General features: G+C 43.2%; 4 protein-coding genes and 2 long non-coding RNA genes across 16 annotated transcripts; 3 read left to right on the forward strand and 3 right to left on the reverse strand.

The window, feature by feature from the left end:
* Positions 1-1435: 1435 nt before the first annotated feature.
* Positions 1436-3889, reverse strand: LOC115151303 (uncharacterized). Of its 3 annotated transcripts, XR_003867265.1 has the most exons (9): positions 3674-3889; positions 2961-3021; positions 2823-2873; positions 2414-2666; positions 2271-2329; positions 2096-2153; positions 1956-2022; positions 1808-1854; positions 1436-1594 (listed from the first exon to the last, which is right to left on the reverse strand). It is a non-coding gene; the product is annotated as an uncharacterized LOC115151303 (long non-coding RNA). The 3 variants fall into 3 exon arrangements; XR_003867264.1 differs by having other exon boundaries at positions 1956-2153; XR_003867266.1 differs by having other exon boundaries at positions 1956-2153; positions 2414-2458; positions 3674-3888.
* Positions 3890-28644: 24755 nt separating this feature from the next.
* On the reverse strand, positions 28645-31121 carry LOC115151903 (uncharacterized). Its single transcript, XR_003867386.1, has 3 exons — positions 31032-31121; positions 30820-30932; positions 28645-29366 (listed from the first exon to the last, which is right to left on the reverse strand). It is a non-coding gene; the product is annotated as an uncharacterized LOC115151903 (long non-coding RNA).
* Positions 31122-37993: 6872 nt separating this feature from the next.
* LOC115151904 (forkhead box protein I2-A-like) lies at positions 37994-39772 on the forward strand. Its single transcript, XM_029696232.1, has one exon. The coding sequence runs from the start codon at positions 38064-38066 to the stop codon at positions 39225-39227; it is 1164 nt and encodes a 387-aa protein (XP_029552092.1). The 5' UTR covers positions 37994-38063; the 3' UTR covers positions 39228-39772.
* Positions 39773-53284: 13512 nt separating this feature from the next.
* Positions 53285-74530, reverse strand: kiaa0513 (KIAA0513 ortholog). 5 transcript variants are annotated; one of them, XM_029696236.1, is made up of 15 exons: positions 74432-74530; positions 73141-73256; positions 68037-68079; positions 67296-67820; positions 63240-63339; positions 63024-63097; positions 62586-62656; positions 62022-62226; positions 61879-61919; positions 61586-61679; positions 61379-61456; positions 60906-60932; positions 56476-56556; positions 56246-56340; positions 53285-55678 (listed from the first exon to the last, which is right to left on the reverse strand). In XM_029696236.1, exons 4-15 carry the CDS (start codon positions 67697-67699, stop codon positions 55629-55631), a joined length of 1320 nt encoding a protein of 439 aa, XP_029552096.1. In that variant the 5' UTR covers positions 67700-67820; positions 68037-68079; positions 73141-73256; positions 74432-74530; the 3' UTR covers positions 53285-55628. The 5 variants fall into 5 exon arrangements, with proteins under 5 accessions (XP_029552096.1, XP_029552093.1, XP_029552094.1 ...); XM_029696233.1 differs by lacking the exon at positions 68037-68079 and adding an exon at positions 72743-72899; XM_029696234.1 differs by lacking the exon at positions 68037-68079.
* A 7110-nt stretch (positions 74531-81640) lies between these two features.
* LOC115151906 (beta-1,3-galactosyltransferase 2-like) lies at positions 81641-83801 on the forward strand. Its single transcript, XM_029696239.1, has one exon. The coding sequence runs from the start codon at positions 82051-82053 to the stop codon at positions 83065-83067; it is 1017 nt and encodes a 338-aa protein (XP_029552099.1). The 5' UTR covers positions 81641-82050; the 3' UTR covers positions 83068-83801.
* A 1085-nt stretch (positions 83802-84886) lies between these two features.
* zfpm1 (zinc finger protein, FOG family member 1) lies at positions 84887-178252 on the forward strand. Of its 5 annotated transcripts, none has more exons than XM_029696240.1 (9): positions 84887-85693; positions 129259-129405; positions 134982-135110; positions 153256-153389; positions 169390-169495; positions 172254-172478; positions 173367-173597; positions 173787-174029; positions 175124-178252. In XM_029696240.1, exons 1-9 carry the CDS (start codon positions 85654-85656, stop codon positions 177580-177582), a joined length of 3714 nt encoding a protein of 1237 aa, XP_029552100.1. In that variant the 5' UTR covers positions 84887-85653; the 3' UTR covers positions 177583-178252. The 5 variants fall into 5 exon arrangements, with proteins under 5 accessions (XP_029552100.1, XP_029552101.1, XP_029552103.1 ...); XM_029696241.1 differs by having other exon boundaries at positions 84888-85693; positions 169393-169495; XM_029696243.1 differs by lacking the exon at positions 84887-85693 and adding an exon at positions 121519-121780.
* Positions 178253-258915: the final 80663 nt, after the last annotated feature.

Here is a 258915-nt window from a genome sequence, read left to right on the forward strand (position 1 = left end):
TTGTACATTAAGTTATACCAGCTCCAGTAAAGAGATCAGAGACTCGGGTGACTTCTACATCATCTTTACTAAACAACATAACACAATTAACAACTGAAACAATTAACACAGCAGACAAAAGCAAGGTTTGACCACTCCTCAAAAATGGCTTCACTCCTGCTCCTCAAGAGGCAAAGACAGTAATTTTCTTGTTGTCAACTGCCTCCACATAGAACATCTCATAATCTCTCTGTAACATGAATGGTTCCTTGAGGAGAATATTTTCCTCTTCATCCAGGCCATTATACAACTGTAGTTCTTTAAGGGTTGTAATGGGGTCTTCCCTGTCCATTATACAACTGTAGTTCTTTAAGGGTTGTAATGTGGTCTTCCCCCTCCATCATACAACCGTAGTTCTTTAAGGGTTGTAATGTGGTCTTCCCCCTCCATCATACAACCATAGTTCTTTAAGGGTTGTTATGCGGTCTTCCCCCTCCATCATACAACCGTAGTTCTTTAAGGGTTGTAATGTGGTCTTCCCCCTCCATCATACAACCATAGTTCTTTAAGGGTTGTTATGCGGTCTTCCCCCTCCATCATACAACCGTAGTTCTTTAAGGGTTGTAATGAGGTCTTCCCCCTCCATCATACAACCGTAGTTCTTTAAGGGTTGTAATGTGGTCTTCCCTGTCCATCATACAACCGTAGTTCTTTAAGGGTTGTAATGTGGTCTTCCCTGTCCATCATACAACCGTAGTTCTTTAAGGGTTGTAATGTGGTCTTCCCCTCCATCATACAACCGTAGTTCTTTAAGGGTTGTAATGTGGTCTTCCCCTCCATCATACAACCGTAGTTCTTTAAGGGTTGTAATGTGGTCTTCCCCTCCATCATACAACCGTAGTTCTTTAAGAGTTGTAATGTGGTCTTCCCCTCCATCATACAACCATAGTTCTTTAAGGGTTGTAATGAGGTCTTCCCTGTCCATCATACAACCGTAGTTCTTTAAGAGTTGTAATGTGTCTTCCCCCTCCATCATACAACCGTAGTTCTTTAAGAGTTGTAATGTGTCTTCCCCCTCCATCATACAACCGTAGTTCTTTAAGAGTTGTAATGTGTCTTCCCCCTCCATCATACAACCGTAGTTCTTTAAGGGTTGTAATGAGGTCTTCCCCCTCCATCATACAACCGTAGTTCTTTAAGAGTTGTAATGAGGTCTTCCCTGTCCATCATACAACCGTAGTTCTTTAAGGGTTGTAATGAGGTCTTCCCCCTCCATCATACAACCGTAGTTCTTTAAGAGTTGTAATGAGGTCTTCCCCCTCCATCATACAACCGTAGTTCTTTAAGGGTTGTAATGTGGTCTTCCCCCTCCATCATACAACCGTAGTTCTTTAAGAGTTGTAATGTGTCTTCCCCCTCCATCATACAACCGTAGTTCTTTAAGGGTTGTAATGCGTCTTCCCTGTCCATCATACAACCATAGTTCTTTAAGGGTTGTAATGTGGTCTTCCCTGTCCATCCCAATTACACTAGGGAGGGAAACAGTGCCTTTAAATGTTTGGAGTTCGCACCACCTTGCTGCCTCTAGGGTGCCCCTTAGAAGAACATCTGCTTCCTTGAAGAAAAAGGAAGAATAAATATTAAGAGTAGTGCCTCATTGGGTGATCAAGACAAATTCCACCCCACTTTCACAATACCACCATGCAAACAAAAGCCACTATTACTAAAGGGGTTTTCAGTGATATCTAGAACTACTCAACAAGTCATCACGACTATTATATCTTGCCATGCATTAAGCCTTCAGCATTGCACACAGTAGACTACATACCCAGTTCACAGCTCCCAGTTTTCCGTGCATTTAGTTTTCAGTATCGTCTAGAAAGAAAACAGATTGTGGTCATTAAGTAATGTAAGGGAACCTCTAGGGATGTGTGTACAAGAATGCACCATACTTTAGCTAATAGCCTATACAGTACCTGATCCTGCAGAGCTGGATGCTGATGTGACATGCTGTGACTTGGGGGGGATGTCTTCTACATCATCCTGAAATATATTGGAGGGGGGGTTGTCTTTAAACATTGGTTTAAGACTATTCCCCTCATCATATGACACCTACCTGTAGTGTGTTTTGTTTTCGCCGCCTTTTTCGATCTTTCGACCTCTCTTCTTCAGACCTTAGTGAGTGAATGACATACATTCAATATGAAAATATATTCAGGTCAGTCTGGCTACAGTGAAACAAGTGATTTTAAGGATGCAAATGAAAAGTTGTTATAATGTTCAAGACTTACGGCATGGGAAAGTTCTGCAGAACTAGACACCACCATCGCCTAATTTGCTGCATGTTTTCCTTTGAAAAAGAAAATCATTGAATAAGATGGGGATCCCAAAAAACATATCCACTAGTGATGAGAATTTCATAATTTATACATACCTCAGTGAAATCACACTTTGCTTCCATTGCAATGTACAGAGCGTACTGTAAGTTAAGAAAGAGTAGGTTGTTAAGTTTGATAGTTATAACAACAATAATGATAATAGTAAATATTAATAATAATAATACCACCACCCCCCCAGGAATATATTTCAGGATGTAGAAGACATCCCCCCCCCAAGAAGTCACAGCATGTCACATCAGCATCCAGCTCTGCAGGAGTTTGATGTATGAATTGTATGTAGTGTAAAAACTGTAGGAAATAGGTCACAAAAAGTGTAAAGAATAATACACAAGAAAAAGTATGAGAAATAACAAGTGTGCTTTGCATGCTGCAAGCACATAAATAATAATATACCGAACAGCCAGCATCTTACTAATATAATATACTGAACAGCCAGCATCTTACCATCAAAACAAACACCCCACAGTTGTTAGAGAAACCTGGCTTTGGTAGGCCCTGTGGTGTGAACAAGATACAATTTTCAATAAAGGAATGACAATCAAATGGTACAGTTCAGTGGAATAATTGAAAGGAATATCTAACCTGAACATCATCCACACCAAAAGTCCTCCAAGGTCCAAGGGACAAGATCCGAGCAATGTTTCTGTGAACACAGTGTATGTGAAAGTAAAGAAAAAGTACAATTCAACAGCTTTTTATACTCCAGCATGCATAACAGTTTTGAACACAGTTGGAACTGAATTAGCCCAAGTATTTTTCACATCATTATGGGTGTTGTTGGACCAGAAAATGTATTTTCGACCGCAAACACCATTTCTCACATCAATGCACTCACATGCCAAAAATCTTGTGCATGCTTTCTTCGTAAAATGTGTTTTTAATTTTTTTTAATTGAACTTCAGTTTGCAGTGTGAACAAGTTACAATTACTTTTCTTGACTTGCCATGTATGTTGGGACCAGGTGATTTCATTATTGTACATATTATGTGTATGCTGTGTAGACTTGTTATGTACCTAAGGGAATGGCATCAACGATACACATTTAGAGCCAGCCAAACACAATAAGGCATGCATTGAAGAAACACAGAAAATCAACGATCAAATCGATTACATAACTGTACATGTAAAATTTGACCAAATAAGATTCCCTCATTGTGAGCAATTAGCTAGCTTACGTGCAAATGGGTGCTAATTAACTCTATGCTAAAATCGGTGTGGTAGTTGGTCATAAAAAATATACCACTGCACTGGTATAACATGAATATTACAAAGTGCATAATGACAGTCTCACTTACTTCCATGGTTGATATTTTTATCCATGTAGGTTAGGTTCGATTAAGATTCGCTTTCGCTGACGTTGATGCCTTCAACGTTTACCTCAACTTGGGTGATCTTGAAAGAGATGGGAAGGGTTCGGGTTAAACGCGTTTGACTCCGCCCACATTGAGCCCGGCCCGGAACTGCACACTGCAGTCAGAGGCTTCTCTATTCATCCGGCTCATACGCGTGGACCAGATAAATACCCCCCACCCAAAAAATGATCATAAATTCATAAAACATAGGCAAGAAATAACCGACACAAAATCAAATAAAATGTATTGGTCGTGTACACAGTTTGTAGATGTTTTCGTGGTGCAGTGAAATGCTTATGTGTCTATCTCCAGCAATGCAGCAATATCAATCAACAAGAAATAGAACAAAAACAAGAAATATAACAAGAACAATAAATAAAGACATGTCAGAATGAGCAAAACTTGATCGTTTTGAAGAAAAAACTTATGATGGTTTTCGTATATACCATCGTTGTGCAGCAGCTTGCAACAATACTGAAAAACAATATGAGTGTAGAAAAACAATAACATAAAAGTACAGAAGTCCAGAGAGGCCATATGAATAAAAACAAATATTCCCTCATTATGTCAAGATCAAGACTTATTTATCTCATGATCACCACATAGCAAAATCTATTTTTTTGAGATCACAATATCATTTTCTCGTGATCACAACATAACACAACTTGTTTTGTTATTATCACGAGATAATCAAAAGTACCATGCATCATCCATTCATTTGTTCAGATCTACAATTGAGTACCACAGTATGAGTCATAATTCCCATAAAACCGAGCAGTCAAACACGGAAATTGTTCCAATCATTTTTCTACCATAAATGTTCCATAGGGGATTTTAGAAAGGGAAAGGGAAAGAAAAGGGGGATACCTAGTCAGTCGTACAACTGAATGCATTCAACTGAAATGTGTCTTCCACATTTAACCCAACCCCTCTAAATGAGAGAGCTGCGGGGGGCTGCCTTAATCGACATCCATATCTTCGGCGCCCGGGAAGAAGGACTTCATACAGTATAAGGCCTTTGTTTTGTGTAGGCTTAACCTGGCTTGATGTTTTGATAACCACGTAAATCTCTCTTGGACAAGGTACCTTTTATCAATATACTTGCCTGTAATAACACCCCAAAATGAAATGCTAATTAGCCGTTAATATGACTATCATAGAGAACTACACATCCTGTCACAAGCTTTGACATCATCACTCAAGGCAATGTTGCAGGGTGGGAAAAACCTTTGCTGTCCTAGTTTCAGGGGGAAGCTGGGGGTCGAGGTGAGGAGGGGGATTATTTAAGATTCTTTCGGAAGATGGGCAGGGACTCTGCTGTCCTAGCTTCAAGGGGGAAGCTGGTTCCACCATTGGGGAGCCAGGAAAGAGGAGAGTTTGGACAGAGCTGAGCGGGAGCTGCCCTCCCGTAGGGGTGGGAGGGCCAAGAGACCAGAGGTGGCAGAACAGAGTGCTAGGGTTGGGGTGTAGGGTTTGAGCATAGCCTGAAGGTAGGGAGGGCCAATTCCTCATGCTGCTCCATAGGCAAGCACCATGGTCTTGTAGTGGATGTGAGCTTTCGAATGGAAGCCAGTGGAGTGTGCGGAGGAGCAGGGTGACATGGGAGAACTCGGGAAGGTTGAAAACCAGGCGGGCTGCAGTGGTCTGGATAAGTTGCAGGGGTTTGATGGCACAAGCGGAAAGCCCAGCCAACAGCGAGTTGCAGTAGTCCATACTGGAGATGTAAAGTGCCTGGATTAGGACCTACACCACTTCCTGTGTGAGGTAGCGTCGTACTCTATGGATGTTGTAAGGCATAAACCTGCAGGAGCGAGTCACTGCTTTGATGATAGCAGAGAATGACAGGGTGTTGTCCAGGGTCACGCCAAGGCTCTTTGCACTCTGGGAGGGTGACACTGTAGTGTTGTCAACCGTGATGGAGAGGTCTTTGTACAGGCAAGCCGCCTTCCCTGGGAGGAAAAGCAGCTCCGTCTTGTAAAGGTTGAGCTTGAAGTGGTGGGCTGACATCCAAGATAAGATATCTGCCAGGCACGCAGAGATGAATGTCGCCACCTGGGTGTCAGAAGGGGGAAGGAGAAAAGTTGTTGAGTGTCATCTACATAGCAATAACAGGAGAGACCATGTGAGGATATGACGAAGCCAAATGACTTGATGTATAGAGAGAAGAGGAAAGGGCCTAGAACCGATCCCAGGGGACACCAATAGTAGGAGTACGTGGTGCAGACACAGATCCTCTCCACGTCACCTGGAGGGAGCGGCCTGCCAGGTAGAATGCAATCCAGAGTGTGTAGATCCTGAGACGCCCAGCCCTGAGAGGATGGAGAGGAGGATCTGGTGGTTCATGGTGTCAAAAGCAGCGGAAAGATCTAGGAGGATGAGAACAAAGGAGAAAGTGTCAGCTTTGGCAGTGCTGAGAGCCTCTGTAACACAGAGAAGAGCAGTCTCGGTTGAATGACCCATGTTGAAGCCTGACTGGTTAGGGTCAAGAAGATTGTTCTGAGAGAGTTGATCATAGACAGCATGCATACGTGTTTTGGAAAGAAAAAAAAGAAGGCATACTGGTCTATAATTTGACGTCAGATGGGTCGAGTGTTGGCGATTTTGAAGTCAGAGTTGATGAGGGAAGTGATGAATGGAAGAAGGTCTCCAGAGATGGAGAAGGGACGGGATGGAGTTGAGCGGGCAGGTTGTGGTGCGGCCAGACCTCACTAGTCGCAGGATTTCATCTGGAGAGAGAGGGGAGAAAGAGGTCAAGGCGTAGGGTAGTTCTGTGTAAGTGGGACCAGTGGACTAAATAGGCTGAGTGAATGAGGAGCGAATGTTGTCAACCTTCTTTTCAAATTGGTTGACAAAGTTGTCCGCAGATAGGGAGTAGCAACAAACCTAGCAAGTAAAGTAAAATAGAATAACTAGTAGATATTATAGTATTTTTGTAGTTTCTTGTTTAAATAGTTGATAATGTGTATTTCTCGTGTGTATTGTTGTTTAGCATCTTAAAAATTACTTAATTTAGCATTTTCAAATTACAACATTTAAAAAAAAATGACCCTGGTCTTTGTAGCTGACTTTAGGTCTCTCCGTCGATCAGAAGCAAGGATAGTTCTGTGCTATGTACTGGATTGTTACCAGTACTCCAATAAGCACACATGCATTTGATCATTTTCTGACCTCTGTAAGTGAGAGGCATCACTGTTGCCGTGTGATAAGGTAAACCATTTTTGGTAGCTGCTAACAAGCTATTATGGTGGCATTCACATGTGGCATTCACCCCTGGTCAACCAGAGACCTGCCAAGAGCAAGGATGTTATGTGCTACATGCCTTTCAATTAATGACTTTGAACACCTTGAAATGCATTTGTTGTAAGAAATGTGCTATATATACACTGAAAAAAAATGTAAACTCAACATGTAAAGTGTTGGTCCCATGTTCCATGAGCTGAAATAAAAGATCCCAGAAATGTTTCATAGGCACAAAAAGCTTATTTTTCTCAAATTGTTGGCACAAATTTGTTTACATCCCTGTTAGTGAGCATTTCTTCTTTGCCAAGATAATCCATCCACCTGATAGGTGTGACATATCAAAAATGTGATTAAACAGCATGATCATTACACAGGTGCACCTTGTGCTGGGGACAATAAATGGCCACTTTAAAATGTACAGCTTTGCCACACATCACAATGCCACAGATGTCTCAAGTTTTGAGGGAGTTTAAAATTGGCATGCTGACTGCATCCACCAGAACTGTTGCCATAGAATTGAATGTTAATTTCTCTACCATAAGCCGCCTCCAACGTCGTTTTAGAGAATTTGGCATTACATCAAACTGGTCTCACAACTGCAGAGGTGGGTGCTGAGGAGTATTTCTGTCTGTTATAAAGCCCTTTATTGATAAAACTTACCTTGTCCGAGAGAGAATTACACGGTTATCAAAACGTCACGCCAATGTAAGCCTACACCAAACACACACTTAATTTGAAGTGTTTGTAAAATTCACGATGTGAAAAATGAATGGCGAAAACCATTGGAACCATTTCCGTGTTGTTCTGGGTACTGTGGCAGATCAGTGGCTTCAAAGCCTCTCATCAGCAATCCAGGGTTTAAATACATCATTGGTCAATGACATTCAATTCAGCATTGTAAAAAAGCACGTTTAAGTTTGTTCTACCTGAGCAAGTCTGACCACAATTCAAAGCACTGTGATGACACACCAAATGTGTTTTGTCTTCTTCTAATGTAATCCAAAAGTAACTGAAAGTAATCAGATTACGTTACTGAGTTTGGGTAATCCAAAAGTTACGTTACTGATTAAAATGTTGTAGAGGTAACTAGTAACTGTTACATTTAGAAAGTTACCTACCCAACACTGTTGGTTTAATCAGTCTATAGACAAGGTATGACAGCAATCAATGCTTTGGCTTTGTTTCCCTGGCACTGTTTCCACATGCTAACATTTTAACATGCCATTCAAATCATGGGACCGATTTTAACATTGTTCGTGCGTCATGTCCAAATAATCCCAAAGTACAATATCTCAAATTAATTGTGAAGCTCAACAAAGTCACTTATAGAGGATTTGAACATAATGTGCGAAAAATGCAAATATTTGAATTGGATTTGTGCCACAAATGCTCAAACGTTAGTACGTGGAAACAGTTCCAGGTAAACTAAACCAAAGCATAGATTGCTGTCATACCTTGTCCATAGACTGCTTACAGGTTAAGGAAACCTATTTTTCATTTTGTAATTTGGGTGAACTATCCCTTTAACTCATGTTGTGCAGATCCCCCTTTCATCTTAAATTAGGAATTTAAAAAGAGAGAAGGTATAGCCTATACTTTACTTATTTAATTCTCAGACCTGTTAACATACACTGGTTTTATTTCATTTATTACTATACATAAAAATATACTTCAGGCATTGTTTTATAATGGAACATATCCCTCTGCTATGCTTGAACATTTTTTTAAATACAGCGTTTTAACTGTTTTATCAACAGATGAGTGAGAAAGCAGTCATCCACTGCCATAAAAGGACAACTTGGCAGGACGTCAAAATAAACTGTATTATTTGTGCATGATGCTTTATATTATGTATTTTCCTGTTTATAAAACGGAGGAGGATTATAACAACTTTACAAGTGCACACAGCTGGCCGGTGCTTACATTACGAGTTTGGATGTTTCAGCATCTAAACTATTGAGTTTTTCTGAGTTTGTCTTTTTTCCTCTCCTCACAGACGATGATTCATTAAGAAATAGGCCAACAAGGGGAGGTAACATTTTTCAATGAATTTCAATACAACACGTGGATTCATCATGGATTGGGCACAGAAGGTCTCTCATCGCACTGGTGAATGGTAGCTGACAGTGTCGGCTAGAAATTATGTGCGGGAGCTTCCTGCAGGAATATGTAGTCTTGCTGAGGTCTTCTCTGTGACTAATAAAAAAAAAAGAAAAGTAAATTGAGGGGAATATATTGATAAAACTCACCTTGTCGGAGAGAGAATTAAACCACTGGGTTTTATGGGTATTATGACACGTCCATTGTGGGGGACTATAACCACCTAATCAAGGAGCCCTGTGGCTGCATTGATCTCAATGCACTCGTAGGGCATTTAAGCCTTGAACGATGCCTGACAGGCAGTCCTTTCTCCCAAGCTGCACTATCTACCAGGCTGCGTGCCACCCCCAAGACCACAGTCAATCGCATGCAAGGAACAATGTAGCAAAATAAAAATAGATTTTATGAGCCAGCTAGTTAGCTAGGTAGTCTTCTGTTATTTATGCTAGTTATTAGCTTGCATAACTGATATGTATATAATTATAAGGGACACTTCATGCTTTGTTGATAATATTTCAATTTACAGTGGATGAGCTCCATTCCTGACAGGCTGATCAGATTCGATAGCAGCATCAGAGACTGACAAATCAGGATGCTGCTTTGTAGGCTCTTTCATATGTAAGGCTCCGTGCAGACAGCCTACAAGGCAGCATGCTGACTTATCAGCCTCTGAGGCTGTTATTGAATCGGATCAGCCTGCCAGGAATAGAGTGCACCCACATTTGATCATAATCATAATGCACTGTCTGCTAATCTGCCTGAAAGCAGCTTTACCTATGAAACAGTCTACAAGGCAAAATCCTGATTTATCGGCTCTGAGGCTGAAATTATATTTGATCAAATCAAATCAAACTTTATTTGTCACATGCTCCAGGGAACATCAAGTGTAGACCTTACCATGAAATGCTTACTTACACGCCCTTATTAACCAACAGTGCCGTTAAAAAAAGAGTTAAGAAAATATTTACCAAATAAACAAAATAAAAATAAATAAAAAGTAAGACAAATTAACAATAACGAGGCTATATTCAGGGGGAACCGGTACCGAGTCAGTGTGCGGGGGTACAGGTTAGTTGAGGTAATTTGTACATGTAGGTAGGGGTGCAGTGACTATGCATAGGTAATAAACAGCGAGTAGCAGCAGTGTCCAAAATAAATAGAGAGGGGGTCAATGTAAATAGTCCGGTGGCCATTTGATTAATTGTTCAGCAGCCTTATGGCTTGGGGTTAGAAGCTGTTAAGGAGCCTTTTGGTCCTCAACTTGGCGCTCCGGTACCTCCTGCTGTGCGATAGAAGAGAAAACAGTCTAGGACTTTGGTGACTGGAGTCTCTGACAATTTAATGGTCTTTCCTCTGACACCGCCTATTATATACAGTTGAAGTCGGAAGTTTACACACACCTTAGCCAAATACATTTAAACTCAGTTTTTCACAATTCCTGACATTTAATCCTAGTAAAAATTCCCTGTTTTAGGTCAGTTAGGATCACCACTTTATTTTAAGAATGTGAAATGTGAGAATAATAGTAGAGAGAATGATTTATTTCAGAATTTATTTCTTTGTGACGACTTCCGCCGAAGTCGGCTCCTGTTCGGGCGGCGTTCGGCGATCGACGTCACCGGCTTTCTAGACATCGCCGCTCCATTTTTCATATTCCCATTTGTTTTGTCTTGTTCCATACACACTTGATTTTCATTCCCTAATCACACTGAATGTATTTAGTCCTCTGTTCCCCTCCATGTCTTTGTGTGAAATTGTTTTGATGTTATGTGGGTATTGTTACGCGTCAGACTTTTGTTTATGTTCCGTGTTTTGGGCACGTTATATGTACTTATGTGTTTTCGTTTGGACCGGAATAAAAAGTGCGCCTGTTAACTCCACTCTGCTCTCCTGCACGTGACTTCGCCTCCAGTACACACCCGTAACATTCTTTCATCACATTCCCAGTGGGTCAGAAGTTTACATACACTCAATTAGTATTTGGAAGCATTGCCTTTAGACCAGAGGACAATTCTCCAAAAAGTATGATCTTTGTCCCCATGTGCAGTTGCAAACCGTAGTCTGAATTTTTTATGGCTGTTTTGGAGCAGTGGCTTCTTCCTTGCTGAGCGGACTTTCAGGTTATGTCGACATAGGGCTCGTTTTACTGTGGATATAGATACTTTTGTACCTGTTTCCTTCAGCATCTTCAGAAGGTCCTTTGCTGTTGTTCTGGGATTGATTTGCACTTTTCGCACCAAAGTAAGTTCATCTCCAGAAGACAGAACGCGTCTCCTTCCTGAGCGGTACGATGGCTGCGTGGTCCCATGGTGTTTATACTTGCGTACTATTGTTTGTACAGATGAACGTGGTACCTTCAGGCATTTGGAAATTGCTCCCAAGGATGAACCAGACTTGTGGAGGTCTCCAATTATTTTCTGAGGTCTTGACTGATTTCTCTTGATTTTTCCATGATGTCAAGCAAAGAGGCACTGATTTTGAAGGTAGGCCTTGAAATACATCCACAGGTACACCTCCAATTGACTCAAATTATGTCAATTAGCCTATCAGAAGCTTCTAAAGCCATGACATAATTTTCTGTGTCACGGTTGTCGTAGGGTTGAGACCAAGACGCAGCGGGAAAATGTACACTCATCTTCTTTTATTTATGTGAAGAAGGAAAAACACCAAAAACGTATACAAAACACAAAACGAACTTGACAGTCTTGTCAGGCACACATTGCTAAACAAGAATAATCTCCCACAAAATACTAACACAAACACATACCTATTTATAGGACCCTCAATCAGAGGCAACTAGAAAACACCTGCCTCCAATTGAGAGTCCAACCCCCAATTAACTAAACATAGAGATACAAAATAACTAGACTAAACATAGAAATACATTAACATAGAACAGTGCCCAAAACCCGGAATAATAAATCAAACACCCAACTACTAACACAACCAGCCCGAACCACATAAAACAAATACCCCCTGCCACGTCCTGACCAAACTACAATAACAAATAACCCCTTTTACTGGTCAGGACGTGACAGTACCCCCCCCCCCCCCAAAGGTGCAGACCCCGGATGCACCTCACACAAATAAACAAAAATCACCCCAAAACAAAAATAAATCCCCTAAACTAAAGGGAGGGAAGGGAGGGTGGCTGCCGTCACCGACGGCACTCGTGCATACACCCCCCCTCCCCAAACTTCCTACATTGGAGGTGGCTTAGGCTCGGGCCTAAGACCACCCCCTGACCAGTCCACTCCTTCCAAATACCTCGGCCTGACACATGTCACTGTAGACCCTGTACTATATTCTATGAGCTCTAGACTGTAGGACGACGCTAGGAGCTCTGGACTGTAGGCAGACTCACTCGGTTCCGGACTGTAGGCAGACTCCCTCGGTTCCGGACTGTAGGCCGACTCACTCGGTTCCTGACTGTAGGCCGACTCACTCGGTTCCTGACTGTAGGCCGACTCACTCGGGTTCCTGACTGTAGGCCGTCTCACTCGGTTCCTTACTGTAGGCCGACTCACTCGGTTCCTGACTGTAGGCCGTCTCACTCGGTTCCGGACTGTAGGCCGTCTCACTCGGTTCCTGACTGTAGGCCGACTCACTCGGTTCCTGACTGTAGGCCGTCTCACTCGGTTCCTGACTGTAGGCCGTCTCATTCGGTTCCTGACTGTAGGTCGTCTCACTCGGTTACGGACTGTAGGCCGTCTCATTCGGTTCCGGACTGTAGGCCGTCTCACTCGGTTCCGGACTATACACTGTTGCCGGATACTCTGGACGAGGTACTGTTGCCGGATACTCTGGATGGATCACTGTCGCCGGACACTCTGGACGGGGCACTGTCGTCGGACACTCTGGACGGGGTACTGTCGTCGGACACTCTGGACGGGGTACTGTCGTCGGACACTCTGGACGGGGCACTGTCGTCGAACACTCTGGACGGGGCACTATCGTCGGACACTCTGGACGGGGCACTGTCGTCGGACACTCTGGACGGAGTACTGTTGTCGGAAGCACGGGACTGAGCTGACGCACTGGAAGCCTAGTGCGTGGGGCTGGTAGGCTTCCAGCTTTAAGGCTAGTGCGAGGAGCGGGAACAGGCTGAATAGGACTGGGCTGACGCACTGGAAGCCTAATGCGTGGGGCTGGTAGTGGAGCTACCAGACTGGAGACACACACTTTAAGGCTAGTGCGAGGAGCGGGAACAGGCTGAATAGGACTGGGCTGACGCACTGGAAGCCTAATGTGTGGGGCTGGTAGTGGATATACCGGGCCGTGGAGGCGCAATGGCGGTCTCGATCGCACCTCCTGCACAACCCGTCCTGGCTGGATGGAACTAGTAGCCCTACACGAGCGAAGTGCTGGCACAGGGCGAACTGGGCTGTGCAGGGGCCTGATGGTTGCCGTGCGTAGAGCAGGCGTAGGGTAGCCTGGACCTAGTAGGCGCACTGGTGGCCAGATGCGCTGTGCAGGCATCCTCCTTCCAGCCTGGATGCCCACTCTAGCACGGCACTTGCGAGGGGCTGGGATCACTCGCACCGGACTGTGCGTGAGCTTGGGTGAGATTGTGCGCACTTCCGCATACCTCGGCGCTCTCCACTACATACGTTCCCCATAATAAGCACGGGGAGCTGGCTTAGGTCTACTGCCTGGCCTAGCCAAACTACCCGTGTGCCCCCCCAAAAACAATTCTTGGGGCTGCCTCTCCGGTTTAAACGCCAGTCGTGTTCCCCTGTAGCGTTCCCGGTCTTCGCTCCACTTTCGCCGTTGCTCCCTCTCCATTTCCACCTGTCTCCATTGGAGGTGATCCCTTCCAGCCTGGATCTCCTCCCATGTGTAGGAGCCTTTTCCCTCCAAGATTTCCTCCCAAGTCCATTTCCCCTGATAGTCCACCTGTTGCTCCTTCCTCCGCTGCTTGGCCCGTGTTTGGTGGGAGATTCTGTCACGGTTGTCGTATGGTTGAGACCAAGACGCAGTTTTTGGTGTTTTTCCTTCTTCACATAAATAAAAGAAGATGAGGGTACATTTTCGTACACTCATCTTCTTTTATTTATGTGAAGAAGGAAAAACACCAAAAACGCATACAAAACAAAAAACGAACTTAACAGTCTTGTCAGGCACACATAGCTAAACAAGAACAATCTCCAACAAAATACTAACACAAACACATACCTATTTATAGGACCCTCAATCAGAGGAAACTAGAAAACACCTGCCTCCAATTGAGAGTCCAACCCCCAATTAACTAAACATAGAGATACAAAATAACTAGACTAAACATAGAAATACATTAACATAGAACAGTGCCCAAAACCCGGAATAATAAATCAAACACCCAACTACTAACACAACCAGCCCGAACCACATAAAACAAATACCCCCTGCCACGTCCTGACGAAACTACAATAACAAATAACCCCTTTTACTGGTCAGGACGTGACATTCTGGAATTTTCCAAGCTGTTTAAAGGCACAGTCAACTTAGTGTATGCAAATTTCTGACCCACTGGAATTGTGATACAGTGAATTATAAGTGAAATAATCTGTCTGTAAACAATTGTTGGTAAAACGGAGCGGTCTTCTGATCAGGCTCCGTAGCCGGGCACATCGCACACCGCTCCCGAGCATACTGCTCGCCAATGTCCAGTCTCTCGACAACAAGGTAGACGAAATCCGAGCAAGGGTTGCCTTCCAGAGAGACATCAGAGACTGTAACGTTCTTTGTTTCACGGAAACATGGCTCACTCGGGATACGTCATCAGAGTCGGTACAGCCACCTGGCTTCTTCACGCATCGCGCCGACAGAAACAAACATCTCTCTGGTAAGAAGAAGGGCGGGGGTGTATGCCTTATGATTAACGAGACGTGGTGTGATCATAACAACATACAGGAACTCAAGTCCTTTTGTTCACCTGACCTAGAATTCCTTACAATCAAATGACGACCGCATTATCTACCAAGAGAATTCTCTTCGATCATAATCACAGTTGTATACATCCCCCCCCAAGCAGACACAGACGGCCCTGAGAGAACTTAATTTGACTCTCTGTAAACTGGAAACCACATATCCTGAGGCTGCATTTATTGTAGCTGGGGATTTTAACAAGGCTAATCTGAAAAACAAGGCTCCCTAAATTTTATCAGCATATCGAATGTGCGACCCGGGCTGGCAAAACCCTGGATCATTGTTATTCTAACTTCCGCGATGCATATAAAGCCCTCCTGTCACGTCCTGACCATAGTAAGTTGTTATTTTCTATGGTAGAGTAGGTCAGGCCGTGAAGGGGGAGTTTGTCTGTTTTTGTATTTCTATGTTCAGTTTCTAGTTTTGTATTTCTATGTTGGTTTTTGTTTGGCATGACTACCAATTAGAGGCAGCCGGTTGTCGTTGTCTCTAATTGGAGGTCACATTTAAGTTGATATTTGTCCCACCTGTTTTTGTGGGTGATTATATTTTGTGAGTAGTGTTTGTTCCTCCTGCGTCACGGTTTGTTGTTTTGTCCTTCAGTTTATTTTAGTATTGCATTAAGTTTCACAGTCTAATAAATACGTGGAACGAAACAGACGCTGCATTTTGGTCCGATCATTTAAACAGCCGTGACACCTCCCCCACCCTCCTTTCGGAAAATCTGACCCCGACCCCATTTTGTTGCTTCCAGCCTATAGACAGAAACTAAAACAGGAAGCACCCGTGCTCAGGTCTGTTCAACGCTGGTCCGACCAATTGGATTCCACGCTTCAAGATTGCTTTGATCACGTAGACTGGGATATATGCCACATAGCGTCGGACAATAACATTGATGAATACGCTGATTCGGTGAGCGAGTTAATTAGCAAGTGCATTGGTGATGTTGTACCCACAGCATCTATTAAAACATTCCCCAACCAGAAACCGTGGATTGATGCCAGCATTCGCGCAAAACTGAAAGCGCAAACAACTGCTTTTAATCAGGGCAAGGTGACCGGAAACATGACCGAATACAAACAGTGTAGCTACTCCCTCCGCAAGGCAATCAAACAAGCTAAGCGTCAGTATAGAGACAAAGTAGAGTCGCAATTCAACGGCTCAGACACGAGAGGTATGTGGCAGGGTCTACAGTCAATCACGTACTACAAAAGGAAAACCAGCCCGTCGCGGACCACAATGTCTTGCTCCCAGACAAGCTAAACAACTTCTTTGCTCGCTTTGAGGACAATACAGTGCCACTGACACGGCCCGCTACCAAAACCTCGGACTCTCCTTCACTGTAGCCAATGTGAGTAAAACATTTAAACATGTTAACCCTCGCAAGGCTGCCGGCCCAGACGACATCCCCAGCCGCGTCCTCAGAGCATATTCAATCAATCCTTATCCCAGTCTGCTGTTCCCACATGCTTCAAGAGGGCCACCATTGTTCCTGTTCCCAAGAAAGTGAAGGTAACTGAGCTAAATGACTATCGCCCCGTAGCACTCACTTCCGTCATCATGAAGTGCTTTGAGAGAATAGTCAAGGACCATATCACCTCCACCCTACCTGACACCCTAGACCCACTCCAATTTGCTTACCGTCCACATTCGTCATTAAGCTCGAGACCCTGGGTCTCGACCTCGCCCTGTGCAACTGGGTCCTGGACTTCCTGACGGGCCGCCCCCAGGTGGTGAGGGTAGGTAACAATATCTCCACCCCGCTGATCCTCAACACTGGGGCCCCACAAGGGTGCGTTCTCAGCCCTCTCCTGTTCTCCCTGTTCACCCATGACTTTGTGGCCATACACGCCTCCAACTCAATCATCAAGTTTGCAGACGACACTACAGTGTTAGGCTTGATTACCAACAACGACGATACGGCCTACAGGGAGGAGGTGAGGGCCCTCGGAGTGTGGTGTCAGGAAAATAACCTCACACTCAATGTCAACAAAACAAAGGAGATGAATGTGGACTTCAGGAAAAAGCAGAGGGAGCAGCAACCTATCAACATCGACGGGAGAGTAGTGGAAAATGTGGAAAGTTTTAATTTCCTCGGCGTACACATCACGGACAAACTGAAATGGTCCACCCACACAGACAGCATGGTGAAGAAGGCGCAGCAGAACCTCTTCAACCTCAGGAGGCTGAGGAAATTCGGCTTGTCACCAAAAACACTCACAAACTTTTACAGATGCACAATCGAGAGCATCCTGTCGGGCTGTATCACCGCCTGGTATGGCAACTGCTCCGCCCACAACCGTAAGGCTCTACAGAGGGTAGTGAGGTCTGCACAACGCATCACCGGGGGCAAACTACCTGCCCTCCAGGACACCTACACCACCCGATGTCACAGGAAGGCCAAAAAGATCATCAAGGACAACAACCACCCGAGCCACTGCCTGTTCACCCGGCTATCATCCAGAAGGCGAGGTCAGTACAGGTGCATCAAAGCGGGGACCGAGAGACTGAAAAACAGCTTCTATCTCAAGGCCATCAGACTGTTTAACAGCCATCACTAACATTGAGTGGCTGCTGTCAACATACTGACTCATCTCTAGCCACTTTAATAATGAAAAAAATGTAATAAATGTATCACTAGCCACTTTAAACAATGCCACTTTATATAATGTTTACATACCCTACATTACTCATCTCATATGTAAATACTGTACTCTATACCATCTACTGCATCTTGCCTATGCCGTTCGGCCATCGCTCATTCATATATTTTTATGTACATATTCATTCCTTTACACTTGTGTAGTTGTTGTGAAATTGTTAGGTTAGATTACTTGTTAGATATTACTGCATGGTCAGAACTAGAAGCACAAGCATTTCACTACACTCACATTAACATCTGCTAACCATGTGTATGTGACAAATAAAATTTGATTTGATTTTGTGTCATGCACAAAGTAGATGTCCTAACCGACTTGCCAAAACTATAGTTTGTTAACAAGAAATTTGTGGAGTGTTGGAAAACCGAGTTTTAATGACTCCAACCTAAGCGTATGTAAACTTTTAACTTAAACTGTAGGTCCTGGATGGCAGGAAGCTTAGCCCCAGTGATGTACTGGGCCATACGCACAACCCTCTGTAGTGCCTTGTGGTCAGATACCAAGCAGTTGCCATACCAGGCGGTGATGCAACCGGTCAGGATGCTCTCGATGGTGCAGCTGTAGAACTTTTTGAAGATCTGGGGACCCATGCCAAATCTTTTCAGTCTCCTGAGAGGGAAAAGGTTTTATTGTGCCCTCTTCACGACTGTCTTGGTGTGTTTGGACCATGATAGTTTGTTGGTGATGTGGACACCAAGGAACTTGAAACTCTCGACCTGCTCCACTACAGCCCTGTCGATGTTAATGGGGGCCTGTTTGGCCCGCCTTTTCCTGTAGTCCACGATCAGCTCCTTTGTCTTGATCACGTTGAGGGAGAGGTTGTTGTCCTAGCACCACACTGCCAGTTCTCTAACCTCCTCCCTATAGGCCGTCTCATTGTTGTCGGTGATCAGGCCTACCACTGCTGTGTCGTCAGCAAACTTAATGATGGTGTTGGAGTCGTGTTTGGCCACGCAGTCGTGGGTGAACAGGCAGTACAGGAGAGAAATAAGTACACACCCCTGAGGGGCCACAGTGTTGAGGATCAGCGTGGTTAATGTGTTGTTGCCTACCCTTACCACCTGGGGGCAGCCCATCAGGAAGTCCAGGATACAGTTGCAGAGGGAGGTGTTTAGTCCCAGGGTCCTTAGCTTAGTGATGAGCTTTGTGGGCACTATGGTGTTGAACGCTGAGCTGTAGTCAATGAACAGCATTCTCACATAGGTGTTCCATTTGTCCAGGTGGAAAAGGGCAGTGTGGAGTGCAATAGAGATTGCATCATCTGTGGATCTGTATGTGAACTGGAGTGGGTCTAGGGTATCCGGGATGATGCTGTTGATGTGAGCCATGACCAGTCTTTCAAAGCACTTCATGGCTACTGACATGAGTGCTACAGGGCGTTAATCATTTAGGTAGGTTACCTTCGCTTCCTTGTGCACAGGGACTATGGTGGTCTACTTGAAACATGTAGGTATTACAGACTCGGTCAAGGAGAGGTTGAAAATGTCAGTGAAGACACTTGCCAGTTGGTCCGCGCATGCTTGAGTACACGTCCGGGTAATCCGTCTGGCCCCGCGGCTTTGTGAATGTTGACCTGTTTAAAGGTCTTGCTCACATCGGCTACCGAGAGCGTTATCACACAGTCATCCAAAACAGCTGGTGCTCTCGTGCATGCTTCAGTGTTGCTTGCATCGAAGCGAGCATAAAAGGCGTTTAGCTCGTCTGGTAGACTCGCTGGACTGGGCAGCTCGCGTCTGGGTTTCCCTTTATAGTCCGAAATAGTTTTCAAGCCCTACCACAACCAGTAAAGGTGATACAGAGTTTTTTTCCTCTGGTTGCACATGCTGGTAGAAATTTGGTAAAACTGATTTAAGTTTGCCTGCATTAAAGTCCCCGGTCACTAGAGGTGCCGCTTCTGCATGAGCATTCTCTTGTTTGCTTATGGCCTTATAAAGTTGGTTGAGTGCGGTCTTTGTGCCAGCATCGGTCTGTGGTGGTAAATAGACGACTACGAATAATATAGATGAGTACTCGCTTGGTAGATATTGTGGTCTACAGCTTCTCATAAGGTACTCTACCTCAGGCGAGCAATACCTCGAGACTTCTTGAATATTAGACATGGCGCACCAGTTGTTATTGACAAATAGACACACACCCTTAGGCCTCCCGAGTAGCGCAATGGTCTACGGCACTGCATCACAGTGCTAGCTATACCACTAGAGATCCTGGTTCGAGTCCAGGCTCTGTCGCAGCCGGCTGCGACCAGGAGACCCATGGGGCGGCGCACAATTGGCCCAGTGTCGTCCGAATTAGGGGAGGGTTTGGCCGGCAGGGATGTTCTTGTCCCATCGCGCACTAGCAACTCCTGTGGCGGGCCGGGCGCAATGCCCACTGACACGGTCTTGGCCTTCACCTCTCCCGAGTCTGTATGGGAGTTGCAGCAATGGGACAAGACTGTAAGTACCAATTGGATACCACGAAATTGGGGAGAAAAACATATATATATATTTATTTTAATAAAAGACACACCCCCACCCCTCGTCTTACCAGACATAGCTTCTCTGTTCTACCGGTGCATGGAAAATCCCGCCAGCTCTATATTATCTGTGTCGTCTTCAGCCACGACTCGGTGAAACATAAGATATTACAGTTTTTAATGTCCCGTTGGTAGGATAATCTTAATCGTAGGTCATCAATTTTATTTTCCAATGATTGTATGTTAGCCAGTAGAACGGATGGCAGTGGGAGTTTACTCGCTCACCTACGGATTCTCAGAAGACAGCCCGACCTGCGCCCCCTTTTCCTCCATCTTTTCTTCACGCAAATGATCGGCATTTGGGCCTGTTCCCGGGAAAGCAGTTTATCCTTCTCGTCAGACTTGTTAAAGGAAAAAGCTTCTTCCACTTTGAGGTAAGTAATCACTGTTCTGATGTCCAGAAGTTATTTTAGATCATAAGAGACGGTAGCAGCAACATTATGTACAAAATAAGTAAAAAAAACTAGTTACAAACTAACAAAATAGCCATCAACTTTGGCGCCATCAGATGCACGATAACCACCTCATAAAGGAGCCCTGTGGCTGCGTTGATAACAATGTGCTTGTAGGGCATTTAAGCAAATATTATCCATAAAACATGAAGTCTCCCTTACAATTATACACATATCAGTTACGCAAGCTAAAAAAACAGCATTGATAATAAACAAGCTAGTTAGCTATCTAGGTAACACGACTACCTACCTAACTAGCTAACTAGCTCGCTCACTCACAAGACTAGCCAAGTTAGCTGCATTGCTTGCATGCGATTGGCTGTGGTCTTGGGGGTGGCACACAGCCTGGGAGACAGAATCGCCTGTCAGGCATCGTTCAGGGCTTAAATGCCCCACCAGGGCTTACTTAGCTCCTTCACAAGCTCTTAGCTCAAGGTAAGGACATTTAGCTTGCAAACATTCTAACTTATAAACTGATAATGAGCTCAAAACACAAATTAAAGCATGATGTTAGCATGAAATGTGCCATCCCTTAGCGTAGCAATAATAAAATCACTTCTATTTATAGGGTGTTTTGTTTGTGCGCAAGTTGGATTGAACAGAATCTCTGAGTGTTTGTCATGTACAGGGGAAGTGCACTAAGACCAATCCTTAGAAGACTTGAGTAAAATCAAATACGTTTTGAGATTTTTCTTTAAATACAATTTATGTTTTTAATCTCAACAATATAACTTTTGTTAGTTTTTTTATTTCACCTTTATTTAACCAGGTAAGCTAGTTGAGAACAAGTTATCATTTACAACTGCGACCTGGCCAAGATAAAGCAAAGCAGTGCGACAGAAACACAGAGTTACATGGAATAAACAAGCGTACAGTCAATAACACAATGGAAGAAAAAAAAGAAAGTCTATATACAGTGTGTGCAAATGGCAGTAATTACAATTGAGCAGATGATGAGCAGATGATGGTGTGTAAGTAGTGATACTGGTGTGCAAAAGAGCAGCAAAGTAAATAAAAACAATATGGGGATGAGGTAGGTAGATTGGGTGGGCTATTTACAGATGGACTATGTGCAGCTGCAGCGATCGGTTAGCTGCTCAGATAGCTGATTTTTAAAGTTAGTGAGGGAAATATAAGTCTCCAGCTTCAGCGATTTTTGCAATTCATTCCAGTCACTGGCAGTACAGAACTGGAAGGAAAGGCGGCCAAAGGAGGTGCTGGCTTTGGGGATGACCAGTGAGATATACCTGCTGGAGCACATGCAACGGGTGGGTGTTGTCATCGTGACCAGTGAGCTGAGATAAGGCGGAGCGTTACCTAGCATAGACTTGTAGATGACCTGGAGCCAGTGGGTCTGGTGACGAATATGTAGCGAGGGCCAGCCGACGAGAGCATACAGGTCGCAGTGGTGGGTGGTATAAGGCGCTTTGGTAACAAAACGGATGGCACTGTGATAGACTGCATCCAATTTGCTGAGTAGAGAATTGGAAGCTTTTTTGTAGATGACATCGACGAAGTCGAGGATCGGTAGGATAGTCAGTTTTACTAGGTTAAGTTTGGCGGCATGAGTGAAGGAGGCTTTGTTGCGAAATAGAAAGCCGATTCTAGATTTGATTTTGGATTGGAGATGTTTGATATGAGTCTGGAAGGAGAGTTTACAGTCTAGCCAGACACCTAGGTATTTGTAGTTGTCCACGTATTCTAGGTCAGAACCGTCCAGAGTAGTGATGCTAGTCAGGTGGGCGAGTGCGGGCAGCGAATGGTTGAAAAGCATGCATTTGGTTTTGCTAGCGTTTAAGAGCAGTTCAAGGCCACGGAAGGAGTGTTGTATGGCATTGAAGCTCGTTTGGAGGTTAGTTAACACAGTGTCCAAAGAAGGGCCAGATGTATACAGAATGGTGTCGTCTGCGTAGAGGTGGATCAGGGAATCACCCGCAGCAAGAACGACATCGTTGATATATACAGAGAAAAGAGTCGGCCCGAGAATTGAACCCTGTGGTACCCCCATAGAGACTGCCAGAGGTCCAGACAACAGGCACTCCGATTTTACACACTGAACTCTATCTGCGAAGTAGTTGGTGAACCAGGAGAGGCAGTCATTTGAGAAACCAAGGCTATTGAGTCTGCCAATAACAATACGGTGATTGACAGAGTCGAAAGCCTTGGCCAGGTCGATGAAGACGACTGCACAGTACTGTCTTTTATCGATGGCGGTTATGATACCGTTTAGGACCTTGAGCGTGGCTGAAGTGCACCCGTGACCAGCTCGGAAACCGGATTGCACAACGGAGAAGGTACAGTGGAATTGGAAATGGTCAGTGATCTGTTTATTAACTTGGCTTTCAAAGACTTTAGAAAGGCAGGGCAGGATGGATATAGGTCTGTAACAGTTTGGGTCAGCGTGTCACCCCCTTTGAAGAGGGGGATGACCGAGGCAGCTTTCCAATCTTTAGGGATCTCAGATGAAATGAAAGAGAGATCGAACAGACTGGTAATAGGGGTTGCAACAATGGCGGCGGATAATTTTAGAAAGAGAGGGTCCAGATTGTCTAGTCCAGCTGAATTGTACGGGTACAGGTTTTGCAGCTCTTTCAGAACATCAGCTCTCTGGATTTGGGTGAAGGAGAAGATGGGGTGGCTCGGGCAAGTAGCTGCGAGGGGTGCGGAGCTGTTGGCCGGGGTTTGGGTAGCCAGGAGGAAAGCATGGCCAGCCGTAGAGAAATCTTATTGAAATTTTCGATTATCATGGATTTATCAGTGGTGACCGTGTCACCTAGCCTCAGTGCAGTGGGCAGCTGGGAGGAGGTGCTCTTGTTCTCCATGGACTTTACAGTGTCCCAAAACATTTTGGAGTTAGAGCTACAGGATGCAAATTTCTGTTTGAAAAAGCTAGCCTTTGCTTTCCTGACTGTGTGTATTGGTTTCTGACTTCCCTGAACAGTTGCATATCGCGGGGACTATTCGATGCTATTGCAATCCGCCACAGGATGTTTTTGTGCTGGTCAAGGGCAGTCAGGTCTGGAGTGAACCAAGGGCTGTATCTGTTCTTAGTTCTACATTTTTTGAAAGGGGCATACTTATTTAAGATGGTGAGGAAACTACTTTTAAAGACCGACCAGGCATCCTCGACTGACAGGATGAGGTCAATATCCTTCCAATATACCTGGGCCAGGTTGATTAGAAAGGCCTGCTCGCAGAAGTGTTTTAGGGAGTGTTTGACAGTGATGAGGGGTGGTCGTTTGACCGTGGACCCATAGCGGATGCAGGCAATGAGGCAGTGATTGCTGAGATCCTGATTGAAAACAGCAGAGGTGTATTTGGAGGGCAGGTTGGTCAGGATAATATCTATGAGGGTGCCCATGTTTACGGATTTAGGGTTGTACCTGGTGGTTTCCTTGATAATTTGTGTGAGATTGAGGGCATCTAGCTTAGATTGTAACAACTGCTGGGGTGTTAAGCATATCCCAGTTTAGGTCACCTAACAGAACGAACTCTGAACTCTGTTACGTCTTCACCATGAGAAAATTATATTGTGATCACGAGAAAACAACTTTTGTTATGTTGTGATCTCAACATAACTAGGATTTTTTTTATTCATGTCTTTTCTGGACTTCCGTATTAAAGTGTGTGTGAATAAGTAAACTATTTAAAAAATATATAATTCACAAGTCAGGCAAAAAAAAGCACACGATTCTCATTCTCGCCATTAGGTGTCACCAACTGTCTTTCTTTAGTTCCTGGGAAAGCCAGGTCCATAGGCCAGGGTTTGACATACTGTATGATACTATCTTCAACCAAATCTGTAACCCTTCTTGTCAGGGTTGCTCACCATTTCAGTGATAAAATATTTATATTGTGTCTAACACTGTCCCTGTCAATGCAATATTTATATAATTCAAAGGGTGACCTCTGTAGCCTATTTCTCTATCAAATGTAAATGTTTTGTTTAAACTATAAATACTTCTTATTGGTTACACTATAATTGTCTAAGAGCCATCTCCCCACTAACCAAACCAACAGAGTTGTGTAGGCCAAGTTTTTGATAACCACAAAACAACCTAGAAAAAATAGCCTACTGTACGTAGACTATATGCTCATTGACCGCATTATTTTCCTTTTTGTATTTACCCCAGCTATTATACTCAAATGTTAAATATTTGTCAATTATAGCGGGCTTTATGTCTATATATTCTGTCAGGGGTGCAACTTTGGTTTTAAAGCTGGAGGGGACATAATATTAAAAATAAATGTTTATCCAGTCGGATAAACACTCCAAACACCGCTCAGAGGCGTCCGCATGGTCCTGAAGCACACCGTTGCCTCATTTTGTATCACACTCCAATGATAAAACTGGGGGGGGACAAAAATGCAATTTCAGAATGTGGGGGGGACATGTCCCCTCCGTCCCCACTGAAAGTTGCGCCTCTGTATATTGTTATTGGTCAATTAACGGAATGGGCTGCAATAGCACCCTCCAATATCAGATGAGTGTGTGGGCTAAACACTTGAGAGAGACTACATACCCTCAAGGTTACAGCATTAGACCAGTAACTGAAAGGTCGCTGGTTCAGATCCCAGTGCTGACAAGGTGAAAACCTGTCATGGTGCCCTTGAGCAAGGCACTTAACCCCAATTGCTCCAGACACACTGGACAATGGTGACCTTGGTCGTGATCCCACTCCCTGTGGGTGTCTCAGGGGGAGTTGGGATACACAAAAAAACACATTGTACAAGTGTGTAACAGGAAAAATATAAGCACCCCCCATGTTATTATTATTACATAGACTATAGGCTGCTTTTGGACACGATGGTCTCACAGGAGGTTGGTGGCACCTTAATTGGGGAGGACGGGCTCGTGGTAATGGCAGGAGCGGAATCAGTGGAATGGTATCAAATACATCAATCATATGGTTTCCATGTGTTTGATGCCATTCCATTCGCTCAATTACAACTATTATTATGAGCCGTCCTCCCCTCAGGAGCCTCCACTGGTTGGTCGATTTCTTAATGAATCATCGTCTGTGAGGAGAGGAAAAAAGACAAACTCAGAAAAACTCAATAGTTTAGATGCTGAAACCTCCAAACTCGTAATGTAAGCACCGGCCAGCTGTGTGCACTTGTAAAGTTGTTATAATCCTCCTCCGTTTTATAAACAGGAAAATACATAATATAAAGCATCATGCACAAATAATACAGTTTATTTTGACGTCCTGCCAAGTTGTCCTTTTATGGCAGTGGATGACTGCTTTCTCACTCATCTGTTGATAAAACAGTTAAAACGCTGTATTTAAAAAAATGTTCAAGCATAGCAGAGGGATATGTTCCATTATAAAACAATGCCTGAAGTATATTTTTATGTATAGTAATAAATGAAATAAAACCAGTGTATGTTAACAGGTCTGAGAATTAAATAAGTAAAGTATAGGCTATACCTTCTCTCTTTTTAAATTCCTAATTTAAGATGAAAGGGGGATCTGCACAACATGAGTTAAAGGGATAGTTCACCCAAATTACAAAATGAAAAATAGGTTTCCTTAACCTGTAAGCAGTCTATGAACAAGGTATGACAGCAATCTATGCTTTGGTTTAGTTTACCTGGAACTGTTTCCACGTACTAACGTTTGAGCATTTGTGGCACAAATCCAATTCAAATATTTGCATTTTTCGCACATTATGTTCAAATCCTCTATAAGTGACTTTGTTGAGCTTCACAATTAATTTGAGATATTGTACTTTGGGATTATTTGGACATGACGCACGAACAATGTTAAAATCGGTCCCATGATTTGAATGGCATGTTAAAATGTTAGCATGTGGAAACAGTGCCAGGGAAACAAAACCAAAGCATTTATTGCTGTCATACCTTGTCTATAGACTGATTAAACCAACAGTGTTGGGTAGGTAACTTTCTAAATGTAACAGTTACTAGTTACCTCTACATTTTAATCAGTAACGTAACTTTTGGATTACCCAAACTCAGTAACGTAGTACATTGTTACTTTTGGATTACATTAGAAGACAAAAAATGATCCATCAAACGCATTTGGTGTGTCATCATAGTGGTCTTTGAATTGTGGTCAGACTCGCTCAGGTAGAACAAACTTAAATTTGTGCTTTTTTCCAATGATGAATTGAATGTCATTGACCAATGATGTACATAAACCCTGGATTGCTGATGAGAGGCTTTGAACCCACCGGTTGGCCATACAATCCGCCACAGTACCCATAACACGGAAATGGTTCCAATGGTTTTCCGCCATTCATTTTTCACATTGTGAATTTTACAAACACTTCAAATTAAGTGTGTGTTTGGTGTAGGCTTACATTGGCGTGACGTTTTGATAACCGTGTAATTCTCTCTCGGACAAGCTAAGTTTTATCAATATATTTGCCTCAATTTACTCTAAAAAAATTCAAAATGCTAATTAGCTACAGAAAATACCTCAACAAGACTACAAATTCCTGCAGGAAGCTCCTGCACTTCAGCTCTCATTCACCACCAGATCAGAGACCTGTACCCAATCCATGATGAATCCATGTGCTGTATTGAAATTAATTGAATAAAGTTTTAAACTTCTTGCATCCCCTTTCTCTGTCTTAGCTAGCCACTAACTACACTTTAACTAGCTAGTTAGCAGAGCAGTAGACAAAAAAATAGCCTAGATAATTGTTTGTAAACCATGTCTACTTCAGACAATTTTCAAGGATGTGTCACGGTTGTCGTCGGTGAAGGAGGACCAAAACGCAGCAGGCATGCGGTTGTTCATTTTGAACATTTATTAAATCAAAACGAACATTCCAAAACAACAAAACAAAACCACGAACAACAAAACAGTCTTGCTAGGCACAAGGCTAAGCACAGAACAATCTCCCACAAAATACAAGACAAACACACCCAACTAATATAGGACTTCCAATCAAAGGCAACACCAAACAGCTGCCTTCAATTGGAAGTCCAACCCCAATTAACTCAACATAGAAACACACACACACACTAGACTAACCATAGAATACATGAAAACCAAACAGTGCCCAAAAACCCCGGAATACTTAAATCAAATGCCCCTTCAACAAACACACCACCCCGAACCACATAAAACGAATACCCTCTGCCACGTCCTGACCAAACTACAATACCAATTAACCTTATACTGGCCAGGACGTGACAGGATGAGCATAAGAGCTTTAAAAAGGGAGAAGACCACTATAAGTCTACTCATGTGGAGAAGTGCAGCTAAAATGAGGGGCAACTTAACGGTTTGGTCAGGGCCAGAATGAGGCATAAAGTTTATCCTGTGTCGGTGAGTGTAGCTATTAAGTTCAGTTTGAGCATTTTAGCAACGCAATGTGTTCAATACAGCTGTCAACATTCTACAAGGAAAGAACGACTTAATAAATGATATAATCATTACCAGATTATCATGGATACCAGAGTGTTGTCATTAATGAGAATTAATCAAAAAATATATTGACATTCAGAATTGATTTTGTTTAGACATACAACCTGTATTGTAGTTTCATGACCAGAGACAAATCTTCAAAGGCCAAGTATTTATTTATTCGGAGTGGTACATGCATTCACACAATCTTGCTTTATAGAATTCTTCCCACTATATGATTGATAAGTCAAGTGTTAAAATCCCAAGATACCATTTATGGAAAGATTTATGGAAAAACTGCACTTGTTCTCTTGAAAATGACAGTTTATTAAATATTCTACATCTGTAATGTAATCAAACTTTATTTATATAGCACATTTCTTACAATGAATGTGTTCAAAGTCATACATTGAAAGGCATGTGGCACATCCTTCCTCTTGCCAGGTCTCTATAGGTGACCAGGGGATTCTCTCTACCACATGAGAATGCCTCCGTGGAGCTCATACAGGTAGCCATGCAGCTATTTTGGCGGTTCACAATATCGGCCATATGGATGTGGAATGCGAGTGGAGGAAGCCAGCCGTGCCCAACCAGGTGCCATCAATGGAGGACCTGTACCCGGCCAAAGACTACAACCCTCTGTCCTGAGATCCCACAGAGGAGGATCTTCAGTGGCTAAGGAACCGTCTCTGGGGCAGGTTCAGTGGAATGGCATGTCTCCTTGAACCTGAGCCAGAACAACTGCTACCCTCCCCGTCATCCCTTTCTGTACCAGACATTGTTCAAAAAACAAGGGCACCTGGGGCATGCAGGCATCCTGGCTGTCATGGCGCTGTCGGTGGAGCAGCAGGAGGCTATATGGCAGGCAACAGTTGGACAGCGCACCAACTGCAACTGGCACACAATGAGGAGAAGGTTGACGGCCAGCAAGTATGAATCTGTGGTTAGGGCCAAGAGCATTACTCCATCGCTGCTAAAAAGGGTCCTCAGATCACAGTCGTTGGATGGGTTGTTGTCTGTAATGTGGGGCTCAGATAACAAAAAGGAGGGCATCAAGGCATTCAAAATGGCTATAGGGATGGATGTGCAGGAATCAGGGCTTTGGGTCACAGGGTCTGGGATCCTGGGTGCCCCACCAGATGGTCTGGTGAACACCACAGCAGTGATGGAGGTCAAGTGTACCTATGGTGCAAGGGACCTTACCATTGAAGAGGCAGTGAAGTCAAAGGATTTTCTCCGTGAAGACCATCCTTACTGGCACCAGGTCCAAGGTCAGCTCCACATCCCTGGAATGGACACCTGCTTCTTCGTTGTGTGGACCCCCAAAGCTTCCATCGAGCATGACGACCTCTAGCAGACTCATATTGCTCCTCCTGTCAGTACCTGTTTTCGGGAAGTGAATGGTCCAAAAATATTCCACTTAGTTCAAACACACACACACACACAAGGCTCCCAGAATAGGTTAGAATATATACAGGTTTTGCTCAAAACTTTACCATGGGCACAGTGGGAATTTATATCTGTGATGTTTCTTACCCCCTGTGTCTTACTTGCTGAAGGCAAGTAGCAGTTTCATCCAGGAGTACAACACGATTCACATTGCATGTTATCATGGGCACATTGGGAATTTATATCTGTGATGATTAAATTACAGTACCAGTCAAAAGTTTGGATACACCTACTCCTTCAAGGGTTTTCTTTATTTTTACTATGTTCTACATTGTAGAATATTAGTGAAGACATCACAACTGTGATTCCATAACACATGGAATCATGTAGAAACCAAAAATGTGTTAAAAATACTATTTTAGATTTTAGATTCTTCAAAGTAGCCACTCTTTGCCTTGACAGCTTTGCACACTTTTGACATTCTCTCAACCAGCTTCATGAGGAATGCTTTTCCAACAGTCTTGAAGGATTTCTCAAATATTCTGAGCACTTGCTGGCTGCTTTTCCTTCACTCTGCGGTCCAACTGATCCCAAACCATCTCAAATTTTGACTTCCACCGGTGTAATGTCCATTGCTCGTGTTTCTTGGCCCAAGCAAGTCTCTTATTATTATTGGTGTCCTTTAGTAGTGATTTCTTTGCAATAATTCAACCATGAAAGTCTGATTCAGACAGTCTCCTCTGAACAGTTGATGTTGAGATGTGTCTCTTACATGAACTCCGTGAAGCATTTATTTGGGCTGGAATCTGAGGTCCAGTTAACTCGAATGAACTTATCCTCTGCAGCAGAGGTAACTCTGGGTCTTCCTTTCCTGTAGTGGTCCTCATGAGAGCCAGTTTCATCATAGCGCTTGATGGTTTTTGCAACTGCACTTGAAGAAACTTTCAAAGTTCTTGAAATTTTACGGATTTACTGACCTTCATGTCTTAAAGTAATGATGGACTGTTGTTTCTCTTTGCATATTTGAGCTGTTCTTGCCATAATATGGACTTGGTCTATCTTCTCTATACCACCCCTACCTTGTCACAACACAACTGATTGGCTCAAACGCATTAAGAAGGAAAGAAATTCCACAAATTAACTTTAACAAGGCACACCTGTTAATTGAAATGCATTCCAGGTGACTACCCCATGAAGCTGATTGAGAGAATGCCAAGCGTGTGCAAGCTGTCATCAAGGCAAAGGGCGGCTAATTTGAAGAATCTCAAATGTAAAATATATTTAGATTTGTTTCAAATTTTGTTGGTTACTACATGATTCCATATGTGTTATTTCATAGTTTTGATGTCTTCACTATTATTCTACAATGTAGAAAATAGTAAAAATAAAGAAAAACCCTTGAATGAGTAGGTGTGTCCAAACATTTGACTGGTATTGTACATCTTACCCCCAGAATGAAAGAGTACATCACTTCCAGCAGATCTCCTTGCTGAGGGTGGTGTTGATCGTGCACTGCTTCTCGTGGGGTGAGCCTGACGTTCCGCATTTCAAGCCTCATGTCTAAAACATGGGGAAAAGGGGACATGAAGTCAGAATTTTGATGCAGCTACAAATTCAATGTTTTACACAATATTGTATCGTATTTGATGAGTTATTGACCTTTCTGTCCACAGGCTCGATGTGCTGTAGTCTCCACAACTGGACGCTCATGCTCGGATCACCCCGGCACAGGACGTCCATGCATCAGATGGTCCAAAGGATGTTCTGTTGGACTGGAAGACAAAGATACATTTAATCAATGATGGATATTTTTCAATGCCGTATCAACATCTTTATCTGGACAGAAAATGCATTGTTTATCATAACACAAAACCCCCTTGGACAATGTGACAAGTGGTCCATCAACACCCAGTCCTCATGCCTCATTGTTTTTTCTTGTTACCCAATCATCAGTCTGGATCTTCCACTTGTGCCACGGTGGATGAGCTTCCTTTTCTGGTAAATACAGGGCCCTTTCTCTTTCCCACCAGAAAATGGCAGTTGCAGACCCAAGTGTTGTCACTGGGTTTCCGGTCTGCCCATCTGAAAGATAAAAAAATAAAAGTTACTTTTACTGGCTAAGTTGATTTCTAAAATGTTAACATCTATATTAAAATACCATAGCCCACAGATTTGACCATAGTAACGGTAAAACAGACTGGGTTTTGGTCTATCTGCACATCTAAAATCCTACTATGTGGATTGGACATTTCTGCTGGGATGGAGGAATTATATGGAACGCTCAACTAGATGATCAGGACAATTTTAGGGTACTATTTGCCTGAAGAGGTGAAGTATTGCGATGAGCTATACAACGGTACTTCTTATTCTAATTCTCAAGAGGAAAGTTAAAACCGTCAGCCGTGAAGTCAACAAAAGGGACTGACATGCAGGGATGTAACATAAGGATTTTGGGCACCGGCCAGCCGACCATAATTTATTTCTACATTCAGGTCCTAAATCTGTGGCATGCGATGTTTGTAAAGGCAAAATTTCACTGCTGTGACAGGCTAGTTTGGCACATGTTCTACTAAGTATTTCACTGCTGTGTCAAAAGTTCTAGCCTCGGACTAGCTTAATTCCATCCCTGCTGATATGTATAACTGACTTCACAGGTCATTTGGTTCGTCATGAGCAGATGCACTCATGGAACAAAAACGTTTGTGTTTTGTATGGGGAAAACATTGAGCCCACAACTCCTTTTTGTGAGCTAGCTAGCCAACTTTAGCTGATGTAGCTAACTAGTCAACCAACGTGCCTAACTAGCTAGGTCACCTGGTGATATTTAGCTAGCGAGCTAGTTAACATTAGCTCACCGTTCGTGTAGTCAGACTTTTAAGTGGTGACATGCTAGCTAACCAACTATCTTTTCCCTGGTGCTGGCCTAATGTTAGCGTGTAAGTCTGACTACACGACTGGTGAGAACGTTAACTAGCTAGCTAAATATCCTTTCCGGGTGGGCTAACGCTAGCTAAATCCAAATCAAATCAAATGTAATTGTCACATACACGTGTTTAGCAGATGTTGACAAAAGTACACGTCCAGATAAAGAAAGATCTCTTAATAACAAGGGGTTAAATATTTTAACAATTTTCTCTACAATAGGAGAGACATTTTAATTGGCTCTTTCTTTCTGATCTTTTCAAACTTTAATACAAAAATATGTGATCACATATTTTACAGGAATATTACATGTTGAGCCCTGTAAAAGTCTACAAATAAAATAAAGCCGTCTTCCATAATGTGCTTATTGTAGTCTATCAAGTCCCATACTAGTCGGATATTATTACATATACCGTTTAAGTGGGAAGTTTACATACACCTTAGCCAAATACATTTAAACTCAGTTTTTCACAATTCCTGACATTTCATCCACGTAAATATTCCCTGTCTTAGGTCAGTTAGGATCACCACTTTATTTTAAGAATGTGAAATGTCAGAATAATAGTAGAGAGAATGATTTATTTCAGCTTTTATTTCTTTCATCACATTCACAGTGGGTCAGAAGTTTACATACACTCAATTAGTATTTGGTAGCATTGCCTTTAAATTGTTTAACTTGGGTCAAACGTTTCAGGTAGCCTTCCACAAGCTTCCCACAATGACTTGGGGGAATTTTGGCCCATTCCTCCTGACAGAGCTGGTGTAACTGAGTCAGGTTTGTAGGCCTCCTTGCTCGCACACGCTTTTTCAGTTTTGCCCACAAATTTTCAATGGGATTGAGGTCAGGGCTTTGTGATGGCCACACCAATACCTTGACTTTGTTGTCCTTAAGCCATTTTGCCACAACTTTGGAAGTATGCTTGGGGTCATTGTCCATTTGGAAGACCCATTTGCGACCAAGCTTCAACTTCCTGACTGATGTCTTGAGATGTTGCTTCAATATATCTATATAATTTTCCTGCCTCATGATGCTATCTATTTTGTGAAGTGCACCAGTCCCTCCTGCAGCAAAGCACCCCCACAACATGATGCTGCCACCCCCGTGCTTCACGGTTGGAATGATGTTCTTCGGCTTGCAAGCCTCCCCATTTTTCCTCCAAATATAATGATGGTCATTATGGCCAAACAGTTCTATTTTTGTTTCATCAGACCAGAGGACATTTCTCCAAAAAGTCCGATCTTTGTCCCCATGTGCAGTTGCAAACCGTAGTCTGGCTTTTTTAATGGCGGTTTTGGAGCAGTGTCTTCTTCCTTGCTGAGCGGCCTTTCAGGTTATGTCGATATAGGACTTGTTTTGCTGTGGATATAGATACGTTTGTACCTGTTTCCTCCAGCATCTTCTGTTGTTCAGCATCTTCTGCTGTTGTTCTGGGATTGATTTGCACTTTTCGCACCAAAGTACTTTCATCTCTAGGAGACAGAACGCGTCTCCTTCCTGAGCAGAATCACGGCTGCGTGGTCCCATGGTGTTTATATTTGCGTGCTATTGTTTGTACAGATGAACGTGGTACCTTCAGGCGTTTGGAAATTTTGGAAAACCAGACTTGTGGAGGTCTCCAATTTTTTTTCTGAGGTCTTGGCTGATTTCATTTGCTTTTCCCATGCTGTCAAGCAAAGAGGCACTGAGTTCAAGGTAGGCCTTGAAATACATCCACAGGTACACCTCCAATTGACACAAATGATGTCAATTAGCCTATCAGAAGCTTCTAAAGCCATAACATCATTTTCTGGAATTTTCCAAGCTGTTTAAAGGCACAGTCAACTTAGTGTATGTAAACTTCTGACCCACTGGAATTGTGAAACAGTGAATTATAAGTGACATAATTTGTCTGTAAACAATTGTTGGAAAAATTACTTGTGTCATGCACAAAGTAGATGTCCTAACTGACTTGCCAAAACTATAGTTTGTTAACAAGAAATTTGTGGAGTGGTTGAAAATTGAGTTTTAATTACTCCAACCTAAGTGTATGTAAACTTCAGACTTCAACTGTATGTCTGCCCTTCATAAAACCAGACTGGGTATCATCAATTGGTCAATACCTTTAAGTATTTCTGCAAAGATGGATGCAAGTAGCTTTCCATCATTGTTCATTAATGTGATTGGTCTCCGATTTTCTAACATCATAGGATTTTTGTTTGGTTTGGGGATTACAGAACTGAGGCCTTTTGTCATAGAAACAAGCAGGAACCCTAAATCAATTGCCTCCTTAAAGACATTACATAAAAATTCAACAATATCCTAATGAAAATATCTATCGAATTCAGGCCATCATTCGCTGGAGATTTTTTATTTTTATTTCATTGATTGAAATAAATTAATCACAAGACATACAGTATTGAAGTCTTCATCTATGAATATTGCATAGTATTTGACAGAGTCTAGAAAAGCAGACATCAAATGAAATTGTATTTGTCACATGCTCCGAATACAACAGGGAAATGCTTACTTACAAGCCCTTAACCAACAATGCAGTTTTAAGAAAAATACCTACAAAAATAAGAAAGAAAAGTAACAAATAATTAACAATATATACAGGGGGTATCGGTACAGTCGAGGTAATTGAGGTAATATATACATGTGGGACAGGCATCACTAGTAGGACAGACATTACTGGTGTAAAGATTACCATAGATTTCTGAAACATATTTAGAAATATCTTTGAGGTTTTCGTTTTCTTTGCAATCTATATTAAGCTTATTAGTAGAAGAAAAATTGAGATTTTTTTCTCTAAATTGTAAAAATGTTGACATTTTTTACCTTCCTCCAACCATCTTCTTTTTGATCATACAAATGCCCTTTTGCTCTCTCTTTGTACATTCAGACCATTTCTTTATTCATCAAGGTCCTCCATAGAGATTAGAGAAACTATTTATTGCCTCAATCTTTTAAATTCAGCAATTTATTTACCTTTCTTCATGGCTGTTTGTCTTATTTCATACTGGATTAATTCCAAATATTGTCCATAAGATTTACATTTTCTTGTATAATATCTTTGGAATCCATCTTTAAATGATCATCTTCCAACAGCCTACTATTGAGTTTCCAATAACTCCGATTTGGTTTATTAACTTCAGATCCATTAATATTTACAGATAAGAATATAACTTTATGATCAGTAAGAATTGATGATTCAATGGATAGCTTGCTTGCAGTGTTATCTAATGAATTATAAATAAACCAGAAATTAATTATTGACTGGCTGGACATGCCCTTGTTACACAAGGTGAAGTCCTTTTTATCTGATATTTAGATCTCCAAATATCAAATAATCCAAGAACAAGACATAGATTATTAAACTCAGGATTAACCATGCTGGCTCTATTAGGAGGGGGATATCTGTCACATCACATTAGACACAGAATTAAAATAAATCTCCACCTAAGATAATTTGGATAACCTGAAATACACCTTTAACTATTCATCTCTTCTTCAAATTCTTGAAATAACATCCTGTTGTTTTGTTTGTTTTTGTTGCATAGATATTCCATAATAAAATATTTCACTGTTCAAATTAACCAACGTCCAGAGTGGTGAGTCTTACTACTGATGACCTTCCCTTTAAATGCACCTCTTAAAACTGCTACACCTGCAGAGTGGTTGTTGCCATATGATAACCAGATATCGTTACCCCATTGATTTTTCCAAAAAGCTAGATCGGTAGAACAAGCATGAGTCTCTTGTAGAAAGTATAAGTCTGCATTAAACCGTTTGCAATACAGGAAAATAGCCTTACGTTTGAGTAAATTACGAATACCCCTGACATTAATTGAACAAAGAGATATAGACACAAACTTCAACCAACAACCTTATGCTAATATAAGCTTTTCCTAAGGATATGTAACTCAGAAGGATTCCCATCCCATTTTTAACCCAGCCTTTTTCATTCTTTTTCATTCAAATGTTTGTGTAAACCCATTTCATGAAGCTCCCGACAAACAGTTATTGTGCTGACTTTGCTTCCAGAGGCAGTTTGGAACTCGGAAGTGAGTGTTGTAACTGAGGACAGACGATTTCTATTCGCTACGTGCTTCAGCACTTGATGGTCCCATTCTACATTTGACATTTTAGTCATTTAGCAAGCGCTCTTATCCAGAGCGACTTACAGTAGTGAATACATTTCACAAAAAAAAATGTTTCTTCCCTGTACTGGTCCCCTGTGGGAATCGAATTCTGTGAGCTTGTGTGGCCTACCACTTTGCGGCTGAGACGTTGTTGCTCCTAGATGTTTCCACTTCACAATAACAGCACTTACAGTTGACCGGGGCAGCTCTAGCTGGGCAGAAATTTGACGAACTGACTTGTTTGAAAGGTGGCATCCTATGACGGTGCCACGTTGAAAGTCACTAAGCTCTTCAGTAATGCCATTCTATTGCCAGTGTTTGTCTATGGAGATTGCATGGCTGTGTGCTCGATTTTATACACCTGTCAGCAACGGGTGTAGCTGAAATAGCCAAATCCACTCATTTAAAGGGGTGTCCACATATGTTTCTATATATAGTGTAACTTAATTAGTTACACAATGTATTTGTGACAAATCATTCACTAAACCATAAACCTCAACTAAGTCCTGCAATAAATAATGTGGAAATTGAGCAAGTTGAGGAGACTAAACTGCTTGGAGTAACCCTGGATTTTAAACGGTCATGGTCAAAACATATTGATACATCAGTAGCTAAGATGGGGAGAAGTCTGTCCATAATACAGAGCTGCTCTGCCATTTTAACAACACTATCAACAAGGCAGATCCTACAGGCTCTAGTTTTATCACACCTGGACTACTGTTCAGTTGTGTGGTCAGGTGGCACAAAGAGAGACCCCGTAAAATAATTACAATTGGTTTAGAACAGGGCAGCACGGCTGGCTCTTAACTGTACATAGAGAGCTAACATTAATAAAATGCATGTAAATCTCTCATGGCTCAAAGTGGAAGAGAGATTGACTTCATCACTACTTGTTTTTGTAAGAAGTGTTGACATGCTGAATGCAGCGAGGTGTCTGTTTAAACTACTAGCACACAGCTCGGACACCCATGCATACCCCACAAGACATGTCACCAAAGGTCTCTTCACAATGTGGTCACCCCACATGTAATCAGTTACTCAACAGTAACTTTGTAAACCAATGTGTAATTTTGTAATTTGGGTGTACTATCCCTTTAAAATAAAATTGTTTAAGTTATTTTCCTTTTATACACTTTGTTTTTATTTCAAGTAACCCACAGCAACTCCCAGAAAGAACTCGGCCGTGTTTGCTTGTTCTCTCTGTGTGAGCAACTTTCAGCGTCAAGGGTGGACGTGATATTTCAAACATCAGATCAGTGCGTTTATGTATTGGGTGCCCGGAAATTTATCCAAATAAACACAGCTTGATTCAACTTGGGTGGGCAGACTTATCAACAGACTAATTCTATAAACAAATGTGGGAATAACCAAGAACACCATTGGCTGGTAGGCCTACGCAGGGGACACGCGGGGAGAGAGCTGGGGCTTTCGGCAATGAAATTTTAATTAATGTGGGTGGGCTGAGAACACAAGCAGTGTTTATGATAGACAATTTATTTTCCAATGAAAAGTCAACATAAAACATGTTAAACAATTATTTAACATTGTTTGACTCATGAGGCAGAGACACTGTGGGAGCCCATCATTCCAAGAGCAGTTCTCTCCACGAGCTGAAGTTCCTTGGGAAGCAGATAGCGTTCCAGCATCATGAGCATTTACCACAGCCGAGTGCTTGGAGTGCCACCCTCGGCGCTCAATTTCCCCAATTCGTCTCTGATTTACTTGTATGGAGGCGACGGCGGTACCATTCTTCCCGCTTTGAGCTTCGTCCCAACTCGGCAGGAATCTCTGCAAAAACCTCCGTACAGCTACATTGCACTTATCGCTATGGCCATCAAGAGCGCACCAGACAAGCGCGCAACGCTGAGCGGCATTTACCAGTTCATAATGGACGGCTTCCCCTTTTACCATGACAACAAGCAGGGCTGGCAGAACTCAATACGCCACAACCTCTCTCTAAACGACTGTTTCATCAAGGTACCGAGAGAGAAGGGCCGTACCGGGAAAGGCAGTTACTGGACTTTGGACACCAAATGTCTAGACATGTTCGAGAACGGGAACTATAGACGGAGGAAGAGAAAACTAACTACTCTCAAGAGGAAAAGAGGTCCCGTCTCCACGAACCCGTCAGGATCTAACGTTCCAGCTGATGCTCACCTGAGGAGGATGGGTAGGCCTATGTCAGCTGGAGATTGGGCTTTGGTGGGCGCGGAGGTGGAACAACATCATAGACATTTCGAGCAACGCAGTTTAGATGTAAAACATGTTCTTGGTGAGTTCAACAATGTTGGGATGCAGCAAAGTGGGTTTGTCCATGGCCAAAAATGTAATGTGCAGAATCAAATCCAAACTGAATCCACGCAGGACATGTATGGCACACAATCAACTGACGCGCGACACGGTCCAAGGTGCATACCCGTTCAGGAGCACAGGGTCTGTTTGGACACAGCGCATCTGTCAGGAGCGTCTTCCCTCCATGCGAGTGAAGCAGACAATAGTAGACTAGCCTTTGATGGGAGGGAGAATGGGCCTCCTATCCTGTCCGGTTGCACGGAGAACTTGAACTCATCTATGCTGTGTAGAACAATGGAAATTGTACCCACTGTCCCTAGCAGAGCAACGGACAAATCCAAAGGTTTTAGCATAGACAGTATCTTATCAAAAAAGGGGAACCAAATGCACAAAAGCAGCGTTGGTGTAACAACAGAGACAGGCTTGTACCCCCAAAGTCACCAATTCAAGCTGATGGGATTCCCGCTTTGCCCTTACTTATCGCCCACGTGCCCTGAGAAAGTTATACATTTTAAATAGGCAGAGTGATATGCAATTTTTTATAATATAATGGGAACATCTAAAAATATATATATATATATATTGCAAGGTATTACGCGCGAGTGTCACCATTTTGGTACAGTGGGAAGAGAGAATATGACTTCGACAATTATCTTTTTCAGGCGCCAATAAAATGATTGTGATTATGGTTATTATAGGCTAACTTCTCTTCCGAAGTGCAGCTGCGCATAAAATACCATTGCAGTTCCTCTTTCAGTTGATTTATCGTCATGAGAGAACAGTTAATAAAAGCCCAAGTGTACGGATGTTGTTTTAGTAAATGTAAATGTTTAGGAAAACTATGGTTTATATGTAGGAGCTCTGAGCTTGTCATCTGAGTGTCTGCCATTTGACTGTTGTGTGTGTTATATTCTGTGCTGCTTCTCAGATGTTGAATTTAGATGTTAAAGTGAAAATAGTTTTTTAGAAGGTAGCTGAAAAAAACTTCTGTATAATTATTATTTTTTATTTTTCCATCTTGAATGTAAAATAAAAGTGTAATAAACAAAAAAAATACATTGCAAGTCAGCTTGATTTCATTCCATGAAAATAGACAAGTAAATTGAAAAGAAAGGACAGTACAAAGTAACACATTCAATCTTAGCCTATTAAACTTAAAGATCATTACAGTCATGTACTCTTTATTATAAATCTTAGCCTATTAAACTTAAAGATCATTACAGTCATGTACTCTTTATTAGAAATTGGGTGGTTTGAGCCCTGAATGCTGATTTGCTGAAAGCCATGGTATATCAGACCATATACCACAGGTCAGGTATTACAAAACATGTATTTTTACTGCTCTAATCACCTTGGAAACTAGTTTATAGTAGCAATAAGACACCTCATGACACCATTATCTAGGCACTCCGCATTGCATCGTGGTTAAGAACAGCTTTTTGCTGTGTTATATTGGCCATATACCACACCCCCTCGGGCCTTGTTGCTTAAATATAGCCCTGCAGCTGGTTTTCAATGTTCTTCCTCATAAACAGATTTACACCTTGGAATAATAAACCAAAATTCTGAAGGGAAAAGTGAAACATTTTTAATAACCCTGCACTACATACTACATCAGGATTAGAGCTATGGGCACTAGTAAACATGCATTTGTTTATCAGTTAAACAAATTCCCCATTGCAAAAAGTGCTGTTAACACAAATACTGAATCAATCAGAGCATTGCCATCTGTTTCCTTGAGGCCACATGTGATTTACAGTGAATGAAAGTTGTTATGGTATTGAACTGTAAAGTTTCATACTGTATAAATAAGCAGTGGGTTTGTAGGGGTTTCTGTGACACCTGCATGAAATCAGAGCATTATAGACAACATGATCATGAAATATCTGACAAAAAAACTCAGACTTCTAAATATAGCTTACATTTATATTCCTCTGAAACCTTCACTGTAGACTTTGAGAGTGCAAATCAGGAATGCCTGTAGAAATAAATAAACTTCCCAACATTTCAGGAGAGGAACTCACAATCACAAGAATTTCCTGTGTATAGGATTATTTTGGTCAGATGTGTAAATAAAACCTCATGCTGAAAATCTCAGAGGAGAAAAAGAGTTTGCATTCCCTAGCCTGCTCAGCTCAAATGGTCATCAGCCCATTTAGGCTTCAGCTCTATGGACAAATTCTGTAGGACCTTCTGTAAGACACCGTGGCTCTGCTAAACTGACGATCCTCAACAAACAAGAACTAAGCATCTGAAACAACATAATCTTTGGAAGAATGTCTTTGATTAAATGTGCTGCACACAAAATGGATCCCTTTCCTGAATTTTATGCATTTGATTAAAATTTGACAATCTTCCTTCTCAATATTATTCTAATTTAAATATTGTGACTAAGTAAATGATTAAAAACCAATTTCAGTTCACATCTAAACCCACTTCTACAGGTCTGAGATACCACTCCCTAAGATAATGACTTCTAAGCCTTATGATCAGCATATATTACAAATAATTTCTAGTCTCTCTAGAGCAAACTCCTCAACCAACAACTGTAAGGGGAGAGTGGTGATCTTGAGACAAACATAACAGTATGGCTGAATGTTCTAGTGCCACCCAGTGGCTCAACTGTTCAACACTCTGGTCTCTATTTCCAAGGCACACAAATGCATGATCTATTGACCCCTCTAAGTGTTTGATTTAAAACATGATCTATATTTAAGCTCCAGCACCAACATGTAGTCCTTTCATTCTTATCTATTTTCATGGGAAACAAATCTGAAAGCTCTCTGTGTCAATAACTTTTCTCTTCAATGAGATGAATGCTGTGTTCCCGGTGTGATATTGCCGATCTACCCTCTACTACCAACTAGACCAATTGCAATAGCGCACAATGTCAGTCTAAAACACTAATGACTGTCAATTTCTTTCTCAAGACCCAAACTGTAGGTAATCAGGTCAGCTCACTGAATCGTGTGGATTCAGTAACCCCTAAAATCAACTGTTGGCTACTCTGTTTCCTCTGACCAATTGCCAGACCACCTACGAGGAAGAGACTCCATGACATCATTCAGTGGGACAAGGCCGCAGTAGTCAAATGGAGGGCTGTCAGGGAAGATATATGGGTGGATGAGAGGATTTTTAGTGGTGAATGGTGGGGTAATGAGGCATATATCGTAATGTAGGTTTAAGGGTGTGGTTCACACTCACAGCTCTATGAATCGAAGTTGAATCTCCTCACCATAATTTGTTTGAGATTGAGTTGACAAGGCTTGATGAATCAGCGTGGGTTCAAATAAACAGTGAGAGAAATAGAGCCTGTATAGGAAAGTGTCATCACTTTCATGAACAATCAGATCTCCATTCTGCAATAAATCATACCATTTAAAACCGCTAGGTTCAAAAGGGGTTTCATCTACATGTTTATTATATTTGTTCACTCTCTAGATATACCAACTACACTTGTCCAAATACATACTCAGCACAAGGGTATGGGCGGCCGTGATGAAGATTGATGGGCCCGCTGCAAGGAGCATTAGCTGCTAATCAACTTATGTTTCCTGGCACACAATTTTATATGTCATTATCTGCCTCAGATATCCACATGGCCTATGCATGCTGCTGACCATGTAGACACAAATGCACGTATTCTGACATGCAAACACTGAGCATGGATTTGACACACATTCACTACAATGACACATACAAACAAACAAAACTCTGTTTTAAAAATGCTCTCAGATGACAGTTATCTTTCCATCAAAACACAAAGCAGCAATATCACAAAAATATAGACATAAAACCTTTACTCTTCTTGAAAATTATACTGAAGGCTTACCGCAATAAAACCAACACAAATGGACCCACCTACAAAGATGGTAAATGGCATGATAACATCTGTGGAAGCATGAAAATATGACTTTGAAGAGAACAGCAAAACGCGTTGAAAAACATTTGATAAGACTCTTTCACTTCAGTACGTGAGGAAGCCAAAGGCTGTGTGTGAACCGCATACAGCTGCAAACCAAGTGTGTACATTTAAAGTCCTCTCTCATTAACCCTGTCTGTACTTAAACTGGGTACCAACATCCACAAAACAGTTTCAGTTTCTAGGATACTTTGGAATCTTTGGCTCTACTTCTACAGGCCCTCTTTACCAACTATCAAGATGAACAATTGAAATAGTCACAGAAGAATTTAAATGGATTTATTTTATATAATTTCTTTAAATATAATTTTTAAAACATACAATCTACCTGCAGTGAAGCCGCACAACATTTACATTACATTCAGTCATCTAGCAGACACTTCCATCCAGAGCAACCCACAGGAGCAACCAGGGTTAAGTGCCCCGCACATCAACAGATCTCCCACCAAGTCGAATCGGGGGACCCGAATTAGCAACCTCTCGGCTACTGGCCCAAGCTCCCAACCGCCAAGCCACCAACCATCCAAGATCCCCCCACAGTTCCCCCCCCCCCAAGAGCTGCCCCTCAACCATCCAAGACCCCCTTACAAGAATTCTGTACAATAGTTTTAGCTGAAAAGCAAAGTCTTGAATTTTGCAACGTTTTATATATAAAATCATACACCCTGTTCCATGGAATCGGTACATCAAAATTCTCCTCTCAGCTATTTTGCAATCTGTATGGCACAGCTGTCAACATCCTGGTCCTCAAATAAAATTGGTATACTTTCCTATTTATGCTATTTTTGTTCTTCCGACAGTTTTGATCCTTTATATTGGGTAGACAGAGCAGTTCCCCACCTCCTCCCACTGCCACCTGCCTCCTCCATTTTTGGAGTAGTGCTGTAATCGATTGGTTGTAATCTTGGATTGAGCAGACCTTCCCAAACAATTCCAATAGCTCCATGAAAGACATAAATCTACCATTCCAATTTCCAATATAATTTAAAAACAAAATACCCTTTTCAAACATAAATTTTTCCCATAAACACAGGTATTTTATCAACCAGCACATTTGAGTTCAACCATAATATTTGTTGCAGTGTTGTAGTACTCAAGACCGGTCTTGAGACCACATATTGAGTGTCTCGGTGTCACAGGATCCAACGAAAGTGGCGCCCCTCCTCGGTCGGGCGGCGCTCGGCGGTCGTCGTCGCCGGCCTATTAGCTGCCACCGATCGTTGTTTCTGTGTCTTTTAGTTTTGTCTGTCTGTTCCGCACCTGTTTTGTGTCTGTCATTAGTGGGGGCTATTTAATGTGTGTTTTCAGTTGGGATTTTGTGCGGGATTCTTTATTGTCTACGTTGTGTTACCGCCAGTTTTGTCGAGGGATTTACCGGGCTGCGCTCCTTGCCTTTTTGCGCCTTGGAATTATATTTTGTGTTTTATGGGCGCAGTTAAAAATACGTGAACTTTGTATAGCGCCCTGTGCTTTTCGGCGTTTGTGTGTGTCAGTTGTATTAAAAGACACTCACCTCCAGCACCTCTGTCTCCTGCATTTGATTCCGCCTATCCGCCAGTCCAAATCAGACGTCATTCTGGGCAGGTGGGGCAGAGCCTCATCTGTTTTGAGCCCCACCTTTGTGTGTGTGTGTGGGGTGTTTGCCTGTTTTGCATGTTATTTTTGCATTAACGTGTCAAATCAAATCAGATTTTTCACATGCTCCGAATACAACAGTTTTAGACCTTACAGTGAAATGCTTACATACAAGCCCTTAACCAACGATGCAGTTCAAGAAATAGAGTTAAGAAATATTTACAAAATAAACTAAAGTAGAAAATAAAAAGTAACACAATATAATAACAATAACAAGGCTAAATACAGGGGGTACCGGTACCGAGTCACTGTGCGGAGTATAGGTTGGTGACTGAAGTTTTTTCGGGGCCTCCTCTGCTTGGCCGCAGTGATGTACTGAGCCATATGGATTACCCTGTGCAGCGGCTTGGGGTTAGATGCCGAGCAGTTGCATGTCAGGCGGTGATGCTACCGTTCAGGATGCTCTTGATGGTGAAGCTGGAGAACTTTTTGAGGATCTGGGGACCCATGCTGAATCTTTTCATTCTCCTAAGGGAGAAAAGTGTTGTCGTGCCCTCTTCACAACTGTCTTGGTGTGTTTGGACCATGATAGTTTGTTGGTGATGTGGACACCAAGGAACTTGAAACTCTCAACCCGCTCCACTACAGCCCCGTCGATGTGAATAGGGGCGTGTTCCACCATCCTTTTCCTGTAGTCCACAATCAGCTCCTTTGTCTTGCTCATGTTGAGGGAGAGGTTGTTGTCCTGGCACCACACTGCCAGGCCTCTGACCTCCTCCCTAAAGGCTGTCTCATTGTTGTCGTTGATCAAGCCTACCACTGTTTTGTCGTCAGCAAACTTAATGATGGTGTTGGATTCGTGCTTGGCCACGCAGTCCTGGGTGAACAGGGAGTACAGGAGGGGACTAAGCACGCACACCTGAGGGGCCCCCGTGTTGAGGATCAGCATGGCAGATGTGTCGTTGTCTACCCTTACCACCTAGGGGCGGCCCGTCAGGAAGTCCAGTTGCAGAGGGAGGTGTTTAGTCCCAGGGTCTTTAGCTTAGTGACAAGCTTTTTGGGCACTATGGTGTTGAACGCTGAGCTGTAGTCAATGAACAGCATTCTCACATAGGTGTTCCTTTTGTCCAGGTGGGAAAGGGCAATGTGGAGTGCGATTGAGATTGCGTTATCTGTGGATCTGTTGGGGCGGTATGCGAATTGGTGGGTCTAGGGTTTCTGGGATGATGATGTTGATGTGAGCCATGACCAGCCTTTCTAAGCACTTCATGGCTTCCGACGTGAGTGCTATGGGCGGTAGTCATTCAGACAGGTTACCTTTGCTTTCTTGGGCACAGGGACTATGGTTGTCTGCTTGAAACATGTAGGTATTACAGACTCGGTCAAGGAGAGGTTGAAAATGTGTGAAGACACTTGCCAGCTGGTCAGCGCATGCTCTGAGTACATGTCCTGGTAATCCGTCTGGCCCCGCAGCCAGGTGAATGTTGACCTGGTCTTGGAGAAGCAGTATATCCTTCGTCCAATTCGAGGTGAGTAATTGCTGTTCTGATATCCAGAAGTTATTTTTGGTCATAAGTGTCACACCCTGATCTGTTTCATCTGTCTTTGTGCTTGTCTTCACCCCCCTCCAGGTGTCGCCCATCTCCCTCATTATCCCCAGTGTATTTATACCTGTGTCCTCTGTTTGTCTGTTGCCAGTTCATCCTGACAATTCTGCCAGCCCTGACCCCAAGCCTGTGTGCCGTTCTGTACCTCCCTGACTCTGACCCGTTTACGAACCGCTGCCTGTCCTGACCCCGAGCCTGCCTGCTGTTCTGTACCTTATTGACTCTGCCCTGGATTACAGACCCCTGCCTGACTTTGAGCTGTTTTTTTGCCTGCCCCCTGTTTGGGTCAATAAACATCTTTGACTCTAGTGCTCTGCATCTGGGTCTTATCCTGAGTTCTGATAATAAGAGATGGTAGAAGCAACATTATGTACAAAATAAGTTACAAACAATGTTAGAAAACACAAATTATGTCACCTTACATTTCAAAAGTGCTGAACAAATTGTTATATTGACTATATCTGTCCTAGCTTGCTCATTAATGTCTTAATTTAAATGACGGATTGCCTCTTATTCACTCATTATGCCATAGTTTGTACATCTCAATTGTCAGAAGAAACCACATTTGTTTAAGCAAGTCAGCCATTTCAGCTATGCTTTTTTTTAAAGACAGTAAATGAGGCTGAATGAAATGTTTCACTGCAAGACTAGGCTCCGCTGATAGCCAAGTGTAGCAGTGATAAGGTGTTGGGACTGCTGTTGGGACAGTTTTATGTAGGCCCTAACAGTTTGTCGGCACCGTTTGTCACCGTTATAGGGCAATTAATGTATTGTTTAGTGTTGTGTAGTGGCTTTACTGGCATACATCTAAAACATTTGAGTTTTACCCACCAAGATTTACATGCTAAAATCGCCACTGCTCCGTCTTGTCTCGGTGTCAGATACATTTGTACTCAGTCTTGACTCAGTCTCAGACAGTGAGGACTAGTAATTTCTTCCCGAGACCAGCTGAGTAAAGAACCTCATAATGATCAGCTTCCATTCAGTTTGCGCATAAAACCTCTTTGCCAGGCCAAATATGTAGACCTACACTCCTTTCTTGAAACATTAATACAATATCGTAACAGCCTGGTGGACAGAGGCCCACCAACTAGGGAACCAAGCCCTGACAGGCCCACCCAATGACCTTGATGTGATTTAAGTATTGTTGTGGACTTAAACCATACATTTTTTATGTTTTTTTCTATTTAAAAAAAAAGTGTGATTTTGAGAGTGAAAATCTGATAAATCCATAGGAAACATTTCCTTCATTTTGCGGGCCATTTGGGAACTTTTGGGCAAAATTTGAGTATACACGCTTCTCCAGGCACCACTACACCACTGCATAGGGGCGATGGAAATATCGCAGTCACATACAGCATGATGTTAAAAACTTCTTAAGGCTAGGCGTCTCGCTAGCGGGACACCGGTGACAACATCCGGTGAAATTGGAGGGCGCGCAATTCAAATAAATAATCGTAATGTTAAACATTTATGAACATACAAGTATCATATCGTTTAAAAGCTTAAACTCTTGTTAATCTAACTGCATTATCTGATTTACAATAGGCGTTTACATCGAAAGCATACCATGCGATTGTTTGAGGATGGCGCCCCACAACATATTTTTCAAACCAGCACACGCTTCATAAAATCACAAATAGCGATGAAATAAATCACTTACTTTTGAAAATCTTCCTCTGTTTGCAATCCCAAGGGTCCCAGCTACAACGTGAATGGTCGTTTTGTTAGATAAAATCCTTCTTTATATCCCAAAAAGTCTGTTTAGTTGGCGCCATCGATTTCAGTAATCCACTTGTTCAACATGCAAACAAAGGAGTCCAAAAAGCTACCGCTAAACTTTGTTCAAACAAGTCAAACTACGTTTCTATTTAATTTTCTATATAATATTTCATACGGAAAGAAGACTGTTCAATAGAAAAGTAAAATTAGTAAGCGCGCGTCCTCTGATGTTGTTCCGGGACTCTTTGTAACAATGAACAAAGACTGTTGACATCTAGTGGAAGCCATAGGAATTGCAATCTTGGAGCTGGAATTATATTGAACCCATAGCTTTCCATTATAAGAGTCTGGGAGCACAAAAAAAAAATGAGGGTTGGTTTTTCTTTGGATTTTTGCCTGCCATATCAATTGTGTTATAGTCTCATACATTATTTTAACATTTATACACACTTAAAAGTGTTCTCTATCCAATGCTACCAATTATATGCATATCCTGGCTTCTGGGCCTGAGTAACAGGCAGTTTACTTTGGGCACGTCAGTCAGGCGGAAATTCAGGAAAATAGAACCTTGCCCTAAGAAGTTTTTAAGACATAATAAGCCAGTAGGTCCCAATCATAAGAACACAAAAATACAACCATTAAGCATTTCCCAATCAAAATTTACAACTATTAATTCCCATTGCAAAAAACATTTCATGTTTAGCACAGAAAGTAACCGGTGACCTAAAGTTTAAAGTGGAACTGATAGCGTTTTAACTACTTTGCAGATATGAAACAAACATACAACCATAATATCAGTCAAAAATATCAAATTCCCAGTTCATGCTACAAAACCAGTTTTATATGAGGTTTTAAAAATAGATTATATTTGAGCAGTGGCGGTTCTAGCTTGGCTCCCTGGGTGACCCCCCCTTCCTGGGTCAACCTACCCCCGCCCCATCTCATACTTCTGAGTGGGAGGACCTTCCCAGGCAGTAGCCTGCCTAGCTCACAAACTAGAATCAGGGCGCCCACTCCGACAAGGTTAATTGACCCACAGTCCCGCACGGTGACATGATATCATTGACGTGACGTGCAAATGAGCGATAGAAAACCGATCGCGCAAATGTCACCATTAGGATTTTTTTTGTGCAGGCCCCGTGCCGCCCCCGGCAAGATGCCGCCTATACCTAAATCCGCCACTGTATTTGAGTCAACTTTCCATGCCGTACCTCAGGCTTTGTTGGCAGAATAGATGGACGCAGTTCAATGCATGATTCATATAATTCACCAATACATTTCTTTGTAGTCTAAAAAAGATTGCTATCAGGTTGTAATTTACATCTGGCCTGGTACATTGTTTGCTGCCTCTATTCAGGATGCACGGTTTCAGTTTAAATGACTCAATATTCTGGACAAAAATAGACGAATGTAACTAAGGCTGGGATTGTCAATACAGTCAAACTAGCAAGGGCAATGATCACCTGTCATAACATGGCTAATAGGCTAGCTTATCTATTTATGTAGAAAACTAAAAACACAGAGCCTAACGTTAGCTGGATAGATAGCTAGATAGCTGCTAGGAGGATGTCATGTCATGCCATTGGAGGAGTGAGGGGGTAAGTGACTGACTTTTTCCCTTCATATCATTTTTCGGTGGCTATACTGTACACAGCTAGAGATGCAGGCGTCATTTGGTTAGCTAGCAAAAACTTGAATGACTGTTATCCAGTTAGCATATCTCTTGCATTAGCAAATTCACTCTGGCTAGCTACTGTACTCCGATATCAGAGCACTCTCATCCCAGTGTGCCAGCGCACAGAACAACTGATGAATTTACAAATGTGCAACACCCAACACCCGCTGAATATGACCGGTGTCAGTACACAGACAAAAAAAGTAATAGTTTGTCAAGAACGCTCTAGATAACATGTAAACAGCAAATTGGTGAAGTGAATTGGCAGCTCTGCTACGGCGAGCAAAATGGTCAGAGTGAGGTGTTCTCTCATTTGTGTTTGGAAGTAGCTTGCTAGTAAGCTAGCCAACTTTAGCCAGTTAGCTTGGGTGCTTGGTTGGGACAAGCATGAATTGGCAGACAAGCTGCAGAAGGACGAGGAGGCTACAATTCCCCATCGTTTACCAGTGCAATTTTGACTGAAAAAGTTAGAAATGGTATATCTAATGTTCCTTCGTTAGAGTTTAGCTCATCTTGCTCTGGCTAGCATTAGTTGTTGATATTGTTGATGTGCATAACTGAGGGCAAGAGAGCCTACCTTTTCATGGTTGTTTGATCTATAGGACTGTACAGTTCCCAAATGTAAGAGGTGGTGTTTACATATTTGCAGAAATCCATTCAGGTGTATTTTGTGGCTTTTGGCGAATGCGTTCTCATGATCTAAAGTCGCGCTGTTGCAACTGCCTGTAAACACAGAGTCAAGTTCAAATTGAATGATGGCAGGCCCCTGTGGCAAATGGCTTGTTTGTATAAAGGCCTACTGCAGCTCTAAATTGGCTATAGCGCACCGGAAAAATGCCAAGGGGGTGAATACTTTCGCAAGTCATTTTATGTTGCTATCAAATTTTCACATGCCTTACTATACGTAATTTCCAAACATTCTAAGAATTCATGAAAATGTGAAAATGACCATATCTATGTGATCACTTGTCAGAATTCTTTTATTTAAAGTGTAATATTCTTCTTGGGGGTGTGTATGAACAGATTGTAATAAGATGTCATATTACTTCTGCAAATTATTTTTGATGGTGTTCAGGAAGAATTTTATGCATTTTTCTCCATATTCCATCCAGTTTGCTTTATTTTTGTAACAGATTACATAAGATCGTTCTTGAATAAGTTCCTCCGGTTGTTTTCCCCTCTAACTTGTTTTGTATCTCTGTAGTACTGTAACGGTCGTCGTAGTAAGTGAACCAAAGCGCAGCGGGTTGAGTGCTCATTATCTATATTTATTTAGAACACTTAAGAAAACAAAACAAGAAAACGTACGAACGAACAGGATTACAGGCTAAACACAGCTATGCAATCACAACTTCCCACAAAGGGACAGGTGAAAACAGGCTACCGAAGTATGACTCTCAATCAGCAACAACGATGTACAGCTGTTCCTGAGCTGTTCCTGAGAGCCATACCAGGCCAACACAAAGAAATACACAACATAGATAGATCCTAGAATACGAAACATAGAACAAAAACCCCGGAATACTCTAAACAAACACCCCTCTACATAAACACATATACTAACACATAAAACAAATACCCCCCTGCCACGTCCTGACCAAACTACAATAACAAATAACCCCTTTACTGGTCAGAACGTGACAAGTACCATTTTTATGCTCCATACCCTTGTTAGTCTTGTTTATTTAGACAGAAACTGCTTTTTCTTTACTGAAGAATATTGAATTGAAGGACCTCTGAAGGTACATTTAAAGGTATCCCACACAATACGGGGATTTGCTGAACCTATATTGTACTGGGAAAATTCTGTTATTAATTATTTTGTCTTAGTTGAGAACAAATTGTCCTCCAGTAGAATTTGATTACATTTCCAACATCCCCGTCCAAGTAGAAATTCTGCAGGAGTTATGTGAAGGCCAATTAGATGATGGTCTGATCTCATTCTGTCTCCTATCAATACTTTTTAAAACATTTGATGCAAGAGAGAAAGAGACAAGAAAGTACTCAAGACGACTAGCTTGATTAAGTCTCCTCCATGTATATCTAACAAGGTCAGGGTTTTTTAGTCTCCAAATATCCACTATTTCTAATGTGTCCATAATATTTGTGATTTCCTTAAGGGCACGATTATAGTTTGTAGAGTGATTTCCTTTACAGTCCATTGACGTACTTAACACTGTGTAATAATCTCCCACCATACGGATTTGATCGTTTGTTGCCTGTAAACTCAATAGATTATCAATATTTTAGAAGAAGTGTGGATCATCCTGATTTGGACCATATAGATTAATGAGACAAATCTGATTTTCATCCACTTTCATATCCAAATGGGTCCACCTTCCTTGCAGATCATTCCTGACTGTTTTCACATTCGGTTCAACATTTTTGTTAATTAGTATCATCACACCCTTTGAGTTCCTTTGTCTACGGCAGGAAATTATTTCCCCGCCTTCATCTTAAGATGTAGAGTGAGTTTCCTGTAAACAGTATATTTAATATTCCTTTTATTTTAGCCACGTAAAGTCGGATCGTCTTTCCTTATAATCTGCTAAACCGTTGCAATTATAAATAGCTATACTTATTTCATCCCTTACCATAACTAGATGCTATTCTCAGTCTAAATTGACCATAATCAGTGGCTGTAAAATTACTGCCATAAGAGGTATCATGACAGTCAAAAACAGATTTCAAATGTCTGATGTTTAGATTTCAAGAAACAGGTTCTAGCAATTTTTATGGCTGAGTGGCTGAGTGTAAACATGTAAACTAAGACATACAAAAGATAGACAAACAAGAAACATATTGAATTATAGAAAGTTAGACAATAGAGAGGGAGAGAAGACAGAGAGATCAAGTGTGTATGTATCTGTGAGTGTAAACGAGCATGTAATTGAGTGTCATAGTGTTCAGATATTTTACAGTCCCCAGAGCCATTAAATTCTACAGCCCCCTAAAAGGAAGCGATTCCCAAACCTTCCATAACAAAGCCATCACCTACAGAGAAATGAACCTGGAGAAGAGCCCCCTAAGCAAGCTGGTCCTGGGGCTCTGTTCACAAACACAAACAGACCCCACAGAGCCCCAGGACAGCAACACAATTAGACACAACCAAATCATGAGAAAACAAAAATATAATTACTTGACATATTGGAAAGAATTTACAAACAAAACTGAGAAAAGTAGAATGCTATTTGGCACTAAACAGAGAGTACACAGTGGCAGAATACCTGACCACAGTGACTGACCCAAAATTAAGGAAATCTTTGACTTTTTACAGACTCAGTGAGCATAGCCTTGCTATTGAGAAGGCAGACACTGCGCACAAAATCAGGTGGAAACTGAGCTGCACTTCCTAACCTCCTGCCAAATGTATGACCATATTAGAGACACATATTTTCCTCAGATTACCAAGACCCACAATGAATTCAAAAACAAATCACATTTTGATTAACTCCCATATCTATTGGGTGAAATACCACAGTGTGCAATCACAGCAGCAAGATGTGGGACCTGTTGCCACAAGAAAAGGGCAACCAGTGAAGAACAAACACCATTGTAAATAGCATTTATATTTATTTTCCCTTTTGTACTTTAACTATTTGCACATATGACATTTGAAATGTCTTTATTCTTTTGGAACTTTTGTGAGTAATGTTTACTGTTATTTTTTTATTTATCTATTTCACTTGCTTTGGCAATGTAAACATATGTTTCCCATGCCAATAAAGCACTTGAATTGAGAGAGACCCTCATTGTGTGACACCACTGACTGAGCTTTCACTGCTCATTATATTGTGTTCAATCATTGAGCAGCCAGGGTGATGACTGTTTATTTACATGCAGCAGCAGGAATGGCAGCCATTTGGCAGTTTGGGCCAGGGTCTAAAACCCTCCCACATTGTGCTACATGATCCCACTCTGTACCCTGCTCAAGTTGACTCAGTCTCACACACTGGAGTGCACAGAGACTTCTCTATCTAATCTACACATTCACACTTCCCAAACACCTCTAATTCAAACATCCCATCTCATACCCTCTCTCGCACGCGCTCACACACAGACACGACTCCAAAAGTATCCACATGAAAAAATATATTTATTACAGCATCAGCTACTTGTTCCATCATAATTACACATCCATGCAAATTCAGCCACCATTGCACAACAGAAGTGGGAGGACATTGTTAATAACAGCTACCTGTAAGAGACTCTTGCCCCGCTCATTAAAAAGAAGGGTAGGCTATATTCTCCTATGCCAAAGTTTGTTCCACCTCCAAAGACACAAGGCTTCTCCATGACTAGGTATCAGGTGCTAGTTACAACTGGTCAAATCAGACCACCACTGCCTAGACAAACAACGTTACAACACTTTTCGTGAGAGATGTCTTAAACACCAGTGATGGACCATCCGTGCATTTGACATGCAACATGAAAAGCAGGTGAAGCATTCCAAGTATTAGAGGGCTGGTCTGCATTTCAACAATACTGAAAGGCCAGAGTACACACAGCAATACAAACACACAGGAGGGCTTGGTGCTAAACTAAAACTGCACACATCCATAAAACAAAGAGGCAAGTCATTCAGCAGTATGGCAATAGAGGACATCACATGCAGATGCACAATATGTCTGATTGCTGAACAGAAGGTCAGATCCAGACATGAAGCAGGGAGCAGCATTGCAATCCAAGGGAAACAACAGAGACAGAGCAGAACACAAGTGACACTTTGTGGCAAGAAGCTGGTCCTCTGCTAAACAGCCCACAAGAAAAGAGAGCGAGCGAGAGCAAGACAAGACAGACGTCTCCAAGACAAGGCATAGAACTTCAACTACAAGGCATAACATGCAACTACACATCGTAACTAACACTCTGGAGGAATTACCCAATAGTTTATACTAAACATTTTACACATATAATTTGGTCTAGCACTTGAATGGACCACTCCTAAGGGAGGAATTATGACGGCACTTCAGGGTCTTAATAAGTGGAAAGCTTTAGTTGCCACTGAGACAGACATCAAAACACAATGACCATAATCAGTTACATAGTCCTTCACCAACATATATGACACAAAACCAGTGATAAACAAGTCTTTGAACATAATAAAACATGGGTGAAAAAAATACAATATAAATACAAAATCAATTGATAAAAAAAACCCCCAAAAAAACTTGCTAGTACTTCAATCCAGCATTGAGAAAAATGGACAATAATCCTCATTCTATTCACAAAGCTCTGAAATGTCAAGAATTATATATTTTGCTTATGTCTCCCTCAAAAGCTGGATCCACACAGTAGTTTTTAAACTTTTAACTCCATTGATAAATTAAGTGCGCTGAACAAGTCACCAGGCTTCCTTCCCTCTGGTGGTCTTAAATAATGTAAACAAGACATTGACACCCTTGCTGCACGATGCCCAACTTGCACAATGCTTGTTTCTCACTTATAAGGGCAATGATGCATGCCATGCATATAGCACAAACACCTCAGGTCAAGGCTACTCTAGGAATAAAACAGAAGGTATGGGACTGCTGCTGGAAGCCATGCTGCAGCCTCTCACCACTACACACTGCACTTTCACTAGCCATGATCTAACACCATGACAATCACTAAACACAGAGGACATTGAGCATGAGAATTCGACCTTATTGAAAATATGCTGACACAGTATATAGATGGTAGAATCATGAACAGGAGGATATTGTATCAAGTGGTTTTACAGATTGTTACAATTGAGACCTGCATTGGTTACCATTGAAACAGAAAGGAAAGTTCCCCACGGGTACATTCAAGGCACTTCGACATTGGGCAGAGAGGAAATCATAAAAGGTCACTATTGCAAACAATATAAATAATACTAATTGTAGGATATGTGCAAGGAGCAGGTTACAGAATATCTAAAATACATATACTGTATGTATACTGTAGTCAGGGGACATGGAAGACTAGAGAAAAAGGCTATAGAGAGCCTGGGCCGGTTACACGGAGGTGATTATGTAAAATGGGTTAATGGATGATGATATGGCTGAAATTGTCCAACTATACAGTAAAATAAGGACCTGAGGAAGGTACTCATTAGTGACAGTATACAATAATGTAATAGTGATGGGGTGAATGACCTTGTTGACAGTGCCCAGGAGAGGGTAGGTTACAGTATGTTGATTGGTGAAGCTGGAATATTGACTATGCAGCTTCATGTTTACTATCACTGTGATAAAAGGTTTTGTGTTATTTATTGTTGCAGGTTATGGAGGCTTTACTGAAATAGGTGATTGGAGTTTACTGTACTGGATATTGATGGAATGCAGTTATTGGTGAGCCTTCACAACATTGGAGAGTGAGGAGCAGATTAGCTTCAGCTAATTACTATTGATAGTGTACTAAGTAGTCATTAAAGTTGAAGTGCCATTCTTTGCCACTCACTCCGTGGCCATCTGCTCAATGTGGTCGCTCAACAGCTTGTACTGCTCTGTAAGAGAGAGAAACGGAGAGCTCTTTTCAATCAAAACCACTAAGCACGTTTTTCCAGTTATAAATACATTAGTCTCAGAAAGCCTGTCTCCCCAACGGGCTCAGGAGAGGCAAAGGTGGAGGCATGACCCGCCTAACAGGCGCTCCTTAAAACCCACCAGCTTCACCCGGAAGCCAGCCGCACCAATGTGTCGGAGGAAACACCGTTCAACTGGCAACCGGGGTCAGCCTGCAGGCGCCCGGCCCCCCACAAGGAGTCACTAGGGCGCGATGAGCCAAGTAAAGCCCACCGGCCAAACCCTCCCCTAACCCGGACAGCGCTGGGCCAATTATGCGCCTCCTATGGGACTCCCGGTTGTGGCACAGCCCGAGAATGAACCCGGGTCTGTAGTAACGGCTCTAGCACTGCGATGCAGTGCCTTAGACTGCTGCGCCACTCAGGAAGCCCCTACTAATATTTTTTTTATACGTTTAAAACAGTTTGAACAGTTTAAACAGGTGAAACAAAGTAAATTATATGAAAAGATCTTATTGACGTGAGGAAGGTTGGTTCATGTAGGGGTACCTTCATTTAGGTTCCCAATGACCGCTTGCTTCTTCAGGAAGTCATTGCAGAGTTTCTTACTGAGCCCAAAAGCCAGCATGTTGTGAGTGAATGTCCTGAAAACAGACACTAAGAGGTAACTGACCATGAGATACAGTATACGAACCATGCCGATTCCTCTCCTCCTCAGATGGAATGTTACTTAGAAGTTGTTTTTTTGTCCATAGTCATGAGTATGTCACCTCACTCACCCCAGCTGGCCAAAGGCAATATTCTCGTCGACTTTAGAGCTGTCATCTTTCTCTTCCTGGGTCATATGACACCACTTCTCTCTGGAGAAAGATAAGAGCAGAGAGAAGTTAGGGGTCAAGGTCTCCAAGTTTACTTCTGACCTTCTACCCACACCAAAACAACAAACATCATTGGAATGAGATGAAAATAGCAAAACATGAAAACTTTTTCAAAGGCAAACACGTCAAACTAAAGCGATGGCATGCTGGATATTGCGTGTTAGATTGCGGTTCTCTCTCTGATTGGGGAACAGAGAAACATGTCTGTCCAAAAGCTTTGGGAAGCTTTATACCCAGTGTAGTCATACATATGTAGTCATATGTACAACTAAGAAAACAAAATGACCTTTTTTTATTTTAGCAGGGAGTCACCATTGAGACCAGTGTCTCTTTTTCAAGGGAGCCCTGCATATACAATTTAATAGAACCAAAAAATTGAATACAATATAAAACAAGTAAAATACAGCACGACACAAATTTAACAGATAAATATACACAAAACACAATCAACTAAAACAAACACATTCTTCATTATAAAATTCCTCTGTCCACTCTCTAAACTGCCCCAGGGACACTAAGGCTGTGTGTAAGGCTTTTGGGAGATTATTCCAAATATATGGAGAAGAAAAACTAAAGGCTGATTTACCTAACTCTGAAGACACCACATGAGTCTCCAGAGTTAACCAACCCTGTGAACAGGATTGATAACTTGACCTGATCAGCACCACACCATCACACACCCATCCACTCACACTCATACACACACATAGAAGGCACAGGAGGATTTCTGAAATAAATAATACAATAAACTGAATGCTTAGCATTTGATGGGCTGCTACAGTAATTAATGACAATACCCATGGAGAAGAACATAGCTATTAAGTGCTACAACACATCGTTCTACTTTAATGTGTTTGTCATAACAATTGTCATGCTCATTGTGGCTCAGTAAGACAGCATTCAGCGTGCAGTGGAATAAGACTTAACAGTATCACTTTGTAATAACTCCACATAATAAAGCATTTATAATGGGTTAGTAAATCATTTATTCATCATTTATTAATCATTGCTCCATTAATAAGGCTTTACTATGGGTCCTTATAAACCATTTATTAATCATTAGTTAAGTATTTTGGCATGGCCTCATCTGCAGTGTGGGCTATTTATAGTTTATAAATGTTTTGAGTGACCAGTGGAATTTCTCACCAAAAGATGGACATGCCATTGATAGACATTCCAGCAGTAGGTCTCACTAATAGATTTTTTTGAAATTCAAAATCAAATAGCTAAATGATCCTCGGTATGACCTTAAAACAATTCCATATAGCTTAGTAATATCCTTCACCCGGCTTAGACTCTGATGTGATATTTTTAAAGATATTGGGATAGTTCAGCAAAATAATGTATTCCAATATTTGTTTCCTTAGCTCGTAAGCAGTCTATGGACGGCTCTTAATCTCTTGTGGACAGATTCTGCATGTTAACCAAATAATCTGTAGTGAAGAGATGGAATGCGTAGGATAACGAGCTGCAGTAGTCCTGGTGTTTGGGTTTTCATCACTGATTATTTGGACGTACCAGGATTTGGCGAAGACGGTGCTTTAACTTTGACAGCTTCACATTGTGGTGAAATGAACAGCAAGGGGGTGGGGGCAGACAGTTTCCTTTTGCAAACCACAACTCCCAATTTCTAACATGTATGGACCCTGAATTTTATCACGCAGCTGACCAAATTACACAGGATTTTAGTTCTAGGTTAACCGAGATTCTAAACTGGGTGGTTCGAGCCCTGAATGCTGATTGGCTGAAAGCCGTGCTATATAAGACCATATACCACGGGTATGAGAAAATATTTTTACTGCTCTAATTACGTTGGTAACCAGTTTATAATAGCAATAAGGCACCGTGGGGGTTTGTGGTCTATTTCCAATATATCACGGCTAAGGGCTGTATCCAGGCACTCCGCGTTGCGCCTAAGAACAGCCCTTAGCTGTGGTATATTGGCCATATACCACACCTGCTCTGGCCTTATTGCCTAATTAGACTGCTCTAAGGGGTGACTGCAATCCATACTTTTGGTAGAAAAGTCACTGCCAAGAAACGCTTATAGCATTTTCAGACTGAAAACATTATTTTACTCAGCATAGTGTGTCCGAAGTTACACATAACATTATTACAACAGTGTGACTGTTTTGGAATAACATTTATTATATTTTCTTAAACACCCTCTGTATTGTGTGCTTATTGTTAAACCATAGATACACTACATGGCAAAAGTATGTGGACACCCCTTCAAATTAGTGGATGCAGCTATTTCAGCCACACCCATTGCTGACAGGTGTATAAAATCGAGCACACAGCCATGCAATCTCCATAGACAAATTTTGGCAGTAGAATGGCCCATACTGAAGAGCTCAGTGACTTTCTACATGGCACCGTCATAGGATGCCACCTTTCCAACAAGTGAGTTCGTCAAATTTCTACCCTGCTAGAGCTGCCCCGGTCAACTGTAAGTGCTGTTATTTTGAAGTGGAAATGTCTAGGAGAGAAAATGTCAAAGCCACCAAGTGGTAGGCCACACAAGCTCACAGAACGGAACCGCCAAGTGCTGAAGCACGTAGCGTGTAAAAATGGTCTGTCCTCGGTTGCAACACTCACTACAGAGTCCCAAACTGCCCCTGAAAGCAATGTCAGCACCAGAACTGTTCGTCTGGAGCTTCATGAAATAGGTTTCCATGGCCTAGCAGCCACACACAAGCCTAAGATCACCATGCGCAACGCCAAGCATCGGCTGGCATGGTGTAAAGCTTGCCGCCATTGGACTCTGGAGCAGTGGAAACGCGCTCTCTGGAGTGATGAATCACCCTTAACCATCTAGCAGTCCAACCGAAGAATCTGTTTTTGGCGAATGCCAGGAGAATGCTACCTACCCCAATGCATAGTGCAAACTGTAAAGTTTGGTGGAGGATGAATAATGGTCTGGGGCTGTTTTTCATGGTTCGGGCTAGGCCCCTGAGTTCCAGTGAAGGTAAATAATGCTACAGCATACAATTACATTCTAGACGATTCTGTGCTTCCAACTTTGTGGCAACAATTTGGGGAAGGCCCTTTCATGTTTCAGCTTGACAATGCCCCCGTGCACAAAGCAAGGTCCATACAGAAATGGTTTTTCGAGATCGGTGTGGAAGAACTTGACTGGCCTGCACAGAGCCCTGACCTCAACCCCATCGAACCCCTTTGTGATGATTTGGAATGTCGACTGAGAGCCAGGCCTAATCGCAAAACATCAGCACCCAACCTCACTAATGCCCTTGTGGTTGAATGGAAGCAAGTCCCTACAGCAATGTTCCAACATCTAGTGGAAAGTCGGGACCAACTCCATATTAATGCCTATGATTTTGGAATGAGATGTTTGACGAGCAGGTGTCCACATACTCTTGTTCTAGGGGCCATTTTGAGACCTTAAGGAGCATCAGGTACTGCTGGAATGTAATTAACTAGGTTACTAACATGTACAAATGTGAGAGTAATGATTAAACTAATTACTAATCCATTGTAAATGCTTTATTACATGGAGTTATTCTAAAGTGCTACAGACTTGGTCGAGAGAAAAAAATGATGTCACATGCAACAGGCCCTACTAAAGAGAAACCCCTCATGCTGCAGATAAGAGAGTGAACATGTCAGCATGCAATCATCTGTGAAAACAGAATACCTAGAATACCTCGCCATCATGAAACTAACAACTCTTTTAAAACCCTGCTTCATGCTCGAGACAAATGTATTCATCCATGAAATAAACCCAAACAAACAGAAATAACAACAACCAGACAAACAAGAAGTGCATAAGTAAACGCATGCCTTTCTGATGCTCGACAAGCACGCAGTAAACCTTGTGGCACTTATGACAAGTAATGCCCGCACCATGATCAAAATTAGGAAAATCGTATGCAATCAACATAAATGTGTATTAACAAGAGAAACACACTTTTAATTAGTTGTCTAAAATAGACGGCTTTGAGCTATGACAGACACAGTGGATACAGTGAGTGAGAGGAGAGGTTCATGCAGATATCAGTGGACAAGTCAATATGACAGCAACTATCCTACTGCTCCAATGCTGAGCCTATTATTGAACTACAGTACGAGGATCTGCCCTTACCCTGTTCTACTTGTGCTCAGTGAAGCACATCCTGAACAGTGCAAATTAAGCCTACGGCTCTTTCTAGATTGTCTCTCACTCTAAGTCACAATGTTGAGCATCCATCTGTTCCTTTCTCGGTTCATCCCTTTATTCGTCCTCTCTCTTTTCCCTCTTTCCCTTGTTCCTCGCTTTCCCTCCCTATCTCTCTGTCTACCAGTGTTAGGAGGAGCAGACAGATAGGACAGACCTCTCGTCTTTCTCTTCCTCCGTCCCCCTGCCCGGCAGCAAGGCACAAGGAGACAAAGGGTTAAAGACACATGCAAAGGTTGAGAACAAGAGCTTGGAGAAGAAACTGGTGGCAACAGTCAGGAGCTCAACAGCAGTTTGAGTGAACTACAGACAGGTATACAGTGAGACTTCCTTGAATTCCTCATTTGTGTTGAAACTCATCCCACATTCCCTTACCCCTCATAAATACACACAGACAAGACAAGTGCTCACAAACAAAGAGACAAACCTCCCACCTCTTGAAAATACACCCCACATTCACGCATATGTTTCATTCAACCTATCCATCTATTGCACTCTATTACACACTCCCATTTTATCCTCTGTTCACACTACACAGGCTGTAAGAGGAGCTTTATAGTACCATCCCAGTTTAATGATATAACAGCCGTATCATCTTTCATCTCCCCTGCTGGTACATCAGTCTCTCACCTGGTGGTAGGTGACCTCTTCTTCCTCTCACAGTGGACCGCATCAAAGAACGCTGCATTCCAAAACCTCAACGCATGCCTGTCACCAGAGACACCACAACACATCTATAACACCAACCAGGTAGGACAATAACTCACTACCTCATTGTTATTGTGTGGATTTTAAATCATCTATAAACATAAATGTAAATGAACATCCATCTCATACCAGATGGGTTGCTGTTTCAGGTGTGTGTACAGGTACACCTTCTCATTCTCCACTTTCTTCTTCTCTGGAGGCACAGAGGACACTATAGAGGACACTATAGAGGACAGGCAGAGAGAGCAACTGATAAAGGCAACCCATACTTTGAGGCAAGAGAGGTATAATTTTTCCAGTTGGCAGGTTGGTTATAAGAACATGGAGTTATAAATCAGACTAATACAGGAACAGACTTGCTTGTATCTTAAACTTTTGATGGGTGTGTACCCTACAATCAACAAGAGATGAGATTGACGTACCTGGTGATTTGGGCTTTACCTCGACTGGACTCTCTGCCTCCCTGGGTAGAAAATAGTTGGGAGGAAAAGTCGGTAAATAAACTGACTAAAACCGTGCTTAGAAGAAACATTATTGATTGGTTATTAACAGGAATACATCTCACTCATTCTTTCGAGCGGACGCCCTCAGCTTGCTCTCCAAGCCTCCAAAGAAGCCTTTGACGTCCGTTTTGGCAGCAGAGGAGTTCTTCAGGAGCCGCTCGGCTGCGTCCTTCTTGCCAGACAGCCAGGAGTTGGCCTTATTCAGGTAGGAGTCCATGGCTACAGGCGGCTGCTGCAGCAGCTCAGTGGGGGATGGCTGGAACTTACCTGAGGTGCAGGGAAAAATCATTTTACTATACACCACCATGCCCTAATCATGTTTCCTATTGATTATGAATAGGTACTGCGTAGAGCCTGATAGCAAATGAATAGCATAGTAATAGCAAAGTAATAGCATTATAATAGCATTGTAATAGCACAAATTCTAATACCCCACACATGCAGAGATGCACACATCAATAGTAAGAACAGTCAGCTTAAACTGACTCGGTGGTTATGCTGCAACCACAAAAGGGTACAACCCTGACCGTTGACCCCTCCCCATTAATGTTGGGAAACTGGGAGGAGGCCATGAAGAGAGGGGAGAATAAGTCTCATTTGTGGTTCTAAGCAGGTACACATCTCACCAGTGTGGTAGTAAGTGAAACACATGGTCATGAGGTTTTTAGCTGGACTGTAGTCATCCATCTGATAGCACCTGCAACACACACACACTTATGTAATGGGGATATGATTGTGCAAATAATATTGTACAATGAAATACACCCATTCCCTCATGTGTGACTTAGGTCTAGACAAAGAGCTTTACACACAACACCCACACGTACTTGACCACACACACAAATGTGTTCACATATTGTTCTCCTTCTGAGATGGAGAGCCGAGCCTGGAAGTTGTTTTGTCTTTACAAACTCTTCAGGGAATGAAGCCATTGTGTAAAACCCATCAATACAATGTAGCAGGTGTAGAGCTCAAAGTCTCCAACAAAAATAAATTAAACAGGGAAAAAAGAAGCACTTAACAAAACATGAAACAGTTGAAGTGAAAGAGGGAGTCAGACTTACTCAAAAAGAACAACTGCAAAAGACTGCACCAGCCTGTAGAATGTTGCTTCACTCACACACTTGGAGTTGCAGCGCTGCAAATAAAGCCATGTGTGTTTAGTTACCATAAAACTTAAAATATGTAGCACCAGCAGCGAAGCTGTGCTGATAACTGTGCCATTACTGTGTATATGTGCAGAGACATGCATATCTCTGTGCTTACATACTGGAACTTACCTGTGCACTGACATATCTGGCAAACCACTCCCTGCCCTTGCCATTTTCTCCACTGCACAGCTCCCCAAAGCGAGCCTTCTCCTCCTGGTCAAAGTCCTCCCTGAGAGAAAATAGGTTTATACAGACCCACCTTAAACAGACTCACAGTAACTGAACAAAAATAAAATGCAACATGCAACAATTTCAAAGACTTTACTGATTTACAGTTCATATAAGGAAATCAGTCAATTGAAATAATTTCATGAGTCCCTAATCTATGGATTTCACATGACTGGTAATAGAGATAGGCATCTGTTTGTCAAAGATACACTATACAGTGCATTTGAAAGTACTTTGGCCCCTTGCCTTTTTCCACATTTTGTTACGTTACAGCCTTATTCTAAAATAGATTTTTTTTAAATCCTCATCAATCTACACACAATACCCCATAATGACAAAGCAAAAACAGGTTTAGAATTTTTTTTAAACTGATCTCTCACATTTACATAAGTATTCAGACCCTTTACTGAGTACTTTGTTGAAGCACCTTTGGCAGCCTTGAGTCTTCTTGGGTATGACGCTATAAGCTTGGCACACATGTATTTGGGGAGTTCCTCCCATTCTTCTCTGCAGATCCTCTCAAGCTGTCAGGTTGGATGCGGAGCGTTGCTGCACAGCTATTTTCAGGTCTCTCTGCCTTTATTTCTTGCGCCACCCCAGAAATAACCCCCTTGATAGGTGCCCTGCTACGAAAATCCATGCAGGAAACATTCCACTCTGATATCTTTTTGAGTCTTAACACACGCTAGTTCTGCTCTGCAGACACACCAAAAAAATAAAATACCACTTCTTGTGACTCTCACTGACTCCAAACTTTGTTCCAACACATTCCAGATTTTCCTAGGAGACATTAAAAGGATTCCCCAAGTAGCATTCATCCAAAACCCTGACTCAAAAACGAGTCTAGTAGTTTCCTATTTTCCAACATTGCTTTACTTCTTTTGTTTCCATTTTTCTTTGCCACTGTAACCCACTCATTCTCACTTTCTGTACTATTAGATTCACTCGACTCACTAGGAGTTTCAAACAATGACCTCAGTTTCCGCCAACTAACGTCTACCCTGACATGCACTGTCAACTGTGAGACCTTATATAGACAGGTGTGTGCTTTTCCAAATCATGTCCTATCAATTGAATTTACCACAGGTGGACTCAAATCAAGTTGTAGAAACACCTCAAGGATAATTAATGGAAACAGAATGCACCTGAGCTTAAGGATCTTGAGGGGCAGGCAGGGATCCTGAGTAGCGCAGTGGACTAAATCAAATCAAATTTTAGTTGTCACATGCACCGAATACAACAGGTGTAGAGACCGGTACAGGGTCAATGTGCGGGGGCACCGGTTAATCGAGGTAATTGAGGTAAAATGTACATGTACGTAGAGTTAAAGTGACTATGTATAGATAATAAACAGAGTAGCAGCAGCATAAAAGAGGGGTCTGGGTAGCCCTTTGATTAGCTGTTCAGGAGTCTTATGGCTTGGGGGGTAGAAGCTGTTAAGAAGCCTTTTGGAACTAGACTTGGCGCTCCGGTACCGCTTGCCGTGCGGTAGCAGAGAGAACAGTCTATGACTAGGGTGGCTGGAGTCTTTGACAATTTTTAGGGCCTTCCTCTGATACCGCCTGGTATAGAGGTCCTGGATGGCAGGAAGCTTGGCCCCAGTGATGTACTGGGCCGTACGCACTACCCTCTGTAGTGCCTTGCGGTCGGAGGCCGAGCAGTTGCCATACCGGGCAGTGATGAAACCAGTCAGGATGCTCTTGATGGTGCAGCTGTAGAACCTTTTGAGAATCTGAGGAACCATGCCAAATCTTCAGTCTCCTGAGGGGGAATAGGTGTTGTCGTGCCCTCTTCACGACTGTCTTAGTGTGTTTGGACCATGATTGTTTGTTGGTGATGTGGACACCAAGGAACTTGAAGCTCTCAACCTGCTCCACTGTAGCCCCGTCGATGAGAATGGGGGCCTGTTCGGGTCCTCCTTTTCCTGTAGTCCACAATCATCATCTTTGTCTTGATCACGTTGAGGGACAGGTTGTTGTCCTGGCACCACACGGCCAGGTCTCTGACCTCCCTATAGGCTGTCTCGTTGTTGATCAGGCCTACAACTGTTGCGTCATCGGCAAACTTGATGGCGTTGGAGTCGTGCCTGGCCATGCAGTCATGAGTGAACAGGGAGTACAGGAGGGGACTGAGCACGCACCCCTGAGGGGCCCTCGTGTTGAGGATCAGCATGGCGGATGTGCTATTACCTACCCTCAACACCTGGGGCGGCCCGTCAGGAAGCCCAGGATCCAGTTGCAGAGGGAGCTGTTGAGTCCCAGGGTCTTTAGCTTAGTGATGAGCTTTGAGAGCACTACGGTGTTGAATGCTGTGCTGTAGTCAATGAACAGCATTCTCACATAGGTGTTCCTTTTATCCAGGTGGGAAAGGGCAGTGTGGAGTGCAATAGAGATTGCATCATCTGTTGGAATGGGTCTAGGGTTTCTGGGATAATGCTGTTGATGTGAGCCATGACCAGCCTTTCAAAGCACTTCATGGCTACAGACGTGAGTGCTACGGATCGGTTGTCATTTAGGCAAGTTACCTTAGTGTTCTTGGGCACAGGGACTATGGTGGTCTGCTTGAAACATGTATTACAGACTCGGACAGGGAGAGGTTGAAAATGTCAGTGAAGACACTTGCCAGTTGGTCAGCGCATTCTCGGAGTACACATCCTGGTAATCCGTCTGGCCCTGCGGCCTTGTGAATGTTGACCTGTTCAAAGGTCTTACATTGGCTACGGAGAGCGTGGTCACACAGTCGTCCGGAACAGCTGATGCTCTCATGCATGCTTCAGTGTTACTTGCCTCGAAGCGAGCATAGAAGTAATTTAGTTGTCTGGTAGGCTTGTGTCACTGGGCATCCCGCGGCTGTGCTTCCCTTTGTAGTCTGTAATAGTTTGCAAGCCCTGCCACATCCGATGATTGTCGGAACCTGTGTAGTACGATTCAATCTTTGTCCTGTATTGATGCTTTGCCTGTTTGATGGTTCGTCGGAGGGCATAGCGGGATTTCTTATCAGCTTCCGGGTTAGAGTCCCTCTCCTTGAAAGCGGCAGCTCTATCCTTTAGCTCAGTGAGGATGTTGCCTGTAATCTAAGGCACTGCATCGCAGTGCTAGAGGAGTCTCTCCTGACCCGGGATCGATCCCGGGCTGTATCACAACCAGCCGTGATCGAGAGTCCCATAGGGCGGCACACAATTGGCCAAGTGTCGTCCCGGTTAGGGGAGGGTTTGGCCGGGGTAGGCCTTCATTGTAAATAAGATTTTGCTGTTAACTGACTTGCCTAGTTAAATAAAATTTAAAAAAATACATTGAGTCTCATAGCAAAGGGTTTGAACACTTATGTAAATAAGGTATCTGTTTTTTATTTTAATACAGTTGCAACAAAAAAAATGTAACTTGTTTTCCATTTGTCATTATGAGGTATTGTGTGTAGATTGATGAGGGTGAACATTTCTTTAAATCAATTTTAGAATAAGGCTGTAAGGTAACAACATGTGGAAAACCAAACATTGGCAGTAGAATGGCCTTACTGAAAACCTCATTAACTTTCTACGTGACACCGTCATAGGATGCCACTTTTTCCAAATAGTCAGTTTGTCAAATTTCTGCCCTGCTCGAACTGCCCAATTCAACTGTAAGTGTTGTTATTGTGACGTGGAAACATCTAGGAGCAACAATGGCTCAGCCGCGAAGTGGTAGGGCACACAAGCTCAGACAACAGGACTGCTGAGTGCTGAAGCGTGTTAAAATGTTCTGTCCTCGTTTGCAACACTCATTCCCGAGTTCTAAAATGCCTATGGAAGCAACGTCAACAAAAGAACTGTTCGTCGGGAGCATAATGAAATGGGTTTCCATGGCCGAGCAGCCACACACAAGTCTAAGATCACTATGCACAATGCCAAGCGCTGGCTGTACAGGCCCTCAGGGACAGACCCACACCACCCCACATTCAGAGAATCCAGGGTGTTCTTACTTTCCATGAAACACCTTCTCCACGTAAGCCTTCATGAAGTCCTGATTCTCCACTGCCTCTACCCCAAGCTCTGCACTGTGATTGGACGAGGAGGATGAGCGCCGTGAGTTCCACTGCTGAGAGTGTGGGTCCATGTCATTCTCACTGTCTGCCGACTCTGTGGCATCACTGTCCCCGTCCTCTCCCCCACAAAGGTGGTGGGAGCTGGGCATGGGGGCCAGGGGATCAGGCAACCGTGGCTCCAGGGGAACAATGGAGGCAGGCTCTGGGAACAGCAGCTCAGAGGAGAAAATGTCTGTGTGGAGCAGCGCCCCACTAGGAGGACTTGAAAATGAGGGGGCTGTATCGTCTGAACATGAAGGGATATCAAAGTCTATGAGGTTTTCCACAGCTACCCCCTCCATTGTTGAGGACAGAGAACAGAGATGGCAGAGCTAAAGTAGACAGGAGAAGGCTCTTCAGACGCTCTCATCCACGAGGGGCGCTGTAACAGAATAGACTCAATGCCCACAGACCCAGTGCACGCTGTGAAGAAAGGAGAGAGTGAATTGTTACTTACAACACTCATAGGCCAACTTTAACCAAATAAGAAAATATAATGATGTACAGTAATGCTGTTGATATGACTGTCTGGATATGGACGGATATTGTGTTTCCATCAGTATTGAAGCTGTCCTCTTATACAGCTCTGTATCTAAATGTTGCCCTCTGCCCATTTTTTATAATTGTTTTTTATTTCACCTTTCTTTAACCAGGTAGGCCAGTTCTCATTTACAACTGCGACCTGGCCAAGATAAAGCAAAGCAGTGCGACAAAAACAACACAGAGTTACACATGGGATAAACAAACGTACAGTCAATAACACAATAGAAAATCTCTATACAGTGTGTGCAAATGTAGTAAGATTAGGGAGGTAAAGCAATAAATAGGCCATAGTGGCGAAATAATTACAATTTAGCATTAAGACTGGAGTGATTGATGTGCAGATGATGATGTGCAAGTAGAGATACTGGGGTGCAAAATAGCAAAAAAATAACCATATGGGGATGAGGTAGTTGGGTGGGATATTTACAGATGGGCTGCGTACAGGTGCAGTGATCAGTAAGCTGCTCTGACAGCTGATGCTTATAGTTAGTGAGGGAGATATAAGTCTCCAGCTTCAGTGACTTTTGCAATTCGTTCCAGTCATTGGCAGCAGAGAACTGGAAGGAAAGGCGGCCAAAGGAGGTGTTGGCTTTGGGGATGACCAGTGAAATATACCTGCTAGAGCGCACGCGGGTGGGTGTTGCTATGGTGACCAGTGAGCTGAGATAAGGCAGGGCTTTACCTAGCAAAGACTTATAGATGACCTGGAGCCAGTGGGTTTGGCGACGGATATGTAGCGAGGGCCAGCCAACGAGAGCATACAGGTCGCAGTGGTGGGTAGTATATGGAGCTTTAGTGACAAAACGGATGGCACTGTGATAGACAGCATCCAATTTGCTGAGTAGAGTGTTGGAGGCTATTTCTTCTGAAGTTAAGCCATTTTGCTTCTCTGTCAGGGGAACAGAGTTTTGCCTGCTTTTTGCCCTGATCCTGGATCTGGCAGCTCTGCCAGTCTAACCCCCAGGCTGATGTCTGGTCTGATCCTGGATCTGGCAGCTCTGCCAGTCTAACCCCCTGGCCGATGTCTGGTCTGATCCTGGATCTGGCAGCTCTGCAAGTCTAACCCCCTGGCCGATGTCTGGTCTGATCCTGGATCTGGCAGCTCTGCAAGTCTAACCCCCTGGCTGATGTCTGGTCTGATCCTGGATCTGGCAGCTCTGCAAGTCTAACCCCCTGGCTGATGTCTGGTCTGATCCTGGATCTGGCAGCTCTGCAAGTCTAACCCCCTGGCTGATGTCTGGTCTGATCCTGGATCTGGCAGCTCTGCCAGTCTAACCCCCTGGCTGATGTCTGGTCTGATCCTGGATCTGGCAGCTCTACAAGTCTAACCCCCTGGCTGATGTCTGGTCTGATCCTGGATCTGGCAGCTCTACAAGTCTAACCCCCTGGCTGATGTCTGGTCTGATCCTGGATCTGGCAGCTCTGCAAGTCTAACCCCCTGGCTGATGTCTGGTCTGATCCTGGATCTGGCAGCTCTACAAGTCTAACCCCCTGGCTGATGTCTGGTCTGATCCTGGATCTGGCAGCTCTGCAAGTCTAACCCCCTGGCTGATGTCTGGTCTGATCCTGGATCTGGCAGCTCTACAAGTCTAACCCCCTGGCTGATGTCTGGTCTGATCCTGGATCTGGCAGCTCTACAAGTCTAATCCCCTGGCTGATGTCTGGTCTGATCCTGGATCTGGCAGCTCTGCAAGTCTAACCCCCTGGCTGATGTCTGGTCTGATCCTGGATCTGGCAGCTCTGCCAGTCTAACCCCCTGGCTGATGTCTGGTCTGATCCTGGATCTGGCAGCTCTACAAGTCTAACCCCCTGGCTGATGTCTGGTCTGATCCTGGATCTGGCAGCTCTACAAGTCTAACCCCCTGGCTGATGTCTGGTCTGATCCTGGATCTGGCAGCTCTGCAAGTCTAACCCCCTGGCTGATGTCTGGTCTGATCCTGGATCTGGCAGCTCTACAAGTCTAACCCCCTGGCTGATGTCTGGTCTGATCCTGGATCTGGCAGCTCTGCAAGTCTAACCCCCTGGCTGATGTCTGGTCTGATCCTGGATCTGGCAGCTTTACAAGTCTAACCCCCTGGCTGATGTCTGGTCTGATCCTGGATCTGGCAGCTCTACAAGTCTAACCCCCTGGCTGATGTCTGGTCTGATCCTGGATCTGGCAGCTCTGCAAGTCTAACCCCCTGGCTGATGTCTGGTCTGATCCTGGATCTGGCAGCTCTGCAAGTCTAACCCCCTGGCTGATGTCTGGTCTGATCCTGGATCTGGCAGCTCTGCAAGTCTAACCCCCTGGCTGATGTCTGGTCTGATCCTGGATCTGGCAGCTCTGCCAGTCTAACCCCCTGGCTGATGTCTGGTCTGATCCTGGATCTGGCAGCTCTGCAAGTCTAACCCCCTGGCTGATGTCTGGTCTGATCCTGGATCTGGCAGCTCTACAAGTCTAACCCCCTGGCTGATGTCTGGTCTGATCCTGGATCTGGCAGCTCTACAAGTCTAACCCCCTGGCTGATGTCTGGTCTGATCCTGGATCTGGCAGCTCTACAAGTCTAACCCCCTGGCTGATGTCTGGTCTGATCCTGGATCTGGCAGCTCTGCAAGTCTAACCCCCTGGCTGATGTCTGGTCTGATCCTGGATCTGGCAGCTCTACAAGTCTAACCCCCTGGCTGATGTCTGGTCTGATCCTGGATCTGGCAGCTCTGCAAGTCTAACCCCCTGGCTGATGTCTGGTCTGATCCTGGATCTGGCAGCTCTACAAGTCTAACCCCCTGGCTGATGTCTGGTCTGATCCTGGATCTGGCAGCTCTACAAGTCTAACCCCCTGGCTGATGTGTGGTCTGATCCTGGATCTGGCAGCTCTGCAAGTCTAACCCCCTGGCTGATGTCTGGTCTGATCCTGGATCTGGCAGCTCTACAAGTCTAACCCCCTGGCTGATGTGTGGTCTGATCCTGGATCTGGCAGCTCTGCAAGTCTAACCCCCTGGCTGATGTCTGGTCTGATCCTGGATCTGGCAGCTCTGCAAGTCTAACCCCCTGGCTGATGTCTGGTCTGATCCTGGATCTGGCAGCTCTGCAAGTCTAACCCCCTGGCTGATGTCTGGTCTGATCCTGGATCTGGCAGCTCTACAAGTCTAACCCCCTGGCTGATGTCTGGTCTGATCCTGGATCTGGCAGCTCTACAAGTCTAACCCCCTGGCTGATGTCTGGTCTGATCCTGGATCTGGCAGCTCTGCAAGTCTAACCCCCTGGCTGATGTCTGGTCTGATCCTGGATCTGGCAGCTCTACAAGTCTAACCCCCTGGCTGATGTCTGGTCTGATCCTGGATCTGGCAGCTCTGCAAGTCTAACCCCCTGGCTGATGTCTGGTCTGATCCTGGATCTGGCAGCTCTACAAGTCTAACCCCCTGGCTGATGTTGTCTGACTGAAAGACTGGGGATATTATTGAGATAAGGAGGACTCTTATATAATACAGGATTGAGACAGTTGGACTGTAACCCAGCATTAGTGAACACACGCACAAAACACGCCGTAAGGTTTTATAAAAGTAAGAAAATAAAGAAATATGGCCATTCATGTTGCCCATTTTTCACACAAAACACACACAACCCCTTTCCAATTGTTCATGTCAAATGAATGAACTATAGCTCACTCTGTTGAAACCTGAACATACCTCGGTCCTTGTGATAAAGCTGTGAGAAAGAAAAAGAGTTGTGAGATTTCACTCTTGACATTTTGGTGCATTTGATGTTAGCTAAAATAGGCCTTATCTGACTTGTTCTCAAAATGTCAAGAGTGAAATCTCACAACTCTTTTTTTCTCTCACAGCTTTATCACAAGGACCGAGGTGAGCTGAGCTGAGTGAGAAAAAGCAGGTTTCTCTGTGGTTGTGGTTCCCACTGCAGTACTAACGGCACGGCAGAATCACCTTCCAGATAAGCCATTGGCCTATGCACCGAGCCCCCCCTAGCTGCCCTCCGAGTGAGGGGGAGACCTTCAGTTGAGCTCAGGAAATCTCAGCGGTGAGTGCACAGGCTGCAGTATTTCTGCTTCCCGAGCAAGAGAACAGGCCCCCAGTCCTGCCCAACCACCCACACACTCTCCCTCAGGGGATTGAGCATAGAGGACGGGGATGGGGGGCTTTTCATCACAATGATGGGATACTGAAAAGCTTGAGTAAGTAGGTCTACTGGATTTATGACTTGAGAGATGTGAGGGGGGGGGGGGGGGGTTGTAGAAAGATACTGCATTGCATTGATCCATGTGTACGATCCAGGCTGTAATACGTACATATACTGTAGACAGGATCTGGTACCTAGTTTTATATTGCAGACAAACACATCTCATCTTCATTTGTATTACCAAAATCAATATCTAGGTGTATCTCTTCCATCGTCAACTAATATCTAGTTTCCAACAATCTAAAGTGGTCATTACATAAATTGTGGCATTGTTCTATTATGAGGTCTTGTTATCATGTAAAATATGCCCTTGCAAACATTAATGTGAGGGCATGACACATAAAAGCCATGTTATACAAATGTTCCCATGTTCACCCTAGGAAATATTAGTCAGTAGGCTAGTCTCTCCACAGCCATCATCCAAGCAACATACTCTATGTGATAGACTGAGTAGAGGAAACATCTTGTCAATTCAGTGTGGATGATATCATTTTCTGATTTTCTTCCTTCAGTCCTCACTGGCATTCTAAAATTACATCTCATGGCCTGCAGACCAGGAACTGAAGTCTTGCTTTCTTGGAGTGTCCTCCCTATAATATCTTAGCTATAAAATCTAAATGTTCCTTACCCCAGTGTAGGAGGGCTGTTGTCCAGTCCAGACGCCTGACTGTCCTGACTCAAGCCGGACTTTGAGAGGAGGGTGAACTGGTTCAGTCATATCTAATCACAGGCATTTGGACACTTGAATGTCCATGTAGGCTGCCCCTCTCTTCCATGGGAGTGGACTAGCAACATAGATAACACTGACTGAGTGCATAACTAAACATTTCACACTGAAGGGAATGTGAGAGAGAAGAGGCTGATGACTGATAAGGGAGGTTTGGAATCTTGTTTCGTTATGCCTTGCTGCTAGTGCTATGGCTGGATGCTGTATATATTATCTGACCTAACATGACATGGACACAGCTAGTTCAGAGAGAAAAAGGCAGTCTAAAATAAATGACTTAGAGGACATGCATTACTCACTCCAATTTGGTAGGCAAAATTCGGTTTTCTTTGCAAAGTAGGCATTTCACATAGCTCATTGTTCTTTTCACATGGCTGTTTGTTTCTCTGGTGCATCATCTCACAACAACTTGAATCTGAAGCAGAGAAAACATGTCAGTCTTCCAAGCTCCCATTTTTTGTCCAAGAATCAATCAAGTATGATACCCAACAAACATGTCCTGCTGGAGACCAAAATCCCTATATTATAAACGAGTTTTTCCAAATAAGTCAAACCCTCCTCCCCTTCATGACCTTTATCAAACAAGGTCACTTAAAATAGAGCTACCATGGCGACAACCGAAGATAAGCTGTTAAGACCACTTGGACACAACAGCAAAGCAGGAGCCAGAAGAGACAACAGTCACTGTGTAAATGACCATATAAATATTAACAGGAAGTTCTCTTCCATGTGCAGTTCCAGATAAAACCAAAGACAGCCCCAACGCCAAACAAAACCAATGAGTAGCCTATTATGAGTAAGCTTCATCCCTAACACCAGCCTGCTCCTACTAGTACTTTTAACTGGTGTATGAAATGTGCTCTCTATAAATAAAGTTATTATACATGAGTAAAATAAAAACAACACATTTCCAACCTGATACAGCAATGACACTTTTATCAAAGATAGAGCTAGTTAGAGTGACACTGCATCGAAACGATGTATCATTGTTTTGGGCAAAATGCAGTAGCTACTTTCCCATCAGTAAGGCTACATTGTTGTTATTGCCAATATGTGTGTACGAGGTAAGCTTCCAGAACAACATGCTTGATCGTAAGAACAGTCAAGTAGGCCTAGTAGTCTGGGGGGAAAAAAACATAAAAACGACTTATATTTTCATTCTGAATTCAACCATTACCTCAGTAACGTTAACTTGAAAGCAAGGAGACTAGATCTCTTTTCAGGAAATAGATCGAATACTGTAAACAACACCCATTAGGTTAGGCTACAGTATGGTGGTTTACTCGTATATTTAGTGCTCCATTTTTTTTTTAAACACGCACTTCAGAGGGATAGCCCATGTTACTCAGCCAATAAACATATATCGGGTTGCCAGTGCCTGCCAGTGCCTGCCAACACCACCACCACTTGACATCTCCAGCAATCTGATGATGAATGACAGACATCTAGTAGGCCTACAGTGTGAAATCGAAATAAGATTGTATATGGCATGTCAATAAAACACACCAAATTACAAGCGTATGTCGAGAACTTGATTATATAAAAACATATGATATAATAACAGTACATTTCCTTTACAGTTGTACGTACATGAAATGTCCCAGGCTGATGAGGGGTTTAGTCTTCCCTGTATGCGTCGGAGCCTGCTCACTTCAGCAGTCTCAAAACAGGCATGCGCAATCAAGCACGACTGTAAAGTGGGGGTGGGGAACCCAATGACGTCACGAAGTATCCCGTTCATGTCGTCTCGAGAACTCGGGCCCTCCAAGTTAAAATGTGTTAAAAATTAACGTAAGTTATTTGCGTAGAGCTTCTTATTGGTTGATTCTCATATATCCTTAGTGGGAAACTGGAATCTTTTTTTCCACAACAAGTAAGCAAGTCAGAAGTTTTCGAGTTACCGACTTTTTTACGTTTTTGTTGTTGTTTCTGACAGACTATGAACACGGAAGTTGATGTTTGACTCCGCCTGGGTCCATGCTATTGGGATCATTGGGACGTCCCAACTCTGTCGTGGCCCCATTTAACTTGACGTTCAAAATGGTTAAGATAATGGTAAAGGTTACGTAATGGTTGTGGTTAACGTTAGAGTACGGACGTCCCAATGATCCCAGATAGAACTAACAACAACATATGTTCACGCGAAAATAAGACAATACCAATTGAGGAGTGTTTGTATGGGGGGTAATGAGAGTGTCGAATTTGGTCAATATAACAGTTGATTGCTATTTTGATAGGTAACGCTTATTTGATCGCATATAAGTTTCATAATGCTTAGGTTGATGCGATGTAGGCTACTGATATATGTGATAAGACATTCTGACAACTTTGTAAATAACGATTTTATACCGGAGTTGTACCATATGTTCACACGCGTATCTGCCCTCTCATTGGCTAGAATGTTCCCACCTGATCTCGCTTCCTCCCGCCTACCTTTCGCATCTCAAATCGGACATGCGTTTCCATTGTCAGAGCGGTCAGTTGGCCATCTTGTCAATATAATAGATAATCTTTGCTCTGCATCTGAACGGGAAAAGGGCCAATAATATTTGAGCAGACTTCGTCACGATACTGATGACAAACCAATATAATTTGTAGTTGTAGCGCACGGGCCTGTGTTCTGTTTCAGCAGAGCTCATGACTCACTTGCGTTCATGTTTTTTTTCCCGTGTTGCCCTTTCCAAGTCAACACTGTAATACTGTGAATGTCAATAATCTATTATCATTTCCATTGGCTATAGGACTTCAAATTTCTTCCTATATCATCATTTGTGTTTTTTCCAATTATGAAGAAAGACAGAAAGATGACAAGCACATGTTTTAAATGTGTTCAGAGTCTCTAATAAGAGTCTTAACCTACCTATAAAAAACGTCAAAATAATTACAGTTTAGAGGTATAGGCTATGCTAATAAAGCCAACTTGCAGCAGCTGCCAGGCTGTGGAGCTTCTGCGGGAGGAGGACAGTCATGAAGTGCAGCTTGTCCTTCTTTAGGCTCTGAGCATCCATCTGCTTTAAACCCAACCCCATGTACTTTCTGCTCATACAGGGACCACTTTACCAGCCCCTCCCGGTTTGGTGAGCTAAGGGTCACATCAAGTCACAGTTAGTCCCCAGGGATCAGTGTGCTTAACAGGCCTATTCACGAAGAAAAATAACTCAGGACTGTACTTCTAATAGTGTGCTGGACTGTTGTGAAAATCATGCAGCTAGAAGTTCTGGATCCAAGAAATAGCTATACTGTCATCAGTTTACATCAGAGTGCATGCAAGCAATATTGCCCCAATATTTTACCTTTATTTAACTAGGCAAGTCAGTTAAGAACAAATTCTTATTTTCAATGACAGCCTAGGAACAGTGGGTTAACTGCCTTGTTCAGGGGCAGAACAACATATTTTTACATTGTCAGCTCAGGGATTCAATCTTGCAACCTTTTGGTTGCTAGTCCAACGCTCTAACCACTAGGCTACAATATGCCATCATTTTCCTTGCACAGCTTCTCCTCCTCTTCAATGACTGTTCCTGTAAGTGGCATTTAAGGGAATATAGGGAGTGATCAGATGTTACCTTGGTTTGAAATTAATATGATCTCTACAAGCTCTTTATTGTGACTGGCTCGTGACAGAAATAGGGGCAAAACAGTTATATATCAACAAATAATGATCTAGTGGCTTCCTGACCACTTTATTTGATGATGCATCTTTCTTTTTTTATTCCTATTATTCTTATCTTGTGAAAAGATAATGTTCATATCCTCAACAAAATCAATATCTTCTTATAACGTTCAGGTCATTGATAACAGTTATTAACTTGCATAATACATTGGAATTATTCTGGTGATCACAAATGGCATCAACCATGCCAATGTAACAGTAGGTTATGTAGTTCAGGTCCTGACTAACCAAATCTGGGGCCCTAGGCAAGAACATTTTAGATGGCCCACTCTTGGTGGCAGAGATACAATTTTGCACTTTTAAACCAATGTCCTGTAATTATACATATTTAGCGTTGGGGCTTTGAGAGAATGTTGCAGTTTTAAAGCACATTTCCTGTATTTATTTGACACATTTTGGCATGGTTTATGCCGTGTAATTCGGCACTGATGTAGTTGATGTCTGCTTTAGATCTACCTGTTATCTTTATACAGTTGAAGTCGGAAGTTTATATACACCTTAGCCAAATACATTTAAACTCTGTTTTTCACAATTCCTGACATTTAATCCTACTAAAAATTCCCTGTCTTAGGTCAGTTAGGATCACCACTTAATTTTAAGAATGTGAAATGTCAGAATAATAGTAGAGAGAATGATTTATTTCAGCTTTTATTTCTTTCATCACATTCCCAGTGGGTCAGAAATTTACATACACTCAATTAGTATTTGGTAGCATTGCCTTTAAATTGTTTAATTTGGGTCAAATGTTTTGGGTAGCCTTCCACAAGCTTCCCACAATAAGTTGGGTGAATTTTGGCCCATTCCTCCTGACAGAGCTGGTGTAACTGAGTCAGGTTTGTAGGTCTCCTTGCTCGCACACACTTTTTCAGTTCTCCCCACACATTTTCTAAAGGATTGAGGTCAGGGCTTTGTGATAGCCACTCCAATACCTTGACTTTGTTGTCCTTAAGCCATTTTGCCACAACTTTAGAAGTATGCTTGGGGTCATTGTCCATTTGGAAGACCCATTTGCGACCAAGCTTTAACTTCCTGACTGATGTCTTGAGATGTTGCTTCAATATATCCACATAATTTTCTATTCTCATGATGCCATCTATTTTTGTGAAGTGCACCAGTCCCTGCTGCAGCAAAGCACCCCCACAACATGATGCTGCCACCCCCGTGCTTCGTGGTTGGGATGGTGTTCTTCGGCTCGCACGCATCCCCCTTTTTCCTCCAAACATAACGATGGTCATTATGGCCAAACAGTTCTATTTTTGTTTCATCAGACCAGAGGACATTTCTCCAAAAAGTACGATCTTTGTCCCCATGTGCAGTTGCAAACCGTAGTCTGTCTTTTTTTATCGTGGTTTTGGAGCAGTGTCTTCTTCCTTGCTGAGTGGTCTTTCAGGTTATGTCGATATAGGACTCGTTTTACTGTGGATATAGATATTTTTGTACCTGTTTCCTCCAGCATCTTTACAAGGTCCTTTGCTGTTGTTCTGGGATTGATTTGCACTTTTTGCACCAAAGTATGTTCATCTCTAGGAGACAGAACGCGTCTCCTTCCTGAGCGGTATAACGGCTGCGTGGTCCCATGGTGTTTATACTTGCGCACTATTGTTTGTATAGACGAACGTGGTACCTTCAGGCGTTTGGAAATTGCTCCAAAGGATGGACCAGACTTGTGGAGGTCTACAATTTTTTTTCTGAGGTCTTGGCTGATTTCTTTTGATTTTCCCATGATGTCAAGCAAAGAGGCACTGAGTTTGAAGGTAGGCCTTGAAATACATCCACAGGTACACCTCCAATTGACTCAAATTATGTCAATTAGCCTATCAGAAGCTTCTAAAGCCATGACATCATTTTCGGGAATTTTTCAAGCTGTTTAAAGGCACAGTCAACTCTTCTGACCCACTGGAATTGTGATACAGTGAATTATAAGTGAAATAATCTGTCTGTAAACAATTGTTGGAAAAATGTATTGTGTCATGCACAAAGTAGATGTGCTAACCGACTTGCCAAAACGATCTTTTGTTAACGAGAAATTGAAAAACAAGTTTTAATGACTCCAACCTAAGTGTATGTAAACTTTGACTTCAACTGTATGTCCATTCCAAAAGCATGATCCAAACATAAGTCCAATATCAGCATGGTCAGACTTTACAAAGCTGGCTTTGGCGTCTATTTTCTTCTCTGGGTGATGTTGGAACTCGTACGTGTACAGTTGCACCAGCATCTAAAAACACAGAAGATACATTGGAAGTGATGAGAGCTTTTTGCATCATATCATAAGGTGATTTAAAATGCAACAGAAAAGTTGCCTTCCCCAGACTGGAATTAACCTCTGGTATCCAGACACTTTAATAACGGACAAAACGACAAACAGATCTCCCAGCATTTCAGTAAATCCATCACAAATATCTTCAGGGGTTTTTGCATTGAATCCTCCAACCAGGAGTTCTGGAAAACCAGGGAATTTATTGAAAGTTCCCAGAATGTTGCAACCCTTCTCTATAGTATAGGTCTACATATCATCATTGTACTGTGGCCAGCGGTACTTTCATATTCTGGTCAATTCTCTGGTTAATAATATAAATAATTTCATTAAGTTACTATGATAATAATTGTCTTATCATGATACAATAACATAAATGGTACATAAACAGTGCTTCAGTAACAGGTGAGGGAATAGAAGGAGGAGTAGGACAAGATAAGTGAATAGAACTCACCCCAGCAGGATAGAAAATGTTTTATTATTGACCTCGCTGACTGCCTATGAAATCCCTAAGACCATTTAGGTGGATTAAAGGACTGTTCCAAAATATAGGAGAACTTACTGTATCAAATCCAACACATGACACACCTTCATCTTCCTAAATTAGAAAAGACAGAAAAGTAATTATTATCAAACCCTTTTTTATTTCAGTAACCACTTAAACTTGAAGATGAAGACATATGTAGAGATATATTGAGTGGAAGTGTTTTTAATCAAGAAAAACTGACCTTGCCATTGGGAGGATCCATCCAAACTCATGGTTAGTCATTCCACGGAGCACAGGAACCTTCTGGACCTCCTTTCTCTTTAAAAGCTTATCTGCAAGGTCTTTTAGAAACACTCCACCCAGTCTCTCCAAAAAGATTCACATCTAAAATGCACCAGGCTCAATGGTTGAAAACAGGCCTAACCTGACCTCCTGTGGCTGTTATTGGAATAACTTTACAGTAATATCTAAGGGAGATGCTACTTTGTATGGTACTATAGAGGCTATTTTACATTGAAAGGTGAGGTCTAACCATTTCAACCATATGAAATGAATCATTTGAACCATCATAGGAAGAAATGCATATGCAACATATCTTCCGTATGTCTCAACTGGTAATAGATAGTTTACCTTTTTTATGGCATTCACCAAATCCTCTTCAGTTCTCATAAACTTGACAAGCTACTCATTAGTAGCGTAGTCACACTGCCAGGTTAGACATCATTATCATCACCTAGACATCACCTGGCCAGTTGTTCAAACATCACATAGCATTCCAAACTTTTATATAATTGATTGATAAACCAGTTAACAGTTTGAACTGATTCAAATGTGATTTGAATTAGTGTTGGATAATGATTTGAATTAGTGTTGGATAATGATTTGAATTAGTGTTGGATAATGATTTGAATTAGTGTTGGATAATGATTTGAATTAGTGTTGGATAATGATTTGAATTAGTGTTGGATAATGATTTGAATTAGTGTTGGATAATTTGTGATACCTTAAAGTTTGTGTGTGCCATCCCTCTCTGGTTCCCATGGCTCTGCAGGCTGTTGGGCAGCCAGTCGCAGGGGACCCACAGGTGGATGGGCATAGGGTATCTTTAAATACTCCTGCACCCTCTGCTCTATGCCTTTCACAATCATATACTTGCCCTGAACTTTGCTATTCTTCAGAGAGACCACTGGACCAGTCTCTGCTGGAAGCACACTAAACACAAGGGGCCTTAATCATGTAACCCGATTAAAGTCTGAGCACATAATGTTGTCATCCTTCATAGTTTCTGTATTTAAAGGAGCCAACTAACTGTTGGAGTAAAACATCAGTACAGGATGTTTCACTTTTAAAAATAAAAAAATGTAAGTGAAGTATGCTGCAATGTATGATGTTCTTGTAGTACTTTCCCCATTATTATTGCCTAGTTAAATAAAGGTTAAATAAAATAAATAAATAATCTTGGTAGCTAAAGTAATCAAAATATGCATGTTATGTAATGTAGCAGTTTTTTGTATTTTTTCTTTAGTACAAAATAATGAAATAATGATTTCTTACCCATTGTGCCCAGCGAAGCACCTAAAAATACTATAGTATGGTACACGCTAAGAAGTGTTGTTCACATAATAGCGTGTCTTTGGAAAGACAGACAGACACTCAGTTTTCATTCAAGCAAATACCCCTCCCTACACCAAGTACCTGCCCCTGAATGGGTACACACACACACATTGATTAACTTCTGTTTCACCAGACCCCGCCCTAACAGCCCAACTTACAAAACAACGGTCTTTGAACAACACGCTTAGTAAGGCTATTCAGGGATACCTAAGTTGTCAAGGGCTTTAAAAGGGCTTTAAAAGAAGGGATGTAATAATTTTTTTTAAATATATATTTGCTGGAGTGAGCTTGGTCAGAGTTGGCAACTGTATTTCAAGGTGATAATGTCCGGTGATACATGAAGGGACATATAAGTTACATTACAGTAGATTGCATTTAATTCTCTTTGCCTCTTTTGACAATAATAAACCCCTTTACTTGGGTTTTGTCCTTTAGTGAAGCACTGCCCTGTATCTCACTGCAGATTTGCAGTATAAGCCAGCTTTGTCCTTGTAACCTTATGCCAGTTTGTTGACCAGCTGGTGTTCATAGCAATGCTCAATCTCCTTTGGGTTTATTGTACTAATCCTGAATGACTTTCTGACTGCCTTTTTCTAGTGTTCTCTGTTGGAAATGTTACTAGACCAGATAGTGCTATTTTTAGTTGTATAGTTTATTGGCACCATGATTTAAGTATAAGGCTCTTAACTATACCCAGGGCCACTTCATGCATGCTGCCGTGCCACTATATATTTAACATCACACGTAATGCTGTCTGGATTAGGATTTTGTCAGAGACTGCTGCAACATACTGTATGGCCAGTATAAATCACAACAAGTTTGAAGGGCAGGCAGTGTCTGGCTGACCAGGTCAAAGAAAGCTGTTATTCATGGAACTTCAACACTTGAATGTCAGTGGAACAGGTGGTAACAGGTAAATGCATTCTGACTTATATCATTGGCTTTGTGTTCTTAATTAAAAGTCTTCACAAGATTGTCTTACAAGTAATGTATTTATAGTGGACTTAGTGATATATTGAACATTGTCTTCTATTAATATTATTATTTTTTAAATCATGTTGTTCAAATAAATTAAACAATAAAAGTAAAATAATTTAGCACCTTGACCTGTTCTTCTCTTTTAAAATCTCCCCATTATTTTCAGTAAAAAAACAGAAGACAGTGGAACATGTCAATGCATGAGGTTTCCCCATCGGAGGTGTTTTGTGCTTCTCCTGTCTGTGGGGATCCTGGTGATCTTCTACGTAACCACCCTCTTCACTCTTCATATAAGCCAGACCCCACTCTGGCTGCTAGGAGGCCAAGATCTAACTCCTCTCTCTTCTACCAATGGAAATGAGGGGGTGCTTCTTTCACCATACAATGTAGCCTACCCACAGAAATATCAGTTTGTCCTGGATGAGCCTCATGAGTGCCAGGACCGCAGCCCCTTCCTGCTTCTGATGGTGCCAGTAGCTCCTGGTAATCTGGTAGCCCGGGAGGATATCCGGAAGACTTGGGGTAAGGAGAGCCTGGTTCTGGGACGGGCTGTGCGTCTGTTCTTCCTGTTGGGCCTGCCCAGTGGAGCGGAGGCAGAGAGGATGCAGGAGGAGGTGCTGCTTGAGAACCAGCAGTACCATGACATGCTGCAGAGTGACTTCCAGGACACCTACTTCAACCTGACCATCAAGACCATGGTGATGCTGGAGTGGCTGGCCTCTCGCTGCCCCGGCGCCTCCTTCGCCATGAAGATTGACTCTGACATGTTCCTCAATGTGCACAACCTGGTCAACATGCTGATAGACCCAACTACACCAAAGCACAACTACATCACTGGGAAGTTCAGCCAAAACACACAAGTGGTGAGAGACCGCACCTCAAAGTGGTACATTCCCAATAAGGTTTACCCCAGTACCAAATTCCCTCCCTACCTTTTGGGAAATGGTTATGTCTTTTCCATAGATCTTCCTGAGAAGATAGTGGAAGCATCCAAACAAGTCCGTGCCATATTTTTAGAGGATGTCTACCTGGGTATGTGTCTGAGCCATTTAGGGATTGCAGCCAGTTACCCACCTAACTCTTCCCTCTTCAAGGTTTCCATGCCCTACACTCATAATCGCTGTTACTACTCTACTGTCATCACTACTGAAATGGACCGTGTGAGTGACCTGCTGCGAGTCTGGGAGGACTTACAGAGACCTGGCACCCCCTGCTAAGGACAATGAATACCTCTTTAAGCTTTGAATCCTTACCCTGCTAAGGACAATGAATACCTCTTTAAGCTTTGAATCCTTATAAGTATTAAACACACACACACACACACACACACACACACACACACACACACACACACACACACACACATCATGGTATCATAGTATAATTCACTCATTTTTCATTTCATTCTAAAGTAGTAACATGTTATTACACAGTAATTACCATATGATATTACCAGATAATGTTGTTACAATAACAGCATTACTACACAAGTAGAGCTACGTAATGTGTAGTGTTACTGATCAGTCTTGCAAGTATAATTCCCATGACTGTCTTAAATTAAAATGGCAACGTGGGATCTTGTGTGTATCTATGAAGTAAGTATCAAATGATGTTCTAAGATCTTCAAAGATGAGCATAATCAGTGTGTATCACATTATCCCATGTGACAGTATAGTCTCAATTTCTGTACATCATCAAGACAAACTCATATGTGGACACAACATAACAACTACCGTGCTGTTACACACCAGCCTTTTTCTACTGCACAAGATTTTCACTGTCACTAGATGGCAGCAGTGAATTTGACTTAAACGTTTGTCTTGTGTGCTATTGTTTAGGTTGCTTGTGATTTGTACACTCAATTGATGCCTACTTAAGATTGATGTTGTTACAAATTCCTGTACTGTTTGTAAAAATGTTAAACTGAATAAAAACAGATAAACAGACATAATCCATTACAAACCTATTTTTTAAGTACTGAGAATATACATTGCACACCAACAATCTATCACTTGGTTTTATTTTGGCAGCATAAATAGTGATGTGACTATTTGAAAGCCACACTCCTTAATTTGTGCATACAATGGAGCAAATGCATCCCATGACATTTTTCTATACAAATAGTAGGCTACTTGATATATACAGTCGGATACATATGTTCTCAATTAATGATATACCAGGATAGAGCAACATACATTATTTGAAGCTATATTTTCTAATGACAACATAAATCTAATCAAATCAAATTGGATTTGTCACATGCGCTGAATACAACAGGTGTAGACCTTACAGTGAAATGCTTACTTACAAACCCTTAATAACCAACAATGCAGTTTTAAGAAAAATAAGTGTTAAGTAAAGAATAGATAAGTAAAAAAATAAGAGAGCAGCTGTAAAATAACAATAGCGAGGCTATATACAGGGGGTACTGGTACAGAGTCAATGTGCGGGGGTACCGGTTAGTCGAGGTAATTGAGGTAATATGTACATGTAGGTAGAGTTAAAGTGACTATGCATAGATAATAAACAGAGAGTAGCAGCAGTGTAAAATAGTTGGGGGGGGGGGGGGTCAATGCAAATAGTCTGGGTTACCTTTTGATTAGCTGTTCAGGAGTCTTATGGCTTTGGGGTAAAAGCTGTTTAGAAGTCTTTTGGACCTAGACTTGGCACTCTGGTACCGCTTGCCGTGTGGTAGCAGAGAGAACAGTCTATGACTAGGGTGGCTGGAGTCTTTGACCATTTTTAGGGCTGTCCTCTGACACCACCTGGAATAGAGGTCCTCGATGGAAGGAAGCTTGAACAATGTTCTAGGTCTTCCAGGTAAAACAGTTTTTATTTCAACTAAGAATTACAGGAAAACAACAGCATGCTTGGCACCCACCAGTTACCTAAGACTAATCCAATCCCATTTTACTTGGTCTTGAATTGCATGTAGTAAAATGAAAAATGTTGCACATTACCTATGATATTGCATTTATGGTACACCAAAGATTTCCTTATGCAAGGTTTCCATGTCTTCATTTTCTCATCAACTTGTCTTTCTAATTATATCATAACTGTCTGTCATCTTCAAACATGACGTTTTCAGGAGTCAAGTAAGTGTGGGTAAATTCCAAAAGATGAACTATCAAGCTACCTTATAGTTTGCACATTATAAAGATCTAATACAGCATACCAATACTGTATTTCGCTAGTATAAATTACTGCATTTCGACCATTTTAGAAAAGTTTCGAGTCAAAACAAACGTTATCAATTAATAAAATTAAAGTAGGTAGATTGAAGCGTTTTGGGGCCTACAATTCACAGAAAAAACCCACCCATAACGGATACGTTAGTCTACGTCAGACGCAGGGGGCGTTAGAGGGGCGTGTCGGCTCTGCATATCAGCTGTCATGTTTAATGTAACGCTCGCGCTCCATTGAAAAGTGGCTGCCAGTACTCCAGTGTTGGGCGGACTGGGGAAAAACAAAGGGAAAACGAAAACAGTTATAGGCTACATCGACCTCTATAGCGGCAACATTTTATAGAATAGTTATAGCGACACAACTGCAGTCACTGGCATCCCGTAGGTGACAGTTAAGACCTCACAAGGAAGAGGAGGAAGGGAAAAGAGAAGACCGCACATCTGGGAAGACATTGAAAAGTAACTAAAGCTTACTTGGCCACAGGTAGCCCTCGTGCGTCAAAGAATAGCAAAGTGCAGGTCATGCGGATATCTCTGGCTGGAGATCGATCAGTGTTTCAGTGCTAGTTCTTCCTAGGAAGATCACTTACCTCAGCGGACCAAGAGCAGGAGAAAGACATGTCCAGAAGAAAGCAGAGCAAACCCCGGCAGATCAAACGTAAGGAAAATAATAAGTTCACATTGATCTTTATTAAAGGTGGTTCATTGCGAACATACTGTATATACTTTGACAGGTGGACTAGATTTGTGACATTTAGCAGTGACCAAAATAATATTTCTATAAATGACCTGCCAACCTAATATAAAAATGTCGATTAGGCTATGTGACTGTTTATAATAATTTTGTGGAAATGTGCATTCTTTTTAGCCTACATTTGATGTAGGGTAGCCAACAGTTTCAATGATAGCATACTGACTCAAATACATTTCAAAGATAGGCTAGTCAACTAGCCTAATATCGAGCACATGTTATAAATGCTACTATTTTAAATGCTACTGTTATAAATGCTTAGTAGGCCTACTAGAGCACGTGTATTCAAAATAATCTATCATTTTAAAGGTGATGTAAAGCACATCTCAGTGTAAGCAATGTTTTCGGCGCTCTCCTGCTCCACTCTCCACAGTGAGTGTGCAATCAAATATTGTTTTGAAGTAACAATGTGAACATCTTGTGAAGCTATAATTCTTTTATATGTAGGTTAGGCAAAAATACAAAATAAATGGTTTATGCAGTTTATCACAGTGGGTTTTAACATTGGGTTAGTTAGTTAGGGCCATTTAGCCTAACTGGCAGTCTCTCCAACTTTATTTAGTTGCAATATAGGCCCCTAGGCTTAATAAAACGTGGAATTTGCTTGCTCTTTTAAAAACGTTTTGTCCATTGGCAACTGAACTGTAACAGTGGTTTCCTGTTTAATTATGTTGTGGAAACGTCACTGTTCTATGAAAAAGGCGATGTGAACGCAGATAAACTGCGATCCGATCGCAACCGAGATAAAGATTAAAATTGGATCTTTTTTTATTTGTTTTCTGTCTGAAGCTGCACTGAGGCTGGCGTTGCATTTCCCCCGGCTGTTCAGTTCTCTTTCCAGAGATGGGGCGTCAGATAGCGCGCTTGCTGATCTCGCATTCTGATAGTGGGTTACAATTGGATCTTTTTTCATCTATCCTTTTAACTCTTTAATGCATAGGCGTCCATTTAAAAGGTCTCTCTCAAACACACACCCACTCCCTGGCTGTCTACTGCGGAGAAGTCGTTTTGCTCTGGTGCCAGGCGCTCTTTCAGTTCTTCATGCAGAAGAGATGCCTTGGTCCGATAAGCACAGTAGCAATATCTTGGAGGTTGAGTTTGAAAGGGTTGCCCAAAAATAAAGCAGAAAGTAACTCTTAAAACGAAAGAGAAATCATATGATAAGGTTATATTAGCATACATTAAGCATTGTGCATAAAGTGCCCATAACGATGCTTCTAGTAAAATGCACACCATTGGGCGGTCATGCCAACTACCCAAATGGACTCTCCAACTACCCAAATGGACTCTCTGCAACATGCCATCTTCAAAGCAGCCACTTGAAGAGGCTGCATGAGAGATATTGGTTTAAAAAAAGTATTTGACTAAGTATGGAAGCATTTTTGTAGGCTAGTGTTATTATGAAAAAGAAAAATCCTCTTCACATGTTATGTTATTAATGAAGAGGATGATTGTTCTGTTGGCTAGCAGTAATGTAAATAATAATAATATAAAAAAGTTATTTCCTTTACTTATTATTTTCCCATAGTGGTCTTCCAATTGATCACCCATCAGTCTCACATGGACTGTGGATATAGTCCAGACACTGGAGAGGGTAAATTCAAGCTGTAAGCATATCAGGGGTGTCATGGCCTTTGTCTTTATCAGTGCTTACACCATCATGCTTCCTGGCTTCTTGATGTGACACAGAAGTCCCATGATTCTCTTGTGCCTTGGCAGACATTTTAATGTAGGAGGAGTAGTGATAAGGACTTGGGGTTTGATTACATCCACCATATTGTTCCATAAGCATCACAAGCTTGCTTCTCTGTACTAGCCCATATTTTAGTTCATTACTGTGTTGTGGTTATAGCACACTTACTGGGCGGTGGTGGCATTTGGAACGCTGGACCAAAAACAGATGTGTCCAGCGTTATGGAAGCCTCAACTCAGGGTAGATATTTGTCTACGTCTTTTGTGCGTCATTCTCCCGATGGTGAAGATCTCTCAAACTGATTATCCATTCCTCCTCGATGGAAAGATATGAATGGGGCACTGGGTCCGGATCTCAGGGCTTATATTTTGGCAGTTGAGATGGAGACAGGATAAGCAGGGCGGTGATCGCTCCCCCGATAGTGTGAGACAGATGGAGGAGATTGGGATTGAGCTTGCATTATAATTACATTTGGCTGCTGCATTCTCATCTTTGTCGTGTTTGTGTTGTTGTTTGGGACTAGCTGGGTGTATCTTTTGATAAAAACAATAAAAAACGGGAGAAGCAGATAAGGCCAGAAATAGGGATAGCAGGCCTGATAAGGCATAGTGGAAAAAATCGAGGAATACAGAAATGGTAGATTGTAGGTTTGAAAGCAGGCAGCTCGCCCTCTCTGAGATGTGCAGGGCTGATAAGGCCGCCTGCTGATCACTGATAGATAAGCTCAGGCAGATCCACAGATACAGCAGCTTTCTCTGCAGCTCTGCCCTCATGACATCACTGATAAAGCTCAGAGGTCACCATGAATAATGCATGGCCGCCTATAGAAACCACGAAGTCACGTCTGTAAGTTCAGCCATCCCTGAATTAACATTGACCTCATCTCTTTAGACAATGGCAGTTGCTCTGAAAGTGTATTTGTGCATCTAGGTTTTTTTTTAATTGAGATTTTATATAGAACAAATTAAACAGTTTGGATGTAACCCTGTTCTATTTTGAATGGATGTCTTACATACACTTTTACCTCTATAGGTCATATTACATTGTTTTGTACAATTGAAAGATGAATCCAATCTTCCCAAGCCAGTAGAACATTATAATAATACATGGATCACACACACACAGTCTCATACACACACTCGTAAACCCATACGCCCATATATACACACACAGCGCCTTAGTGGCTTTCTCTTGTGTGTTTTTCCTTCTTTGTTCTGCTTTTAGCTCGATGTGAACTTTTGATAAGCCCTGGGGCCCGATCTCCAGTGCAGATAGAGATTGCCAAGTGCGATTAGAGTTGTTATCAGCACAGAGCAGGCAGGCTAAGACTCCACTGCAATAACAAAGCCACACGGAGGAGCAGCAAGGCCTGGACCCTGGCAATCAGTTCCACCGTTAATGTGATTAATGTTGTATAATTAGATGATAGGTGTGAATGCATTTCTCTCCCTCTCTCTTCTTCAACCTCACCCTTTTCCCCGCCCCCTGTTTTTTTCCCTAACAAGCATTGTAGTTGATTAATTTAATTAAAACTAATACCACGTATTACTCAGTGTAGATTCCATGTAAGATATCATTGAAATGTTGTGTTCGTTGATGATTATCTTGAGTGCTTTTTTGGCAAAAAATGAAGAGCACATCTATGCCGCTAAAAGGAAAAAAATCCAGCGTCAGCATAACGCTAAAGTTGTTGATTTTACTATGAGATATTAGATGATGACGGATTACGCCGGAATTGGGATGCTTTTAAATAGTCTGCTCAGTTTGAGAACATTTAATGACTACATTTACCTCTATAGGCCATATGACTGTTTTTTTTTTTTTTTTACAATTGAAAGATGAATCCAATCTTCCCACGCCAGTAATAATACAAAACATTTTAAATACATGGCTCACGCACACAGAGTCTCAGACAGACACACACTCGTAAACCCATACGCCCATATATACACACACAGCGCCTTGGTGGCTTTCTCTTGTGTGTTTTTCCTTCTTTGTTCTACTTTTAGCTCGATGTGAACTTTTGATAAGCTCTGGGGCCCAATCTCCAGAATGACATCATGCGTCCCTGATCTGTACCACACAGAGATGCATAATTATGGATATATAGCAGAGCACAGTGGAGTACTGTGCAGTACAATACAGCCCAATATTAGATAATATTTTGGAGGATTTGCTCATTTTGTTGGTGGATTCCTGTGTGTATCGGTTTCTTTTGTCGTTAGGTTATAGCCTATATATCTGATGATGTTGAACAGTGTTAGTGGAATGGGTGAGTGGGCTGCCTGTGGGGGGAAGTTGGCAGGGTTACAGAGGAAACACTGCCTGTTTGGTGTGTGGATGAGTTATTACACCTTCCTGCTATTTACTCTAGGGACTGTGTAGTGTGAATTATGATGCTCTACTCCTTGGCCCCCTGAAGCAGTTGTAAATGGTTTCACCTCTGACCTCTTAAGCAAGGACTTTGTTAAACAGGGAGTACTTGCCACCTACTTACAGTGGCCTAATCTTTGTCAAACTATTACTTTTGCAGTAATTGATACTGGGCAATTCCACGGTAACATAATTATGCTTTGACTCAGTGTTTTCACTTAAAAAAATATATGCCAAACAAAAACCCTTGATTTCAAAGTTTTCCATCTGCTTATCAAGAAATCAAAGGCTTTACTTATGCCCAGTTTTTAAGATGGAAAATGGTTTCCTTCATTTCCACAAAACATAGACTCTTAGCTTTCATTTGACACCCAATTTGATATGGTCCTATGAACTTCACGTTGGTGCTCATGGGTTCTTTTACATGGAAATGCCCTGCTGTGTTTTGTCTTTGGTGTGGGGTTTGCACATACGGTCCTGTAGTGTAGGTGGACTTTTACCCCAGCAATGTAAAGCAAAGAGCCCTTTCCTCAAGTACATAACAGCCGTGTCCCACCTTCCATTCTAAATACTGCTGGTGCTGTTTTGTGATGTAGGGACTATGTAACAATGTGCACCTACACTGTAATTACACTGTACCTGCCTATGTAGCAACCATATAAATATATAGGTATTAATAGGGACACATTGCACAATGGGACCAATGATTCTTTAGTTCTGTGTCCACTGTGCAGTTGATGATGGATATTTATAGACGGTATGATTTGATTGATGGGCTGAGGTTGTGGGTGTTGTTGTAGTATGTTTACATTGGGGTCTTGATGTAGAGGTTTGTATAGAGCTGGTGTATCGATGTGTGTCCTGGATAGCCATGGGCCACATGGCCGTGGTCAGGCAGCCAGCAGGCAGGCCGCTGGCCGGGGGACAGTGTGTGATGATGTTATGACAAGCCCCCCCCAGCGCTGCCGATAAGAGAGGCCATTTGCTCCTACTGTGTTCAGCGCTCTGTACTGTTCCGGGGTGTAAAAATGCCTTGGTAAACAATTCAGACTGACCTGGTTTTACAGCTGGCAGGCAGGCGGAGGGAGCGGAGCACCACGGGAATGACTCTGCCCACAACCGTTACTGTGATATGGGACATGGAAGCATGTATTCTTGACCTGAAGAATATGATATCTGTATGTCACACGAAATTATGACTCTGCACCTCCACCTCTTATCCAGAGCGACTTACACTAGTGAGTGAATACATTTTCATACTTTTTTTTCATACTGGTCCCCCGTGGGAATTTGGCGTTGCAAGCACCATGCTCTGTCAACTGACACGCAGACACACACACACACACACACACACACACACACACACACACACACACACACACACACACACACACACACACACACACACACACACACACACACACACACTCCTAGAAAATGTGCTTTGCCCACAGTGCTTGATTGGGCTACATTAAGGAGCAGCATGTGAAATCTTTTCAGTGAGCAATGGGCAGGGTGTATGAGGAGCAAAAGTGGCGATAAGAACTACTGGGCGTCAGGGACAAAAGCCCAGAAAGAGGAGATGTTAGACTGGCCCGGGGGAGCCACCTTAACAGAGGTGGTCGAGACCAGCGGCCCCTCCACTGTCTGCTCTCATACACTACACTCTGGCCAGTTAGGATACATCCCAAATGGCACCATGCACTCTTAGAAAAAACGGTTACAAAAGTTTTTTTGGGCTGTCCCCTAGGGTTGCAAAGGGTCGGAAACTTTCCGGTAAATTTCTAGAATTTTTCAGGAAATTTTCCATGGGAAGTTAAGCCTGGGAATTTGGGGAATTTTGCTTAAATTCATCAACAAAGTTAGCTTATAACAGTGAACCTTTTTTGTGGGATACACATAAGGCAATTCTAGGTCTTGTGGCATATTTTGGTTAAACTATCCCCAATTCAATGGAATTGCAACCCTCAGCATGCACAGTGCATTCTTCCATCATTGTCTGAGCCAAGGACTACATGCTTTCTCGTAAGTTTTGATTACAATACTGGGTGGGGTGAATATATTTTATATGACATACATGATTTTTTGTTAACTAGTAAATAGTAGCCTACAGTAAAGTGTGTTTAAATCATTTCTAACTTGTTAACCTGTTGGGGATAGGGGGCAGTATTTGCACGGCCGGATAAAAAACGTACCCGATTTAATCTGGTTATTACTACTTCCCAGAAACTAGAATATGCATATAATTATTGGCTTTGGATAGAAAACACCCTAAAGTTTCTAAAACTGTTTGAATGGTGTCTGTGAGTATAACAGAACTCATATGGCAGGCAAAAACCTGAGAAGAATCTATACAGGAAGTGCCCTCTCTGACCATTTCTTGGGCTTCTACACTCTCTTTATTGAAAACTGAGGATCTCTGCTGTAACGTGACACTTCCTACGGCTCCCGTAGGCTCTCAGAAGGCGGCAGAACGGGGAATGATGCCTTTGGAGCCCCTGGCTGAAAAACAGTAGCGCATTTGGATATTTTTTCGTCTTTGAACGAAAACAGGGTTTCCCGGTCGGAATATTATCGCTTTTTTACGAGAAAAATCGCATAAAAATTGATTTTAAACAGCGGTTGACATGCTTCGAAGTACGGTAATGGAATATTTAGATTTTTTTTGTCACGAAACGCGTCGGGCGCGTCACCCTTCGCCACCCTTCGGATAGTGTCTTGAACGCACAACAAAACGCCGCTATTTGGATATAACTATGGATTATTTGGAACCAAACCAACATTTGTTATTGAAGTAGAAGTCCTGGGAGTGAATTCTGATGAAGAACAGCAAAGGTAATCCAATTTTTATTATAGTAAATCTGAGTTTGGTGAGGGACAAACTTGGTGGGGTTCAAAATAGCTAGCCCGTGATGGCAAGCTATCTACTCAGAATATTGCAAAATGTGCTTTTGCCGAAAAGCTATTTTAAAATCGGACATAGCGATTGCATAAAGGAGTTCTGTATCTATAATTCTTAAAATAATTGTTATGTTTTTTGTGAACGTTTATCGTGAGTAATTTAGTAAATTCACCGGAAGTTTGCGGTGGATATGCTAGTTCTGAACGTCACATGCTAATGTAAAAAGATGGTTTTTGATATAAATATGAACTTGATTGAACAAAACATGCATGTATTGTATAACATAATGTCCTAGGAGTGTCATCTGATGAAGATCATCAAAGGTTAGTGCTGCATTTAGCTGTGGTTTGGGTTTATGTGACATTATATGCTAGCTTGAAAAATGGGTGTCTGATTATTTCTGGCTGGGTACTCTGCTGACATAATCTAATGTTTTGCTTTCGTTGTAAAGCCTTTTTGAAATCGGACAGTGTGGTTAGATTAACGAGAGTCTTGTCTTTAAAATGGTGTAAAATAGTCATATGTTTGAGAAATTGAAGGAATAGCATTTCTAAGGTATTTGAATAACGCGCCACGGGATTCCACTGGCTGTTGAGTAGGTGGGACGATTTCGTCCCACATACCCTAGAGAGGTTAACAATTTTTGCTAGTTAGTTTTTGCTACCATGTGAGTTTTAGCTTGCTCGAGCCTGCTAACCGAGGAGTGTTAATTCACCTATTTCCATACATGTTTCATTTTAAAACATTTATCTTACAAAGGAGTTGTTTAATAACCTCTCTGGGACATGTGGGACGCTAGCGTCAACAGCCAGTGAAATAGCAGGGCGGCAAATTCAAAACAACAAAAATCTCATAATTCAAATTTCTTAAACATACTATTATACAACTATTATATCCCATTTTAAAGATAATCTTCTTGTTAATCCAACCACATTGTCCGATTTCAAAAAGGCTTTATGGCGAAAGCATAACATTAGATTATGTTAGGACAGCGCCTAAACAAGAAAAACCACACAGCCATTTTCCAAGCAAGGAGAGGCGTCACAAAAACCAGAAATACAGCTAAAATTAATTACTAACCTTTGACGATCTTCATCAGATGACACTCCCAGGACTCAATGTTACACAATACATGTATGTTTTGTTCGATAAAGTTCATATTTATATCCATAAACCCCATTTTACATTGGCGCGTGATGTTCAGAAATGTTTTGCCTCCCAAAACTTCCGGTGAATGAGCACATCAATTTACAAAAATACTCATCATAAACGTTGATGAAATTTACAACAGTTATTGAAAGAATTATAGATACACTTCTCCTTAATGCAACCGCTGTGTCAGATTTCAAAATAGCTTTACGGCGAAAGCACTTTGTTCAATATTCTGAGTACAGAGCTCAGCCATCAAAGCAAGCTATACAGTTACCCGCCAAGTTCTGGAGTCAACTAAACTCAGAAATAGTATTATAAATCTTCACTTACCTTTGCTGATCTTCGTCGGAATGCACTCCCAGGACTCCCACTTCCACATTAAATGTTTGTTTTGTTCGATAAACTCCATATTTATGTCCAAATACCTCCGTTTTGTTCGCACGTTCAGATCACTAATCCAAAGGCATAATGCACGAGCGCAAAACCCGAGACGAAAAGTCAAAAAGTTCCATTACCGTTCGTAGAAACATGTCAAATGATGTTTACAATCAATCCTTAGAGTCTTTTTAACATAAATCTTCGATAATATTCCAACCGGACAATAACGTATTCATTACAGAGGAAAAAGAAGGAGCGGCGCGTCTGCGTGAGCGCACAGTAAGTAACTCACTGGTCCCAGGATTGAGACAGCTCTTATTCTCTGCCCAGTAACAGTAGAAGCATGAAACAAGGTTCTAAAGACTGTTGACATCTAGTGGAAGCCGTAGGAAGTGCAAAATGACCCCACAGACACTGTAGTTTAGAAAGGCAATCAGTTGAAAAAACTACAAACCACTTCCTGGTTGGATTTTTTCTCAGGTTTTTGCCTGGCATATGAGTTCTGTTATACTCACAGACATCATTCAAACAGTTTTAGAAACTTCAGAGTGTTCTATCCAAATCTACTACTAATATGCATATTTATCTTACAAGTGTATGCAACTACCTTCTGGGCCCGAGTAGCAGGCAGTTTAATTTGGGCACGTCATTCATCTGAATTTCCGAATACTGCCCCCTGTCACTAAAAAGTTAATCTAAATGCTTAACTATTTATCTGTACATGGAATTGTATTAGGGTTTTTTTATAAAAAAAATATAATCTTTACAGGAAAATGCCACGGGCAGCATCTGATGTGTGGATACATTTCACTGCAGCTAATGTAGAATGAAAAGCTGTGTACATTTTCAAATACTGTGAAGAATGCAACAAAGATGCAGAATCATCTGGCCAAGTGTATAATGTTCCCTCAGCGCTCACAACAAGCAAGCAAAAAGTCCCTCTACTTCTATTCGAGGTGAAAATGATGAATCAGACACCTTATTGATAGCAACAGCTCATCATCCTCCTGGAATCAGAAGTTGTTTTGACTCAATGGAGGAACGTAGTCAGAGAAATGCTGATGAATGTCTTGCTTGAGTTGTATATGCAACAGGTTCACCTCTGATGCTCACAGGCAATGTGTATTGGAAGAGATTTCTGAATGTTCTTCGCCCAGCATACAGCCCTTAAACCAGACATGCTTTATCTACTAATTTGATGGATGCAGAGTTCAACAGAGTTCATGTAAAGGTCAAGCAAATCGTAGAGAAAGCAGACTGTATTGCAATCATCTCTGATGGGTGGTTGAATGTTCGTGAGCAAGGAATAATTAACTACATCATCTCCACCCCTCAACCAGTATTCTACAAGAGCACAGACACAAGGGACAACAGACACACCGGTCTCTACATTGCAGATGAGCTGAAGGCAGTCATCAATGACCTTGGACCACAGAAGGTGGTGCACTGGTGACAGACAATGCTGTGAACATGAAGGCTGCTTGGTCTAAAGTGGAGGAGTCCTACCCTCACATTACACCCATTGGCTGTGCTGCTCATGCATTGAATCTGCTCCCCAAGGACATTGTGGCACTGAAAACAATGGATACACTCTACAAGAGAGGCAAGGAAATGGTTAGGTATGTAAAGGTTCATCAAGTTGTAGCAGAAATCTACCTCACCAAGCAAAGTGAGAAGAATAAGAGCACCACATTGAAGCTGCCCAGCAACACCTGTTGGGGTGGTGTTGTCTTCATGTTTGACAATCTCCTGGAGGGGAAGGAGTCTCTTCAAGAAATGGCCATATCACAGTCTGTCGATATGGACAGCCCCATCAAGAGGATCCTCCTGGATGATGTATTTTGGGAGAGAGTGGTAAGCAGCCTGAAACTCCTGAAACCTATAGCAGTAGCCATTGCACGGATTGAGGGAGACAATGCCATCCTGTCTGATGTTCAGACTCTGCTTGCAGATGTAAGAGAAGAAATCCGTACTGCCTTGCCCACTTAACTGTTGCTCCAAGCAGAGGAAACTGCAGTTCTGAAATACATCAAAAAGCGTGAAGACTTCTGCCTGGTGCCCTTACACGCTGCAGTGTACATGTTGGACCCCAAGTATGCTGGCAGGAGCATCTTGTTTGGTGCAGAGATCAACAAGGCCTATGGTGTCATCACTACCATGTCTCACCACCTTGGCCTGGATGAGGGCAAGGTTCTTGGGAGTCTGGCGAAGTACACTTCCAAGCAAGGGCTTTGGGATGGAGATGTAATATGGCAGTCGTGCCTACATATCTCACCAGCCACCTGGTGGAAGGGACTTTATGGATCTGAGGCTCTTTCCCCTGTTGCCTCCATCACCCTCCAAATCCCACCAACATCAGCCGCCTCAGAGCGCAACTGGACCTTGTTTGGGAACACACACACCAAAGCACTCAACAGGTTGACCAATACAAGGGTTGAAAAATTGGTGGCCATCCGGGCAAATTTGAGGCTTTTTGAGCCTGACAATGAGCCATCCTCAACAAGGTAGGAAAGTGACAGTGAAGATGAGGCCTCAGAGTCTGATATTCAAGAGGTGGACATTGAGGAGGTCCAGGGAGAAGACATGGAAGACAACCAAAGCTTTAGTTTCTAGACTTTAGTTTCTTTCATTTTATAGATGTGTGTTGAAAAGGTTTTTGGGAAATGCGACGGATCATTGGGGATCATTCAATATTCCCTTTCTTTTGTTGTTCTGTGAAATCATCCCATATGAAGAGTCAACTCATTTAATTGAAGTTCAATTTGTAACTAAATAGTTTTGTTTATTTCTATTGGAAGGATTTCATAACTTGCAATTGTCTACTTATGATAAGGTTTATGTTTTTGTCTCTGTATGATATGGTAAATATGTCCAATGCAAAAAACATCTACATTTAAATGGTATTAATATTAATTTGCATATATTTCCATTTATTCCTGTTAATTCCCATATATTCCCGTTCATTCCCACAGAAGTTTCCACCTCTGAATATTCCCAAAAATGTGCAACCCTACTGTCCCCATAGGAGAACCCTTTTTGGTTCCAGGTAGAACCCTTTTTAGTTCTATATAGAACCCTTTTGGGTTCCCAAAAAGGTTATACCTGGAACCAAAAAAAACTATTTCAAAGGGTTATTTTATGGGGACAGCTGAAGAACCCTTTAATGTTCTAGATAGCATGTTTTTTTCTGATAGTGTATGCCTGATATAGTGCATTACAAAAGTACTGCACTATGTAGGGAATGGAGTGCCATTTGGGACTATACTCTCCCTGGCCACTTGTACTGAGGCAGGAACCAGGGATCAGTAACCCCTTGCTCTCTCACGTGTGTACAGTAAGACTTATTAAGGCCAGCCCTGTTATTTGTGAATGATCTTTGTCTGGTTTGCATTATGCTTGTGTAAACCATGTGTGTTCTTGCTCTGTGGCTGAAAAACGACCTGTCAGTCAAAGACAGTTGTGCAGGCAGAGGGATTTAGATACTTGTGGTAGGGGCCACAGATGGCACATAACACATTTTACATATTTAGCAGACACTCTTATCCAGAGTGACTTACAGTAGTGAATGCATACATTTTCATATCTTTTTGTACTAGTTCCCTGTGGGAATCGAACACAGTGTTGCAAGTGCCATGCTCTACCAGCTGAGCCACACAGGACTAACACGTCATAGAAGTGTACTTTTCGTTGTTCAGGTTTCTAATTTACAGTAAGAAATGGGAACGGTTGAGTGAGCAAAGATAAGAGAAATAAGTACAATTTTTAAAATGAGAAATAGTGATGATGGGTTAGATGGTGTCTTTGTCCACCCCACTCATTACTGGGCTTCTTCAAGTCCAGTGTCTCATCACTTCTTGTCACCCTTTCTCATTGGGAAATCATTCTGTTGTGAGGAGAGAGATGATGTAGTCCAGACATGTTGCACACCACTCCCTTTGTTATCTTCCAATAGGCAACCATGACAAACTATCTTATATCTTCCCTCTCTTAGTATATTATTGATACTGTACGTGCACATAATGAAATACATAATTGTGCCCAGATGAGATGAGGGAACAACATGGCAGATTGAGTCAGACAGTATGGCCACAACTGAAACTCCTTTCCTTTAAATAGTGTGTAAATGAAGAAGTTTCCTTCTTGACAATCAATGAACGACAAGAGAGTACAAATGGGGAAGAGGAAGAGAAGGAAGAGCAATCGGGTGGTTTAATGACATCCGTTGGCAATCAGATGTCTAACATCATTGCCATCCTTTTAGGACAGTGTCTGTTCACAGCCAGTTCAACCTCTGTAGACTATTGATAAGCTATCAGATTTGGAATGTGCATTATATCTCATGGTTTTGTTTCCACTGGTTTGTTTTGGTATTTACTAGGACATTTTGTGATGTCAATGTGAAAGGGAAAGGGGGATACCTAGTCAGTTGTACAACTGAATGCCTTCAACTGAAATGTGTCTTCCACATTTAACCCAACCCCTCTGAATCAGAGAGGTGCGGGGGGCTGCCTTAAATCGGCATCCACGTCTTCGGCGCAAATCAAATGTATTTGATTTGATTCAACACAGCGCCCCCTATCAGTCATCGAGTGTATATATAAATCATTGGCAAGAACAGAAGGAAAATATCACACTATGACTACATAAATCATAATAATCATCATCAATATCCAATTTACAGTAGCAACCATGTATTTACTTAGTATTGTACATGACAATTACATGTTTGTTTATTTGGGTTTTATTAAAACTTTGAACTACTAGGCACCAGCTTACCAAATAGTAACTAACTACCAGATAGTAACTAACTACCAGATAGTAACTAACTACCAGATAGTTACCAATTGCTTTTAATTATTTTAGAAAGTACCCATTGTAGAACTTTTTGAGGATCTGAGGACCCCCTCTCCTGAGCGGGAATAGGTGTTGTCGTGCCCTCTTCACGACTTTCTTTGTGTGTTTCGACCATGATAGTTTGTTGGTGATGTGAAAACTAAGGAACTTGAAGCTCTCGACCTGCTCCACTACAGCCCCGTCGATGTGAATGGGGGCATGCTCGGCCCTCCTTTTCCTGTAGTCCACGATCATATTCTTTGTCTTGATCACTTTGAGGGAGAGGTTGTTGTCCTGGCACCACACTGCCATGTCTCTGACTTCCTCTCTATAGGCTGTCTCATTGTTGTCGGTGATCAGGCTAAGATCAGGCCTACCACCGTTGTGTCGTCAGCAAACTTAATGATGGTGTTGGAGTCGTGCTTGGCCACGCAGTCATGGGTGAACAGGCAGTACAGGAGGGGACTAAGCATGCAACCCTGAGGGGCCACCGTGTTGAGGATCAGCTTGTCAGATGTGTTGTTGGGTACCCTTACCACCTGAGGGTGGCCCGTCAGGTGAAGCCACCGTGCTTCCATCTTGGCACTCCCCCACCATTGTAAAAAAATATTTGAATGCTATAGAAATGCATATATTAATGTCCACATTCATTTTTGCCACGTTTATTCTATTACAGACACACTAAAGTGGAACTGACATCGTTTTCACTTTTTTGCAGATATGAAACAAACAGACAAAAATATAACACTCCCAGTTTATGCTACAAAACCAACTATACAAGAGGCTTTAAAAATAGATTATATTTGACTCAGTATTCCATGACGTACACTAAGGCATTATTGTCTGAATAGATGGATGTAGTTCAATGCTTGGTAGTCCAACAGATATTGCTATCAGGTTGTAAATCACAGCTTTTCTTTGCTGCCTCCATTCGGGATGCAGTGTTTCAGTTTCAATGACTCAATATTTTGGAAGTAAATGGACAAATGCAACTAAGTCTGCGAATGTCAATACAATCAAACTAGCAAGGGCAATGATCACCTGTCATAACATGGCTAATAGGCTAGTGTATCTATCTATGTAGCAAACAAAAAAAAACACGGAGCCTAAGGAGGATGTCATGTCATGCTATTGGAGGAGTGGGTGAATGACTGACCTTTTCCCTTCATATCATTTTTCGGTGGCTATACTGTACACAGCTAGAGATGCAGGTGTCATTTGGTTAGCTAGCAAGAACTTGAACGACTGTTATCCAGCTAGCCAGAGTGAATGTGCAAACGCAAGAGATATGCTACCTACTCCGATTTCAGAGCACTCTCATCTGAGTGTGCCAGAGCGCAGAATAACGGATTAATTTACGAAGGCCCAACACCCGCTGAATATGACCGGTGTCAGTACACAGACAAAAAAGTAATAGTTAGTCAAGAACGCTCTAGATAACATGTAAAAAGCCTAACCAGCTCTGCGACGGTGAGTAAAATGGTCAGAGTGAGGTGTTCTCTCATTTGTGTCTAGAAGTAGCTAGCTAGAAAGCTAGCCAACTTTAGCCAGTTAGCTTGGGTGCTTGACTAACCTGTGCCCCCACACATTGACTCTGGACCGGTACCCCCTGTATATAGCCTTGCTACTGTTATTTTATTGTTGCCCCTTAATTATGTGTTATTTTTTACTTACAGTTTATTTTAGTAAATACTTTAACACCTTTTTTCTTAAAACTGCATTGTTTGGGCTTGTAAGTAAGCATTTCACTGTAAGGTTTACACCTGTTGTATTCGGCGCATGTGACAAATACAATTTGATTTGATTTTGCTTGGTTGGGACAAGTATGCATTGGCAGGATCGAGTTTGAGAAATCAAATCAAGCTTTATTTATACAGTACATTTCAGATATGGAATGCAATGCAATGTGCTTCACAGAAAAAAATAAGACAATTTAAAAAAAAATGTTTATGTTGTTGCTTACAACACAACAAACAAACATTAGAGGATAAAAAAACAGAACAACTAAAAAGCACCTTTACATGCTGACTAGACTGCGCGCATCCTCATGCGCCATAGTGCATGTTGATCAGGACACGCAGGTTGAAATATCAAAACAAACTCTGAACCAACTACATTTGGGGACAGGTCGAAACGCATGAAACATTCATGGCAATTTAGCTAGCTAACTTGCTGCTGCTAGCTAATTTGTCCTGGGATATACACATTGGGTTGTTATTTTACCTGAAATGCACAAGGTCCTCTAATCCGACAAATAATCCACAGACAAAAGGGTCAACCTAGTTAGTTTCTAGTAATGTCTCCTCCTTCAGTCTTCTTTTTCTTCTTTGGACTTTATATGGTGGTTGGCAACCAACTTTAAGGTGTGGTTGGCGACCCACCAACTGGTTGACTCAGTTCATCTTTCAATCACCCACGTGGGTATATGCTCCTAAAAACCAATGAGGAGATGGGAGAGGTGGGACTTGCAGCCTGTCACGTGTCACAAATAAACTCAGCAAAAAAAGAAACATTCTCTCACTGTCAACTGCGTTTATTTTCAGCAAACTTAACATGTGTAAATATTTGTGTGAAAATAACAAGATTCAACAACTGAGACATAAACTGAACAAGTTCCACAGACATGTAACTAACAGAAATGGAATAATGTGTCCCTGAATAAAGGGGGGTCAAAAGTAACAGTCAGTATCTGGTGTGGCCACCAGCTGCATTAAGTACTACAGTGCATCTCCTCCTCATGGACTGCACCAGATTTGCCAGTTCTTGATGTGAGATGTTACCTCACTCTTCCACCAAGGTACCTGCAAGTTCCCGGACATTTCTGGGGGGAATGGCCCTAGCCCTCACCCTCCGATCCAACAGGTCCCAGACGTGCTCAATGGGATTGAGATCCAGGCTCTTCGCTGGCCATGGCAGAACACTGACATTCCTGTCTTGCAGGAAATCATGCACAGAATGAGCAGTATGGCTGGTGGCATTGTAATGCTGGAGGGTCATGTCAGGATGAGCCTGCAGGAAAGGTACCACATGAGGGAGGAGAATGTCTTCCCTGTAACGCACAGCGTTGAGATTGCCTGCAATGACAACAAGCTCAGCCCGATGATGCTGTGACACACTGCCCCAGACCATGACGGAATCTCCACCACCAAATCGATCCCACTCCAGAGTACAGGCCTCAGTGTAACGCTCATTCCTTCGACGATAAACGCAAATCCGACCATCACCCCTGGTGAGACAAAACCACAACTCAAAACCACAACTTTTGCCAGTCCTGTCAGGTCCAGCGACGGTGGGTTTGTGCCCACCGTCTGGTGAGGAACTGCATTATAACTGGCCTTCAAGCCCTCAGTCCTGCCCCTCCAGCCTATTGCGGACAGTCTGAGCACTGATGGAGGGATTGTGTGTTCCTGGTGTAACTCGGGCAGTTGTTGTTGCCATCCTGTACCTGTCCCACAGGTGTGATGTACCGATCCTGTGCAGGTGTTGTTACACATGGTCTGCCACTGGGTCCTCATGCCTCATGCCTAAGGCACGTTCACGCAGATGAGCAGGGACCCTGGGCATCTTTCTTTTGCTGTTTTTCAGAGTCAGTAGAAAGGCCTCTTTAGTGTCCTAAGTTTTCATAACTGTGACCTTATTTGCCTACCGTCTGTAAGCTGTTAGTGTCTTAATGACCGTTCCACAGGTGCATGTTCATTAATTGTTTATGGTTCATTGAACAAGCATGGGAAACAGTGTTTAAACCCTTTACAATGAAGATCTGTGAAGTTATTTGGATTTTAACGAATTGTCTTTGAAAGACAGGATCCTGAAAAAGGGATGTTTCTTCTTTTACTGAGTTTAGAACCAAGTACTTTTTTAGCTCGTGGCTACGCTGTCACGCCCTGACCTTAGAGATCTTATTTATTCTCCATGTTTGGTTAGGTCAGGGTGTGACTCGGGTGGGAATATCTATGTTTTCTATTTCTGTGTTTTTGAGCCGAGTGTGGTTCCCAATCAGAGGCAGCTGTCTATCGTTGTCTCTGATTGGGAATCATACTTAGGCAGCCTGTTTTCCACCTGAGCTTTGTGGGAAGTTATTTTCTGTTTAGTATTCTGTTACCTGACAGAACTGTTGGCTTTTCGTTTTGTTACTTTGTTCAAGTGTTTTTTTGATCAATAAAAATCATGAACACTTTCCACGCTGCGCTTTGGTCCACTCATTCCGACGACAGCCGTTACATACGCAGACCCTCTTTGACGCATGCGAGCAGTTTGGAAAAACTCTTGATCGGTTAAATAGGTCCTAAACCAATTTAGAACTGGGCCAGAAACCTTGCTATGGAGGACTCTTCTTTTGGGGATTGCCAATATGGCCGACCGGTGGCTTCAAAGCCTTTCAATGGCCAATGCATAGCATCAGCAGTCCAGGGTTTATGTACATTGGTTCTTGGTCTCTGTTTTTCAAAATGTCCCTACCCTTTATTCTCCACATTGCTCTCTTTTCTTCTCGATCCACCAGTTGTTCTTTTTTATTCACTCTATCTTTATCCCTCATTCTCTTGCAGCAGCCCCCTTGCTGTCACCCCCTTTCTCATTCTATCTCTCCCTCCTTCTCTTTCTCCCTGTCTCTGTCTCCTTCTCTTTCTCTCTGTCTCCAGTCAGACCTCTAGCCTCACTGAACCAGGTCTTGGCGGTATGATAATGTGGAAAGTTGAACTGGCCCCATTACAGCTTGGCTGATGGTAGTGCTGATAAGGCTGTTGATAATGGGTGCAGATAGCGCTGACACAGCGGTCCAATAGCCAGCCCTCTCTCCCCCATTATCATTCCTGCCCACCGATGGGCTCCCAGAGCGCTATCTGCTCTCCATTTCCACTCCTGCGACAGATAAGAATGGAAATACTGACTTCATAGCTGACTGATTAAAGTGTCTGCCTTTCTTGATAATACACAGATAAATTGTTTTTTTTCTCCCTCTTTCTATCTCTCTCTCGCTCTCTCCCTCTCTCCCTCTCTCTTTCTCCCTCTATCTTGAAAGGGAGAAAAACCTCTCCTCTTTTAATTTATCTTTCTATGTTGGCCTTTTTGAGAGTGAGCAGGGTAGGAAGCAGAGGAGGAATAGGGAGGGATAGAGATAGGGATGGGATATAGAGAATGATGGTAGTATAATTGGGAAAGTTTGAATGTAGAGTGGAGGCCCATTATACATCTAGGTTGCATATGTACACATAATAGGGTCATGCTGTGTTAGATGCCCGAGCCCTCTATTACCAGCGAGGCCAGAGGAAGCAGTGCAGAGCGTGGGCAGCAGCCCTATCTATGACCCAATGAACTCCCATCAAAGTTACAGGCTTTTCCAGGTTGAGTTTCTATCACTGATTGCTCCAGTATGATAACAGGATGATCACTGATGATCACTGATGGATTGACTTCCAGCATCTAAATCCTTTAACCCCATTTGCTTTTTGTCCACATTCCCTGTCCCTCCTGTTGTCTTTCTCTCTCCCCTTACTTTGTCTGTCTATCATTACTCCTGTCCTCTCTCCTCCACCCACTTCTCTCTCCTCTTCTCTGCTCTCCTTCCCTCATTATTTGTGTTCCATTAGGAGTGAAATTCCCCCCATGCTTCCTCTTCCTGTATTGTAATATGATGATGTCCCTCTTCCTGTTTACAGTCTCTCTGTTGTATTTGTGTGGTAGCTTTGAGTCAGACAACCTGTTCACGTAGCCTGTAACACACATAGACAAGAGCTAGACAAGAGTTCATAGACTGCACATGGCACCAACTCACTGGCCTATCTATCCCTGTAGTAAAAAGTCCCACCCCTCTCTCACAGTCACAGTGGAACCTGAACCCACAAGGTTGGGCCGTTAGAGCCTCGGAACAGGAAGTGAGTGGTTGTCTCCTTTAGGGGTGAAGAGAAGAGGTCTTCTCGGGTCCAAAAAGTTCAATGGGACCGAGGACAATCAGACCTTGGACGGACCTGGTCATTAAAAAAAAGTGGGACCCGAGAACAATCAGTCTCGAACCCAAATGGACCCGACAACAACCAGACCTATACCCGACCCGATTGGACCTGATAATACATTTAAAAAAATTAATCAGCCAAGTTGCTCTTCTGGTTAATGAATAGGTCTTTATATGTTGGCTAGGCCTTCTATAAGTCAATAAATTCACCTTATTAGCGTAAAGTCAATATGCTATATGCTGTGGAGAGCCGTGGTCGGGTCCATTCGGGTCCACTCGGGTCTATCAGCTGTAGTTACATAGACCTGAGAACCGATGACAATCAAACAGGACCCAACCCGGACCCGAAGGGGAGAAAAAGGCTCCTTCCTGACAGACAGACAGACAGACAGACAGACGGACATAGGCTTACCTGTAGCCATTGGGAGAACATCGGCCTGGAACAACGTGCTGTTTGTTCGAGACACAGTAACTGACCTTGATAGATTACAGAGTTTTTTTCCTGTGTGTGTCTGAGAGAAAGAAATGATAAGTTCATGAGAAATAGTTTTTTTCCTTTTCTTTGAAACACGACTTTGGTGTAGGATAGGGTGAGACTGTATCTGCTGCCAAGTGTGTACTACTCTCCCACTGGTTCAAATGAACTGTCTTTGAATTTTTCCCACACTCCCCTGTGACCATTTCACAATAGTTAACCCTGCTGCTGAATTATTCACATTAACAGGCCTGTAAAAAAGTGTGCATAAGGTTAAGTTTATACCAAAACCTGACTTAATTTTTAAGGGCAGTAGTCCTTTTTCAGTTAGGCCACAAAGAACGGGGAGTGGAAGCGAAAAAAACGAAACTATGATAAAAAGCCTAGATAAGGGAATGACTGTGTTGTGTAGGAGTTGATATCAATGTTATCTATCTCTATTTTTCACTCTCCTAGCCCTTCTGTTGTTTCTTTACCCCTTTATCTCGCTCCACCAAAATGGCAGGAACAAAAAGGAGAAATAAATAAATTACCGCAAAGATTATTCATTGGGAGGGTGATAAAATGTTGATGCAAAAATTAAGAAGAATATAGGGAGCTATTTGTTTTTCTTCCCCTCAGTGATTGTTTTATTTTTTATATATTACAGGATTAGCATTGTGTGAGAGCTTAGTTGTTGTGTTAGGAGATTGGACCTTGGTTAACCCTTTCCCCTGCTATGTCTTTCTGCTCAGACCAAAGCCCGGCCTCCTTATGATCCACAGAGACATAGAGAGCTGCTTGGCTTAGATAAGGCTGACACTAATAGAGAGGCAGGAACACAGTGGACAGGCCTGTGTTGCCGTAGACGACAGGTTGGCGTTGCCGTAGACGACAGCAGGTCTGGTTATTGTTAGGTTTCTGCTGAGGAGCTACTCCTCCTCTCCCCTCACAACAAAGAGGGGGAGGCCATCCCCCAACACTGCTTTACATCCTAATCACTAATTGCACTTTTTACATTTTAGTCATTTACCAGACACTCTTATCCAGAGCAACTTACAGGAGCAATTAGGGTTAAGTGCCTTGCTCAAGGACACAGTGACAGATTTTTCACCTAATTAGCTCGGGGGTTCGAACCAGCATTCTTTCGGTTACTGGCCCAACGCTCTTAACAACTAGGCTACCTGCCACCCATGTTGTAATACAATAGCTCTAATTCTCAGTACTGTTTCCCTGGTTCTTATTCTCAGTAGTGTTTTCCTGGTATTTAACTAGTCTTCTCTGGTTTCTCTTCCGGTCTCTAAATGGCCACCGTGTTATCGTTCACTCTAGTATGATATCAACCTGAATAACCAGGTGATGTGACATCCAGAGGAGCAAAGAAACAAATAGATGAATTTAAAATGAATTTCAACAGATAAGCAAACGAAAGAGAGCAGTTTCTGTCTTGGTTTAGCTCTGTCTTGATCTCTGTCTCTCTGTCTTGGTGTAGATTGCTACAGTAGGGAGACAAGTCTTTGTGTGGAGTCCTTGTGTTTCACACTTGACCCTGTTTTAAACCGTAGGTCACTTGGTGCTCCATCCCCCACCCCTGTGGCAGGGTCAGGTTTCCTCTGCTCTTTGTGCCTCTGGTCTGTGTGTGTGTCTGTGCATCAGTGTGTGTGTCTTTGCAGGCAGGTGATGGTGGCCGAGTCCTGGGGCAGACAGGCTCTGTTTCAGGCCAGTTGGGGAGGCAGGAGGTGGGGTGGAGGTGTTTCTCAAATGAAATCAAATTGTATTTGTTGCAAGCACAGAATACAACAGGTGTCTCCCCCAGGACTCGGCCACCATCACCTTACCATGAAATACTTACTCACGAGCCCTTAACCAACAATGCAGAGTTTTTTTTTAAAGTAAGTCAGAAAAATTTGCTAAATAAACGAAAGGAAAAATAGCAACACAATAAAAATAACAATAATGAGGATATATACAGGGGGTACCGGTACCAAGTCAATGTGCAGGGCTATGGGGTAGTCTAGGTTATTGAGGTAATATGTACAGTTGAAGTCGTAAGTTTACATACACTTAGGTTGGAGTCATTAAAACTTGTTTTTCAACCACTCCACAAATTTCTTGTTAACAAACTATAGTTTTGGCAAGTCGGTTAGGACATCTACTTTGTGCATGACACAATACATTTTACCAACAATTGTTTACAGACAGATTATTTCACTTATAATTCACTGTATCACAATTCCAGTGGGTCAGAAGTTTACGTACACTAAGTTGACTGTGCCTTTAAACAGCTTGGAACATTCCAGAAAATGATGTCATGGCTTTAGAAGCTTCTGATAGGCTAATTGACCTCAGAAAGACCTCAGCAAACCTCAGAAAACAAATTGTAGACCTCCACAAGTCTGGTTCATCCTTGGGAGCAATTTCCAAATGCCTGAAGGTACCACGTTCATCTGTACAAACAATAGTACGCAAGTATAAACACCATGGGACCACGCATCCGTCATACCGCTCAGGAAGGAGACGCGTTCTGTCTCCTAGAGATGAACGTACTTTGGTGTGAAAAGTGAAAATCAATCCCAGAACAACAGCAAAGGACCTTGTGAAGATGCTGGAGGACACAGGTACAAAAGTATCTATATCCACAGTAAAACAAGTCCTATAACGACATAACCTGAAAGGCCGCTCAGCAAGGAAGATGCCACTTCTCCAAAACCGCCATAAAAAGCCAGACTACGGTTTGCAACTGCACATGGAGACAAAGATCGTACTTTTTGGAGAAATGTCCTCTGGTCTGATGAAATAAAAATAGAACTGTTAGGCCATAATGACCATCGTTATGTTTGGAGGAAAAGGGGGAGGCTTGCAAGCCGAAGAACACCATCCCAACCGTGAAGCATGGGGGTGGCAGCATCATGTTGTGGGGGTGCTTTGCTGCAGGAGGGACTGGTGCACTTCACAAAATACATGGCATCATGAGGATGGAAAATTATGTGGATATATTGAAGCAACATCTCAAGACATCAGTCAGGAAGTTAAAGCTTGGTCGCAAATGGGTCTTCCAAATGGACAATGACTCCAAGCGTACTTCCAAAGTTGTGGCAAAATGGCTTAAGGACAACAAAGTCAAGGTATTGTAGTGACCATCACAAAGCCCTGACCTCAATCCTATAGAAAATGTGTGGCCAGAACTGAGAAGCGTGTGCGAGCAAGGAGGCCTACAAACCTGACTCAGTTACACCAGCTCTGTCAGGAGGAATGTGGCAAAATTCACCCAAGTTATTGTGGGAAGCTTGTGGAAGGCTACCTGAAACGTTTGACCCAAGTTAAACAATTTAAAGGCAATGCTACCAAATACTAATTGAGTGCATGTAATCTTCTGACCCACTGGGAATGTGAGGAAATAAATAAAAGCTGAAATAAATAATTCTCTGCTATTATTCTGACATTTCACATTCTTAAAATAAAGTGGTGATCCTAACTGGCCTAAGACAGGGATTTTTTACTAGGATTAAATGTCAGGAATTGTGAAAAACCGAGTTTAAATGTATTTGGCTAAGGTGTATGTAAACTTCCGACTTCAACTGTACATGTAGGTACTGGTAAAGTGACTATGCATAGATAGTAAACAGAGAGTAGCAGCAGCATGTGTGAAGGAATGTGTATGTGTGTGTGTGTGTGTGTGGCGTCAATATGCATGTGTGTATGTCCGTCTGTGTGCGTATGTGTTGGAGTGTCAGTGTAGTTTATGTGGATTTGTGTTTAGTGTCCAGTGAGTGTACAACAAGCCTGTGCAAGAGAGTCAGTGCAAAAAATAATAATAAATAATAATAAAATAAGGGAGTCAATGCAAATAGTAGGGTATCCATTTTATTAACTATTCAGCAGTGTTATGGCTTGGGGGGTAGAAGCTGTTAAGGAGCCTTTTGGCATCAGGCTTGGCGCTCTGGTACCTACAAAAGGAGGGTGGCCGCCAGTTGCCCATCCCTGTACTCGTTCATGGAATAAGATATTTCAGAGAAAGATATACCTCCTTATTCATTGCCTTTGGTTTCTTTCTCCGTCATCAATACTAAGCCCAGAGAACGTTATCCCGACACACACACGGACACACCAGTGTTTCCATTAGCCGGTAACAGCCGGCTTTTGGCCGATAAATAAAATTGGTGCTGGTCCATTGTCCCGGAGAAGAAAAAAATCCAATTGATGAAAATACCAGTTGACACAAATACATTTGACCGGTCATTCTTATAGGTCTATGGGGTTAATTTCCATAATTTAGTGGAATTAAATTGTTTGGTGTGTATTTTTGTTAGTCATATGATTCTTATTTATCACCCGCGCATAGCATACAGAGTCTAGTTTATGTGGAAAATCTGTTGGAAAGTGCAAAAACTGCTGCTATAGCTCCTGTTGCTGCTGGAGTGAAATGTGCTTTTTTAAGCCCAATCATTGCGGAACAATTTTAAAGAAATTGCATGTTAAAAAAACAGTTTTGATGGTCACAATTAAAAAGAGCTCCTCTATTTCCATAGTAATGTAATCCATTACAGTTACTAGTTAGTTACCTGTCCAAAATTGTAATCAGTAACGTACCTTTTGGATTACCCTAACTCAGTAATGTAATCTGATTACTTTCAGTTACTTTTAGATTACTTTCCCCTTGAGACATTAGAAGAAGACAAAAATGTATGTTACCAATTGAACGACATTTATTGCAGGATAAATCAATGTTAAAGTTTACATAGCTGGCCATATATGGATGTTAAATTGTACTTTATGGGTTCTACTATATATAATAATACGATTCAATTATATCTTTACATTAATAACCAAAGTCTATCAGAATTACAGTCATTCCAATAAATGTTATACCCCTTGATCTTCAAGAATAGGACTTGGAAATGGAAGTACAGATTAGCTAAATTGATTTACCTGAGCATAAGGCCAAAATTAAGGACTTATTAGCCAGCCCTATTCTGTTGTTTATGATTTTGTTGTCTTGGAGGACTGATTGGGTGTCATTGATTCGAGTTGAAAAAGAAATGCTGCGCTCATGGAATGGAATGCTTTGAGCACTACTGAAAAGTATTATTTACATGTGAAAAATGAATGCCATATGCTGCATTTGCTGTAGGCCTATTGTTTACCTTTTTGTTGGTGACACTTTGATATCTTGATAATATGCAGCTGTTTAAAGGGCAAATCCACAGATGAAACAATAACAATAACAAAATGGACGCTCCGCCTCTCTTTTGGTAAAAAGCTGAGGGATGGGCTTGGAGAAATGTAACCACTCTCAGATTAATAGACAGAGCTATGGATGCAAGGACTGACCATCCATGATATTAACATTATTGTTTTAACCATATTATGAGTCTGTACAGTGTTTGTTTACATTTACAATGTTTACAAACATGGAGAAAAACAAGCTTATGTTTTGGGTTCTCATGAAGTGTGACAGTTTAACTAAGCTCATGAGGCATTTATAAATTATATTCTTCAAGAATCAATGGATATATATATATATATATATATATATATATATATATATATATAATTTATAAATCCAAAAATGGATGTAGCAACTACAGATTGCCCCTTTAAGTATATCAAAAGTGTGCGAGTTTGAGCATGTGTCCATTAGGCCTATGGATGTATTTATTTTATCAGCATGAATTAGATTGAGCAATAAAAGCCCCACTTTTATTCCATAGACTGGGATCCGCACTGTGCAGCTGTTGCAAGAGTGCATTTTTCACTGGCTGTTCACTGGTTTCAAAAACAATGAATGATAGGCAGGTTAAACTTCTTGAATTCAACCGTTATTGGGTTCAAATACACATTTAGATTTGTAAGGCGCAAATAGCTAACTGAGGGAGCAGCAGTGTGATTCACATCAATGCGTTTGTAGATCAATAATAAGTGATATCTGTATTGCTGTAAACTACACCACTGCTGTCATCCTTACCTCCAAGCGTTTATTCAAGTTGGATAATCTTTGGATGCCGACAGCAGTCACACCATTGGAAGACATAGCTTGGACTGTAGCCTACAAAAGCCTATTCCTGCTCTAGTCCCACGATCCATCAAACACATTTGGTGTGTCATCATAGTTGTCTCTGACTTGTGGTCAGACTTGTTCAGGTGGAACAAACTTGAATGTACGCCTTTTTTCAATGCTGATTTGAATGTCATTGAGAAAACAGAGAAGTGTCAAAGATATTTTTTCTCGCAAACATCCTTTCTGAATTTTAAAGTAATCCACAAAGTAATCATCTAGCTTTTCAAAAGTGTCTGTAATCTGATTACAATATTTTTGCTGGTAACGTAACGGATTACAGTTTCCTTTTTTTTGTAATCCGTTACTCCCCAGCCCTAAATAAAGGTTAAATAAAGGTTAAATAAATGAATTAATTAAACTCCCCACCCCTGTTTATTTCTAAACTGGTAATTGAAGCATGCTTCCCATTCACCATTCAAGTGCAATGGTTGGCAGGCTGAAGCACATCACACTTAACAATGTGAGATGGAAGCAGTATGCAGTTTGAAAACATATACTTAATTGTGTGAAACCTTTACTATGAAGTAAATATGAAGTAAATGTTTTACTTCATATTATGAGGCATGTCTCACCTTACTTCAAAGTAGCCTAGCCACAATTACATTTCAATGCCACTGAAACCATTAGCCTTTCTCTCATGTTCTATTGGTTTTAAAAATCAACTTTATTTAATTGTCCACGGGTGAAAGGCATAATCCTAGTCATGTTAGCAACCCATGCTAGTTGTTGCATCTTTAGATCTCCCATCTTTTTACATTTCGAACCGATATTTTCATCTCTGTCACATGGAACTGATAGCATGTGCAGTGCGCTTTTGGCAACTGTGTTTTCTCGCCAATTGCATTATTGAACAAACATTTGTGCGTAGCCTTATTGCCGTGTGCGCATTGCTGCGCTTATAATGTGAATAAATAATAGTTTATTTAAAATTTTAAGCTAAACGTCCTGATCTGATGCATCAGTTTCATTGCTTTGGAATAGGCTATTTCTTTCTCGCACAGAACGACAAACTGACCAATAGAATAGGTCAACTTTTCTACCATGGGTGATAGTAGATTGACATAGGCTAGTGATTTTGCTGTTCATTATCTGTCTTGTTGGCTGAGGAAAAGTACATGTGGAGAGTTATTCTAACATCTTCAAGGTCCGCATCGGAATTCAATAAGAAGGACACGTACCGTTGCATCCTCGAGTTGCATGTTCTGTTAAGATGAATTACCAAAATCTAAATGTGATTTCTGTCATTCTGAGCACCGTGGGTGGACGCCCTAATCAGGTTACACACCCAATGCATATGGATCTGGTAAATTTCTCAAATGTCCAGTAAATTAAAATGCCGGCGGTCAAATGTCCACTTTTCCTTATGGAAATCCTGACACACACACACACACACACACACACACACACACACACACAGGACCAAAATGAAACAAGTCTTTTGACATTTTGTGTATATAATCCTCAACATTTTTTGTACATGTATTTGTTGCATTGTGTGGTATTTTAAATGGTCAAATAAAACAAAATAAAAAAGTCACACACACTTTCCCTTTCTCCAACTTGTCTTGTTTCTTTGCCCTTTCCTCTTTGTCCTCTTGCCCCCCCGCCCCCACTGGTCCCCTCCCCAGTGAGTCTTGTCTAAGTATTAGCAGCAGCAGCAGTGTCCCCTGAAGTAAAACAATCTGCTGTAATCTATCAGTGTGTTTATCAGGCCTATCTGAGAGCTGAGAAAGCCGGGGCCGGGTCCGTGGCGCCGTGCTCCCGAGCTGATAAAGTTTCAGAGTTCAGCGATGATGAATGTTAAGAAACTACACCCTCGTTAGAGAGGATGTGGACTTGGTAGAGGGAGCAAGGGACCTGGGCTGGAAAACAAAAAGCCTCGACACTAGTCACGGGTTGTGGGTCAAGCCCTTGTTTTTCCAGAAACACACTCTGTCCTGACCCTTTCCTCACTCCTGTCCTCATTTACAGTTTTTTCTACACAGGGCTCACGTTCCTATCCCCCCCTCTCTCTTACCCCCCCTCACTCTTTAAATCTGTCCTTTTCCCTTATGGCCTATTCCTATTCCCTAGTTTTCTTATTCAGTTGCATCTGTATCAAAGTTCTCATCTCATGTGTCTCAGACATGCTTTTGCCCTCAATCCCCTGATCCCTTTGTCCTCTCTGTCCACCTGAGCTCATCAGCAGCTTCTATCTATCACCTGAGCCATCGTGTCATGTCTCAACGTCCCCCGATTACAATGCAATTGATAAGGAGGCTGGAGACTCAAAAGTGCACAGTACAAATTGCCGATAAAGCATGAGTTCCTTTACAGATATTAGCTTCTGGGTATTAAAATGGGTCCCATTCTTTAACTTAGAATTCCTAGAGCTGTGATATTTGATAAGGATATGTGTAAAACCAGCACAATTGGTGTCCCTTCAGTCTTCTGACATATTCAGAAAACTGCCTTCTTAATATATATTGTTCTCTGAGGGTTCGAAGCCATCTTTTTACCTTCATCTGCCTATAACAAGTGGCAAAAAAAATGGTTGGAGTTGTTAAGAGCATAAAAGGGGGAATCATAATGATTGTAACAAAGTTCATGAGCGTATAATAGCAGTTAATGCGATGCAAGGCGCGGGCAGCTTTGTTCGCCAAAGTGTTGAGCGTTTAATAGAATCTGATAGACACGAGTCCTCGGGCCCAGAGGACGAAGGGGGGACTATGTGCTCATCAAGGAACTCTGTGCTCATCAAGGGAGCCGGGTGCGCTCTAAAGGAATAATTTGTCAATAATTGGCCGTGTCAGTCTCGTTAGACGTTTGATAATGCGGCGGTTCTTTGGGGCCGGCCCGTGAATATCTCAAATGAAACCACCAGGCAGCATGTGGCAGCAGATCTGGGCTCTCGATAGCACCATTAAGCTCTTCAGAAGTATTTTAGCTGAATTTACACAAAGCAAAAATAGATAAATAATGAAAAAGAAAGTGGAACATCAACTGTCAGGGAAGTGATACAGACTAAGAAATCATTTGGCAGGGTGAAAGATTTTCTGTCGCCTTATTGCCTTCTCAGCCATCACTCTGGTTAATTTGCTTACTCAAGCAATCGTGTGGACATGCCCTGACTTTCTCTCAGTGTGTGTGTGTCCCACTGCCCCTTGGTCTTCTAAGTGTTACTGTACGTGCTTATCCCAGCACTGTGGTATCCCAAAAATGCTTTCCAAAATGGTGTATGTAGACTGTTCACTAGGTGTGTTTGTGTCTGATCCTCCCTGTGATCACGTCACTCACCGCTGTATGGGATCTAGTATCTAGTCAACTGAAAGGCCTGGCATGTTTCTAGAGATATTGTGGAATGGTTTATCTCACAAATATCTCAGAATGGTTGACGTTTATCTGATTGGCCAAATCCTTCATGATACCTCATTTCACTGACCCTCCTGCCCAATAGCGGCAAAATGGAGACTGCAGTTGTAGATCAAGGTAGTAATCTTTCTACGTCTGTATATCACAGTACACAGTGGTGTGGACCAAGGTTACAGCACCAAGCTTCTATACCAATGGCTACTACTCTGGGGATGTGCTGTACCTACGTTCTGGGTAATAAGGGCAATGTGAAAGCCCAGTAGAGATACATGGAGATCTCCCCTTAGTTTAGGGAAGGAGTCTCTCCCTGTATCAATGCAGCGATCTAACCGATAAACACTGTCAGGGCCTGGGCTTGTTTGCCCTCGTGCTGTACAAAGCCACAGTGACCTTTCAGTCAACTGGTCAGACTTTGCATGTATTCCCACTATTTCCTTTTCATGCAAATGGGGACAGATAGGTTCCAGGGAGTGGGATTTAGGGCCTCACTAGTATAAATAAAGGGAGATTTTGGGGCCCAGGTGCAGTTTATGGGATGTTGGTCTGCTTGCCAATATTAGTGGATGGGGCTGGTTGATAGTTTGAGTTGACTGTGCTGGCTAGAACGTGGATGGGCTAGGGTCATGGTTTGTACAGTAAGGTCTTGACATCTTTGGGTTACTTTTACCCTTCAGTCCCATTAGATTAAACTATTCTCTACAATATGGCACATACAGGAAGGTATAGGTTCATGTATGCGCAGACTCCACATGTCTCTACTCTTGGGGCTGTAACTTGGTTATAGCAGTATGATAGTAGTATAAATGTATACATTTATAAGCGAGCTTCACCAGGGTAAAGTTTCGTATTCTGAATTTCCCGCAGCTTCTCAGGGTAAGGTGTTTTTCCCCACTCTAAAACCACACTGTTTAAGTGAGTGTAATACTGGAATCCAGCATTTATTATTAATCAAAAGATAACACTTACAGTGATGAACCTGGAGAGTGGTGAGCAATGGGCTTGGCTGGGAGAAGGAAGGGGGAGGGAACATTAATATTCCTTTTCCTCTGAGAGCGCTTCTCAAAAAAAAGGAGACATCTATCGCTCTCATCCCCGTGCTTTTATTTCCCGTTCAGTTCATCTTAAATTTCCATTATTCACCACAAAAAGACAAGCCAAGTCTATTCATATGACTCTGTGACACTGTCAGCCCCTCCTCTACACACACACACACACACACACACACACACACACACACACACACACACACACACACACACACACACACACACACACACACACACACACACACACACACACACTATTATTAATCATCCTTATCAGTTTCTCACATCTCCCATTTATTTGCTGTTTAATCACTAAAATAATATGGGGGGGTTAGAGGGCCCGTTGGCATGGCAACCAAATGGAAAAGGTCAGGGTGAGTTTATCTTATCAATGATAGAGAATGGTTACTAATTACAGATAGGTACTACCAGTATTCAGTCCACTGGGCCCTGCCTTAAAACACTATCAGCAATCCACACCGGCCTGATATTAAAATGATCTACAGTTATCCAGACAGACACACCTCGCCCTGGCACTGCACACCACGGCAGACCAGACAAGACAGAACCAGACTTTATCAGCGCTAACTAATACTCCAAACTAATGAAAAAGCCCTGTTTAATGAGCTGAGGTACTCAGCTCAGCTAGTGACTGATGAAACATGTCTTTTTCTAGGTTATGCTCTCTGCTAAGGGTGATGATGTCTATCCTATTAAAACGTATACGTATATTTATGACTAATTGCAACAATAGAGTCATAGTGCCCATAATTAATGATGAAACCTAGCTTTCTGAAAGGTCACCAATCATATTGCTATATGAGAGAGGAATTTATATAGCTAGAGAAAATAAAATACTCATAATAGTATTTTTGTTTCAGCTGTAAGCTAATAATAACCTGCCTTGTTATTTTTAAATGTGTAGTATTTAGCTTTATTGTATTTTGTACTAATAACCATATCTGTATGTAACAAACATTTGTGTAATTAACATGTGTTGGAACCACCAGGTGTGAGCCTAATATACAGCTAGTTTCTACAGCTAGTTATCCATTGAGTTTATTTAGTCAATCATATACCATATATTCAAATGTCATGTGTTTCTGGTTGTGTGTGTGTGTGTGTACTCTGTATGTATGCTTGTGTTTCTCTGCACTCTTCCATTTATCATCTTTGACATTTGGCTGTACTCCCCCCTATCTCCCCATCATCTGAGAAGAACACATTTTCCCCATCAGAAATCCCGTTGTGACTTTTTGCGTTTGAGGGGTGCTGATACTTCCTTTCACAACCGGGGAAGATGCATAGATGTGAGTCCATCTTCTCTGGGCTGCATTCCCTCTCCCCCCTCCCCTCTCTTAACATGGATGTTATCAGAGCAGTGAGAGCTACAGTGATGCCCTGCCTCTTGAAAATACCCCCTTTCTTTGCTGCTGCCAGCCATGCAGTGGGTTGATTTAACAAGCTAACCCCATGCTATCTCCTCTACATCTCCTCTACATGCTCCACAGAGTTATCACACTCACACTTACAGGATCTCAGTTGATTTTGATTTTATTTTGAGCCATGTGACAGAATTGATAGATAACATTTCAACTGCCGTCTGCCCCTCTGCTCCCATTCTTTTACTCTTTCCATTTCTCTCTCTCTCACCTTCTTTTTTTGCCCTTTCAATTTCTTTTTTGTTGATCTCTAAATCTGAAATTGTTGTTAGTCAGATATATACTGACATGGTCCTAGGATCAAGTTACAGTTGGATTTAGGGGTGTGAATACTAGTGTTACTGTATATCCTGGTTATATGCAGCACCTCTATTTCCAGGGTTTTCTTCAGTTGTGTAGCTAGCAGGAGTTGCCACTGTGTCCACTGCTTTATGTCCTTTTAGGATGCACAATTAAGTCATAACAATTACAGGAGAGCCATAAATGAGTGTTGTGGTTTAACACGCGGGGCTCCTGAGTGGCGCAGCGGCCTAAGGCACTGCATCTCAGTGCTAGAGGCGTCACTACAGATCCTGGTTCGATTCCAGGCTGTGATTGGGAGGGTTGGGATTTGGCCTGGGTAGGCCATCATTGTAAATGAGAATTTGTTCTTAACTGACTTGCCTAGTTAAATAAAGGTTAAAAAAAGATATATAATAGACATCTCAGAAATACAGAGTTATGACTTCCACATATGGAGTGGGTTATAGAGTAGGGGGATTACTCAGCAATGGTAAGAAAAACAGTAGGCTATGTTATATGGTGGTTTTTAAGCAAGTACATTTAGTATGCTACATTTAAAATGATGTTAACTACACAAACACTGTAGATACAAGCCAGAACCATTTGGATATCCAAGTATAGATAGATCACAGTGATCCAATGGCTTGGGTAAAGTGTTTAGTGGGTATAAGCAGCTAGGCCATGAGTCGAGGCCTCTAATCATCTCCTATCAGGGCTGTATCAGTCTAGTCTAAACCCTATCCCCCACCACGTTCACTGGGGGTCACTTTCTCTCTAGCTTCACAGCAGCCACTGCACTTTTACTTGTTTTGGTGATCCAGATCTGGACTGTGTTGTCTGTTTTCTCTGGGTCGGGGATGTGTTTAGTCTCTTGCGCTAGCAGAAACATCTGTGGAAGTGTTTGTCTATCGGAGCAGTGGCGATGGTTGTAGGGCCCTCTGGTTGGAGAGTTAAGCCGAGGCCTCAGGGTCAACGCTCGGATAAGACGGCCGACCGAAGGCCGCAGCACTTCAGACAAAGAGAGAGGAGGAGAGAGAGACTCAGGAGGAGGAGTAGGTGCCTGGATCTCCTGCTGGTTTCTGTCAGCGCTCTGAGAGCCTTGGTGTTGGAAGAGAAAAGGGGGGAGGGATTGAGGCTTCTCTCCTCTCTTTTCCTCTCTGCATACCATCATAATCACTCCTCCTCCCATCTTCATTCAGGCTTAAGATCAAGGAGGAGAGCAGTGAAGGGATTGTAATCATCCTCCTTTTATCAAATCTCTCACATGTTCCTTCCCACATGCTTAGGGGATGATTCTAGCTTGACTCTAGGGTTGGGCCATATTTGGGGAGACTTCTTCTACGATATGCTACTCCAAAAATCACAATATCCAATAGATTAATTTTGTACCATTAATGACTAAATCATTCCAGACTGTGCAATTTGGGTTTATTTAAAATGTTATAGTGGCATTCTCAACCATACTTGACTCACACCGATGTATTCCATTGTTTGCACCTCCTAATCAAATCAAATTAAATTGTATTTGTATTTGTCATATGCGCCGAATGCAACAGGTGTAGACCTTACCGTGAAATGCTTACTTACAAGCCCTTAACCAACAATTCAGTTCAAGAAATAGAGTTAATAAGTATTTACTATATAAACAAAAGGAAAAAAAAAAAATCTAATCAGTCAAAAGTTCCATGCTTGTAGTGGTGTTGTACTGTAAATGGATAGCACAGAGAAAGACTGGCACCAAGCTAAAAGTTAGGATATGAGCCACTCAGACCTGTGTAGATTCACTTAAGCATGTGCGTAAAAGGCCATTTTAGGATCCAAGTTAGGAATTTGGCCCTAAGATCGTACATCCCTTTGTGAATAAATTCCCTTTACCACCACTTGACACAAAATTCTATGAAAATGTGTGTGAAAATTCTCATCAGTGCTCAAGGACACTTCCTATATATCATGTGAGAGTCTGATAAAGAATATGCAACAATGTCATGATATTTATCCTTCCAGACTAGTGTAAGATTGTTGTAATGTGGTTTCGGTTTTGGAAAATAACAGTCAAACTTGAGATCCACTGACCTTGTGTGTGTGAGCGAGAGGATAGGGACCCCTATACAACCCCCTAGTGATGCCAATAATAATGCCCATTCTGATTCTAATAGACACGTCTCTTTTCAATGGGCTCAGCAAGCTGTTATCTTGGCTTCAACATATGTTGGACGCTATAGTCCCAGAATCACTACCTACCTCACTAACGAGTTGTATCATTTTCTCAAACCTATTGTACTGTAGGTGTGTATGTTGGAAGCTCACATTAGATTTATGTCCATAATGTCTATATATCCCATCACATATATATTGGACACAAATAGCCCTTACACAGCCTGGAGGTGTGTTGGGTCATTGTCCTGTTGAAAAACAAATGGTAGTCCCACTAAGTGCAAACTAGATGGGATGGTGTATCACTGCAGAATGCTGTGGTAGACATGCTGGTTAAGTGTGCCTTGAATTCTAAATAAATCACAGACAGTGTCACCAGCAAAGCACCCCCACACCATCACACCTCCTCCTCCATGTTTCACGGTGAGAACCAAACATGCAGAGATTATCCGTTCACCTACTCTGCGTCTCACAAAGACACGGTGGTTGGAACCAAAAATCTCAAAGGACACATTTCCACCGGTCTAATGTCCATTGCTTGTGTTTTTTGGCCCAAGCAAGTCTCTTCTTCTTATTGGTGTCCTTTAGTAGTGGTTTCTTTGCAGCAATTTGACCATGAAGGCCTGATTCACGCAGTCTCCTCTGAACAGTTGATGCTGAGATGTGTCTGTTACTTGAACTCTGTGAAGCATTTATTTGGGCTGCAATTTCTAAGGCTGATAACTCTAATGAACTAATCCTCTGCAGCAGAGGTAACTCTGGGTCTTCCTTTCCTATGGCGGTCCTCATGAGAGTCAGTTTCATCATAGTGCTTGATGGTTTTTGCGACTGCACTTGAAGAAACTTTCAAAGTTATTGAAATGTTCCGCATTGACTGACCTTGATGTCTTAAAGTAATGATGGACTGTCATTTCTTTTTGCTTATTTGAGCTGTTCTTGCCATAATATGGATTTATTAAATAGGGATATCTTTCGTACACCACCCCTTCCTTGTCACAACACAACTGATTGGCTCAAATGCATTAAGAAGGAAAGAAATTCCACAAATTCATTTTTAACAAGGGACTCCTGTTAATTGAAATGCATTACAGGTGACTACCTCATGAAGCTGGTTGAAGAATCTCAAATATATTTTGATTTGTTTAACACTTTTTTGGTTACTACATGATTCCATATGTGTTATTTCTTCACTATTATTCTACAATGTAGAAAATAGTAAAAAATAAAGCAAAACCCTTGAATGAGTAGGTGTTCTAAACTTTTGACTGATACTGTTTATATATATATTTTTGATGTACTTTGGACCAACATTGCTCGTCCTAGTATTTCTATAATTTCTATATTTCTTAATTCCATTCCTTTACTTTTTTAGATGTGTGTGTGTATTGTTGTGTATTGTTAAATACTACTGCACTGTTGGAGCTAGAAACACAAGCATTTCACTACACCCGCAATAACATCTGCTAAACATGTGTATGCGACCAATAAAATTGTATTTGATTTGATTTGAATACAGAGAATGTTATTGCAAAAGGTCCCACTATCCAGTTTCTGTACACATACACTCAATTGTGAAACATTTGAATTGGAGGGATGTGTGTGTGAGTTCATCAGGGGGGAAGAGATGGATAGGGAGCGATGCAATATGTAGTTGATTCAACCCCCCTCCCCATGGATCTTAGGACGGTTGGAAAGTTAAGATTTGTTGCTATTTTCTATCTTTTATCAGGGTGCCTATCGCCTGGCTCTTGTCTGCCTGCCTGGCTTCAATAGTCCAGGGTCTCGGCTCTAGCCGCCTGGCAACTCAACTCCTCCTGGTTCTCCCCTCGTGCTCTGCTCCGGCTGTACTCTCCGCCCAAGAGCAAATACGTCCATGAAGAGGAGATAGACTGGCACACAGTTGCAGCTGCGTTTTTTTCTAGTTAGGTGAAATTATTGTCAATGTTGTTGGTGGTGGTTGTGTTTATGTCTCCGTGTGTATTGTGTTGTGTGTGTGTCTATGTATTATTGGGAGAGATAGGTATCCAAAATAGCCCTCCCACATACAAACAAAATGATGCAAAACCTTCTCTTAAAATGCAATTACATTTTAAACACAAGAAAATAGGCGCACATACTGTACATTGAGGATGTCTCCTTTTGACAACACACACATTCTGACACAATGTACATTTGATAATGAGTGAATAATAGGCTCAGACCTCCTCCTACGTATATAACCTCTATGGGATAGTAACACACACACACACACACACACACACACACACACACACACACACACACACACACACACACACACACACACACACACACACACACACACACACACACACACACACACACACACAACACACACATTCTTTCACACTCTTCACATAGACTGCTGCTACTCTGTTTATTATCTATCCTGATTGCCCAGTCACTTTTACCCCGACCTACATGTACATATTGCCTCAACTACCTTGTACCCCTGCACATTGACTTGGTAGTACTCCTTGTATATAGCCTCGTTATTGTTATTTGATTGTGTTACTATTTCCTTTTTAATTAGCACATTTTTTATCACTTTTTAACTCTACATTGTTGGGAAAGGGCTCGTATGTAAGCATTTCACGGTAAAGTCTACACCTGTTGTATTCGGCTCATGTGACAAATACATTTAATTTGATTTGATCATGGTCTTGATAATACTGACCATCTTTCACCAGGAGAGTGTTTGATGAGGTGCCAAGTAGGAAGCGTTGTGATGTGTGTCTAGGGAGGGAAGGGACATCATTCAACATATCCTAGAGAGGGAGCATATGCTGCACTGGTAATATAAAAGCCTCATTACGATAATACAATGTCATTTCTAATCCACATTTTAAACCTGTTGAACATTACTGTTAGATGTTGCTGTTTTGATGACTGTTAATGTTTCAACGGTTATTGTTATTACAAGTAGATGAACAAGGACAGTCAAAGAGATGAAAAGCCTGTATGGTTGAGATGTCACCAGGTCATTGCTAGGTCACCCAGCTAGATGTTGCTATGCTCTTGAATATGTTACATACCAGAAACCTGTTGAATTGAAGCCGTGTGAAGTTGATTGACAAATGCAAATCCTATGATAATGATCTGTATTCTACACCCAAACATAGGTGATCAAATCTTGTGTAATTTCCTTGCCATCACAGGATATTTTGTCATTGTGCCTTGGTGCACACAATGCCAGTTTGATGCCATTGATGTGGGGGAATATATCTCAAGGTATAAGGGGTAGTTGGTATAATGAGTGTCTTAAACAACTTGCTTCCCCCCTGCTGCCCATAAAGTGTCACACAATCTCGACTCTTGTATCTTGCCGAAAATTCAGTGTTAGTGTGTAGTGTAGCTCCATGAAAAAGTAAGAATGCCATTGTGAATGTAATGCTGTATAGTGTGTATCAGTGTCTGTGTTAAGTTCATAGACAGTTTGACTCTATCAGGGCTGAAAACACCATGTTCCAACATGGAAAACAAGAGGAAGATGTATTTTTGTCCAGCAGAAATATCCTCTTGAGAGGTGGGGTTATCTGATAGATTGGTGTGAAGAGGTTTGTTGATCTCCCCTTGCAAGGGTAGTTTTTCTCTCATGGGGCTATGAAGGATACACCTGCACTGGACCATCCATCACTATGGCGATGCTGGGCAATGGGTAACTATGGTGCTATCGCTATCTACCATCACACCTGCCCTCTCATGGCCCACAGAGCAATATCCAGGCAGGGGGAAGCTGATCCCCCCTCCTCCATGTTATTGACTACTTCCTATTTTCCTTCCCTCTTCCCCTTCTCTTTCTGTGGGTTCATTCTTCCCATCGTGTCCCACCCTGTCGTCTCCCCTGGACCATTATCAGGGAGACGGCTCCTGCTCATTAAGGAGTTCATTTTCTCTGTCCTATCTCTGATTTGTATAGTGAACCTAAAGCACTGTGAATTCTTTAAATTTCTTCTGTGTTATCAAAAGGGGAATGGGGGATATTTAATCGTTTAAGTAGTCTTCCTGGGGACTCTTTTTTTTTTTGCTCTTCCCAGCAATGTAAAGAAATCCTGCTGAAGCCGCCCAGCTCAGTAATTCAGTTTTTAAAGCATGAAAAAAAAAACCAGACTTGATGAAATTCCACTATCTGCTCCGAACCAATATGCAAAATATCTCGCTGGAAATCAAATAGCTATTATGTTTTCATTTCCACGTCGGCGTATTTGCTTAATGAAGAGGAGACAGATCAGACCAGCAGAGAGAGTCTGCAGGAGCCGATAACCGAGAACGGCTCCCAGCTATCCGCGCAGAGTGACGCTCCCAGTCACAGCGTTTTTTTCAGAGCGAGAGGGAAGGGGGGGTAGAGGTAGAGAGGGAGGAAGGGAGAGGAAGAAAGAGGGAGAGCAAGACTATAAAAGGGAGATGGCAGGGTGAAAAGGGGATAAATAGGGGGATGATGATTATAGGACAGAGAGAGGGATGTAGTAAAGGGAAAAGAGAGTGAGGGATAGAGAGAAAGTGGGAGAGCGATTTAGTTTAGAGAGGTGTAAAGGAAAATGGGGGAGTGTTTGTTAAAGCTTCTGTACCTCATTGCTCTGTCCGGGGATTTGACTGTTTGATGTTTGACGTCCTGCTGTCACGTCCAAATTCGGGATCAGGCGGGTCCTGTTTGAAGTGCTCCAATGCCCTGTGCATATAAATATCATTGCCACACATTATCATCATATTATAATCACACTCATTATCATAAATATTGTAATCACTCATTCATATGATTTCACTGATGACAGACATGCAGATATATTTTTCAATTTAGTTGCAGGCTATAACTCTCATATTTGTCTGCATATATTTTATGACTGTCTGGCTGTTTTTAGTCTGGTTGTATTTAACAGTTGTGTGACAGACAGTTCTGCTCACAGATATGCAACTTATTTATAAAGTGATGGAATAAAATGAGGCTTGTCACAACATTAGCTCTCTGAGATACATTGGTATTGAACATGTTAAGGCTCCTGGGGGGGCCCCTCCGGGGAGGGGGGCATTGATCATTTATAATTGAAAACAGAGTTGTATTTGGTTCACTGTTTGGCCACTATGTCACCAAAATGTCTTAACCAAGAGTTTGACATCAGACCAATTCTTACAGAAATATATTGTTGATATGTCTTGCCGTCCAGGTGTGGTCATATTGTATATCAGTATACTTTTTACATATTTTCTACAATGGCTATGTGCCCTAATCATGGATACCAGAATATCAGAGGTAACAAGTTGTTTTGAAGTAGGTGATGTGTAATTGTATCTACGACACCACGCGTCCTGCGCGTGATGGTCTTGTGGGCGGATATAACAGTTTTCAATGTAATGTTATCTTACTGTTGTCTAGGTTACAACTCGGCCCGATTTGTATATTTAATCCTTGATACCTACCTCTGATTATTGAATATGCCTTAAAGTGCTTTTGTATAGCCATGTTTTGTATTGTATTCGCACCCACTATGCCCACTAGCATATTCAGTGTGCGGGCCTTTCTGTTCTTTTCATATTTACTTTATTAGTCTAGCACCTACGTTTTTAAGGATGTGCATATGACCACAAACTCTTCTATGACATGAGATTCAGCCACTAAAATGTGGATGACTTATTTTCTGTTCCACAACCCCAACATTCTACATAAAATGTGTGTTTTTGGTAAGAAAGGTGTGTAATGTACCAACCATACTTATTTCCCATTTATGCCCATGTACACGCATTGTAGAGTGTGTGACTGCCCACTGGGCTGTGGATTCTCTCTAGCCTCTATGTGGTTCTGGGTCTTCACTGATGGCTGGTGAGGGAGCCAGGGAGTGGTATGATCATTCTGAACCCAGTTACAGTGGTGTGCCGGCCCCCATCCATCGCTCTAACTCTCTACACCTGTCTGTCTGCAGCCAGACCCCAGTGAGTCCCTGCCACTCATCTGCTGGCAGGGCAGTGAGAGTCCTCAGGCTTATCGGCTATGTCAGGGACTGTGGTGACATCAGTCACGTGGCACCTCTGGCACCCGTCACTTCACTGCACCCTGGTCTGTCATCTGTCGGTCAGTAGAGTACTTAAGCATCATTGCAGGAGATTTGGAGATCTACAGAGGGATCAATAACGTCACCAGGATTTCAGATGTGTTGAAAAATGTATATGTTTTGCTAGATTTTTGAAAATGTTCTGAGTAATCAATGAAGTCATCATTGCCTCGGATCAAAGGCATTTTTTTGTTGTTGTTGCTAGACATGAAATTAGAGAAATCAATCTGGACTGAATTCTTTGCACAGTATAACACAAGCTGAATTCTGATCATTGAAATGGGCTTTGAAACCTCTAGGGGTTCAAGCTTGGAAGACATTATAGAACAGAAGTTCAAATAATATTTGGTTCGTTATTCCCTTTAATCTGATCAATAAGAGGCTCCTCTTCAGCATGTGACTCAGTCAGGTAGCCCAGTTCCCTCCTCAAGAGTACATACCAAAGGGGCCTCTCTTACTCTAAATATCCTCCTTTAAGGTTTTCTTCTTTCTCACAAATCTCTGATTGTCTGATACAAGTAGCGCTTCTCTTCTAGTTTTACTGTTTTGTAAGATGGTTATTAATGTAAGAGCTGGCGAGGGGTGGCGGCTGTTTAATCAGGCTTGTTGAGCATGCAGGTTTGATGTGTTGTCTCTGTGTTTAATCACCGCTGCTGAGCACACTGGTTTGATGTGGACGGCGAGTTAATAAAGCAGTATCTCCTCTGCCTTCATCAGCTCAACACTTTGTTCTGTGCTGCCTTAGAGTGGCAGATAGAGTTGGAGGCTGCTCTAAGTTCTTTCCCCTTCTCTCTCTCTTTTTCACTCATGTCCTTAAGATTACCAACTTCTGTGTCACAGATGCATGCAGGTTAGTATTTGTGTGTGTCTCTGTGAGAAAGAACACATATGAATGGCTTGAGACTTATTTCAGAATCTGTCTTATGGCGTCAGTGCAGGTCATACTACCTGTCTCTCACATGCAGGTATTCAGTGGTTCAATACTTTTTGGATTGATATTCCAGAGACTTGCTCCTCAAATCATTCTAAGCTACAACTCTGTATTGTGTGATACATTCCTGGGTTGTTTTTCAGTTAGGTAATGTACCTAATTAGATTGGTTAGCAAAGTAATTTATTTTTCCCATTCTTTGATTTGTTCAGTCAAATTCTGATATCCATTTATTTAATGAGTTTTAAAGTTATAATTAGTGGTTATAACTTTGAAAAGTGCAAATAAAGTTGGATGGTACAATGCTTATCAAGTAGCCTGTACTATCCTTTCTTCCAACTATCCTGAAGAGGGAAAAATATAATATTTCTTAGTAGATAAAAGAGGCAAAAGTTAAAACTTTTTCCACACCATTTGATGTCTGAAAGCAGTGATGCGGCGATTGATTCATTAAACCAGAACAGTAATGAGGAAAGAAATCATAATTCAAACTTACATTTTAAACACGAAATATAATTGGAATTTTATACAGAGAAGTCTCTTTGTACAATTATGATTAAAGGAAAATTAATTGTATGAAAATGTCCTCACAGATACTGAAAATTATATCAACCAAAGCTCGAGCCACATAATTCAAAAAATATTGTGTTCGGGATCGATCTTTTTTCTTTCCTCTATTTTTTTTGTTAAGGTTCAAATCTAACTGTGTTAATTTTATCTGAAATTACAGTGAACCATTACAGTGAAATTAGCCTAAAGATGTTTCATTTACAAAGACAGAAACACTTTTGTCAGGCAGCAATTGTTTCCAAGCATTATCTCCGCCTCGTTTTAATTGCTTGGAAGTGAAATTAACAGAATTAGAAAAATTGCTTTTTCCTTTTTCTACAAGACTCTTTATTCACGGGTATTGTTGTGTGCTTTGTATAGATTATAGGGCTCTTTGTTCTATGAGTGTAAATATATACGCCCCCGGTCACGGCTTTAGCTTGGAACAATCCCACTTCGCTCATCACAACCTCATGGAAATTAATTTACAAACTATGGGGTAAAATCCCATTTTAATATCCAGCATTAATTTGACTAAAATGTACTTGTTTAAAATGATGCGTTGTGCCCCAATACTTAATTGCAATGCCTTGTGTTTGCATTTGTTTCGTTTTTTTTCTCCCATGGTAATCAGTAGAATGTTAACCATTTACACTGACTTGACAGTTCCTAATCCTTTTTTTGGAATAGGTCTGGGATTCATTTATAATCTGTCTCTGTGTTCTCATGGGAATAGGCTGTGAACTTATGTCTACAGAGAGTCGTGTCATCCAATGTGATTTGAAATACTGGTGGGCATTTATATTAGAGGGGTCTCATGTAGAACCTTTTCTGTGTGTCTCAAACAGTGAAAGCACTGAGGAGAGAGCTGCACCCAGTAGAAATAAGAATGAGAATGTCTTTCTATGTATTCTCCCGACCCGTACCAATAGAATGAGACAATGAAGAGCAGCAAAGTGATGAAGGGGACAGGGTCTGAGGTTTTGTGTTTTCATCCTTTGTTTTATTTAGTCTGAATGACAATGAATATAATGCATATGAATTCATTTGAATTATTTTAAAACATAATATTCAAAATCTCTATTATCATGCGTTAATTTAGGCTATCCTCACAGGTCTAAAATAGCCCAGCAGTGTAATCGCGAGTAGTCAGCAGGGATTATAGAAATGCAATATCAGGTGTGATGTGAGTTAATCATTTTATGACAGTATTAAAACCCCTTTAATGTACCAAATATAAAATGTATTATCAGTGTTGTGTTCAGGGAATGGCAACATTTTTTTACACACATTCAATCTATTGTGCAGAATTTGATATCCTTAATTTTTCTGGGGCCACACCTAATTCTATGAGACCAATTTTACAAGGGACATGAAATGTAAAATGAAATAACTTCAGTGCTTTCTGTTCAGTGCTTTCTGTTCAGTAATCTCTACTGGATAGTGACAGCACAATATTCTATTGTAATTTTATTCAATTCAAATTGATAAATCTATCGTCATGAATTTCGGGCTCCCGAGTGGCACAGCAGTCTTAAGGCACTGCATCTCAGTGCAAGAGGCGTCACTACAGTCCCTGGTTTGAATCCATGCTGTATCACATCCGGCCGTGATTGGGAGTCCTATAGGGCGGTGCACAATTGGCCCAGCATTGGCTGGGGTAGGCCGTCATTGTAAATAAGAATTTGTTCTTAACTGACTAGTCTAGTTTAAACAAAGGCTAAATTAAAAATGTAAAAATGAATTAGGGTATGGATTCCTTCACCTGATGTTATTGTGCTGTGGGTTAGTGGTTGATGCCTTCACATAAATTAGTAAAAATATTCAATTCAATTAAATTCTTTCTCTTGTTTCTTCTGGAAGGTTCTATTGGGGACCTGGAAGGTGACGAGGACAACACACCTGATGACGTCAGCCTATCGGGCGATGAGGGTGGAGTCTCGGACCCAGAGGACTCAACAGAATGTGACAGCTCCAGTCCACCACCATATACCCCCCTGTACATTGAAGGTGAGCTCTCCCACCTCTGTTCACCCCCCTGTACATTGAAGGTGAGCTCTCCCACCTCTGTTCACCCCCCTGTACAATGAAGGTGAGCTCTCCCACCTCTGTTCAACCCCCTGTACATTGAAGGTGAGCTCTCCCACCTCTGTTCACCCCCCTGTACAATGAAGGTGAGCTCTCCCCCCTCTGTTCACCCCCTGTACATTGAAGGTGAGCTCTCCCACCTCTGTTCACCCCCCTGTACATTGAAGGTGAGCTCTCCCACCTCTGTTCACCCCCCTGTACAATGAAGGTGAGCTCTCCCACCTCTGTTCACCCCCCTGTACAATGAAGGTGAGCTCTCCCACCTCTGTTCACCCCCCTGTACAATGAAGGTGAGCTCTCCCACCTCTGTTCACCCCCCTGTACATTGAAGGTGAGCTCTCCCACCTCTGTTCACCCCCTGTACAATGAAGGTGAGCTCTCCCACCTCTGTTCACCCCCCTGTACATTGAAGGTGAGCTCTCCCACCTCTGTTCACCCCTCTGTACAATGAAGATGAGCTCTCCCACCTCTGTTCACCCCTTTGTACAATGAAGATGAGCTCTCCCACCTCTGTTCACCCCCCTGTACAATGAAGGTGAGCTCTCCCACCTCTGTTCACCCCCCTGTACAATGAAGGTGAGCTCTCCCACCTCTGTTCACCCCCCTGTACATTGAAGGTGAGCTCTCCCACCTCTGTTCACCCCCCTGTACATTGAAGATGAGCTCTCCCACCTCTGTTCACCCCCTGTACAATGAAGATGAGCTCTCCCACCTCTGTTCACCCCCCTGTACAATGAAGATGAGCTCTCCCACCTCTTTTCACCCCCCTGTACAAGGAAGATGAGCTCTCCCACCTCTGTTCACCCCTCTGTACAATGAAGATGAGCTCTCCCACCTCTGTTCACCCCCCTGTACAATGAAGATGCGCTCTCCCACCTCTGTTCACCCCTCTGTACAATGAAGATGAGCTCTCCCACCTCTGTTCACCCCCCTGTACAATGAAGATGCGCTCTCCCACCTCTGTTCTCCCCTCTGTACAATGAAGATGAGCTCTCCCACCTCTGTTCACCCCCCTGTACAATGAAGATGCGCTCTCCCACCTCTGTTCACCCCCTGTACATTGAAGGTGAGCTCTCCCACCTCTGTTCACCCCCCTGTACAATGAAGATGAGCTCTCCCACCTCTGTTCACCCCCCTGTACAATGAAGATGAGCTCTCCCACCTCTGTTCAGTTCCTGTACATTGAAGGTGAGCTCTCCCACCTCTGTTCACCCCCCTGTACATTGAAGATGAGCTCTCCCACCTCTGTTCACCCCCCTGTACAATGAAGATGCGCTCTCCCACCTCTGTTCACCCCCTGTACATTGAAGATGAGCTCTCCCACCTCTGTTCACCCCCCTGTACAATGAAGATGAGCTCTCCCACCTCTGTTCACCCCCCTGTACAATGAAGATGAGCTCTCCCACCTCTGTTCACCCCCTGTACAATGAAGATGAGCTCTCCCACCTCTGTTCACCCCCTGTACAATGAAGATGAGCTCTCCCACCTCTGTTCAGTTCCTGTAAAATGAAGATGAGCTCTCCCACCTCTGTTCACCCCCTGTACAATGAAGATGAGCTCTCCCACCTCTGTTCACCCCCTGTACAATGAAGATGAGCTCTCCCACCTCTGTTCAGTTCCTGTAAAATGAAGATGAGCTCTCCCACCTCTGTTCAGTTCCTGTAAAATGAAGATGAGCTCTCCCACCTCTGTTCAGTTCCTGTACATTGAAGGTGAGCTCTCTCAGCCTGGGGTAGCACTGAGAAACATACAGTTGTTCTCTTATAACCATTTAATTGAATTGAAAATCTTTACTCATTTATGTGAAGGCATCAACCACTAACCCACAGCACAATAACATCAGGTGAAGGAATCCATACCCTAATTAATTTTTACTTGTTTTATTTATTTACCTTTATTTAACTAGGCTAGTCAGTTAAGAACACATTGTTATTTACAATGATGGCCTACCCATGCAACAAAACTCAGGGAGGGCCTGGTGTCGTCTCTGAGCTGGTAAGCTGAGATGCTGTGAACGTCATGGCTCTGTGCCAGTATTCCCAAACATATGCCCCTCAAATTCTAGTGCCAGTGCCAGCTCCCTGGTTCCTCTCAATTAAATACAGCTTTCCATTCTCCTCCAGGGCATCTACGCTTTTTGGAAAGTGCCCTGTTTCATTCTGTGGCGCTTTCTGTGGTGAGCTCGTCATGTCAGTTGGTTAATACAACAGTTAGACTTCTGTTATGGCACCATGATCTTGGAGATTGATAGCATCGTCTCAGTCTCGTTGTCAGTCATTTTGTACTAGTAATTCATTTTATATTTGTCTTTCTTCACTACTGTAGGTAAGACTGAGGCCTAACTGTTATGTTGACTCAAGGATTATTTCATATTTGGATTGATGATTTCAATGATTCACCCTATTTATAATTTCTTGATTAGTTGTACGTTAAAATATACATTCTGTGGTTCCTGGGTTATAAGTTATAAACTCTCTCAAATCAACTGCCAGTCCTATGTAACCACTAAACTCATAAATTCATCATATCCCAATATCTCACTACTTGTTCATTGTTAACCAAAACTGTACAGAATAGGTACACACCATAAATGAATGTTCAAAATATAATTTCACATGTCCATATGTCTAAAGCATCGACCAAGGTTTCCTTTTGACCAGATCTTGGCATCACTGCTTGGCCCCACATCTTTTCCTCAGGTTTTCCACTTATCCTGTGATAGTGGAGTTTGGAGTAATATTCTTTTGAGTTATTCAAGATTTCTGTATTTCTTATTTTAATCAAAAAAATTCCTGCTCTTGTGAAATTTGGGTCTGGAGTGATAAGCGTCTGTTCGTTGGCTTGGTTTGATAAACCCATGTCCATTCTGTCAGGTGTTAATCAAGACTACATTAGAGATTACCCAGTGTGTGTGTGTGTGTGTGTGTGTGTGTGTGTGTGTGTGTGTGTGTGTGTGTGTGTGTGTGTGTGTGTGTGTGTGTGTGTGTGTGTGTGTGTGTGTGTCGCCTTCAGCTTGTATACTGCAGATGAGGATGAGAGAATGAAATGTGATTGTGTGTGTGGGCTAAGAATAAAATGTTGATTACATTTCAGAGACAAATAGTGTGTATTTTTGTGTGTTTCTGTTTTTCTCTCGTCTTTGTCTTCTTCCCCCGCAACTGAATGGAGAAAAGCGACACGTCACCTTGTTGATTTAACTCTCTCTCCCTGGGGTTCCTCAGTTGCCCAGTGCTGCCATTATCATCTCTCTGTAAATCAACCGTGTTTGACGAACCTGCTCTTTCAACCTGGGATCAATAACAGGTCTTTATCAGGCCAGCACTGGCTAATAAAGGCAAGGTCCCTTATCCACCATCTGGGAGAGAGAAACAGAGGCGATAACCGCCTGATAACTTTGAGAGAAAAACACATTCTACCAGTAACTGGACATGTTCTGTGTTCATCTTCTAGCCAGAATACAAATATATTAATTCACACAGTAAAATGAATAGACACGCACGCACGCACGCACGCACACACACACACACAGACACACACACACACACACACACACACACACACACACACACACACACACACACACAGACACACACACACACACACACACACACACACACACACACACACACACACACACACACACACACACACACCACTCATCTGCTCAATCCATCTCTCTCTGCCATGGTGTGACTTTGCTTCCTTTCAATGTTCCTTGAATCTCTGCGTCTGATGTGGTCTATGGTCTACAGGTGAATGCAGAAACTAACTGAATCAAGAACCCTTGTCTGAGACCTTATTAGGCTAATCAAAATATGGTAGTCAAAAACTGGTGAGTGAGAGAGACCAACACTACTGGTCCAAATATCTCTCTCTTTTCTTAGGGCTTTGCGCTCAAGTAGCATCCCTGTTTTTGTCTCTAAGGGAACCGGTGGAGTTCAGAGCGGACAACAACGCAGTAGGGAGGGAGATGCAGAATGAATAAGAAGTTGGGGAGGACAAAGAGGAGTCTGTGTGTAGAAGTTCAGGTTGTTGGGTGACTTTGCCCTGCAGGTGTGACGGGAAGTTCTGCTTATCAGATTGATGGAGGCTGTCTCGGTTGGGTGGGGGTGGAGGAGGGGTGGGGGGCACAGAAGGGAGGGGGGTAGTGGTAGAGAGTGAGGGAGAGAGAGAGGGGCGTCAGAAAAGTCTCTGTTGACTCCTCCTTGGCTCAGATGATATGGGAGATAATATTGATAATATTAAACGCAATAACTGTGGTTCCAGCTCCAGTCCCCCAGCTGAGCGCTGCAGGATAAAATCAATGTGCCATTCAATGTGATTTATAGCTGAAAATAACGGGACTGTTTAGGCAGGGAGGGAGGATTGGTAGTGTGGGGGGGGGGGGGCTGATGTGCTGGGAAAGGCTGAGTGTGTGTGTGTGTGTGTGTGTGGGGTGGAATGGAGAGGTGGACGTGGTGGGTGTTGATGGTGGTGGGGTGATGGTTGATTTATTTGACGATGCAGATCTAATCTCCAACTGTTACATTAATAACAGCACCTCGGCGTCACGTGGGCTGACGTTTATGGCTGGTATCGATCGAGAGCTATCGCTGTTTATCTGAGCGGGAATGCAATGGTAAACATGCCCTTTGTGCACACGACTGAGGTGTTATCGGGGTGGGGTGATGGGGAGGGGGCAGGGGCGGGAGGGAGAGTCCCTCTGATTAAGCTATTGGCTAATAATCAACCCATTCGGCCAGGTAGGAACACTCTGGAAGTAAAGTGTATGATACCAAAGTCAAAGAGGAGGTTGAGTTCTCCCCATACAGTGATCACTTCGATCAGAGGGAGCGATTCAGTAGTCACCTTCATCAAAGACAGACAGGGATATTGATGGCAGTGATTAGAGTGTATATTGTGTCTGTCTGTGTCTTTGTTGAAGGTGATTTGCCTTTATGAGACAGAGAGAAGCAGAGAAAGAGAGGGAGAGATCACTAGACATGGTCTCTAATGAGCTTTTCTCTCTGTGGTCCATCTCCATACTGAGGTGTTGTGTTACACAGCTATGGAGGCTTTATTCTGAGGGCTTTGATCAACAGACAGGAACTGCCTCTGACGAGGAAAGTCTGTATGGGGTAGATGCAATGTACACACGCACACACTCACTTGTGATGAAGTGACATTCTACACACACACACACACACACAGTTGGTAGAGCATGGTGTTTGCAACACCAGGGTTGTGGGTTCGATTCCCATGGGGGGCCAGCACAGAAAAATTATGTATGAAATGAAATGAAATGAAATGTATGCATTCACTACTATAAGTCGCTCTGGATAAGGGCGTCTGCTAAATGACTAAAATGTAATGTAAATGTAAATACTGTAGCCTCTGGATGGCCATCTAGCCTCTTATGAATGATCTTTATTTTAATAATGTCTCTAGTATGATATTATACACCAACCCTGTTGTGTGTGTGGATGTGTCATTATTCTAATGACCTCTTCTTTAAACAGAGCCAAGGACACATGACTGCCTTGGTGCACCTGATGATGAGGATGAGGAACAAAAAGGTCCAACTCACACTGAAGAAGAGGGGGAGGAGATGGAAGAGGAGGAAGACGGGCTACGTTGGAGAGGTCCAGGTGAGTCAGTTTGTCTCTGTCCGACTGGTCTGAGACTGTGAATCCATGTCTAGTTTTGCTCACTATTTTGTCTTGTTTGTTGTTTAGAGCATGTGTTATGTGTTTTTGTGTCATAATATAGTCTTAACTAAGGGTTGGGGGTGTAACGGTTCACCAGCCCATGGTTCGGTACATCTGGCTGTTTTGGGGTTACGGTTGGGTTGGGTTTCTATACAGCGGGAAAATGAAATGCCAGCAGTTACTGTAGTTCATTTTCATTTATAGGAAAAAATATTGGTATTCCTGGTTCCATATATGATCATGAGTCATAAAGCCTGAGGAGAGCACCACCAAAAACACTTTGTATTTTCTTAAATGAAAACACTCATCAACAACAACAATAAAATAAAGTGCAATATGCGTGTGAAATCAATATGTAAACATAGCTCAGACATTGTATAGGCCTATGCTACGTTTTCTTACAAAGACAAAATGATGAGCTCTTGTGACTCATAAAGGGGGCGTGTCTGTAGCATGGTACTTGTCATTTCCCACTCCAGGGTCATGTGATGGACTGTCACCGTTAAGTAGCTCTGTAGCCCTGAAGGTTCATCCATCTGTAGTAAGCACAACACAGGGTGCAGAAGCCAATTCTTTGAAAACTTCAGCTTTGCTTATATAGAGCGGGTACTAGCTGTTTGCTGAAATGGGTGTAAGGGGGAAGTTCGTAATGTGGGCTGAGCACTTTCATGAGGTGCTGAAACACCCTATTCTTCTCAACCACCGAGAATGGGTGCATATCCATGGCTATAAACATACCTATTGCTCTAGTACTTTCTTTGGCCCAGTCAGCTGCGAAGGGCTGCTTGAATGCAGAGGGGAGACGAAGTTGTGTTGTTTCTTTGAGTTTCTGTCTTGCTCCGCAGGTAGGAATACTGGGCTGATGTCGGCGTAAATGCCTCAGCATGTTTGAGGTGTTGGCAGCTGTATAGGCTATTCTTGTTGAGCGGGGGCGACGCACTCGCTCTGTCCATCCCCGTTGTAATCTACTGGGAAGACAAAATGTTCCCAAACTGAAGATTTAAACGATGATGGAGAATCTTCCTCCAGGTTTATCGACCCCACCACTCTCCATCGTACAGAGCTAGTTCCCGGCTGCGCCTTACAAAAGGACAGTTTGAAATGCGGCAATTAAGATGAGAACTTTGATTACAACGTGGGCGTAGGCTCTAGTTGTTTTAATGGAAGAGCCTGAACAAAATGTGTGCTCAGATTTTACTCAAGAGGCATACAACGCAGCGTAAGCATAGCCTATATGCCTAGTGCTTTTTATTTGTATATTTTTGATGTATTCATTCGGGTTCACAGTGCAGACAAAACGCGAGGTCCCCATACCGAACGGTTCAGTACGAATGCCTGTACCGTTACACCCCCCAACACTTTACTGTTTTGTAAAGTCAGTGTGAGTGTGTTTAAGCTGCTGTGTTATTGTGTAGATGGTGTGTTGTGTCCAGGCTGTTGTTTGGGAGAAGCAGCCATTAACGTGACAATGGGAATTTATTCAACTTGTAACAAAAACATGTCTTCGAGCACAAACATGGACCAGAGAAGATAACAAGCAATTGCCATAATTTTATTTTTTCCCTCTCTCTTATCATAGCTGTTTTGTTATTTATTTTTCTTCTCTTGTGTTGTCTACAATGGGTTCAATAATGTAAGGATCCACAGGATCTGTCGTTCATATTTCTTTTCAAGCTGTGCATGTGTGCCCATCAGTGTGCGTGTGTCCGTGTTTTAATTCTTCTAGTTGAGGATGTTTTCATTATCGTCATGTCCCAGCCTGTCCCTTTAACAGTAATTGAAGCGATATTAATTGCTGTGTGGTTGCTGGTTGATGGCAGCACAGTGATGTTAGTGTGATAGGCTTTTTCCTCACAAACTAACTGCCGGGAGAGCGAGAGAGGGGGAGCGAGTGAGAGATAGCCCTTCTATCAGTACTGAAGCAGGCGCTGTCTTTATCAGGAGCACGATTGGCAAAAGGGAAACTTTGACCGGTCTGAATTTTTCTCTTATCGTTAAGAACCCCCCCCGCCCCCAACCTCTCTCTTCCATCCACCCCCACCACTGGTCTCTCCATCACCACTAACAACCCCCCAACACAGACATGCTCTCATTCCCTATTGTTTTTTTCTCTCCCTCTCTTTTTTTCTGAATGTTAGGAGTGGACTCATGGTGAACGTGGTCTTGTTCATACATTCGTTTAGGCTCTATCAGCTATTTCCCACAAGCCTCTGGGAGAGGAACATTTTCTTGTATGGAAAAGGCTTTTATCTCCGTCTTCTTTATGAGTCTTAGCATTCCGCTCATTTCTTACTGTCACTTAGTTTAGCCCTGTTTTCGGATCAGACTCTGATATCTGTTTTTGTCCCCTGGCTGTCCATCTGTCTGTCCGTCTGGGTACAGGGATTTCAGGTGGTTTAGACTAGAGAGCAGGGTCTGGTCAGGTCCTCACCACAGACATCTCAAGCTTCATCACACCCATCTCCCTCTCCTTCTTACTCGCTCTTTCTTCCTCCCTCTCTGCGTCTCTCTCTCTCTCTTGCTCCCCCAAGCTGTCCAACTTAACTATTTTCCTCCTCACAAATGCAGACTGTCATGCTCATGTCTGCCAGAGATTGGTGCTTGCCCTCAATTTATCTGCTTTCTAGATGTTTATGTCATGGCAGCCACGCCTCATGTGAGAAATGTTATATATTCTGTCAACAGACCCTCTCATCTCTCTCTCTCTCTCTCTCTGTCATAATGAGTCAGTGATGAACACAATCATTCATATTTTTCATACATTTACAGTGTAGAAATATTTTCCATGTAATTTCCAATCCTGGCCAAAATTAGAATGTGAATTAGAATTAGAGTGTGAATTAGAATGTATCTGTTTACACATTATTATTTCAGCAATTCTTTATAGAAAGGGTATTTCTATTTTCCTAAACCTATTTAGCTACTATATTATATTGCATTGTGTCTGTGTCATTTCTACTGCCCAGACACTACATTTCAGACTAACAGAAGAAAGATTCATTGTATTGGCTGAAAATAAGACAGACCAGAAAATGAAAAGATTGTAATTCTTCTCATGCCTATGTTTGTCGACCACATTAGTTTCCTGTTATTCGAAAGTAGAATTAGACAATTCCCACCAGAATACAATCAGTATCCAACTTTTTTTCTGGAGCCAGTATATGTTTGGGGACATTGCCCTGTGTAAGGTGCCGTGTTTCGGCTGGGACATTAAACGGGTTTCTTGACTCTCTGTTGCCATTAAAGATCCCATGGCACTTATCTTAAGAGTAGGAGTGTTAACCCCGGTGTCCTGGCTAAATTCCCAACCTGGCCCCATTCCATCATAGCCACCTAATATTCCCCAGCTTCCAATTGGCTCATTCATCCCCTCACCTCTCCCCTGTAACTACTCCCCAGGTTGTTGCTGTAAATGAGAATGTGTATTCAGTCAACTTACCTGGTAAAATATAGTGTGATTAGTGTGTTATTTATCCTGGTATGACCATACGATAAGTGGTTATCCTATGGTTGTAATCTACACTTTCACCCAACTGATTGATATGACTATAGACAAGAGTTATCAAGAAGTGTTTTGAATTTCTTATTTCCGTTCAGTGTCATCTTTTAAAACATTGCCTTTGTGGCATTTATTTGTAGTGAAAATCATGAAAATCAAAAAGATGCTTTGATGATAAGCAATATTTTAAAAAAGGTGCTTTTGAAGAACCTTGGGGTTCTTCGGCTGTCCTCATAGGAGAAACATTTGAAGAACTTGGCTGCAGTTAGAACCATTTTGGGTTCCAAAAAGGGTTATTCTATGAGGACAGAACCCTTTGGAACTGTTTTTTTTCTCTCTGAGTGTAGCTCAAATATTTCTTTAATGAATGATATTCTTCCTATATTTTGCAGACCATTGTCTTTATTCTGAAAGGAATCGTGAAGATGAGGTGTGTGTGTGTGTGTGTGTGTGTGTGTGTGTGTGTGTGTGTGTGTGTGTGTGTGTGTGTGTGTGTGTGTGTGTGTGTGTGTGTGTGTGTGTGTGTGTGTGTGTGTGTGTGTGTGTGTGTGTGTGTGTGTGTGTGTGGTGGTATTTCTGTGTAATGGAGTTGGTGTGTGCAATATAGGGAGTTTGATGAGGGTGTGGTGGTGCAGAATAAAAGACAGTGGCTGAGACCCAGTGTCAGGCAGGGATAGTATGATACGGTAAAGCTGCTTTTTCATCTAGAATATGTCCCGCTGCATGATATGCAAAATAAATTATGAAGATAAAAAAATATATTTTTTCAATGACCTTGCTGGCTGGAGGGTTTGATATTTTCCTCTCTGCTTCAAATTGTTGATATGCAAATCGCCGTCACAGTAATCCCTCGTGGCTCCCGGACCATCACTCCTGTCTATCCTCCACATACAGAACAGAACAGACCAGACCGAGTGTCACTGAGCTGCAGAATCAGACCCGGAGAACCCAGCAGACTGGCAAAGCATTCCTGCCTTGCTAGCATTTTACACTATCCTTATCCTCCAGAGTTATTCAAATGACCACCAATAAAACATTATGATTATTAATATATATCAGGCGGGGCGGATTTTTTTGGGGATCATTTTTATTATAAGGGACCATGGAGAGGCATAGAATATGCATATCATCAATGGCATAAAAAGGATGATCATTTATTTGGGGGAGCAGGTGGTGGAGGTGGGGCTCTGATAGGAAGGTGTGTATAATAGGTTAGGTTCTCTCTGTCAGCAGAGAGGGGCTGAATCTGCATGTCACTCTTTAGGAGATCTCTGCAGAGGGAATAAGACAGATAGAAGAGGGATGAGGGATGAGCTGACGTGGAAAAGGCAGAGGTTGAACTCAGATGGCTCCTGAGAGGTATACCAAAACCAAAGTATTAAATACAGTTGACTCATTTTAACCGTTACTTTATTAAAAAATGATGACAATTATTATTATGAAGTCTGTTTTTTAATCTGGATATGTTGTATAGTTGTATGTGAATCATAAAGCAAATTCATGTACCTAACAGGAAGGTTTGTAACTTGCCTTATATTTTGCAGTTTTGGAGGTAACAGTTTTGGAGACAAAATTCTCCTGTGACAGAGAGCTTTTTCCATCACCATTCAGAATATTTAAGTCAGTAAGTTATTTGGAAAATTTGCATTGCGTGACGTTTTTTTTTCTGTGGAAAGATATTCATCAAAGTGGATCTTATTCAAATTAGTCTTGTGTAACAGGTTGCGGTAAATAACAGTTTTACTGTTGAGTTGTTGTTTCAGCTTATTGCTTGCAGAAGGCAGTGGAGGTATCAAGTGTAGTGGTAAGACTTTTGCATATTGTTTTTACAAAAAATACAACTCTAATAGCACTTAACCTTATGGTCTGCTTCATGGACATCAACAAAAATACCAATCACAATATCTATTATTTTTTTGGGACAATAATACTTTGTTTCTTTGATCTAGAGGCTGATTCTCAGGACAAGAACAGGTGTTTGTTTTGGGACCAATCAAAGTGATTATTTCATGGAAGAAGAGTACTGATTGTGGTGCTACAGTTTGAATTTCTACACATTTCTGCAAAGATGTGGGTGTATATGAAGAGTTTATTTCCAAAACTGTATATTCACCAATATTTCACATTTGTGTTTTTTCATCAGAAATGATTATTTATGGGTACCTTCGTGTGTGTGTGAAATATTACTGTTCTCAGATTGTTACTTCTTATACAACGGGTGGGTCTAATCCTGGACTATTAAAACGGCATTCCAGCCGGTGTCTATTCCACAACTTACCACCAGCAAAAGCTATGACGTTGAAATGCCTATTTACTCTGTTCCATCTCACTGCGCAATCTGTCTCATCAGCCCAGCCAGACAATTTATAAACTAGATTTCCACTATAAAAAGCATCTAGACATTATCTCCCATTTCTTTTAAACTAGCAATTGTTTTTCAATAGCGGAGAATTTTATACACCTGGCTGTCTTTCGCTCTGACATTTGCAACATTGTTTCAGTATTGAAATTCAATCTCCAGCCATCCCATAGTAATGAACGTGTCGGGAGGAGACAGACAGGAAGGCCGCTTTTCTCAGCCAGTCGAAATCATAAATCAGCATCATTTTTAAGGATATGTACAAAGAAATGTCAATAAAAAACAGTTAAAATGAAACGGAAGGCAGCTAGTTTGCAGTCTTTCCAGCTTCAGTTTGAAGTGATTGTGTTAGCTGTGTTGTTGGCTCGCTCCTCTGAACAATAGTGTCCTGAAGAGAGAGCACATATGCCAGGCGAAATCGTGCATGTCACTAGAAAACCGCTTAAACAAATGCAAAAGCAGCTACTTGCTGTTATTCTGTCTGCACTGTTTGACATGACTGTAAGTTAGCCGTAGTTGGCTAGCTAGCAAACAAAGGATAAGAACATTGCCAGCCAGTATTGCAATGGAATATTTAGAACGAATGAATAGATACAAAATGTTTTTTTTTAATGAAAATATGTCAATCATTATGTTGGTAACCCGTTGTATAAAAGTGATAATGCCCGAGATGCTGGTGTTTAGAGGATATATTGCCACGATTTGCTGTCCCTCGACTTCGTCTCAGGCCTATCAACACCCATGCCAATATATCCTCCAAACACCGGCTTCTCGGGCATTCTGACTTCAATAGATTTTAGATGTGTATGAAATGTATATATATATTTTTGAAAAACTTTATATATCCATTGTTTAGCTGGAATGGAATGTTTGTATCCTGTACATTTTAACTCAATGTGTGGCTGTGGTATTCACTTTTTGAAGAAAGAAAATTGTCTTTTTTATTTTCCCTCTGATCTGGTTGGCAGCGACTGTGGTTGTGTACAGACAGCCTGTTATCTGAGGGGGAGCAGAGGTGCCCAGCATTAGACGGTTAACTCCCGTCTCTACTGCTTGTCTGTACTGGATCTCCAGGGGTAGGGCTTTGGACTAGGCTTGAGGGGCTGGGGTGAGGGAGTGTGTTTCACCCTATGGGGTAAGGTCAGGAATGTAGATCTGAGGAGAATATTGATCTCTTGATATGTTCTCAAGCATCCACAGTAGAGTGATGTACAGAAAGCTAATCACTCCTTGTATTTTGGTTATTGTTTCTTGTAACATTTCTATTATAGTAGATGATTTTCTCACTCATTATCACTGGCTCACATTCTCATAGGATTGTGTCCCCTTTCTCTATGCCAATTGGACCTGTTGATGCTGTAGAAGTGTACAGTAACTGTGTTGGTTGCTGGGCCTCCTGTAGGCCTGAGTACATATCGTAGAGGTTCCACACCTGCTCTGTCTCTACTGTAACCTTGGTTGGTGCGGTGGACTGTGGGACTGTTGTGGTTGAAAAGAAACTGCAACGGCAACCCAATGTGTGTCACATAAACCATTCTAGGCTGCTTGTGTTTGTGTGAGGCTGACTGTCACTCTGCCATCAAAGGCAAATGAGCTCCCTCTTTAATCTGTTCCTGTGAATAAATATGGTAGCCATTACATGTCTCACCGTGGTATAATGAGCTCACTATTTAATGATGGACCTGCTTTAGTTTATTTATCTATAATGAAGGAGCTAGCTAATCCTCAACTCCCCCCTCTATCTATGTTCCCTCTTCTCTCTCTCTCGCCCCCCCCCCCCCCTCTCTCTCTCTGGCTTGTCTCTGTGTCACTCTGTTCCCCTCGTGATGATTGATAGGCGAGGGGTATAATCTAAAGGAACATTTCTCACTGCTGTCCCGGCCCTATCAGCCCAGCTGCTCCCATCGCCGATGTGTTAGCGCCTGCTGCCCGAGACAGTGCCATGGTGATTACGACCCTATCAGACGCCTGGCTTCTCTGCAGTGCGAGCCCACATCCTGTCCTTCGTACCCTGCGTTTCAGTTTGTTCTTTCCCCCTCCTGTCCTCTATCTCTCCCCTGCCAGACTCACACCAGCTTCCCACTCCAGCTCACTGCTCCATTATGTAGTGTAGGTTTTAGATCTGATGTATGTGGTGACCCTGTCACATGTACTGTGGTGAGCTTGGAGAGGGTGACTGACTGGCCATCTTGGATTGTTGTGTAGCTAGTAAGAGAGTTATTTCTCATCTCAGTATGTTCTGATATGAATTGTTGGCTTGGTGTGCCCAAATGGAAGTATCTCTGGAATGACTGAATGTCCATACAGAACCTCCTCCACCATGAGTTGGTGAATTAGCACCAGGAAATTGGCATTTCTGACACTTTTGTCATGTTCTCCTCTCACAAAAGCTCAATTTCCTCATACAGTAGGTTTCTCTCACATGGCTGTTAATACTGTAGGAGCAAAGTAGCCATTTTAGGAAGTGAGAGCAGACTCAATTGTCTCTCCTCCATTACTGGTACTTCCTTTTGCTTACCCATGATTACTGTATATTACAGGAGGCCACTATTATGTTGAAACATTGTTGGCTCTTTTTAGACAGACACAAACCTGCACTGTTATTATATAGCACCTTAGGCCTTCTTAATTTTTTTTATTTCACCTTTATTTAACCAGGTAGGCTAGTTGAGAACAAGTTCTCATTTGCAACTGCGACCTGGCCAAGATAAAGCATAGCAATTCGACACATACAACAACACAGAGTTACACATGGAATAAACAAAACATACAGTCAATAATACAGTAGAACAAAAGAAAACAAAAAGTCTATATACAGCGAGTGCAAATGAGGTAAGTTAAGGCAATAAATAGGCCATGGTGGCGAAGTAATTACAATATAGCAATTAAACATTGGAATGGTAGATGTGCAGAAGATCAATGTGCAAGTAGAGATACTGGGGTGCAAAGGAGCAAGATAAATAAATAAATACAATATGGGGATGAGGTAGGTAGATAGATGGGCTGTTTACAGATGGGCTATGTACAGGTGCAGTGATCTGTGAGCTGCTCTGACAGCTGGTGCTTAAAGCTAGTGATGGAGATATGAGTCTCCAGCTTCAGAGATTTTTGCAGTTCGTTCCAGTCATTGGCAGCAGAGAACTGGAAGGAAAGACTTTAGCTAGTGAATCTGAACATGGCCCTGACTGTAAAGCTTCATTCTCTAATATCAACTTTTCAGGTTTCTTTCCAAGTCTACATCCTGACACAGCTATGATTGAAATGTCCTTCATGAAGCCAGAAGGAGTTGTTGAAGTAGAGTTAATGATTGAATTAATTATCGAAGTCACATACCGTACAATTAATTTTGTGGCTTTGCCCGAGTCTTTTTTTCCTCCATCTATGCGGAGAGAATGTCGAGAAACATTTCTAATTAATTTATGTGTGATTATCAGGAGAGTTTCTTGAAGGTCTCCACTTTCAATTTATGAAAGGGTAGCAGTGGAGTTAGGGGAGGCTGGAAGAGATGGAGGCAAACACACTCACATGCACACACATTCTCTCTTTCTCTCTCTCTCTCTTTAAAGGGAGTTTTGGTGCAGCTCAGGGGTAGCAGTGGAGTCTTGATCAGATCTAACCCTTCTCCCCTGTCTGTGACCCTCCAGTCATACTGCTGCCCTCGGCCCTAACAATGTTGCTCTCGTTTCACAGCTTTCTCTGTTGGTACAGTACAGCCTCCTGGAGACAGAGAGGCGTGGGTACACTTAGAAATAAAGGGTTTTAAAATACTTATTTGCCTGTTCCCATAGGAGAACCCTTTTTGGTTCCAGGTGGAACCATTTTTGGTTCCAGGTAGAACCCTTTTGGCTTCTAAGTAGAACCCTCTGTAGAAAGGGTTCTACCTGGAACCAAATAGGATTCTGCAAAGGGTTATCCTATGGGGACAGCTGAATGACCATTTGTTTGGATCTAGATAGCACCTTTTTTTCTAAGAGTAGTAAATTTCACCAAGCCACTATTTATGATGACATGGTATTCTTTACATTACCTTGGGCTCCCTGCTGGCTGTGTTTTTAGAGTGATAAAGTAGCCTATACTTATAGCATAAGCGCTGCATAAGAGAAGGCTACAGTACTAGTCATGTATCTCTATCACAGGCTGTTATCACAAATAAACGTATTCAACCACTGGGCTTCTGAACTCAAAATGAATTTTTGCATGTAAATGTCAGCATTCTTCACATTTCTGTCTTTATTCCAAGGGGTACATTTTGTCAACACTGCCTTGCCAACCTGGGCTTACACATATTTTTCCCCATTTTGTTTTAAATTATTTGATCTTATTTAACATATTTGGATTTTGCATGTTCAGCATCTGCTCTTTCCTAGTGTATGTATTTTGCAGATAAAAGTTCAGCAGTGCAGTTAAGAGAAATTAGTTGGGTAAACAGTTGTAAATGTCAATGATAAAGTTCTGTTGAAGCTCATCTGATTAGCTTGGCGTCGCAGGTGTCTTATCTTTGCTGTGCAACAGAGTGTAAAATGGAAATTATTGCGTCCTGAGCATGAGAAATTTGTATTTTTTCAACTGAACTGATGCTGGACCCAAGGGACTGTGTTAGACCATGACGTTTCTATATCCTGACTGGAGGAATGGGTTTGCTTTCTTTCTCTCTCTATCTCTCTCTCACTCTCTCAATCTCTCACAGACACTCATATATTGTGACTGTTAGCTCTGATGGTCTCTCCAAGCCTGCACCGTAGGGCTCCTGTATACCGGTAGGGGCCCATCTCCTTTCCTCAGTTGTGAGGTGCAGAGCAGAGAGGGGGAGCCCCCATACTGAGTGAGTAGGGGAGCAAGCTCAGAGATTTGTCATTCAGCAGAGGTTAAACCCCAGCTATTAGTGCGGGGTCGGAGTGCGGCCCTGATAAAGACTTCCTGTTGTACTGTGTCAAAAAATCAATGGCTTTGCAGCGATGTGCTAATTTGATATCAACAATAGCCTTTTAAAAAATCAATTAGCCCTGATAGAGGAGACGATGGTGTTGGGGAATAGGGGAGATCCTGCTACAGACGGTTGTGTAACTATTTTTTACGCATTGAGATCCAATCAGATGAGTCCTTTTGAGCATGCTCGCCTCCCATAGGATGGTGCAGATGATCATGCGTGTTGTTTTGCAAACGTGACGACCAGCACAACGCTAGGTTAGGTTGGCCTGTTGTAACGTTGATGTAAGGTTGGTGATATCATTAATTGCCCAAGACCTCAAAGTTCTTGTCCACCTGTGCAATTTCATAGACAATGAACTACTGCACAAAGACAGGTGTGTCCAATAGTCTCATGATATGTTGAGAATGAATAGATAAGTGTAAGCTATGTATTTGACCAGGAAGTGCTACTGTATCTCTTTCTCATAACATTGTTTGGGTTATCAAGGCTGAGCTCCAGTGCCCCTACAGGACTGTACTGTAAACTACAGTTGTAGGTATTATGTTAACATGGTATTACTAACAACCCCTTTGAATGGTCCGTGGTGGTGTTGGTTTACACATAGGGACATGTAAGGGGCAGAATCTCACTGTTCACTGCCGTCATGTCAATCTGACAGACTTGTAAAACTACTTTCAGGTGTCTGTTAGCACGTATGTCTTTTACATAGCTTGAATGGGATGTTTATGCTGCGTTCGTAACGAAGTCGAAAGTGGGAATTTACCACATACGACTGGGAAAAATCCACTTGAACGGCCCTCAAACTGGTAATTCAAGTGGGAAACTTGAATCATCCTGAGCTCCCACTTCTCCCACATGCTGACCTCTGATGTAAATTACAAAGTAAATGACCTCAATAACAGCATTTTGGGCAGTTAAATGCAACAAAACATTATTTATGAAAAAGCAATGTATTAATATGGGTTTTGAACACTATCATTTGTTTACAATCACAATAGCTGTACTTTTAGTTTATGGTTTATGCAGCTTCCTGGCCATTAGCCAATCGGCGTTTCTCAACGAGGTCAAAGCACGTGAATGCATACAACTTGTATTTACGACTTCACAACTGGTAAATTCCCACCTCTTGCTTGGTTACGAATGCAGCGTTACCTGAATGTTTCTTTGTTCCTCTTGAAGGATTCAGAGAGGAAGTGGATTTGCGTGAATCTGTTAAATTGCCCGCGTGCCATGAGGTCACAATCCCTCAGGGTCTTTAAGAAAATAACACATCTAAACATGTGAAACTAATAGATTTTTTATACAAATGTATGGCCTCGCTTTTGCAGTATTCTCCCTCCTGTCCTCCCTGTCCCTCCTAAACTCCCTCCATCCCCCTCTGTCTACTCATCGGGTAATTGCATTAGTCATTTCATTAACGATAGGGTGATTGTTTTATTGTCTGCTATTGTAAAACGGACAGGACGCCCCAGTGGCTGGTGAAGCAGCCATATTGATAAGGCTTTGTGTGGACACTGCCAGAGTGGAGCTCTATTGATAAGGCTGGCTGATAGGTCTGTGTGGACTGTGGTGCAGGATCCCTGTTGATTAAGCCTGGTCCTGACTGTGTTTTGTGGGCACTGTCTGTGGTCCGGGCTGTGGATATTCTTGAGGTCTGCTGTGTGGGGGTATAGAGATGGTTTAGAGGCGAGGAGAGGGGCCAGCATATCAAGCGGAGTGGCCAAGCGGCACTGCAATGAACAGGGCTGTGGGGCTGTAGAGATGGTGTAGAGCCTCTACAGAGGGGCCAGTATCAGGCCGAGAGGCGAGCGCAGGGCATTGAGCAGTATTGATAAGAACCCCAGGTCATTATGGGGGTTTGTGGTGTGCAGGAGTGGTAATTAGCAGGGATTAGAACGGTAGGAGGCCCTGCGTAGCGTAGCACCGTGCTAACCTGTAGGGATTACTCATGTGCAGTGATTAAAATGGGCCTCGTGATCACTCCTCAGTGGGAGGATAAAACTGATCTTGATTTTTAAGCCACCTGTTGGATGGTGTGCCCGGGCGGCTGACCGTGCGTTGGCAACTTAGAGCTGAGACCTCCCATCCAGGTTACCTCTCTGTGGTACAGTGGGCAGAGAGCGGGGAACGGGGCAAGGCAGAATATGGAAGGAGGATGGAATATTTTTAGGTTCTAAACACTGACGCTCAGTGTGGTCTCTATATTTCTTCACAAAAGTAAAATCCCAGCAGACAATTTCACAATTAGGTTAATGGTGGTGTTCGTGCTGATAAGGCATCATGTGACCGAGGCCAGCCAATATCAGGGCAGCAGACTGGACATTGATGGAGTGTTGAGATTAGGTGGTCAGAGTGTGATCTGGCCAGGGGTGATGGGAGATAGGCCTGGACACTGGACTTCAGCCTCGCTGATGTGGACAGGAGACTTACACAAACACATCAAATGTATGGGAACCACATGTTTGACTCCGTTTCATGAATTCCATTCCCCACATTACAATGAGCCCATCCTCCTATAGCTCCTCCCACCAGCCTCCACTTAGTAACACACTCATAAGCTTGATTTGTTCCAATCTCCTTCTCACTACTGCTCCTTCATTTTTCCCTCCTTCTCGCTCCTCCCTCTGTCTGTCTCCTCCACCCCTCCCTCTCTCCCTTCCTCCCCCTCTCTTTCTCTCACTCTTGGCTGTGGGAAAGCCATTTTTATCAGCGTCTGTCTGTTGTTCTCTGGTGGGGATAGATACAGAGAAGATAGATGAGTGTTTTGACATAGAGAGTGTTAGACAAACACTCTTATCAGCCCGGTACTTTAGCCCGACCCCCGAAAGAGAAGCTGAACCATAGAGGAGATCGGGGGGGGGGGGGGGGGGGACACAGAGCAACAGAATCAACATGGAGGGAGAGGGACAGCTGAACGTGGTGGTAAACAGCATGTTCCAATGGTACTGCACTGTAGAGCACCATGGCTATGGGGGCTGTGTCATAGGACAGCTTACTGGAGGTACTGGACTAAGTGAATTTCAAGATTTCTTTCCTAATCATTCCTTTTTGAGAGATGTGTTTTTGTTTAAGCTTTTGAGATCCTACCTTTGAGATCCTACTTTTGAGATTCTGCTCTGTGGGATTGTAAGGGATATGAGTGTGATAGTGAAGGGCTCTCCTCCTGAGTGGCCCGAGGCTCCCTCTGTCCAAGTCTCACACTAATGCCTTGACTCCCATGTCTTTTTCTCAGTTATCTCCTAAGAGGAAGTACAAAAGTTTCCTTGGTTTTGGCCAACTCCTGCTCAGTCCACTCTGTGCTCAAGGCAACACCACACTCCCCCTAGTGTTGGAATCATCAGAGCGCTGGCCATGACATGACATAGATTAGGGATGGGCAACTTTGATGGGACACAAAAAAGTCTGTACTCATTATGAGGGGGCCGCAGTGCCTCGCAGGTCTGCGTACCCACATCCATACCCACACATGCAGTCAACTGATTTGTGCAGTCAATCTATTTTTTGCAGTTAAACTACTTTACCCACTTAAAAGGTTTTCACGCTCAACAGTTTCCCGTGTGTATCAAGAATGGTCCACCATCCAAAGGACATGTAGCCAACTTGACACAACTTTGGGAATTGAGGCTGTTCTGAGGGTAAAGAGCTGTTTGAAAAGATCTCCTGAAATTTTTGCCTGTTTTGGTGGGATGGAGCTTAGTTAACAGACCAATAAGAAAGAGTTCCAAACCTCTCAGCCAATAACAGCTAGTTTTCAGTTTTCTCCTCCCCACTCAGACCACTCATAAACGTCTGCATTGGACCTTTAACTACAAGCATTATACCAGTAGTCAGTAACATTTTGGGGGCCCTAAGCAAGATTTCTTTTGTACTCCCCCCACCTCGCGGGCAAAACATTATACTGGCCCCGGTCTTGACGGCAGATATATATTTTGAAAATGTAAAGTTAATTTCCTGCAATTGTACAAATTTTGCTATAAGGCGTAGAGACATTTTCCGGGCGTTCATAAACTCAAGAGCGTTGTCACGTTGTCCGTTCGTAAATTTAGAGTGTTTCACTCTCGGAGCGTTCAGAGCGCACACTGGACGCGCTCTGGCCGAGGAGTAGGATTGATTCGAGCGTTATGTTCTAACAACAGCAGTCAAGCACCCAAGCTAGTTGTCTAGCTTGCTAGCTACTTCCAGACACAAATGAGAGAACAGCTCACTCTGACCATTTTACTCGCCTTAGCAGAGCTGGTTAGGCTGTTTTCATGTTATCCAAAACATTGGTGACTGCAACTGTGCTGCTGGCAACAATTGAATTACGCTTTTTTTGCCAATGTTTACTGACACTGGCCATATTCAATGGGTGTTGAGCGTTTGTAAATTTGTCAGTTATTCTGCGCTCTGGCACACTCAGACGAGAGTGCTCTGAAATCAGAGTAGATAGCCAAAGCAAATTTACCAGCTACGTCTATCGACAGTTGTCGCAGTGACATGAACATTCTATTGAAATGGCTACTTGCATAGGGGTGTCTTTTGTTTAGACATGTAGCTAGCTAGCTAAACAATGAACCATAATCCAAACTCATAACATTACCACCCTGCGTAAATCTGCAGGTAGCTAACCAAACAGGTTCAATGTTAGCTAGCTAACATTAGGCTATAACTAGCAATGCCAATGGTTCTGAGATACAAATAATATTACTACTCAGATCATACATGTAACGTTAGCTAGCTAGCCAGCCAGCTAGCCAGCCAGCCAGCTAATATTAGCTAGCTAGCTAACAATACACTAATTTGAAATGAAAACTATTTTATGACAAACTTAGAAACGTGTAATATCTGAAAATGTAGCTAGCTAGACTCTCTTACCCGTATACATGGATGGACGCTTCACCCGCTCTGTCACGGTTGCCCTTAGTTTGAAGATGTAATCCAGAGACAGGTGGTTTATACAACACAGCCTTCTGTGCGTTCTCTTTTTGTCTGCTTATTTGCAATCAAACGCCAGAGTTTTCTCCATCTCCTTAGCTATCATACTCTAATTCCACTGATTTCAAAACTCGGTCCTCCAGAAAGTGGAGAGCAATGCTTATGCAGTTCTACTACGTGATATCTTTCAGAAAAGCCTCATTAGAAAGGATTACCTACACATACTGACCAGCTCATATTATAGACAGATTGGTCTGCCATGTAGCACGCAATCTGAACTCATCTCTCGGCATGTCCAGCCCACTCATTAGCTCAGCCAATCATGGCTTGCGGGAAGGTTGCTGTCTTTTACGTGGCTAAACCAACTAGGCTCATCATTTAATATTTTTATTTGTATTTACAGATAACATACAAGTTTGTTATTAACCTGTCTGGGGTATGTGGGACGATTTCGTCCCACCTACGTAACAGCTACTGGAATTCCAGTGGCGCGATTTTTGAATCGTTAGAAATACTATAACTTCAATTTCTCAAACATATGACTATTTCACAGCTATTTAAAGACAAGAATCTCGTTAATCTAACCCCACTGTCCGATTTCAAAAAGGCTTTACAACGAAAGCAAAACATTAGATTATGTCAGCAGAGTGCCCAGCCAGAAAAAATCAGACAGCCATTTTTCAAGCTAGCATATCATGTCACACAAACCCAAACCACAGCTAAATGCAGCACTAACCTTTGATGATCTTCATCAGATGACACACCTAGGACATTGTGTTATACAATACATGCATGTCTGTTCAATCAAGTTCATATTTATATCAAAAAACAGCTTTTTGCATTAGCATGTGACGTTCAGAAAACGCATAACCCCCGGCAAACTTCCGTTGAATTTACTAACAGTTTGCTAAATTACTCACGATAAACGTTCACAAAAAGCATAACAATTATTTTAAGAATTATAGATACATTACTCCTCTATGCACTCGATATGTCCGATTTTAAAATAGCTTTTCGGATGAAGCACATTTTGCAATAATCTAAGTACATAGCCCGGCATTACAGGGCTAGCTATTTAGATACCCACCCAGGTCAGCATCCACCAAAATCACATTTCCTATAAGAAAAATGTTCTTACCTTGCTTGTTCTTCATCAGAATACACTGCCAGGACTTCTACTTCAATAACAAATGTTGGTTTGGTCCCAAATAATCCATCGTTATATCCAAACAGCGACGTTTTGTTCGTGAGTTCTAGAATGCTTCTTCCCGGTTTCGCGCATGGCGCATTGGCGTGTCAAAAATGTCTAAATATTCCATTACCGTACTTCGAAGCATGTCAACCGCTGTTTAAAACCAATTTTTATGCCATTTATGTCGTAGAGAAGTGATAATATTCCGACCGGGAGTATGCATTGAGCCTAAACAGCCGAATAAAATTTCTCCTCAGAAGCGACTCATGCACGCGCATCATTCAAAGGTCCTCGGAGCATCCACTTACAAAAGGCGATAATATGTTTCAACCTGAGGCTCCCTCGTAAACCTTCAGTTATTTCGCGGGCTCTGAGAGCCTATTGGAGCCCTGGGAATTGTCACGTTACAGCTAAGATCCTTACTTTTCAATAAAAAGATGCAAGACGCACGACTCCTTGTCAGACAGGGTACTTCCTGCTTGAAACCTTGTCAGGTTTTTGCCTGCCATAGGAGTTCTGTTATACTCACAGACACCATTCAAACAGTTTTAGAAAATTCAGAGTGTTTTCTATCCAAACCTGAACAATAATATGCATATTCTAGCTTCTGAGTTGGTGTAGGAGGCAGTTAAAAATGGGAACATATTTTTCCAAAATTCTCAATACTGCCCCCTAGCCCAGACAGGTTAAGGCACATGAAAGTTCACATGTTCCAGAAGGCATTTCTGCCAAAAAACACATTTTGATAAAAAAATACGTTTACATTCAAATGGCTCTCGTGTGAAGTAGTGACGCGTGACATACGCCTAGATTTGTGAAACAAGTCACATATGATATCTGAGAGTGACTAACAAAATGAATGGGGGCTCCCTGGAGGTCAGGGTCCCTGGGCACTTGCCCTGCATACTCGGTCGGTATTTGGCCATGATTACTTAAGTTTAGATAGCTGGCTAGACTAACTTACCAATTAAAAAATGGTTAGCTGCACATGGCTAATTGAACGACTGTCAGTAACTGATATAACAATAGAAAACTGCTGATGCACAACGGAATTTCTAAATTGCACCTTGTGTATTCTACTATTATAACTCTCAACGGTAAATTGAGACACAACTGAGTTGGTTTTGTATGGCTTTGTATCTTGTTTGCTTGTGGGACCTGGGTGACTCTCTTCTCTTATTCTCTCTGTAGATGACCTGGAGCTAAGTGACGATATTGCTGACCCCAAGGTTCTGGCCCGCAGAGACCTCACCACTGACACACTATGGGGACCATACGCTGGGATCGTCCAATCAGAAGAGGCTGGAGATGACCAGGTACCAGAGGTGAGAGTTCAAAGTGCATGGAGGTAGAGGTTAAAGGTCAAGGGTCGGGAAGTAGGTTGGTCAATGGATCAGTAAATAAATAAAATGCCTTATCAACCATAGATCGGTCAGTGTGTGTGTGTGTGTGTGTGTGTGTGTGTGTGTGTGTGTGTGCACGCGCATGCTTCTATTATCACATTAACAATCACTATGTAGATTTGTGTGCTTCAATGAGCAGTATTTCTGGAGTTTGACTATGGGTATGAAAAGCTAGCCGAAATTTGTTCAACAGCTGAGTCAGTCACTGAAATCATCTTTGACTGAAACAATGTTGTTAACTAACCAGCTACCTACTTAGTGCTGCACACACAATGTTGAATATTTCAACAAAAGCTAGCAAGCTATTGTAGCTTGTAGTGCTAATGCTTAACTTATTAGGAGTTTTCATGAAGCAGCTGTTCTTCTGCCACGAGTCATTGCAGTAGCCTGAGTCAGCTGCTGTGTTCAGCTGACCCAACAATTACGATCGTGGAGAAACATGGTGATCTACGGTGTGATTTCTGAAAACAGCCAGTTCCTCTTAATTGTGGGGCTGCATGTCTACAGCTTCAGGTTAATTTAAACAGGCTAAGCAAGCTTTTTATGTCAGTGAAGGAAGGTCTAGCTTTAAGGGCTTTAAGCGAGACCCAGATGCATATGGTTAGAGTCCAAGATGTTTATTAAAAATCCCAAAATGGTTATGGACAGGCAAAAGGTAAAAACCAGTTCCAGAGGTACAGAATGGCAGGCAGGCTCGAGGTCAGTGCAGGCAGGAATGGAGTCCAGAAAAAAGAAAAACAGGCAAAGGTCAAAACCGGAAGGACTAGTAAAAGAGAATAGAAGACAAACTGGCACAGAGAGGCAGGAAACACAGGGATAAATAACCCAGGGAAAATATGCGACACCTGGAGGGGGTGAAGACAATCACAAGGACAGGTGAAACAGATCAGGGCGTGACAGTACCCCCCCCCCCCCCTATGGATTCCACCTGGCTTCCAACCTGGGTGCATACCTGGCTGACCGTGGTGTCGGCGGTGAAAATCAGCGATGAGGGCCAGGTCCAGGATGTCATTAGCCGGAACCCAGCACCTCTCCTCCAGGCCATAACCCTCCCAGTCAACCAGGTACTGGAAACCCCTGCCCTGTGGTCGAACCCTCAGGTGGCATATCACCTTATACGCTGGCTGGCCATCGATGACACGGGGGGAGGGTTGGGCCTAAAAGCAGAAGACAGAGGACAAGGGTTTAATCCTGGAAACTGAGTGTTCCTGGCATATTCCACCCAGACCAGTTGCTGACTCCAGGTGGTGGGGTTACTGGCAATCAGACACCGGAGTGCCGTCTCCATATCTTGATTGGCTCGCTCCGACTGGCCATTAGAGTGGGGATGAAACCCAGAGGACAGGCTGGCTGACGACCCAATAAGAGTGCAGAACGCCTTCCAGAATTGGAACGAGAACCGAGGAACCCCGGTCCGAGACAACGTCAACCGGGAGTCCATGGATATGGAAGACGTGCTGCACCATAAGCTGGGCCGTCTCCTTGCCTGAAGGTAACTTAGGAAGAGGGATGAAATGGGAGGCCTTGGAGAATCTGTCCACCACCGTCAGGATGGTGGTGTTGCCATCTGACGGAGGAAGCCCAGTGACGAATTCCAGAGAAATATGGGACCAGGGGCGATGAGGGACAGGAAGTGGCTGTAGGAGGCCAGACGGAGCTTGCCATGGAGTCTTGCTTTGCACGCATACCATGCATGCATACCCCTGCTCAAGAAAGCACATATACATGCCCGTCTGAAGTTTGCCAATGAACATCTGAATGATTCAGAGGACAACTGGGTGAAAGTGTTGTGGTCAGATGAGACCAAAATGTAGCTCTTTGGCATCAACTCAACTCGCCGTGTTTGGAAGAGGAGGAATGCTGCCTATGACCCCAAGAACGCCATCCCCACCGTCAAACATGGAGGTGGAAACATTATGCTTTGGGGGTGTTTTTCTGCTAAGGGGACGGGGCCATGTACCGTCAAATCTTGGGTGAGAACCTCCTTCCCTCAGCCAGGGCATTAAAAATGGGTCGTGGATGGGTATTCCAGCATGACAATGGACGGGGCCATGTACCGTCAAATCTTGGGTGAGAACCTCCTTCCCTCAGCCAGGGCATTGAAAATGGGTCGTGGATGGGTATTCCAGCATGACAATGACCCAAAACACACGGCCAAGGCAACAAAGGAGTTGCTCAAGAAGAAGCACATTAAGGTCCTGGAGTGGCCTAGCCAGTCTCCAGACCTTAATCCCATAGAAAATCTGTGGAGGGAGCTGAAGGTTCGAGTTGCCAAACGTCAGCCTCAAAACGTTAATGACTTGGAGAAGATCTGCAAAGAGGAGTGGGACAAAATCCCTCCTGAGATGTGTGCAAACCTGGTGGCCAACTACAAGAAACGTCTGACCTCTGTGATTGCCAACAAGGGTTTTGCCACCAAGTACTAAGTCATGTTTTGCAGAGGGGTCAAATACTTATTTCCCTCATTAAAATGCAAATCATTTTATAACATTTTTGACATGCGTTTTTCTGGATTTTTTTGTTATTCTGTCTCTCACTGTTCAAATAAACCTACCATTAAAATGATAGACTGATCATTTCTTTGTCAGTGGGCAAACGTACAAAATCAGCAGGGGATCAAATACTTTTTTCCCTCACTGTATCAGATGAGGGACTGTCATGACGCGTATGCCAGCTTAGGGGTTTGCAGGCAACGACCAATCCGATGTGGGGGAGCGTGATGACCGGCTTGCAGGGGCAGACGAGAGACATGCATTTATTTTATCTAGCCTAGTGATCCATCAATGATTTGGTTAATTATTAGCTATAATAAAACCAACCGTTCTAAATGCAACGTGGTAATCAGATATCTTATTCAAACTCAGCTTTCAAGCTTAAGTATGATATTTGCCCTTACTCATAGTTAGGCAGTTTGTCTTAACCCAAAATATGTTTACTCCATGGCTGCATTGTTTTTAAAATGGCATGTAGACAAACAAATGGACACATCTAGATTTAAAACGCACAGTTTCACAGAAATGTTCACAGAAATGTCTATTTTTGAAGTTTGCTGATTTTTGGCTGATTTTAGAAGAACACTTCTGAACACTTTTCTTCTCACTGCATGTCTCACTGCTTTATTTGGCACTTACTATAGTCATTTATTTATTTAACTTAAAATATTGAGATGAACATTTGAATTGGAATTGGGCTGTCTGAGTAAACACAGGAGTAGGTTGATATACTTTTTCATATTTAACTTAAAATCAGGAAAGCAGATAATGTGATGTTTATTATAGCCTTGCAGTCCACCTTTTTGGTATTTTGTACCAGTTTACATCTCTTTACAAAGGCATGGTCTTCAAATATGGATGATGGCAATATTTAAAATAATAATAATAATTGATTGGACTTGGCATTTTTCTAGACACTCAAAGTTATTTACAGTATAAGAGGAAACTCACCACCCTAACCCCACTTACATACTCTTGCAATAAATGCCATGGGATCTTTAGTGACCAAAGAGTTGGGACACCTGTTTAAAGTCACATCTTCTTAGATTTTTATTGAAGAACATTCCATTGTTGGTTAGTACTTCAACATTATTAAAATTAAATTGTTGCAAAAGTGTATGGTATAAATTACAGTGATCTATCTTTGAACTTACTGCCTTCATGTTCATTTCAGCAACACATTTCTATTTGGCTTTTGTTTGTCTGTCTTTCCCCTGGTGGCATTCATATGTCTTTGTGCCCACAACTTGAAAGGGAGTACCATTGAATGGAGGACTTTTAATCTTCCAGCTGAGTTTTTTTTCCTGCCAAAGGTTGTGCATCTGTTGAAGGTCAAGAATATGATATATTACTATTAGGATGAAAGGCTTGTAGGGAAACTTAACAACGTTGCTCTATCAAATAGAATAACTCCTCTGTGCTTGGAATGGAATTCCTTATGCTAATTTGCTACCTCAATTTAGATAAGTGTAGCAACAGTTAGCTACTGTACAAGTTACCTAAAAAAGAAAGACAACTTACACTTTTGCCCAGAACTTTTGTCCTTTCTCAATGTTATAAACTTTAGTGATGTTGCCAATTCTTGTTCCCGGATGTATTTAGTTATTTTTGGTGCTTTCAAGACAACTGGGAACTCCAAAAAACTAAACTGATCTTCAGGTCGGAAAGTCAGAGCTCTAGAAAGATGCCAGAGTTTCTGACTTGGCATTCCGAGTTGGATGACTGTTCAAAATGATTTTTCCTCGTCGGAGCCTGTTTTTTCCCGATTTTCCAGCTGTCTTGAACGTTCGAAAGTCAGAGATTTCCGAGTTCCCAGTTGTTTTGAACGTGGCATTGGTCCTCAAACTTGAACTCGAAATATACCTTAAGACGGCATATGTGTCGACACACCCTCATCTGATTGGTCGGGTAGGAAGGCTTTGTGAGCCGGCATAGGCGTCATCACACTCCCTCATCTGATTGGTCGAGTAGACGGGCCTTCTCACTTTTGTGGCTGTGCTAACTAGTGACAACCAGTCTCTCTGGCACTGACAAGGAGTGGAATGTTAGCTAAAGAGACTGGTACTCAGACATAAACTCAACAAAAAAAGAAACGTCCCTTTTTCAGGACACTGTCTTTCAAAGATAATTCATAAAAATCCAAATAACTTCACAGATCTTCATTGTAAAGGGTTTAAACACTGTTTCCCATGCGTGTTCAATGAACCATAAACAATTAATGAACATGCACCTGTGGAACGGTCGTTAAGACACTAACAGCTTACAGACGGTAGGCAATTAAGGTCACAGTTATGAAAACTTAGAACACTAAAGAGGCCTTTCTACTGACTCTGAAAAACAGCAAAAGAAAGATGCGCAGGGTTCGTGCTCATCTGCGTGAACGTGCCTTAGGCATGCTGCAAGGAGGCATGAGGACTGCAGATGCAATAAATTGCAATGTCCATACTGTGAGATGCCTAAGACAGCGCTACAGGGAAACAGGACGGACAGCTGATCGTCCTCGCAGTGGCAGACCATGTGTAACAACACCTGCACAGTATCGGTACATCCGAACTTCACATCTACGGGACAGGTACAGGATGGCAACAACAACTGCCCGAGTTACACCAGGAACGCACAATCCCTCCATCAGTGCCCAGACTGTCCACAATAGGCTGAGAGAGGCTGGACTGAGGGCTTGTAGGCCAGTTGTAAGGCAGGACCACAGACATCACCGGCAACAACATCGCCTATGGGCACAAACCCAACATTGCTGGAAGAGACAGGACTGGCAAAAAGTGCTCTTCACTGACGAGTTGTGGTTTTGTCTCACCAGGGGTGATGGACGGATTCGCGTTTATCGTCGAAGGAATGAGCGTTATACTGAGGCCTGTACTCTGGAGTGGGTTCGATTTGGAGGTGGAGGGTCCATCATGGTCTGGGGCAGTGTGTCACAGCATCGTCGGACTGAGCTTGTTGTCATTGCAGGCAATCTCAATGCTGTGCATTACAGGGAAGACATCCTCCTCCCTCATGTGGTACCTTTCCTGCAGGCTCATCCTGACATGACCCAAAGCATGACAATACTGCTCGTTCTGTGCATGATTTCCTGCAAGACAGGAATGTCAGTGTTCTGCCATGGCCAGCGAAGAGCCCCGGATCTCAATCCGATTGAGTACGTCTGGGACCTGTTGGATAGGAGGGTGATGGCTAGAGCCATTCCCCCCAGAAATGTCCGGGAACTTGCAGATGCCTTGGTGGAAGAGTGCGGTAACATCTCACAGCAAGAACTGGCAAATCTGGTGCAGTCCATGTGGAGGAGATGCACTGTAGTACTTAATGCAGCTGGTGGCCACACCAGATACTGACTGTTACTTTTGATTTTGACCTCCCCTTTGTTCAGGGACAACATTATTCAATTTCTGTTAGTCACATGTCTGTGGAACTTGTTCAGTTTATGTCTCAGTTGTTGAATCTTGTTATGTTCATACAAATATTTACACATGTTAAGTTTTCTGAAAATAAACGCAGTTGACAGTGAGAGGACGTTTCTTTTTTTTGCTGAGTTTATATGGCATTCGGGAGGAAGCAAGATCAGGTGGGACCATTCTAGCCAATGAGAGGGCAGTATTGTGTGTGAACAAAAGGCACAACTCCGATTTAAAGTGTTTTTTCTCAAAGTTGGCGGGATATCACATATCCTACATATCAGTACACTCGTAACAACCAAAACGCTATGAAAATTATAATTGATCAAATAAGCCACACGTAGCAAATAAGCCATTCAACGTTTTGTTAACCAAATTCGACACTCTCATTGACCTCCATATAAAAACTCCTCGCTTGGTGAGGGGGATAAAAACGGCACCTGCTGTAGAAGACAGTTATCCCTCTCGCTTCGTCTCTTCCTCTCTGATGTGACGCACACATTTCAGTTAATTACTATAGCTCCTGCCTTGGGCCAATCATTGTCATTTTGTAAATGACAGATCTCTTTGGCAAGATGCATCATTCACTCAAGTTTCGTCAAAATCGGGCCAGTGCTGTCTGAGATATCGCTTGTGACTATCATACAAATGGACCGGTGGTTGGAGACCTATCCACAGTCCAATATGTACTCCTCAAAGGGTTAATAAATATAGGAAGACATTACTATCACTATTGCTATGTTATTATACCTGAATTACCATTCATGTTTCTCTGAGGGACTGCTCCTCTCCTGCCTTGTCTCATCCTCATGTATCCATGAGCCTGACTGACGCACTGGTCCTGCAGCTTCTCCTTTCCTCTTCCAGCTGCAGCTGCAGCCCAGCCAGCCCGCCCCTCTCCTTTCCTCTTCCAGCTACAGCTGCAGCCCAGCCAGCCCGCCCCTCTCCTTTCCTCTCCCAGCTGCAGCCCAGCCAGCCCGCCCCTCTCCTTTCCTCTTCCAGCTGCAGCTGCAGCCCAGCCAGCCCGCCCCTCTCCTTTCCTCTCCCAGCTGCAGCTGCAGCCCAGCCAGCCCGCCCCTCTCCTTTCCTCTCCCAGCTGCAGCTGCAGCCCAGCCAGCCCGCCCCTCTCCTTTCCTCTCCCAGCTGCAGCTGCAGCCCAGCCAGCCCGCCCCTCTCCTTTCTTCTCCCAGCTGCAGCTGCAGCCCAACCAGCCCGCCCCTCTCCTTTCCTCTCCCAGCTGCAGCCCAACCAGCCCGCCCCTCTCATTTCCTCTCCCAGCTGCAGCTGCAGCCCAGCCAGCCCGCCCCTCTCCTTTCCTCTCCCAGCTGCAGCCCAGCCAGCCCGCCCCTCTCGTTTCCTTTCCCAGCTGCAGCTGCAGCCCAGCCAGCCCGCCCCTCTCCTTTCCTCTCCCAGCTGCAGCTGCAGCCCAGCCAGCCCGCCCCTCTCCTTTCCTCTTCCAGCTGCAGCCCAGCCAGCCCGCCCCTCTCCTTTCCTCTCCCAGCTGCAGCTGCAGCCCAGCCAGCCCGCCCCTCTCCTTTCCTCTCCCAGCTGCAGCTGCAGCCCAGCCAGCCCGCCCCTCTCCTTTCCTCTCCCAGCTGCAGCTGCAGCCCAGCCAGCCCGCCCCTCTCCTTTCTTCTCCCAGCTGCAGCTGCAGCCCAACCAGCCCGCCCCTCTCCTTTCCTCTCCCAGCTGCAGCCCAACCAGCCCGCCCCTCTCATTTCCTCTCCCAGCTGCAGCTGCAGCCCAGCCAGCCCGCCCCTCTCCTTTCCTCTCCCAGCTGCAGCCCAGCCAGCCCGCCCCTCTCGTTTCCTTTCCCAGCTGCAGCTGCAGCCCAGCCAGCCCGCCCCTCTCCTTTCCTCTCCCAGCTGCAGCTGCAGCCCAGCCCAGCCAGCCCGCCCCTCTCCTTTCCTCTTCCAGCTGCAGCTGCAGCCCAGCCAGCCCGCCCCTCTCCTTTCCTCTCCCAGCTGCAGCTGCAGCCCAGCCAGCCCGCCCCTCTCCTTTCCTCTCCCAGCTGCAGCTGCAGCCCAGCCAGCCCGCCCCTCTCCTTTCCTCTCCCAGCTGCAGCCCAGCCAGCCCGCCCCTCTCCTTTCCTCTCCCAGCTGCAGCTGCAGCCCAGCCAGCCCGCCCCTCTCCTTTCCTCTCCCAGCTGCAGCCCAGCCAGCCCGCCCCTCTCCTTTCTTCTCCCTAGACGTCCGCTTGTCTTTTATCTCTGCATGGCGCCATCCTCCTGGACAACAAACGCCAATGATTGATTTCTGGTTGATAGGCTCTCATTTCTAAGATTTAGTTTATTATCTGAATTGCTGAGTCCAAACACACTCGTCACGTATATCTGTCGCTTCCTCCCTTCCCCTGCTCATCTCTTTCTCTCATTTTCTCCATTCTATTATGTTCAAGAAGGCTACATCTCAATGGAGTTTTTCGATGATTCTCGGCTTTGACCATCTCTTTTGAGTTCTCACCCTCTGTCTCACCTCCCTCCCCCCTGCTATCTGTGAGTTTTAGGAGTGAGGAGACAGACCCTCAGTATCAGGAGGAGATAGTGGGTTTAATCTCACATTCCTCTTGTGTCTCCCACTGTCACTTCACTCTCCTCCTCCCACAGTTCCCCGACAGGCCTCCAACTCAGGAGTCAGTAGGGGTGAGGGTTACCCTCAGTACAGTAGATCCACCGCCACGCAGCCTTTCATCTCTATGTCTGCTCGTCCACGATTGTTTTCTGCTGAGTTCTCTTCTCTCCCTCTATATGTGTAGTAGAGGCACACTTAATCTGGCTGTGTCTGATTGTTGCCATCTACTGTGTGAAGATTCAACATTAACAACCTGAACAAGATACCCAATTTACACAGCTAACGTTTGGTTTCCTTTGCTGTCATTGAAATAGATGTATTACCAACCAATCTGCTTGGTTAGCCATAGTATGAAACCTTGTGTGTAAGGAATTAAACAAAGGGTTACCAATTTCGGCCTCAATATTACGTTTCTTTAACAGAAAAGAGTGTTGATGTGTTGCCTTCATAGCATTATGCAGTGTGCTGTCCAGTCAGTGTGACCTCCTTCCTGTCCCCTCCCACCTCAGACCTGTCCCAGCGGTGGTGTCATGCAGCCGGCGGCGGCCATGGTGGTGGCCGTGGTGTCTCTGGAGCCCTGGGGCTCTGCCTCATCACATCACAGGGTGATATGGCACCACCCACCTGGCCTCACCTGTCCTGGCAGGCCTTCAGATCCATGCCAAACCTGCCTGCTCTGCTCTGACTTCTCTGAGTTAAATTTGCTTCTTATTTGGTCTGGCCAGATAAGCTATCAGTTTAATATGGGGCATACCCTTTAACACATGGAGACAAGCATTCACTTTGAACACCAACACACAAAGCACACTAGCGCACTCTCACACAACAAACATAGATCCTAGCTAATATAAGGCCTGTTCTTTTTTGATAAGATACAGATTTCATGTTTGTTGCATCTCTTGAGAAAGAGGCATAAAACATGTCTGATATGGATGTTTGACTTTTGTACGGTGCGTAATAATGTTTACTGATGATTTATGCCCTGTAGCCCTGACATCTGTGCCTTTGAAATGTTTAGAAAAAATTATTCAAAAACAAATTCTCTCTGGTCTCTCATCCCAATTAGACTCAAACCAGTTCACCTACCGTGCCTCCAGAGGTGTTGATGATGTGTGACTGATCATGCTGAACAATATCTACGAACATTTAGAAAATAGTCTAGTGAAAATTGTATTCATTGACTTCAGTAGCGCGTTTAATACAATCCAACCCCACCTACTGGTAGATAAGCTGGTGAATTTGGGTGTCAGCTCTCTACTGATCAAGTGAATAAATAGTTTCCTTGTGAACCGTACTCAACAAGTGAAGTTTAACTCCGCCATCTCTACATCTAGAATGGTGAATACAGGAGCCCCTCAAGGTTGCGTACTTTCACCGATACTGTACACACCGTACACAAACGATTGTCAAGCCTCTGACTCAGCCCACAAATTATTTAAATATGCAGATGACACCACTTTTGTGGGATTCCTCCAACCAGGCCAAGCCTCTCTTCAAGGTTTTGACAGAGAAACAGCAAAATTTGTCCAGTGGTGTGCAGATAATTTCCTTGAAATAAATGTTAAGAAAACAAAAAAGATGGAAATTGATTTCAGAAGGAACAAAACTCCACTCCACCCTACGAAGATCAATGGGGAATCAGTCGATAGAGTGACCACATAAAAGTAACTGGGAATCGAAATAGACAATAAACGGAAATTCAATGACTGTGCGTTTGCAAAGATAAAGAAATTGCAACAGAGAATGTTTTTTTTACACAAGCTGAACCATTTCAATGTTGAATGCCATATCTTACAAATGTTCTATAAATCTGTCCAGTAGAGTGTGCTGTCCTTTTGAAACATGCGAGTGCAGGACCAAGTCAATCTTCTGCACTTTATCAAGACGGCGGGAAGGATAATTGGTATAGACCAAGAATCAGCCACCAACTTGTACACAAAACTCATCCTCCTAAATCTTGAAAGCATTTTAGAGGACAGTACTCATCCACTTCACTCAAAATTCAGTCACAGCAGCACCCAGACAAGGGGAAAGAGACTTCTTCAAAATAAAATTCAAACAGATCGATATGGGGACTCTTTTATTCCAACAGCCATTAGGCTGTTTAATAGATAGTCTGTTGATCCCACGAGTATACAGTATATTGCACTTTCACTTTAAATGTGTAGCTATAGCATTTTGAATTAATTATTTTGTATAGTTTCTGTGTTTTCATTTTTTAAGCACATGACCAAATGAATTTCCCCCTGATGGAATAATAAAGTTGATCTGAATCTAATCAGGTTGCTTTAGATTCCTGGGAGTTTTTAGTTCAGTGAACATGTCCTCATCTCATGGCAACTGAGGTCAAATGTGTCACCTCCCTCCTGATTGGATCACACACAGATCTGATAATAATACGTTTCTTATGATTGGATCACAAATCGATCAGATTAGGACGTTTTTTTCTTCTGACTGAAGGCAAAAGATACATCATGAGACGCATAACAAGCCCCCGTTATGTAGTGATGATTTGTTGGTAGCAAACAAGTTACAATAACTTCAGAAAGAGTTTAGTTCAACCTCAGTTTGATTGATACTCATCCAAACCAGCTACCGCAAGAGCAACTTAATTTACACATTGCTTTCGTTCCCCTTTCTTCCCCCTCCTGTCTTTCGCGGAAATGAAGCCTAGAGGCAGAATCCTAGAAGGAGTGTAGAGTTCAAAGCGTTATCACGCGTGGAACGTCTTTTCATCATGTTTTAGAAACAAGCGTTCGCACTAATCCCCCAATAATCTCTCCAGGAGAACTCCAGCGATAAGGCGCGCCACCCACGGCTTTCAAACACACTTTTGGGGAGTCTCTATCTCCCCCTCACTGCTCTGTCGTTCCATAGGAAGGACGAGTGAAGGTGACCACCCTCTCAATCTCTCTCTTTCTCTCTCTCTAGCAGTGTTTGTTTACCTCTTGGTAAATCTCTCCAGTTGATCTGAAATGATCAACAGAGGACCGTCTACAGCACCCTACTGCACTCCACCCCCTCAAATTAGATCTGAATTAAAACGATCGCTCCAGAAGACCCAAAAGCTGTAATTTAACACTTGTCGCCCTGTTGATCGCTCCTGAATGTCTCTGATAATAAAGTGCACTGAACTATCTTGATTCTTGATGGCAGACTTGTTGAGAGCATTTCCATGTATGCTTTCATTGGTAGCAAGGTTGTGCTACAGGCCTGAGAGTTGACATAGAGCTCACAGGAGGACCAGGGAAATGTGATACTAAACTCATCATCAGACACTTCCTCACCAATCCAAATGTCTGTTCCTATGTCTTCCTGCCTCTGACATACTCTGAGAAGTTGTGCAATAGTGATAGGTAGGGACCAGGTGACCACAGAAGTGGACCGAGTAGAGGCAAATGGAGAGGCAAAGGGGAGAAAGAGAAATGATAGGAATGAGCATGGAAAAAGCCAGCAAAAGGAAGAAGGCAGTGCCAGAGTGGAAGAGAGAGGGAATGGAAAGAGGTGGGAATGGAGAGATGGAGGTGATGGGGAGGGGTGCTCATTCTCATCACTCAGTCCCTGTGACTGGGATGGTATCTGCATCTCGCTGTCATCTGCGTTGGCTTCTGCGGGGTGGAGAGTGGAGGAGAGAGGAGAGAGGGAAAACCTTCCTCTATCTCTGAGGCTTATCTCCGGCAGTTCAGGAGCCCGCTTTCCAAGAGTGCCTCATTTTCAAATCTCTTATCTCGCCCGTTTTAAGTATCGCAAGTTTTATATTTTTACATGTCATTTGCATGCAGCTCATCAACCTTTTCTTGGAGGTGTCTGCAGATATGTGTGGCTGTGCATGAGCGGTGTGTGTTTTTCTATGTTAGCTTGTTGTGTATGATACATGTTTTTAGTACACTAAGCTCATGTATTAATACACACATGTATTTGTGTATAGAAATATTGTGTGTGTGTGTGTGTGGTGTGTGTGCGTTCGTAGCTGTGTGTGTGTTAATTAGTGTGTGTGTGTGTGTTGAGAGAGTGTGTGTAAGAGGCGGATGAGAGTAGGTTTCTGATGTTTATCTTTCTTCCTTTTCTTCTCTGTATTTTTGGAGGATTCACAGTGACCTCTTTGTTTGGGACAGTGAGTACCCCCTCCATTCCCCCCTTTTGGGAAAGAAAACATTTCCTGTAGGGGAGAGATTGAGAGAGAAGGGCAGACAGAGGGGTAGGAATGAGAAAGAGAGAGGGATGAGAGAGAGCTTGATTAGCCATACAGTACTGAAGAGAGGGAAGGATGGGAAGATTAAGAGGGAAATGGGAGGAGGGGGTGAAAGAGAGCTAGAGGAAGAAAGACTATGAATGAAGACCAAGCCAACCGCAATGGTCAAAGGCCTATGATGGAACTCAGTGGAAGTCAGTTGAACAGGACAGGAAAGGAGAGACACTTATTCTACCTTCCTGTTCTTTTCTTCTCAGTCTGTCCAGCTGTTTCTGCTTCATACAGTACATTCAAACACCCTTGGATGACATCATTATCCAGGATGCACATATTGAAATTGAAGATTGACCAATCAATCCATTGGTTTTCTCATGGGTCCTCAGAGAACAGTATTCTGAAGTTGCTTTAATCGCCAGGGAATATTAATCAAATTATGGTAGCAATGATGTATGTATGTTTGTAAACCGTGAAAATGTACGTAGTACATACACTGTTTGATAGTGGTATGAAGGCTAAATCTACTGGAGGATGGGGGAGGCATTTTATTATTTTCTCTGCTTTAATTGAACCGTATATGAAGCTGAATTGATCTGAGTCGGGGTTAGACTTGGGGTTAGTTCATGGAAAGGTTTCTCCCTTCATTTCCACCTCCAGAGGAGAGCGTTTGGGGAGAGAGAAAATTATATTTTCATTTTATACTCAGCAACGACCAGGCTACGGAATGAACGAATAGAGAAATGAAATCAGCCGAGCATCATTTGCATTCAAGTTTTATCGGCGTGAGAGGAGGGCGTTTTTGGGAGTGATAAGGAGAGGGCGTTGCAGACTGCGTTGGGGGTGGGGGGTGAGGTGCATGCGCACGTAGGCTTTGTGTGTGTGTGTGTGTTGAAGGTGGATATGTGGAGGCTGGAGGGTGTGGGGGGGGGGGTTAATATCAGACCAAATAATTAGATTCGCTATCGTCTCGGCGGCAGCAGTGCGGGGATCAGGCAGATTAAAGCCCGACTGGGCTGATTAATATTCATGAGGGACGAGGGTCCGGACGAGGGGGCTTAGACTGCACCTCAAAGACTCCCTCACTGAGGGGCTTAAAGCCCTCTCAAAGTGCCTGGGTCCTAGGGAGACCGCCAGGGTGAACACAGGCAGTGCTGAGCAACATTAACTTCTCCTCCTAATACCTCTCCCTCGCTCTCTCCCTGCTCCTTGGAAAATGTGTTTCAATCAGTGGGACTGGCCACTATGAATTGTGGGATAGTTTACAGCAGTAGTGGTGGAGTGGTCTGCATAGCAGGTGGATGTGTTGTGTTCAGAGGTAAGAACTTGCCATTTGATGATGTTTAATTTGATACTGTGATTGTTGAAAATGTCCTCCAGGCCAGAGAAATGTGATACTAGAGGCTTCTCTGCTCCTCTTAACTCAACCATCTTTAGCGGCCATAGCCTCTGTTGGCTTTGTTAATTACACATCCTAATCAAACTGTAATCTTGCCGCATGCCTTTTAGTTTTCATTATCTGTGTTGGTTCCAGACAGCATTTAAAGTCCCAGTGCAGCCAGGGCCCAAAGCCTGATGAGAGTCAGCTAAATCATCATCTCCACCTCATCTTCGCTCTGGTCGTCTCTGAGAATATCTCAGAGAGAGATAGAGGTAGATAAAGATGTTTGGATAGAGATGATTATTATTATTATTTTTGTGCATTTGTTCATACTGTCCAAAGACCCTCTTCACTCTGTTGTATGGTTCTATTTGTCTGTCTCATACACTAGAGTTGCGTTCATTTCCTTCAAAGTCGGACCACACTGGCCTTTTCTTCAGTGAATACCAAAGCATCATGATAGATAGATTTGTGATAAATTAGTCTGAAACAAATTAGCAGCACTTATAGCTCAGACGGCTCCAGCATTGGGTTCCAAATTAAAACAAAAGAAGCCGTATCTCTACATCAGCGCAAGTTCCCCATGAAATACAATACGCAGCGTCTTCAGGCTAGAACAGACTGATTCAGAAATAAACTACACTTTCCTCTCTCGCCTCCCAACTTGCCCCATACAGTATACACTCCCATTTCCTTTACACAAAAACGTTCCCCTCATATTCTCTCTAAATGTTCCAGTCAATGTGGTACCATGTTGGAATATGTGTACCCCTGTAGCAAGCAGATTGACTGACTGACTAACTGGCCGTAGTTCTCCTGAAGCGGTCCGTCAGGCCTGCTGCTGCTGCATGACTGCTTCCACCTAGTGGAGCCAGAGTGTTCTGTATGTCCTCAGGCCTGCATACAGTGGTAGCGCCTATAGGCCTTGTGCAACTATACTGGAGTTGTGAAGCTCAACCTAATGCTACTGTGTTTTATTACATACTCTCATAAATGTATTATTGAACCTCACAAAGACTACATTTTACTGGGACTGCTGTAAGTTATTTGGTTATGAATGCACAATGCTTAACTGTGCCATAGCACACAGAAGTACGTAGATGCGTGTGGGTAAGTGTCTGTGGGAGGGATTGTCAGGTGGAATGCTCTGTGAGCTTCAGCTGAACAAAGACAAGCTTGTGCAGAGGATGGCACAGGTGTGTGTTTCTCTCTGGTCTGCCCTACTCTGGCTACAGCCTCACTTACACATGTGCAACCACTGACACACATTCTTCAACACACACACTCATACACACACACACACCGCGAGATGATGACCTCCCTCTATTCAAAATCCTTTTGTCCCATCATGTATTGAGAGAAGTTCCTGAGAGGGCGTCCGGGTGAATAGGAGCACTACGACCTCAGTGGATCTCCTTTCTTACTATTTCTTCTCCTTTCTCGTGGGGTCTCTCTGTTCCTTCCCTCTTTCTCCCTGCTGCTATTTATAGCTCTTTTCTGTGAGTCTTTGTTCAGCCCGTGCCCCTTCCTGTTCCTCTATGCTTCTGATTGCCGTGTTAAGGGGCTTCCCCTTCCCACTGAAAAAGATGAGTCCCTTTATTGTACACTATGTTCAATGTGCTTTAAAACAGTAAATTCAGAGGACGTTGTCAGGATTAATTCATTGTTAAACCTCACTGTTCAGTCCAGTAGGTCTATGCCATCACATGTAAAGAGGAGTATATTTCTATATATAAGAGGTTTGTCAGAATAGACTTGGCAATGTATGTGAGAATCAGAAGATATGTGATGTTAGATGATAATTGTCATTTGACCCTGTGTAAAATGTAAATGTAAATGTTTCCAGAACAAGTCTGACAGCCTCTGTATGTTTATTTGTATGTCAGCAGATCTCCAGGCTGACTCTGGTGTGTGAAGACGATACCTGCTGGCTCAGTAGAGTCCCGCTAACCTCCGATGCCACTGCTGCCAACTGTACCATCTACAGTCAAGGTAGTTAACCAACAGACCTGATCCCAGAAATGCCAAACCATCAACACAGCTCACATACATATAATGCACCATTTACACTGTTACATTCTAGTCATTTAGCAAACACTGTTATATGTAGCAACTTACAATCAGAGATCTCTTATCAGAGTTACCCCACAGAGATCTTTTTGACCTACTATAGATTAGTATACATTCCATAGATATCATACTGTATGATACCATGTGTGTAGTTCTAGTACAGGCCCCAGGTGTGATGTGTGTAGTTCTAGTACAGCCCCCGGGTGTGATGTGTGTAGTTCTAGTACAGGCCCCAGGTGTGATGTGTGTAGTTCTAGTACAGGCCCCAGGTGTGATGTGTGTAGTTCTAGTACAGGCCCCAGGTGTGATGTGTGTAGTTCTAGTACAGGTCCCAGGTGTGATGTGTGTAGTTCTAGTACAGGCCCCAGGTGTGATGTATGTGGTTCTAGTACAGGCCCCAGGTGTGATGTGTGTAGTTCTAGTACAGGCCCCAGGTGTGATGTGTGTAGTTCTAGTACAGGCCCCAGGTGTGATGTGTGTAGTTCTAGTACAGGCCCCAGGTGTGATGTGTGTAGTTCTAGTACAGGCCCCAGGTGTGATGTGTGTATTCTAGTACAGGCCCCAGGTGTGATGTGTGTAGTTATAGTACAGGCCCCAGGTGTGATGTGTGTAGTTCTAGTACAGGCCCCAGGTGTGATGTGTGTAGTTCTAGTACAGGCCCCAGGTGTGATGTGTGTAGTTCTAGTACAGGCCCCAGGTGTGATGTATGTGGTTCTAGTACAGGCCCCAGGTGTGATGTGTGTAGTTCTAGTACAGGCCCCAGGTGTGATGTGTGTAGTTCTAGTACAGGCCCCAGGTGTGATGTGTGTAGTTCTAGTACAGGCCCCAGGTGTGATGTGTGTAGTTCTAGTACAGGCCCCAGGTGTGATGTGTGTAGTTCTAGTACAGGCCCCAGGTGTGATGTGTGTAGTTCTAGTACAGGCCCCAGGTGTGATGTATGTGGTTCTAGTACAGGCCCCAGGTGTGATGTGTGTAGTTCTAGTACAGGCCCCAGGTGTGATGTGTGTAGTTCTAGTACAGGCCCCAGGTGTGATGTGTGTAGTTCTAGTACAGGCCCCAGGTGTGATGTATGTAGTTCTAGTACAGGCCCCAGGTGTGATGTGTGTAGTTCTAGTACAGGCCCCAGGTGTGATGTATGTAGTTCTAGTACAGGCCCCGGGTGTGATGTGTGTAGTTCTAGTACAGGCCCCAGGTGTGATGTATGTAGTTCTAGTACAGGCCCCAGGTGTGATGTGTGTAGTTCTAGTACAGGCCCCAGGTGTGATGTGTGTAGTTCTAGTACAGGCCCCGGGTGTGATGTGTGTAGTTCTAGTACAGGCCCCGGGTGTGATTTGTGTAGTTCTAGTACAGGCCCCGGGTGTGATGTGTGTAGTTCTAGTACAGGCCCCGGGTGTGATGTGTGTAGTTCTAGTACAGGCCCCGGGTGTGATGTGTGTAGTTCTAGTACAGGCCCCAGGTGTGATGTGTGTAGTTCTAGTACAGGCCCCGGTGTGATGTGTGTAGTTCTAGTACAGGCCCCAGGTGTGATGTGTGTAGTTCTAGTACAGGCCCCGGGTGTGATGTGTGTAGTTCTAGTACAGGCCCCGGGTGTGATGTGTGTAGTTCTAGTACAGGCCCCAGGTGTGATGTGTGTAGTTCTAGTACAGGCCCCGGGTGTGATGTGTGTAGTTCTAGTACAGGCCCCGGGTGTGATGTGTGTAGTTCTAGTACAGGCCCCGGGTGTGATGTGTGTAGTTCTAGTACAGGCCCCGGGTGTGATGTGTGTAGTTCTAGTACAGGCCCCGGGTGTGATGTGTGTAGTTCTAGTACAGGCCCCGGGTGTGATGTGTGTAGTTCTAGTACAGGCCCCGGGTGTGATGTGTGTAGTTCTAGTACAGGCCCCGGGTGTGATGTGTGTAGTTCTAGTACAGGCCCCGGGTGTGATGTGTGTAGTTCTAGTACAGGCCCCGGGTGTGATGTGTGTAGTTCTAGTACAGGCCCCGGGTGTGATGTGTGTAGTTCTAGTACAGGCCCCGGGTGTGATGTATGTAGTTCTAGTACAGGCCCCAGGTGTGATGTGTGTAGTTCTAGTACAGGCCCCGGGTGTGATGTGTGTAGTTCTAGTACAGGCCCCGGGTGTGATGTGTGTAGTTCTAGTACAGGCCCCGGGTGTGATGTGTGTAGTTCTAGTACAGGCCCCGGGTGTGATGTGTGTAGTTCTAGTACAGGCCCCGGGTGTGATGTGTGTAGTTCTAGTACAGGCCCCGGGTGTGATGTGTGTAGTTCTAGTACAGGCCCCAGGTGTGATGTGTGTAGTTCTAGTACAGGCCCCGGGTGTGATGTATGTAGTTCTAGTACAGGCCCCAGGTGTGATGTGTGTAGTTCTAGTACAGGCCCCGGGCGTGATGTGTGTAGTTCTAGTACAGGCCCCGGGCGTGATGTGTGTAGTTCTAGTACAGGCCCCGGGTGTGATGTGTGTAGTTCTAGTACAGGCCCCGGGTGTGATGTGTGTAGTTCTAGTACAGGCCCCGGGTGTGATGTGTGTAGTTCTAGTACAGGCCCCGGGTGTGATGTGTGTAGTTCTAGTACAGGCCCCGGGTGTGATGTGTGTAGTTCTAGTACAGGCCCCGGGTGTGATGTGTGTAGTTCTAGTATAGGCCCCAGGTGTGATTTGTGTTGTGCGTCTCTCTCTCTTCTCCAGATGAGGAGCTGTATTGTAAGGTGACCCAGGACATCTCTACAGGTGACAGTCTGTTGGTCACGCTGTCTCTCTCCTCCGTGGATCAGCTGTCCTCGTCTCAGACCCAGGATGTAGTGGTGAAGGAGGAGCCTACAGGTGTCTACCCAGCTTCTCTCCACTCTGAGATACAGCTCCTCCCCCAGCAGGCTGGGATGGCAGCCATCTTGGCCACGGCAGTTGTCAACAGTGAGTGTCAGCTTGCCAAGGATAATGTGTGTGTGTATGTGTGTTCGCACTGCATGCGAATATGCGTGCATGTATTTGTGTTCTTCGTGCCGTTTAGTCATTAAATGCATAGACAAACCCTACACGTGTACAGTTATACACTTTCCATGTGAACAACAGATACTGAGGGACTCAATGAAGACCAACAGTTCACCATGCCACATTTCCTCATTCGCCCAGTACACCAGAAGGTGGCAGTGTAACTCCTCTGCACTGCCTTGTCTCAGGGGTAGACTGCATGGTAATTGCGTTCAAGCTCCTTCATTAAGTCCCCTATTGGCAGTGTAGTGTTGTCGGCAGCAGGAGCAGGCATGGACATTCTGTGATGAGTGCATGATTAATCACCATATCAAGCTAAAGGGTAAAACATGATCATCCGTATCCCCGTTTCCTGCTGTAGGAGCACTCTCCTGAGGACTGTTGGTAATTATGGATGTTATCAAAAATAGCCTGTAACACCAGCCCTGACACCAGATCAGTATGATTACCCCGCACGGGTGGGCGCTCGCTCCCACAACCTCTGTGCTCTCGTTGCCTTGGAGACCCCGGAGCAATATCGAGTGCTTGTTCATTCCGCCGCTGAATCGATCATGTGACTGGTGTGAAACAGGTGTGTGTGGTGATGTGTGTATACACATGGATGAACATCATGTGTACATGAAAGTGTATGTACTGTACGTAACATTTTAACGTGTATGCAGTGAAACGTTAAACATGCATTTCTTTTAAAGAATGAACATACGCTGCTCTCTTTCTTGCATTGTTTATAATTATGTATGACAGATTTGATAAATGATTGGTTGTTGTAGGGATAGAGTTTACAGTTGTGTTTGTGTTTGATTGGTCCAGAGGACATCTTCCCGTGTAAGGACTGTGGGATCTGGTACCGCAGTGAGAGGAACCTCCAGGCCCACCTCATGTACTACTGTGCCAGCCGGCAGAAGCAGCAGGCCTCCTCCTCCCCCCCACTGGACAAAGCCAAGGAGTCCTACCCCAACGAACGTGTCTGCCCCTTCCCACAATGCAACAAGAGCTGCCCTAGCTCCAGCTCCCTGGAGATCCACATGCGGACACACAGTGGTGAGACCTGTCACAATACATTCCTTTAGCTCTTTCTCATAGCAGACCAAGGATCGAGTGAGAATATGCGTGAATATTCCTCTTTTAATAATGGCTTGTAACAGACATCTTTCTTCAGCTGTTATTAGGGGAAGACAGTCATTTTAGTTGTGTTAAAATATGAAAGATATACATGTCCTGTGCCTGTAGGTGAGCGTCCTTTCGTGTGTCTGATCTGCCTGTCAGCCTTCACCACTAAAGCCAACTGTGAGCGTCACCTGAAGGTGCACACGGACACGCAGAACGGAGTCTGTCACGGCTGTGGCTTCGTCTCCACCACCAGGGACATTCTCTACAGCCACCTGGTCACCAGTCACATGGTGTGTCAGCCCGGCTCATGCAGTGAAGTGTACTCCCCCGGCCCCGGCCTGCCCAAACTGCCTCTGTCCACAGGTAAACACACAGACAGACTGAATCATGTCGTTTACTATCCCAGTGAGAGGATAATAGCCCTGCCTTTACTTCAGAACAGCAACTACATAGAGGACTACATCAAGCTTGTGACTCTACAAGCTTGTTGGATGCGTTTGCAGGTTGTTTTGTTTGTGTTTCAGATTATTTTGTGCCCAATAGAAATGAATGGTAAATAATGTATTGTGACAGTTTGGAGTCACTTCTATTGTAAATAAGAATAGAATAACTTTCTGAAAATGTGGGTGCCCACTGAGATTGCAAATAATCAAAAATGAATTGTGAATAATGATGATTGAGAAAGTTACAGATGCACAAAGCTCATAACCCCCCGAAAATACTACCCACCCCTGTTATTGGTAACGGTGGGAGGTTAGCATGTTTTGTGTATCTGTAACTTTTTCTCATTCATGATTTTCTGTACTCGTGGTAGGATCCACAATAATGTATTCATATATATATGTATTCTTATTCTTGTGGTCCTGTATGGCTCATTTGGTAGAGCATGGTGATTGCACCACCAGGGTTGTGGGTTTGATTCCTGAGGTCACCCATTTGTAAAATGTATGCACACATTACTAAGTCGTTTTGGATAAAAACGTCTGTTAAATGGCATATATCATTATTATTCTATTACATCCAACACATTTGTAGACTCACAAGCTAGATGTTGTCATTGAGTGCTAGGGATATGGGACCAAACACTACACTTTTAACTAAATGTAATACGCTATAAGTGAATTTGTCCAAATACTTATAACACCTTCAGATGAGGGGACTAGATACATAAAGTGCATTCATTTCTAAAAGTAAAACAGATATGTATGAAAATACCCTTAAATAAAAGGTGACTTTCTGTACAGTCACCTCAGAAAACATTTGATCTCAAATTCTAAATGCTGGAGTATAGAGCCAAATTAAAAGTTGTAGCTTCACTGTCCAAATAAATACATTTGGGAGTGTATATGAAGATTTGGTCCTATAGGCTATAGTGCATAACCACCAGTGATTTCATGTAATGTTTAATAGTAGGAAACACATTTCTAATAATATGTCTCTGTCACTCTCTGTGGCAGGTCTAAGTCCTGGAGACTCTGGTGTTGTGTTGAAATGTCAGGTATGTGGCCACATCACAGACTCACCTGCCCAGCTTCAGCAGCATGTTCGCACACACCTGGAGGTGAGGGTCCCGGCCGAGAGGGGCCCCACACCCCGCCAGACCATCCCCTCCTCGGCCGACCACCCTGAGCACCATGACAGGGAACCCCCCGCCTGCGTACCCCACCCTGACTCCTCCAGCCCTGGGGCCAATGGGAGCTCAGCCACCCCGCGAGGCTGCAGCCCACCTGACCAGCTCCCCACAGACATCAGGATCAAAGAGGAGCCACGTTCGGACTCTGAGAATGAGGGGCAGGAGGAGGAGATGGAGGAGGAGCGGGAGGAGAAGAGCCATGGACACAGAGGTACAGGCTCCTCTCAGACCTCCACCTCCCCTAGGAGTCCCTCTGCTGTGGCAGTGAAGGCAGAGCCAACCAGCCCCACCCCTGGCTCCAGCCCTGCCCACCTGGGAGGAGCTGGCTCAGTGCTCCCTGGAGAAGATGTGTTCCTACCCCAGTACATGTTCAGCCCGGAACCAGCCATCCTACCCCAGGCCTCAGAGATACTGGCTAAGATGTCTGAGATGGTCCACAGCCGGCTGAAGCAGGGCCAGGTCCCCCCTGGGGCAGCGCCAGCCTTCTACCCCGCTGGCACTACAACCACTGTCCAGAAGGGGGCCACCTGCTTCGAATGTGACATCAACTTCAACAACATCAACAACTTCTATGTTCACAAGAGGCTGTACTGCTCCAGCAGGCACCAGCAGGGAGACGTGGCTGGCCCAGTGAAGGAGGGGGCGTCGGGGGCCACAGTCCCCTCAGTTGGACACGGTTCATCCCCTCAGGCTGGATCAGGTAGTCGGGCTGCCTCAGCCTCCCCCAGTGACTCAGACCCTGTTCCAGGCAGCACCGCCACGCAGGTCAAGCTGGTGGATGTGAAGAGTGAGAACCCTGGGGTGAAGGAGGCTGTGTCCTCCTCTTCCTCTGAGGGGGAGGGTGGTGGAGGAGGAGGCCGGGCCAGCGAGTGCAGCCAGAGTCCCAGCGGCTCAGCAGAGGACCAGGAGGACGACCCCACCAGAACCTTCTGTCAGGCCTGCAACATCCACTTTAGCCGCCATGAGAACTACACAGTCCACAAACGCTTCTACTGCGCCTCGCGCCACGACCCGTCCAACCAGCGGTCAACTGCCGGCAAAGCTACCTTCCTGCCTCAGCCCATCCGAACACGCAAGAGGAAGAAGATGTATGAGATCCACATGGCTCGGACTGAGGCCCTGGCCAACGCTGCTGCTGCCTCTCTCTCTGCTCCTGGCCTGAGCCTGGCTGTGAAGCAGGAGGCTGCTGCCTCAGTGGAGAGGGTCCTGGAGTCCCCGGTCCCAGCCCTAGCTCTGGGCCTGCGTCCAGCAACCTCCCGTAGCACCAGCCCTGACAGAGACGGCCCCATTGACCTGAGCAAGAAGCCCCGTCTAAGGGAGGCCACGCGGGGCAGCAGCATCCCTTCTCTGCCCCTCACTGACTACCACAAGTGTACCGCCTGCAGCATTAGCTTCAACAGCATTGAGAACTACCTGGCACACAAGACCTACTACTGCCCAGCCACCACCCTGCAGCCCCACACTCTGGAGACGCTCCACAGGCTGAAGAGACCAGCATCCATCTCCCCCAAGAGCAGGGCCCAGGAGCGATCAGACCTCCACCCTGAGGCCAAAGGGCTGCTCATAGAGAAGGCTCCTCGGGGGGCCTCGCTCAGCCCTCACCCCTCTGCCTTACCTGGCTCTGGCTCTGAGGCTACGTCACCTCACAGTGGCCCTGCAGCCAAAGGCCCAGGCTCTCCCTCTGTGGTCTGCCCCTACTGCCCTCCCAATAGGGCGGTGACCTGTGACCTGGTGGAGCACTTCAGATCCATGCATGGCCTGGTCCTGAGCCTGGAGGGCCAGCCAGCCGTCATCAGCCCCAACCTGAGCCCTAGGGATGGGACCCCTGCCACCCCGCCCAAGTTGGTCCTCCGAGCCTGCAGGGACAGCATCAATGGCCGGATCAGAAGGGACACTGTCTCCCCCTCCTCTCCCCTGGTGAACGGTAGCCCCCTGGGCCACCATGCCGGGGGTGGCAGCTCCCCCAAGGCAGCCCCTCCAGCTGTGTCTCCCACCAGGTCCCTCTCCCTGACTGTTTCCCCTGTGCCTGAGGTGCTGAGGGAGGTGGGGGTTCTGAATCACCAGGTTGCTGTCACTCTGCTCCCAGACAAGGCATCCCTCACACTGGGTCTCCCACTCCCTGTTCCGGCCCCTCCCACACCCAAGACCCCCCTGATCCCCCCTGTGCAGAATGGTAACACCCGCTTCTGCCGGCTGTGCAATATCAAGTTCAGCAGCCTGTCCACGTTCATAGCCCACAAAAAGTACTACTGTTCCTCCCACAGCGCTGAGCACGTCAAGTGAACGGAGCCCCAGTCTGTGTCCCCTCCAAGGCCCAGACCCAGCTATCCACTCTTGTCAGTGCCACCAAGGCATGGCACCATCTCTGGACTGTCTGTGTTTGAAAGTGTGACTGTTACTCGCCAGGCACTGGGTGGCTTCTCGCTCCCGGTATTGTTACTATGTTAACATATTTCTCCTTATGGGTCAAAGTTTGTATTACACTAAGAGCTGAGATGCGCTACCTGCACACACAGTTGTGCCCACGTATCCCTTCCCACCCTCTCAATAACTGAAACCCAGCCCTCCTTCCCACCCCCTCAATAACTGAAACCCAGCCCTCCTTCCCACCCCCTCAATAACTGAAACCCAGCCTTCTTTCCCACCCCCTCAATACCTGAAACCCAGCCCTCTTTCCCACCCCCTCAATAACTGAAACCCAGCCCTCTTTCCCACCCCCTCAATAACTGAAACCCAGCCCTCTTTCCCACCCCCTCAATAACTGAAACCCAGCCCTCTTTCCCACCCCCTCAATACCTGAAACCCAGCCCTCTTTCCCACCCCCTCAATAACTGAAACCCGGCCCTCCTTCCCACCCCCTCAATAACTGAAACCCAGCCCTCTTTCCCACCCCCTCAATAACTGAAACCCAGCCCTCTTTCCCACCCCCTCAATAACTGAAACACAGCCCTCCTTCCCACCCCCTCAATAACTGAAACCCAGCCTTCTTTCCCACCCCCTCAATAACTGAAACCCAGCCCTCCTTCCCACCCCCTCAATAACTGAAACCCAGCCTTCTTTCCCACCCCCTCAATAACTGAAACACAGCCCTCCTTCCCACCCCCTCAATAACTGAAACCCAGCCTTCTTTCCCACCCCCTCAATAACTGAAACCCAGCCCTCCTTCCCACCCCCTCAATAACTGAAACCCAGCCTTCTTTCCCACCCCCTCAATAACTGAAACCCAGCCCTCCTTCCCACCCCCTCAATAACTGAAACCCAGCCTTCTTTCCCACCCCCTCAATAACTGAAACCCAGCCCTCTTTCCCACCCCCTCAATAACTGAAACCCAGCCCTCTTTCCCACCCCCTCAATACCTGAAACCCAGCCCTCTTTCCCACCCCCTCAATAACTGAAACCCAGCCCTCCTTCCCACCCCCTCAATAACTGAAACCCAGCCTTCTTTCCCACCCCCTCAATAACTGAAACCCAGCCCTCCTTCCCACCCCCTCAATAACTGAAACCCAGCCTTCTTTCCCACCCCCTCAATAACTGAAACCCAGCCCTCCTTCCCACCCCCTCAATAACTGAAACCCAGCCCTCCTTCCCACCCCCTCAATAACTGAAACCCAGCCCTCCTTCCCACCCCCTCAATAACTGAAACCCAGCCTTCTTTCTCACCCCCTCAATACCTGAAACCCAGCCCTCTTTCCCACCCCCTCAATAACTGAAACCCAGCCCTCCTTCCCACCCCCTCAATAACTGAAACCCAGCCCTCTTTCCCACCCCCTCAATACCTGAAACCCAGCCCTCTTTCCCACCCCCTCAATAACTGAAACCCAGCCCTCTTTCTCACCTCCAGGGTCCACAGAATGTTGAACATGTGACTTTAGAGTCAACATTTATTCTCCTGAGCAAGTTGAATTGAATTGTTTGTATTACAGTCATCTTTATTTGATTATGATTGTTTGGAGCATTTCTTGCTCATGATGAAACTCGCTTTTCCTGAGCTGTTGATGCTCTAGATCTGTCAGTGAGTGGGGACAACTGTTGTCCCCCAGGGCCCTCTAGTGGAGCTGACTATCTCCACTGTTTTATTTCTACTTACCTGTGCATAGTGTATGATGTTTTAAAATAATTCTTTATGCTTTTGTTTGAACACTGGCTGTTTTGCTAACTAGAAAGCTAAAGCATTTTAGCTGAATTACAGAAATGAGTATCACATGGTTAGCCTACCAATTATAGAGGAAATATTTGCAAATGGATAGATTTGGTTTTCCTAAACCACAATTACATTCTCTTAATGGAAGGAAAACATGTGAACTATTTATCTTTGAGTCCTCACTGATTTAATGTCAACAGAAATCTACCTAGCGTCTGAAAATATTTGTATTTTTTATTTGTATATTTTTCATACTGTTCGAAGGAACTGTTTCAATCTTGGCGTGTAAAGGTGTTTTTGTAAGTGTAGATATGTAATATCTTTCACAGTAATCACTGGGATGACACTGAACCTTATTTTCCTTATTGTCCGCATTTCTTTCTTCTGCTCTTTATTGATCGGGAAAGGTTAAAACATTTCTGTTTTCCTCCAGTATTTGGTCATTAGGTACAGCCTATTTTGCCAGATAAACGATTTGAAGTAAGTTCTACACTGGTATTATTATTGGGTAGAAGGAAGGAGATTGGACCTGAGTACCAGGATGAAGACACAGCACTTCCTCTTCCTCTATGCCCTCTCCCCCTCCCCCATCAGACCTGGCCCTTAACCCACCAACCCCCTACTGTATCATTATATCCCTACTCTGCAGCTGCTGCTTTACCACCATCTGACTTATGTGATGCTTGAATTAGACATGGGATACGTTTAAATCTGTGGATTTATTGACACCTCTTAGAGCAGTGGTATTCAAAGTCGGGGGAATTGCAGTGCGGTTGGCATTTTTGGGGGGGGGGACAAAAAATGAAGGCTATTGTATGGGACAATATACAAATATTTTTGAGAACGACAATTAGAAAAATAAAGCTGTATTGATTAAATGTATTTTATAGTTTTTTTTTCATTTTGAGATGAGATGAAATGCAATGAATTGAAGGTTGTTTGTTGATGTAAAAATACATATTTCCAGATTTTAAGGCTGTGTCATTAGATTTGGGGTGGGGTCACAAGAATTCTGGCAGAAAGATTTGGGACCTTGTTGAAAAAGTCTGAATACCACTGTCTTGGAGTGTGTGCTCATTCTGTTTTGTTTTTCCAGTAATGAAGTAACAAAAGTAAACAAACGGGAGGTGTAAGAGAGAGATAGGCAGGGACAGCAGACGTATTTCACAGATTGTTGAGAGACACACACAGTAGATGGCTCCTAAAACGGTCATGTGTAAAACACAAACACACATGCATCCTTGGTTTACAAAGTGGTGTTGAATAGACCTGCGAAATGCAATCTTTCCTCTGTCAGAACTTGCTATACTGGCACAGCCTTACTGTAGGACTGAGTTAGTTTGTTCTGTGCTCCACTATCCTCACCTCTCATGATGATTTGAATGGATCTGTATGTTACTTGTAATGTCTCCTTCCCTTCCCTGTGTTACACAGGCAGATGTTTTTCTGCTCTAATAACTGGAAAACAAAATGGTGGTGAAAATGAAAGTTGAGTATTTTTGCTCTGTCGTGGTTTTGAACAGTGCTGTATCAGTCATATCTTACCCAAGAGTGTTTACAATTGCATTGCTTCCTCTTTTCTCAAAGAGATGAGCATTTTCAAAAAGTCACAAATCGAGGAAATCAGTGCTGAAAATCATTTTGAATTTCCCGTTTATATTGCACTGTGTTGTTCAAATGTGCTGAATGTTTTCGTTTTAGAGGCTTTTTTGTAAGGTATTTATGTTTTTACAGCACTTTTCCTCCTCTAAACTAATCCCTTGAAGGACTTGCTGATCAATTTCAACCTTTTCACGTGAACTAAAATTAATTAAAACATTTTGTGAATGATTACAAATGTCAATAATGAAAAAGTAATAATGAAAGTCAGACTTTTCTTTCTTTTGTCAGTTCCACTACACACTTGTCCAAACTATGCATGGGAAATAAACGTCCTGAGAGACATTAAACCGTTTCAAACTTCTATCTTCTTTCACATTGACCTGGTCCACCCACAATTTACCTCTTCTCCTTTTATCTCTCTTGGCTTTTATAATGCTTGCCACAATATATTTCAGGTCACACAAATCATTTCTCTTTTTATATAAATTCTTGTGTGCATTCCTGTGAATATGTGAGCCTCAGGACTCGATGAATCATCTCAACAGTGCCGACATGCTTTTTCTCACGGAATGATTTAATTATATTTCCTGTAAAAGAAATGCATTGTCCCCAAAGTCTCAAGGCTATGCCTATTTAGTACTAACGATGCATTCAGACTCTACTATTCTTCTTTTATAACCAACAGAATGTAGGTTGTGGACATACTGAATTCTTTCATTGAATTTGCCTCTCTACTTACCCATGAGTTTGAAATGGGTTGAAATTGAACATTTTCACCACGACAAATGTTCACTCTATATTATGGAAAAAGAACATTAACATCCAGAGCAGCATCCATATACTTTTTCAGAAAGCTTGTCGATTCCTGGGGTCAGTATCGGCTACAGTCAGTATTGATGGCCAATCAGCAAAAAGCTCCTATAAGCAACAAGATGGGCTATTTGCTAAACATTGTCACATCAGATGGATAGATTGTGCAAGTCAATTGTTAGCGGCATGAATCACCAGTGTTATTAGGTGAGCGGCACTTTTGTGTGAATCTAATTCTGTCTTATTGACCTTTTAAAGCCAAATGCCACACTCAGAGCCTGTATTAGTATGTCATTTTTTCTGGGTAAAAACTCTTGTTTGACAGTTCCCAACACCATGGAGTGGAGCAATGACCACTTATCACAGTACACACACTCTTTAGAGTGATTGCTTCATATTGTTGACTGATTCTAAGCAATCAGACCAAGTCGTTCTGTATCTCTGAATTGGTCTATAATCAAGCTCTTAGACTGAATGTTTACACCTGTGCTCACTGCTTTGAAAGTTCTTAACACACTGTCATGACTATTCAACCTGGTTTCAGAGCATTAAGTATTATTCTGTATGTAAATCAGAGAAACTCAATTTAGTATGATATGCTACATTTCATATGGTACATATTCATTTGTGGATGTCCATCACCCTGTTCGTATTATATGTTACGAATTACAATTTGTATGATATGTAACCGAATGGTTGCAAGATTGAATCCCTGAGCTGACAAGGTAAAAATCTGTTTTTCTGCCCCTGAACAAGGCAGTTAACCCACTGTTCCTAGGCTGTCATTGAAAATAAGAATTTGTTCTTAACTGACTTGCCTAGTTAAATAAAGATAAAAAACAAGATCTATATATACAGTGGATATAAAAAGTCTACACACCCCTGTTAAAATGCCAGGTTTTTGTGATGTAAAAGAATGAGACAAAGATAAATCATGTCAGAACTTTTTCTACTGTTAATGTGACCTATAATGTGAACAATTCAATTGAAAAATAAACTGAAATCTTCGAGGGGGAAAAATGAAAAATAAAACCTTACAATAACCTGGTTGCATAAGTGTGCACACCCTCTTATAACTGGGGATGTGGCTGTGTTCAGAATTAACCAATCACATTCAAACTCATGTTAACAACAATCTCCCGTATTCTTCATATGAATGGGCTATGGGGTAGGGTGGCAAGACGGAAGCCTTTTCTTACAATGAAAAACATCCAAGCCCGGCTGAAGTTTGCAAAAACAAACATCAAGTCCCCCAAAAGCACGTGGGGAAATGTGTTAGGATCTGATGAAACCAAGGTTGAACTTTTTGGCCATAATTCCAAAAGGTATGTTTGGTGCAAAAACAACACTGCACATCACCCAAAGAACACCATACCCACAGTGAAGCATGGTGGTGGCAGCATCATGCTTTGGGGCTGTTTTTCTTCAGCTGGAACCGTGGCCTAAGTCAGGGTGGAGGGAATTATGAACAGTTCCAAATACCAGGCAATTTTGGCACAAAACCTTCAGGAGTCCGTTAGAAAGCTGAAGATGAAGAGGAAGTTCACCTTTCAGCACGACAACGACCCAAAGCACACATCCAAATCCACGAAAGCATGGCTTCACTAGAAGAAGATTAACATTTTCGAATGGCCCAGCCAGAGACCAGACCTGAATCCAATTGAACATCTCTGGGGTGATCTGAAGAGGGCTGTGCACAGGAGATGTCCTCGCAATCTGACAGATTTGGAGCGCTTTTGCAAAGAAGAGTGGGCAAATATTGCCACATCAAGATGTGCCATGCTAATAGACTCCTACCCAAAAAGACTGAGTGCTGTAATAAAATCAAAAGGTGCTTCAACAAAGTATTAGTTTAAGGGTGTGCACACTTATGCAACCAGGTTATTGTGAGTTTTTTATTCCCCTCAAAGATTTCTGTTTGTTTTTCAATTGAATTGTTCACGTTATAGGTCGCATTAAAGGTGGAAAAAGTTCTGACATGATTTATCTTTGTCTCATTATTTTACATCACAAAAACCTGGCATTTTAACAGGGGTGTGTAGAATAATCCACTGTATATATATATATATATATATATATATATATATATATATATATATATATATATATATATATATTCTGAATTTGCAAAAATGTACAATATATTATGAATTTGATGTTACAAATTCTTGCTAGGTGGTTAACATTAGCTAGGCTACGGGTTAGGGTTAAGTTTAGAAGTTAGGTTACCTCAAGTGATGCACGTTTTGTTTTTTTCCCTAACACTACACAGCTGATTCAAATTGTCAAAGTTTGATGATTAGTTGACTATTTTAATAAGTTTTGTAGTGCTAGGGCAAAAACCAAAACGCCCACCCTGACCAACCACTCTACTTTCATTCTGTCTTATGTAACCATACCAAACGTAACATATCATACTCATTAGAGCATCCCAGATTTACATTGACTATGTTACGTCTGGTCTATGAGACTATTGCCCTGGTAATTTCTGTATTTGGACTACTTGTTCGATTTTTGTTTGCATGGTTATGATATAGATGACAGTATTCATCTTTTGTGTGTGCATGCACATGTGTTTCTGTGGATACCTGTCTATAACTCTGTGGGTGCATGTTAGTGTGTTTGTGGAACGTGATTTTGTCTGTGTGTGTCAGTGGCGGTCGGTGCCATTTAAGATTAGGGAGGATGTTCTTTTTTTATGTGCAAGACCTTATTTCTAATACAGCATATTGGATTGCTTTTATTCATATTCCAGTCAGCCAGCTCAAAGTAACACCCCGAGAGGTTTAGTCTACTATATGATACTCAAATTTTCCCTATACCCATCATGAGGTTGCTACAACCTAGCCTACAAATGAACGTTTATAACGTAGGTACACAGGTCGAGAGGCAAATTGGAGTAATCAAGGTGACAGACAGTGACACATTTAATACTGCCTTGCACACTCTTGCCTGCATCTTAAGTAGCTGATCTGGAGCACAATCATTAGTCCCAAGTCCCAACTGGTGCAAAATATTCCGTTTCGCAACTAAAACAAATGTAGGTAGGTCCATCCCCATTTAGTTCCGGTTGCTTCTGTTTAAGAAACGTTTTGCAACAATTGGCGGAATGAAAACTCCCTGATCACCTGCACACAGAGTTTACTTTCATAGCAGCCGCATGCAGCATTGTCACTTTGCTCGTTGAATAATTCCTTCTTGCATCTACGTGCTCTCCTCTCACCTCCATAACACAACAGCTGTCTGTGACCAGGCGGAAAAAAACATCTCCAAGCCAAACCTTCATACCATAACCGCTACATCGTTCGTTGTCACCATATTAGCTAACATCATAGCTAGTCAACATAGCTAACTACTAGAATTATCGTGTTAGTAAATCCACAATTCAATCCATGTGAACAATCACACAGAGTGCACAGCAAACAGTTTGGCAGTTACACCAGCGGGCCCTGGTGGCAATACATTTATAAAACCAAACCCTTATCTTGAGTAGGAAGAGTTGCAGTGTTGGATAGCCTTAGCCAGCTAGCTAACATAAATATAATTCCTCTATGTTTGAGTCAGGTTGTTGAGTAGGCTAAATTAACTAGCTAGCTGAGTAAGTGAAAGGTTAACTAAGAAGAATAAAAAATATATAGCTAGTTCTCTCTCTCACTCTCTGCTACTTCTTAATTTCTGAAGAAATGAAATGTTAAACTGTTCAACTATTGTCTTTCTCTTTGAGTCAACTACTCACCACACTTTATGCACTGCAGTGTTAGCTAGCTGTAGCTTATGCTTTCAATACTAGTATCACGTTTTAGGGAAGACCCAGATGCAGACGGTGTCAAAGTAACAAATGTTTATTACTGGAACAGGGGGCAGGCAAAACGACAGGTCAAGGGCAGGCAGAGGTCAGTAATCCAGATCAGAGTCCAAAAGGTACAGAACTGCAGGCAGAATGGTCAAAACCGGGAAACCAGGAACTAGAAACCAACAGGCGCAAGGGGAAAATTGCTGGTTCTGTAGGCTTGACAAACAAAACGAACTGGCAACAGACAAACAGAGAGCACAGGTATAAATATACTGGGGATAATGGGGAAGATGGGTGACACCTGGAGGGGGGTGGAGACAAGCACAAAGACAGGTGAAACAGACAAACATTCATCTAGTGTAACAACTAGATGTATTGTCTGATCCTTTGACTGTATGAACATGTCAATTCATGCTGCAAGAGCTCTGATAGGTTGGAGGATGTCCTCCGGAAGTCATTATAATTACTGTTTAAGCCTATGGAAGGGGGTGAGAATCAAATCAAATCAAATTTATTTATATAGCCCTTCGTACATCAGCTGAAATCTCAAAGTGCTGTACAGAAACCCAGCCTAAAACTCCAAACAGCAAGCAATGCATGTGAAAGAAGCACGGTGGCTAGGAAAAACTCCCTAGGAAAAACTCCCTAGAAAGGCCAAAAACCTAGGAAGAAACCTAGAGAGGAACCAGGCTATGAGGGGTGGCAGAACAGGCAGGCAGAACAGTTGAAACTGGAGCAGCAGCATGGCCAGGTGGACTGGGGACAGCAAGGAGTCATCATGCCAGGTAGTCCTGAGGTATGGTCCTAGGGCTCAGGTCCTCCGAGAGAAAGAAAGAGAGAGCACAGCCCCCACACCACTAGAGGGATGTCTACAACCACCAACTTACCGTCCGAAGACAAGGCCGAGTATAGCCCACAAAGATCTCCGCCATGGCACAACCCAAGGGGGGGGGCGCCAACCCAGACAGGAAGACCACGTCAGTGACTCAACCCACTCAAGTGACAGACCCCTCCCATGGACGGCATGGAAGAACACCAGTAAGTCAGTGACTCAGCCCCTGTAATAGGGTTAGAGGCAGAGAATCCCAGTGGAAAGGGGAACCGGCAAGGCAGAGACAGCAAGGGCGGAACCATGAATGAGCCTCCTAGATTTTGTATTGAACTCTGACTTGGGACCAAAGCCAGCCCAATAGGCACACTGGTTGAATCAATGTTGTTTCCTCATAATTTTTATGAAAACAGTTGAACCAAGTGGCCTCCCAGATGGCATTGAATTGACATCTGGGAGGCCACTGGTATTTTTCAGTTAGCATTTACATAACAAATGGATAACTATGGACTTTAAAATCTTCTCAAAAAGCAGCATTCTTGATGATGAAGAGGTTGTGGAGAGGTTGTGGAGAGTTTGTGGATTCTGCTCACACTCCTGATTCTGCTCACACTCCTGACCGAAACACAATTACACTAGAGCTAACATTAACATACAACACTGGTGACCCACTGGTGTTGGTTAAGTCCTTAGTCGAAATGCACCATCAGTGGAGGACAGTGACCCTCTACTCCTCCCCCTTGGCTCTTCTCATCCTGAGTGAGTGGTTTGGTGGTAGAGTTACTGACCTTTATTTTGCAAAGTCCTTTTAACACCCAACAGTTCACACCTCAGGGCCCCTCAGCCAGTGTTTCAGCCCTTTGCTTACAGGTCACCTCCCCTCCAGCCCTGGCCCACATCTTCACCTCACTTCGCTGTCTGACTAGCTCTACGTCAAGGCAGGCAGGATAAAAATAAAAACTGATTGATTGGTTTTTCACAAAACATTGAAAAGAAGGGACTGGTTTGTGACTCAAATTCTATACTGCCCCCTTCTGGGCACTTCTGATAGAGGACAGATATTAGACAGACCCATTGTGGGTTTTTCTGTGGATGTATAGTGACGGAGACGTTCATCTCGTCCCCAGCTGGCTCTCTTTGTCAAACCTCTCTCTCTGTCTATAAAAGGTAGCCTTGGGACAAAGTTATGTAGACGTCGAAGTGGAATCCAGGGGAAATTATTTAGTCAATATCGGCTTTTGCGTGTTTGATAGACTCCGCAAGCTAAATATGTTGTACATTTCAGTGTTGTATTATTGTGGAGAAATGTTGTTATGACTTGTGAGGAATGTAGCTACCTCTGCTTCTGGCTCAAATGAAAGTTGATTGGTCGTGTACACAGTTTAGCAGGTGTTATAGCGGGTGAAGTGAAATGCTTATGTTACTAGCTCCTAACAATGCAGTAAAATGTCAAACAAGTACACAAATGACCCCCCCCCCAAAACAAAAAATAACTGAAATGTCAGAATGAAAACAATTAACAACCCAAATAGCACTGTAACAGTAATCCAAATGCCATCTGTACTTATATACACCGGATTAATTTACAGTTCACAAGATATATTAAGAATGATAAGTACAGCAGTATATGTTTTATTTATTTATTTAACGTGTACAGTGCGTTCAGAAAGTATTCAGACCCCTTGACTTTTTCCAAATTTTGTTACAGCCTTATTCTAAAATGTATTAATATTTTTTTTCTCATCAATCTACACACAATACCCCATAATGACAAAACAAAACAGGTTTTTAGAAATGTTTTGCAAATGTATTAAAAATGAAAAACTAAAATATCACATTTACATAAGTATTCAGACCATTTACTCAGTACTTTGTTGAAGCACCTTTGGCAGCGATTACAGTCTTGAGTCTTCTTGGGTATGATGCTACAAACTTGGCACGCCTGCATTTGGGGAGTTTTTCCCATTCTTCTCTGCAGATCTTCTCAAGCTCTGTCAGTTTGGATGGGGAACGTTGCTGCACATCTATTTTCAGGTCACTCCAGAGATGTTTGATCGGGTTTATGTCTGGGCTCTGGCTGCGCCACTCAAGGACATTCAGAGACATGTTCCGAAGCCACTCCTGTGTTGTCTTGGCTGTGTGCTTAGAGTCGTCCTGTTGGAAGGTGAACCTTCGCCCCAGTCTGAGGTCCTGAGCGCCCTGGAGCAGGTTTTCATCAAGGATCTCTCTGCGCTTTGCTTAGTTCGTCTTTCCCTCGATCCTGACTAGTCTCCCAGTCCCTGCCGCTGAAAAACATCCCCACATCATGATGCTGCCACCACCACTATGTTTTACAGTAGGGAAGGTGCCTGGTTTCCTCCAGACATGACACTTGGCATTCAGGCCAAATAGTTAAATCTTGGTTTCATCAGACCAGAGAATCGTGTTTCTCATGGTCAGGGTCCTTTGGTGCCTTTTGGCAAACTCCAAGCGGGCTGTCATGTGTCTTTTTACTGAGGAGAGGCTTCCGTCTGGCCACTCTACCCTAAAGGCCTGATATGTCTCATTGGTGGAGTGCTGCAGAGATGGTTGTCCTTCTGGAAGGTTATCCCTTCTCCACAGAGGAACTCTGGAGCTCTGTCAGAGTGACCATCGGGTTCTTGGTCACCTCTCTGACCAAGGCCCTTCTCCCCCGATTGCTCAGTTTGGCTGGGCGGCCAGCTATAACAAGAGTATTGGTGGTTCCAAACTTATTCCATTTAAGAATGATAAAGGCCACTGTGTTCTTGGGGACCTTCAATGCTGCAGAAATGTTTTGGTACCCTTCCCTAGATCTGTGCCTTGACACAATCCTGTCTCGGAGCTCTACGGACAAGTCCTTTGACTTCATGACTTGATTTCTGCTCTGACATGCACTGTCAGCTGTGGGACCTTATATAGACAGGTGTGTTCCTTTTCAAATCATGTCCAATCAATTGAGTTTTACCACAGGTGGACTCCAATCAAGTTGTAGAAACATCTCAGGGATAATCAATGGAAACAGGATACACCTGATGCTCCATTTCGAGTCTCATAGCAAAAGGTTTAAATACTTATGTAAAGGTCTTTCTGTTTATGTTTAATACATTTGCAAACATTTTTAAAAACCTGTATTCGCTTTGTCTGTATGGGGTATTGTGTGTAGATTGATGAGAAAATAAATTATTTAATCAATGTTACGTATCAAAATGTGGAAAAGGGAAGGGGTCTGAATACTTTCCAAATGCACTGTATTACAGTAAACTATGTCAAGAATCCAGAAAATAAATAAAATGTAAAAAATGTTATTTTTTTAGTAGTAGAACTATTAGAATTAGCTATGTCAAGAATAGAGTATTTAAATACAAAGTACAAAACCCAATTGCAAAATGGATGGAATTGCAGGAAATTAGCTTCCAGAACCAGAGTCCGAGATGTAAATATTTGTGAATGGTATATATAGACACTACAGTATGGACAGTATGGGAATAGAATGGGTGTGTATAACACTAGTTATATATATTTTTTTATAAATTAGTTTTATTGTCACATATACCAGATAGGTACAGTGAAATGTGTTGTTTTACAGTAGGGGTATCAAACTCATTCCATGGAGGGCCTAGTGTCTGCAGGTTTTTGTTTTTTCCTTTCAATTAAGACCTAGACAACCAGGTGAGGGAAGTTCTTTAGAAATTAGTGACCTTAATTCATCAATCAAGTACAAGGGTGGAGCAGACACTCAGCCCTCGGTGGAATGAGTTTGACACGTGTTTTACAGGGTCAACCATAGTAGTACTGCGCCCCTGGAGCAAATGACAGTTAAATGCCTTGCTTAAAGTCACATCTACAGATATTTCTCTTTGTCAGCTCAGGTATTCAAACCAGCAACCTTTCAGTTACTGGCCCAACGCTCTAACTTCTAGGCAACCTGCCGCCCTAATAGGATGTTATATAGGATGAGCAATAGTTAAACAGTTATATAGGATGAGCAATTACTAGTGTTCAATGAATCTATGTACATAGATTGGAGATAGAAGCTGGAGATCGAAGCTGGAGATCAGGTACTCGGTCCCACCTTTGATGCACCTGTACTGTCTCCACCTTCTAAGCTGTAGCGGGGTGAAGAGGCCATAGCTCAGTTGGCTAAAGTCCTTGATGATATTCAAATCAAATCAAATTTTATTTGTCACATACACATGGTTAGCAGATGTTATTGTGAGTGTAGCGAAATGCTTATGCTTCTAGATCTGACAGTGCAGCAGCATCTGACAGGTAATATCAAACAATTCCACAACATAACCTAATATCTAACAAATTCCACAACAAAACCTAATACACACAATCTAGTAAAGGAATGGGATGAGAATATATAAGTATAAAATATATGGATGAGCAGTGACAGAGCGGATAAGATGCAATAGATAGTAAAGAATAGATAGTGAGGGATACAGTTTACACATATGAGATGAGTAATGCAAGATATGTAAACATTCTTAAAGTGGCATTATTTCATTTATTTATTTTATTTTAATTTCACCTTTATTTAACCAGGTAGGCAAGTTGAGAACAAGTTCTCATTTACAATTGCGACCTGGCCAAGATAAAGCAAAGCAGTTCGACACATACAACAACACAGAGTTACACATGGAGTAAAACAAATATACAGTCAATAATACAGTAGAAAAATAAGTCTATATACAATGTGAGCAAATGAGGTGAGATAAGGGAGGTAAAGGCAAAAAAAGGCCATGGTGGCAAAGTAAATACAATATAGCAAGTAAAACACTGGAATTGTAGATTTGCAGTGGAAGAAAGTGCAAAGTAGAAATAGAAAGAATGGGGTGCAAAGGAGCAAAATAAATAAATACAGTAGGGGAAGAGGTAGTTGTATGGGCTAAATTATAGATGGGCTATGTACAGGTGCAGTGATCGGTGAGCTGCTCTGACAGCTGGTGCTTAAAGCTAGTGAGGGAGATAAGTGTTCCCAGTTTCAGAGATTTTTGTAGTTCGTTCCAGTCATTGGCAGCAGAGAACTGGAAGGAGAGGCGGCCGAAGGAGGAATTGGCTTTGGGGGTGACCAGAGAGATATACCTGCTGGAGCGCATGCTACAGGTGCGTCCTGCTATGGTGACCAGTGAGCTGAGATATGGGGGGACTTTACCTAGCAGGGTCTTGTAGATGACCTGGAGCCAGTGGGTTTGGTGACGAGTATGAAGCGAGGGCCAGCCAACGAGAGCGTACAGGTCGCAGTGGTGGGTAGTATATGGGGCTTTGGTGACAAAACGGATGGCACTGTGATAGACTGCATCCAGTTTATTGAGTAGGGTATTGGAGGCTATTTTGTAAATGACATCGCCGAAGTCGAGGATTGGTAGGATGGTCAGTTTTACGAGGGTATGTTTGGCAGCATGAGTGAAGGATGCTTTGTTGCGAAATAGCAAGCCAATTCTAGATTTAACTTTGGATTGGAGATGTTTGATGTGAGTCTGGAAGGAGAGTTTACAGTCTAACCAGACACCTAGGTATTTGTAGTTGTCCACATATTCTAAGTCAGAACCATCCAGAGTAGTGATCCTGGACTGACGGGCAGGCAGTGTGCTCCGATGATGGGCTGACCACACCAAACTCTTGAGAGCTCTGCGGTTGCGGGCGGTGCGATTGCCGTACCATGTGATAATACAGCCCGACCGGATTCTCCCGATGGAGCATCTGTACACAGTACCAGTCAAAAGTTTAGACACCTACTCATTCCAGGGTTTTTCTTTATTTTTACTATTTTCTACAAACTATGAAATAACACTTACGGAATCATGTAGTAACCAAGAGCGTGTTAAACAAATCTAAATATATTTTAGATTGCTCAAAGTAGCCACCCTTTGCCTTGATGACAGCTATGCACACTCTTGGCATTCTCTCAGCCAGCTTCATGAATAATCCTTTTCCAACAGTCTTGAAGGAGTTCCCACATATGCGTGTGATTGTTGAGGCCAGGTCATCTGATGCAGCACTCCATCACTCTCCTTCTTGGTCAAATAGCCCTTACGCAGCCTGGCGGTGTGTTTCGGGTTATTGTCCTGTTGAAAAACAAATGATAGTCCCACTAAGCGCAAACCAGATGGGATGGCATATCGCTGCAGAATGCTGTGGTAGCCATGCTGGTTAAGTGTGCCTTGAATTCTAAATAAATCAGTGACAGTGTCAGCAGCAAAGCACCATCACACCTCCTCCTCCATGCTTTAAGGTGGGAACCACACATACAGAGAGATCAACCGTTTACCTACTCTGCGTCATCAGACCAAAGGACAGATTTCTACTGGTCTAATGTCCATTGCTCATGTTTCTTGGCGCAAGCAAGTCTCTTCTTCTTATTGGTGTCCTTTAGTAGTGGTTTCTTTGCAGCAATTCGACCATGAAGGCCTGATTCATACAGTCTCCTCTGAACAGTTGATGTTGAGATGCGTCTGTTACTTGAACTCTGTGAAGCATTTATTTGGGCTGCAATCTGAAGTGCAGTTAACTCTAATGAACTTATCCTCTGGGTCTTCCTTTCCTGTTGCGATCCTCATGAGAGCCAGTTTCATCATAGCGCTTGATGGATTTTCGAATGCAATTGAAGAAATTTTCCATATTGACTGACCTTCATGTCTTAAAGTAATGATGGACTGTCGTTTCTTTTTGCTTATTTGAGCAGTTCTTGCCATAATATGGACTTGGTCTATCTTCTGTATACCACACCTACGTTGTCACAACACAACTGATTGGCTGAAACGCATTAAGAAGGAAAGAAATTCCACAAATAAACTTTTAACAAGGCACACATGTTAATTGAAATGCATTCCAGGTGATTACCTCATGATGCTGGTTGAGAGAATGCCAAGAGCATGCAAAGCCGTAATCAAGGCAGAGGGTGGCTACTTTGAAGAATCTCAAATATAAAATATATTTTGATTTTAACACTTTTTTGGTTCTACATGATTCCATATGTGTTATTTCATATTTTTGGTGTCTTCACTATTATTCTACAATATAGAAAATAGTCAAAAATAAAGAAAAACCCTGGAATGAGTAGGTGTTTCCAAACTTTTGACTGGTACTGTACGTTTGTGAGGGTCTTAGGGGCCAAGACGGCCCACATCGGCAGCTCTGTGTTGTTTTCCTCAAAGCAGGCAAAGAAGGTGTTTAGCTTGTCCGGGAATAAGGCGCCGTTGTCTATGACATGGCTGGCTTTCCCTTCATAATCCGTGATTGTATGGAGTCCCTGCCACATGCGTCTCGTGTCTGAGCCTGTAGTTGGAGTACATCATTAAACACAGAGAAACAGTCTCTATCCACTGGCATAACACACTTTCTCTGGGCCCCCGCAAGGTCGCCCTCCCCCAATGGATATTTTTTTATTGGTAAGCTTTTTTGGACTTCATTTTCTCAGCTTAAGCCTAACATTTCACGAAGGTATACATGTTATCGCAACTCTGCCATTTTTAGAGTGCTGGCTGGTGGCAATAATGTAAAAACTTTTTCAGTAATTAAAGTTGAAGTTCAAACAATTTCCGATAACAGAATACTAATCAGCTACCAATTTTTTTATATTCATATACAGCTACCTGAACCTGCATGACCGTCCTCACGCTCTCTCCCAGTTTGGATAGAAAGTTGTTGTGCCTAAAACCAGTCTATTAATGCCAAATAATACAGTCAGTCTACCCTCAAAACACTAGCTTACTAGGGATTATTTCATTATGCAGTGTACTATCTATAGCTTAATAACTATATACCGATTTTAGCTATGATTTAGATGCTATTTATAAACTTTTTATAAAAATTACAAATCAAATAGCCTAACAATGAGGAAAAAAGTAGTCGGCTTGAGGATAAATTCAGCCACTATTTATTGTTGAACTTTTTGTCTGGCTAATATCCTACACAAAAGGGCTGAAATATTCAATGTAAATAGGCCGAAATGAAATGAAATCCAACTTGAGAGACTCCCCTCATCTCCTGAAGTCCTCCTTTAATGTCTGCAAATGCTTTCACCAAGGCCTGTAGGTCCAGGTTGCAGGCCGACTGTTTTCTATACTGAGTATTTCCAACCCGATAGTCTTTCCTGAGACATTGTGCATTATATGGCCATTGCGCTGCACACAATTTAAACTTAGTCTTGAATGATGCATGCTAAGGTATACCAGAGATAAGGGACTGTTGACATTGCACCACACAACTCAAACGCCAGTTCACCAGTATGAAGAGATGGCGCCGATGAACATGGCTGATGTTTTACTTTCTCCCTACCAATTGTGCTATTATTTTTTGTGTGTGTTTTGTGTAACTTATTTTTTAACTTATTGTGTACATAATGTTGCTGCTACTAACTCTTATGACCGAAAATAACTTCTGGACATCAGAACTGCGATTACTCACTGCGGACTGGAAGAAACTTTTTCCTTTAATGAGTCTGACGAGAAGGATATCCTGCTTTCACTGGAACAGGCCCAGATACAAGCCTTTTATGTGAAGAAAAGACGCTGGAAAAGGGGCCACAGATCGGGCAGCCTTCTGAGAATCCGTAGGCGAGCGAGTAAACTCCCACTGCCATCCGTTCTCCTTGCTAACGTGCAATCACTGGAAAATAAAATTGATGACCTACGGTTAAGATTATCCTACCAACAGGACATTAAAAACTGTAACATCTTATGTTTCACTGAGACGTGGCTGAATGACGATACGGACAATATAGAGCTAGCGGGATTTTCCATGCACCGGCAGAACAGAGACGCAACCTCTGGTAAGACGAGGGGTGGGTGTGTGTCTATTTGTCAATAACAGCTGCTGTACAATGTCTAATATTTATTAAGAAGTCTCGAGGTATTGCTCGCCTGAGGTAGAGTACCTTCTGATAAGCTGTAGACCACACTATCTACCAAGAGAGTTCTCATCTATATTATTCGTAGCCGTCTATTTACCACCACAGAACGAAGCTGGCTCTGAGACCGCTCTCAACCAACTCTATATGGCCATGAGCAAAGAAGAAAATACTCACCTAGAAGCGGCGCTCCTGGTGGCCTGGGACTTTAATGCAGGCAAACTTAAATCAGTTTTTCCAAATTTTTACCAGCATATCACATGTGCAACCAGAGAAAATAAAATCCTCGACCACCTTTACTCCACACACAGAGATGCATACAAAGCTCTCCCCCGCCCTCCATTTGGCAAATCTGACCATAATTATATCCTCCTGATTCCTGCTAACAAGCAAAAACTTAAGCAGGAAGTACCAGTGACATGCTCAATACGGAAGTGGTCAGATGACGTGGATGCTACACTAGAGGACTGTTTTGCTAGCACAGACTAGAATATGTTCCGGGATTCATCCAATGGCATTGAGGAGTAAACCACCTCAGTCATCGGCTTCATCAATAAGTGCATTGACAATGTCATCCCCACAGTGACTGTACGTACATATCCCAACCAGAAGCAATGGATTACAGGCAAGATCCGCATCGAGCTAAAGGCTAGAGCTGCTTTTTTCAAGGAGCGGGAGACTAATCCGGACGCTTATACGACATTCCCCTTATGCCCTCAGACGAACCATCAAGCTATCATGCACATGGCGAGACCCAGATGTAGACACAGCAGGCTGACCTCCTGCTCTTGTTCTGGGAAGAGTGGAGGTTGATACCCCATGGAGCACTCGAAAGGGGAGAGTCCCATGGCAGAACAGGGAGAAGTGTTCCGGGCATACTCCACCCAGACCAGTTGATGGCTCCAGACAATGGGGTTGGTTGAGACCAGGCATCTCAAGGTGGTTTCCAGGTCTTGGTTGGCTCGCTCCAACTGACCGTTGGTTTGGGGATGGAATCCGGATGACAGGCTGGCCGATGACCCAATAAGGGTGCAGAATGCCTTCCAGAACTGAGACGAGAACTGAGAACCCTGATCGGAGACCATGTCTACCAGGACTCCATGGATCCGGAAGACATGCTGCACCATAAGCTGGGCCTTGGCAGAAGGTAGTTTGGGGAGAGGGATGAAATGGGCGGCCTTGGAGAACCGATCGACTACCATCAGAATGACAGTTTTGCCATCAGACGGAGGGAGCCCAGTGACAAAGTCCCGAGATATATGAGACCAGGGATGATGAGGGACCGGTAGTGGCTGAAGGAGGCCAGAAGGAGCTTGCCTTGGAGTCTTGTTCTGAGCACACACTGTGCATGCGGCGACGAAGGCAGAGATGTCAGGAACCATTGTAGGCCACCAGAAACGTTGTTGGAGGAAGGCTAGTGTAAGACGCAACCCTGGATGACAGGTCAGCCTGGAGAAATTAGCCCATTCCAGGACCCGGGACCGGACTGGGTTAGGGACAAACTGCCGGTTAGCCGGACCCCCTTCCGGTCCAGGCTGGGAGCGTTGCGCCTCGCGAACCAGGTTCTCAATACTCCAATCCGCAGTGGCAGCAAGGCATGAGGTAGGGGAATGGTTTCAGAGGTTGAGGGTGTGGCAGAGGAACTGTATAGGTGGGAGAGAGCGTCAGGCTTCACATTTTCTGACCCTGGGCGGTAGGAAATGGTGAAGTTGGATCTGGTAAACAAGAGGGCCCACCAGGCTTGCCTGGAGTTGAGGCGCTTGGCTGTACGGAGATTTTCCAAGTTTTTATGGTCGGTCCAGACCAAGAATGGCTGTTCTGCTCCTTCCAGCCAGTGCCTCCACTCTTCCAATGCCATCTTAACCGCCAGGAGTTCTTGGTTGCCTACATCATGGGGCGGCAGGTAGCCTAGTGGTTAGAGCGTTGGGCTAGTAACCGAAAGGTTGCAAGATCCAAATCCCGAGCTGACAAGGTACAAATCTGTTGTTCTGCCCCTGAACAAGACAGTTAACCCTCTGTTCCTAGGCCGTCATTGAAAATAAGAATTTGTTCTTAACTTCTTGGGGCTATGTGGGACGTTAGCTTGCCACCCGTGGCGCACCCTATCAACAGCAGGTGCATTTCAAGAGCGGCAAATTTGAAACCAAATAAATGTCAAAATTCAAATTTCTCAAACATACAACTAACTTACACCCTTTGAAAGATAAACATCTCCTTAATCTAACCACGTTGTCCGATTTCAAAAAGGTTTTACGGGGAAAGCATAAAGTTAGGTTATGTTAGGAGAGTACATTGACAATAGCTGTGTGTAATGCATTGTCGATTCAAAGACAGGCGTCACCAAAACCATAAAATCAGCAAAAATTATGCACTAACCTTTTACAATCTCCATCAGATGACACTCCTAGGACATTATGTTAGACAATGCATGCATTTTTAGTTCTATCAAGTTCATATTTATATCTAAAAACAGCGTTTTACTATGGCGTTGATGTTCAGGAAATCGTTTCCCTCCAATACCGGCAGTCAAGTCATGACAACAAAATAATTAATTAATATTAGAAAACATTGGTAAAATATTATATTGTCATTCAAAGAATTATAGATTTACATCTCTTGAACGCAATGGACTTGCCAGATTTAAAATTAACCTTACTGGGAAATCACACTTTGCAATAATCTGAGCACTGCGCCCAGAAAAATACGCATTGCGATACAGACTAACCGCCATGTTGGAGAGATCTAAAATCGAAAATATTATGTAAATAATCCATTACCTTTGATTCTCTTCATCAGATGTCACTTCCAAAGAATCCCAGGTCCATAACGAATGCAGTTTTGTTCAAAAAAGCTCATCATTTATGTCCAAAAACCTCCGTGTTGTTAGCACATGATCTAAGCCAGCCGGACTTCACTTCACGAACGGAAAAAATATATTTACGTTCGTTCAAACATGTCAAACGTTGTATCGCATAAATCATTAGGGCCTTTTTTAACCAGAACATGAATAAAATTCAAGGCGGACCATTGGGTTCTCTTTTAAAACGTTTCGGAATGAGAGTACCCACCATCAACTCGCGCGCAAGGTGTCTAATGGGCCATCACCGTTCCAAGGCTCTTCTTCAGTCAGATCTCAGAGTAGAAGACTCAAAACACTTTGTAAAGGCTGGGGACATCTTGTGGAAGCAATAGGAAGTGCCAAAACATTCCTCAGCCCCTTTGTTTTTCAATGGTATAGGCTTAAAGTCAATTCAACACATCAGGTATCCACTTCCTGTCAGAATCTGTCTCAGGGTTTTGCCTGCCAAATGAGTTCTGTTATAATCACAGACACCATTCAAACAGTTTTAGAAACTTTAGGGTGTTTTCTATCCATATATAATAAGTATATGCATATTGTAGTTACTGGGTAGGATTAGTAACCAGATTAAATCGGGTACATTTTTTTATCCAGCCGTGAAAATACTGCCCCCTATACCCTAAAAGGTTAACTGACTTGCCTAGTTAAATAAAGGTGCAAATATTAAATCATGGTTCCTCTCTGCAGGATTGAGATGATGGGATAGGAAGGCACAGGGATGAAGCTTTTTGTCCTGGGCAGATCGCTGGGACAGGATGGCCCCCACTCCAACATCTGAAGCATCAACTTCCACAAATTGACGCGAGGGGTCCGGATGGAGGAGGATGGGTGCTGTTGTGAACCGATGCTTCAGGTCCACAAAGGCTTTGTCGACAGCTGGAGACCATTTGAATGGTACCTTGGGAGAGGGGAGTGCCAAGAGGGGGGCTGCCAGGGTGCTGTAATCCCGAATGAAACGGCAGTAGATGTTAGCAAAACCAAGGAACCGTTGCAACTGCACACTGCACGTTGGTTGAGGCCAATCCACCACTGCTTTCACCATTTCAGGATCCATCCTAACATTGCCCTCAGCAATGACATATCCCAGAAAGGTGATAGTAGAGCAGTGGAACTCACACTTCTCAGCTTTCATGAACAATTGGTTCTCCAGGAGGTGCTGAAGGACCTGTCTGACATGAAGTACATGTTCTTTGGCAGATCGGGATAAAAACAGGATGTATTTCAGGTAAACGAACACAAAATGGTTTAGCATGTCCCGGAGCACATCGTTGATCAAAGCCTGGAAAACAGCGTCATACCATTTGGTGAGTCCAAATGGCATGACCTGGTACTCATAATGTCCACTGGCTGTGTTGAAGGCTGACTTCCGCTCATCCCCCTCACGTATCCGAACCAGATGGTAGACATTCCGAAGGTCCAACTTGGAAAACACGGTGCCCCCCTGGAGAGGTTCAAACGCTGAGGAGAGGTAGGGGTAATGATTTTTAACCGTGATGTAATTAACCCTTTCACACGTACCATCACACGGGGTGTGATCGTTCTACAGTGGTCCCTGAAGCGTACGATCACACCCCGTGTGATTAGAACACTCATTTAGAACGCCCATTTAGAACGGCCAGTTTTGAATGACGCAACAATCAGCATTTGAGCTGGCCACACTTTTTTCAGAAACTATTTACACAAACAGTCCTTACAAAGTTATGTCCAGAATGTGAGCAGTTTATTTTTGGATGCAATGTTCAGATATTCACAGAAGTATCTATAGCATAACACAATCATCCTAACTGGAAAAATGTAGGCTACATTTGTCCTAGCGCTAACTGAGGAAAGATTGACGCAACACAAGCGGTCATATTTTCTAACTCTCGGCTGACGTAAACTATACCATGAATTAGCTAATAGCAATTACTATGTATAATTAATCACATCACGAGTGAGCTCACCATTGATCGAAATAATTAGGTAAAACACTTTCTAGAAATTTAAAGTAATCCGTCGATTAGTTTCAGCCCGCAGCCATGCATTTTTTCCTCACAGAAACCGAAGATAATAAGAAAAGACAAGATGAGTTTGGTCTGTTTACAGTATGCATGTTGAAGGGGTGTGTCATCTACTGTCGTTCACATCCAACCATTCATTTGCAGAAGTCCTCAAAAAATTTGTGAACTCTTACTCACCTCATTTTGTTATAACATCTTTGGTCAAACGGATGATTACGTGAAACCCAGAATGCATTGTATGTCAACAAACATGGCTCCATACACATAGCTGGAATTAGCTTAGCTCATCATAATCAGTACAACCTTCAAAACATTATTTTACACACATACTATGCGCCCATTACAATTTATGCAAAAATTGGAATGCATGATTTATCACGGGTAATTGAAAAACGTCAATAAAATACTAAATATATCAATAATACCACACAAAACATTTTCTGATAGTGATTTATTGATACAAATGGCGCGTGCAGGCAGTCAATCACGGTAACCTCTCACTCCCACTCTGAGCCATTCAGTGTTGTTGTTTATGTAACAATCACATCCTGGAATGGAGAGAACGTTCGAACATCACGTGCATAAAAAAACTCACGCTGAGGCGACCGTTAGAGATATTTGGAACTCACGAGTGAAAGGGTTAAGTCCCCGGTAGTCAATGCACAGACGCAGGGTCTTGTCCTTCTTTTACACAAAGAAAAACTCTGTGCTGGCAGGAGATGCAGACGGACGGACGGCCCCAGTGGCCAGAGACTCCTCTGTACTCCTCCATAGGTTTGGTCTCTGGTCCGGACAGAGAATACAACTGACCCCAAGGGGGTGTAGTGCCTGGGAGAAGATCAATGGCACAGTCATAAGGACGATGCGGGGGAAGGGAAGTAGCACGTGCCTTACCGAACACATCCAGGAGGTCATGGTATTCATTGGGAATAGCAGAGACATCCACAGTCTTGCTAACATCCTGAGGAGGACAACTTGGGGAAGGCTGTGCTGCTTGAAGGCAGTGGGAATGGCAAAATGGGCTCCAACCCAGGATGGAGCTTGTGGTCCAGTCAATCACAGGATTGTGCTTTTGTAGCCAGGAAAATCCCAAAACAACAGGAACATGGAGAGATGCAATGAGGAGGAACTGTACGGTCTCACTGTGGTTACCAGAAACCCGTAATTGAATGGGCAGAGTACAATGGGTGACTTCCCCTATAGACCGGCCGTCCAGTGCCCTACCATCCATGGGAACAGAGAGAGGCTGAGTGGAAATACCAATCTCTGAAGCAATAGTGGCATCCATAAAACTTTCATCAGCCCCAGAGTCAATGAGCACTCAGAGAGACTTAGATTGGTCTCCCCACAGCACAAGCACAAAAATGGTGTGCGGAAGGTGGGAATTAGGGAACTCCCAGTCTGACTCACCATAGTGCTGGTACCCACTAGAGACAAGGGTTTTCTAATAGGGCAGGTAGCTATGAAATGTCCTGCCCCTCCACAGTACAGGCAACAATTACTGTTCATCCTTCGTGAGCGTTCCCCAACTGATAACCTAGCTCTTCCCAACTGCATAGGCTCAGGAGTATCCAACAAGTAGATTCATGAGAGGGCCTGGGTGGCTTCGAATCCTCTTGGAAAAGCTGCCTTCTGAAACTTCCTGATTCCCTCAAAGGTGAACGAGCCATAGTGGATGCACGAGAGTGCCCGAGACCAGACCTCCTCTCACTCCTACATTCCCTTAGGTGTCCATTGATTTTGATGGTTAGGGCGATAAGGGAGTCGAGGTCCACCGGCAATTCCTGAGCAGCTAGCTCATCCTTTACCTCCTCAGATAATCCGTGTAGAAAAGTATTGAAAAGAGACTCCAGATTCCAAGCACTCTCGGCGGCCAACGTGTAAAAATCAATTGCGTAGTCTGACACACTACGGGAGTTTTGACCTAAGTCAAGCAGTTTACTGGCCGCCTTTCTCCCGGATACCGTAGACTCAAATACCTTTCTCACCTCTGCCATAAATTCCTCCAGATGAGCACAAATGGCAGATTGTTGCTCCCAAACTACCGTAGCCCAGGAGAGCCCCCTTCCCGACATTAGCATAATAATAGAGGCTAACTTCGATCGGTCTGAAGGAAACAAAGTGGGATGTAGCTCAAAAATAAGCGAGCACTGAGAAAGAAAACCCCGGCAGGTACCAGGATTCCCCGAATATCACTCGAGGAGGTAAGCGGGGTTCTCGGGGAGCCGGGATAGGCCGTACAAACTCACCACAGAGAGGGAAAAAAATTACTGGGTGATTGGGGTTTTTCAGAGGTGGCATACAGCCTCTGAGCTAACTCCCTGATTTGCTCCATAACAGCCTTTAACCCATGGTCGCGGCATTCCGTCAAAGAGCTGAGCCCTTCCAAAAAGCCCTGTAACAGCTCCTCATGTCTCCAAATGGTGGCTCCCTGCAGGGAGACAGCGTGGCGGAGCGGGTCCAAGTCTGCTGGGTTTGTCATGGCCAGTTCATACTATCATGACACAAGGCGAGACCCAGATGCAGACACAGGAGGCAAATGGTTGGAGTCTTACAATGTTTATTAATCCAAAAGGAGTAGGCAAGAGAATGGTCATGGACAGGCAAAAGGTCAAAACCAGATCAGATTCCTGGAGGTACAGAGTGGCAGACAGGCTCGTGGTCAAGGCAGGCAGAAAGGTGAGTCAGATGGATTCAGAGTCCAGAAACAGGCAAGGGTCAAAACCGGGAGGACTAGAAAAAGGAGCATAGCAAAATGCACGAGAATGGGAAAAACACTGGTTGACTTGGAAAACATACAAGACGAACTGACACAGACAGACAGGAAACACAGCGATAAATACACTGGGGAAAATAAGCGACACCTGGAGGGGGTAGAGACAATCCCAGGGACAGGTGAAACAGATCAGGGTGTGACACAAACAAGCAAAGAGTCAATACAAGATTAAGATTGAATCCTACTACACCGGCTCTGACGCTCGTCGGATGTGGCAGGGCTTGAAAACTATTAAGGACTACAAAGGGAAACCCAGGCGCGAGCTATCCAGTGACGCGAGCCTACCAGACGAGCTAAATGCCTTTTATGCTCACTTTGAGGCAAGCAACACTGAAGCATGCACGAGAGCACCAGCTGTTCTGGATGACTGTTATGACGCTCTCGGTAGCCGATGTGAACAAAACAGGTCAACATTCACAAAGCTGCTGGTCCAGACGAATTACCAGGATGTGTACTTAAAGCATGCGTGGACCAACTGGCAAGTGTCTTCACTGATATTTTCAACCTGTCCCTGACCGAGTCTGTAATACCTACATGTTTCAAGCAGACCACCATAGTCCCTGTGCCCAAGGAAGCGAAGGTAACCTGCCTAAATGATTACCGCCCCATGGCACTCACGTCGGTAGCCATGAAGTGCTTTGAAAGGCTGGTCATGGCTCATATCAACAGCATCTTTCTGGACACCCTAGACCCACTCCAATTCACATACCGCCCCAAAGATCCAGAGATGACGCAATCTCAATCGCACTCCACACTGCCCTTTCTCACCTGGACAAAAGGAACACCTATGTGAGAATGCTGTTAATTGACTACAGCTCAGCGTTCAACATCATAGTGCTCACGAAGCTCATCACTAAGCTAAGGACTCTGGGACTAAACACGGGAGCGCTATAGTTTTTTTGACCATACAGACATACAAACAGGTCATATTATGTATTCTCCATATCAAGTAATATATGCTTTAAGTTGATTGGATAATAATTTTTTTGTTAGATATAAGAAGAATAAACATTTTTGTTGCACCATATCCCTGGATCTCATTGAATGTTTGGCCGTTTGGAAACCTTGAGTGTGGACTGTATGCGTACCAAACAACCCCACTTCAGGCTTGGGCAGTGGCTTTGGTAAAGAGGAAAGGAAGCCACTACAGGCAGTGTGGTGCCAGGACAACAACCTCTCCCTCAATGTGAGCAAGACAAAGGAGCTGATCGTGGACTACAGGAAAAGGCGGGCCGAACACGCCCCCATTAACATCGACAGGGCTGTGAGTGGTTCGAGAGTTTCAAGTTTCTTGGTGTCCACATCACCAATGAACTATAATGGTCCAAACATACAAAGACAGTCGTGAAGAGGGCACAACAAAACCTTTTCCCCTTCAGGAGACTGAAAAGATTTGGCATGGGTCCCCAGATCCTCAAAAAGTTCTACAGCTGCACCATCAAGAGCATCCTGACCGGTTGCATCACCTCCTGGTATGGCAACTGCTCGGCATCTGACCGTAAGGCGCTACAGAGGGTCGTGCGAATGGCCCAGTACATCACTGGGGCCAAGCTTCCTGCCATCCATGACCTATATAATTGGCGGTGTCAGAGGAATGCCCATAAAATTGTCAGACTCCAGTCCCTCAAGTTAGACTGTTTTCTCTGTTACCGCACAGCAAGCGATACCGGAGCACCAAGTCTAGGACCAAAAGGTTCCTCAACAGCTTTTTATTTATTTTTTTCACTTTTATTTAACCAGGTAGGCCAGTTGAGAACAAGTTGTCATTAACAACTGCGACCTGGCCAAGATAAAGCAAAGCAGTGCTACAAAAACAACAGAGTTACAGATAAACAAACGTACAGTTGTAACGCTCGTCGTCGGGTGATAAGGAAGCGGACCAAAGCGCAGCTGGGAGCGAACACATGTTTATTTAGACACAAATAAACACGTTACCAAAACAGACAAAGAATAGACGAAACGTTAACTTGCTCAAACAAAAGAGGCAACAACCCACAAACATCGTGGGGGAAAAGGAACTTAAATGTGATTCCCAATCAGACTTTACAAGCGACAGCTGTCTGATTGGGAAATCACCCCCGAGCCCAACATAGAAATAAAACACAAAGAAAGGCTATAACCAAAACATAGAAAATAAACCATAGAAATGCCACACCCTGACCAAAATAGCAGAGTTCACCTGGTCAGGGCGTGACAGTACCCCCCCCTCCAACGGTGCGTACTCCCGGCGCACCAACCTAAAGTCTATTAGGGGGGGGACCCGGGTGGGCGCCTCACCCTCGGTGGAGGCTCTGGCCCCGGGCGTGTTTCTCCCCCTGCCTCCACCCTAGCCCTACCCCTCTGGCCCGGACTGGACCACGGTGGAGCGGCATGCTCAGGCTGTGCCGGACTGTGGACACGCGCCGTGGGCCTAGTGCGGGGAACAGGGACGGGCCGGACAGGACCGGGGACACGCACCACCAACCTGGTGTGGGGAGCAGGGACGGGCCGGACTGGGGACACGCACCACTGGCTTGGTGCGGGGAGCAGGGACGGGCCGGACTGGACTGGGGACACGCACCACTGGCTTGGTGCGGGGAGCAGGGACGGGCCGGACAGGACTGGGGACACGCACCACTGGCTTGGTGCGGGGAGCAGGGATGGGCCGGACAGGACTGGGGACACGCACCGTACCTGGTGCGGGGAGCAGGGACGGGCCGGACTGGAGACACGCACCACTAACCTGGTGCGGGGAGCAGGGACGGGCCGGGCTGGGGACACGCACCACTAACCTGGTGCGGGGAGCAGGGACGGGCCGGACAGGACTGGGGACACGCACCACTAACCTGGTGCGGGGAGCAGGGACGGGCCGGGCCGGACTGGGGACACGCACCACTAACCTGGTGCGGGGAGCAGGGACGGGCCGGACAGGACTGGGGACACGCACCACTAACCTGGTGCGGGGAGCAGGGACGGGCCGGACAGGACTGGGGACATGCACCACTAACCTCGTGCGGGGAGCAGGGACGGGCCAGACAGGACTGTGAACACGTACTGGTGACCTGAAGCGTGGAGCTGGTTTAGCCACTCGTCCTGGCTGGATGCCCATCCTAGCACGGCATGTGCTGGGCATGTCCACCGGACGCACCGGGCTGTGCGGGCGCACTGGCGACACAGCGCGCAACTCCGCTTCCCATGGCTTGGTGCGGGGAGCAGGGACGGGCCGGACAGGACTGGGGACACGCACCGTGGGCTTGGTGCGGGGAACAGGAACGGGCCAGACAGGACTGTGAACACGCACTGGTGACCTGAAGCGTGGAGCCGGTTTAGCCACTCGTCCTGGCTGGATGCCCATCCTAGCACGGCATGTGCTGGGCATGTCCACCAGACGCACCGGGCTGTGCGGGCGCACTGGCGACACAGCGCGCAACTCCGCATACCATGGCTCCTCCTCCAGATCTTCCCTCTGCAGGTCCTCAATCAAACGCCTCATCTCCTTCTCTTCCTCCGCCGTCATCCCCCACGAGAGCAGTGGTCTGGGCTCTTCCTCTGCCCTTCCGGACCACCCCATTAGCCCCCCCCCCAAATTTTCTTGGGGCTGTTTTCCGGGCCTCCTCGACCGCCGCCTGCGACTCCGTCTACCGGCTGGCTTTTCCTCCTCGACCTGGGAATCCGTCCGCCAGGGTCCTTTCCCCGACATGATCTCCTCCCAGGTCCAGAACTCCTTCCCCTCGCGAGCCCATCTCTCGCGCTCCTTTTCCTCCCGCTGCTTGGTCCTGGTTCGGTGGGTTGTTCTGTAACAGCTGTCTGTAAGAGGGAACCAAGGTGCAGCAGAGGATGTGCTCATCATTAGAATTTTAATTCAAACAAACAAGAGAACACTACAAAATGAACAAAACGACAGCAAACAGTCCTGTTAGGCAAATACTCAAACAGAAACAATTACCCACAAAAATCGTGGGGGAAAAGGAACTTAAATGTGATTCCCAATCAGACTTCACAAGCGACAGCTGTCTGATTGGGAAATCACCCCCGAGCCCAACATAGAAATAAAACACAAAGAAAGGCTATAACCAAAACATAGAAAATAAACCATAGAAATGCCACACCCTGACCAAAATAGCAGAGTTCACCTGGTCAGGGCGTGACAACAGTCAATAACACAATAGCAAAGAAAAATAGAAAAATCTATGTACAGTGTGTGCAAATGTAGAAGAGTAGGGATGTTGGCAATAAATAGGCCATAGTGGAGAAATAATTACAATTTAGCATTAATACTGGAGTGATAGATGTGCAAGTAGAGATACTGGGGTGCAAAATAGCAAGAGGGTAAGTAATAATATGGGGATGAGGTAGTTGGGGATGTTTTTGTGGGGATGTTTTTGTGCTGGTCAAGGGCAGTCAAGTCTGGGGTGAACCAAGGGCTATATCTGTTCTATATTTTGTGAATGCTTATTTAAGATGGAGAGGAAAGCACTTTTGAAGAGAAACCAGGCATCCTCTACTGACGGGATGAGGTCAATATCCTTCCAGGATACCCGGGCCAGGTCGATTAGAAAGGCCTGCTCGCTGAAGTGTTTTAGGGAGCGTTTGACAGTGATGAGGGGTGGTTGTTTGACCGCGGACCTTATACGCATGCAGGCAATAATGCAGTGATTGCTCAGCAGATGTGTATTTAGAGGGATTTAGGTTCCTTGATAGCTTCTACCCCCAGTCCATAAGACTGCTGAACAATTAATAAAATCACCACCGGACAATTTACATTGACCCCCCTCCCTTTTGTACACTGCTGCTACTCGCTGTTTGTTACCTATGCATAGTCACTTCGCCCTCACCTACATGTACAGATTACTTCAACTAGCCTGTACCCCCGCACACTGACTCGGTACCGGTGCCCCCTGTATATAGCATCATTATTGTTATTCTTATTGTGTTACTTTTTATTTTAGTCTACTTGGTAAATATTTTCTTAACTCTTCTTGAACTGCACTGTTGCTTAAGGGCTTGTAAGTAAGCATTTCACGGTAAAGTCTACACTTGTTGTATTTGGTGCATGTGACAAATGAAGTTTGATTTGAACAAAAAAAATCGCTAACTGTTTTGTTGAGCTCCCGAGTGGCGCAGCGGTCTAAGGCACCACATCTCAGTGCTTGAGGTGTCATCACAGACAATCTGGTTCGAATCCAGGCTATATCACAACCGGCCGTGATTGGGAGTCCCATAGGTTTGGCCGGTGTAGGCCGTCATTGTAAATAAGAATTTGTTCTTATCTGACTTGCCTAGTTAAATAAAAAAGTATTTAAAAAATAAACATTTTGTTCAAGCCCTCAAGAACTGCTAAATCTGTTTGCATCTGCCAATATATTGTCTGTCCAGTATTCAGCCGACCTGTACGCAGAACTTCCTGTAGAGTTAATCACTTTCCTTAATGTGTTGAAGCCGGCAATTAAGGAGAATGAGGCTCAATTAAAGATGTTGTAGAACTATTGTATTTTAAGCACTCCTCCCTTCTGCCCAGTTTCCCTGACGTTGCTATGGCAATCAAGCTGTTTTTACCATCCCTGTAACTGTCGCTTCTGCGGAGAGATCGTTTTCATAAAGATCTACATAAGATGCATTAGGCTCTCGGTCTGATACAAGCTTTTGAACACCTGAGTATCCTCCACTCCTTGCACTGGTGCACTGGTGCCATCATAGCCTTGTTTGCCGATATCCCCCTTATACTTTCAATCAGTTTAATTTGTTATGTTTGAAGACTTGGGGCACTTTTTCAGTCACATTCCTGAAACCCAAGAAACAAACACGAGGCTTCCGAGTACATATGGAAATTTTAAAGGTTCATGAATGAATTACTTTTTGGAGGGTTACTGTCAACATGATTTATTACATTTTTTTAAATAGACATTGATGATGGACTCATGGCCCCCAGAGCTTGTGGGCCCCCTGCCTTGCTGGGGCTGCGGGGGTGTTCAATGCGCCAGTGTCTCTATCATTTCCTAAGGCTGTTCCCACTGTGCTTTCAGTCCAGGGAATCTGGGGTGATAGAGGGAGAATCAAAGTCCAATGGAAAGGCAGATCTCCAAAGGTTGATAATGAACCTGTGTCTGATTGAAGGTGTTTCACATTGACTCAATTCAGTACTGCACTGTTACCTATCCTTCATTCTCTCATTGCTATGTTTGGATACTAGCCATCTCCCGTTTGACAGAGTGTGTGCAGTGGACACAATGTGCTGTGTATATACGGTGGGGAGAACAAGTATTTGATACACTGCCGATTTTGCAGGTTTTCCTACTTACAAAGCATGTAGAGGTCTGTAATTTTTATCATAGGTACACTTCAACTGTGAGAGACGGAATCTAAAACAAAAATCCAGAAAATCACATTGTATGATTTTTAAGAAAATTAATTTGCATTTTATTGCATGACATAGGTATTTGATACATCAGAAAAGCAGAACTTAATATTTGGTACAGAAACCTTTGTTTGCAATTGCAGAGATCATACGTTTCCTGTAGTTCTTGACCAGGTTTGCACACACTGCAGCAGGGATTTTGGCCCACTCCTCCATACAGACCTTCTCCAGATCCTTCAGGTTTCGGGGCTGTCGCTGGGCAATACGGACTTTCAGCTCCCTCCAAAGATTTTCTATTGGGTTCAGGTCTGGAGACCGGCTAGGCCACTCCAGGACCTTGAGATGCTTCTTACGGAGCCACTCCTTAGTTGCCCTGGCTGTGTGTTTTGGGTCGTTGTCATGCTGGAAGACCCAGCCACGACCCATCTTCAATGCTCTTACTGAGGGAAGGAAGTTGTTGGCCAAGATCTCGTGATACATGGCCCCATCCATTCTCCCCTCAATACGGTGCAGTCGTCCTGTCCCCTTTGCAGAAAAGCATCCCCAAAGAATGATGTTTCCACCTCCATGCTTCACGGTTGGGATGGTGTTCTTGGGGTTGTACTCATCCTTCTTCTTCCTCCAAACACGGCGAGTGGAGTTTAGACCAAAAAGCTCTATTTTTGTCTCATCAGACCACATGACCTTCTCCCATTCCTCCTCTGGATCATCCAGATGGTCATTGGCAAACTTCAGACGGGCCTGGACATGCGCTGGCTTGAGCAGGGGGACCTTGCGTGCGCTGCAGGATTTTAATCTATGACGGCGTAGTGTGTTACTAATGGTTTTCTTTGAGACTGTGGTCCCAGCTCTCTTCAGGTCATTGACCAGGTCCTGCCGTGTAGTTCTGGGCTGATCTCTCACCTTCCTCATAATCATTGATGCCCCACGAGGTGAGATCTTGCATGGAGCCCCAGACCGAGGGTGATTGACCGTCATCTTGAACTTCTTCCATTTTCTAATAATTGCGCCAACAGTTGTTGCCTTCTTACCAAGCTGCTTGCCTATTGTCCTGTAGGCCATCCCAGCCTTGTGCAGGTCTACACTTTTATCCCTGATGTCCTTACACAGCTCTCTGGTCTTGGCCATTGTGGAGAGTTTGGAGTCTGTTTGATTGAGTGTGTGGACAGGTGCAGTTAATACAGGTAATGAGTGGAGAACAGGAGGGCTTCTTAAAGAAAAACTAACAGGTCTGTGAGAGCCGGAATTCTTACTGGTTGGTAGGTGATCAAATACTTATGTCATGCAATAAAATGCAAATGAATTACTTAGAAATCATACAATGTGATTTTCTGGATTTTGTTTTAGATTCCGTCTCTCACAGTTGAAGTGTACCTATGATAAAAATTACAGACCTCTACATGCTTTGTAAGTAGGAAAACCTGCAAAATCGGCAGTGTATCAAATACTTGTTCTCCCCACTGTATCTCAGAAGTCAAGATGTAAAGGAAAACAATTTCTGAGGTCAAGTTGTAAAGGAGGCCATTGAACAACTCATTATAGAACTCTGCCGTCTTGCAATCCAATCTGGGTGAAAGTAAAATTACCCACATCTCTGATGCCACCTCTGAACATCATCAGTAATGACCAGATGACTGCATGTTCCTCTCCACTGGCTGGAGGAGGGAAGATGAGCAGAAATGGAGAGATATGAGAGAAGTGGAATGTTACAAAAAAAGCCATGGATAGATCATTTGATTCACATTTGGAGTCATAAAGGTCACTGAAGAAAGCTTTAATAAGTTCAAATCACATCATGATTCTGCTGTTGGGTGAAGAGGTGCGGATGAAGAGGAGAGAAGGGAGGGGGCTGAGGGGGTTGAAACGTTAACATTAATCAATATGCCTTCTCCTCGAATTGTTATTTTTAATGATGATGCTCTGGTGCTCCAGTCAGTGCTCCTGCTGAGTGAGATCTCTTAATAAGCTGTCTTAGAGCTGAAGTGAAGAGTAACTGGGGTCATTCAGTTTCCCCAGTTACTGGCATTACACATCTGGCTAAAAGACTACTGTAGCTCTGTTGGCATAACTTTTGTAGTTAACTTTGACAACTTTTGGAAACAGAAGATGCTCAGCAGGAATAATAGAGTCCATCCAAATCTTGGTGCCTGGACCCTGTCCTCGCATTTCAAGGCCGCGTTGAGACAATGACTTTCTGTGACCCAAGCCCTGCTCAGATACTCCATACCATTGTGTCGCTGAGCTGTTGTAATGTTGCAAATGTATATTTTCCCAGGGGGTTTGTCAGTCAATCTAAGTAACCCAATTTATGTTCCTCTAAATGCCTCTGTCAATCCGACAGCTACTGTCAGCAGTAATCATGTTCCTCTGAACCTGAATGATACTGTTAGCATTGAGACGGTTTGCCCTACTAGGAAGCCCACTGAGCAGTTCATCTCTGCACTATCAACTCAAGTATAAATATCACTGTCATATCTACCTCGGATAAACCTTCCAATAAAGCAATAAAAACTATTAAGCAACCCATAAAAGCGCAAAAATAGCAAACATTAACATATGTAGCGTAAGAAATAAGGTTCAAGAAATCGATAGCTTGCTAGAAACAGAAAGCATTCATATACTGACTATCTCTGAAACCCACTTAGATAATTAATTTGATGATTCAGTGGTAGGAATACAGTTGAAGTCGGACGTTTGCATACACCTGAGCCAAATGCATTTAAACTCAATTTTTCACAATTCCTGACATGTAATCCTAGTAAAAATTCCCTGTCTTAGGTCAGTTAAGATCACCATTTTATTTTAAGAATGTGAAATGTCTGAATAATAGTAGAGTGATTTATTTCAGCTTGTATTTCTTTCATTACATTCCCAGTGGGTCAGAAGTTTACATACACTCAATTAGTATTTGATAACATTGCCTTTAAATTGTTTAACTTGGATCAAATGTTTCGGGGAGCCTTCCACAAGCTTCCCACAAGAAATTGGGTGAATTTTGGCCCATTCCTCCTGACAGAGCTGATGTAACTGAGTCAGGTTTGTAGGCCTCCTTACTCACACATGCTTTTCAGTTCTGCCCACAAATTTTCTATAGGATTGAGGTCAGGGCTTTGTGATGGCCACTCCAATACCTTGACTTTGTTGTCCTTAAGCCATTTTGCCGCAACTTTGGAAGCATGCTTGGGGTCATTGTCCATTTGGAAGACCCATTTGCGACCAAGCTTTAACTTCCTGACAGATGTCTTGAGATGTTGCTTCAATATATCCACATAATTTTCCTACCTCATGATGCTATCTATATTGTGAAGTGCACCAGTCCCTCCTGCAACAAATCACCCCCACAACATGATGCTGCCACCCCCGTGCTTCACGGTTGGGATGGTGTTCTTCGGCTTACAAGCCTCCCCCTTTTTCCTCCAAACATAACGATGGTCATTATGGCCAAACAGTTCTATGTTTGTTTCATCAGACCAGAGGATATTTCTCCAAAAAGTACGATCTTTGTCCCCATGTGCAGTTGCAAACCATAGTTTGGTTTTTTATGGTGGTCTTGGAGCAGTGGCTTCTTCCTTGCTGAGCGGCCTTTCAGGTTATGTTGATATAGGACTCGTTTTACTGTGGATATAGATGCTTGTGTACCGGTTTCCTCCAGCATCTTCACAAGGTCTTTTGCTGTTGTTCTGGGATTGATTTGCACTTTTCGCACCAAAGTACGTTCATCTCTAGGAGACAGAACGCGTCTCCTTCCTGTGCGGTATGACGGCTGCATGGTCCCATGGTGTTTATACTTGCGTACTATTGTTTGTACAGATGAACGTGGTACCTTCAGGCATTTGGAAATTGCACCCAAGGATGAACCAGACTTGTGGAGGTCCACAATTTTTTTTCTGAGGTCTTGGCTGATTTCTTTTGTTTTTCCCATGATGTCAAGCAAAGAGGCACTGAGTTTGAAGGTAGGCCTTGAAACGCATCCACAGGTATACCTCCAATTGTCTCAAATTATGTCAATTAGCCAATCAGAAGCTTTTAAAGCCATTACATCATTTTCTGGAATTTTCCAAGCTGTTTAAAGGCACAGTCAACAAAGGGTATGTAAACTTCTGACCCACTGGAATTGTGATACAGTGAAATAATCTGTCTGTATACAATTGTTGGAAAAATGACTTGTGTCATGAACAAAGTGCTGTCCTCTCAAGAAAAAGCAACAAATTGTAACCAGAGCCTGCAACCTGGTAGGTTATCAGTCAATCTACCAGGGTAGTTACAAACAGCACAGGAATGAAATCATCCACATGTATTGATCATATCTAATGCTGCAGAAATCTGCTCTAAAGCAGTATCCACATCCATCAGATGTAGTGATCATAATATAGAAGCCATATCTGGGAAAACCAAAGTTCCTAAGGTTGGACCTAATATTGCTCATTGTATAAGAGATCATATTGTACAAGAGGTTTTGTACTAACTCCTATGTTGAAGATGTAAAGAATATTTGCTGGTCTGTGGTGTGTAATGAGGAGCAACCAGACGCTGCACTTGACGCATTTATGAAATTGCTTATTCCAATTAGGAATGGATCGAAATGTACATAATGAGTACCAGGAGGAAATTTCAGTCCAGGGGAGGGTTTAGTATTTTTTTTAAATCTAGTTCAGGGGATGGTCATGTAATTTATAGTTGATGAAATTTCAATATTTCTCGTTTAAATTTTTGTTGTTGTTTCTTATTAGGCTATATATATTGACGTGTCCCCGATGCCGCCCCTCATCTCTGATTCTCCACTGGGCCCACAATATCAAGTGTGCCTGTAGGCTATTTACTGTGGTCTCAATCAAATGATCCATACCCTAAAGGCTACGAAGTGCATGCTCTGAGAAGCACAGAGTAAAGTTATATTTCTAAAATAGCTGCTGGGATTGTGTAAATAAAACTACGCTGCATAACACACGGCAATAGATATTCCAACCCTGAGCCCCGGTCTGCTATGCTCTTGGAACAGGCCCCCGATTCCCGACCCGAGTCAAGCGGGAATATAATTGCCTCTATGCGCTTTTCTCACTATGCTTATTCTGACCTTAAATTTAAGCATGGAAATAGCATGCTATTCATCCACTATTCATTTGAGGTGGAGTTCGAATAAATTAAGGTGTGGCAGAGGTGTCTCTACAGATATGCCATAATTCCCCACCTTTCTGGGCGAGGAAACAATGAATAAGGTCGAGTGAACCTGCTGGTTTCTAGTGGAAAAAGCATATACTTAATTTTTTCCAATAGAAATAACAGTATTCTTCATGCACTGTAATCTATAAATTGATAAGAGCCATCGATAACAGCTCGTTAAATGAGCAATCTGTTTGGAGAAGGGGATTGTAAATTCACAATTGTTTTAGATGATTTTTCGTTACGACCCCTGGAGATGAATGTGAAACTATGGAGGTAAATTGAAAATCATATTCCACAGTAAAATAGGATAGACTGTAAATAGCTGTGCCATTATTCAGAATTTTAATTGTGTGTCTGCATAACTTGCGAGGATGAAATTTGGAGAGACAAGCTGTTGGCTTCTGTAGGACTAAACCTGCAAGTTGATGTAGCCTATGTGCTTTAGAAAAAATGTATTATATGCCAGGGCTTTTCTCTGTTTTATTTTACAATTTGTATCATGTTAAACATTACTAATACTCACATACATATATTTTTGCATCGTTAAATTCCACTCCTTTTACCTTTTTCCCCCTGACACATCATTGTACGTTGTTCCTGAGGGCCGTTAGTGTTAGTGGATCATATTAGGCTAACGTTGTGCAATCATTTGGGACACGTTGCCTATTTGAATTATTGCGGAACTCAGACCACATGTTGCAGGTTAAACCTGGAGTCTGGTGCAGGGTTCATGACAACTGGACCATTGTAATACAGTTACATATATGACTTTTAGGATGAATCAAATCACTGTATATTTTATTCAATATATTTTGTGTGTAAAGGCTCTCCAAGCAGCTTTTTTTATTATTCATTCATACTTTCCTAACCCTAAAATGTGCCTAAATAATCTAAAATAAGAGTACCAGTTGGTGCAGAAACGGAGATGAATATGCATAGATGGCTTTCTTTCATTGACCCCTATGTTCTGACCACGTTCTCTCAGTGTATTCTATTGAGTCTGTTGACAAAATGAACACCGTATTTAAAGGGATGGCTTAAGATACACTACATGACCAAAAGTACATGGACACCTGCAGGTCGAACATCTCATTCCAAAATCATGGGTATTAATATGGAGTTTGTCCCCCCTTTGCTGCTATAATAGCCTCCACCCTTCTGGGAAGCCTTTCCAGTAGATGTTGGAACATTACTGCGGGGACTTGCTTCCATTCAGCCACAACAGCATTAGTGAGGCCTGGTTCGCAGTCAGCGGTCCAATTCATCGCAAAGGTTTTTGTTGGGGTTGAGGTCAGGGCTCTGTGCACTCAAGTCAAGTTTTTCCCCACCGATCTCGACAAACCATTTCTGTATGGACCTTGCTTTGTGCACAGGGGAATTGTCATGCTGAAACAGGAAAGGGCCTTCCCCAAACTGTTGCCACAAAGTTGGAAGCACAGAATCATCTAGAATGTCATTGTATGCTGTAGCGTTAAGATTTCTCTTCACTGGAACTAAGGGGCCTAGCCCGAACCATGAAAAACAGCCCCAGACCATTATTCCTCCTCCAGCAAACTTAACAGTTGGCACTATGCATTCGGGCACGTAGTGTTCACCTGGTGTCCGCCAAACCCAGATTCGTCCATTGGACTGCCAGATGGTGAAGCGTGATTCATCACTCCAGAGAACGCGTTTTGACTGCTCCAGAGTCCAATGGCGGCGAGCTTGACACCACGCCAGCCGACGCCTGGCATTGCGCATGGTGATCTTAGGCTTGTATGCGGCTGCTCGGCCATGGAAACCCATTTCATGAAGCTCCTGACGAACAGTTATTGTGCTGACGTTGCTTTCAGAGGCCGTTTGGAACTCGGTAGTGAGTGTTGCAACCAAGGACCGACGATTTTTACATGTTACGTGCTTCAGCACTCTGTGGTCCCGTTCTTTGAGCTTGTGTGGCCTACCACTTTGCGGCTGAGCCATTGTTGCTCCCAGATGTTTCCACTTCACAATAACAGCACTTACAGTTGACCAGGGCAGCTCTAGCAGGGCATAAATTTGATGAACTGACTTGATGGGAAGGTGGCATCCTATGACGGTGCCAAGTTGAAAGTCACTGAGCTCTTCAGTAAGGCCATTTTACTGCCAGTGTTTGTCTATGGAGATTGCATGGATGTGTGCTCGATTTTTGTAAACCTCTCAGCAACGGGTGTGGCTGAATTAGCCGAATCCACTAATTTTAAGGGGTGCCAACATACTTTTGTATCTGTTGGCCAGCAAATGGATCAGCATGATGTGTTTTTGCCTACCCTTAGTACCTGGGGGTGGCCCGTCAGTAAGTCCAGGATCCAGTTGCGGAGAGAGGTGTTTAGTCCGAGAGTCCTTAGCTTAGTGATGAGCTTTGTGGGCACTATGGTGTTGAACGCTGAGCTGTAGTCAATGAACAGCATTCTCACATAGGTGTTCCTTTTGACGAGGTGAGAAAGGGCAGTGTGGAGTGTGATTGAGATTGCTTCATCTGTGGATCTGTTGGGGCGATATACAAATTGAAGTGGGTCTAGGCCTTCAGGCATGATGGTGTTGATGTGAGCCATGATCAGCCTTTCAAACACCAACGTGAGTGCTACGGGGTGGTAATCATTTTGGCAGGTTACCTTCGCTTTCTTGCACACAGGGACTATGGTGGTTTGGTTGAAACATGCAGGTATTTCAGACTCGGTCAGGGAGAGGTTGAAAATGTCAGTAAAGACACTTGCCAGTTGGTCCGCGTATGCTTTGAGTGCATGTCCTGGTAATCCATCTGGACACCTTATGGAACAACACGGACTGTGAAGAGACATGCACACCAGGGGTTGGAACACAAATTATTTTGCAATTGTTTTGCTCTGAATAGAAATAATCATTTTTTTTGGTTCCGTTACACACTTCTGACCAGCAAAATAAAGTTCTAAACTGGTTCAAACCCTAAAAAAGTAATGGCTTATATTGTTTCTTTCTATTCCTTTTTTTACATTTATCTCATTAAATTACTAAACCAATCAGTGTGGATAGAGCAGGTAAGCTAGTTGTTTATGTACGTGATGGACAGACAAGTGTAGCCTATGGCACAAGATGCAACTGACATTTTGCGGGTGGGGAGAGAGCAAGAGAGGGGAGTTGGCTAGAAGGGATACAGTTTTTGTCAAACTAAGGTCAGATTTGACTTTTCGTAGCAGGTTAGGAGAACTTATACAGCACATTAGGAGAATTAAGTTAATTTTAGGAAAAGGGTTAGGGTTAGCTAAAATGCCAACTTTTGACGTTTATTTGACAAAAACTGGATCTCTTCTAGCCATGACCCGAGAGAGGATTGAGAAGGAGGCTTGAAGCGCTGGGCATCTTGATCTTGTTATGACATGTATTATCTCAATTAGGTTTACAGAATTATACCTAGGAGGAGCAACTTCTATGGAGGAACTTTGAATGTCCTTTGAGCTAGCTAGCTAGCAAGCTTCTGTGTGCAGAGTGGCATCAGAATAAAAAACACGTCTTACCTTTTTGAAGTTAATAAATCCAATGTGATACGTGATAACTAGGCCTATAATATCCTTAACTAGCATTGAAAACTTCATCCATTCTTCTCTAGCTAATTAAAAATCTCTCTCCCTGGCTGTGGTTCAAACTCATAAAAGACACACCCTTGTCCACTTACCCTCGCCTTATGTTCTTGGGGGAAACCCATCACCATCTTGGAGGGTGGTCCAAAGGATTAGCCAAGAAAGGGAAGTTTGCAACGTAAGCCCCTCAGCCCTTGTTTTTAGTAGAGTTTGTGAGTGTACAAATATGTTCACTCCGTGGCCTGAAACTCCCCATAATTAAATTCGCAATGATTGTACATCCGCTAAGAAAAGTCTGCCAAAACTTAAACAACATCAATGGAGAAGTCACCATACAAGTGTACGTCTCGTAAATATGTTTTTGTTTGGTTATCTTTTTGAAATTTTAGAATATTTTCCTTCTTCAGAAGTTTAAGCTAGGCAGGCTAGCGGGAACGTTAGTTAGGTAATTAATTTGCTAGGTATCATACAGTAGGCATATATTAAAAATTATACAGTTAATGTAAGTAGACATGCAATCATAAATGATTGTAGCGCATATAAAGCACCCACAAGCTACCGGTTGCTGAAAACACAATCATTGCGGGATGACCAAATGAGGGGATAGGGTGTGTCTTTTAAGTGTTTGGACTGCAGCCCCTATCATCTGAATTATGCTTGTAACGTCAGTACAGTAGACTATGCTTTGGAGGGGGGAGGGGTAGTAGTCTAAACAGGAATGCACGCATACTGGCAAAGATTTTCAGCTTGCAAGCAGACACTGCAATAAGTTCCTGAGTGACAGAGTGAGGGCTTTGCATAGGCGCTTTGTTGCGTTTTTTGGTGGGGCTAGAAGAAAATGCCTGGAATATAAAATAACATTATTAACTGGTTCCCATGCTTTTAAAATAATGGTTCTGATTCGGAAGAGTATGGATCACTTTCGTTCCCGGTTCAGTTTCTGTTCCTTGAAGAATTTCATTATTTTAAGGTTTTCGGTTCCGTTCCCTGAACCGGTTCCAACCCCTGACACACTCACAGGCACACACACACACACACGCTTGCACACACTCTACACCCCCAGAATGAAATGCACAGAGAACACATCCACTGGACACAAACTGGTTGAATCAACGTTGTTTCAACATGATTTGCCAACATATTGTGACTTGGAATCTACATGTAAAATACATTTCTTTTTTAAATAGTCATCAATGTAATCTGTTTTTTGAGAGTAAATTTCAACCACATGATTATGGATGGTAAACAAATTTCAACAAAGACAAACCTTGTATAAAATATGTTGAATTTGTACCTTTAAAACAGTCACATCTGTAATGGTATATCCACTATAATAGATGTACTGTTGCTATGTACAAAACAGTAAGAACACCTGCACTTTCCATGACATAGACTGACCAAGTGAATCCAGGTGAAAGCTACGATCCCTTATTGATGTCACTTGTTAAATCCACTTCAATCAGTGTAGGGGAGCAGACAGGTTAAAAAATGACTTTTAAGTCTTGAGACATAGATTGTGTATGTGTGCCATTCAGAGGGTGAATGGGCAAGAAAATATTTAAGTGCCTTTGAACAGGGTATGGTAGTAGGTGTCAGGTGCATCGGTTTGTGTCAAGAACAGGAACGCTGCTGGGTTTATCATGCTCAACAGTTTCCTGTGTGTATCAAGAATGGTCCACCACCCAAAAGACATCCAGCCAACCTGACACAACTGTGGGAAGCATTGGAGTCAACATGGGCCAGCATCCGTGTGGAAAGCTTTTGACACCTTGTAGAATCCATGCCCCGACGAATTGAGGCTGCTCTGAGGGGTGCAACTCAATATTAGGAAGGCTTTCTTAATGTTTTGTAAACTCAGTGTATATTGTTTCAATTCAACGCAGGATTCAACTAAAGATAGACAATAGATATAGGCCTAAGGTTTCAAATGTAATGATATTTTGTGACACTGAATTGTGTTTATGTACGTGATGGACAGACAAGAGATGTATCTTCTGTTTGGTTAGTTCCACCTGTGCCACTGACTTAGTCTGGCTTTAATTCGTTTGTCTAAAAATTAATCATTGATCTGTTGGATTCACATGTCCATCTCAACCAAAAATCTAAGTTAAAGAATAGGACTAAATCAAATTGAACTTTAAAGTTCATTTAACATTTGATTTGATTTAGTCATATTCATTAATTTTTGGTTGAGATGGAGATGTGAATCCAACATATTGATTATTAATTTGTAGACTAACTGGAATTAAAGCCAGACTAAGGCCTAGATTTTCTGTACAGCACTTTGATATATCAGCTGATGTAAGAAGGGCTATATAAATAAATGTGATTAAATCAGATCAAGCGTTAACTGTCGATAGCTGAAACCCGCATAGCTGATGTTTTGGCAGTGTTCGAGGTGTAACTGCGTTGGAGCTGTCAAATCGGTGAGCAGGTGCTATGATAATTGTCACAAAGCCACACCCGTCCCACTCACGTTATAAATTCAGAACGAGAAAGTGTACACTATATAAAAATAGTGATGCTCAAATTGAAAATCATTAGATGAATAACTAAGATTTTCATCAACCTAATCCAGGTGTAGATTAAATCTCACATCAGATCCTTAGTTTTGTTGAGGGAGGGGTTATTTTCCTGGCACCACTCTCCAGGTCCCTCACCTCCTCCCTATAGGCTCTCTTCATTGTTGGTAATCAGGCCTACTGCTGATGTGTCGTCTACATTCCAGTGTTTGAACTTGTAATCAAGGCTGCATGGGATTCTCTTAATTCGACTCCATGAAGGCAGTGGCAAGCCGCTTGTGGATTTGACAGTTCTTACACAGTTCCAACTCTATGACACTGCCAAAACAATCACTATGCAGATTTAGGCTAAAGTGGACCTGATTGAATACAGCCCTAAATTAGTGGCACAGATATATTTATCCAAGCAGAAGATAAATCTCCTTCAAATGTTGATATTGGGTTGCGTTGACAACCAAACACAATTCAATATCCCTTTTGAAATACAATACATTTAGCCTATTAACTTGTCGATAAGTTAACAAATAATATGTTCTATTCACGTCTCCAACTCAACCAAAAATAAAAGTTAAAGAATGGGATTAAGCCAGTGGCTCGGATGGAACTATAGAAGATCCTTTAAATGTTGATATTTGGTTGTGTTGTCAACCTAACACAATTCAATATTACTTTTGTCATACAGTAAATAGCCTAAAGTGAATGTTAAACTAATGTAACATTCAACCTTAAAATGATTAAACAATCCCATGGCCACACCATATCTTTCTAAACTGCAATCCAGGCCATTTGGTTCTGCTATTAGATGACGCACAGTGATAACACATTCATCTGTTGTACAGATTTTGTAATTATTGTCATTATTTTGCCACTATGGCCTACTTATTGCCTTACCTCCCTTATCCTACCTCATTTGCACACACTGTATATAGACCTTTTTTCTATTGTATTATTGACTGTATGTTTGTTTATTCCATGTGTAACTCTGTGTTGTTTGTGTCTCACTGCTTTGCTTTGTCTTGGCCAGGTCGCAGTTATAAATGAGAAGTTGTTCTCAACTGGCCTACCTGGTTAAATAAAGGTGAAATAAAAAAAATAAACAAAATGTCTGCGCTTTTAATGGTTGAAAGTAATTGACATTTGGTGACAAAAATAAATAAATAATATGACATTGTTTTTCCATTGGAATTTGGTTGTGCTTTTAGATGGTTGAAAGTGTAGTGATATGACATTGGAAATTCAACTAACTCATTTTGAGTGGGTGAATATACAGTAGGTTTTAATCTCGTTGATCAACATCTCAACCAAATATTACCCAATTATCCACGTTGAAATGATGTGGTGTGCCGAGTGCGCATTCACATATTTCTGTAACCTTCACAGACCTCATCGCCCCCATGTGTGAGTAACCTGCTTTGACGCATTTATGGTTTGAATCATTTCTCTGCCTCAACAGTGTTAGACATCTTCATTATTCACCAAGGACAGGAGTAGAAAGAGACATTGATATATATATATTAGGTTAAAAAAAATACTTTGTACAGATGGAGGTGGTCCAGACGCATGTGTGTGCAGCTGTGATTCATAGTCTTTGTTTGTGGAGCCCTGTGCATCGTCATACTTTGGTTTTGGCCATGAACAGAAAGTCATTAGAGCTAGCGAGAGAGAGAGATTTGAGAGATGAGAAGGGAGATAAATCAGAGAGAGAGTGATGTGGAGAGAGAGAGAAGAGGGTCTCCTGCCAAATGAATGTTCCCTGCTACCTGTGTTCACTGACCTTTGACCCTCTCTCCACGCAGACAGAGAGGAAAGGCATGTATGGACGTGCTATGGCCCGTGACATACTCCTAATGAATGATACAGTACCATAGTATTTGAGAAGTTCTCTACTCACACATGAAATGAAAGAGAGCTGAAATAATGCTGAGGGAACATACACTGAGTTTATTTTACCTTTATTTAACTAGGCAAGTCAGTTAAGAACAAATTGTTATTTTCAATGACGGCATAGGAACAGTGGGTTAACTGCCTTGTTCAGGGGCAGAACGACAGATTTGTACCTTGTCAGCTCGGGGATTCGAACTTGCAACCTTTTGGTTAGTATAACCCCCCGCCCTCACAACAGCCTCAATTCGTTGGAAATAGACTCAACAAGGTGTCGAAAGCATTCCACAGGGATGTTGACTCCAATGCTTCCCACTGTTGAGGCTGGATGTCCTTTGGGTGGTGGGCCATTCTTGGGAAACTGTTGAGCCTGAAAAACCCAGCAGTGCTGCAGTTCTTGACACAAACCGGTGCGCCTGGCACCTACTACCATACTCCATTCAAAGGCACTTAAATATTTTTATTTCCCATTCACCATCTGAATGGCACACATACACAATCCATGTCTCAATTGTGTCAAGGCTTAAAAAACCTTCTTTAGCCTATCTCTTCCCCTTCATCTACACTGATCGAAGTGGTTTTAACAAGTGACATCAATAAGGATCATAGCTTTCACCTGGATTAACCTAGTCAGTCTGTCATGGAATGAACAGGTGTTCTTAATGTTTTGTACACTCAGTGTACACGCATAATGAAACAGAATTGCAGACTGAAATATATCACGCCCAGAACAATGGGGGAGTGGATGACTGAGGACTCACATAGTGTCACGTGTGCTTTTATGAGGGTAAAATCTGTTGTTGGTGGTGTGTGTGCAAGTGGTTGTGTATTGTGAAAGCACTCTAGGGAGTACAATACCTATCGTAAGTATTCACCCCTTTGTATTTAATCACATTTTAATGTGTTACAAATCTTTTAAGATTAATGAAAAATAAAACAATATATCTTGTTTAGATAAGCATCCACCCGAGTCAAAATATGTTAGAAACACCTTTGGGGGCGATTACAGGTGTGTTTTATTGGATAAGTCTCACAAGAGCTTTGCACACCTCTATTGTGTAATATTTGCCCATTATTACATTTTCAAGTCATGCCATAGATTTTCAAGCAGATTTAAGTCAAAACTGTAACTTGGCCACACAGGACCATTCACTGTCTTGGTAAACAACTCCAATGTAGATTTGGCCATGTGCTGTAGGTTATTGTCCTGCTGAAAGGTGAATTCCTTTCCCAGAGTCTGGTGGAAAGCAGACTGAAATAGGTTTTCCTCTAGGATTTTGCATTTGCTTAGCTCCATCCCATTTCTTTTTATCCTGAAAAACTCCCATCTGTCACATCTACTCCCACTCGTCCCCTCCGCGTTTGATGTCACCGGTTTACTAACCACCGGTCCACTAACCACCGGTCCTGGGAACTATCATTACACGCACCTGACTTTCATAATTACGTTCACCTGCGCTTCATTATTAATTACACCTGGACTCCATTACCTCACTCATTACCTTCCCTTTATCTGGCACTCCCTTAGGTTCCTTCCCTAGGCAGTATTGTTTCTGTTGGTCATGTCTAGACGCTACACGTACGTTGTAGCATGCCATGTTATTTGCTATATTAAATGTACCACCTGCTTCTTGACTCCCAGTGTCTACGTTACAGAATACTGCCTCCCAAAATGGAAGCAGCAGGAAATCAGTCAATGAGCAAGAATACCTACTTTGTCAACACCCCGACCAGCTGGCACAACTGGAGACGGCTATGGAAGCGGTTCTTCAGTGTTCAACATCTCAAAGATACTTTAGAGGTGCAGCCTTCAACTAACGGAGGATACTCTATCACCAGTCGACCCAGCCCATTCAGCAACCTGCCCAGGTCAGTGACGCCCATCTGTCTGAGCCTGAATATATATATATATATATATATATATATATATATATATATATATATCTCCTGGATAAATCACGGCACCCCATCTAAATGCTGTCGCTTCCTACTACAGTTCTACTTTTCGCACCAGATGGGAACTCCTACAACTGAGAGGTCCAAGGTTGCCACGGCCATTTCGCTGCTGACTGGGCGGGCATTGGAATGAGCCACAGCTGTCCGGGAGAGAGGAGCTGGATTTGTGTGAGGGGTTCATGGCTTGGTTCAGAGGTATCTTCGCTCATCCAGGGGCGGCAGGTAGCCTAGTGGTTAGAGCGTTGGGCCAGTAACCGAAAGGTTGCTGGATTGAATCCCCAAGCTGACAAGGTAAAAATCTGTCATCTGCCCCTGAACAAGGCAGTTAACCAGCTGTTCCCCAGTAGGCTGTCGTTGTAAATAAGAATTTGTTCTTAACTGACTTGTCTAGTTGAAGTTTAGATAAATACATTTAAGAAATTCACTGGGGGGTGAGTGCTTACTCCAACTATGGCAGGAGGACCAGGCGGCTGCTGAGTACGTGCTCACCTTCCGGACAGTCGCAGCATCCAGTGGCTGGAATGAGCCGGTGCTTCGTACTCTATTCAGTCCATCAGGTAGTGGACCCTCACCCAGCAGGGAAACCCATGCCCCTTCCCATGCCTCAGCATCCCTGGTCTCATCTATCCATTGACTTTGTCACTGATCTCTCCTCTGACAGTTTCATTCCTCTCTGGTCTCCCTACTGCTCTACAGGTCGCTGAGGTATTAGGTATTATGGCAGAGGACATCGTCTCCGACTGTGGGCCCCAATTCACATCACGTGTATGGAGAAGCTCGGTGTCACGGTCCGCCTCACTTCCGGGTATAGGCCTCAGTCCAACGGGCAGGTGTAGAGGATGAACCAGGAGCTAGGGAGGTTCCTGAGGAGTCACTGTCAGGACCGGCAGGGAGAGTGGGCCCGCTTCGTTACATCACTCCTCCACCGGGCTGACTCCCTACCAGTGTGTTCTGGGTTTTCATGCGGCTCTGGCTTTGTGGACCCTGGGCTAGACCGACGCTCCTGCGGTTGAGTGGTTCAGGTGCGCAAATGTGGCGCGAGGCTCACGTGAGACTTCAGCACGCCGTCCACTGTCAGAAGGAGCTGGCAGACTGACACGGCAATGAGACTCCTGTGTTCCATCCTGGGGATTGCGTCTGGCTCTCTACAAGGAACCTCCCACGCCACCTGCCTGCAAGAGCCTGAGCCCCCTGTTTGTGGGGCCATTCAAGGTTCTCCGGAGGGTCAACGAGGTGACGTATAGGTTACAGCTTTCCAGTGACTACTGTAGCTCACCTTTTCATGTCTCCCTTCTCAGGCCGGTGGTGTTTGGTCCCTTGGCTGATGCTGTCCCCCCCCCCGGACCTTGAGGGAGCTCCCGCCTATGCCTGCCGTCAGATCTCCCGACGTCATGGGGGTCGGCTCCAGTACCTGGTGGACTGGGAGGAGTATGGCCCAGAGGAGCCATGTGTTCTGGTGGAGGACATTCTGGATCCCAACATCTGATTTCCATCTTTGCCGACCGGCCCACTCCTCGGGCCGTCCCTCTGTCCTGCGGCTGGAGCTGTGCGTCGGGTACTGGCACGTTTACTCCCGCTCCTCCCCTCCAGCGTTCGATGTCGCCGGTTTACTAACCACCGGTCCTGGGAGCCATCATCACGTGCATCTGCACTTCATCATTAAGCACATCTGGACTCCATTACCTCCCCTTTATCTGGGACTCCCTTAGGTTCCTTCCCCAGGTGGTATTGTTTCTGTTCATGTCTAGACGCTACTCCTACATTGTACCGTTCCATGATATTTGCTATATTAAACTTCCACCAGCTGCTTTTTGACTCTGTCTACATTACACCGTCTTTACCGATACCATGATAATCTCCACCATCCTTGAAAATAAGGAGGCACTTACTGGTTAAATGTAAAAAAATAATTTACTCAATTATATTTGACCAAAGCGTGTTTAATTTTTTTGCAGTATGACTTTAGTGCCCTGTTGCCTACAGGATGCATGTTTTGGAATATTTTCATGGCGGTCATTGTCAAGTCACTACAATGTTGTTGCTCCATCCTCCAGTGTTTTTCCATCACAGCCACTGAACTCTGGCAGTTTCCCTCCTGTCCAGAAGGACGCTTGTCTTTGTCTGGGTGATTTGAATACATCACAATTATGAACTTCACCAAACAAAATATTATACTTCTAATTTGTTAATGCTACCAGTCAATGCCCTTCTTTTGGAAGGTTTTGAAAAGCGCCCAGGTCTCTCTACAGATACTCCCGAACTGGGGTATGCCAAATAATGTGATTCACATTTAAAATATATTTTTTAAACAGTACATTATATATTTTTCAACAGGGCTATACATTAGGCTGAGTATTTTTATTTTTTTTCTCACCTGAGTACCCATGTTTCACTGCCAAATAAAATTGAACCATCTAGTGTTCAGCAAAATAACAATGTCAAACATCCAATCACAACTGTTACTCTTGTGGGAAACCTTCACTCCTGCGCAGACATTTAGAAATGAAACATGACAATTTGAAAAGAACAAAGATGACTTTTGAGTAGTAAGACATGTATAAAAGCAACATACCATTCAGAAGGGGCTATAAATGTCTTCATCAAACAACACTGTCACAATACATCAGTGACATGGCAGGAGATGTTTTGAAACAATTACTGCTTTGCATACAAGCCAGTGAACTGTGTTACAGCTGGATGAGTCAACAGACATAGCGGGCCTGGACCAGCTCCTGGTATGTCTTATGTTTATGGGGGGTCAGTTAAGGAAGACATCCTTTTCTAGAAACCACTGGAAATCAGGACAAAATAAGAGGATATTCAAGTACTGGAGAGCTTTGTGACATCAAATGGACGTTGGTGGTCAAGACGTGTTTATCTGTACTGATGGCGCAAAAGCCATGACAGGGAGACATAGTGGAGTGGTAATGCGCGTGCAAGCAGTTGCTCCCGACGCCACTTGGGTACACTGCACCATCCACTGAGAGGCTCTTGCTGCCAAGTGAATGCCTGACAGCTTGAAAGATGGTTTGGACACTACAGTGAAAATGGTTAACTTTGATAAAACAAGGCCCCTGAACTCTCGTATTTTCTGCACTGTGCAATGATATGGGCAGCGACCATGTAACACTTTTACAACATACAGAAGTGCGCTGGTTATAAAGGGGCAAAGTATTGACACTTTTTTAAATTGAGAGATGAGTTTAAAGTTTTCTTTACTGACTATAATTTTCACTTGTCTGACCGCTTGCATGATGAGTTTCTCACATGACAGGCTTATCTGGGTGATGTTTTTTCTCGCCTGAATTATCTGAATCTAGGATTACAGGGACTCTCCGCAACTATATTCAATGTGCGGGACAAAATTGAGGCTATGATTAAAAAGTTGGAGCTCTTCTCTGTCTGCATTAACAAGGACAACACACAGGTCTTCCCATCATTGTATGATTTCTTTGTGTGCAAATGAACTCAAGCTTATGGACAATGTCAAATGTGATATACCGAAGCACCTGAGTGATCTGGGTGTGCAATTATGCAGGTACTTTCCCGAAACAGATGACACAAACAACTGGATTTGTTTCCCTTCCATGGCCTGCCTCCAGTCCATTTACCGATATCTGAACAAGAGAGCCTCATCAAAATTGCAACAAGCGGTTCTGTGAAAATTGAATTTAATCCGAAGCCACTGCCAGATTTCTGGATAGGGCTGCGCTCAGAGTTTCTTGCCTTGGCTAATCTCGCTGTTAAGACACTGATACCCTTTGCAACCACGTACCTATGTGAAAGTGGATTCTCGGCCCTCACTAGCATGAAAACTAAATACAGGCACAGACTCTGTGTGGAAAATTATTTAAGACGGAGACTCTACAATACAACCCAACATTGCAGAGTTATGTGCATCCTTTCAAGCACACCCTTCTCATTAACCTGTGGTGAGTTATTCACCATGTTTGATGAACAAATAAGGTTTTATATGTAAGATGGCTAAATAAAGAGCAAAATTATTGATTGTTATTATATTATTATTTGTGCCCTGGTCCAATAAGAGCTCTTTGTCACTTCCCACGAGCCGGGTTGTGACACAAACTCACACTCATTCTTATGTTTAATAAATGTATCGTATAGTGTGTGTGGCAGGCTTACAATGCTGTCAAAAAACATTTGAGAGTGCACTGACCCTGGTGCTAGAGGGGGTACACAGCTGGAGGTTGAATGTTTGAAGAGGTACAGGACTATAAAAAGTTTGGGAACCACTGCTCTCATTTGAATCTGTGCTTGAAATTCAATACTTGACTGAGGGACCTTACAGATGTACCGTGCATTCGGAAAGTATTCAGACCTCTTTACTTTTTCCGCATTTTGATACGTTACAGCCTTATTCTAACTAACAAATAATTATAGAGCAACAGTAAAATAACAGTAGCGAGGCTATATACAGGGGGTACCAGTACAGAGTCAATGTGCGGGGGCACAGGTTAGTCGAGGTATTTGGTGTATATTGTACATGTAGGTAGAGGTAAAGTGACAAGGCATAAATAAACAGAGTAGCAGCAGCATACAAATGGGGGTGGGGGGACAATGCAAATAGTCTGGGTAGCCATTTGATTAGCTGTTCAGGAGTCTTATGGCTTGAGGGTAGAAGCTGTTAAGAAGCCTTTTGTACCTAGACTTGGTGCTTCGGTATCGCTTTCCATGCGGTAGCAGAGGGAACAGTACATAGGTCCTGGATGGCAGGAAGCTTGGCTCCAGTGATGTACTGGGCCGTACTCATTACCCTCTGTAGTGCCTTTCGGTCGGAGGCCGAGCAGTTGCCACACCAGGCGGTGATGCAACCAGTCAGGACGCTATCGATGGTGCAGCTGTAAAACTTTTTGAGGATCTGAGGATCCATGGAAAATCTTTTCTGTCTCCTGAGGGGGAATAGGTGTTGTCGTGCCCTCTTCACAACTGTCTTGGTGTGTTTGGACCATCATAGTGTGTTGGTGATATGGACACCAATGAACTTGAAGCTCTCAACCTGCTCTCAAGCTTTCAAATCTGGCACCATCCCTACAGTGAAGCATGGTGGGGACAGCATCATGCTGTGGGGATGTTTTTCAGCAGCAGGGACTGGGAGACTAGTCAGGATCGAAGGAAAGATGAACGGAGTAAGGTACTGAGTAAAGGGTGCTTCAACAAAGTACTGAGTAAAGGGTCTGAATACTTATGTAAATGTAATATTTCAGTTTTTGTTGTTTTTAATACATTTTACAACATTTCTAAAAACCTGGTTTTGCTTTGTCATTTTGGGGTATTGTGTGTAGATTGATGAGGGGAAAAAAACAATTTCATCCATTTTAGAATAAGGCTGTAACGTAACAAAATGTGCAAAACTTTAAAGGGTCTGATACGTTCCGAATGCACTGTATGTATGGGGGACAGAGGAAGGGGTAGTCATTCAAAAATCATGTCAACCCCTAATACTTCACACAGAGTGAGTCCATGTAACTTATGTGATTTGTTGAGCCAAATTTTACTCCTGTACTAATTTAGGCTTGCCTAAACAAAGGGGTGAATACTTATGCAACAACTATATTTTTGTTATAAAAAATGTAATAATTTGTAAAAATGTTATTTTCACTTTGACATCATGGGGTGTTTGGGGTAGATCAATGACAAAAAAAAAATCTGAATTCAATCTATTTCAATCCCACTTTGTAACGCAACAAAATGTGGGAAAATGACAAGAGGGGTGAATACTTCTGATTCACACTGTATGTAGCAGCTTAGAGTAAAAGACACCCAACCAGGGAATAGGAGTCTTTTCATCTCTGGGCTTATGTGCGTGTGCATGAGAGAAAGAGTGAGCATTTATATTTATGTAGCACATTGAAACATGAAAACATAGCCTTGGATGGCAATTGGCATTCAAGGCGACGTACCGTTGTGAATTAAGCAGAGTAATAGCTGTGAATCCTATGTAAAGTGTGCCGTACTAAGACCAGGGAGGCTAGATCAGGGGATCAGTGTGACAGTAGCAGAATCACATTAGTGGAAACCAAGAATGTTCTCAGGGCAGGCCTGGTTGTAGCTAGATATGTTCGAGTCATGTCGGGACAATTTTTGCATTTTATCTAACCATAACCCCCTTTTCTATCCTTAACCTAATTCTTCTACCCTGCCACATTAATTCTCCTAAACGGCCATTTTAATTCTCCTAAACTGCTGCGTAAATTCTCCTAAACCTGCTACGAAAATTCAAAACCAGCAGACCTGCCCTGAGAGCAGTGCGAGTATACACTAATGCGATACTCCGTGACAGTACCCTAACCACCCAGAGATCAGACAATTATCACAAAGACGAGAATAAATTTAAGGGCTCGTTTGGCAAGGCCTCGTTAAGCGAGACCTCGTTATGCTCCCAGGATGCGCCTCTCATATGATGGAGCAATTAGAGACGGGTCATAGCCAGAGAATGGCTAACTGTTTGTTTAAATGTACAGTCATGAGGGCCATGCAGTCAGACCAGGGATTGACTAATCATGTTTTTTAAACAGACCACACACTTCTAATTCCCTCTGACCCTGCTGTTAATAAGAGGAAAACCGTATAAAATGTCTTGTTAGAGTTGGGGTAATAGCAGCAGAGTTCACAGGGGTTGAACCAGGGATGAGCAAAAATGACAAAACACCATAAAGATCAATGCATCAAAATAAACGACAAAATACTTGTATTTTGAAATGTATTTCATTAGAATACATGTATTTTAAAATACAGAAATACATTTGCAGGTAGACAGCCCGAACAGTAACAACATTCTCAGTAACAGTTACAGAAACATTTGACTTGCTATGACTGTGCTATGCGTTATTTATCTACCTTAGTTGAATACACTGACTGTAAGTCACTCTGGATAAGAGTGTCTGCTAAATTGACAAAATGTAAAAAATGTTCCATACCAAAACTAACTGCAAAGCACACTGGGTATTATTTGCCTTGTTTTGGGGCCATGTCTAGATGGGGTACAGCTTTACCTAATTATCGTAACCTGCATGTTAATGCTCCTAACCTGCTGCGTAAATTCTCCTAAACCTACTACGAAAAGTCAATTTTGACAAACGCTGTAACCCTTCTAGACAAAACCTTGTTTTGGGGGGCGGAGCTTATTAGAATAATACTCAGAAAAGGTACATTTTTACACACGTATATTAAGTTCATTTTGCAGAAGCTCTAATCACACCATAGTGCCGTCAGACTTCTGATACCAATGCAGGGTGAAAGGGGTCCACAAAATTGTGAACTGCTATAAAATAAATGGTATAGAAAAGTATTTTGTATTTTAAAAATACAAATTACAGCTCTCGAAAGTATCTCCTTACAAAATACATTGTAGGGTAGTTCAGCCCAGTGTAATATAAATGACAAAATACTCAGAAGTAATTGAAATACATATTTCAAATATATGTAACAGAAACACTGCCCATCTCTGGGTTGTAGCCATTTTAGCATAGTGGTCGTGTGAACTGTTTCTGTTCCTTCATAAGCTTCACTGACATAGAGTTTACCATCACAGGGTCTAGTAGGACTGCGAGGTCTGTTTACATTTGCATTCAGCACAGTGATAGATGAGCAACCGTGATTTACTGTGGGAGAGTCAGCCCTTGATTGAGTACCTGAATGAGACACGTTGGGTTACGTTAGGTTACATTAGGAATGGAATAGCGGTCGTACAAGATCACACAAATTATAGGACGTATAGTATCATATAGCAGATTTACCTAAATCCGTGGAGAACCAAGGAATCTCTAGAGTTTATGAACACTGAACGGGTTTGGTTTCTCATTATTGTATACGTTAGCAACGAAGTTAGGCAAGTTGGAAGCTTGTGTAGTAGGGCTTTGTAAAAAAAAAGGAGTAATACATTGATCTACGGGACTTTAATGAGGACAAGCCAACCTTTTGATATAGGATCGTGGTGAGAACTAAAACTGTCACCGGTGATAAAATAGATTTCTTTAAATGAACCTTTATTTAACTAGGCAAGTCAGTTAAGAACAAATTGTTATTTACAATGACGGCCTACCCCGTCCAAATCCGGACGACGCTGGGCCAATTGTGCGCCGCCCTACGGGACTCACAATCACGGCCGGTTGTGATACAGCCTGGATTCGATTAAAAAACATGAGCTGGCGCACACCTAGAATAATAGTTTGTGTGGAGGTGCTGACTAACGGCGAATGAACTATAAACTATCAAAAGAAAGAAAGTCGCACACTCCATGTATATGCTCCCAGCAATTTAATGGGTATTTACCAATGTTTTGACATCACTGTGCCTTCTTCAGGGTGCTTCACCAGGGTGTCTGTAGTGACGCCTCAAGCACTGAAATGCAGTGCCTTAGAACGCTGCACCACTCAGGAGCCCACTGGTATTATGGTAGACGGCATCCAAAGGTTTGAAAGTAGTGGCTGCTAAATTGTGGTTAATCGTGTCACCATAATCAAGAACTGGCAGGAAACTGGGTAATCTGCTTCCTGCTATGTAGAAACAGGCAAGATCTATTTCTAAAAAAGAAGCCCACTTTAAATATTAGCTTTTTAACTAGCTTAAACTTATTTAAATTGTTTTACATCAAGTCTTTGTCAATACAGATGCTCACATAGTTAAAGTCTAGAAATATCTAGTCCAAATAAATATATGATCTATACTTGGCATGTAGGTTTCTCACTTATGGGTGGAACAAATTGGGATATAGGGGAGGGGAATGGGTAGGATATATGCAAATTGAATACTGTAGTATTTACTTTTGTTAAACAAGTGTAGTGTTTTTGGGAATGGTAGTGTTTTTGCGGACATTACTGCAGTATTTACTACAGTGTTTTGTGGGGTGGGATAATACTGTAGAATTTACAATAGTATACTACAAAATTCTACAGTAAGCACTGCACATGATCGAGGGATACTACAGTGTGTAATATAGTATTCTACAGTTTACTTTATAATTCTATAGTAAGTACTGTAGTATTCTATAGTAAACTGTAGACCGTATAATGTGTTCACTACAGGTTATAGAAAAGAGTAGAAGCTCTAAACTATCCATTCAGACCCCAGTCCTGCCTAGCTACAGGTTATGGAACATTCTCTTTTAGTATTTCTCCAGTAAGCTTCCTCAAGGAGAAAGCTTCCACTTCTATGTCGAAGATAATAAAACAAAAACAAGTAAAAAATAATCTTGTTCTTTTGCCCATAATAATCTCATCATGTAGGCTATACCCGCACTGTATCTGCGAGCTGTTGGCTAGAGCGCACGTGCCAATACCAGAGTGTGCACACTCACTATATAATGCAACATTTCTAGTGATTAAACCATCAGTAGAGTTGAAAATGTGATGGAAATCCATTTTTATGTGATACATGGGAATTTAACCTCAAAAGTACTTGCACTATGTCATCCTGCACAGCCTACCTTTATCTGCAGCAAGTAAATTTGATGGTAACATCTCTGGTGGGAAAACGTGCATATTTTATTTATGCATATTCGCATGAAAATGTGTCGCCAATTGGATGGAAACATAGCTAATGAGATACATGTAATTCATTTGAGAGATTTTTTTTTAAAGTAAAAAGCACATCCCAGAAGGTGGGATAGCAAGCTACCTAGATGTTCTGAATCACTGTCATATTGGCAGCTGAATGCACTCTCCCATTCAATTTGCTCCAGCAGTGATACAGTTAAATAAGCACTGCCAATTTCATGGAGTGACAAGTGGTGCTGTGGCTGAAATCCAGGGGCATTTTGTGAGGGACCTGAAAGTCCAATTACCAGTTGCTGTCTAACTCAATACTGGAACACTGCGGTAAAAAAATGATCTTTTGGTTGACCATATGGTGGTACAGTTGTCATGGAGCCCACTGTTCTGATAGAGGCATGGTATTCAGCTATAGTTGATGCATGTGGAGGGCCCACACAGGTGTGGCCGTATTTTTTTAACTGTGGGTGGGTTGAAAATGGGACAGTTTAACCGTTCAACAAGCAGCTTTCAAGCAGCCAAGTTAATAATATTAATTTGGTGGGTGCTTATATTTGTCCTGTTTCACATACACTACTGTTCAAAAGTTTGGGGTAACTTAGAAATGTCCTCGTTTTTGAAAGAAAAGCACATTTTTTGTCCATTTAAATTATCAAATTGATCAGAAATAGTGTAGATATTGTAGCTGGAAAACGCAGATTTTTATGGAATATCTACATAGACGTACAGAGGCCCATTATCAGCAACCACCACTCCTGTGTTTCAATGGCACATGGGTTCAATTACAGGCTCAAAATGGCCAGAAACAAATTACTTTCTTCTCCAGTAAGTTTCCTCAAGGAGAAAGCTTCCACTTCTATGTCTGCCTCAGTCTGGCGGTATTCGTGGCGGAGATGAGAAAGTTTGACGCTCCGGTATCTGGCAGAGAGGCTGCCCGGAAGTTACTCCAGCAGGACTCCCTCAGTGTGGCAGACTATCACATTTCAGGTAAGACCCAAATGCAGACTGTGTTGAAATAACAATGTTTATTATAGCAACGGGCAGGCAAACGACAGGTCAAGGCAGGCAGGGGTCAATAATCCAGAGTAGTTACCATGACACAAGGCGAGACCCAGATGCAGACACAGGAGGCAGATGGTTGGAGTCTAAGATGTTTAATAATCCAAAAAGGAGTAGGCAAGAGAATGGTCATGGACAGGCAAAAGGTGAAAACCAGTTCAGAGTCCAGGAGGTACAGAGTGGCAGACAGGGTTGAGGTCAAGGCAGGCAGAATGGTCAGGCAGGCGGGTACAGGCGGGTACAGAGTACAGAAACAGGCAAGGGTCAAAACCTGGAGGACTAGAAAAAGGAGAAGAACGGGAAAAACACTGGTTGACTTAGAAAACATTCAAGACGAACTGGCACAGAGAGACAGGAAACACAGCGATAAATACACTGGGGAAAATAAGCGACACCTGGGGGGGGGGTGGAGACAATCACAAGGACAGGTGAAACAGATCAGGGTGTGACAGTAGTGGCAAAGGCACAAGACTGCAGGCTTAGGGTCAGGTCAGGCAGAGGTTGGTAATCCAGAGTAGAGGTAAAGGCACAGGATGGTAGGCAGGGTCAGGCAGGCGGGCTCAGAGTCAGAAGAGGCAAAGGTCAAAACCAGGAGATTGAGGGGGGAAAAAAGAGACTGGTGAAAGCAGGAGAGACAAACCACTGGTAGACTTGAAAAAAAAACCAAGACGAACTGGCAACAGACATACAGAGAACACAGGTATAAGTACACAGGGGAATAATGGGGAAGATGGGCGACACCTGGAGGAGGGTGGAGACAAGCACAAGGACAGGTGAAACAGATCAGGGCGTGACAACGTTGTGTTGCTACCATGTTGTTGTTATGTTGTGTTGCTACCATGCTGTGTTGTCATGTGTGGCTGCCATGCTATGTTGTTGTCTTAGGTCGCTCTTTATGTAGTGTTGTCTCTCTTATCTCAATGTGTGTTTTGTCCTATATTTTTATTTCATTTATTTTTATTTTGAATCCCAGCCCGGTCCCCGCAGGAGGCCTTTTGCCTTTTGATTGCCCTTCATTGTAAATAAGAATTTGTTCTTAACTGGCTTGCCTAGTTAAATAAAGTTTAAATAAAAAAATATAAAAAATAGTTGAATGCAATGTCACTCTGGATAAGATGACCAAAATGAAAATGTATATGCGAAAATGAACAACTGCAAAGCACACTGGGTATTGTCATTGGCCTTGTTTTGGGGCAGAGCTCATTAGAGTAATCCTCAGCATGCTTTGCAATTGTTAAATTTTACATATACATTTACATTTAGTTCATTTAGCAGACACTCTTTTCACACCATAGTGCCATCAAACTTTTGAAACCAATTTAGTGTGGAAGGAGGCCACAAAATTGTTAACTGCTATAAAGAAATGGTATAGGTCCCGTGTGGCTCAGTTGGTAGAGCATGGTGTTTGCAATGCCAGGGTTGTGGATTCGATTCCCGTGGGGGACCAGTACGGGGGAAAAAATGTATGAAATGTATGCATGCACTACTGTTAGTCGCTCTGGATATGCGCGTCTGCTAAATGACAAAAATGTATAGAAAAGTATTTTGTATTTAGAAAATACTTGTTACAGCTTTCGAAAGTATCTTGTTACAAGATATATTGGAGTGTCCTTCAGCCCAGTGTAAAACAACACATTCCATATCACAATACGTTTAGAAATTACATTGAAACAATGTTGATAAAATCAGTTTGTGCCTAGTGGGGAAGCACTACACACAGGAGTTAGAGCAGAATTTCATTTATTTTCAGGTTTGACTGTAATTCATCCTTTTAGAACAAAAACATTGAATAGGCCTACCACTTGTAGTCAGAAATATAGAGTGGCTGAAATTGTGTTTTGCTCGATATTCCAAAAATAGGTTGCTATTCTATGCCAGCACGAAGGGGGGCCATGTCAGAGGAAATATTTTACTTGTTCTCTTGATTTTAGCTGCATGAGTCTGTGACAGCAAATATGAATAGATCAGTGATATTTAATTTCCCTTCTTAAGCGCCCATATACCCACACCTCTGCCCCATGATGTGATGCTGACCGATATGGAGGTGAAATTGATGCATTGGAGTCATGCAAAAAAAGTGTGTGGCTATTAACTTGCTAGATTGAGCATCAACAGTTGTATGAAATTGCTGAGGGTCACCGTTTTTATCTCCTTTGCAGTGATCATACTCTCAGGATGTACTGTGTGCTCAGCACTCCATTGTGGTCAGTGGAGCGATCCATTCACAGGGAGTGTCCCTCAGAGTCGGAAATCACTTATTCACTGAGGTCTGCCAAGTCCTTCTATATGCCTACCCACTCCCAATACAGTCACACAACTTCCAATTGACTTTTTCAAAGGTGAAACACTCATAATACTCATATTTTATTATTTGTTCCTTATTTCCTCTTGATGAAGCTAAAGCCTTTTCATTTGGTGGACAAGGGGTAAGGACATCTAGTCAAGAATCAACCCACTGTTTCTGTAAAAAGCACTTTGGAACATTGCTGAGATTCATATTGAATATATTTCTCATTACAAGGGCATATCAGAGATTCTCTCCCTGCCCTTCATTCCAATCCACATACTTTTAGTGAGGATATATTAATTAAGCCACAATCATGGGTAATATCTCGCCTGCATTTTACACAGAACATTAGGAAAGACATTGCAGCAGCAGCCTGTCTGCTGAATGTCTAATTAAGGTTGTAGAGGGGAAAAGGAAGAATGAAGAGAGCCACACAGCAGATAAAACCCTTTTTTATTAACTGCTACGTGAGGGCCATCAAGGCAATGCAGGAGCGAGATACAGACGTCCACCCCTCTCCTCTGCCTAAACTCCTCTAGCCATTCCTGTCTCATTTCTAATCATCTGATGTTCCCCAGAGATGTAATTAAAATGCCTGATAATGCCAGGATGATGATGTTGCTCATAATTACATGATGACACCCATGTGCTGCTTATCTCTCTCGTTTATCCGGTCACAGAATAGCATTAATCTACAGGAATATGGAAATAATGCAGGTATATCTCTCCATCTCTCTCCATTGTTTTCCAATACTCTGTTTATTTTCTTAATGTACTGTAAAGTTTGAGGTGGTAAATTATCTAACCTGCTTTTTGGTCAGACAACAGCCTCCCGTCACAATGTTCCTGAAATGTCATAATCTAATCAGAAAGGTCCGATCTGTCAACAAGGCCCCCTGCCATTTTTCATACCACAGGATGAGATTTCTCCTCAGGTTCAGCCATCCAATTTGGTTATGCCTCACTGCCTCTGTAGGCAGCTGCCATTGGCTGGAAACCTTGTTTGTCATACTTGACCACCTCTGTCTTCAGCAGCCATTGGCCAATCTACTGAGTGTGTGCATGTGCGGGTGCATGGATATGTGCGCGTGTGTGTGTATATGCGTGCATTTACTTGTGAATGCATTTGTGGTAGTGTGTATTCTGTTTCATTTGTGAACTTGTGTCTGTTTTCTTGCAGATTGTTGCTTAGTGAGAATTCAGTACCTGGGCTCTTGTCTTCTGTCTACAGAAGGGTGAGTATGTCAGAGGACTCCAGCTTCTATGTGGTTCACCCCCAAGAGAGTCAAGGTTTTCCCTGTTTTACAGTAGTTTCACTGTTTAAAGTAAGAAAAACTCCCACAGGCCAGAGCTACTCTACGCCAGGGGACATTCAGTGTCTTTTCTGTTGTTTTGTGGCTTGTTTACTGGCAAATGTAAACAGCTCTCGGTTTACATAGTTAGACAAGCCATAAGCAGACTTTTACATATTCAGTTGATGGCATTTGATATAGCAATAAGGCATTTGAGCTCAAAGCCTATAAACAAATGTTCTTTAATATTGAACTTGTGTTAGACTTATGGGGAACAGCTTATTGATTTGTATTGCAGTGTGTGTCACTGAAATCCCTTTTAATATTTGGATGTTGTTTCCCATCTAGTTTTGCTTTTTAATCACAGGCTAACGAGACAAGTACATTATCATGTCTAATTGTGATATGACTGTCAGTTTAATTGTACAGACAGCCAGGCTTGCTGATGAAGTACATCAGTGTATCAGTATTCATCTACAGTAATGTCTTCTGAGGGGTGTCTTCTGAGGTCCTTAGGGGACACTTCAACCAACATTTTACAGTCTTCTCCTTTTCTGGCCATCATGTGTCTCATATTGCCACTACTGTACACTGCAGGAATACTGTATGTCAAGTGATCTGGGGTTATTGGACAAACAGTGGTTGGCAAGTGAGTTGAGTACTGTATACAGTATATAGCAGATGTATTGATCCAGAGATCCTCTGTTGCGTGTATGTTCACAATGTGATGTTTATCGACCATATTGTAATGTCTCTAGCTGAAATGCTCTTGGTAGGGACACGATCAATGAGAAGTGTCACTGAATGACTAAATAGAGGGGATGAAATGGGATGAAAATTATGGGTGTTTTAGAAACAAGGTTGCATATTTTCACTGGAATTCATTATAAGCCACATTAGCACTGTTTGCTACACATGTTTAACGAGAATAAATTGAAGAGTCTGTCGCATGAAAATGAACCAGCAAGGAGGTGAGGAGGTATTGCAGTCTCCCAATTGGTTCTGAGTCTGTATGTATGACTCCTATGGTAGGTATTCATTTGTGTTTTCCCACAGACAGGATTGAGTGGGAGAAAGGATTTGTATGTCTCTGTCGGGTTTGGGAGTTTGATGCAGGGGGCACTCATTTGTAATAGTTTTTCTATACTCTTATAGAACAGTGGGAGGGTAGGAGACCTGTTTCTTTCGGCAGCTGCGACACAGTACCTAAAATAGGTCAAAGTGGACCCCCTTTGCTTTTATGCTCCCACGAGAGAGTCTCAGTCTAAGTAACCGTTTTCTCCTCATCTCAACTCGGATGCTTGGGCACAATTGTGCCGACAGAGAACATTGATCTATAATGCCTGAGTTCTGACAGCCCTGGGATTTTCCAGCAGGCTTCGGCAGTGCTGAACGTAAAGTAACCTCTGATGCATTGTAGTCTTTGTCTCTTGTTTTTTCAGTCCAGGGCAGCTCGATACACAAATCAATAAATCAACAATATACCTTTTTCTATTTCTCAAAGTGCTGGGATGATGTTTTAGTTTTTTGGAGACTCAGTTGATGGCAGAAATGACAGAGGGCATGATAAGGCAGAGTGACACAGTACATCCTCTATAGAAGGCATCCTACAGATGTCCCTCTAAATGCTGTGAAGAGAATAAGTAGAAACAGAAAAGTGCACTTATACTGAGTGTACGAAACATTAAGGTCACCTTCCTAATATTGAGTTGCATTGCCCCTTTTGCCCTCAGAACAGCCTCAATTTGTCAGGGCATTGTCACACCCTGATCTGTTTTAACTGTCTTGTGCTTGTCTCCACACCCCTCCAGGTGTCGCCCATTTTCCCCATTATCCCCTGTGCATTTATACCTTTTGTCTGTTGCCAGTTCGTCTTGTCAAGCCTACCAACGTGTTTTTTCCGGTACTCCTGTTCGCTCTAGTCCCTGTTCTTCCGGTTCTGACCTATTCTGCCTGCCCTGACCCCAAGCCTGCCTGCCGTGCTGTACCTATCTGACTCGAACCTGGTTTACAAACTTCAGTCTGTCCTGACCCTGAGTCTACCTGCCACCCTGTACCTATCAGACTCAGACCTGGTTACGAACCTCTGCCTGTCCTCGACTTGCCATTTGCCTACCTCCTGTGGTTTTAATCAACTACTCTGTATATTAACCTTCCATCTCCTGTGTCTGCATCTGGGTCATATACTGAGTCGTGTTAGTACGAACTGGCCATGACTGACCCAGCAGACTCGGACCAGCTCCGCACTGCCGTCTCCTCCCAAGGAGCCACCATTGGGAGACACGAGGAGTTACTTCGAGGTCTTATGGAAGGATTCCAGACCTTGGCGAAACGCCATGACTGTCACGGCTGTTTGAAGGAGCGGACCAAGGTGCAGCGTGTTCGTAGTTCCACATATTTCTTAAACGTGAAACTGAATGCAATACACTTAAATACTTGAATATACAAAAACAACAAACCGTAACGCAGAGAGGAAAACACACTACTCAAAAGATAATAACCCACAAAACAGGAAGAGAAAAACCCCTACTTAAATATGATCTCTAATCAGAGGCAACGAGGATCAGCTGCCTCCAATTAGAGATCCAACCAAACAATCCCAACATAGAAATAGAAAAACTAGAACTTAAACATAGAAATAGAAAACATAGAACAACCACCCAAAACACCCCCTGTCACACCCTGACCACTCTACTATAGAAAATAACAACTTACTATGGTCAGGACGTGACAGTACCCCCCCCAAAGGTGCGGACTTCGAACGTACCTAAAAATAAAAAAAAACAACAAGAAACCCCCCCAACAACAACCCCCCCCCCCCAACAACAAAACACAAAAGGAGGGTACGGTGGGCGACTGTCTATGGCAGCTCATAAGCAGTACCCAGAACCTTCTTATCTAGCGCCTTCCCCCATGGAGGAGGCTCGGGTTCGGGGCGTAACCCCCACTCCACCCACTGATCCCTCTGCTTCTTTACCACCTGACCGTGGATCATCGTTGAAAGAACCGGACTGTAGATCATTGCTAGAGGTTCTGGGCTGTAGGCCGCCGCTGGAGGCTCTGGGCTGCAGGCCGCCGCTGAAGGTTCTGGGCTGCGGACCGCCGCTGAAGACTCTGGGCTGCGGACCGCCGCTGAAGACTCTGGGCTGCGGACCGCCGTTGAAGGTTCCCGGGCTGCGGACCGTCGCTGGAGGCTCCGGACTGGGGAGCGTCGCCGGAGGTTCCGGGCTGAGATCCTTCTCAGTAGGTTCCGGACTGTAGGCCGTCTCAGTAGGTTCCGGACTGTAGGCCGTCTCAGTAGGTTCCGGACTGTAGGCCGTTGCCAGAAGCTATGGACGGGGAACTGTCGCCGGAATCCTGATGCGTGGTACTGGCATGGATGGCGCCAGACTGGTAACACGCACCTCAGGGCGAGTGTGGGGAGCAGGAACAGAATACTCCGGACTGGGCATGCGCACTGGAGGTCTGATGCGTGGGACTGGCCTAGGTGGTGCCAGATTGGTAACACGCACCTCAGGGCGAGTGCGGGGAGCAGGAACAGGACACACTGGACTGGGCATGCGCACTGGAGGTCTGATGCGTGGGGCTGGCATAGGAGGCGCCAGACTAGTAACACGCACCTCAGGGCGAGTGCGGGAAGCAGGAACAGGATATACTGGGCCGTGGAGGCGCACTGGAGATCTTGAGCGTAGAGCTGGCACAACCCGTTCTGGCTGGATGCTCAACCTAGCTCGACTAATGCAGGGAGCGCGGGCACAGATCGCACCGGCCTGTAAATGCGCCCTGACGACACAGTGCGCATCACCGCATAATACGGTGCTTGCCCTGTCACTCGCTCCCCACGATAAGCACGGGGAGTTGGCTCTGGTCTCCACCCTGACTCTGTCAAACTTCCCGTGTGCCCCCCAACAAAATTATTTTGGGGCTGCCTCTCAGCCTTGTCTCTCGGTGCATATCGAGCCTCGTAGTATCGTCGCTCCTTTTTTGCTGCTTCGATTTCCTCCTTCGGGCATCGATACTCCCCAGCCTGACTCCAGGGTCCTTCCCCGTCCAAAATTTCCTCCCAAGTCCATTTTTCCTGCTGCTCCATTCCACGCTGCTTGGTCCTTTGTTGGTGGCTTATTCTGTCACGGCTGTTTGAAGGAGCGGACCAAGGTGCAGCGTGCTCGTAGTTCCACATATTTATTAAACGTTAAACTGAATGCAATACACTTAAATACTTGAATATACAAAAACAACAAACCGTAACGCAGAGAGGAAAACACACTACTCAAAAGATAATAACCCACAAAACAGGAAGAGAAAAACCCCTACTTAAATATGATCTCTAATCAGAGGCAACGAGGATCAGCTGCCTCCAATTAGAGATCAACCCAAACAATCCCAACATAGAAATTGAAAAACTAGAACTTAAACATAGAAATAGAAAACATAGAACAACCACCCAAAACACCCCCCTGTCACGCCCTGACCACTCTACTATAGAAAATAACAACTTACTATGGTCAGGACGTGACAATGACCGTGCTTTGAATACATTGCTGGAGCAATTCCGCAGATTGTCTGTTAGGCAGCCACCCACAACAGTAACCTCCAAGCCCCTCAGTAACCCCGCTGTCAGCAACGCATCTCTCCAGGACCCCCCGGCTTCCCGAGAACCCCACTTACCTCCTCCGTAATGCTTCGCTGGAGAGTCAGGAACCAGTCGGGTGTTTCTCTCCCAGTGATCCCTCATCTTCGAGCTTCAGTCTGGAGGAGTTTGTGGCTGAGGTGAAAAAAATGTTCAGATTCCCCGTTGTCTGGGAGAGAGGCTGCCCGGAAGTTACTCCAGCTTCGTCAAGACTCCCACAGTGTGGAAGACTATGTGTTTGATTTCCGCACGTTGGCTGCCGAGAGTGCCTGGAACCCGGAATCCCTCTTCAACAGGTTCCTTCACGGATTATCGGAGGAAGTTATTAAAGATGAGCTCGCAGCCCGGAAGCTGCCCACGGATCTCGACTCGTTCATCGCCTTGACCATCCGGATCGATGGGCGATTACGGGAATGTAGGAGGGAGAGTAGGTCTGATTCCGGGCCAACTCACTCGCCCAAGGATCCCACCTCGCCTCCGAGGAATCCCGGAAGTCCCTGACGTCTACGTTCCAAAGAGAATCCGAGGTTACCTGAGTTCCGCCGAGAGTCTCCGAGTTCTGCCGACTAGCCTCTTCCGGAGCTGATGCAACTCAGAGCTAGGTTGTCTCCAGCCGACCGTTATGCAGACTTAACACCAAGAGTTGTCTGTATTGCCAGACTACTGGTCATTACGTTTCTACCTGTACATTAAAAAAACAGGCTCATCAGTAGTACTCTGGTGGCCATACAGAGAATTTTCCTTTTCCTCTTACTCGTACCCCTCTCCATGCCATCCAGCTGTGGGGCGACCAGTCGAAATCTCTCCAGGTACTCATTGACTCTGGGGCCGATGAGAGTTTCATGGACATTACCCTGGTGTCAGAGCTGGGTATCCCCACTCAGCCCCTTTACATTACCATGGATGTCAGTGCGCTGGATGGGCACTCTGTAGTCAGTCACACACAATACTACTCCTATCAACCTGCGAGTGTCGGGGAACCACAGTGAGTCTATGCAGTTCATGCTCATCAAGTCTCCTCAGGTACCTGTGGTATTGGGGTTTTCATGGCTCCAGCGACACAATCCCCTTATCGACTGGACTACTGGTGCTATCATGGGCTGGAGCCTGTTCTGCCACGCTCATTGCCTGAAGTCAGCGCAGCTTGCCCTGAGACGTCTTCCTGCGGGCTCGGAAGAAGCATCGGACATCTCAACCATTCTTGCGGAGTACCAGGACCTTCGGGAGGTTTTCAGCAAGGCCCGGGCCCCTTTGCTTCCCTACAACTGCATGATCAACCTTCTCCAGGGCACTACACCACCCCGGGTATGGCTGTATTCTCTGTCAGGTCCAGAGACCAAGGCTATGAAAACGTACATCGAGGACTCCTTGGCTGCAGGGTGTATCCGCCGGGTTCTTCTTTGTGGAGAAGAGGGACAAAACTGCGGCCGTGCATCGACTACCGGGGCCTTAATGACATCACGGTTAAGAACCTCTACCACTCATCGCCTCGGATTTTGAGCTGCTCCAGGGTGTCACCATTTTCACTAAGTTAGACCTGTGAAACGCCTACCATCTGGTGCAGATATGGGAAGGAGACGAGTGGAAGACAGCCTTCAACATGGCTAGCGGACACTACGAATACCTGGTGATGCCATTCAGTCTGACCAACGCTCCTGCTGTGTTCCAGGCCCTGGTTAACGCCGTTGTCTGCGAGATGTTGACATGTTCATCTACCTCAACGACATCCTCGTCTTTTCCCGCAGAGCTCAAAAACATTTTCTATTACAGATTGTGGTTGTTGTGGATGGCTGTTCACAAATCTAAATGTGTATTTGAATCCAATAATGGTGGAATTTAAGAAGTTTAAGCTGCCTATCAATCATTGTTTTTGAAACCAGTGGACAGCCAGTGAAAAATGCACTCTTGCAACAGCTGCACAGTGCGGATCCCAGTCTATGGAATAAAAGTGAGGCTTCATGCTGATAAAAAAAAAAGTTATCCATAGTCCTAATGGACACATGCTCAAACTCGCACACTTTTGATTAGACTTAAAGGGGCAAACTGTAGTTGCCCAAAATATAAGCTTGTTTTTCTCCAATGTTTGTAAATATTGTAAATGTAAACAAACACTTTATAGCCTTATAACATGGTTAAAACAATAATGTTGATATCATGGAAGGTCAGTCCTTGCATCCATAGCTCTGTCTATTAATCTGAGAGTGGTTACATTTCTCCGGGTCCATCCCTCAGCTTTTTACCAGAACAGAGGCTGGGCGGCCATTTTGTTATTGTTTCATCTGTGGATTTGTCCTTTAAACAGCTGCATATTATCAAGATACCAAAGTGTCACCAAAAAAAGGTAAACAATAGGCCTACAGCAAATGCAGCATATGGCATTCATTTTTCACATGTAAATAATACTTTTCAGTGGTGCTCAAAGCATTCCATTCCATGAGCGCAGCATTTCTTTTTCAACTCGAATCAATGACACCCAATCAGTCCTCCATGACAACAAAATCATAAAAAACAGAGTAGGGCTAGCTAATAAGTCCTTAGGTTTGGGGTTATGCTCAGGTAAAACAATTTGGCTTCCATATTTCCAAGTCCTATTCTTGAAGATCAAGGGGTATAACATTTATTGGAATGACTGTAATTCTGATAGACTTTGGTTATTAATGTAAAGATATAATTGAATCGTATTATTATATATAGTAGAACCCATAAAGTACAATTTAACATCCATGTATGGCCAGCTATGTAAACTTTAACATTGATTTATCCTGCAATAAATGCCGTTCAATTGGTAACATACATTTTTGTTTTCTTCAAATGCCTCTTAAGGGGAAAGTAATCTAAAAGTAACTGAATGTAATCAGATTACATTACTGAGTTTAGGTAATCCAAAAGTTACTTTACTGATTAGATTTTTGAACAGGTAACTAGTAACTGTAACAGATTGCATTTAGAAAGTAACCTACCCAACCCTGTTTATACATTCTATTTAAACCCTAATCCATCCCGTTAAGACATTAATACAGAGAGGGAAGCCCCCCTGGAGCTACAGTCGTTCCTAATGGATTCTGGGTCAATGTATGATGTGGAGGGCATGAAGAACAACTGTGTCTGAAGTATGTTTGCTGTTGCAGGAAAGAGGGCTCTGCGGTCAAAGGTCGATTGAAACAGCCGGTTGACATGTTGCTTTGTTATGGGATTGTTTTAGGACAGAGAGACGGGTTCAAGAGGTCAAGTGACACTTTAATTAATAGTTTTTTCTCTATTGTCACTGTCCTTCCCAGCACACCCCTAGAGTTCTACCAATCAGAGGCACCCAGTACAGCAGGGCCGGTCAGGATGGGAGTTGATTATCCCCTGCCATGTCAGCTCTTCTCTGACAGACAGACACTCCAGTCAGGCTCATCCGTCCCCCAAACTGCCTGTAATACCTGAAGGGTATCATAACCTCCCTCTCTCTCTCAATCTCTCCTTTGTTCTGTGCTGCCAGACCTTTCACAATGTCTATTTCTTTCACGCCTCATTTAAATCTGCTTGGAGCATGACGACTCCATAAAAAAGAGGCAAGCATGTGAACCGCCACACTTGCGTGAAGTGGGCAGTTATCATATTTATCCTTGCTTCATCGCGTTCAGCGCTGCATCATATGCCATGAAAAGGGAAAATTGTACCTGACCCAGATAATCCACGCAGAGTTTTTTAGGGAGTAATTTAATTACAGGGCAATTAAATATCAATCTGTAAGCCAGCGAGAGGTTTGGCCCTCCGCAGCACAGGCGACCTTCCCCTGCCATCTGGCTGCTGCCTGGCATGTGGATGCTCGGCGGAATGCCAACCTTGTCATTACACCAGGTTGTGTTGTTTTTAGAAAGTGAAAACTACAGTAGGCTACCATGTTACTCTTTGAGTTCAACTGCTTATTATTGTCCACAATGCTGGAAACATACTCACCAGGAAACAGGTCCCAGGTAGGTTGAATGACTCACACACATGCACCCACATACGCACACATGCGTAAGAAAACACATACCCACACACACAAGGCCCCTGAGTGTAAAGAAAGAAAATAACAGGTACTATAATTATTGTTCCATGATTAGCAGAGTTACTTTGCTCAAGCCTGTGGCCTAAAAGCACACTTTCACTGTCAGTCTCACATTTTAAAGCGGCATTTTCAGAGGCAGAAAAGCCTTGCCCACTCAGCCAAAATGGAAATGGTGTGGCAGAACCCAACCCCCTTGTAGCCCTTAATTCCACAAATTCAACTCCACTTCAGATTCTGAACAATTCTTATTTGGTCCTAACAGCACAAAAGCCCCTGTGATTTCAAATTACAGCCTAATCCCACTTAAGGACAATGATCCCACTGCTCCTACTACTCGCCTCTCAAAATAAACCTGATTAGCTACATTCAATTTAAAGCAACCAGATCCAAAAACTTAAAAGTGGAATTGGCCAAGCCAGTCATGGTTCAGACTTTTGAATAGGACTTTACCTTAGTCTTAAGTCATGTCTCTGTGTATCTTAATAACCTCTTGTTTGATGACAAGCCATTGGCTGGGTGAGCTATGCAGATGTGTTGCGTGGGGCCGGGTCTGACCGTTATGTGCCGTACCTTTCTGGGGCGGGTCACCTTGTTGTGTTTCCAGGGGACAGATTGATAGACGGCTCTGTGTCTCCAGTGTGGCCATAGATGTAGAGTCTCAGGTCTTACTCCACCCTAGGCTGTGCTGCGGTTATTTATCTCCCCACAGCGGGCGAGGTTCTGTCTTTGTGCAGATACGGCACCTATGTATAATTCATTGTAACAGTGGACTACAAAGTCACTATCAAAACCAAGTGTTTACTTCGATTGTACAGTATTTCAATTCTGGTGTCCAGTCCACTTTAGTCATATCATTCCAGGTTATTCACTTCAGTTCCAATCGCATATGGTAATCCATTTAATCTCAATAAATCCTCTCTATACAATCAAAACATGACGTTGTGTTCAAGTTTTGGTGGCACTTGTGTTTGCCCAGGATTCTAACATCTGCTAAACTGTGTATGTGAACAATACAATTTGATTTGATTTGAAAGAGGTATGGTATGTTGACTCAAGATGTGATATAAGAGGTGGATGTATATGTATGATGAACTTGATTATCATCAAAGCAGACAGTGGTGTACAGTATGGCCAATGGGTTTTAGGCTTGCGCATGTTCTTGTTGAATACATTGAGCAGTGCCACAAATAGCACCTTGCATGTCCTCAAGAAACACAAGTCTGCTGCAAATTGTCAATGTTACATAGTGGTGCAATGTACTCTTCACTGGATGTTTCATTTGATCACACCCCAGCTAGCGCATTTGGTTCCTTGGAATTTGTGGGAACGTACGTTTTGGTTCCCCGTTGGTTCTGGGAACAAAGCCAAACGTTTCTTGACTAGTAAAAAGGAATGTTTTTAAACTTTCTGAGAATGGAAGGGAAAATGTAACCTGTTCTAGGAGCATACATTTTTAGGTTGCAGGGAGGTTTTACTATGGTTCTCTGAATATATTCCTGGGAGGTTTTATTAACGTTCTGAGAACGGAAATTCAAAGTAATTTTGAAGGTAATTAAATATTGTTCTGAGAACGTGTTTCAAAATGACTTTCAGTTAAACTGCTAACTTAACAAGAGAACGGAATGTATATGTTTTTAAATAACATTCTTTGAACTTTCTTTGAAGGTTACTAATGTTTTCTTGTGGTTTTTATGGAAAGTTTTCTAAAAGTTCTGAGAACATGACTTTAAATAGAAAACCTGCAGAAAAGGTTATGCTGAAGTACTGAAAGTCCCACAGAAGAATGCTGTTTCTTAACATTCTTGGAATAATTTGAGAACATTACTTTAAATAGAACCATGGGGGAATCTGTAGGAAACGTTGCGCTGAAGTACTGAAATTCCCACCTAAGAAACGTATGGTTCTCACAACGTTATATGCTAGCTGGGTATCCTGCACCATTCCCAGATTGTTGTGGGAAGTTAGTATGCAAAATAACCATAGGACAACTTCACTCTCACCAAGCTCTAAGAAGTAAATGGCTCTCAGAACGCTATGTGCTAGCTGGGACTGCTGTGAGTTGTAGTCTGCTAATTAGACTGTAGACAACTGGACTTTTTGGTGAAGAGAGGGAGAAGGATGTGGGAGGATGTAAAGGAAACCCTGCAAAAGGAGTTTTCAAAACCCAGATACTAAACATACTGTGTGGTTTTTGAAACCACCTCTCTGTCATTATCTTCACCATAACCAGAGTCATTTGTCCATCATTGAGTTATGTACCGCCCATTTTAGATCGTTTATTCGGCCACTGGCCATTAAAACCAGCCAGGTAGGTGGCTGATGTGGTGGCTGTGGTTTCCATGACACAGGCGGCAATGTCAGTCCCTGTCTTTGAATACCTCTCCTCTGCTTGGACTGCTGCCATCTCTGTCTTTACAGTCTTAGGAGAACCCTCTGAATAACCATAGGAGAACCCTCTGAATAACCTTTTTTTGGTTCCACATAGAACCCTTTTGGTTCTAGGTAGAAATCTCTTGATTTTCTTGTAGAACCCTTTCCATAGAGGGCTCTACGAGGAACCAAAAAGGGTTCTCCTATGGGGACAGCTTTTTTTCTAAGAGTGTTGCCGCTGCTTCAATGCTTTGATTGAGATGGGTAGCAGCCAGCAGTGACTAAACTGCTGAAAACAATCTAATGAATTAATCATGAAAAGGAAACAGTAGGCTAGCTCTTCTAGTCCCACTGTTCTGAGAGAGGAATTAGCATTATTGCATCTCAGCGCAACATCAGGATTAGGAGCACTATAGGTGATTACTCAAAGGGTTTTAGAATATCTCTCTGTAAATATAATGTCAATTGATGGTAGTTTCACAGTGTGCTGAATTTCTAACATTGGTGATTCTGTTCCAACACTTCTGACACACTCCTCTTTATAAATGCATAATGGCCTGGTTTTAGAGAAACAGACATCCTGTCTCACCTAGTCAACATTAACTTCTCTGAAATATTGATGCGAGAGGAAAATAGGAGACTGGTGTTTCCTTTTCTGAACACACACATCAGCGTAGGAGTGTGTCATTCTCCTTTAAAAGATAGCCACAGCTGTGAATTACTAACCTAAAGCTATGTGGACCAAAATTGAAAACTTTTTTTCCAAGGAGCATTTTTGTTTGATTGAATGTAAAAACCACTCAATGTCAAGGTTTACAGATTTCTGCCCCATACTAAATGATTGCTAAAACCTGTGGATTCTAAAGAGGTATGTCTGATTGAATTAGGTTATCTAACATACTCTAGCCTACAATGTGTTTTCAAATAGAAAGCCTTTTCTCTGTAATGTTATTTCAGTGTGGCTCATTGGATATGATTGAGTAGGTGCTTTCCCACTGGGCAAAAACTGGTTGAATCAACAATGTTTCCAGGTCATTTCAACAACAAAAAATCTATGTGTTGATGCTGAATCAATGTGGAAATCTTTTTGGATTTGCAAAAAGTCATCAACATATGGGAATTTCATATTTTGTTCACCCAACGTTTAACCTAAATCCAATAACGTGAAATGTTTTGTTGAATTCACATTACTTGACAACTCAACCAAATGTAAATCAAAACTAGACGGTGAAACACCAGTCTCAATGTCAACAGTGAAGAGGTGATTCCGGGATGCTGGCCTTCTAGGTCGTCCATAACACTTTTTTCCAATCTTCCTCTATCCAGTGTCTGTGTTCTTTTGCCCATCTTAATCTTTTATTTTCATTGGCCAGTCTGCGATATGGCTTTTTCTTTGCTACTCTGCCTAGATGGCCAGCATCCCGGAGTCGCCTCTTCACTGTTGATGTTGAGACAGTGTTTTGCGGGTACTATTTAATGAAGCTGCAGTTGAGTACTTGTGAGGCATCTGTGTCTCAAACTAGACACTCAAATGTACTTGTCCTCTTGCTCAGTTGTGCATTGGGGCCTCCCACTCCTCTTTCTATTCCGGTTAGAGACAGTTTGCGCTGTTCTGTGAAGGGAGTAGTACACAGCATTGTATGAGATCTTCAGTTTCTTGGCAATTTCTTGCATGGAATAAACTTCATTTCCCAGAACAAGAACAGACTGACAAGTTTCAGAAGAAAGGTATTTGTTTCTGGCCATTTTGAGCCTGTAATCGAACCCACAAATGCTGATGCTCCAGATATTCAACTAGTCTAAAGAAGGCCAGTTTTGTTGCTTCTTTAATCAGCACAACAGTTTTCAGCTGTGCTAACATAATTGCAAAAGGTTTTTCTAATGATCAATTAGCCTTTTAAAATTATAAACTTGGATTAGCTAACACAATGTGCCATTGGAACAGAGGAGTGATGGTTGCTGATAATGGGCCTCTTGTAAGCCGTGCGTAACTGGCTGCAGGGAAGTCAGGCACAGGAGAGCAGAAATGGGTAATAACCGTAGCACTTTAATTATGCAAAACAAACTGCACCCAGAACAACAAAATATGGGTTGAAATAACCCGTCGCAAACCAGTCTGAAGTGCACATACACTTTACAACAAACAATTCCACACACAGTCATGGGGGGAACAGAGGGTTATATGCACGTCAAGTAATGAGGGAATGTAAACCAGCTGTGCGGGAAAACAAGACAAAACAAATGGAAAATGATAGGCGGATCGGCGATGGCTAGAACACCGCCCGAACAAGGAGAGGAACCGACTTCGGTGGAAGTCGTGACACCTCTGTACGCCTATGTAGATATTCCATTAAAAAATCTGCCGTTTCCAGCTACAATAGTCATTTACAACATTAACTATGTCAACACTGTATTTATGATCTGTTTGATGTTATTTTAATAGACAAGAAATGTGCTTTTCTTTCAAAAACAGGGACATTTGTAAGTGACCCCAAACTTTTGAACAGTAGTGTACATTTGTGCGAATGTACATTTGCATGCGAGCATGTGTACATGCATATGTACGTTTGTGCATTTGTGTGTGTGTGTATTTGTGCGTATGTGCACATGTGTGAGCAAGTAATAGTTTGGGATCATGCTGTAGTGGTTTTGAAGTGACAAACAGATAATTATGAGATAATCTAATGCACAAACCACTACATGCTGAAGTCCTTGTGTATTTGTACCCATGTGAAGTGCTTTTCTCTTTATTCAGACACATAACAACATCAATAGAGCCCTCTGGCCCTCCAGAGACCCTGATGTTATAAACAAGGTCTTTAGCAGTTCCCTTCATCCAATTGTTTCGCCCACAGTTTATTAACAATCACCATGGAGCTCATCAGGGCCATCATCTTCTCATGGCCAACAATGGGGAATGAGAAACAAACCGTCACTTTAACGCAATCTCCATGGTAATGAACAATAGATGATATACAACGCATTCGGGTAGTATTCAGACGCCGTCCCTTTTTCCACACTTTATTATGTTACAGCCTTATTATAAAATTGATTAAATAAATGTTTTAATTCCCCATCAATCTACACACAATACCCCATAATGACAAAGTGAAAACATTTTTGATAATCTATTAAAAATAAAAAAACGGAAATACAATTATTTGCATAAGTATTCATACCCTTTGCTATGAGACTCAAAATTGAGCTCACGTGCATCCTGTTTCCATTGATCATCCCTGAGATGTTTCTACAACTTGATTGGAGTCCACCTCTGGTACATTCAATTGATTGGACATGATTTGGAAAGGCACACACCTGTCTTTTTAAGGTCCCACAGTTGACAGTGCATGTCAGAGCAAAAATCAAGCCATGAGGTCGAAGGAATTGTCCGTAGAGCTCCGAGACAGGATTGTGTCGAGGCACAGAACTGGGGAAGGGTACCAAAACATTTCTGCAGCATTGAATGTCCCTAAGAACGCAGTGGCCTCCATCATTCTTCAATGGAAGAAGTTTGGAACACCAAGACTCTTCCTAGAGCTGACCGCCCGGCCAAGCTGAGCAATCGGAGGAGAAGGGCTTTGGTCAGGGAGGTGACCAAGAACCCAATGGTCACAAAGCTCCAGAGATCCTCTGCGGAGATGGGAGAACCTTCCAGAAGGACAACCTTCTCTGTAGCACTCCACCAATCAGGCCTTTATGGTAGAATAACCAGACGGAAGCCACATCTTCAGTAAAAGGTATATGACAGCCCACTTGGAGTTTGCTAAAAGGCACCTAAAGGACTCTCGAACCATGACAAACAAGATTCTCTGGTCTGATGAAACCAAGATTGAACTCTTGGCCTGAATGCCAAGCATCACATCTGGAGGAAACCTGGCATGTTTTTCAGGAGTAAAGGGTCTGAATACTTATGTAAATGTGTTCTTTCAGTTTTTTTTATACATTTGCAATCATTTAAAGAAACCTGTTTTTGAAAAAACAGTTTTTGCTTCGTCAATATGGGGTATTGTGTGTAGATTGATGTGTGGAAATAACTAGAAAATGTGGAAAAAGTCAAGGGGTCTGAATACTTTCCGAATGCACTGTACATATGGAGTTCAAATGAAAGGACAAGAAGCTCTGCGGCAGGCCAATACTGAAAGCAATATCCCTGTGTTCTGTCCTCATTTAGTCTTAACATTCTGTATACTCCCCTTGTCCTATTGGTCAAAAATGACCCGCCTTCACTAAACCCCTAAAATAAAGCAGCTTAATTGAATTTTAAACCCCAAATCTATTTTGCATTAAGAAACAACCTGTCATTCATCACAAACTTTGTGAATACTGTATCTGGGTTTTCCCTCTTCACAATGCAGAAAGACATGCATTTAATCAGTGTACACCACTCGTTTTTATTACAACACACCTGTCATAATTGTTTTCCTTACTAACGTAGAGGTTTATTATTATTATTATTATTGCTAAAGTTACTGTATAAGTGTAAACATAAATGTTTTAGCAAGCGATGGCACTTGTATAGCCTAAGAAAGTAGCAGAAATGTGCAGAAAGTAGTTTTGAATGCATTTTATTGAAAGGAAACAATAACAGTCTTGAACTTTTTGGGCAACATAGTGATATATTCTTATACATTGTACAATGAGGAATTCATCAACAAAATGCTAGTCTTCTCCCATTTTTTTAAACCATTGCCCCCACCCACAAGGTGTATAAACAACAACAATAAATAAGAATAAAATAAGATAATAGATACAAAACAAAAATGTGAAGAACATAAATCAATCAACTCTAATTAGCACAAGTAGGACAGTATGCAAGTGTGTGTGCATGGGCTTTGCAGATGTATTTCTCACATGTGCAGCACATAGTATTTGTTTTACAGTCCTTCTTTGGGGGGCAGAATTGGCATCTCCTCTTGCCTGCCCCAGCTGCAGCCTCAGGTGGATCAGGACAAGATTCTGCCCATTGAACAGCTTTCACAAGCGCTGCAGAGGGTGCTGTGCGGGGGAGGCACTCCCTTCTTTGAATGTGTGTGGTTACAAGTGCCTTTCCCAGCTGCTCCTCTTGTTCCCCTTATCAGGCATATAGGTAGGGTTGATCTTGTTCCATATCCCAAAGGCATTGTATGAGGACACATCAATGATGTTATGGAAGATGACCAGGGGCCAGCAGGTAGTCATCCTCCTGCAGCTGTAAGTTCCAATCACCTTGTCCAGGTTGTCCTTTGTGGTTGTGGTTGTAGTCAAGGATGATGGCTGGCTTCCTGTCCTCACGATCACTGATCTCAGACGTTTTGTGCAGTGTGCTCAAGAGGACCACATTCTTGTTCCTCTTTGGGAGGTAAGAAACTAGAGTGGTGGTGGGGGTGAAGGCAAACTTTGATGAGAAGGCCTCTCTCCCCCTTGTTCTTTCTAGCTGTGCCAACCATGGTGATCTTCCTCTTCAGGAGCTGCTTGCTGAGTTCATAGGAGGTGAAGAAATTGTCACACGTGACATTGTGCCCCCTCAGTCCATCTGTCACGTCAAGCACAACCCGCATCCCCTGGTTCTTCTCCGGGCCTCCACTGGTCAGCTTCCCTGTGTAGACTTGCATCTTCCAAGCGTAGCTGGATTGTGCGTCACAGGCCACCCATATCTTAATGCCATACTTTTCTGGCTTGCTGGGCATATACTGCCGGAAAGGACAGTGACCTTTTGACAAAATAGATTACTATCAGTAATTAGTATCAGTGTCACAGAAAACAATCACATAAAAGAATGATATTGGAACAATACATCATAAAATTAACTATGAAAATCACTTACATTACAGATAAGAAAAAAAAATGTACCTCTGAATGGAACCAGTTGCTCATCCACTGTTACTTCAGGCCCAGGGTTGTAGAGGTATGGCAGATGCTCCACCCACTTCTCCCAGACCTCTCTTATGGCCGCCAGTTTGTCTCTCACACGTTTTGCATGTCTTGACTCATGATTAACAAATCGTAGCATTCTTGAGAAAGTGTGAAAGACTTTCAGTGGCTTCGTGGCACGGAAAATTGCCCTTCCACTCTGCATCCCAGAGACTACATGTAGGACCTCTACACACCTGCTAAGATTAGCAGCCCTATGTAGACACGAAGGTCAATCTCATCCATCCTTTTCCAGTTGTCTCCATATTTACGGAAACCCTCAAAATGTGTCATCTCCAGGATGATTTTTCCGATGGCTGGTGTGATGAACATGTAGAATGTTGAGGCGATGTCCTGGGCAACTGCATGTCTTGTGGGCCCTGGGGTCATCCTTATGACATTTTGTGCTGCCATCCTGCTCTGGTTGTCATATGGTGACAAGTTGACAAAAATGTCTCTCTTTCAGCTTGGGGTCTTTCTTCTTCATCTGAAGATGATGCATCGTGCTCTTGGTTATACTCTTCCCCATCTTCTTCTTCAGATACCGCCTCCTCTTCTAAATCATTGTTCTCTTGTTCCTCCTGGACATCTGCAAAAATCAGATCTACGACCTTTTGGGCACTGAAATGTGCACTCATGGCTTCAGCAAAGAAAGATCTGGGGGAATTGTCATCTGCAGCACCTTTATAGCCTCTGACTGCATTCCCCATTAGTAAACAATGCTTTCAAGAAAGGTTTATTTTGCCTGAAATTTTGTTTATTTTGTCTGATTAAAAAAAAAAAATGTCTGTGAACTTGAGTCATGTGTTGGGTCGTGGAGGGGAGATGCTGCATGTGCAGCTGCATGTGAGCACAATGTGCAGTTTCTGTACAGATAAATCAGATGAAGCATGAACTGTGAGATGTAGTAGGGAGTTGTAGTTTCCAACTGGTAAATATTCTACATAGTTTAGCAAAAGAAAACATGGTAATGACCATGACTACAATGACCATAATCCATTGTGTGCCCGCTTAAACTTATCCGGGTATGTGCGGAGCTGACACAGAGAGAAGAGAGAATGCATGATCGAGAGGGATAGAAAGCAGTTGCTTTGAGAGCCTGAAAATACTTGATCTAAGTGATTGATAGCTAGTATTCAGTAGTCATAAAGGTATGCCTTATTTACTTTGAAGAACTACTAAAATTGTGATTTTGTCAGACAGCATAGGCATCAGCTCTACAGAGATGAGATGATGACTTGGAATTAAATAATAAAGTAATCTAATAAAACAAATCATTTATTTAATAATAAATGATTTGTTAGTTACAGCATTCAAGCCACACAATGCATAGTGCATTGAAACTGAAATCCAAAACCGTGATAATTTTTTTTTAAGTAATCGAACCTAAACTGAACCAACCTAAAAAAGCACTAACCGCTCAGCACTACAGTGAATATTACATCAATATTACATAAAAGTGAACCAAGGCTGTGACAGGAAAGGAGCTCTTCAAGAGCTTTTACTGGCATGTTTAGGACTAATGAAGAGGCTAGGTACAGGTAGTCTCGCATGATCATCCTTCCAAATCCTGTCTTGTTGACTTTACGTGAGAAGCCTGAAGTCTGAGGCTAGGCTACAGGACATGTACACTATAACAATGTCCTGTAATTTGGGAAATTGTAAATAGTGAACACAGGTTCTTTATTTGTTGGTCAGGATGTTGATAGTGTACAAGTCCTATCTCACGGGACCAAAATGTTCTCATGAATGATAATACAATGAGTAAGACTCTTTCTTGGGAGCAACCATTGGTTGTGTCTTATTACAGCTCTGCATGTGTGACAGTAGCTACATCCCCCACTGGAATCTAAAGATAACACAGCACAGTTGGACGTCTTTGTTGAATTATTCAAGATTGACTAGCTCAATATAGCGCACCTGTCAAACGACAATATTACCCTTGTGATATCAAGATTTAACCCCAAACTCATCTCACAAGCTGCAGATGTCATTTTGCCATATGTTATAGAACCACTCAGGTTTTCTATTTGAGTCGCACCACTTGTGCCTATCTACATACAGAACAGTGTGTGATGTTTGTTTTAAAATTACCAATGGTGTTGGGGAGAAAATATTTTCTCTAAAACAAAACTATGTGTTTTGTTTTAGGTCTTTGTTAATGTCGGTGTGATGCATCATCTTGATGGCTTTGGTGCTGTGACTGTTGTGGCCTCTCACCTGGAATGGGTGTGGGAATACGTGAGTTGAGGAGAGTGTGAAATGAAGCTCAGGCAATGCCAGGTGAGGCCAGGCGAGGCAGGTGCACCTCTCAGGGCCAGGTATGGCTTCTCTCTTTCTCTGAGGCCCTGGTGCCCACATGACCAGCTAGCTGTTCCTATGGCTCCAGCAGGCATGGAGGGCTCTCGCTGCTCTCTGCTGCTCAGGGGAGTGAGTGACAGCCGGGATGGGTAACTGAGCTGTCCCAGCAGAGCATACCTAATCGAATTGACTCGGTGAGAGCAGCAGCCTGGATCAAGTAATTACATGGAGCTAAAAACAAGCAGGCAGCCTTGGCTGGGCTCTGGGCTTCACACAATATCCAATCCAATGAACAGAAGAGTCCTTCCAACAATTCAGTGCCTTTTGAGAAGTGGTTTTTTTTCTCACTTAGTTTTAACATTTTGTCATAAAGAGCACTATGATTTGACTATAAGATGTTAAATGTTCCTTAGAAAATAAATATTTAAAAAGGAATAGTTTCACCATATTTAAACAACAGTTCAGTTTATGTAACAGTCCACTGGGCACTGTTCAATCAACGTTTTTACCACATAATTTCAATGAAATTACGTTGAACCAACATGGAATAGATGTTGAATTGACGTCTGTGCCTGGTGGGAGGCTTGCCATTCAAATTAGGGACAGACAGATAATTCAGTAATCACAATAAATAAATAATAATCTTCAGAAATGACTTTGTCAAAGAAACAATATAACTAGGGCTTTACAATGATGGTGAAAACTTGGAGAAATGTTGGGGTTCAAATCTTCCTAGAAGTCACATAGGGTGCATGGAGGGACATGTCAAAATGCGGAATTTTAACTAAAGCAAGTCTTTATTCATATACAAAAAATCTGATTGAATTCTCCATGTGGTCTATATTAAAGGGAACTTTTTGTATATATATATAATAGGCTTTTAAAATGCAATGATGGTGCACAATTTCTACTTAAAATATCAGCGACACAAAAGGAACTCATTTCGTGGAACTACTCAGAATTGAGGCAGATTGAAGTGGAGTGTTTCTCACTTATGCCTAAATTCCCCTCAGTTTTTCCCTCCCTCCCTCCCTCCCTCCCTCCCTCCCTCCCTCCCTCCTTCTTGCCTCTGTCTGGTATTTCCTAATATCGTTTGACACTCATCAAACACCAAACAAAGCAGCATAAAGGACTAGATCGATAGAGG

Source organism: Salmo trutta, chromosome 17 (assembly GCF_901001165.1).
Source record: "Salmo trutta chromosome 17, fSalTru1.1, whole genome shotgun sequence".
Taxonomy (NCBI): domain Eukaryota; kingdom Metazoa; phylum Chordata; class Actinopteri; order Salmoniformes; family Salmonidae; genus Salmo; species Salmo trutta.

Excerpts from the sequence above, each read along its gene's own strand:
- LOC115151906 (XM_029696239.1), top strand. The coding sequence starts at position 82,051 with ATGAGGTTTCCCCATCGGAGGTGTTTTGTGCTTCTCCTGTCTGTGGGG.
- LOC115151904 (XM_029696232.1), top strand. The coding sequence starts at position 38,064 with ATGAGCATTTACCACAGCCGAGTGCTTGGAGTGCCACCCTCGGCGCTC.
- zfpm1 (XM_029696240.1), top strand. The coding sequence starts at position 85,654 with ATGTCCAGAAGAAAGCAGAGCAAACCCCGGCAGATCAAAC. Across the intron at positions 172,479-173,366 it reads GGCCACGGCAGTTGTCAACA|AGGACATCTTCCCGTGTAAG; the intron begins GTGAGTGTCAGC and ends TGATTGGTCCAG. Across the intron at positions 174,030-175,123 it reads CAAACTGCCTCTGTCCACAG|GTCTAAGTCCTGGAGACTCT; the intron begins GTAAACACACAG and ends TCTCTGTGGCAG.
- kiaa0513 (XM_029696234.1), bottom strand. The coding sequence starts at position 67,699 with ATGGAGGGGGTAGCTGTGGAAAACCTCATAGACTTTGATATCCCTTCA. Across the intron at positions 62,227-62,585 it reads TTTCACTTACTACCACACTG|GTAAGTTCCAGCCATCCCCC; the intron begins GTGAGATGTGTA and ends CCTGCACCTCAG. Across the intron at positions 61,457-61,585 it reads CTGAAACAGCAACCCATCTG|GCATGCGTTGAGGTTTTGGA; the intron begins GTATGAGATGGA and ends CTCTGGTGACAG.